We start from the raw sequence: 288,358 nt of genomic DNA on the forward strand, positions 1-288,358 counted from the left end.
CAAGGTGATAGACTGCCCGATGTGGAAGACCGTGACAACCTTCGGCAGGAAAGAGGGTCTAGTCCGCAACACAACCTTGTCCGGATGGACAGAAAGGAAAGGAGGTTTGGATGAAAGAGCCTGGAGCTCACTCACTCTCCTGGCAGAGGTGATGGCAACCAGGAAAGCAGTCTTCAGAGTAAGAAGGCGGAGAGGACAGTTGTGAAGTGGCTCAAAGGGAGCGCACATCAGAGAGGTAAGAACAAGGTTCAAGTCCCACTGAGGCATCACAAACGGAACAGAGGGAAACATGTGTGTGATGCCTTTCAGAAAACGAGTTACAATAGGGGACTTGAACAAAGATGGTTGATCAGGCAGCCTTAGAAAGGCTGAAAGGGCAGAAAGGTAGCCCTTGATAGTGCCCAGAGCAGAGCCCTGCTGGGCAAGAGAAAGAAGGAAGAGAAGAACCTCAGAAAGAGGGGCAGAGAGAGGATCCACAGCCTTTGCTGTGCACCATGCCACAAATCTGTTCCACCTGCAGGCGTATACCGACTTTGTGGAGGGACGCCTGGCTGCCAGAATGACATTACGGACTTCAGGAGGCAAGTCAAAGGGCCTCAACTATCGCCGCTCAATCTCCAAGCATGGAGGTGGAGACTGGACAGGTTCGGGTGGAGGACCGTCCCCTGCTGCTGCGACAGAAGGTCCTCCTGAAGAGGCAGACGAACCGGGGGGATCGACTGACATACTGAGTAGCTCGGGATACCAGTACCTTTGTGCCCAGTCCGGAGCCACAACGATGACTTGGGCCCGGTCACGTTTGATCTTCTTCAGCACTCTGGGCAGAAGTGGTATAGGCGGAAAGGCGTACAACAGACCGCAACTCCACTCGCGACGAAAAGCGTCTCCGAGCGAGTGCCGCCTTGGAAATTCCAATGCGCAGAACTGATGATATTGCACGTTCTCTTCGGTGGTGAATAGATCTAACCAAGGCTCTCCCCACTGCAGAAATAGACCTTCAGCCACATCCGAGTTCAGGCGCCATTTGTGATCCATCATGCACCGGCGGCTGAGTTCGCCCCCCCTGGCGTTCAGAGAACCTGCCAGGTGTTGAACCACCAGGGTCACGCCCTGATGTTCCAGCCACTGCCAGAGGCGCAGAGCCTACTGGCAGAGGGTCCACGACCGCACCCCACCCTGTTTGTTGCAGTACCACATGGCGGTGGAGTTGTCTGTGAACACTTGCACTACACTCCCCCGGACCGAGGGGAGGAATTCCTTCAGTGCTAGACGAATCGCACGCAGCTCCAAAAGGTTGATACGGAGCCGGGACTCCGCCGGAGACCAGAGGCCTCCGATCTCTGCCTCTCCCATGTGGCCTACCCAGCCCTGGAGGGACGCGTCCGTCACAACTATGTGCTCTGGTTGGGGAAGGGAGAGGGATCTGCCGCTGACCCAATCGCGGTCCGTGAGCCACCACTGCAGCTGTCTCGCAGTGCCCTCCGAGATCAGGAAATGGTCGGACAGGTTGTCCTGATGCTGGGCCCACTGAAACTTCAGGTCCCACTGTAGAGCCCGCATCCGCCATCAGGCGTGATGCACCAGAAGGATGCAGGAGGCCATCAGCTCCAGAAGCCGCAGCATCAACCTGACCGAGACTCGGGATAAAGACTGAAAGATCAGAATCAGAGCCTGAATATCCCGAACCCGCTTTTCGGGAGGATAAACCTGAAACTGCACCGAGTCGAGAACCGCTCCGATGAAGAGGAGCTTCTGGGAGGGGCACAGGTGTGACTTCGGCACATTGATGGAGAACCCCAGCTGGTGCAGGAGGTCTGCCGTCGTCTGGAGGTGGCTGACGACTGTCTGGGGAGAGCCCGCCTTCAACAACCAGTCGTCGAGGTAGGGGAAGACTGAAACCCCTAACCTGCGCAGATAAGCTGCGACCACCTCCATCACCTTCGTGAACACCCGTGGGGCACTGGTAAGGCCGAAGGGGAGCACGGTAAATTGAAAGTGCTCGTGGCCTACCGTGAACCGCAGGTAGCGCCGGTGGGCCGGCAGGACGGGGATGTGGAAATAAGTGTCCTGCAAGTCCAACACTACCATCCAGTCTCCTGGGTCCAGGATAGCTAAGACCTGAGACAGTGTCAGCATTTTGAACTTCTTCCAGAGGAAGCCGTTGACGTTCTGTAGATCCAAGATAGGGCGTAGGCCCCCTTTGCCCTTCTTGGGTACTAGAAAGTAGTGGGAGTAGAAACCACACCCTACTTCTGGCCCAGGAACGCGCTCGATGGCCCCCTTTGCCAAGAGGGCCGTAACTTCCTCCTGCAGAAGTCGCAAGTTGATCCCCCCCACACGCGGTGGTATTGCAGTGGCATGGCAGGAGGGGTCGCCCCGAAGGGGAGGGAGTAGCCCCTTCGAACGATTTGCAGCACCCACCTGTCCGATGTGACTGCACCAGTGGAGGAGGTGATGGCGAACCCTGCCCCCCACTGGCGTCACATGTGCCTGAAAGCACGGACTAGGAGGGTTTTGAGGCGGTTGCTGCAGGGGTAGCTGTGGACTGAACTCGCCGTTGTCCCCGACCGCCGCCACGGCCGTTTCCACGGCCACCACCACGTTGGAAATTAGTCTGCGGTGCGTGGCTGGCAGCACGTGTGGGGGCGCCCCTTCCTTGGCCACGAAAGGAGCGAAAGGCACCCGTTTGCTGGCACTGGGCTGAGAGGCCCAAGGACTTGGCCGTAGCCCTGGAGTCCTTAAAGTGCTCAAGCGCATGGTCTGCCTTGTCGCCAAATAGGCGACGGCCATTAAACGGCATGTCCATGAGTGTATTCTGGGCATCGGCCGAAAAGTTGGCGGACTCAACCAGGCGTGGCGACGAATCGCCACGGTCGTTGCTATCGCCCTGCCCAGTGAGTCAGTGGTATCCAGCCCACACCAGATGGAATAACGTGCCGCATCTCGACCCTCCGCAAGGGTTTGGGCGAATTTAGCCTTGACCTCCGCCGGGCATTCTGGCAGCATGTTCGCGACCGCGTCCCACAGAGAGTGGGTGTAGCAGCCCAAGAGCCACGCGGTGTTGGAAGACCGCAGTCCAAAACTCAGGGAGGAGAATACCTTTTTGCCGTATTGCTTGCACCTCTTGGATTCCCGATCAGGCGGAGCCGATGGGAATGCAGTCTGGGAGTTGGAGGCCTGGATGACCAGGCTCTCGGGGTGGGATGGGTGGACAGGAAACAAGGGTCGCCCGGGGCCGGGCAGTGGCGTCTAGCCATGTTCCTATCTACAGGCGGACCTGTAGCAGGCCTGAACCAAGTGCCCAAAAGAACGTCAATCAAGGCCTCATTAAACGGCAGCAGAGGTTCAGCCAAGCTTGACTGCGGTTTAAGGACCTCAGTGAGGTCACGACCGCGACGGGGAGCTCAAGGCAAAAGGTCCTGGCCGCCCGCATCAACACCACACTGTAGGTTGCCCCCTCCTCCGTAGCCACGGTGGGGGTGAGACAAAACCAGTGTCTGGCTAAGTGTCCAGACCACTGGCATCCCCAAGTTCACCTGTCCAGTCCTGTTGGGACTGACACTCACGTGTCAGAGGGTCCTCAGACCCCTCCCAATACTCCTCATCACCCATTTCCTGATAATGAGGGTTGTCAAAGGATGGGGCCGGTCCGTTCTAGTAGAACTCTCCAAGCGGCGTCGAGAGCGGCGCCGTTCCGATGCCAGAACCGGATCGAGAGAGGCATCCGGGACTGCGTCGCCTGAAGGCGGCGCCGGAGGTGACACACTAGGGACCGGCGCCGGTTAGGTCGTCAGGTCAACCGGTGACGACCCGGATCCGGAAGTGGATCCAGGCGGCGCCGGGCCCGAAGGCGTCGGCGGCGTCGGGGTCGAAGCAACTCGACCCGCTAGGGCCCCCAGATGGGTCTGCTAGGTCCGAAGTCGCCGCGGAGCCCGTCAGAGGAGAGAGGGACCTCATGGCCATGAGGAAGCACTCGATCTCCTCCGGCGTCGCTTGCTGCCCAGGGACCGGACGCCTGCGACTCTGACGGAGCCGCGTGGGCGGTGTCACCCGAACCCCCAGCCGTGTCACGCGAGCGTCGGGGGGAGTCAGAAGAGCGATGACGTCTCTTCGGCTTCTTGTGCTTACCTGACGACTTCGAGCTATGATGGCTCCGACCTCGCGACCGGTCCCTCGACCTCCGTCCGGACCGGGACCTCTCGAGGCGCGGGGCCGACTGCCAGAGCTAGAGCCGCTTGCGGGACCGGTCCCGCCTAGCTTTCGATGTCAGGGCTCGGCAGTCGGGGCAGGCCTTGTCGTCGTGGTCGACGCCGAGACAGTGAAGGCACCGGCGGTGAGGGTCGGTCACCGACATCAGTCGGTCGCAATCCTCACAGGGTTTAAATCCTGGCATCTCTACCGGCACCGTTCGGAGTCGAAGACTTTGAAAATGATCAAATCGGATCGTAAAAAAGTTTTGTCAAAAATCGACTAAGGTACCACTTTATCCGGATCTGCGCTGCTGGCGTGGAAAAAAGAAGAACTGACGTCAGCGCGCGGAGGCGGCATCTAAGTACTCCTACGTTGTAATCATGGCGCCCACGACGCAGACGACGGACGCGGAGCCGCGTACGACGCCTACCGACGTGCAAGGGTACTGCTACGCAAAAATTTCCGGATCCAGTCTGACGCCTGGGGATATTCTAAGGTAAGGAATCTACCTGTTTCTCTCAGATGCCCTTTTTACGCCATGGGCGCATACTGCGCCAGCAACTAAATGCTGGCGGTTAGTGCAGTGTTTAGTGGTTAGAATTCATTACTAGAATTAAACTTGAGCTCTTAAGGAAACCATCCCATGCATTTATCTACCAAATTAAGGACTTAATGTGATTAGTAGGGGAACACACGTTTATGCAAATGGTTAGTGGAATTAATAAATGAGCTAGAGGGGATGCTGCAGTATTACTTACAGAGGGGTTAGTTATGATCTTTGGAGAGAGGTATGGACAATATGGAGAAATCCAATTTTAGAGATTAAGGAAAACACATGATAGATGTTCAGAGAAAGGATGGATGGGATGTAGGAAAATGTAATTAAAGGTAAAAAAGTGGTGACACTTTTGAAGTCAAGGTCGGTTTTCATGCAGGGCTTTAAGAATATAGAAGGAGGTATTTTCACATTGCATACAATCTGAGAATGCATCAATGTAGACAGAAGAAAATTATTTGCATAAGATGGAGTGTTTTACTAAAAACCTTTGAAAGGCACTAGATTCACATGAACATTATATCCACTGCTCAAATACCACTGGACTAAAACTACAGCAAAAGCAGTTGATCAGCGCAGAGGTTGGAAGGGTAAACATAAAATAATGTGTATGTGTAAAGCGCATGTTCACTCAAAGGTATCTTGGCGCTGAATAACAGATGCTTTTTTTGTTATCCAAATCAATGGTACTCATTTTATCGACCTCAGAAGGATGAAAAACTGAGTGGACCAGCCGGGATTTGAACCTGTGACCATGAGGTCGAACAAAGGCCCCTACAATGAATCCATTAGTCCACTAAGCCACCATACCTAGACAGTAGTCAGTCAGTCAGTCAAAAATGTACTTTATTTGGTTTATCACAACCATAAATCATACATGTACAAAATTTCAGTTAAATAGCAGAAGATAAAAATTCATTTACTTAAAATATATTTTCTCGTTCCTTATTATAAAACATTATTTTCCAGACCCTGTCTTTAGTCTGTTTCAGCTAGACAGTAATGACTGGGTGCATATATTTGAAAATATCAAGATTTACACAGCATTTGAAAGGAACAGTAACCTTGTAACTGCCTCAACATGAGAAAACATAAAACAATGGAAGTAGATTATGCACGTGCTGAAGCAAGTACCTAAAGTTGCCTCACAGTATTAAACAGGATCCATTTGGATGCCCCAGGTTTAGTATGGAACAAGATGAGAGGGAAGAAGGGACTTCACAGACAATAGAAATGTACTGCCTGCATTCCTGTGGGGGGAAGGAGGAGATCCAGACACTAAAGTGGGAGGAGTGGAGACAGGACTACATTTAGAAATTTCTTGTGAACTTTATTCGCTAGGGGCTGCACATTAACTCTTGCAAAGCACTGTGCTTTGGCAGATAGTACAGGGGAGGGTGGGGCTCTAGTTTCTGTTGCTCAAGGTGAGGAAGTTTCTTTGCCAGGCGTGTTCTTTTTTTCTGTCCCTAATTGCTGTGTCAGGAAGGTTGAGGTGAACATATTTCACAATTCCCTGCTCCTCTGTTGATGGTCCACCTGCTTGGAGCCGGGCACAACAACTTATTTTTTAACAGCATAAAACAAACATGAAAAAACCCGCCTTCACCAAAACCTCACTTCACTTACATAAATGAAACAAAAAAAAGTAATTTTTACTACAATGAAAAATCATTCTACACCAGCATTCAACTTGTTGCTTTAAAAACAATTTCCCTGCTAGGAAAAGATGTTTTAGGTCTAGCCTGGCCAGCACATGTGCTGCTCAGCAAGGCATGCTGTATTTAGGCAAGGCATGCTGTATTTAGGTAAGGCCTTCAAGCTCCGCCCATATTTTTCAATGGCTTGTGCCATTGCCCACTGTAAACTGTAGCTGTCCATTAGTCAATAGGCTTAGTAGTCCCTTTTTAGCACCACCTTGTCCAATTTTGTAACCTCCCATGGCGAAACCCCGTTACGTGGATTGTTACTCGCTAGACTTCAATTACAGGCTCCGAACAGTATTCATTAGCATTGTCCTGCCTGATTGTGCAAGAAGGTCAAGTTCTCTCCCAACGCTTCTTTTTGTATTTTTATAGTACAGGAGCTGGCATTTGCAATGCAGTAGGTCTTGCATTCGCGAGAGTTTAAGGTATTGGCACTGTAAATGACAATGCCATTTATTTATACGTTTTAAAAACAACACATAAATAAAAGGCATTGTCATTTACAATGCCAATAGCTCAAACTCTCAAACGCGAGACCTATTGCATTGCAAATGCTTGTTTCATGCGGACATCGGCATGTAAAAATCATTATCACAACCAAGTAACTATCAAGATCCGGTGAGATTTAAAAGGAGGCTGACGGTGCATGATGTGACTGCAGAACCCCTCTGGTGAGGACAACGATATTGAACACCGAGCGCCCACAGACAGTTTGGTGAACACTGTGTGCTTTGTACAGTGCACTCTGTTCTTTGTGATCTGGGGAATTAATATTTTGTCCAAAACACATACAGTAAAGGGGACCCATGGGCAGTTTAATGACCAGCTCTGAATACAAGCCCAACTAACAGTATTCACAACAGAGTATCAGAGGGTCAAAAGTGAGACAGGCTAGTTGTAAAAGACAGAACAGGTGTAGCGCTCCCACTGGCCATATGACTAAGGGGCAAAGGCTATAAAATATGCCAGATCAAGATCAGTATCTTGTCTCTGGCTCCCATCAGTCACCATTCGGAACCGCCCTTCATCATTTGGGGCTCCGAGGACCAACACTGTACCAGATCTAGGTATATTGACAGAAAGAAGTGATCTTCCTGTTAGTCAGTAAGTGTTGGTGTTATGGTTGAGACCATATGTGTTGGTGAAGTAACTGATAGGGTTGGAGAAAAGTGTAATGTGCAGTGCAAGAAAAAACCAGGAAAAGAATGAGGGTGAATAAAATTGGTTTAAGGAGCAAAAATTAATTTAATGAGGTATAACTCCTAGCACCAATATTAAAAAATAGCTCAGACAGGGTGAATTTATAACCTGTCTAGTGGTGTGACGTGGTCGACATGTTTCAGCAAACCCGGCTACTAGCCTTGCTTTCTTCAGGACCTATTAAATACAGCTACTGCAAACAAAGAAACCCCTAGCGGCATCTGTGCCGTCTGGGGAGGTGGCCACCTCCCCAGACGGCACAGATGCCGCTAGGAAGTACCGACGGACAGAGCGGTGCTTCACCAGTCCTGAGCCGCAGCCAGGCGAGGTGAGGTGTATACTTCTTACTAATCAGCCCACCGCTGAGTGTATGAAGAGGTCTGGAACAGACACAACCTGGAGGTTCAGGTGACTTTTCCGTGTCGTTCCTACACTACATTTTACCTTTTACTTACTTATCACGTTGGGTTTCTTTGTTTGCAGTAGCTGTATTTAATAGGTCCTGAAGAAAGCAAGGCTAGTAGCCGGGTTTGCTGAAACATGTCGACCACGTCACACCACTAGACAGGTTATAAATTCACCCTGTCTGAGCTATTTTTTAATATTGGTGCTAGGAGTTATACCTCATTAAATTAATTTTTGCTCCTTAAACCAATTTTATTCACCCTCATTCTTTTCCTGGTTTTTTCTTGCACTGCACATTACACTTTTCTCCAACCCTATCAGTTACTTCACCAACACATATGGTCTCAACCATAACACCAACACTTACTGACTAACAGGAAGATCACTTCTTTCTGTCAATATACCTAGATCTGGTACAGTGTTGGTCCTCGGAGCCCCAAATGATGAAGGGCGGTTCCGAGTGGTGACTGATGGGAGCCAGAGACCAGATACTGATCTTGATCTGGCATATTTTATAGCCTTTGCCCCTTAGTCATATGGCCAGTGGGAGCGCTACACCTGTTCTGTCTTTTACAACTAGCCTGTCTCACTTTTGACCCTCTGATACTCTGTTGTGAATAGAATTAATATTTTGCACATTGTGTTTTCTATAAAGCGATAATGCACCGGAGGTGCTCTCTATAAACACATTATTGATTACCCGACCAGACGCAATCTCCAGAATATTGCGGCAAGTAATATTTGGCACTTTATGAACAGGGGACACGCTTAGGAACTTTCGCTCCTTTGTACAGCGCTCGGATATACGTTCGGGTCATGTTCACGCTTTATAAAACTTTTCAAATAAATAAAGAAACTTCATTTATTTATTTGAAAAGTTTCATAAAGCGCAGACATGTCTCGAACGGGTATCATAGCGCTGTACAAATGAGCGGAAGTGATATGAGGTAAGAGCATGAATACAACATCAAAGAGGAACGAAGCACTATGAAAAACAAAATTACAATGTTGGTCCGATGTAACAGCCCATCTTATGGGGCATGTAAAGTTCCCGAAGAGCAATAAATCTAATAGGGCATGTGAGGAGACAAAATAAGAACTTTTGAACAAAAGTATCCAAAAGTGTCGACAGGAAATGGAAGTAAGAAGTAAGTTAAGATGGCTCCGGGACTATTGCTGTAGATGGTCATTCAGGAGTCATTCATAATTGAGGATTTTGTGTGAGAGTGCACATGGTCAGATCTTTGACACTATAGATACTACAACGATGTGCTTTACGGTACTGGAAGTGATGCCAAACGTAGCAGTATTAATTATTTGCTTATCTTGAATTGGGGAAATATGTGAATAGTTTTTTTTCCTTGTTTCACAATATTTATTAATTTCATGATGAAGGATCCAAAGTCCGAAATGCATTGAAGATTGTCATTTTTAAGCACTTGTGGTTGGTTGAATATATGTGGGATGAAAGCACAAACATTGTTATGTTTCTTCATAACATTTAGAAGAAGCAATTACACGAAAACTGTAACCATTTCATGGTTGTTTGAACATTTGCTAACTTTTTTGGAAAGGGAATCACAAAAGTCTGATTACAATTGAAGAACCCTCATTTGCTACTAAAAGGAGTGCAAGGGGAGACACCATATCATTTAGGGTGCAGTGCAACACACAAGAACCACCCTGCCTCCATGCTAAGGACAGTGAAACCCACATGCGCAAACCAGCCTTCAACTCAGCAACAGTGATGGCTGCCACATACAAAAAGTGGTAGGACGGGGGAGGTGGTGAGCAGGAGGGGGTTGAGGGTGGGGGAAGTATAACGTATAGTTTCTTACATGTCGGTGTAGTTTTGCAGCTTGAAGGCTTTTTGGATTCACTATGCTGTGCATTATCCCGCCATCTAGTGGTTGGGTCCGGAATCGTAGTATTTCTTCTCTTTTTTTTTTTTCGTGGCCCAGGTGGGCGTCGACATCCCACCATTTGGTGTCCTTCGTGACGTTGACGCGCTTCCGGCAGAATCTCCCACCTTTGGTCACCATCTTCGGATTCTTTTTTCTTTTTCTTGTCTTGTGTTATCTTCTTTTGTTGATCCATTTTGCAATTTTATCCTCCTGTTTCATCTTCCTGGCGGAAGAGGGTGGGATCGCTAGTGAATCCAGAATGTCTTCAAGCTGCGAAACTTTACAGACAGGTAAGAAACTATAAGTTTTGCAGCGTGAATCTTTCTGTATTCACTATGCTGTGCATAGACTTAGTAGCGGTTTGTCCTTATTGTGGTGGTTGGGTGGAAGATGAGCACTGGTTACTGAAAATATGTTGTAAAACCTTCTGCCCCACTTGCACTTCCTTATTCATTTGAATATCCACACAGTAGTGTTTAGTGAATGTAGGCACTGAAGACAGTGTTGCAGCTTGGCAAATGTCTTAAATAGGTGTGTTCGCTAGAAACGCAATTTTTGCTCCTTTCTTCCTTGTAGAGTGAGCTGCTCCTTGCAACTCTTGTTCTGCCCACTTGTAGCAATGTTGAATTGCTTGTGCAATCCACAGTGCAATGGTGTTTTTGGTGACCAGCCATCCCAAAAACTGCTGGCAAAGGATAAAAAGAACTGTTTCTTTTCCTGCACTCCTTTTTGATATAGTGCAGGACAGCCCTTCTGGTGTCTAGTGTGTGTAGCGCCCTTTCTGTGCTTGTAGTAGGTTTTTGGAAAAAACTCGGTATTTGGATTGTTAGCTAATGTGGAATCGAGACACCACCTTCAGCATGAAGTGTGGGTCCGTTCTCATTACAATCCAGTCGCTGAGTATCTGTAGTTAGGGCTCTTGGAGTGTTAGCTCTTGCAATTCACTTACTCTTCGCAGCGGCGTGATGGCCACTAAGAAGGCTGTCTATAGTGTGAGCATGTGCAGTGTTGCCTTGTGAATAGGTTCAAATAGCGCCATCAATTGAGTTAGCACCACGTTGAGGTTCCATGTCGGTGCTGGCATCTTTTTTGGGGTTGTGATCCTTTTGCCTCCTTCCAGAAATCTTTTCACAATTTGGGAGGTGAAGAAACTCTTCCCTGTTTCTCCCCTCGTGTAAGCTACTATCGCCGCTAAGTGCACCCACCCTTGGGGATGTGTAGCTTAGTTTGCTTTGTAGCAGCTGTCTTAAGTATTTTAGTACTGTGGATTCCCCTGTGATCTTCTGTTGCAGTTTCTCCTTTTTTTTTTTTTTTAAATTTGTTTTTATTGCAGAATTAGAAACCACAAATTACAATTACTCAACCAGACCACTCATGGTGTCCCCCCGCATCAATCGTTAAAACATGTACCATACACAGCCATTCAGCCCGCATCCCGGAGGCCGGGCGGCGTAGTGCCCTAAATAGCAGAAGGCATCACGGTGAGTGTCCCTACGGGACAATGGTCGAAAAGAACGTTTTACGTATCTGCATTTTACCCCCCCACCCACAACAAATAACAACATCAGCCATCCCACATATGCAGGTCAGTGCTACAAGCCGCTTCCGAACCCCCCCGTGCTCTGTGGGGCCCACCATACCTGACCCACTCCCCTCTGTTACCTCCTGCTCACCACCTACGCCCCACAGGCCCTTCTCAGCCCAGAATCGCTACCGCGGCCACTCAACCCCCTGGCTCCCAACCCACCCCGAACTCCCACTAAACAACCCCCTAGTGTCCCCTCCCCGGCAACTGCTAATGGTGTGTGTCCTGTTCCGAAATGTAGTATGGGTCCCGCTACAGTGTCATTGAGAACTCTGAGCTAGTATGCCTCGCGGTGTCCACAGGTCCCATCCACTCAGTCCTCATCTTCTACTAATGAATCACGCAAGGCTTGCACCACCAATTCCCACGCAAGCGCTGCATCCAAGGCTTTCTCATTACCAAGCTTGACAGCCTGCTTCATTCGGAGCACACTCTCACATTCAGACCACCGCAGCAATTCATTCTTCCACCTCCTTACTGACGGCCCGCCCCTGGACTTCCAGTGCCATGAAATCTCTCTTTGTGCCAGTATCAAACCCAGGTCAATAAATTTGCTCGTCACCTTAGTGTGTTTGGTGTGCGGGAACCAGAGCAACAGACACGCCGCCATGTCGAAGTCCACCTCCCTGTCAGTCACTTCGTTTAGAAGGTCCCCCACCTCTGCCCAATAGGCCTCCAAATGCGGGCAACCCCAAAACAAGTGATCCATGTCCGCCTCCGGTGACGAACACCTCGGGCACCTTGCGTCCTGCACCTGGAAGTACCGCCGTATTTTTTCCGGAGTCAGATAGGCCCTATGTAGCACAAAGAAATGCACTTGCTGGAAACGTGCATTCCTCGTGCCTTTCCATGTGCGCCGTAAAATATGGCTCCATGCCGTCTCCTCCCATTTCGCTTTGAGCCCCTGGAGCGGTTCCAGTCCCTCGTGCAACATCCTGTTATGGAGGCAGGTCACCGCCTTAAAGGTGCCCGCTGCCATCACCACATACTGGCATGCCATAGTTGTGTCCGGTTCAATGAGCCCTCCCTTTCAATGCTTCTGTATAGCCGCTACCACCGCCGCATGCAAGAGAAAACCCCCGTCAGATAGCCCGAACTGGTCCTGAAGTACTCCGAAGGGCACCAAAGTCCCATCGACATACAGGTCTCCCACCACCTGAAGTCCCGCTTCCTCCCATTCCAGCAAAGGGGACCAATCGCCCCCGTGTGGTAGGGCTGTCAGCATGCCAATCGGAATTTCCGGCGCATAAGGCCGAGTCGCCCTCGCCCTCCTGAGACTCCTCTGCCAGCATAACCTGAGCGTCCGTTCCTCCATAGTGAGGCCCCGTAGCTCCAGCCTCTGCTGCATAACGATATAGGACAGCACATGGCGCTGTATCCCCAACTCTCGATCACACTCCGGTCCCCTAAACACCCGGGCCACATGCTGCGTGAGAACCTGGAGTTGCGCCGCCAAGTAATACAGTTCAAAATCGGGAACAGCCACCCCCCCTCAATCTTGGGGCGTAGCAACATGCTCAAAGCCACTCTACGGCGGCCATGTCCCCACAGGAAACCAATAACCATCGTCCTCAGGTCCCTAAAGATCCTCTGAGGAATCCAAATGGGTAGCGTCCGGAAGTAGTACAGGAGTCGGGGGAGCGCCACCATTTTCAAGAGAGCAATCCTACCCAGTACCATCAGCGGGAGGGTCGACCAAAAGGACATACTGCCCCTCAGCGCCCGTATGCACCTTCCAATATTGCCTTCTAATAGGTCCGCGGTCACGTGGTAGATACGGACTCCCAAATAGGTGAAGCAAGATGGCTCCCAAACTACCCCTAAGTCACGAGCAGGGCAGGGCGACTCCGCTGTTGCAGTTTCTCCTTGATGCACCATTGGGAGAACCTTTTCCATTTTGCTATGTCGCAATTCCTTGTGTTCTCGCCTCTTCGAGTACTGCCAAAGTACTTGCCGGTAGTTTGAGGTGTGCAAATTCTAGGTCTTCAGGAGCCATGCTGCTGGGCTGAGGCTCTCTGGCTCTGGGTGCAGTACCTTTCTGTCCTGCATTGTTAACAGGTCCCTTCTTTTTGGGAACCTGTGTGCTGGTTCTTGCTCCATTTCTACTATCTGCGAGAACCAGGACTGTCTAGCCCACTGAGGTTGTATCAGTATTAGCGTCATGTTGCTGATCCTGCATTTGTTGAGTACCCTGCGTATCAGTCGTATCGGGGTAAAAGCATATGAAAACGTCTTAAACCAACGTATCCATAGTGTATTCCCTTGTGACAGATGGTCTGAATGTGAAGTGTTGGCATTTTGCATTCTGGTGTGTGGCAAATAGGTTTATTTGCGGTGTTCCCCACTTTTGGGATATTTTTTCTATTTCCTGCTGGTTGATCTCCCATTCGAGGGATGCTGACGTGTGCCTGCTGAGTAGGTCTGCTTCCGCATTGTCCTTCCCTGGTAGATGTATTGCTAGTAGGTCTATCCTCAGTGGAATGGCCCATGTCCATATCTCCTGTGCTAGCTTCGATAGCGCTACTAAGTGTGTTCCTCCTTGCTTGTTGATGTAGAACATGGTCGTAGTGTTGTCTTTTTGGATCAACACCTTTTCCGTACTGCTCTTTCTGAAATGCTTTTAAGGCTAGGAACACTGTCTTTAGCTCTAGGTAGTGGATGTGTTTTTCCGCATCTTTCTGTGTCCTTGAGTTGGTTCATGTGCGCTCCCCATCTCAGGTGGGAGGCATCTGTTATGATGGTCACTGTTGGATTTGGTGGTGTGAATGCTTCCCCTGTGCTATGTTTTCTTTGTTTCACCATGCTATTTCTTGCTGCACTGCGTGTGTGACAACCACTAGATCTTCCCAACTCCCTGTTGCTTGTGACCATTGCTGTTGGAGCCATTCTTGTAATGGTCTCATGTGAAGTCGAATATTTGGGACTAGGTGTATGCATGACGCCATCATTCCGATGAGCTTGCTCACCATCCTCACTGTCAGAGCTCGCCCCTTGTAGTAGCGATGTGTCTTCTTCAGTAGTGCCTGTGTTCTCCTCGTGCGGGGGGAACACCTTGCCTTGAATGGTGTTGATCTCTGCCCCATGGAATATCCTTACCTAATCTGGTTCTGTTGATGATTTTCCCTATGTATTGAAAACCCTAGTTGTATTAGTGTTTGTGTAACCTGCTGAATGTGTTGTTTGCATCGGCTGTATGAGTTTGCCTTTACAAGCCATTCGTCGAGGAACAGGTATACGTGTATCCCTTGCCTTCGTAAGTGAGCTGCTACTGCAACTATGCATTTTGAGAACACCCTCGGTGCGGATTTTAGTCCAAATGCCAGGACTGAGAACTGGGTGTAGGGGGAACATGGTGGCAGGCTAATCGCCGGTCGTGGGACCTCCTGTGCGGGGAATGAGGGAATCCAGCAGCGCATAATCGGAACGGGCTGAGATACCGGCATCGCAAATAAAATGAAGCTTACCGGAGCCTTGAATGGGGCAGAAACGGAGCCCGCTGTGTACACAGCATCAAGTTGGGGTCGGGCAGCAGCTCTGCTGAGGAGATCCCGAGCAGTAACGGCTCTAGTAGACCTCCGGTTTGGCAGTGGCAGAGTCAGAACTGGTCTGACCTCCAGAGGCAAGTCTTCCAGTATGACCTCGCCGAGCCAAGAAGAGTCTGGTGTCGGCTGGAGCTCTGTTGGGGTATGCAAGGAGGTAACATCAACAGGAGCAGCAGGAAACCGCGAGGGAGACTGCAACATAACCTGGGTGGAGGGGATACAACCTCCCCCATCAGGTACTCTTTCTCCATATGTGTGTGGTTGATGAGGAGGTGGGGGCTGACTGTTTGGAAGGAGCACTGGAGGGAGGGTTGGCAAAGTCACCCAGTAGAGAGAAAGACGTTAGTTCTCCCTTGGTACTGCTCCCTGACAAAGAGGTAAAAACGCCTAGTGTGAGAAACAGATATCATCTGCATGCGTTTACTGAGAGGAAAAGTGTACCTGGTGGGGCCAAGGACCTTTCAACAGGAGAGCCGCAGGTTGTATCTCCTGTTAAAAAAGTAAAGAGGGGGGCTGCGAAAGTAAAGAGGTGTGGGCTAAAGGAAGGTCGATTACCCCCTAAGCCTCCCCAATCCCTTAGGTCCTATTTTAAAATAATGGAGCAGGTTACTACATCACCGCAGAGAGTAGGGACACGTCAGATAATAGGGAGGAAAGAGGAGGAGAATGTTACCCAGGTGGAACCCGTATTACTGGAAAATCGTTTTGCCCTGTTGGCAGAAAATACAAGAGATAATCAAGGAATAGTAGATAGCATAAGAGTGGAAGACAGTATAACAGGGAGCAAGGATATGGTAAGGCTTTGGGTAAGGATAAGAGCCATAGATCTGGCTCTAGCTCAGTACCAGATAGTGTTAGGGCGGAGGCAGGAACAGAGAACTGTTCCTCAGTAATGGCATTCCCCGGAGATCAGTTAGAGACTTTATTTTCAACCCTGAGAAAATATTTTGGGGAAATTTGAGATTTCTGAAGTCAACCAAAAAGACATCCAGGGAAAATGTGAGATTGTTGAGGGGAAATTAGATGCCATAGCCCAACGCACTTTAATACTGGAAGATGAAATTAAGACTGTCTACCGCCATGGCAGAGAATACCAGCGACATCATGAGCCTCAAAACTCAAAATAAGATGCTGCAGGAAGATCTAGAGAGGCTCGAAATACATACTAGGCGTAATAGTTTGAGGATTCTCAATATCCCTGAGATTTCAGAGTGTAACGATATAACAGGATTCGTCTGTAAACTTTTGAGAAAGACCCTACTACAGGATGGGGCAGATATTGATTTGGGCCGAGAAATCCAAAGAGTGCATAGAGATCCTTTTAGGTCAAATCCTATGAGAAAGGTGGCTAGAAAAATGTTGGTAAATTGCCTCACATATTCAGTTAAGGAGCTAGTTCTGGGACATGCCCTGAAGGAGCACTCTGTGAAATACAGAGAGCTCAGCTACCAAATAAGATCAGATCTTGGGAAGAGAACCTCACAGAGACAATGGGAGCTGGGCTAAAAAATTAATGACTTACGAAGTAAAGGCGCCCAGGTGCAGATGAAGTTTCTTGCGAAGTTGAGGATAATGTGGCGGAACAAAATGCATAATATCAGGGAGCCAGAGGAGATAGATGCCTTCCTGGCCCAGATGGATGGTTGTGCATAATAGAGTGCATATAAGAAACTTTTGGGATCAGGACGCATTGAACAGAACTCATGGACAATGTGTAAAGTATAATTTGGTTTCTTCGTTATTTCAATTTATTTTTCCATTTTCTTGGATTCTCTGTTCAAGCTAGGGAGGTCTCGAACCCCGCCCAGCAGACCCGCCAGCAAGAAAGCCCCATGGTTCGCCGACGAACTCAAGAGCTCCAAGAAGAACTGCTGAGCCCTCGAGAAAGTCTGGAGAAGGGAACCAACACCGGACAACTTGACCACCCTCAAGCATGCCACCCGGAAGCACCACCAACTGATCCGCGCCGCCAAGAAAACTGCATTCAAAGACCGGCTGGACAACAACGCACACAACTGCAAGGAACTCTTCAACATCGTGAAAGAGCTCTCCAACCCCAACGCCGGAAACAACGACATCACCCCATCGCAAGACCTCTGCAACTCCCTTGCCTCCTACTTCCACAACAAGATCGCGGACATACACAACAGCTTCAGCAGCCAACCGACGCACGCCACGACCACAGCAACGCTGCCCACCACCACCATCCGCGCCTGGACTCCGATCAGCACCGAAGACACCGTCCGCATGATGAACTCCGTCCACTCCGGATCTCCGACCGACCCCTGCCCTCACCACGTCTTCAACAAGGCTGACGCGGTCATCGCACCCCACCTGCGGGACATTATCAACACCTCCTTTGACACCGCCACCTTCCCTGAGAGCTGGAAGCACGCCGAACTCAGCGCTCTACTCAAGAAACCTACAGCAGACCCCACCGAACTCAAGAATTACCGCCCCATCTCGCTCCTCCCGTTTCCAGCCAAAGTCATCGAGAAGACCGTCAACAAACAGCTGGCCGCCTTCCTCGAGACGAACGGATCCCTCGACCCCTCACAGTCTGGCTTCCGAGCCAACCACAGCACCGAGACCGCCCTCATTGCTGCCACCGACGACATCCGAGCCCGATGGACAACGGAGAAACAGCGGCCCTCATCCTCCTAGACCTCTCCGCGGCATTCAACACTGTCTGCCACCGCACCCTAGTGCAGCGCCTCAGCAACGTCGGAATCCAGGAGAAGGCACTGGAATGGATCGTCTCCTTCCTCGACGGAAGAACACAGAGAGTCCGCCTACCACCGCACAAGTCAGAGGCCACCGAAGTCATCTGCGGCGTCCCTCAAGGATCCTCGCTGAGCCCTACCCTCTTCAACGTCTACATGAGCCCCCTCGCAGACATCGCACGCCAGCACAACCTCAACATCATCTCCTACGCCGACGACACCCAGCTGATCCTCTCCCTGACCAACGACCCCGCCACCGCCAGAGCCAACCTGCACGAAGGGATGAAAGATGTAGCCGAGTGGATGACGACCAGCCGCCTGAAACTGAACTCAGACAAGACGGAGGTCCTCATCCTGGGCTCCTCGCTCGCCGCCTGGGACGACTCCTGGTGGCCCCCGCCCTGGGCACCGCACCCAAACCGACGGACCACGCACGCAACCTGGGCTTCATCCTGGACTCCTCCCTCTCCATGACCAGACAAGTCAACGCCGTCTCCTCGTCGTGCTTCAACATCCTGCGCATGCTACGGAAGATCTTCTGGTGGATCCCCACGGAGACCAGGATGACCGTCACCCAGGCCCTCGTCACCAGCCGACTGGACTACGGCAACGCCCTCTACGCCGGAACCACCGCCAAGCTCCAGAAGAGACTCCAGCGGATCCAGAACGCCTCAGCCAGACTCATCCTCGACATCCCACGAAACAGCCACATCTCCGGACACCTGAGAGACCTGCATTGGTTCCCCGTCAACAAAAGAATCACCTTCCGTCTCCTCACCCACGCACACAAAGCCCTACACGATCTAGGCCCGAGCTACCTCAACAACCGAATCAACTTCTACGCTCCCAAACGCCACCTCCGATCAGCCAGCCACGCCCTCGCCGCCGTCCCACACATCCGAAGAGCGACAACAGGAGGAAGGTCCTTCTCCTACCTGGCCGCCAAGACCTGGAACTCCCTCCCGGCCGACCTGCGCTTGACCCAAGACCACCTCTCCTTCAGGAAGAAGCTCAAGACCTGGCTGTTCGAGCAGTGACGGCACCCCCCCCCCCCCCCACCAAGCGCCTTGAGACCCTACGGGTAAGTAGTGCGCTCTATAAATGTCTGTGATTGATTGATTGATCGAATGGTTAAAACTCTTTTTTCGCCTAAGCTAGGGAGGGAGTTCCCCGAGGAGGGGGGGCGCACACAGGGTGGTGGTGGGAGCATAGGGAGGAAAAAAAATATGTCCAAGTTATGTCAGCTCTGCCAAGTGAAAGTAAGGCCTTAGTCTTGAGCGGCTTCTTAACTCTACCTGGAGTCTCAGTGAATATTGAGAAGGATGTAAGGAGATCGGGAGCGGATAAGAGAGATAAGTAGATTAAATGAGTAATTCAAATCTAGTTTATTTGATGTCATGGAATGTCTATGGTTTGCGCTCCAGACGGAAATTAGCCCGGGTATCAGAGTTCCTTGGGAATAGTCAAGCAAATGTTTTCTTACTTCAGGAGACGCATCTTGAAGAGGGGAGTGTAGATCCTCCTTTAATAAATTGGGCTGGGCTCAAGAGATAGTGTGTTCTGATCAGAGAGGCAACTCAAGAGGGGTTGCTATAGTTTTTAGGAATAACCCAGACATCCAGCTGCTAAGGTATGAATCAGATTCCTCCGGGAGATGGCTAGTAGCATTCCTAATGGTGCAGGGGATATCATTAGTAGGTGCCAATTGTTATGGTCCAAACAACGATTCTCTGGACGCGTTAGTAAAATTGGAACAGTGCCTTCTACAAACTTCTACACCTGTAATAGCTGGAGGTGACTTCAATATAGTGAAAAATAAGATCCTGGATAGACCTTCTATAGTTAAATATGCCTGCCCCCCTAGAACTTTAGCAACTTTAAAAACCTTAATATACGAGTTTAATCTAGTGGACATTTGGCAAAGCAGGATGGGCGAGGCTAGAGACATCACCTTTTACAGCAAAAACTATGGCCATCATGCCCGTATCGACTATTTCTTGGTAGATCTAGACCTACTAGGAGAGATAGTGGAGGTTAAACCTCTGCCAGACATTCTTTCAGACCACTCAGCAGTTTTACTTTCCCTTAGGCACCACTCAAAAGTGGGTCTGAGAAGATGGATCTTAGATAGAACTATTTTGCTGGATGAGGATGGCCGTGTTGTAACTGAATCTAGGACCCTAGTGTAATTTTCCTGATTCATGCCCTTATATAGGTATAACTTACCCGATCCTTATATAGGCATAGAAATCATTACCATATTTGGACTGAGCCTATACAGCCCAAATACGGCATGGCTACTTCCACTAAGTTCCAAGAATCAACAACGATTTCCTAGAAAAACCCACCTTCAGAGTTTCATTGAACTTAGAATCGTGGAGTGGGTTTTGTAAATGAATCTTGGACCCTATTGTAATTTTCCCAATTCATGCCCTTGTATAGGTATAAATTACCCGATCCTTATAAAGGCATAGAAACCATTACCATATTTGGACTTAGCCTATACAGCCCAAATACGGCATGGCTACTTCCACTAAGTTCGTAGAATCAACGATTTCTTAGAAAAACCCGCCTTCAGCAGCTAGGGACTTTTCCTCGCCTGAATACTAATTTATCTAGGAAATCATGGAGTTTTCAAAGAACTGAGTCTTTGAGTGACGTTATTAAGTCCAATCATACGTCAAACTCGGCACCTTCAAAGTATAAATATGCCTACATTTGCCCAGACAAACACACGGTGGTTTGGAGCAGATTGACTAACTACTTGCCCGACGCCTGCAGCAGCAAGTGCCGGAGGAAGCCGACCCTCCAGCTGACGCACTGAGAGACGCTGTCTTTTCTCCAGCCGACAAATCCAGCTCCAGTGTTTCCAGGCTACCCTTGCGGGTTGCTGGGAAATCGAGTCCTGAGAGAGAGATACAAGGCCTCCTTCATTCTAAAACCAAGGTAGGGAGCTGATTAGACCCTTAGAGAATTCTTGGATAGATCCTTGGCAGAAAAATACTAAACTTAAGCTACTCCTCACTTCTTCATTCGTAATAGACATAGGTTAGGTACACAGGGGTAGGTGTATTTTAGAAGCACCAGTTGAGTACTTTTAGTCATTATTTTATCACTGTATGTATTTTATATGTCTGTCAGGACTCCAGGTGCTTTGCAGAGGCAGAACTGATGTAAGTCCCAATCGCCCGCTAACTGGTGTCGCAGCAATAAGCTCCTAAACCAATCAGGGGGAAAAGGGGAAGTGGATTGAGAGAAGAGTCCGCTGAGCACCCTGGTTAGAGTCTGGAATCTTCTTTACAATTTCTTCAGTTTTGGCGTGGGTGTCTAATGCACAAAAGGGGGGGGGGAAAGGATATTGAGAACAACAACTACATACCAATATACTCTAACTGCTATTCTCTAATTAGTACTTATCCTACCAGCTGTCTTCGGAGCCTTTGCCTCTCTTCTATTGTTATTGTAATGACTGGAAGTTCTTTTCTAAAAGAGAAAACACTACATTACTAACTACCTAATTATCAGTTCACTCTAATTTAGAAGTAACTCCCAAATAGTACCTTTGGACGTCCAAATGATGCCTTGAACTGTTTATCTCTAACTTCTGGTTGAGCGAGTCACAGGAACTATGTACAAATCCAGTCTTGGAAACAAAAGGTATTCTCCAGAAGCGCGCAAAAAGGAAGAAGGAAGGAACAGAGGGTAGGAGAAAATAGGAAAAGCGCAATACAGGGAAGGAATGCCTTTGACCAATTAGTTTATTCTTTTACACTGCAGCTTAGTCTTACTGTACACTTGTAACTGAAGCGTCTTGCAGCGATACGGTGAAGTCGATAGTCTCAATTCCAGCTCGGCTCTTATGCTGTCCCAGAATTGACTCTTGTACCTGAACTCGTAGTCCTCACAACTCGCGCTGCAGAACTCAACTGGAATATGTCAGGGCAGAAACAACCTCTAATTCCCTGCCACTCGGTACTGAAGATATCCGCTGACTGCCTGGAAACGAACACTCAAGGGCTCTGATACGGGAGAATTATTCCCAACACGAAACTCTAAGGATACTCTAAGGCCCGTTTCCTCCACTAAGGAAATCATACGGAGGAACGAACTCGAGCTGCGTTCTCTCAGAAAAGTCTGTTGAAGTGCGCAGCTTGCAGCGCTCGCGCCTCCCACCAACACTAGACTGCTTAGAAAGGCGACCCCCACCGCAACTATCCACATTGGCGGCCATCTTAGGGAGGTCGCGTTACTGCTAACAGTAATGATATACATTGACAGTCTTGGTTTTTATAATCACTTGTGCCTGCTTGCTCCCTTCAGGGCAGACAGTCAGAGCCACAATATGATTCCTGGCAATTTATGGCTTAGAAACCATATCATGCTTTTACAGTACTACTTTATAATACTTTTCGTATTATATACCTTGTACTTTATAACCAGAATTACAATTGTAGCAGTACATTTTTATGCTTGAGAAAGAAGACTGTTCAATAAATACCTTTTATTGAAAACGCCCGCCTCTCTATTTTCTCAGTACCTCTGGTGAAACGAAGCATGCACGATTGACTGGGGTAAAATAGTTATCTATTGTTTCCGTGACTCTAGAGATTGATTTCTTATGCTTGGGAAACAAAGTGGTCATGTTTATGCAGTTGTCAGAAACTAATCCCTTCTTGTTTATTCGAGAACGTTTCTAGTGACCTATGAGCTAGCTGGCATTCACAATTAAGTTTAATATATACGATAGAGACCTAGTCGACCTCAGTCCTACGTCTAAACTATAGTGTATGTTATTCCAATGCGCAGAGCCTATTGGGAATATAGGAACTACACTACATGGCGCCCAACGTTTGGTAAGGCAATATTTTACCGCTAGATACTAGAGTAACTCAGTCGTGCTTTTCACACAGACCCCTTTTTCCCCGTAAAAAACTCCAATAGACGTCTGGAGTCGGTAAAAGGTTAATATCCGCCCAAACTGAGTAGGACGAAAATCCTATGTATTAGTTTTTGGTTTGTTCAACGTTGAAGGATAGAGTGTTCCAAAATAATGTGCACCTAATCTTTGTTTCCTTGAAACTTTCTCTGCAAACTTTCAGTCAATAAAATTACAGAGAGTGACGACGAAAGGGAGAGAGCTAGAGCTGCAGCTCAAGCAGTCTTAGATGACACAAATCTCAAACAAAATGACCCGGATGCAATAATCATCCCGGCGAATATAAAGAAAACCATAACTATAAAACTTATAGAAAATGGAGTATCATCGAGAGGTGGTAATGTAATCTTTCATTATAGAGGCACATGAATATCGACAAACAGAGGTATTCTATTCATGGATTCTGTTTCCTACAGCAAATCTGGTAACACACAAGTTCCACTACTACAAAGTAGAGGAACCTCCAGCGGAATACGTTCCTTTTGAGGACGTTGAAATTCCATTAACTTACCAAGAGCATCAGCTCTGGTTTAAAGGCGCCCTAAAACATCAAAATCACATTACGAGGCTCGGTCCACTAGGTAGACCAGGAGCAACATGGCCGGTACTGGCAAGCTACACACCACATCCTGACATTAACGGAATGACAGGTCCAGAACTGTTAGCCCAGCTGAAACAGTTAATTAAAATACACAGACAATTGGTTAAATATGTAATGCGGACTTTAACAGTGCAACCAGCTGTAAGGATTCCACAGCACACCCCTCACCAGGGGAATACAAACAAATTCAAACCACAGACTATACAATCAGTCATTGGTAAATTGCCCGCAAAGAGCGAAGAAATTCCGTTCTGGTTAGCTCAGAAAATTACTTAAATAGAGGCAGTATTCCCTGATAGTACACCTCATGAGAAACACAGAATTCTGATAATCTGTTTACCAATGGGGATAGCACCACACGTGGAGAACTGTGACACTCGGGGTACAGTCTTTGCTTCAATCTACACAAAAACACATGGTGTCCTGTCTATGGCGGTAATACCAGATGTTCTGAGGCAGATTCAAAATTAATACGGTCCAGCACCGGCCTTAAATCTAGGTATGAAATTACTGAAAGATTTCAAACAGGTCTCAGCTATACTATTAGCTAACAGAGGGGAAGCAGCATAAGTGGCAATCCGCCAAAAGTTAAAAGAAACAGATATAACAGACCGACTATATGAGCTTGCTAGAATTATTGAAAAATCTTATGAAGAATTAGGAAGAGATAGTTTGGGTGGGAAACCAGTAAAACCCAAATGATCAGAAAATCCTGAAAAGGTTTTTATTAAAAATAATCTCACTACTCCTAAAAAGAAGTGGGAAAATACTAAACAGACACTTCCTAAAGAGAAACTCTCCCAGTCCAGAGGAAGATCTCCCCAACGGGAGCCCTCTGAAAAAAGGTATAACCTTAGAAATAGGGATACTTTAACACCTTGGGTGCTAAGGGGTTTTCCCCCTCCTGCGCTGGACTTGCAGATTCCCCATTGTTTGTGACAAGGTCAACTCGTCATAAGCGCAGGGCAGGTAAAACCCATGACGAGTTGACCTTGTCATGAGCATCCAAGGGGTTAAGAAAAGCTGATTGATATCAAGATACTGATACACGTTCCTCCTGTACCTTTCAGACTTCCTCGCAGAAGTCAGAGAGGAGAGGACGATCAGAACAGAAAGAGGAACGCATGAAGTCCAAAGAAGAACAGTACGTTCCAAAAAATAAGAAAACTCAATTCACCAAAAAGAAGGTAGCAAGCATAAAGATCACATATGCCGAGGATCCTGAGGACAACTCAAGAACGGGGAGTGGGCTCAGACAGTGCAGCAGAAGTCACCATAGTTTGCAAGATCCTGAAGGATCATCTGGAGACTGTGGACTTGAATGAATCCATTCAAGTTGAAACTGCAGACACCAGGGTTAGTGTACCCCACACGTTATATGAAATAACACTCCGGATGGAGGGGGACATAACTAGAAAAATAAGGGCACTCTTTTAGACATTCTTCTGGCTGAACAAGACTGGCCACCTGATTTTGTCAGGGAGTGCCCACATGGCAAAGAGATAATTATAACAGCCTTCTCAAATCAAATTCCAATTCATAAAAAATACACATATGCTAGGAAATGGGCAGTAGATCAAGCTCCAGCATTATACAAAAATCATGCAGGATGGGATGAGGACTCTCCTCACCATAAAATCCAGTTAAAAAATCAGCCCACTGCACAAAGGCAGTATCCAGTTAAGCAAGAAGCTAAAAAAACAGGTCTGGGAGATTTTAAATCAACTTTAATACCAAGGGGTGATTGAAACATGCCCCTCGTCAATGAACAATCCTTTGTTTTCTGTCTCCAAACCAGACAATTCATATCGTCTAGTATTGGATAACAGACATTTAAACTCCTGTTGCAAAACATTTGCAGTACAAAATGCGCACAGTACAGCATTGATGAATAACATTGTGCGAAAAAAATATAAAACCACATTAGATATTTCAAATGGGTTTTTCTGTAAAAATATTGCACCTGAAAGTAGGCATTTGACCGCTTTCTCAATTATGGGGACACAGCGACAATTTTGCGGTCTCCCCCAAGGATTCAAGAATAGTCCTGAGTTATTTTCAGCCAGAGTAACACAGTTACTTCAAATGTATGATGATGAGGCATTATCTTATGTCGATGACATCAATCATACAGATGATGATTTGGACGTGCAGTTGAAAAGAGTGAACACCATAATACTTGGGTTCGCGTCTGAAGGGTACAAATTCAATTTTAAGAAATCACGAATTGCCCACCTAAAAGTCCTGTTCTTAGGATACAAACTTTCAAGTGAAGGAAAAAGCCTGGCAGCAAACTTTCTAGAGAAATGTGCACTGCTCCAACCTCCAAAGACGCTGAAAAACGTAGTCAATTCTAGGTTTTCTGAATTTCTGAAGAACTTATGTTCTGAATTACGCAGAAAGGGTTAAACCGCTCTACGAATTAATCAAACCTGATTTTAAACCAACTAATTTGACTCAAAACCACACATAAATTTTGCGTTCAGTGCAAACAGACATGTTAGTAAAAACACAGCTAGAAACACGCGACAAAGTGAGCAACCTTGTGATCCGAATCATCCCAGGAAGATGCGGATTCACATACCTAACCTTTAATGAAGGTGAAAAGGTACCAATAGCATACAAATCACACTTGAACACACAAGCTGAAATAAAATTCACTTCAACAGAAAAAATTCTGACAGCGGTTCAAACTGCAGTAGCAAAAGAGAGCTCTCGCACAGGGAAAACGAATAATGAGTCACACCTGTACCTGCCTTAGAGGCAGTGACTAAAGCAAGCATTCCAAATGCAAAAGCTTTACATCCGAGATGGATACAATCGGTTAACTCTCTTGCTGCAACAGAAGTTGAATTCGTTTTTGACCCGTACTTGAAAACGCAAGAATTTTTACAATACGAACACGAATGTCCTCTGCCAACCAAGATTCTACCTCTAGAACATTACGGATGTATAATCTATACAGACCGATCAGCACAGCCCGCAATTGGGGGTAAACAAGCCTATAGTGCTGCATGCGCGATTGTTAAAGGTCGCTGGCGCGAATGTAAATTTAGACCTATGGTCACTAAAACTCAATCACTCGGAGACTGGACAGCTCAGCAAGCTGAACTACAGGCTTTCAAGATGGCGCTTGAAAATACTGATCGCGAATTCCCTCCACTCATAGTGTGCGATTCATATTACTGCATACAATCTTAAAATGAGTATCTGCAGAACTGGGTTCAAAACAGTTTCAAAGACGCAAATGGTGGCACAGTTAAGCATAAAACGCTTTGGGAACAAGACAGCGAAATAATGCAAGCTGTCACTGCTTCAGTCAAAGACAGTGGTAAGACACTCCCGAAAGGCTTTCCAGTAAAGTACTCATATATAACTGATGCGAATAATGTTCCTTTTGCTCAAATCTCTGGAGTGGGGGATAGGGCAATTCCAAACATGGAACATAGGTTAGGACTAATCTTAGCAGCACATGAAGGACTGGCCTCTGCACACGCAGGAGTTTCCGCCACAGAATCATTATTAAAACCGAGATATTGGTGGCCACACATGAGGAAACAAACTAGAAACTATGTTCTAGAATGTGAAATCTGCCAAAAAATTAAAGTTTCTACAGTAAAACGTCCTGCACAGACGCCCCTTCTGATTTCAGACAAACCTCTATCGTGTGTTTACCTGGACCACTATGGTCCCTTAACAAGGGACGGCAACTGTAAATATATCATGGTCGCAGTGGATTCCTACACAAGATTTTTTTGGATGTGGCCCCAGCGCTCGGCTGACGCCAGAACTGTTATAAAGGATTTGCGAGTCTTTATCGGCACATATGCAATCGGCACGCTACATTTTGACCAGGTTCCTGTGTTTAGCACTCGAGCTTACAAAGAGGCCATGGCTAGTTTGGGCATTGCATTGCCGTATTCTAGTCCCTTCCATCCTGGGGGTAATGCGGTGCATGATTCAGATGCCCCGCTCTTAATGCTGTTGCATATTAATGCTGTGACGATTTTAAACCTTTTTGCTGCATGATTAATATGTTGCATGTGAATTTTAAAACCTGCTAAAACGGTGACCTTTACTGTGTGTAAAAGCTGCGTTCCTTACCTCCCCTACGCCGCCCCTGCCAGTGCCCCGTTCTACCACGGGATCTCCCGCTTGTTGTGGAGGGTGCCGGCAAAGATCTGCTTTTCCGGCCCAGACTGGCTGCATAGGGTCACGCGGGCTTCGTCTCGAAGGTCCACCCCTATTTAACCCGGATGTCTTTCTCCAGGATCAGCGGACCCGCCCAGCGGGCGTGCGCCAAAGTTGCGCCTAAGTCCAGCCTATCTGCGCCCGTCCGCGCTGAGGATGCGCTGGGGGCTGAGGAGGAGACTGTAATTTCTGTTGATCCTCGAGTAAGCATGACTTATTCCAGTCAGTACTTAGCTGCATTTAAACCTTCCAAACTTTCCTGCCACCATAAGCTCCCCCCTGAGGCCTTTCTTGGGTCTTCTGGTGGTTGTTGCTACACGGGAAATACAGAGCCCACTATTCTTGACACTGTGGATACGTGGTTTCCCACTAAACCGTCAACTACGCCAAACACTACTCTGGAGTGGGGTTTTCTCATCAATACAAGATCTTTAGTAAAGAACAATATGGCATTTAATGATTTTGTCTCTGCCAGGAAGCCCTCATGGGTCTTCATCACAGAAACTTGGGCCTCTGTTTCCTCTGGTCCAGAACTTGTTAACGCTATCCCAGAGGGCTACGCGTTGGCCAGGATGGATAGAGAGGGCCGTAGGGGAGGAGGATTGGGTATCCTATACAAGGTTTCCTCCACCTGCTGCATTAAATCTCTTTCCTCCCCCTCAGATTCCTTTCAGGCCACTTATTTTTCGATAATCTCCTCTCCCGCAGCTTCCTTTTCTGGTCTCCTGATTTATAGACCTCCGGGCCCTAGAGCTGGTTTTAGTCATAACTTACTTACAATTTTAGAGCTCTATTTTGGTAGATCCCATTTGACGGTCATGGGGATTTTAACTTCCACTTAGAAGATGTAGGCTCAAGTGACACTCTCTCCCTGGTGGACTCCCTGGCCGCTTGCCGTCTTCTGCAACTGGTGGACAGCCCTACCCACCTAGCTGGTCACACACTGGATGGGGTTTTTTCCAACGACACCAGACTAATGACGGGTCCCCCCCATTCCCCTTGTGTGGTCTGACCACCTGGCCGTCCACTTGGAATTAAAATCCTCCTCTTTCTCCACTTTGTCGTGTTACCCGGGGAAAAGGGAACCTACGCGGAACTACAGGAGAATTTCCAATGATACTCTGGCCCCTCTTATGGCCAATACTAGGATACCCCCTTCGGGGGATGTCAGTGCCGCTGCGCTGGATCTTTCTAACGCTATTGCAAGAGCAGTGGATCGCTTGGCCCCCGTTTCATACGCTACTCTGCCAGAAAGAGACCCTCGGCCCCCTGGTTCTCGGAAACACTCAGGCTCTTAAGACAGGGCTGTAGGAAGCAGGAGATGCTCTGGCGAACGAGCTGGGATCCCAGGGAAAGGGAAAAGCACAAACTCCTGCTTAGAGACTATAAAGCGAAGGTAATTGAGGAAAAGCAGGCCCATTTTTCCAACTTAACGACTTCCCTTACTTCCCTTAGGGAATTGTTTAAGATTGTTGATTCCCTCTGTACCTTGCAAACACCAGACCCTGTAGTAGGTTCTCAAGAGTTGTGCGATAAGATCTCTGTTCTTTCACTCAAAAATAGTTGACATTTATGCCACTCTTGAATCACAAAGGGACCTGCTGGGCTCCCATCTTCCTCTGGCCCCGTCTCTTACAGAATGTCGGCCAAAGGATTCCCATAGTGGTTTGTCCAATTTTCCTCTTCTTACTTCCCAGCAGTTAGATCTGCTTCTGAACAGGGTTAAATCTGGATCCCCTTTGGACTCTTGCTCGAAGGTCGACCAGGGCCAGATTACTCTTCTGGTCCTGCTAGACCTGACAGCAGCTTTTGACAACCTGTCTCCCTCCACTTTAACAGCTCGTCTCAGGGAGATAGGGGTGAAGGGCCAGGCACTGAGCCTGCTGACCTCTTTTCTCAATCAGAGGGAGCAGAGGGTCAAGTTGGGCGTGTACCTGTCCCCCGCTAAACCTGTGCAGTGTGGGGTTCCACAGGGGTCAGCTTTAAGACTGACTCTCTTTAACATCTATTTGACCCCACTTGCCAAAATAGTAAGATCGTTCGGGATGAAGGTGGTGTCATATGCCGATGACACCCAAATTATGGTCTCTCTCCCACTTGGTGAGTACCTCCGCGTTCAGCTTCAGGAACTGCATGGTGGCAGTTTCACAGTGGATGATTTTTAACTCACTGAAGCTGAACGGAGAGAAAACAGAGGTCTTGATCTTCGCAGGAGATCAGGATATCGGGTCAAGCGACTGTTGGCCCCTATCCCTGGGAGCTTGCCCATTGCCCACAAAATCCGCTCGGAACCTGGGCGTGATTGACACCTCGCTTGCTATGGCTCAGCAGGTTAATAGAACGGTTTCCACTTGTTGGGGTGTTATCAGGATCCTGAGGAAAATTATACACTACCTTTCCTTGAAAGCCCGTAAACAGACCGTGGTTGCCTTAGTCATATCACGGTTAGACTACTGCAATGCGCTCTACTCGGGCATCAACAAAAGCCTGATACAACGCCTGCAGATTGTCCAAAACGCGGCAGCTAGGTTTGTCCTTGATGACCCCAGTCTCTTCTGCTACATCAGCTAGGAAGAGCTTGCATTGGCTCCCAGATTCAGGCCAGGATCTCCTTTAAGATCCTGTGCCTTGTCCATGGGGCCCTGTTTGGAGATGGTTCTGAAGGCATAGGATCTCTGTTGGTTGCATACACCCCCAGCAGAACCCTGCGCTCCTCCAGCAAGAATCTCCTGTCTGTTCCCCGGGTATGTAGAGTCAGGTGGGGAGGAATGGCCTTTTCTTATCTGGCCCCTAAGCTGTGGAACACCCTCCCCCCGGAACTGAAAGCACAACCCTCTATGGTGCTCTTCAGGAAAGCATTAAAGACGTTGCTCTTTGCAGAGGCGTATTTGTAATCTGGTATTCGGCGCCTAAAATATGCTTACATTTATGTTGGGCGCCTTGATGACCGTGGGGCTAAGTTGCGCAATATAAGACTGCTTTCATTCATTCGTTCATTCATAGTGGAAAGAAAAAACTATGACATAAAGCAATCCATAACAGCGAAGGTATTAGGTTCGGGTGATGGGTGGGTCAAACATCTTATAAGTGTCCAACATAGTCTTAACAATCTGCCAAGAAATTCTCTGGGTGGAATCACTCCATATGAATTACTGTTTGGTACTAGAATGATAATCAAAGACCTCGATTGTCTAACTTCAGTGGTGGAACAAAAACCCTTTGATGTCAACAATCGTTTGTCTGTTTTACAGGACTTAAATGAAACAAGAAGAAGTCTGAGTAACACGATACAGAAGCAAACGACCACTGAAGAAAAACCACCTGTCCCAGCAAGACCTGTCTGGATTCCAAAGATTGAGGATCTAATCAGGTAAAAGATTGCGGTAAAGAAGGAATTTGGGCCTTCTTACAGAAAAGCAGTACCTGTTTTGGCAATCTAAGGAAAAAAGATCAGTAGTACTACCGCCCCTTGCTGGTAAAAGGGAGAACAGAGTTGTGTCCATCGACCTGGTCAAACCACAACATGTGGCCAATAATAAGTAGTAGGCCCATTGGACTCCTAAGATGTAGCAGAAGACCAAATCTTGCTACTATCCAAGAGGTTCAGACAGAGACTTATCACCTTTGATAAACCTGCAGTAAGAAAAGAAGGACTATGCAACAAAGCCATGGAACTTGTGCCTCTGGATACCCAAATACCACTTTGTCAAGAAAACCCTGTGTACAATGATGTAGCATCGGACTATACAAATATGACAAAGGAAGAAGCAGCTCCAAAGATTAATAACAATCCTGATGCAATTGCAACAATTGACAGAACTGCCTCTGGCTATTTTATCAACTTTGATACCTTCTCTGAGGATCCCAGTGAACCCGAAGAAACGCCAGCAAACAAAACTTTCAAAGAAAAAATAACAGAACTCTTTCATCAACTTGAAAAAACATATCTGGTTTCAGCATGGATTGAATTTTGGATTGTGTTAGGTGTACTGTTCCTCCTGCTCTGGCTCATTCTGGTTTTAAGCTTGGGAAAAATGATAGATGGAAAATACAGTACAACGGACACAGCAAGTCAGAAAATCAACTTGGTCCTGAAACCTCACAAATCATCTCATCGTGAAAGAAGAGACCTCATCGGTGAACATCACAGCCATTCCCATACCTGGTGGTATAGCATGGGACGGAACTGATTATGACATCTATGGCCCGGTGGAACTGCTAAAGATTCCACACCAGTTAAAGGTTTCTTTGAGCGACTTTGTATCACCCAGCACATTTTCTGATGATTGGGACTTTGAGACTATTAATAATATGATGTCAGATTTAGAAAGGTCTGCAAAATTTACGGAACATGACTATTTAGAAGGGTCATCAGATTATGAACAAATGTATTGTTTTAATCATTATGGTCACCATAATTTACATAAATCTGCAAGCCCTAGGAATGTGTTTACATATAATCAATGGGAACATTGTCCTACGCCGCCAAAGGGCACCTCAAAAACATTTTATGAAAAGTTTCCATACTTCTCAGGTTTTAATGTGACAAATCCAGGAAACGTTTTATTGAAAACATGTAAATAAGATAGGAATGAAAATAATGTAGACCAATACTAAACAAATGTATTCTGCAAACGTTTATGCTCAGCTGTCTACACTAGGTTTTGACTTTTGGAAAGACAACATTGAGACAAAAACTGTCTGGGGCACGAAAGACTGGCAGGTGCAAGGTTTAGAAGCCCTGTTCAGAGCCTGCATTATACCAGAACAAATAATGTTTTTAAATTACACTGTTCAACAAACTTCTTGTCTTAGCCTGGCTAAGATAAAATATTTAAATAAACAGTCTATACCTAAACCCACATCTGAGAGTAATGATACTACAGAAAAGGAGGTAGACGTACCATATATTTTAAGACACAACAGAACTAATTCCGATTGGAAAAAATGGTTAATCTGGCCCACAGACACTAATAACTGTCAAGATAGATTCCTGAACAAAACACAAGGGTTCAAAGTAAATAAGCCAGATCCAAGATACTCCCAGAGACAACATCCAGGGGTAGTAACTACTTACAGTGTAGGAAGGCTATGCCTTGAATGGCTACAGAAATCTACACTTCCAGAAATCAAACAACACTTATCTTTACTTAAAGAAGGCAATGATTTGCGAGATTTCTTAATGGGGCCTCGCAATCCAAGTCAAAAACGTTTCATATACACCGGTATATACGCTGCGTACAACGAAGCTTGGAAAATAACGCATATGGAAACTGCAGACAGAATACGAGAAATTGATCGTATTAATTTAGAATAAAACTCTCTCTGTAGTGGACAACGGGTTACCGACTGTCCTCCAGAATATATTCTTTGGACAGCATTGTATCATCTGCAATTGACATAATAGAGCAGAACTTGCTAATGTTACAACATGGTCAGTCCCAATTACGTTCTATAATGCAGTTAGGCTGGTTGTTACAAAATCTACGTTCAGGCTATGTGCCTTGACGTCTGATAAACACAACGTCATTGTTTGCTGTATTTAACCTTACAGATAAACAAATCTCTTTGGCACAAAGAGGAGCAGACTATACGGTGCAGAGCATTGAAAAACTGGAAAGATTAAAATTGACAGTTTCTGAGAAGCCTGTCATTGAATGGATAATACATGGCACCATTACGATACCAGTGACGATTTTCCAATTTCAGTATTGTCTACAGCATATACCAGCTGGCCTGTATGAAAGGTTGGGTAACGAATACATTAAGTCGACCTGGACTTTACCATACACACACAAATGTTGGAGTGGGGGAAAAGAGGTATTCCTTATTGGTAAAAATTGTAAGAACTCACTAAGTGGTACACTTTTGTGCCAAGGTATTAATTTACACAGAGCCTGCAAAGGATCTGCAAATAACCTCTCTTGCCACCTGCACGGTACACCCTCCACAGTGATGGAACCAATTTTCAGGCAGCTATCCAATGGCAGCAACGTTATGCTCAATGACCACAGCTGTTGTGGCATGTTGCCAGGAAAAACTTCTCGTTTGTGTGTCATCCAGGGTCACTTGTTGTATGCAAGTATTGTATCCAAAGAGCAAGACAGACAGGGAGACAGAGTTATGGCCTTCACTGAATATCTCTTCCATACGAATTGATACTTTAAGCAGAATGAAAGTCATTCTTTTGCAAAAAACTGTGCCACTGACCTCGTCTAATAAAACGTATGATCTGCAAGTTGCAAGGACTTCTGCAGAGATACATGCATTATTATCAACAAACTGCCCAGTACATTACGCAAAAATGTTAAGTCAAATCTTAAATATGTCTGATACCAGTGGCATCGCACATGTATTTAAGACAATTTTTTCGGGACTGTTAACACCATTTGAAGAAGTCCTCTGCATTTTTCCAAATTTCGTGCACTCTGTGTCCGGCGGTCTGCCTCTCATTTTGGGACATGTAGAAGGAATTCTATTTTTATTCCTTCTGCTCCGATATGGCAAGTCCGGTCACCAGCGATACTCAGACTACCATGGAACAATGTCTCCTGGCCATGAGGTATCGTGAGAGAATTACACAGATTCTTGGCTTGGCTCGTTTAAGAGATCTGAACACAACTTGGTTTCTATCGTTCAGACCAATCTGGCAAGATTGCATCTTACCTGTTCTACGATGCCTGCTTTGCGGAGAAGAATGCGTGTTGGACATTTGTCTTACACTTCCATCAGTCCTGCCATCGGATGTTGACGCTTTGCTAGGTCCGGTAACGACTCATACATCATGTTTCCCCCAACAGCTGCCAATTCTGATGACGGCATTCATTGAGGTCTCACCGGCAAGTCTAACTGAGGGTGAGATACGTGACACTACAGGCACACAGGTACCACCTACTGCGGACATTGCTAATGCTTCAAACCCCGACGGCGATGATCCTCATCTATGTACATTTGACCTGCTAACTGAAGTGGCACCACTTTCGCCTACTATGGTAGACAGTTTCTTTGCCAGCCTAGACGTTTTGATGCTTTCTCCTGACACCGAGAATAACTTTTGATTCATGAACACAGCGTTCCCTGAACTCAGATTCGGCCTTAATTTTTTCAAAACAAACTAGCTAACAATTTGAACTTTTTCAAAATAGAACTTTTTGGCACAGAGTGATCTGCTTAAAGTAGAACTATACTCAGAGAACAAGATTTCTTTTGAAAAACTTCCTAGTGACAATATTTGGCCTAATCATCACAAAACGGTTTAAATATTATATTATGGGATAGTCTCTGTTTCTTTTCTATGACCTTAAGAGACATTTCATGAATATAATATTTGTATTATGCTAGAATGTATGCTCTCATAATATGCTTTATATCAGTTGAGACTTGTTTTTCCAGACTCTTTATACTAGTTTCATGTACACAAGCCTTTTCAAATGCAAATTGTATTTTGTGTTTTGAGTGGGATTGAAAACACTAGCTCTTGAAATGCTTCAGTACTTATACGTTTAGTTTCATTGAACTTAGAATCGTGGAGTGGGTTTTGTAAATTAATCTTGGACCCTATTGTAATTTTCCCAATTCATGCCCTTGTATAGGTATAAATTACCCGATCCTTATAAAGGCATAGAAACCATTACCATATTTGGACTGAGCCTATACAGCCCAAATACGGCATGGCTACTTCCACTAAGTTCGTAGAATCAACGATTTCTTAGAAAAACCCGCCTTCAGCAGCTAGGGACTTTTCCTCGCCTGAATACTAATTTATCTAGGAAATCATGGAGTTTTCAAAGAACTGAGTCTTTGAGTGACGTTATTAAGTCCAATCATACGTCAAACTCGGCACCTTCAAAGTATAAATATGCCTACATTTGCCCAGACAAGCACACTGTGGTCTGGAGCAGATCGACTAACTACTTGCCCGACGCCTGCAGCAGCAAGTGCCGAAGGAAGTTGACCCTCCAGCTGACGCACTGAGAGACGCTGTCTTTTCTCCAGCCGAGAAATCCAGCTCCAGTGTTTTCAGGCTACCCTTGCGAGTTGCTGGGAAATCGAGTCCTGAGAGAGAGATACAAGACCTCCTTCATTCTAAAACCAAGGTACGGACCGATTAGACCCTTAGAGAATTCTTGGATAGATCCTTGGCAGAAAAATACAAAACTTAAGCTACTCCTCACTTACTTCTTTCCTCGTACTATACTTAGGTTAGGTACACCCGGGTAGGCGTATTTTAGAAGCACCAGTTTAGTACTTTTAGTCATTATTTTATCACTGTATGTATTTTATATGTTTTAAGGCAATTTATGGCTTAGAAACCATATCATGCTTTTACAGTACTACTTTATAATACTTTTCGTATTATATACCTTGTACTTTATAACCAGTATTACGATTGTAGCAGTCAATTTCTTATGCTTGTAAAAGAAGACTGTTCAATAAATACCTTTTATTGAAAACGCCCGTCTGTCTATTTTCTCAGCACCTCTGGTGAAACGAAGCATGCACGATTGAGTAAAATATTTATCTATTGTTTCCTCGACTCTAGAGATTGATTTCTTATTCTTGGGAAACAAAGTTGTCTTGTTTATGCGGTTGTCAGAAACTACTCCCTTGTTGTTTATTCGAGAAAGTTTCTAGTGACCTCTGAGCTAGCCGGCACTCACAATTAATTTAATATATACGATAGAGACCTAGTCTACCTCAGTCCTACGTCTAAACTATAGTATATGTTATTCCAATGCGTAGAGCCTATTGGGAATATAGGAACTACACTACAGCAGTCGAAAGAAGATTAACAAGTTAGGGCGATCAGGTGCAAGGAGCAGGATCTCCATAAGGAATTAGAACAACTTCAGGCGGAATATCAGGGACAACTTGACAAAAGACTACTTGATAGGTGGAGAATATATCATATGGAGAACGGTGTGGCTCACTTCTGGCTAGAAAAGCAAACTCTGAACTATGTGCAGAGGCCCGTAGATATATTTGTGGATTATATAGGGATGATATTTCCCATGGGAAGGAGACTATAGAGGCCTGGCTGAAAAAGATTGAGCTCCCGAGAATAAATCGTGATAAAAAAGAGTTTTTAGAGGCAGAGATAACTGAAGAAGAAGTTAGGGCGCAGATTAGGAAGATGGCAGGGGGAAAGGCGGCCGGCCCTGATGGTTTCCCTATTGAGATGTATTCTAAACTAATTGATAGATGCATTGTCCCAGTGCTTAAAAATCTATTTAATGTTATTTTTCTTGATGGGGAAAAAGTTCCGCAATCATGGGGCGAAGCCACTATCACGTTAATATTGAAGCCAAATAAAGATCCCCTGGTAGTGGAGTCATATAGGCCAATATCTTTATTGAATTCGGACTACAAGGTCTTCTCTGGGATATTGGCTTGTCGGTTCTCCAAGGTTATCAAGGGCGTTGTACATCAGGACCAAAGAGGTTTTATCCCTGGAAGGCAGTTAAATGAGCTTACCTTTCTGATGTTGGGAGTGGACGATTTGGCCAACATACATAATTTGCCAGTAATTATAGTAGCGGTCGACGCTGCAAAAGCTTTCGACCAGGTCCACTGGCCCTATCTGTGGGAAGTATTAACATTTTTCGGGTTTCCGGGGAACATGATAAAGGAAGTCACAAATATATATTATATGCCTAGAGCGAAGGTATTGATCAACGGGTTCTTATTGGACTGGTTTAATATTACACGAGGGACCAGGCAGGGCTGCCCTTTATCCCCACTTTCATTTAACCTTTATATTGAGCTGTTTGCCTCCTCGATAAGAACTGACCCCCACATTCTTTCGTTTAAATCTGGAGGCTTGGAAGTCAAATTGGCGCTGTATGCCGATGATCTTCTACTTTATACCATCAATCCAGGGGATGCAATTTCTAATCTAATGGCTAAGGCTGAATCTTTTGGGAGGATTTCAGGCTATAAGGTGAATAGTGGGAAGACTGAAATCATGGAGTGGAACCAAGTTAGGCAAAGCTCGGGCACTAAGGCCCAAATGCGATATCTGGGCGTTATGATTACACAGAAGATGTCACTAAAACAAACTGGAAGAAACTTAGCGAGGAGGTTGGGAGGCTTTTGGTACGGAGGGCAAATTTACCTTTAAATATCTATGGCAGAGTTAAACTCATTAAAATGATTGTTCTCTCTAAGATAACCTTTCTTTTGAACTCTATCCCCCTAACTTTTGATAAGATGGAGCTAGCCAAGTTACAGGGGAAGATCGGCAGATTTATTTGGTCCTCTAAGGAATCAAGGATATCGTGGAAAAAGCTTAGGAGGCTGGAAAGGAGAGGGGCGGGGGTGGGGGGGGGGGGGTTAGCTCTCCCGGATTTAATGGCAAATTGTTATGCTTTCCATTTTAAGAATTTAAGTATGTTGATAAATAAGGTTGACCAGTCATCCATGGGAATACTTTTTGGGCAATGTTAAATGGTTTGAGGGGAGTTATTTCCTCTTAAAATACGGGGATCCAAAGTATTTTAAAAAGGTGAGGCTCAAGATTTTGCAGGGGGCCCTGAGAACATGGCTGTACTTCAGAATAAAACTAGGAGTTCCTTACTATTCTTCCTGGGCCCCAAATTGGGACTCTCCCGGGACACCAGAGTGCCTGAGGGATCAGCTTAGCTTGCCATTAAAATCTGCAGGATTACTACGCTGGGGAGATTTGAAAGAGGCCTCTTCTTTGGTTAGCTGGGAGTTTTTAAGCGTCTATACCAGAGCTCTTTTGACAAGATTCAAGTACTATCAAGTCTCTGCTTGGTGAGCAAGACAGATTTGGACTGAGGAGGAGGAAGACCCTTGGCTTAATCAGGCGATGAGAGTAGGCCCATTCAAAAAGGAAGTCTCTGTGGTACAAGACTCTGATAGAGGCCGATGACACTTTAGATTTTGACATCCCAAAACTTTGGGCCGAGTCGTCAGTGGGTGACAATATGAAAGAGGTTTGGTTTTACTCCTTTGCGATATTACGAACAGTTGTCAAACCTGCTGCTCTCAAGCGTAATCATCTTTTTACCACATACAGGGTTTATTGGTCCCCAGCCAAGTTGTTGAAAATCACCGGAACCCCGTATTTTTGTCCAAGATGTAAGCACCCCATAGCTGATGATATTCATATGTTTATGACGTGCCCAATAGTTTCTAGTTATTGGATTAAGATATGCAAGTTCATGGGTGAAGTAACTGGTCATGAAATGGAGGTAAGCCCAGTACTTATTTCCTTTGGTCTCCATCAACATGTTTAAACGCAATAAAACTTGGTCCTCTCCAGATTTATATTTTATGGGATTCTCTTGACAAGAAGAGAGATTTGTATGCTCTGGGAATCCGTAAACCCACCTTGTCTTTCTGACTGTATCAAAGTATAATCAGCACAAGCCAGTTGGATATGGCTTGTGATCTGAGAAGCCGGGAGAAGGTTTGGCCCCGCTGGTAGAATAGAGTATGTGCCCTAGAGGTCCGATGATTAGGCCAATATGCTGTCGGTCCTGGTCCTCCCTGGTTTTTGCTACGGGCACACCTGGAGAAGGGATGGAAGTGAAAACTGACTGTTTTTTTTCTTGGATGTAGGTGCTCGGCTGTCATGGTAGCGGAGAGAAAGAGCGTTTCTAGCAAGAGAGTGGCAGAATGAGACAAAAAAAAAAAAGGACTGAACTGGTAGTGCATTTCCTTGATCACAAATCTTAGTATGTGTTTGTGTCTTTTGTTCATGGGGATGTGTAGGTAAGCGTCTTTTAGGTCTATAGTTGCCATGTAATCCCCCTTCCTGTATCTGGGGTATTACTTCTTGCAGAGATGTCATCTTGAATCTTTGAGTCCTTATGAATTTGTTTAAGAACTGTAGGTCCAGGATAGGTCTTAACGTTTCGTCTACTTTTGGTACTAGGAAGTAGTTGGAGTAGACCCCCTTATTTCTTTCGTTGTACGGCACCGTCTCTATTGCCTCCTTTTTCAGGAGCTCATGTGCCTCTAGCAGCAAGAGTGATAGTTCTGCTGTAGAGTGTTGCTTGTAGTTTGGCCTCTTGTTTGGAGGTGGACTTTCTAGTTCTATGCAGTAGCCGTGTTGTATGATGTTGAGTATCCATTTGTCAGTTGTGACCTTCTTCCACTCCTGAAAGAAGTGTCTGATTTTGCCTCCCACAGGTGTTGTGTTCGAGGAACTGTTTGTCTTGTGGTACTAATAGTTTGTCTTTTCCCTTGTATTGTCGGCCCCCTAGAGGGGTTGTGTGCGTGGGCACCCTACTTACAGCAAAGTCACTTGGAGGTAGGTTGCTGTCCTTCTCTTGTCTGACCTCGTCCGTTCGAGCGCACTCGAAAGGATTGATCCCATGGCTGGTACTGCCAGCTTCGCTGTTACTGTCCCATTTGCTGCGTCTGATTGCCTCCTTGGCAACACTGTTGGAAGGCTTGATGTGATGTTCCCGGCTGGCTGTTTCCTCTGCCTGCTGGTCTCCTTGAGGGGGTGCCCCTTCTCATCCCCCTGAACTGCAGCGCTCCCATGGACCTTGCTTTTTCATTGTCCTTGTTTAGCTGGGTACGTTTTTCGTCAACCGGAGTTCCGAACAGCTGTTTTCGGTTGAAGGGTGTGTTCAGGATGGAAGCCCGAGATCCTCAGCCAGGCAAGCCTTCTCTCCGTAACCCCAATCATCATCTGTCTACTGGATCTCTCCACAGCATCAAGGGCCGGTTTTAGGCATGGTTGGTCATGTTCTTGCCTTCTTCCACGAGGTGGTATGCCCTCTGTTGGCACTGCTCCGGGAGAGGTTTGAGCAGTTGGCCGACTTCCTTCCAGTGCTGGTAGGCATGTCTGTTAATTAAGGCATTTGAGTTGGCGATGCACCATTGAATCGCCAAACTCCTCCCCATTTTCCTCCTTGTGAGGTCCATCCTCCTGCTCTCCTTGTGTGGAGTTAGTGGTTAAGTTGGCCCTCTTCCTAACTGTCAATGCTATTATGGAGTCAGCAGGTACCGATCCCTGAATAAATGTTGGGCCTTGTGAGGGTTGTTGATATTTCTTTTCTGTCCTCGGTGTCACTGACTTACATATAGCTGGCTCCCTGAAGGTGTCCCTGCCCTGGTCCAGCACACTTGGGAGCATGGGTAGGAATTGGCTCCTGGTCTGTGTAGGAAGCAGAATCTTCAGGAGAAAACAAGCTTTAGGCTCCTCCTCCTCTAGCTTCACTCCATAAGTGGCTGCAGAGTTTTTTATGACCATATTGTATATGACAATGTCGTCCGGCGGCGAAGGCCTCGACGGATATGACTCTACACCCTCTTATGGGTTTTCGGTATCTAGATACTGCCACTTCAGGTCTTGTGCCTCTGAGGATGTTGAGTCCTGGTTGGTCTGTTTATCCCCGTCGCCTTCTGCCTCGAAGTAATCTAGGCCCTCTTCCTCCTGTTCTTCGGATGGTTCAGGCATTTTTCGGCGTATCAGGGTCCTCGGCCCCTTTTTCGAGCTCTGCTCCGGCTGCGGGCTTCGAAGGGATGGTATACCGGCTCATACGGTTGTCGAAATCCTGCTTTCTCTGGAGGATGTTTGTCATTTCGGCCTCAAGCCTTCTCCTCTTCTTCTCCATCTTGGCCGCCTGTACGGCGTAGAGGGCTCCGGCGCTTCGCTTTGTGGTTGTCGGCCTCGAAGTCGCCTTTAACTCTTTTTCCCTCGGCGTCGAGCGGTCCTTTTCAAGACGGGGATTCGACGACCTAGGTTTCTCTAGAGTTTTCACCGGCTGGGAGTCCTTTTCGAAGGATCCGCTGGGCTGTTTGTCCTTGGGTGCAGCTGCGGGCGTCGAGTTTCGATGGTAGCGCCCCTTTCGAGGACTTTGCATCACTCCTACGAGCGTCGGTTGGGCATTTTTGGGTCGACGACTCTTACCTCCTTCGCCGACTTCCTCTCGGTCTTGACAACTGTGCAGTCTTCTAGTCCCTCCGCGATGTTGTCCTCTTTCCCACTGGAGAGACCCATGTCTCGGGGCGATGGGGGTGGTCCATGCCCCTGAATGGTGTAGTTTGCCCTTCGCTGCCTCTTCCGAACTCTGAGGGTCTTCTGTGTGAACGCCAAGCAGGCGCTGCAGTCTTCGCTTCGATGGTCGAGCGGCAGGCAGAGGTTTCAAATTGGGTGTTGGTCCTTCTGCGCGTATTTGTGGTGGCAACTGTCGCAGAATTTGAATGGAGTTTTGTCCATCTCCACGATCAGGGAGCCCCCTGTGTGCGCATTCTCCGTTGGACGTTGAAGTTCTTGGTGTTTGCCCTCCTCTTCGTCGTCCGGGTTGTCCGGCCTGCAGTCGGTGTGCTGAAATCTCCAATCTTCACAGTTTTTTGCTGATTTTTGTCGATTCCTTCTTCAAAAGTTTCTGGAACTCTTCAGTGATGATCCAGACCCAACGGCGGAAAAAAGAATCTAAAGATGGCGACCAAAGGTGGGAGCTTCTGCCGGAAGCACGTCAACGTCACGGAGGATACCAAATGGTTTGATGGCGATGCCCACCTAGGACACGAAAAAAAAAAAGAGGAAATACTACGATACAGGACCCAACCACTAGATGGCGGGATAATGCACAGCATAGTGAATCCAGAAAGATTTACTCTGCAAAATAATATTCATTTATTTTTAAGTTAAACGTACCTGCTACCGGCAGCCTCCCGCGTTGTGCCTCGGTACTGGGACTTTCTTGTCCCAGGCAGACACTGACTATGTCACAGATTCTCTGTCCAATCGATTGGCATGAACGGGCTGGAATGATGCTCCGCTCAGGGAGTCGGTGGGGTATCACTAACCTGGCTGTTGAATACAGCCTAAGACGGCCAGCCAAACACATATGCACACTTAGGGAGGACACATAGGACTCCTAACCCCACCCATGCCCCGGCCTGACCCTACCGGCACGAAATGGCTGAGCCAGTGGTTCAAAAATAAAATAATGAAATATTGTTTTATTTTTTTGCTGCTGGCTCGGAGCCAGAGGGGGAGACACTCCTCCGCCATTAAGGAGGAGCCGCCCTTGCTCATCAAAGAGCATCAGCACGTTCATCAAGCTGCCAGCCTATGTCAAAAACGGCTGCCAGTCCTGAGCCCCTCTCCGACACATTCTAATGCAAACTCCCTTCATTTGTGAGCTACCTGAATGTAACCTATCGTTTCTTAGCCTTTCAAGTACCTGTACAATACAAATTCACTACACACATGGTATGAAGGGCTATAAAGATGTTCCATTATATATTTTATGGTTTGCCCTGAAACATTGCCTCCATCGCTTTTGCAGTCTTCTAGCTGCGAATACAGCATACTCTTGATCAGATAAAATACAGTATTCAACTATGGATAGGAGTGTGCAAAATCTATCAGTTGGATTAAGCGTGATTTCAAAACAAAAGGCCAGCAAGCGGATGCTGAATTCTATTCAGATTTCTTAAGCCGAGATTGAACCAAGAATGGTATACATATCATAATTGTAATCAAGTATTCTTTGGAAAAACTGCTGTCAATTGGAAAACAGACGAGACTTGAATCTTATTATTTTATTTTGACTAGGAAGTTACTTACAGAAAAAATAGACTTCAACATCGTATAATCGGCACATTGATGGAGTATTCAACGTGTCATGTCAATTTTTCAACACCGCTTTAAATATATGAATTCCAACAATATACAATAAATTAGGGTAAAAAATATTTTGGACACAAGCCAAACTTCGAGTTACCATTATACATTTTTGGGGGAAAATGTAATGAAAATGTGATTAACTGGGAGGAAGGGCACATTTTACTGCCAGCCATGTGGCTGCTCTTCAATGGTCCGCTTAAACGGACTTTCTAGAAATGGGAAAGGCACTGGACACTGAAAATTTGTCCATTAACACAGTATTGCTATTCTTCAGTGGATAGTGATTTCTGGGAAGTACAACATCCATTTCTTGAAGAAATAAACTAAAAGCTGCATCCAAAGCATTAGCCAACTGTACAGTGAACAACCACAAGTAAACCACGTGAGTTTTTGGTCAAGTTCTGCTACACGTATGGTCAGACAATATTCAGAAATAAGGATATTATTCCAGTTCTTGTTCAAAATAACACCGCCACAATTCGCTTCCATCCAATTATTTCCTCTTCTTTTTCTTTTCATCTGCAGCCATCTTTTGTTTGACTTCTTCCTCTGGTAGGGCCCCAAGTTTTTTTTTCTTTGCCTTCTTGACTTTTTCTTTGAAGGCTTCAATGTCTATTTTCGTTTCAGCTGAAGCTAGACAATGGAAATACAAACACACATTTAACAGTTTATATAACCTGACCACAAGTCAGACCAAGCTATCTAAAGAGTTAGTGAAAGATCAAGTCTTTTCGCCACATCTCAAGGCAGTCTTGGCAGCCTCAGCATCTTTGCTTCTAGGTTTTCCAAGCAACAGCACAAATGCTTTTTATGCATCTAAACAGTTTTTGCTGACACAGCCCCTTGCATAGATGTAACACGCATAATATTTCAAGAAATAGAACATATACAGAGGTAGTAGACAATATTTAGATAGCAGATATAATGGAAACTATAGAGGTTTTGACCTTTCTGACGTGCAGGATAAAAAACAGTTTCACAATTTGATTTAGAATCAGCAAAAAGGAAGAAATGTAACACAGGAGATTGATCAGTTGTGTTCCAATGAGAAAAGATTAGCAGCATCAAGATCAGATGCTGTTGGTCGAAAATAAAATGGCATTTAAGTCTAGATTTGAACTCTGTCACAGGGAGATAGCAAAATAGGGGTGAGTTGAGAGAGTGTTCCAGATCATAGAGAGCAGAGCTTTAGTGCAGAACAATAATTGATTTTGGGGGTGTTCAAGCTAGAGTACAAATTTCCTTCTTGATGGTCTATTCCTTCCAGATATGATCAATTAAGTCAGAGGTATCTGGGGGGTTCACGGATACTGCCTTAAGGGGGAGGCAGGCGGTTTTATAGGTACTGCGTGTCTTTCTGGGTAGCCAGTTCTGGGTGCAAGGCTTGGTGAGATGGTCAAACTATAGCAATGGATTAAAGCTGGGCTGCTCAGAGAAGGAAAATGTTATTTACCCAGTAAGCATCTGTTTGTTACAAGTATTGCTGTAAATGCACATACCTTGCCATCTAGTGTTGGGCCCAGATGTGGACAAGTTGTTTTTCTTTGAAAAAGTCTTTTAAGTTACGAGATACTACAACGACTCCTCTCCCTGGTTATGCGCTTGGTCATTCACTCCATTCGTAGATTGTTTTCTCGCACGGCAGGGGAGGATGGCATGAGAAGCAAAGCGAGGTGTAGAGAGACATCCATGCAAAGAAAGAGAAAAGTAAGATAGAAGGAGGACTGCAACGGCCACAGGCATCCGAGGAGAAGGGTGGGCACATGTGAATCTACAGCACTACTTCCCACAAACAGATGCTTACTAAGTAAGCAACATTTTCCATTCAAGGTATATGTGGCTGAAGATACACATGCTGTGCATAGACTGTAAAGCAGTCCTCCCAGAAAGCGGCAGCTAGGCTGTTGAAGTGGATATTTCATTGTGTTACTTACCCAGCACTTGCACTTTCATTGACCAAGGTGAGCTGGTGTACTCCGCCTGTCAGAGTGGGTCACCGAGCACACTCCATCTTGGTCAGCGCTCTAGTTTGACCTTTGCTCATAACGCTCCTCCTTATTTAAGGAAGGGTTATGCAAGCGAGCAGTCAGAGAGATTACCTGCTGTGCGTTTAACACTTGCCACTTGAAAGACTTTCACATTTTAGCGAAGCGCGATTTAACATAGCTCACAGGACCATAGAAAATATTGTTTTTAGAATTCCTTATTAACCTGTTTTAGGCTGATTAAATAACTGTTTTTAGACTGATTGTAGCTGGATATTTCATTGTGATATTTACCCCGCACTTACACTTTCATTGACCAAGGTGAGCTGGTGTACTCCGCCTGTCAGAGCAGGTCACCAAGCACACTCCATCTTGGTCAGCACTCTAGTTTAACCTTTGCTCAGAACGCTCCTCCTTATTTAAGGAAGGGTTATGCAGGAGCCCTGCGGGCATGCCAGAGCCAAGCCTGTCTGCGCCCGTCCACGCACCACACTAGCAACGCTGCCAGTCATCTACCAGGAAACACCAGATTCCGGTACTCAAAGGAACAACTTTTGCAAATAGATGAGCTGGACGGCATGGATTCAAAAGAAATTACTTTGGGTAAGGGAAGCATTTCGATGCCTGAATACACATCAAATAGCTTAAAATGCGGTTTCGTTAACACCATATCCCTAGTTAAGCACTATCAAGAGGTCTTTATCCTGCTGGAATGTCATGATTTGGATGTACTGTTTCTAACTGAAACTTGGTTGCGTGCTGACTCAATGGTGGAATTAGGGCTAGCCTGCCCCTCAGGGTATAAAGCCTATCACAAACCTCGGTTAGAGGTGGGGGTTGGACTAATATTCAAAGAGAGGTGGAATTATGTTCCTCTACACATTGACGACGTAGAAGGTATTGAATTATTAGGGCTTTCCTTAAAAGAGGCTAGGGGACAAATACTCTCAGGTATAGTATGTTACAGGCCTCCAGGAGGGCCGAGCCCCCAGTATCAGGCCCTTATTGGCACCTTCTATAACATGGCATTGAACCACTCCAGGATGATTATATTGGGTGACTTCAACCTTTGGGATAATGGGAGTCTTGACCCGGCACTGAGAGAAATAGTGCAAGCATGTGAGAGTCTTAATCTGCAGCAACTAATGTTACAACCAACTCACTACGCCCTAGACCTAGTATTCGCCAATCGCCTGGAGGTGGAGGTGGTCGAGGTTCTGCCTCTATGTTGGATGATCACTCTTTGATTTAGTTTATGCTACCTCTACCAAGAGTGAGTAGTAGAGCGCCTCTGTCTGGGAACCTTCGTCAGGGAAGGGAATGGACTAGGTTGATAAAAAACAAACATATCCCACTACTTACGGAAAATAATACCTTTGATTCCAGTAGGTCGGTGGAAGAAAATTACCAGACCTTCTGTGAAAAGGTAAACCATACGTTGGACCAGATCATACCAGTGAAGAAGTTAAACAATAGAAACAAACCATCAGCCCCTTGGTACAGTGAGGAACTGAGATTACAGCGGAAAGAATGTAAACAGGCAGAAAGAAAATGGAGGAAGCTGTATGATGAAACAGATTAAAAAAGCCTTGACAACACAATTGGTCTTACATAAAGCAGCAATTACTAGGTCAAAAGCTGAATACTACGCTAAAATTATTCTGCAAGCACCTAACAGTGGCAGAACTGTTTTTAATATAGTGAACGTCCTATCTAAACCTGCTTGTTTGAGTAATAAGAACATAGCGACGCAAAAGCTCTGTGATGATCTTGCAGTCTATTTCGACGAAAAGATCAATAAGATTGATGGTCTTAAATTAAACCAAGGGACTAGCATTGATGATGAAAATGTTTTAGTCACACCAATTATGTAGGGAAGACAGGAAGAGGGAATAGATATAGATTGATTATTATTTATTATTATTAATTTAATTTTATCTAGCGCAACAGCTACCCGAAGGTTTCCCGGCGCTAAAAACGCTAAGAATATATAAGAAATTAGGAAGAAGAGGGGTATCTATTGGTTAAAAAACCATGTTTTTAGGTATTTTCAGAATTTCTGGTACTGAGGTTCAATGCGTAAAGAGAGAGGCATGGAACTACTTTGGAGTATTTTCAAACTCCCTCTGAGGAAATATTTAATAAGCTAGCCTTGAGTGCTTCCTCCGGTTCACCACTGGATCCTCTCCCACAGAGGATATGGAAAGAATTTAATTCAGACCTCGGTCTGCGGCTGCATCAAATCTGCTGCCATTCACTGGAAAAAGGAGAGGTACCTGAAGGTTGGAAGTAGTCAAAGGTGTCCCCATTTCTTAAGAAACCTACACTTGATCCTCTTTACCATCCAACTATAGGCCCATCTCTCAGTTACCCTATCCAGTAAAAATTCTGAAGCAAGCATTCAGCAAATCCATCTCTCTTCTTAGAGGAAAACCATCTTTTAGATGAGGCTCAATTTGGATTCCGTCCTGAACACGGAACAGAAATGGCCTTAGTAAAAGTTCTTGATGACCTGAGAATACGTGCTGACAATGGTAATCCGGTCGTACTGGCGCTACTGGACATGCAAGTCGCATTCAATATAGTGAACCATGGCATTTTGCTGAAAAGACTCATGAATATAGGAGTTAAGGGTCTGGCACTGAAATGGCTTCAGTCCTATCTGACGGGGAGGCAGAAAGCAGTGACCATTCCACCTTTTGCATCTACAAAGAGCACCATCCAAAATGGGGTGCCGCAGGGGTCAGCAATAAGCCCGATTCTATTTAATATATATCTGCGCCTTCTTATCCTTATCATTAAATCCTATAGTATTGAACTAGTGAATTATGCAGATGACACGCAACTCGTGTTCTCGCTGGCAGGGAATCGGGCAGTCTCTATGTAGTGCTTTGCATACACTCATGAAATTTATCCAAACTGGCTTGAAAATAATTATTTATAATTTAATGGAGACAAAACGGAAATGGTTTACTGCACCACAAATAAAATAGCTCGACCTCTACTCACTGACTTGCGGCTTACCCCTTCAGATAAATCACTAACTCCAGCCAAAACAGTGCGTAATCTGGGGGTTTTAATGGACAATAATCATCAGCTGGACTCACAAATCAAAAAAGTAGTTGGCACATGCTTCTCCTTGATTAGAGCCTTACGGAAGATCTTTCCACTACTGACAGTCACCGCCAGGACACAAGTGGCGAGGTGTGTAATCCTGAGCAGGCTGGACTACTGTACCTCCTTGTGTTTGGGAGCACCCAACTCATTGATACTGAAGTTACAAAGAATCCAGACAATAGCAGCAAAATTAGTCCTAAATAGGCAGCGCAGGTCCTCCACATTTTTAGCTCCAAGGGATCTCCACTGGCTGCCGATTCACCAGAGAATACAATTTAAATCCCTTTGTATTGTTTTTAGAGCAGCTCATGGCTTGGTACCTAAACTTCTACAGAGAAAATTCTCGTGGTATGCTCCCTCGAGAAATCTCCGCTCAGCAACAACATATCTGGAGAACACTACAAGATTTAAAATAAGGACAGGGGGCAGAGCATCAGCTCTGCAGCGTCGAGGCTGTGGAATGCACTCCCTCCCAATTTTAGACAAAGTCAGGACCTGCTTCAATTTAGGAAGAAGCTGAAAACTTGGCTGTTCCCGAGGGAGGAGTAAAACAAAGACATTGAGGTTATAATGATCTGTCTAGATACCCCTCCTGTCTCCCCCCCCTCTTTTTTCCTTGCCCGCTTCTGGTCTTGGGGCTAGCCGTTTTTGGCACATTGACATCATGGTAACGCTTAGCGCCAGGATACCCGTTGGGTGACAGTGCGGTATATAAATCCAACTTACATTACATTACAAGTTGCAGTAGATTGAAAAAGTGTATGGAGAACTGCCTAGCCAATACTGGCTTGTTGGCAGGCTAGCACATCCACACAATAATGTTTTATAAAAGTGTGTGGTGTGGACCAGGTAGCTGCTTTACAGATGTCAGCTATAGGGATGGTCCCCAGGAAGGCCAAAGATGCTACTTTTTCTGATTGGGTGGGATCTAAGAGAAATGGGCAAGGCCCTTTTAGCTTTAGCATAACATGTCTGCATGCATTTTACAATCCAACTTGCAATGCCCGATTTGGATAGGGCCTTCTCTTTGTGGGGTTTGGCTAAAACAACAAAGAGCTGTTGCGTCTTCCTAGTTCCTTAGTTCTGTGAACATAGTACCTGAGGACTCGTTTAACATCTAAAATATGGAAAACACATTACAACTGAGTCAGACTGAGGGGAAAAAAGGGTGTTCTATGGATTGATTGAGGTGGAACTGTGAGACCACCTTAGGGAGAAATCTGGGGTTGGTGCAGAGGACAACCCTATCTCGGAGTATCGGGAAGAAAGGTTCTTCTGAGGTTAGTGTCTGAGGCTCACTGACATGCCTGAGTGAAGTGATGGTGACTAGAAATGCTAATTTCCTAAAGAGAAACACGAGAGGGTAGGAGTGGAGGGGTTTGACCAAAGGGCATGTGAGTCTTATTAATGCAATGTTGAGGTTTCATGTCAGGGCTAGTGGGACCCGAGGAGGAATTACTCTTGAGACCCTCCATAAAAGCTTTAAAACACTGGAATTCTGAAAAGGGAAATGTGTTGCCTATTTTGAAGGTAGGAGGTTACAGCTGCTAGGTGTAGCCATATGGATGTGAAAGCTCAACCACAAGTCTGCAAGTAAAGTAGATAGCAGACCATACCTTGCACTTTGACTGCTAGAGGGTAAATCTGCTTTGAATTGCAATAGTAGACAAACCTCTTTTACTTGGCTGCATAACAGCCACAAGTAGAAGGTCTTCGGGCTTCTTTAAGAAGGATACTGCATTCGGTACCTAAATTCTAGGAGTTCATGAGCCAGATCGCAAGATTGAGAGACCTGGGTTCTGGGTGCCCGATTTCTCCATGGTTCTGTATGAGAAGGTCCAGCCTATTGGGGAGCCTCTCAAGCAGAACCCCAGAGTTTGAGGAGGGTGGTGAACCATGTTTTGTATGCCCAGGAGGGAGCCACCAGGATGAGAGAAAACTGTCAAGGCCTCCAACCCACAACCAGAAGTAGTGGGGGAGAAGGAAAAGCATAAGCAAATATCCCTGACAAATTATTCTATAGTGCATTACCCCTGGACTATGGAAACTTTGAGGCGAAGCTTGAGCATCTGGGGTTTTCTGCCATGGCAAAGATGTCTATATCTGAGAGTTCTCAACACCTGAAGTAATGGAGGAGGACTTGCGGGTGGAGTTCCCACTCGTGGACTTGTTGCTGCATCCTGCTGAGGAGGTCAGCAAAATCGTTGTCCACTCCTGGAAGGTACTGCACTAGCAGATTCACTTTGTGTCCGAGAGCCCGCTGTCAAATGCTCTGGGCTAAGTGAGAGAGCTGAGGAAATAGGATAGCCCATTGCTTTTGAAGATAATACATGGCTATCATGTGGTTTGTCTTGAGGAGGACTACTTGCCAACCAAATGGAGAAGGAAAGCTTTCAACGAAGGTGAACAGCTATTAGCGCCAGGTAATTGATGTTTAGACCCCGGTGGCTGGGTTCCCACGGACTTCGGAGAGTCTGATCCTGTATGTTCGTACCCCATCCCATAAGGGAGGTGTCCGTTGTAATGGTCATCTACATAACTGGTTGGTGAAAAACCGGTTGTTGGTGTTCCACTACTGCAGAGAGTGAGAAGTGCGGCGGCTGATCAACACTAGATCGTCCCAATGACCTTGGGGCCACTGGTGTGCCAAGCAAACCTGCAACAGAGGCATGTGTAACCTGGCATTGGGCACTATGGCTATATAGGAGGCCAACATGCCAAGGAGGCGCACGACTGTCCTGACCGTAATTGGGTGGGCTAGTTAAAAGAAGGATAAGTGCCTGGAAGTACTGTATTCTGGTAGTGTTAGGATAAGCCATGCAGGCTGTAATTGGAGGAGCTGGAGGGTGGATTTTGTAATGTGATGGGAAACCCCAGTTGGTGAAGGAGGTTTATTGTGATCGGAGTCTGTTTGCAGGAGTTTTGACAGGTGCACTCTTGCTGAGCCAGTCATCCAGATCGGAGAAGAAATGCGCAGATGAGCATCAACCACCGCAAGGCACTTAGTGAATACTCAGGGTGAAGTTGTGACCCCTGAAGGGGAGCACCTTGAACTGGTAATGATTTCCACTGACTACAACCTAAAATACTGGCAATGTGACAGGAAGGTCGGTATGTGGAAATAAGAATCCTTCAAGATGAGAGCGGCTTCGAATTGTCTTGTTGAAGCAGTGGGATGACATCCTGAAGAGTAACCATGTGGAAGTGCTGTGAAAGAATGTATTTGTATAGGATCCTGAGGTTCAGAATGGGTCGAGGGAGCTGTCTTATTTAGGGGATGAGGAAGTCAATAGAGTATACTTCTGTGCTTTACTGATGGTGGAGGGTGGGTTCTATGGCCCCTCTGAGAAGGAGCATTTGCCCCAAGCAGATTTTGATGTTCTGGCGAGAGTGTGTTTGCGAGGTGGAGAGCTCCAGGCAATAACCATGTTGAATAATATTTAACACCCACTGGTAGGCGTCCCCTCCACACCCCCAGCCCCAACAGGTTTTGTATTGGGGGGAAGGAAAGGCAAGTCAGCGCAAGGTGGTAGTGGCAGCTCCAGTCGGGGACCCACCTTTACCCTTGCCTTTTGAGTTGTTGCCAGTCGGACCCTCTAAAGTAACTCTGGGAGAGGACTGTTGCACCTGTGAACATAGTTCAGAGGAGGAGGCCTCAGCGGAACTGTTTTTTGAGCCTCCACAGTAGGGCATGCGGCGAAAGAAGCGTTTATCGCTTTTGAAAATTCACTATCTTTATTGTTCCGAAAATCTGGTCAAATTGCAGTCCAAACAGATGTTGGCCATCAAACAGCAGGTTGAGCAAGTTTTGCTGAACTTCTGACTTGGAGCCTGAGATACTGAGCTAGGCAAGCTTGCACAAAAGCACACTGAAATTTACTGCCCCACCCCCAAACAGCAGATTCTGCAGCGGATGGTGGTGTTGGAGATTTGCTTTCCCTCACAGACTTTCTCATAGCCCTTTTTTGTGCTCCTCTGGGAGATTTTGGAGGAGCTCCTCTATCTCGTCACAAAAGGCATGGTCCTACTTAGAGGGCATCTCAATGGAACTAGCAATCTGCCAATGGTTGGGCGATTGTGCAGCTACCCTTTTACTTGCAGCATCCCACCTTTTGCTCTATTTATTTGGTGGAGGGGGGTCACAAGTAGCCTGATAGTTAGCCCTCTCTTGGGCAGTGGTGACCACTAGAGAGTTGGTTACCAAAGAAAGGGTTTTTCGAAGTGAGGAGAAATACTGGGCGCTCAGCTAGCTATCTGCGCAAAAGGTGTTGTGGATAAGTGGTTAAGCGGAGGTGCAATGGAGGGCGAGGGGATGAGCACTATAACCCCTCGATGTGTGAGTTGTAAAACAACCTACAAAATGACAAACAGAACATGCCCTATGCACACTACAATATAAATCAAAACATGGGTTTGTATTTTATATAATCACAGCATATTCCTAATACAATAGCCAAGAAAAGAAAACACAGTTCCTTCGAAGTGAAGAACTCTTCGTTTAATGGTTCTTCGCACACCAGCCTACACGTGTTTCGTCTCAAACGGACCAAGTAAATGGACCAAGTACATGTTTCCTTACCCTGCTCTTGGTTTGTGGAGCTATTTTTTTTATAAGCACTCCATTAGGAGTATTTGTGTTTTCAGGCCACACAACACTAAAATGCATGCATGTGTACGAAAATGAATGGATCTCTTAAAAAGTTGCTATACGACGAACAGTACTAGTTTTATTTTTGTTTTGCATGAAACGATGGCATTAGAGCGCTAGCTTTGTCGTCAGTCTTGCCATAGCGCAAAATCAAGTCTATGGTTTTGGAGCACTTTAAGTGCTCATCCATTACATTACACAATCATACATTAATTTTTGTCGCCGATCCTGCTTTAATTAATGTTTTTCCCCAGGATGTATGACGTTAGCACGCATACATTTACCACCCATTTTTTACAACGCAGGACCCACTACAACGCATTACACTACAATGCAGATACTATTACAACGCATACCATTACAACGTAAGTATAGGTAAGTATATAATATTTTAAAATAATGTAACTAATAAATATTTTTATTAATTATATTAATTTTTATTTAAGAATTTATAAATATATATGTTAAAAATACCCCTGTACCCCATAACCCAAACCCAGCCCTGAACCCTAAAAATGCCCCTGTACCCCATAACCCAAACCCAGCCCTGAACCCTAAAAATACCCCAAACCCAGCCCTGAACCCTAAAAATAGCCCTGTACCCCATAACCCAAACCCAGACCTGAACCCTAAAAATACCCCTGTACCCCATAACCCAAACCCAGCCCTGTACCCTAAAAATACCCCTGTACCCCAAAACCCAAACCCAGCCCTGAACCCTAAAAATACCCCTGTACCCCATAACCCAAACCCAGCCCTGAACCCTAAAAATACGCCTGTACCCCATAACCCAAACCCAGCCCTGAACCCTAAAAATACCCCTGTACCCCATAATCCAAACCCAGCCCTGAACCCTAAAAATACCCCTATACCCCAAAACCCAAACCCAGCCCTGAACCCTAAAAATATCCCTGTCCCCCATAACCCAAATCCAGCCCTGAACCCTAAAAATACCCCTGTACCCCATAACCCAAACCCAGCCCTGAACCCTAAAAATACCCCTGTACCCCCAAACCCAGCCCTGAACCCTAAAAATACCCCTGTACCCCATAACCCAAACCCAGCCCTGAACCCTAAAAATAGCCCCGTACCCCAAAACCCAAACCCAGCCCTGAACCCTAAAAATACCCCTGTACCCCAAAACCCAAACCCAGCCCTGAACCCTAAAAATACCCCTGTACCCCATAACCCAAACCCAGCCCTGAACCCTAAAAATACCCCTGTACCTTCAAAACCCAAACCCAGCCCTGAACCCTAAAAATAGCCCCGTACCCCAAAACCCAAACCCAGCCCTGAACCCTAAAAATACCCCTGTACCCCAAAACCCAAACCCATCCCTGAACCCTAAAAATACCCCTGTACCCCATAACCCAAACCCAGCCCTGAACCCTAAAAATACCCCTGTACCTTCAAAACCCAAACCCAGCCCTGAACCCTAAAAATACCCCTGTACCCCAAAACACAAACCCAGCCCTGAACCCTAAAAATACCCCTGTACCCCCATAACCCAAACCCAGCCCTGAACCCTAAAAATACCCCTGTACCCCATAACCCAAACCCAGCCCTTATCCCTAAAAATACCCCTGTACCCCAAAACCCAAACCCAGCCATGATCCCTAAAAATACCCCTGTACCCCATAACCCAATACCCCTAATAAATGTTTTTAAAAAAAAGATAAACTTACTTATACTTACGTTGTAATGGTATGCGTTGTAATAGTATCTGCGTTGTAGTGTAATGCGTTGTAAATACATGCGTTGTAAATACACTTGCGTTGTAATAGTTTAGTTGTAACAGTATTTCGTGGTAAAAGATGCGTGGTAACGGTTGTATACCTTTGCCCCATCATTGCCTGCCCATCTCCCCATCCACGCCCACCTCCCTGCTAGACCTGTCCCCCAACTACCTCCCTTGTTGCTGCCATTTTTTTTTTTTTTTACAATCCAATGGTATTGGACCGCTTGTTCCGTCCTCCATCTTGCCATAGCGCTAATACCAGCTGATGCTTTTGGAGCGCTTTTAGTGCTCACCAGTTACATTACACAATGACAAATTATTTGTCGTAGGCAGGGGGAAGCGCATCTGATTTGCACAGAATCACAAACTGTTCAGCCGACCCAGAGATTCTGAGCGTTTTTAATAAACACAAGGTACATTTCACAATGACACATTCATTGTCATAGGGAGGAGGACGAGCAAGTGATTACCCAGATTCAAACTTTTCAGCCGATCCAGAGATTCAAACTTGGTTCCCCATCTCCCCTTTTGGTAGCTCGGACCATTACGCCACATCATTGCTACATTTCAGAGCTCCTCAACGGTTTCTCACTATCACATTTGTTCACCAAGACCCTGTCAACACTGAACAAGCATTGGCAAGGCCAACATCTCCGCAATGCCGAGCTATTGGCCTTGTCAATGTGAATGTATTTTAGTCATGCTGTCTAGCAGCACATCTGCTGTTCAGCTAGTTTTATGCATGGTGCTTCATTTGATTCATTCCCATCCTTGTGTGTGCTTATAAAATGCAGGAAGTCACAGTGTTTAAGATATCTGTACAGTCCCCACATAAATACTGAAGTGAAACACGCCATTTTGGAGTTTTGAGGTACTTTCTCAGATTTATGTCGCTTTTGACCATTTAGTGTTGCCCCTACTTCTGCCCCACGCTTGTGGAAGAAATGTCCACCACTGGTTGGCTGAAAATATAGATTTTGAATGTGGGTGAACTGGATAAACAAAAGTGCTCCAGAGCCAATTCCTTTTATCTGAATGTAAGGTAATATTCCCCTCAAGACTGGGACAAAGCGGAAGACTAATAAAATCCCCCATTTCTGTGTTGACGTTTGAAGAGGTAGTGCTGGAGATTCCAACAAAAGCTGGGGACATGGCTAAGATCAGTATAACCAGGCTCTGCATAGAAGACAACTGAGAACTGAGCATGCCTTGGCGTCAGGAGATATGCAGACAAATGAATATAACAGAACCAGGCATGTGTTTCACCAGAGTGCCGAGGACGTGCTGGGACTGTTGGTGATTCTGGACTTTTTGATGTTTTTGTCACCTTTTCCCAGAATGAGAGAGAGAGAGAGAGAGAGACCGACCCATTTCATCCTTAACATCCACCACAAAGTCTCTCCAAACAGTTGTCACTGAAGTTCCCTGCCATTCTTGAATTAAACAAAGTGCTTTATGACTGCCAAGGACATTGGTTTAGTGACTCTTCACTAATCAATATCAGGAAGTAAATGCTGAGTGCCAGAGATCACAGACAGGGCTGCATCTGTATTATGATCCTTTTTGCTTTTTTGTCACACTGACCACAATGGGCCATAACATTTGTCTCCCAAACCTTACATTTGGTCTTGAGTGGATGAAGGTAAAACCATACACTTTCTTCTCCAAAATCTCCAGTGGCAATTGGGTGGCTCCAAGTTTCATCTCTCTCATGACCGATTATGTCTAACTTCAATAAGCACAACACCATCAGATATATATATCCGGATTCCCAGTGGTCTGGGAAGTAACTGCCCTACCAATGACTGCCTCTCCCATATGAAAAAATGCAAGGCATACAAGCCGGTCTGCACACATGAGACAACACTGAAATCATGCTCCTTCTCTCTAGAGACCATCAGATGCTTCCATTCAATTGTCGCCATGTCATGGTCACTCCCATGAAATTCCAAAATTAGCTGAAGACTCATGCCTTTATCAAACATCCGACTTGAATTAGTCTAGGTATTTGTTCTGGAGTTCCTCAACACCTCCCCTCTGCTTTTAGTAGCCCCTTGAACCATCATTTTATTCTTCTTGCATTACAGAAAAAATAAATAGAATAACTGTTTTTCCTTTCATGCTGGGACTTTGGTGTCTTCCTTTTAGGTAAAAGCTGTTTGACCCAAATACAGATAGTGTAAACCATCTACCAACGAACACGCTTCTAGAGATATTATTGTTTAAGGTGCTTCATAGCCCTAACCATAAATCAGTGCTGCTCCTAAGGTGCCAGATGAAACCGTGCGTTCAATGGATGACCCCAGGCCCTACAAATGCTATCACAACTGACATTTTCTCACAAGCAACCAGCAATTTATGAGGTACTAGGTCCTAGAGTTTGGACTCAAACATATTTTGGGGATGTAATGTTTAATTACCTGAACTAGCAGCTCCTCAGCTTCAATACTTCAATGTGGAACCAGCTAGAATTGCAACTGGTCGGCCCTTTAGAGTTTGGAACCTCAGTTCTCGTTCAAGTTTTGGAGGCACAAATCTTTTCATAGGTCTCAAGTTCTCATCCAGAGTAGAGGCCCAACTCCAATGGTTCAAAATCTTGTCACCAATCATACCCCAAAAGATCCACCTTCTCAACTGCGTTCTTCAATATTTAATTACAACAACCTATTTCGCCATCCTCAATGGAAGTCATTCCAGATCCATATCAGGATCCAGAAAATTCTGTAAGTCAGGGTCCACTTAACGATTGTGATGGGTCCTCGTGTTGCCTCTCCCACGTGCAAAAAAGAATGGCTCACAACTAAATATGCATGAATGGAGACAAAACTGATATCCTACTCGTTTTTTGATTTTTTTTATATAAATTTTTATCAAGACTACAAGCCACCCAATTACAGGATATATATATTGCGGTAACTGTGTGAGTCCCACACATATTGATAAGACATAAATATTCCTGATATATTTATTAAGATTTTTTTGATCTCTCTTCACTCCCCAACCCATATACCCGACCCGCCCTCCTCCCCAGAGATCCTACTTTTAAACATTGGTGATCTTTTGGAGCTTCAAGTCAACAGTTTCTGTGCTATGAATACTCCATAACACCCTCAAGAACCAAGAATGGGTTCTTTCACCCCATTGCCTTTGAAGCATTCTATCTTTACTGCCGACACATCAATGTATCCCACTCATCATTACCCTGGCCTTTTCACTCAGGAAGAACAAGTTACTTACCTTTGGTAACAATGTATTTGAAAGAGACATTTATTTTATATAGATTCCTTACCTTAGAATTACCCAATGGTGTCAGACTGGATCCAGAGAACTTTTCTCTTAGCAGGACCCCTCCGCGTCTGAAGGTGGTGCGGGCGACTGCTTCCTTTGTCGTGGTCACCAGGACGACATCGCTGTCCCTACTTAGACGCCCCCCCTGCAACCTGACGTCAGTTCATAAACTACTTTCCACGCCAGAAGGGGAGAGCCATTAAAGACAGGGACCACTGGTGCTTCACAACTAGGGCCCTATCCCTAAAAGTCAGTTCGCTGAGAGGGGAGGATGGGTGGGGCGGTAAGCAATCTAACACTAATAAATGTCTCTTAGAGATGCATCGTTTCTGAAGGTAAGTAACTTGTTCATATGAAAGAGACTTTTAGTTAGTTTCTTACCTTAGAAAAGATACCCCAGCAATAACACCGGAGGAGGGTCTGCAAACCAAGTTCACACCAGAAAGTCCTGTAGGACAGTACGGGAAATGTAGCTGTCCCTCCGAACTGGACTATCTAGGCAGTAATGTCTGGCGAACATGTGCATAGGTGCTCACATGGCCGCCTGGCAGATTTCGATAAGTGGGACTCCACGTGACAAAGCAGTAGTTGCTGCCCCCCCTGGAGGTTCCTTTTTTGCTGAAGTGTAACAAATCTTTATACAAAGGACAACCCATCTTGAGATGGTACGCTTTTAGACAGCACAACCTTTCTTGACACCCATATAGCCAATGAAGAGTTGATCGTCCACCCGGAAATCTTTAGTGCGTTCAAGGTAGAAGGACAGCACACGTTTTGGGTCCAGACGATGGAGTCTCTCCTCCTCCTTGGAAGGGTGGAAGGTGCGGAGGTGGGAAAAAGGTGGGCAGTGTGATAATTTTTCCTATGTGAAAAGGAGTAACTACTTTAGGAAGGAACAAGGGTCTCGTCCTAAGCACCGCTTTGTCCAGATGCACAGAGAAGAAAGGGGGCTTAGAAGAAATATCCTGAATCTCACTCCCTCTGCGAGTAGAGGTGATGGCAACAAGAAAAGCATACTTCAGAGTAAGGAGCCTAAGTGGACAGTTGTGAAGAGGCTCAAAGGTAGCACAAAAGTCAAGATCAGATTCAAGTCCCACTGAGGCATTATGAAAGAGGTGAATAATGCTCTTAAAGAACCAATTAACAATAGGGGACTTGAACAAAGAGGGCTGATCCAGGAGCCGAAGAAAAGCAGAAATGAATGCTAGATAGCCTTTCAGAGTGCCCAGAGCAGAGCCCTCCTGAGCCAAAGAAAGAAGACACAAAGGAACCTCAGAAATAGGAGCAGAAAGGGGATCCAGAGACTTTGCTGTGCACCTTGCCACAAACTTGTGCTATCAACAGGTGTATACAATCTTAGTGGAGGGACGCCTAACTGCCAAGATGACATTACAGACTTGTGGTGGAAGTTCAAAAGAGGTCTACTGTCGCCGCTCAGTCCCCTGCTGCTGCGACAGCAGACTGATCAGAGGATCGATGGCCATGCTCAGGAGCTCGGGGTACCAAACTCTTCGTGCCCAGTCTGGAGCCACAACAATGACATGGACCTGGTTGCACTTGATCATCTTCAGCACTGGGAGCAGAAGTGGTACAGGCAGAAAGACGTACAGGAGGCCGCAGCTCCACTCGTGACAAAAGCGTCACTGCGCGAGTGCCGCCTTGGAAACTCCAAAGCGCAGACCTGCTGGCATTGCGCGTTCTCTTCGGTGGCGAACATATCTAGTCAAGGCTCTCCCCAATGCTTAAAGAGACCTTGCACCACCTCTGAGTGAAGATACCATTCGAGATCCACCAGGCACTGACGGCTGAATACGTCCGCTCTGGCGTTCAGAGAAACTGCCAGGTGTTGAACCAGCAGGGTCATGCCCTGATGTTCCAGCCATGTCCAAAGGCGAAGAGCCTCCTGACAAAGAGTCCAAGACCAAACCCCAACATGTTTGTTGCAGTACCACATGGCAGTGGTGTTGTCTGAACACCTGCACTGCCTTTCTGTGGAGGGAGGGATGGAATGCCTTCAGTGCCAAGCGAATCGCCCGGATCTCCAACAAGTTGATACGGAGCCCGGACTGCTCCAGAGACCAGACTCCTCTGAACTCAGCCTCCCCCAAGTGGCCGCCGCATCCCAGGTGTGATGCATTGTTCACCACTGTGACGTCTGTTTGGGGAAGGGAGAGCAATCGGCCTCTGACCCAATCTTGGTTCATTAACCACCACTGCAGTTGTTGCCCACTTCCCTCCGAGATCTGGCTGTAGTAGGAAAGATTCCCCTGATGCTGTGCCCACTGGATCTTCACATCCCACTACAGAGCCCGCATATGCCACCTGGCATGATCTACCAGCAGGATACAGGAGGCCATGAGGCCCAGCAGCCTCAGGGTCATTTTCAGCGAAATCCGGAAGAGAGGCTGAAACATTGGTATCATAGCCTGAATATCCCAGACTCGCTGTTCGGGAAATAGGCCCGAAACTGCACTGTGTCCAGAACAGCCTCGATGAAAAGGAGCGACTGAGAGGGAGTCATGTATGATTTCGGCATGTTGATAGTGAACCCCAGCAAATGCAAAAGTTCCGCCGTAGTCTGGAGGTTCGTGACAACAACCGGTGGTGACCTGCCTTCAACAGCCAGTCATCGAGATAAGGAAAGACTGGAACCCCTGATCTGTGCAGATGAGCTGCGATCACTCCCATCACTTTCGTGAACACTCAAGGGGCACTGGTAAGGCCAAAGGGGAGCACGTTGAACTGAAAAAGCTCATGGCCTACCGTGAACCGCAGGTAGCGTCTGTAGGCTGGCACGACGGAATATAGAAATAGGTGTCCTGCAAGTCAGAAGCCACCATCCAGGGTCGAGGGCAGACAGGACCTGAGCCAACATGAGCATTTTGAACTTCTCCTTCTGGAGGAAGCGTTTGAGGGCCCTGAGGTCTAGGACTTGACGCAGGCCTATATCCTTCTAGGGCACCAGAAGGTAGCGAGGCAGACTTGGCGCAAGAACGCTTTAAGGATTCTCGAGCTACGGCCAGATCCTTAGGTCACCTGGCGTCCTCCCGTCCTCCACAGTCTGCCTTTACCCCCTTCCGTGGCTACATAAGGGGCACCGCACCACGTCCGGCCCAGTCTAGCCACCGGTCCACGCAAGATGCCCAGCTTATGCGTGGTCGCGGGACGCAGCAACCTCGCAGGTCAGGGAGCCAGTGGTGGGCCAGTCCACCCTTTCCCTCACTGCAGCAACCTCCAAACCCTTCTAGTCTGACCTTTCAGGTCTATCAGCGGCCAATGGGTAGCAGGATTCGCCATCATCTCCCCCACTGGCAAACCATCACATCAGACAGGTGGGTTTTGCAGATAGTCCGAAGGGGCTACTTCCTCCCCTTTGAAACGACCCCTCCCTCCAGGCCACCGTATTTCAATCGCATGTCGGAGGATCATTTGAGGCGGATTGGGCCTGAAAGATCAGACCAGGAGGGTCAGACTAGGAGGGTTAGAAACAGGGGAGGCGCGGAGTCGTTCCTGAATCAGGCACCGGAGATGAGCCTTAGAGCTACGATTGCATAGGCCGACCGACGGTGAGAAGGCAAAGAGAGACAGTGCTTTTTCGCCTTCTTCTTGTGCTTCGACCTCTGACCCTGCTCGCAGGCAGGTCGCTCCCACGCTGCTGCACGGCTCTGCTTGCATTGTTTTTGTCTAATCTTGTATTTTTCCCTTGTGCCTAACTTGCTTTCTTGCCCAGACTTGTTTTTAATCCCCTCTGCCTATACTTGCTTTCTTGCCCAGATTTGTTTTTATTCCTCTGTGCCTGTACTTGCTTTCTTGCCCACAATGTTTTTTTTCCCCGTGTCTGTACTTGCTTTCTTGCCCAAACTTGTTTTTATTCCTCTGTGCCTGTACTTGCTTTCTTGCCCACACTTGTTTTTATTCCTCTGTGCCTGTACTTGCTTTCTTGCCCAGACTTGTTTTTATTCCTCTGTACCTGTACTTGTTTTCTTGCCTAAACTTGTTTTTCCTTCCTGTGCCCAGTTCTCCCGCGGCCCAACCCGTTTTTTACCGCTGTTTCGTCCCTGCGGCCCCACCCCCGTGCAATTCCATTCACCGCCCAGCTCCTGCCTCCCAGCTGCTCCTCCCTCCCACATCCCCTCATATGGAGGACGCGCAGCGGGCGCTGAAGGCGCGCCCAAGGCAAACCCGTCTGCGCCTAGTGCCAGGACCCCGCAAATGCCACAACGCCTGACACCGCTACAATGCCAGAACCCTCCACGCACTCAACACCGATCGATCACACACCTGCTTCCTGGCCGCCCTGAAGCGCACCCACAGAGCTTTCACCTGCCGTAACTGCAGCTTCACAAGCATCCACCCCACCCTGCTGCCGACCAGGAAAGAACCCAACCACTTCAGATGCATCCTTCTCAACACCCGCTCCGCCCGCAAACACGCTGTTGAACTCTGGGACCTACTCGACTCAGCCTCCCTAGACGTAGCCTTCCTGACTGAGACCTGGCTGAACCCCGCCTCGGCACCCAACATAGCCATAGCAGTCCCGGAAGGCTACAAGATCACACTCAGGGACCGCATCAACGGAGCAGGAGGAGGAATCGCCATCGTCCAAAGGAACACTCTCAAAGAGTCTCTACCAAAACCGACGACACCCTCAGCCCTGCCGAGCACCTGCACTTCCAGATCCACACCCACCCCAACACCACCCTCAGAGGAAACCTCATCTACAGACCCCCCCGGATCCCAACCACAGTTCAGCGACTCCTTCGCCGACTTAGTCAGCACACACGCCCTTGCCTCCACGGACTACGTCCTCCTCGGGGACCTGAACTTCCACTTCGAGAACAACGACGACGACACCAACTCCACCACCCTGATCGACAACCTTGCCAACCTCGGACAACTCGTCACAACACCCACCCACTCCGCCGGTCACACGCGTGACGCCATCTTCTCAGCAAGCCCCCACGTCTTCTTCAACCACACCACCGAACTCCACTGGACAGTGGATCAATGACTGCGCCAACACCCTCACCCAACAGTCACACCAATGAGAAAGCCAGCTGGTTCACTGAAGACCTCCGGGCCTTCAAGCAAACCTGCCGAAAGCTGGAGAAGATCTGGCTCTTTGAACGAACACCGGACAGCCACGAAGCCCACAAGAACGCCACCTGCAGACACCATCACCTCCGCCAAAAGGGCCTCCTTCAAAAACCGCCTAAACAACGCGCACAACAACAAAGTGCTCTTCAACATTGTGAAGGAACTCCCCAACTCCAACACCAACGACGTCCCACCCTCACAAGACCTGTGAGACTCGCTGGCCACCTTCTTCCACCGCAAGATCGCAGACATCCACGACAGCTTCAACGCCACGACAGCCCTGACAACCACTGAGACCTCCGCCCCCATGACCACCATCCGCCTGCTCTCCTGGACCAACATCAACAACGACAACACCATCAAGATAATTAACACCATCCACTCCGGATTTCCGTCAGACCCATGCCCACACCACATCTTCAACAAAGCCAGTACATCCATCACACCCCATCTCCGGAAAGTCATCAACACCTCCTTCGAGACAGCAACCTTCCCGGAGAGCTGGAAGCACGCCGAGATCAACACCTTACTCAAGAAACCCAAGGCACACCCCAAGGACCTCAAGAACTTCCGGCCCATCTCCCTGCTCCCGCTCCCGGCAAAGGTCATCTAGAAGACAGTCAACGAACATCTGACCCGCTACCTCAAGGAGAACAACATCCTGGACCCTTCCCAGTCCGGGTTCCGCAGCAACCACAGCACAGAGACTGCCCTCATCGCCGCCACCGATGACATCAAGTCCCTGCTGGACAACGGAGAAATGGTGGCCCTCATCCCCCTGGACCGTCAGCCTCCTTCGACTCGGTATGCCACCACACACTACGAACATGCCTCTACAATGCCGGGATCCAAGTGAAGGCCCTGGACTGGACCACCTTCCTCCTCTCCGGCAGAACACAGAGCTTCCGCCTACCCCCCTTCCGCTCCAAAGCCACCGAGATCATCTGCTGCATACCAAAGTGCTCATCCCTAAGCCCAACTCTGTTTAACATCTTCATGGCACCGGTTGCCCACGTCGCCACAACCTAAACATCTCCTACGCCCATGAAACCCAGCTGATGCTCTCCCTCACCGAGGACCCCCACACCGCCAAAACTAACCTTCACGAAGGAATGAAGGCTGTTGCTGGATGGATGAGGCACAGCCGACTGAAGCTGAACTCGGACAAAAAGAAGGTCCTCATCCTCGGATCAACCCCTTCAGCCTGGGACGACTCCTGGTGGCCGACCGCACTGGGAAACGCTCCAACACCCACCGAGCACGCACGCAACCTAGGGGTCATCCTCCACTCCACCCTCTCCATGACTAAACTGGTCAATGCCGCCTCCTCCTCCTGCTTCAACACTCTCGGCATGCGGCGCAGGATCTACAAGTGGATCCCCACTAAAACGGAAGAACGGTTAACCAGGCCCTCGCCGGCAGCAGGTTAGACTACGGAAACGCCCTCTACGCAGGAGCTTCGGCCAAACTTCTGAGATGGCTCCAACGCATCCAGAACGCCTCTGCACACCCGATCCTCGACATCCCACCCCGGGGCCACATCACATCCTACCTGAGAAACCTGCACTGGCTCCCGGTTAACAAGAGGATAACCTTCAAGCTCCTCACCCACGTACACTAGGCACTCCACAACACCGGACCAACATACCTCAACAGACGACTCAACTTCGACACTCCCACCCGCCAGCTCTGCCAACCTCGACCTCACCACAGTCCCCCACTTCCGAAAAGCGACCTCCGGCGGCAGAACGTTCTCCCACCTCGCCACCAAGACCTGGAACACCCTTCCCATCCACCTATGGCAGACCCAAGACCTGCTGACCTTCAGAAAACTCCTCAAGACCTGGCTTTTCGAGCACTAGCAGCATTCCCCACCCCAGCGCCTTGAGACCCTCACGGGTGAGGAGTGCGCTTTACAAATGATATGATTGATTGATTCGACTTACCCAAGAAGTGCGAAGTCTCCGACGAGGTGTGTTTGCTCTGCGAATGGTCTCAAGACCTACCCCTCGAGCAAGACCGAGACCGATGAGGAGCAGACTGCCGGGTTTCCAAAAGCTTTCGGAACCGCTCCCTCAAAGACCTCGTATTCATTGCCCGGCAGTGGTCGCGCTCCAGACACCAAAGGCATACGAGGTGCAGGTCCGTCACAGACATCAGTTTGTGACAGACCTCGCAGGGCTTGAAGCCAGTCCGACAATGGGACATCCCTCACGCACCAGGAGTCGATGACTCGAATAAAGAAGTCGACAAAAGTTGAAAAAAGCTCAGTCAAATATTACTAAAGGGGTAAGCTCTCCGAACCTGCACTAGGCTGGCGCGGAAGAAAGAACTGATGTCAGCGCGCAGGGGCAGCATATATGTAGGCACCGCAATCTCACCCCGGCGACCACGCCGCTGTTGACTAGTGCGGACTAGATGACGCGACCTTCAGACACGCAGGGGTACTGCTAAGAGAAAAATTCTCCAGATCCAGTCTGACACCTGAGGATAATTCTAAGATAAGGAATCTATAACCAATAGTCTCTTTCATATAGTCAGTTGTACAAAGACAGTAACATCATTATAAATTTGGAGTGCAACAATACAGCGGGAAACCAGTGGCAAAAACAGAGCCCGTCCCACATCATACCAGTTAACACTAACTGCCTCAGAACCCAAAGAGAGACACAATAGCAGACAAATGAAAAATGAAGTACATTCTCACCACTGCATGTAAAATGATCACCCAAATTAAATACTTAGTGTGAACCTCCCTATCCCCACCCTGCAGTAAGAAACCTACTTTGTCACCTGGCCAAGTATTTAACTTCTGCTTAAAATAACTGACCCAAGGTGGCCATAAGTTTCCAATAACCAAGCCACATTTAGGCCTCAGTCAATGCTTATAATAAGGGAGTCAGATGCGAGTGGTTTTAATGTGCCCCCCAACTCTCAATTCCTCAACCCATATCTGAAGGACTTGTAGTTTGTAAACTTTTTCCCAGGGGCCCAGGATTTGTGGTGTGACCGAGGGCCGCCCTGTGGCGGTAGGGGCTCCTGGGTGGTTCAGGGATTGGTTACGGAGGTCTTAAAAAAATGTTAAATAAACGAACCAGCATTTATTTGCAGGTTAATTAAAGTTAAGTGGTGCAGGGTGCCACAGTAGTTACTTCATTTAACCTGCAAATAAATGCCTGTTTATTGAAACTTTTTTTCTCAATATTAGTGCTCAGCAAGTAAACAACAGCCTGTGCTACTGTTCACCAGGGAGGCCACATGTAAAGGTCAAGAGGGCCGCAAGCACCCTCCGGGCCGTACTTTGAGTATCACTGCTGTAGATAATCAGACTAGACATGTGAAAATAAACAAGTGGGTTATAGTGAATGAAGATAATATAAAACATAAGGTAATTGTTAGAAGATCACCCTTTTGACCTGTTCACCCCCAATTTTTTGTGCTGGCTGGAATTGATGTTAGCGGACTACGACTGTGCCCTGATCCCTGCTAGTCAGGGTCAGTGCTATGTTAAACACTCACATGCACTGAGGTACAATTATAATTAGCATGAACTACCGTGTACGTCACTAGTAGATAATAGGGCAAGGGGACTACCTACACGTCCCAAGTATATAACAAGGCCTGGCAGTTTAGAGGTTAGCAGCCTTTCTTGCACTTGCATGTGTGCACTGCTGAGAGCATGGGGTAATTTTAAAAGGAGCCCAGAGTTGCAGCAGTGCTTCTAAAAAGCAAATTCACTGCAAACTCGACTTTGGTGGCAGGAGCACTATAAAAGTGATAATCACCATTATTCTTACCTATAAAAGGTACCACCAAGATCTGCCCTAGGTGTTCCAGGGATGGGCAGGTCAGGTTACTATATGCAGGGTCCCTATAAATTATGTTTTATTAACCCTGGAGTTGGAAAACTGCCCATTTTAATTTTACCCAGTGTATGAAATCCCTGCAAAGCCGACTTTGGTGCTGTGGGAACTGTGAAGTATTAATCTACAACATTTGTACATAGTAGGCAATGCCCAGGTCTCCCGTATGTGTCCCAGGGGTGGGGGTTCTGTAATTATGAGCAGGGTCCTTATGAAAGAGGTTTTATGAACCCTGGGGAAGGAAATCTGTTCATTTTATTTCCCTTCCCATTGTAGATAGTAGGCACATAGGCTAACATTGCAATATGTTATGCACGCATAATTACTGCTAGAAAAGGAACCAAAATATCATTCAAAGACTGAGCAAAATGGTATAGATAAATCCAGCAGATCAGTTATCATAACTTGTACAGAAAAGAAGTTATAACACTTTGTCTGTAAGCCAAAATCCAGCATTCCTGCAGTTGTCCTGAATTTCTCAGTGCTAACAGGTTTAACAAGGCTACCTTGATTAGGTGTTAAGTGACTATCCAGGGGAGAGGCTATCTGCTGGAGAGAGCTCTGCAGCTACACAGGAATGCCAGGGCAGGGAGACAGGGGTCGTAAAGCATGAAGCTTCAAAGGAGGAAAGGACAGGGAGGGAATGCCAGGCCTACCTACCCCCAGTCCTTTGTGCCCCAGCCAGATAGCCTGCTTAAGGAAGGAATTTGCAGATGTTAGGGGGAGGAGTGCTATGGAACTGAGCCAGACTGGAAGTTGGTTTAGTTAGCTCTTACTACTTAAAATGTCAGCCATCATGGATTTTGGAAGATTCGTGCTTTCTGGGAAGAAGATGCCACACTTTGGAGCAAGTTGCCATAGGCATGGGTGGCACCATGCATCCCGTTGGTCAGGGGTAACTCCCCTTGATGCCCAGAAGCTGAGATTAAATATGTGAGAGGGGCATAGCCTCTCAGGTCCGCTGCCTGAAACTACAAGAGTTCCTGCTGGAATCCTGATCTGCACTCAAAGGCCTGCCTGGTGAAGACTGCACCTGCTGCACTATCTGGTACTACAGCTCTGAGGACTTTGCCTTACTTCAAGGAGGAGTAAGGCGTGGACTCCCTGCAGTTACAGGTTAACAGAACTTAAATGACCCTTCTCCAGCCTAGTCCTCCTCCTGGTGGACATCCAGGGGACTTTTAAGGGGTTGACAAAGTGCACTGTGGGAAGTGCAGTCCAGGCCTGCAAAGGACTATCTACGAGATTCTAGACCATTGGATTTGTGTTTTGGACCTTTGGAACCTACAAGGAGACCTTCTGGAAGGACCGCCAGAATTTGGGAAAAGTTTTGAACTTTTAGAAAAAAGCTCCATAAAGGTGACTGACTTGACTGCGAGGGCCAAGCAGGCCATCTCCAACCGCGATCTGGCCCGGATTCCAGGTCATCCCGCTAAGAGCTCTAGAGGTCAGATTTCCAGGATTTAGCCGGGAGCTCCCTAAAAGTCACACCTGCGAGCCCTCACCGAATCTGGCCTGGTGATGAGCAGCAAGGGCCCTTGGAAGAAAAAGCTCCAGAAAAGTGTGAAGGTAACCATTTTACTGGGCCCTCCTGCTTAGTGTAACTGAACAGGGTTTCATCATGGTCAGCCTGAAACCTTTACTTTGTCCCAGTCAAGCGTAACCAGATGTCCCAGACTGGCCTCGTTACTGGTGGTAGGTGCATACTTACCACCGCCAATAAACCATCGCACATCAGTAATTGACTTGAATCTCCTCTCCAATCCATTCCACCAGGTGGGAAGTTTATAAAACAGAAAGCAGCTGGAGGATTGGAATCAGCTAAAGCCAGAACATAATTTGTAGTACTGAATAACTAAACTGGTAATCTGCTCTGGAACTGCTGTCCAGAAACTTGTGATTCATGATTCACACTAGCTATTTACCTACAAATGATTTAACTAACAAGCATGTGTATCTGAAAAGCATTAATTTGACTACCTGCTTACAGAATGGACATGTACGCCTCAAAGGGAAGCACATATATGGATTATCACTTGCAGACATTGGACCCTAATCCGAAATCAATGGCGGTCTGAGAAGCTTCCCTGCCACAGAGCCTGGAAAGTGTGGACTTCCTTTACCCGAACCAGACACAATTTCAGAGATCCTACGACATCCAGGAAAATATAATTTGCCAGGGAGATGGGTTGCCCAGTGAACATAGGATGATCCTCTCTTTGCTGATACAATATCAGACACTGAGACAAGGCAAGGTGATTTCAAAGATCCTGTGGGTTATAATGGCTACAGAGCAGAAAATACTTGTTTATAATACTAACACACAAGTTACTACTTGTGTAACGATATATCTGTAAGAGACATTAGTTAGTGATAGATTCCTTACCTTAGACTATCCCCAGGCGTCAGACTGGATCCGGAAACTTTTGCGTAGCAGTACCCTTGCGCGTCGGTAGGCGTCGTCTGCGGCTCCGCGTCCGTCGTGGGCGCCGTGATGACGTCGGAGTACTTAGACGCCGCCTCCGCGTGCTGACGTCAGTTCTTAGACACAGCTTTTCCGTGCCAGAAGCGCAGAGCCATGCCAAAAACCAACACTGGTGCCATGAAACTAGGGCCCTGAAAGGGGATGACCTTAACCCTAGATATCGGTTCGCAGAACGGGGAGGATGGGTGAGTCGGTAAGGAATCTATCACTAACTAATGTCTCTTACAGATATATCGTTACACAAGTAGTAACTTGTGCATCTGAAAGAGACACGTTAGTGATAGATTCTTTACCTTAGAATAGATACCCCAGCAATACCAACCCCGTGGTGGTGGGTCTGCGAACCAATAATCACACCAGAAAGTCCTGGAGGACGGAACGGCCAAAGAAGCCATCCCTCCGGACTTGACTGTCCAGGCAATAATGTTGTGCAAACGCATGCAGTGAGGCCCACGTAGCCACCTGGCAAATGTCCTGCAAGGGCACACCTCGGCCCAAGGCAGTTGTAGTCGCTGTGGCTCGAGTGGAATGAGCCCTCCGCCCCACAGCGGGTTCCTTCTTAGCCAAGGAGTAAAACGCCTGGATACCCCAGATGATCCACCGCGAGATGGTCCGCTTGTGCACCGCTTTCCCTTTCTTAGCACCCACGTAACCAACAAAGAGTTGGTCATCCACCCGGAAATGGCGTGTGTGATTCAAATAAAATGAGAGCGCACGTTTTGGGTCCAGACGGTGGAGCCTCTCTTCCACTGGCAAGGTGAAAGATTGCCCAATGTGGAAGGCCGTGACCACCTTGGGTAGGAAGGAGGGCCTTGTCCGTAACACAACCTTGTCCGGATGGACTGAAAGGAAAGGAGGTTTACAGGATAGAGCCTGGAGCTCACTCACTTTCCTGGCAGAGGTGATGGCTACCAGGAAGGCAGTCTTCAAAGTGAGAAGGCGAAGATGACAGTTGTGAAGTGGCTCAAAGGGAGCGCACATCAGAAACGTAAGAACCAGGTTCAGTCCCACTGAGGCATCACGAAGTTAACAGGAGGGAACGTATGTGTGATGCCCTTCAGGAATCGATTAACGATAGGGGTCTTGAACAAAGAAGGTTGATCAGGTAGCCTCAGAAAGGCTGAAAGAGCAGAAAGGTAGCCCTTGATAGTGCCCAGAGCAGAGCCCTGCTGGGCAAGAGAAAGAAGAAAGAGGAGAACCTCAGAAAGAGGGGCATTAAGGGGATCCACAGCCTTTGCTGTGCACCATGCCACAAATCTGTTACACCTGCAGGCGTATACCGACTTTGTGGAGGGACGCCTAACTGCCAGAATGATGCTGCAAACTTCAGGAGGCAAGTCAAATGGCTTCAACTGTCGCCGCTCAATCTCCAAGCATGAAGGTGGAGACTGGACAGGTTCGGGTGGAGGACCGTCCCCTGCTGCTGCGACAGAAGGTCCTCCTGAAGAGGCAGACGAACCGGGGACCGACTGACATACTGAGTAGCTCGGGATACCAGTACCTTTGTGCCCAGTCCGGAGCCACAAGGATGACTTGTGCCCGGTTGCGCCTGATCTTCTTCAGCACTCTGGGCAGAAGTGGTATAGGCGGAAAGGCGTACAACAGACCGCAGCTCCACTCACGACGAAAAGAGTCTCCGAGCGAGTGCCGCCTTGGAAATTCCAACGCGCAGAACTGATGACATTGCGTGTTCTCTTCGGTGGCGAATAGATCTAACCAAGGCTCTCCCCACTGCAGAAAGAGACCTTGCGCCACGTCCGAGTTCAGACGCCATTCGTGATCCATCATGCACCGGCGGCTGAGTTCGTCCGCCCTGGCGTTCAGAGAACCGGCCAGGTGTTGAACCACCAGAGTCACGCCCTGATGTTCCAGCCATTGCCAGAGGCGCAGAGCCTCCTGGCAGAGGGTCCACGACCCCACCCCCCCCTGTTTGTTGCAGTACCACATGGCGGTGGTGTTGTCCGTGAACACCTGCACCACACTCCCTCGGACAGACGGGAGGAATGCCTTCAGTGCTAGATGAATCGCCCGCAGCTCCAAAAGGTTGATATGGAGCCGGGACTCCGCCGGAGACCAGAGGCCTCTGATCTCCGCCTCTCCCATGTGGCCTCCCCAGCCCTGGAGGGACGCGTCCGTCACAACTACGTGCTCCGGTTGGGAAAGGGAGAGGGATCTGCCGCTGACCCAATCGCAGTACGTGAGCCACCACTGCAGCTGTCTCGCAGTGCCCTCCGAGATCAGGACATGGTCGGACAGGTTGCCCTGATGCTGGGCCCACTGAAACTTCAGGTCCCACTGCAGAGCCCGCATCCGCCACCGGGCGTGATGCATCAGAAGGATGCAGGAAGCAATCAGCCCCAGAAGCCGCAGCGTCAACCTGACCGAAACCCGGGATAAAGGCTGGAAGATTGGAATCAGAGGCTGTATATCCCGAACCCGCTGTTTGGGTGGGTAAACCCGAAACTGCGCCGAGTCGAGAACCGCTCAGATGAAAAGGAGCTTCTGAGATGTTCCGAGATTTTGGCACATTGATGGAGAACCCCAGCTGGTGCAGGAGGTCTGCCGTAGTCTGGAGGTGGTGGATGACTGTCTGGGGCGCGCCCGCCTTCAACAACCAGTCGTCGAGGTAGGGGAAGACTGAGACCCCTAACCGGCGCAGATGAGCTGCGACCACCACCATCACCTTCGTGAACACCCGTGGGGCGCTGGTAAGGCCGAAGGGGAGCACGGTAAACTGAAAGTGCTCGTGGCCTACCGTGAACCGTAGGTAACACCGGTGGGCCGGCAGGACGGGGATGTGGAAATACGAGTCCTGCAAGTCCAACGCTACCATCCAGTCTCCTGGGTCCAGGGCAGCTAAGACCTGAGCCAGAGTCAGCATCTTGAACTTCTCCTTACGGAGGAAGCCATTGACGTTCCGTAGGTCCAAGATAGGGAGTGGGCCCCCTTTGCCCTTCTTGGGTACCAGAAAGTAGTGGGAGTAGCAACCACATCCTACTTCCGGCCCAGGAACGCGCTCGATGGCCCCCTTGGCCAAGAGGGCCGAAACCTCCTCCTGCATAAGCCGCAAGTGATCCTCCGATATGCGGTGGTGTTGCGGTGACATGGCTTGAGGAGTCGTCTCGAAGGGGAGGGAGTAGCCCCTTCGGACGATTTGCAGCACCCACCTGTCCGACGTGATAGTGCGCCAGTGGGAGTGGTGTTGGCGAACCCTGCCACCCACTGGCGTCACATGGGCCTGAAAGCACGGACTAGAAGGGTTTAGAGGCGGATGCCGCGGGGGAAGGGGTGGACTGACCTCGCCTTTGTCCCCGACCGCCTCCACGGCGGTTCCCACGGCCGCCACCGCACTGGATGTTAGTCCCGTCGTTGTCATTGCTCTGCCCAGCGAGTCGGTGGTATCCAGCCCACACCGGATCGAATACTTGGCTGCATCTCGGCCCACCACAAGGGCTTGGCCGAGTTTGGCCCGTACCTCCAACGGACAATCTGGCAGCACTTCCGCCACCGTCTCCCACAGAGAGTGGGTGTAGCGGCCCAAGAGGCATGCGGTGTTAGAAGACCGCAGTCCCAAACTAAGGGAGGAGAATATTTTCTTGCCATAATTCTCATACCTCTTGGATTCCCTGTCCGGCGGAGCCGACGGGATTGCGGTCTGGGAATTGGAGGCCTGGATGACCAGACTCTCGGGGGTGGGGTGGGTGGACAGGAAACATGGGTCGCCCGGGGCCGGGCGGTGGCGTCTGGCCACGTTCCTATCTACGGGCGAACCCGTAGCGGGCTTGGACCAGGTGCCCAAAAGAACGTCGGTCAAGGCCTCATTAAACGGCAGCAGAGGCTCGCTCGACCTTGACTGCGGTTTAAGGACCTCTGAGAGGAGGTTAGTTCTCACTGCCGCGACGGGGAGCTCAAGGCCCAAGGCCTTGGCAGCCCTCGTCAACACCACGCTATAGGTTGCCCCCTCCTCCGTAGCCACGGTAGGAGGCGAGACAAAGCCAGTGTCTGGGGAAGTGTCCAGACCACTGGCATCCCCAAGGTCTCCTGCCCAGTCCTCTTGAGACTGACACTCCCTGGTCAGAGGGTCTTCAGACCCCTCCCAATCCTCCTCATCACCCATCTCCTGATACTCAGGGTCGTTAATCAATGGGGCCGGTTCATAGAAGTGGAAATCTCCAAACTGTGTCGGATGCGGCGCCGCTCAGACGCCGGAACCGGAGCAAAGGAGGAATCGGGGGCGGCGCCGCCAGAGGACGGCGCCGGAGGAGACACCTGACGGACCGACGCCGGGGGGGTCGTAAGGTCCACCGGTGACGATCCAGAGCCCGAGGAAGGTCCAGCGGCGCCCCGCGGCACCGGGACCGAAGGCGCCGGCGGCGCCGGGGCCGCTTGACCTTGCGGCGCCGGGCCCGAAGGCGCCGGCGGTGTCGGGACCGGGGAACCCTGCGGCGCCGGGCCCGAAGCACCCGACGGGGGCCGAAGCCCCTGTTGGGCTTGGCCCTTCTGGCAGGTTCACCCCTGAACTTTTTGCTTTTAATGGTGACCTGGTGATGGTGATTTTTGGGTTGTGCGCACTTTCACTGTGTCCCAGTGGAAAGTGCGTGCGCACTCTGAGTGCATGTGATGAGATAGGCTTGCCCTCCCATAGAAATGCATGGGGAATGTATGTGTCCCTGGTAGTTCCTGATGCGTGGGGTGTACAGGTTCGAATTTGCTATGTGCGAACTCGTGAGAGTGAATGCTTCGCAATGATGTATGTGGCATGAGTGTGTCTTGTGTACAAATGCCACTTCTAGGAGTTGGCATATTAGTGTAAAATATGCCTGGCGTATGATTGGCTGGAGCTGGCTGGTGAGCCTGGCTCCAGGAAGGCTGGATGGGTCTGCCCGGTGGTGAGTGGGAGATTAGCATGCTGATGGCTGGGGAGGAGTGTACCTGTGTCCTGAATGAGGCTGGGTTTTCCCCAGACAATGCTGGCTCCGCCCCCTGTGGTGTGACTGATGACCCTAGCCCTGCCAGTGAATGAAATGGGTGGTTGAGCCATCAAGAGTGCCCCAAAACCAGCTGCGACTGGTTTCTCCCCCCTGCACCCTTAGGCAAAGGAATGTGGTGTATAAAAATGGGGCTGTGTCCCCACAGATGTTGTTCTCTGCCAGGATCCTGCCTGAGGGGGCTGCTGCTGTTGCTGGGCCAGAGGACCGCCACTTGGATTGTCTCCCTGCCTGGAGACCCAGTGAGCTGGCTCTGGGCCCAGCCTGGCCCCCTGCCTGCTGCATTTCCTGAAGGGCTCTTGCTGTACTTTTGGAGCCTCCAGCGCCTGGAAGCGCTTTTATTTGACTTACAGCGCTTGGGAGCGCTGTATCTCTCTGCCGGTGCCCACCCAGCATTTGGCCGCTTAATTGCCGCCCTCAAGGGATTCCCCGGCGTGGGGATCCCCCTGTTTTGCCCATTTGAGGCGCGGGAGCTCACCCGCTTATTTGCCGACTCTAAAGTCCCCTGGCAGGTGCCCACCCTGCCAGGGACATTGCCGCCCTAATATCGAGTGCCCACCTCGATTTGTTGTGATTTTAGACTAGCCTGTGCCCACCTGGCATTGCCCCTCGAAGATCACCGCCGCAGCCCAGGGGCATTGAAATCGTTGCCGGGCCGCTGCCTTGTGCGACCCGGAAGTGCCGCCTCCACGTCCCCAGGGCTGCGCTGCTACTGGCTGCCCTCTGCAGCGCGACCCGGAAGTGCCCGCGGCCCGCCTGGTTGTAGGCGGGGCCTCGCGGACAGAAGGAGACGCGCCGGCGAGACCAGGAAGAGGTGCTGCCTCCAAGAGCTAGGGAGAGCCCCGGGGTGTGACCAAGAAGGACGCCCGAGGATCGGGAGCTCTCGAGAGAACCGCCGCCGCACAGCAACCCGGTGAGTGCCTGCAAAGGGGAGGGGGCAGTCGGGGCACATTGCCGGTGCCCGCTCCTCCCCTCCACTGCGAGTGTCTGAGGGGTTGTGAGCCCGTGAGGCTCAATGGGGCATCCTCATTGTTTAAAGCCCAGAGAGGGCTCCGGGGGAATTTGTTCATTCTGAGTCCCCAGAGGGGGGGACTCCGACGCAGAGGGCATTTGAGCAGAGCCCCGAGAGGCTCAAGGAGGGCATTTTGTATCCCGAGCCCAAGAAGCTCACGGCCCACATGGCGTTTCGAGCCTGAGAGGCTTGTGGGGGCATCAGTTGTTTTGAAGAGCCCAGAGAGGCTCTTGAGTCCCACATTGTTGTTTTAAAAGCCCAGAGAGGGTCAGGGGGACATTTTGTTTCTGCAGAGCCTGTGAGGCTCCCACATCGTGTTCGCCCCACCATTGTTCTTGAGCCTGCGAGGCTCCCACGTTGGCACAGCCTTGTCTCACACAGCTGCCCAGCACTTCGTGGGCAGCTGCCACGTTTAGGACCCCATGACATTTGGGACACAGGGCATCCTAGCCCCAACAAGGCCAGAGGGCCTAGGGACTGTCACAGGTGGTGACTTGTGTGAGAGTGGCACAATTGTTCTTTTTCTGCACCTCTGAATGTGTTTTTAAGCATCATGTGTCTTGTTCTACACCGCTGAATTTTTTTTGCATCATGTGTTATCTGCACCTCTGAATGTATGTTATGCATCATGTGTTATGTGCTTATACCCCTACAGGTATTGTGATACTTAGGTGGTTGTTTTCTTGCTAGTACAGGTGGTGCTAGTGAGGTCCTAGTTCCCTGCGTGACCTGTTCCTAAGGTGGTAAGGATTGCGTAGGTGGTACTTAACCTTTACCAGTGATTACTGGTTGTGTGCTTTATGTTCTATTTTGATGCTAAAGTGAATATTATTCTATGTGCAAGTGCTAATTCTACCTAGTGCTAAGTGCTAAAAGTGCTGATTCCTGACAGTGGTCCAGGTGGCCCTGTCTTGTACATATCCCCTGTAAATTCTGCCCGTGCCTGATGGCACATTGTTAAGTGTGTGTTTTATCTAATGTGTTCTGGTATAATACAAAGGCTATTTTTATATATAACCTTGTGTGGAGTTTCCTTTGTGGTGGGCCTTGGGTGTTGTTGCTGGGGTGCGTGCGCAAATACTTAACTCATATTGCCTCCAATTTTAGCCTTGCTGCTCGCGCCACGTTACCTAGAGGGTGAGCAGGGGTTATCTTGGCGTGTAACTCCCTTGCCCTGACTTAGGAATGGTGGTCTCTGACTGACTTTGGCGCAAGCCCTGGCCAGCCAGGGATCCCATTTCTAACAGCCCCCAACCCGCTAGGGGACCCAGACGGGTCCGCTGGGCCCGGAGGCGCCACAGAGCCCGTCGGAGGAGAAAGGGACCTCATGGCCATGAGGAAGCGCTCAATCTTCTCCGGCGTCGCGTCTCGCCAAGGGACCGGAGGGTGCGGGACGGGACGGGACGCCCACGACTCCGAAGGAGCCGCGTGGGCAGTGTCACAAGAACCCCCGGCTGCGTCGCGCGAGCGTCGGGGGGAGTCAGAAGAGCGGTGACGCCTCTTCGACTTCTTGTGCTTCTTACCTGACGACGACTTCGACCCGGAAGAGTGGTGCCGACTCCCGGAGCTTTGGTGGCTCCGTCCCCGCGACCTGTCCCTCGACCTCCCGTGGCGCGGGGCCGACTGCCGGAGTTAGAGTCGTCTGCAGGACCGCTCCTGCCTGGCTTTCGAAGAAAGGGCCCGGCAGTCGGAGCAGGCCTTGTCGTCGTGGTCGACGCCTAGACAAGTCAGGCACAGGTGATGAGGATCCGTGACCGACATGGTGCGGTCGCAATCTTCACAATGCTTGAAACCAGGCATCCCTACGGCACTGATCAGAGTCGCAAGACTTCGAGAAGGATCAAAAATGATCTAAAAAAAGTTAGTAAAAAATTGACTGGGTTACTGCTTTTTCCAGATCTGCACTGGCTGGCGCGGAAAAAAGAAGAACTGACGTCAGCACGCGGAGGCGGCGTCTAAGTACTCAGACGACGCCATCACGGCGCCCATGACGGACGCGGAGCCTTAGATGACGCCTACCGATGCGCATGGGTACTGCTACACAAAAGTTTCCGGATCCAGTCTGACGCCTGGGGATATTCTAAGGTAAGGAATCTATCACTAACGTGTCTCTTTCAGATATGATACTACAAAAGAAGTTTAGTTTTCCAGGCTAGCATTTTAAATGTTTTGATTGTCAATCAAAAAAAACAAATTATACAAAACCAAAAGAGGGCTATCCAAATTCTTCTGGGGTAGGTGAAGGGCATCAATAAGGGAATGCATACATCCACTAGCAATGCTATTTTGCCAGCACATACATTTTATGACCAAAGGTTTAAATGCTGAATTAGTCAAAATCGACCTGCTCCAAGTCGCCTAGCACATGTGCAAAACATTTTTGGAATCATAAGGAGTCCGATAACTAAATCGGACGGAACAATAGGCTACTTCCATTTTAGGTGGACAGCATACTCATACTCCGAAAACAAAACATCAGCAGTAGTCTGTTATGCACACTTCCGTTTGGTTTCGGTTGGTTTTTGAGAATACAAAGAATAAAAAAATACATTGAAATGTTGAAAGTCTTTCCAAAAAGAGCCAGAAAGAAACAAAAAATGACCATTCTAGGACAAGGATTACCACATCTGGAATATGCCCAAAAAATTAAATCGGTATAGCTTTTGTGCCGATGTAGGAGTATGAGAACGCAGGAGAGGGGGTATCAGATAGAGTAGGCAGGTTGAGAATAACAACTTCAAGGTAGGAACCTATTTGAAAGAGGCTGGACTGAAGGATCAGTTGAGAGGTGGCATGTCTTGGGAGAAAGAACCAATTTTAGAGAGAGAAAAAGTAGGATGACCTAGGAGACAAACTGTGATGGGTGGTAAATAAGAAGCATACCAACTAACAGGGCAAGAAGTGCCTGTGAGCTCTATTATTCATGGTTTGTATACCGGATCAGTAGTTGACTTCTAGGATCTTGCCATGGATTTTTTGGCGAGTACCACTGCTAAGTCTATAAACTTATTTTAAGGTTTCTTCTTTTTCGGAGGGAGAAGGAGGTTATCAGCCCTAATGCAGATGCTTCAGAAGTTCTGTCTTACTCAAGAAGCTTTAAAATGTGTGTGTTATAAACTTTCATGATCTACTAATCACTAGCCATGACCATGTCATACAACAGAAGCCTGCTTTTGTTCAGGAAACCTGGGACAGCTCGAGGTCACTGAAGAGTAGATCTTGGATAGTCTTTAGGGTAAGATAGACCTTATGCAGGTAATTAAGCTGTTGCATTTTGAACCTTGTGTTTCTAAAGATCTTGAGCATTAGAAAGTAGGGAGGGATGGATGAGTGTGAATAGTAGATGGAGATGAAATGAGAAAAACTAGGCAAAATGAACGTAAATGGAAAACGACGATGAAGGTGAGAAAAGGAAAGGTCTATCTGAAAGTGAAAGCATACTTGGGAAGACAGGTGAGAGGCTGAGAATAAGAGGGTGAAACAAGAATAAGAGGTAGAGGAGAGGGAAAACTAGGAAAGAGGAAAGCGAGAGGTGAAAAAATAAGACAGCAGAAATAGAATAAAAGAGGTAGTGGCTGAGATGAGTGTGTGAGATGTTAGGGTCAGATAGCTGCGAAGGAACCTTTTGGAGGAGGCATGAAACTCGCAGAGATACAGGTGAACGCATGAATGAGAGGTAGAAAGAAATAGGAAAGTAGGTTTGCATGCTAGAGGTGTAGGATGACTAGGAAATATGAAGATAAGAAAATAAGTTGATGCAGAGAAGCAGGTGAGAGAAGGACAGAAAGGCAATGATAGAGGTGAGGGGAAAAAGGTACATATGAGATAAGAAATAAGGGAAAACGGTACATATAGATGAGATGAAATAAAAGTCAAACCGTGTAGGAGAGGAGGACAGAAAGACAGAAGACGCAAGAAGCAGAGCAGGAGAGATGTAAATAGAACAGCAAGAATGAAGAGAGAATTGGTTTCTCATAAATGTATTGACTCAGCTCAAATAGAATGCTGAAACTGTGCAAAGGACACAACATTGCTGTGTGCCTCCTTCGAAGAGGATTGGTTATCTAATTCAACCCTAAAACTCTAACACATCCCTAAGTATTTGTAAATGTGTGTCAAACCCGCTGAGCCTTTGTGGCTGGCTTCTTCTTAATTGGGAGCCTAAACAGTTGGGGGCAACAGGTAAGGATAGCCACATGCAGAAGCAGCTGTAAAACCTTGATTTTACAATAACACCTATATTAATTTCGCGTTTTTTCAAGTTTCAGTTGATTACAGTGGTCCCTTGACAGGAAGAAGATCTTCCTATTTGCGGTCATAATAAGCCTCCTTAGACTAGGAACCCTGTTTATTTTTAGGTCTCGCCTGTCGATGCGCATGCGCATCGAGCAAGGCGAGAGTATTGCGAGTTATCCACTCTTTATCCACACTGCAAGGAATCGTGGCGATTCCTTGCAGTGCCCGTGACTTTTAGGGTCAATGCGCATGCGCATTAAGCTTATGCGCATGCGCATTGACCTTAAAAGTCACGGGCGCGTGCATGTCCGTCTTTGTTTACCCGCTCCGCCCCCTCCCCTTCCCGCCGTGTCGCATTTCTCCTCCCCTCTCCCCTCCGTCTTGTTTATTTTACCCGCTCCACCCCCTCTCCTTCCCGCCGTGTCGCATTTCTCCTCCCCCCTCCCCTCTGTGCCTCCCTCCCGTCCGCTGATAGTTTACTCGTGGTGTTAATGCAAAGTCTAGTTGTGGTCATTAATCATCAATGCCGCCGGTTGCGCCAAATCCCCTGGTTCTACGCTCTATGGGGGTCCCCCAGACACCCTGACAATGGGGTCGCACGACCCATAAGACTTCGCCCTCGAGGGCTCCCACCGGGTCTTCTCAGCAGCACCAGGTCTTTCTTCCACCCTGCGTCCGCGGCACCCAGCAATGTCGGCCGCCAACTTTAAGTTATCCTCACCAATAGGGCAACCCGGGGCAGTGAAGAGTCGCAGGCGCCGGTGCGTTCAGCAGGCGCTCCCACTACACCAGCCCTTAAGCGCCAGCGCCTTCTCTGCAGCGATGTCCGGTTGTGAGCTTGGCGCTTTGACTATTCACCAAACTCTAGTCCGCCGTATGGTTAGGCCACTCCGCACCAGGCCGGTCCTCCACACCGCACCTCCTGCACCTGGTACGGTCGGCCACCGAGTTTACTCTATTCGCCCCAGCACGCTGATCAGCAGACTTACTCGCTATCTTTGTCCCCAGGCATCAGCACTTTCTCGGCAGCGGTTTCAGGCAGCTGGCTCTTCACTCGGCAGGTTGGCAAACTTTAGTCCGCTGCTTCATCCGCCGATGTAGGCCGCCCCTCGTTGCACAGCACACCTGGCGTTCAGCTCGGCAGAGAAACACCGGAGTCAGTCCAATTTGCTTTGCTAACCTTCAACTGGTAATACACGCCATCTGGGTACAATTCAATGAACGGATTATGGGGAGAAGGTCTCACCCTCGGAGCTCCGTCAGACTGGACGTCGGCAGCAAGGCACGCCCCCCCCCCCCATGCTATTTTCAAGATATTTCTGGTGAGTGCCATTCCCCCGTTGTAAGTTGATTTAGTTCCAGACTAAATTAGCCAGGGTGTTTGCAGCTGCTGCTTGTAGATTGACAGAGCTTTACGAACGCCTCTGGCCTGGCAGTCACCTTACGATTCTCCATAAGCGTTCTTTCCGAGGTGGCAGGTCATATAAAGCCTTCCATAACTGTTTTTTATTGATGTTTAACTTCTAGTAGTGCAAGATAGGGAATCTTGGTGCCATTATTACTAGTAGTGCAAGCTAGGGAATCTCGGTGGCATTATTACAACTAAGGCAATCTAAAATAAGGTCCCAGGTTAAGCTTGCCTTCTCATTTTTCTAGATCTCCAACCATAAAAGGGGAGGTCAGGCTGTAATATTATCCTCAATATATGAAATTCCTAAATAAAGGTTGATGGGAACCATAAGGGCCTTTCTGAAAAAAACCTGTTCTCTTCAGCGTGGATAATGTTAATTCTCCCCCCTCCGGCAGCAGCAGAACTGAATAGGTGCAATAGCTACACACCATTGAGGCTCACTGTAACCCCCAGGTATGCCCGCCGTCCCCCATAGAGGGCTCCCCACCCCCTCCATCTACTGGGGTTGGATAATTTCTTTGAGGTGTTTGGGGAATACTGTTCCATGATAATGCTGTTCCATGATAATGCCACCACAAGCCTGACTAAGGTTTGTCTAACAGGGCATACATCTATCCGTGACCACTGTTTCTTTGTGCATACCCAACTTCTCTCTTTACGGTACAGAAGAAACGCCAAGGATCTGGTTTGGACTACAAGGGTGTGAAACATATTGACCCTATGACCTTTCACTATTCACTTCCTGAGAATCAAACCTAACTTTCTCCTTGGTGGAAGGTATAACGTTCCTTGCTTTTAATCATACCGGGTCTGGCCCACAAATCAATTACCTTTTTGAAGTACTGTCACAATATTTTGAACTTACCCCACACACCCGCACTCACCATTACGACGTTTTCCTTTAAAAATATCTTCGCTAAAGAGCCCTCTTGCGGGGCCGGTGGGGGACTGCAGCGCCAACCCCATGAGGAGCAAAAACAACCTATGATGAAGCCTGACACCTTAACAAGAGTGTGAGGGCAGCTCCTCAAATTTGAGGAATTTCCCACTATATTATATCCAACCTGAGCCTTATCTATCATAGATTAGTTATTTTTCTTCTCTTCTGTCACTCACCCTCACTCACCCTCAACCCCTCACTCACCCTCACTCTCACTCACCCTCAACCCCTCACCCTCACTCACCCTCAACCCCTCACCCTCACCCTCACTCACCCTCAACCCCTCACTCACCCTCTCACCCTCAACCCCTCAACATCAACCCCTCACCCTCACTCACCCTCACCCACCCTCACTCACCCTCACTCACCCTCACTCACCCTCACCCACCCTCACCCTCACTCACCCTCACCCTCACCCTCACTCACCCTCACCCTCACTCACCCTCACCCTCACTCACCCTCACTCTCACTCACCCTCAACCCCTCACCCTCAACCCCTCACTCACCCTCACTCACCCTCACCCACCCTCACCCTCACTCACCCTCAACCCCTCACCCTCACACAGTGCAATAGGTCTCGGAGCATTTGAGTTAGAGCTTTTAGAAATGTTTATGGCTTTTTTTTTTAATTCTTTAGCATTGGCTACAGGAAACAAAAATGCTAAAGATTTACAAAAAAACCCATAAACAATTCTAAAAGCACTAACTCGAATGCTGCGAGACCTATTGCATTTCCAATGCTTGTTTAGGTTTCACCTATCAGACAGCATAAGCTGTCTGGTCGTGAGAGACTTATGGTGAACTTGCAGTGCACTCAGAGCCCGTCCATTGCTTTTTACCATGTGTTGCCTTTCTTCTCATTTATGTGCTTGCTTCTGATTCCATGACTTGCCTCGGTTTGTCCCTCCCGTGGAGCACAACCTATTTGCAATCCTATTGACTGGCTGACTTGTAGCCTTCCACTGCTCAGAATGAGCTGCCTATTTTTTTATTTTTCATTTAGCAATCCATTTGAGTGTATGTGTTTTCTAGCTCTCTCCATAGTTTCCCTGCTCGGTAAAAGCACAGGCAAAGGGATATTTTTCCTGGGGGGCAAGAGCCACCTTGCACTCACTCAGCTTACCTCAAGGAGAAAGTGTACTTGCGTATGACACCCTCCTAGAGGCCCATGCTACCACAGAGGACTAAACGGCTGAATCATGTGGAAAGTAAATTAGTCTTTGGCAAGAATTTCCCTTTAGGTTTTAACACTTGTTTTTAAATTCTGTTCAGAGTTGGCATTTAATAAATTTTTTGGCATTTCTTTTTTAAACCACTTTTTTTAACAATTTTGAATGATCAACATAACAATAAAAGATTTGTTGCACACAAATTACCACATATCATCAGCACTGCTGGCCACCCTTATGAATTGCACATTAATCTGCAAGACCGACATTGGGTGAGGTGGTCAAGGGTGGTAGTCTGTATCAGACATATCACTCACACTAGAGTCCATGACATGAAGCCCAGCTGGCTGAACCAGCAACGAGACCCAGCCCAGAACCTTGCATTTAAAAAGTTAATTGTGATCAGACCCCTGCTATTAGCACATCCAGAAAAAATGTTCTTAAATGTTCTATCAGCTCAGTTCTAGGCAGGCATGCTTTTCAAAGTACTCTGAATGTACCTCCATCCAAGCCATCTTGTTGATAGTGAAAAGAACGCCCTACCGCTCAAGTTGGAAACTAAGCTTTTCTCCAGGATGTTAGCAACATTTGAAAAGCCAACCTAGCTTCAAAGAGAGGGTGTTGTTCTTAAGCAGCAAACTACTTGTGATAGAATTCAATTCAAATCACCTACCATTCGCGCATCAAGTACCCCCCATTAGAAAATGATTTACTACGCCTATTCCATATTGCAATGATCTCTCTAGGTAAATGGAATTTAGACAATTGCAGTTTGCGCTAAATAAAAATATGATATGAAAACACAGTATTACTTTGTTGATTTTTGATTGCAGCACATTTCATACGCGTGACAAAATGACATCAAGACGTAAACAATAAATCAATAAACCATTACCTTTTTTCGGTTTCATCGCCGGTTTCTCCTTTGGTGGTATAAACGCTTTGTTTCTCTGCTCTTGTTTCCTACTGACCGCTTCCGCTTGCTTTGCCTAGTTTATGCAAATAAACAAGGCAGAATTACATGGACAATACACACAAACATGTGTTTTCTGATGTCGGAACAATTGGCAAAATCATAAAAAACCTTACCTTTATCTCATCAAGCTTCTTTTTCCTCTTCTGGCTTTCTTTCAAGAAGTATTCACCGCTTGCCAATTCTTTATCCATCTAACAAAAAAAATCTTGATTAACAGAGTAATAGGTATGTTTTCACAAGCAAAACAAACGTAGTTCACAGCTGTCTCGTATTTGAATATGGCTAACTAAAGATTTAGAAACCAATGAAGATGGTAATTAAATTGGCATCGTCTGTAAAAGAAAAAAAACGGCTAGCAATAAGGCAGATTTGGGTGCTAATCATCCGGGTGTACCCCTGCTCCGTTCAATGCTAGCATACAGATTGCAGCATTTTAATCGATAAATTTAATTTTTTAAAACTGCAATCCTGCTGAATGGTTCCCTGCAATCGATGTTACATTGTTATGGACCACGACTAGATGCGTAGTTAAGACTCTAAAAAATGTACAACTGGTATATTGACGATTCATCAAATACAGTTGTAAAGTGTACGCAGAGTATGTAAAAACGAAAGAAAAGATTGTTACAGAAAATCAATCCGATACAAATACATTTTCCAACTGCCTTATTTAGGTTATAAAATGTATGTAAGAAAAAAGGATTTGTGCTGCAGAACTTATATACATACTTCAAATTCATTGTCTGCACTCCTGGAGACGAATTACATATAGTGCCCTGGGGGTGCAACGGGCGAATGCGCCCGCTTCGTTCCCCCCCCCCTAGGGGCACTTTAGTATTACAGAAGGGGCCCAGATGCTTGTGACGCCCCTTCTGTAATACCGCTAGCTCTGGCGCACATAAAGCACGAGCGCTATCTGCAGGGGGTGTTCCCTCATTTGCATGGGGGAGGGCCCCATGCAAATAAGGCTATCCCTTTGCCTCTGTGCAAGCACCATATTAAAGACGCGGGTGCAGAGGCAAAGAAGCCCTCAGGAGGCGCACAGAGCGCGCCACCTTTGGACTGTGAGTGCGCCCCCTGATGGCAGCCCTCTGTAGGGGGGGGAACCGTAGACCCCAACAGACATCCCCTTGCAGGCGGGTGCAGTCATTGGCTGCACCTGCCTGCAAGGGGATCTCTATTCCCCTTTAAAAAAAGTGCAGGCGGGTTGTCACCTGCACAGTGAAACACTGAGCAGCCGTTCGTATTTCATGTGAATATTGTGCACAGTATGCATCTTTCAAATACCCTACAAACGTACCACAAGTGCATCGGTCTCAAACAAACAAATAACAATGATAAATTCAAACCTTGGGCATTGTCCACTCCGCAAAACCTCAGCAGACAAACCTAAAGGACTTGCTATCAGGACATACCACATAACTCAGTAGCCCATCCATAAAAAAACATACAGATTCGAATAAGTTTAATATCTATGTAAACAAAAACAGACAGACTATATCAATATCATCTCCAGCGAAACAGAACAAGCTAAGAAGCGGCAATCTATATGACCTGCTCACAGATAATCAATTTTCAAACTTTTTCTACTCCTTATTCTTCCCCCAAATTGCATCCTACCTTATTATTCCAATACTCCAAAAAAAGGAAATTAATCCAATTTATTACTAGGGATCATGTTATCCCCTACCTTTCTATTTGAATGATATTCCACCTTACAACCCACCCTTGGACTGACTTAGTGACTGAGTGTACCCTACTTTGAAACATGCCTGCCGCATTACTCTCGACTGTACTACTAATTACAAATCATAAACTACCTTCTCATCCCACTCCCATAAACCATGGTTTCCACTTTGTGTAACCACTCCTTGTAATATCACAAAACCAAACCACCTCTACCTTATTTACTTATCCCATTAATAAATAAATATATTGGATGAACTCATTCTAATAATTACACTTGGCTCTTATTAACTTAATCCACCACTAGAAACTGGAGTAAATTCTTCAGAGCAAAATACTAACCCAATTACCAACAAATTTATGTTAATAATGAATAATAACTGGGTTAACCACTAACTGTGGGTCACAGATTGGCGTGCTACATCCATAAAGAGCTGCAATACCTTATCAGGGGTGGTAAGCGCTATGTAAATGGAATTACCTTATAATACAATAATGCTTAAGAACTTTCCTTCAAGAAAAAAAGTGCGATAATTATTATTCTTCTGAAATTTACTAATGAAATAGCATTCAAAGGGGTAACAATAACTCCTGTAGGTAACAGCTCTATGTTGTACATAGATGAAGTAAGCAGCAGGAAACGTCTTCTGGTAGTTAGGTTGTATTTATTAAGTTACTAAGAATAAGTTAATACACAGAGCAGTAATACCCCACAGCTGACCAGACCAACTGCCAGGGCTAGAATCCCAAGACTAAGGAAGCTAAGAAGCAAAGTATGAAAGTACAACACTCTACACAAATAAAAAATAGCATATCAAAGAGATTAATGAATAGGTGTCTGGATTCAATTACCCAGGTTTCTCCCTTAACATCCTTCCTAATCTACTAACAAGACCAAATATAAGAACCACAATCAACCAAAATACATTTGAAATCACAAGGAGACCAAACAAAATGACCTAGGATCCTCCGCCTGACGTTCAGAGATATTCTACAAAGCAATGGCTCCACAGCAAACAACTATGGGAGATTCAATGGGGTCAAGTGTCTATTGCCTCGGGATATCACTCAGAGGCAATAGACACTTGACGTCTCAAAATAGTGGGCACAAACAGCAGACACTCACAAAGGTAATTTCAAGACAATGCCAAGTCCAGTTAGTGATCAACTAGGTATGTTATGTTATGTTAGCTACATTTATTTTGCGCACAGCTGCTCCAGCAAAGGAGCGTCCTGGCGCATGGAAAAGGTGAACATAACACAACGCGAGGAAAAAGTGAAAGTCAACATAATAAGATTAAAACAGGTAGGAATCAATCAGGTAATTGTGAAGCGCGCTACTCACCTGTGAGGGTCTCAAGGCGCTGGGGGCGGGAGGTGCAGCTGCGAGTTAGCCGAAAAGCCAGGTTGAGGCTTTTCCTGAAGATGTGTAGAGTAGGGTGGCGTCTGATGTTGACCTGGAGCTTGTTCCAGGCCTTGGCTGCAACGTAGGAGAAGGGTCTTCCACCCGCTCTGGTTCTGTGGATGCGCGTTGTTTCTGCTAGGGCGAGGTCGGCAGAGCCGAGGTTTCTTTTGGGTACGTGGAAGGAGACTCTTTCGTTGAGGCAGTTGGGTCCAATGTTGTGGAGAGATTTGTAGGCGTGGGTGAGCAGCTTGAAGGTTACTCTCCTCTCGATGGGGAGCCAGTGGAGATCTCGTAGGTGAAAAGTCAAATATGATGCAGAAGTTCCGGGTGTGGTTTGTGGGGTGGGGAGGGGGTTGCCGAGGGCTGTAGGCCACCAAGTGTTTTCCCAGGCTGAGGAGGTGGGTCCGAGGATGAGGACTTTGGGCTTCTTCAAGTTGAGCTTCAGACAGCTGCTGCTCATCCAAGCTGCAACGTCTTTCATTCCTTCCTGGAAGCGGAGTCTGGTGTCTTCGGGTTCTTCGTGAGGGAGAGGATGAGATGGGTGTCGGCGTAGGATACTAGGCGGAGTACACGCTGTCTGATAATGGCGGCGAGGGGGCCATGTAAATGAAGAGGAGCGTGGGACTGAGCGATGATCCTTGGGGAACTCCGTAGTTGATCTCTGTGGGTTCGGAGAGGAAAGGCGGGAGTCTGATCCTTTGGGTTCTTCCGGTGAGGAAGTAGCGGATCCAATCGAGGGCGGTTCCCTGCAGTTCGTAGTGGAGTCTAGCTGCGAGAGTGGGAGACTGTCGAAGGCTGCGGAGAGGTCTAGAAGGATGAGGGTCGCGGTGTGGCCTTGGTCGAGGAGCGTGCGGATGCCATCTGTGGCGGGGAGGGACGCGCAGCTGAGAGGCAGGGGGAGGGGCAGAGGGGGCAGCAGCGGCGGGAAGGGAACGGGCAGGGAATCAGAGCAGCAAAACAGATAAGACACAATAGGAGAAGAGACACAATAAGAGAAAAGACACACCAGAATAGACAAAAATGGCACAGTAACTGATAAACGGGCACTAACACAAGACCGACAGCAGCGGACCAACAGAAGAGCAAGCTCTCCCCCTGGACCACCAGGGTTGAGGCGCAGGCAGGAGCCTGCGGTGAAGGAGGGCCTCGAACACCTACCTGCACAGGGCAGCGGCACAACAGTGGAGCTGCAGGGAGAGAGAGCAGGTCTCAGACCAGGAGGTCAGAGGTCTTGCCCTTGGAACAAGGCAAGAAACAGCTTTGCAAGTCAAAGGCATTAGCAATGCACACAGCACGATAAAAGGGTGAGCACCAGCAGCCAGGGAGCCTGTTCCAGTTTTTGATGGAAAAGATGGGAGAAAGTTGCCGTTTGAAGCTCAGCTTAAATAAATTTGCTGATTGTGTCTTGGTAATACATGTTTTCAGGCCTGAAAATGAAAAGCACTTAATACCTAACTGAACACTTGCATTCAACTTAAACGATGTCCAGGCTACACAGTTTCAACAACCTGGAATTATCAAGTGTGCTTTATTGCATACCATTGTAGGATGAAGACCTCACATAGCATGCTATTTGGCTGTAAACAAGAGCATAGTGCTTCGATCTACGTTGAGGTATTAGTGACACTAGGCACATTGACAGTTAACTGGATTTCCTTTGCACGCATTGGACTATATAGTTGATCAAGCTTGAGAAACTCAGACAGTGGCTACACGTACAACTTAAAAGGTGAAGGGTGGTCCTCCACATTTAAGTTGTGATATATTACATAAGAAGTTATTCACTGTTACAGCCGAGGCAACTTTACAAAAAGTATTCAGACTAGCATGTGACGATACCTAATATTACCTGCATGTATATTGTGCAGTATAAAGAACACAACACTACAATTTCTAAAAATCAAACACTTCGTTCAAACAATACAAAGTAGGAACACTCAAAAAGTCAACAACATATCGCATTGTGAAACTGCAGTAAATGAATGCAATTAGTTGCATGTTTGCAAACAAAATTTGACTGCTGTTCTAGTCTAAAAATTTAAATACTCCTATATTTGGCCATTAAAAATAAAAGTCAAAGATGATAGAAAAATACCTATTGTCATTTAATCCATTTAAAATCAAGAAGTTGAAAGCTTATACCAACTTTTGCTTTTATTTTCAGATATTCCAATAAATCCTACCAACACCTTTGCAACATGCAGCATATTCAACAGGGCATCTGCATCTTTATCTGTAACCTGTGTCAGGCTGACAATGAAGTTGCCTTGAGACCAGGGCTACTGGAATTACGCGATTATGTGGTAGCAACGTTTTTTGCATAATGATAGATTCGCCGCATTTGCCACATAATCTATTATCTTCTGCATAATCTGCTGATTCTAACAAAAATAATTGTTTCTAGCTCAAAAGTTACTAAAAATTCAATGACATCTGTTCCCGTTTGTAAAGGCTGATTGGCCACCATTCTGTTTATTGCTATATTTGGGTGTTAAACAGATACTAATGTGGTGCCACCAACACCCGGTGTTAACAAGTGTAAAAATGACAAAATAATGAATATTACTATCACAAAATATGACACATTATGCCACATAATTTGCAGTTTCTTGCTGCATAATTCACTCAACCCTGCCACACAATTTGACGCTCCTCTGCCGCATAAGTCCAGTGGCCCTGCTTAAGACTTCTGCCTCAAAGGAGGAAAAGCTGGCGTAACACAGAGAAACTTCAACATGAGGCAACATCATGAATGTATGGGAAGCATCCAGGTTGAAAGTCCTTTTAATAGTGTAGAAGTTTCCTTTGGTAAACAGTGTTTCATCTACAATTAAATATTTCTTAAGCCGAGGGAGCGTCATTTAAAAAAAAAAAAATCACACAAAAATCCAGTAAACCATAAAACAAGCATTGGCATAGCCAATAGGTTTCACTTTTGGGACCTTATAGGTATTTAGTTATACAGCACAATATCCTTGGTGCAACAACATAAACTGTTGAATGGCTAAACACTTATAAGGTCCCAAAGGTGAGACCTATCCGCTATGCCAATGCTAGTTTGGATTGGCGGGGCGTCCTGTACCCCTGACTCCAGTGTGCTCTTGTGGTTTTCCTTTGGTTGGGAACGTGTGATGTCCCAGTCTTGTGTTGGCCCTGGCTACAGTATACTGTGCCACATGCGATTCTCTTTGAGGGAGCGCCCCTGGCCCAGTGTTGGCCCTGGCAGTTAAGTGAGACGACTTTACACGTGTCCCCATAGCCCCACGTGCCTCTATTCTGAGCGGCGTCAGTAGCCACGTGCAGCGTGACGTGGGTTCACGTGGGTTCGCGTGGCCCCTGCCCATCTGTGTTATCGAGCTCCGATCCAGGTCCTCCCAGGCTGCCTCCTGGCCAGATATTCCGCAGCAAACCGCTATTCCAGTGTGCGCGGTGCGGTGCCGGTCGTCCAGCGGGCGTCCAAGAGCACCTCCAGCCCTGCTGCGCCGTCACCACTCACTGCTGCTGTCATTCACGCAGTGCCAAGACTCTGCTCAAAATTTCCCTTGGCTCCAGTTCAAACAGAAGTACAGCTGGGATGTGTTAGAATTTAGGCAGTCTGCCCTCGATTTGAGAACAGTTATAAATAGCTGTGCGACTTCCTTAACTAGCCTGCTTGGAGGTAAAATACAGGTTAATTACTGTGGGAATTGATTGTGTGTTTAGTCGGGGGGAGGGGGGATTCAGGAGGTAGAGGCAGAGTTGCTTTCTTGTTGTCAAGCCAAGTGCGCTTTTACCCTCCTGATCATTCATAATTGGGTTGCAAGAAGCAGAGTAAGGTTGGGGAGGCCTTAGCGTAGCTTTTAAATATTGTGAGTCAGACGGTAAAGTTTGTAGTTGGTTGGTAAAGGGGGGCTCGAGGCGTGAGTGTGGATTAAAAAGGTTATGGGTTAACATGGCCTGGTAAGGAGACCTTTTGGTGTGTTTTGGGCCCGCACACGGATTAAAAGGTTATGGATTAATATGGCTGGTAATGAGTCCCATGTGGGGGGTGTTGGGGCCGAGCCTGTTAGAGCGTCACAGCAGAGGACAATGTTTTAGAGAGAGAGGGGGGTGGCTCGCTTTAATTGCTGTATTCGAGGGCAGCGGTGATTTGCGTTGATGTACGATTACGGTTATAGGGTACTGTGCACACTGGTGAGTGGCTTGGCCGTGCTTTATTTGCTCTGGAGTGGGAGCACAGCAGAGTTTGGAATTGACCTCGTGCCCTGCGGTGTGTACCGGTAATGAGTCCCCTGTGGGAGGTGTAGGGGCCGTGCCTGTTAAAGCGTCACCGCACGGGACAATGCATAGGAGAGGGGGCTGCTCGCTTTACTTGCTGTATGCTAGGGTGGCGGCGCTTTGCGTTGATGTACGATTATGGGCATTTATTGTCTACTGAGCACACCGGTGAGTGGATTGGCCATCCTTGATTTTCTCTTGGAGTTGGAAGTGGGAGCACAGTGGGGTTTGGCTTGATGCCCTCAGGTGTGTGCGATTGCGGGCATCCCCGGTGATTCCGGCAAGCACAGGGGTGTTTTGGGTTGGAGACCTTCGGGTGGTTCGGGGATTGCAGCCCTGGCAGGGCGGGTGGGACCCTTCACCTTCGGATGCCATTTAGGGGGGGCCGGCCGATTTGGGGGTCAGGATGGAGTGCTGTAAAGGCGGTGTTTGCCGATGGCACAGGTTGGGGTAGAGGACGCGGTGCCGCTTTTGGAGCTGCCGATTGGAGGGGTGGGGGGTCGCGTCCCGACAAGTACTTGGCGTCGGGGGATTGTTGGCAAATCGAGAATCACGTGGTTTCCCCGTGGTCAGAGCAGGAGGGTGAGCACCCTGACAGTGTGTGGCGGGATTCTCGGAGGCCCGTCTACTGTGGGGCGGAAGGGACTCACAGTTGTGCATCTTGGTGTCGGACGTGAGGTGCGGGGGTTGTTCAGATTGCAGGGAAATGGCTTGGAAATGACAGGGTGTTTTTGCGGGCTCTGCTTTCAAGGCTCGACTTGTGTGCTCCTCCTGCAACTTGATTCACATCTTTAATTTGTGTACACCAACTCATTGTGCTAGTTTCGTTTTTTGCTACTACGTTAACAGGCTATTACTATACGATCTCACTGCATAAGTTCTTTACCTTGCATGTTACCGGCCCAAGGTGTGATACAAAAGATGCACTACCACGAAAGCATGCTTGTGGTGAAAGATGTACCAATAACTTTTCAACTTCGGACAGTGCAAGACGCGCAGCGTTTACCTTGCCACTCGTGCACGTTTGGCGTTATCCTTGAGGGAGGGAGCAGCAGCGCCATCCGTTTTGAAAGCGCGATCAAGATAATTAAAAACAGATGGCCCCGCTGCTCGCTCCCACAAGGGAAACGCCAAACGTGCACAAGTGGCAATACAAACAAATGCAAAACATGCACGCGATTAAGCAAAAGTCCTGAGCAATGGCAAAAGGTCCCCTCCTAAGCAGCGCTGCGTAGGCGAACCCTAAAGAAAAACAAGGATAGGATGAGGTGTTATGTTAGGAGCATGGCTAGGAAATCCATATATGTACATAACACAATATGTGCAAATAATTAGTTTAGTGCATTTTTTGGTAAAAAATTTCACACTGAACTAGTGCGTATGTTCCAAAACAATAACGATGTATCATGATAGTAGGCTTTTACCTGGCTTTCTGGCTGTGGTGGAGGGAAAGGTGTGTATTCTTTCTTTACATTCTTGTACTTGGGTTCTTTACGTTTGTTCATATTTTTGTGCTTGAATTTAGGCAGAAATCTTTCCCAGTTTTGTGTTCTCAATTCAGGGTCCTTTGCCAATTCACGTTTGATCATTAAGGTCTGGAAAAAAATTAAAAAATTAAAATGTCAAGACCCAGTGAAACCACGATCTACCCTCGCACTTTCTAGTAATAATGCGAAAGGGATAATTGCATCTTTCCCTCGAAAGTGATGTGGAAGATGAGTGCCGAACTGTATCCATTTTACCTTTAGTGACTAAATAATTGGATAAATTAAAGAAACGTTAGCAGGCATGAATATGTGGATTAGCACAACCACAAGATTACAAAAAACGGAAAAATTGCAAAACAGAAAAGACTTAAAACATTTTACCGATAGAATCAGCCCATATTATATATGCTTCAAGTTGTACATCTGTACAGTGGTTGCGTTCGGCAACAGATCTTAATGACTGACTGCAGACAGGTGAATTTAAGTAGCCTTTCATAATGAAACCCACCTACTGGCAACAACAGGCATTTTCTCAATACTTAAGCTACGTAACCTTTCATATGGTAAAGTAGTAAGCACAAGCTAGAAACTGTTCTTTCTATTTATTTGTCCGATTCTTGTGTAGATCACATGTAGTAAAATCAAATCTCCTACTGAGACCGACTCCAAAAGGGTTTCCCTTAAATATTGTCAGGGCTGAGGCTTTAAATCCAAACAATGATAGGTCAATAAATAAGGCTTTACCGCACGACAAAAAGTGCCAAACATTCTGTTGTAATCAAAGATGTAGTCTTGTAGGTTACAACAAAAGTAGGTTTATTAGGTTCAGATCAAGTTACAAGTAAATCAGGTAATCCCCCACCAGAAGCAGCATCCTGCTGCTCAGCCCTTCTCACTTCAACTGTCCACTCATCCAGGCACTAACACTCTCACTATTCCAACCATACAATGACCTCACTCACTGGCTGAGCAGCAGGGACTTGGAACTCGGGGAGGATGCCTAGTAACCAAGACAAGTCACAACATATTCACTTAAGAGCAGGCCCATATTGATAACGAGAATCCTTCATCAATACTTTTCACTCAGCAATCAGACTCCATACTCCTTAAACCAGATTGTAACTTCACCGGATCCTAACAACCAAACTCAGCTTTTAGTCTAGTAAACAAATCAATGTGAAGGTTTGCTCCCCAGATAGGAAAATACAAGTGTGCAAATAATTACCTAATGAAGGGAATCAATTAGCATACATTTCACAAGCTCCTAGAAGTCCAACCAATTATCAAGAGCTGACTATGTGCAAAGACAATACACCACATTTACAGGTAAGTTCAACCAGGCAAAAGACTGATATTATTTTTAGTAATATGACATTTCTTTTGGGATAAAAGCAGTTAAGAGAGAGAAGAACTTTCAAAGGATTGCTAGTCTAATTTTGACCCTACAGAATCAAGTTATATTCTGTTAGTCTTCTAGTTGACTTGTTCTAGATATCGTCAGGAAGCATCTTACGTCGAATAGAGGATCCAGCTTCTGCAATTGACACTAAACTAAAAGCTAGGTCTCTTGGGACATTTTGTAGCGAATTTAAGACCACAGCCAAGGAAAATTGGCATAGCCAATAGGTCTCGCCTTTGGGACCTTATAAGTGTTTAGCCATGTGACAGTTGATGTTGTGTTGGATAACTAAAAGCTTATAAGGCCCCCAAGGTGAGACCTATTGGCTATGCCAAGGGAAGCCAAACCCCTACTGTACACTCATCCCACATATGGCTATTCATTCTATGCTGAAACAGAACAAACCTCTGTAACCCAAGGAGAGTCTGGATCATATGGGGGCAACCGGAATAGTTCAAGTTAGACAGCATAGAGTATGTGCACCAAATTACACGACCGATTCCGGTCCAAGAGAGTTTGTGTGGAAAGTAGCCCAATAAATATTGAAATGAGAGAGAGAGAAAGACAGAAATTGGGAGTAAGAGAATTAGTGAGCGGGAGAGAAAGACAGAGGGAGCAATAGAGAACGAATGACAAAGAAACTGAAACAAAAATATAAAGATGGAATTTGGGAATTAGGAGAGAATTGGAGGGGAGGAGGGAGAGAAAGGAAAACGGTTGGGTAAAGAGAGAAAGATGGAGGGGAGGAACAGTGAGATGAAACAATGTATGAGACAGAGGTGGGAAAATATTGGAGATAATGCTGTGAGAGAGAAATAGACCAAGAGAATGCAAGAAAGTGAACCAAACCGATAGTTGAGAAGACAGATAGAAAAATAGGGAGTTGGATAGAGAGGAAGGTATAGTGAGGTGGGAGAGGTAGAAGGGGAGAGATCAAACGAGGGAAGTAAGAGAAACGTATGTGATAGGAATGTAGAGTTTGGAGAGAGGTGTCAGCTAGAGAGGAATAAGGAGATATGGAAGTAGTAGGAGAAGGAGAGATCAGTGGGGAGGGATATAGAAATAGGAAACCTGGCGGTGGGTGGAAGAAAAAGAGTGAAAGAAAGAGAAGGATAGGAGAAACAGGTAAAGAGTGGAGGAGGAGGGAGTAAAAGAGGGAGTGGGGACTTAGGGAGGAAGAAATATATGGAGAAGGACAGAGAGTGCAAGATAATGAATAATATAGAGACGGGAGCGAGCTAGTGGGGGCGAAAGAAAGAAGGATTTTTCTCAGGAGGAGTTAGGTTCGAAAGAAAGAGACCAAATGAAAGATAAGGAGAGTGTAAAATACAGAGGGAGGTGTGGGCTGAGTGAGAGAGGAACGCTTATAGAGATGTTATGTTAAATGTTATGTTAAAAGCACTTATAAAGCGCACGTTCACTAAGCAGTTTCATGGCGCTAGAGATGTGCAGACAGTTGCCCAATGGAACTAGAGAGAGGGAATTTTGAGCAAAGGAGTAAGTGAAAGGTCTAGAGAAAATAGTAAGAGGAATAAAAGAAGAGGAAGAGAAAAGGTTAAACAGGGAGAGATTAAAGGAGAATGGAAGACTAAGAGGTAAGGGCACAGAAACTAATTGGAGTGGCTGGATGGGGTAGAGAGAGAAGAAGGGGTAAAGAAAGTCAGTGAGATGGAGTGAAACAGAGAGACGGAGAAAGAGTAAGGGAAAATGTCAGCAGAAAAAAAGGGAAAGGCGTAAAAAAGGGTGAGAGAAGGTGGAGGAATGAGAAACGAAAGAGAGAGAATGGGGAGAAAGACATGTAGAGTGACGCAAAAGAGAAAGAAAAAAAACAGACGTGTAAAAGTGGAGAGGTTTCATTATAATATAACTAAGAATAAATATAAACTGATAGCAGCATGCGACTCCAAGTGCAGAAGTGTTCCTTGTACAGAGATGTAACATGAATAATTGTTTTACTCAATTGCTGAAGTGGAATTAGTGAGCACACGCACAGGGCTAGCAGACCGACAAGGCGCCAGTGAGTATGAACTAGAAACAAAGTGCTCAGTAAATAATTATGAGGGTAGGTGCGAGGAATTAGCAGAGAAAGGAGGGACGCGGGGAGGGGTGGGTTGAGAGAGCATAAGTGTGTATGAGGACAGTAAAAAATAATGATATGATATGAGAGGTGTATTTTAGGAAAAGGGTGCATACGGAAAACAGCCTGTCAGAATATGGGCTGGAACTCACCCTCCCTAATCATAGGTTTACTTATAGACAAAATTCCTTCCCTCTCCCATTCACTCCACACTTCAGGCCAAGTCGTCCCCTCGCTCTGTCCCTCTATGTAAAGTCCCTGAGGCAGAGTCGGAACTCACTCCTCTGACTGCAACATAACCGCAGAGCACTTATTTCTTTCTGAGAGGGAGACAGCCTGCTTTGCAGAAACTTCACTGCAAACTTTTCATCATAACCCGCCTTTAGCCGGAGTGGAAGGAAAAACAGAAACCTGTGCTTGTTTGTGGGGCGAGGAGCTACACCAAAAAGCGAGGCACTTTTAAAGATGGAGTGAAAGCGCTGCAGTGTCACGCGAGTGGTGCACGCTGCTGGTAACCGCATTCCTCGCTTTCACTTTTGCCGCCGCACGTGTGAATCGCTCTTGACTCCTGGCCTATGGCTTGCGGTTACCAGCAGTACGAGCGCGCCGTGTTGCTGGTAACCGCAAGCTCAGGCCGGAGGACCAGAGAGATTCCAAGAGGTCGTTTTCCAAGCAACGCCTGCGCGCTGCGCTAGGCTCGACCTAAAAATGTTAGTAAAGGAAGTTGAAAGTACCTGGAAGGAAATGTGGGTAGAAAGTCAAAATTTAACTTTGATTAAAAAAAGCATTAGGGATGATAGCAGACTAGGACTGTCGGATCTACAAAGATAAAGCCAGGGTGACAATAGTCTTAATTTACAGCGTGAGAGAGAAAAGTGCAGCATTATTTCAAGAAGAGAGGCCAGCCAGATGAGATTTAGATGTCTGGGCAGCTTATTTTGTTTCATCACCTAGTGGCAATTTAATTAGTTCTCGGACCACTCACTCGCCCTCACTCTTTCAAATGGTCATAGCTGTGAAGGTAACCCCTGTGTCTCTAAACAATTACACAATGGCTCACAATGTTGATAACTTATGCAAACTCTTTCCTTCAGAACGCTGAAAACAGACTGTTTTCAAATAAGCTATCCAACAAATATTTTAGCAAACAATACTACAAGAAAATGTAAGAGGTTAACTGTCCTTAACATTGTCACTCACCAGTGACCTTTCCTTCTATACCATGCTGGGAAAGCTCATTGCCAACCATCAGCTTTACAACAGCTTTACAAATCTGACCGCAGAGTTTGTAAGAGGACTTTTGCTGGTCATTTGGCAATTTCACAATTTTTGTCTCATAGCTTTCACAATACAATTCACCCACAGACAAAAATACAAAGGTACGCACCCCAGGGTGCATTACACAAATGCTAATGTATAATAACGAATAGTTTCTTACCTGTCGGTGTAGTTTTGCAGCTTGAAGATCTTTCTGGATTCACTATGCTGTGCATTATTCCGCGGTCTAGTGGTTGGGTCCGGAATCGTAGTCTTTTCTTTTTTTTTTTTTTCATAGCCCAGGTGGGCGTTGACGTCCCACCTTTTGGTGTCCGTCCTGTGACGTCGGCATGCTTCCTGCGGAAGCTCCCACCCTTTGGCGCCATCTTCGGATTCTTTTTTTCTTTCCCGTTTGTGTTCGGTTTCCGAATTGTATGGCAATGTTTTTATCTTTCCTCTTTTAGCGCTGTTTTCCTTGAAGTTCCATGAAGTCTTTTAATTATACATTTTTTTGTTTTGTTTACCACCTCTTTACTCCAGCCTCATCTTTCTGGCGGAGGTGGGTGGGTTCGCTAGTGAATCCAGAAAGATCTTCAAGCTGCAAAACTACACCGACAGGTAAGAAACTATTCGTTTTCCAGCGTGAATCTTTCTGGATTCACTATGCTGTGCATAGACTTCGTAGCGGTTTGTTGTTATTGTGGCGGCTAGGTGGAAGATGAGCTTGTGTTCTTGAATATGTGCTGAAGCACTTTCTGTCCCACTTGTGCTTCCTTGTTCATTTGTATGTCCACACAGTAGTGTTTTGTGAACGTGTGCACAGAAGCCCCTGTTGCCGCCAGGCATATGTCCTGAATGGGAGTGTTTGCCAAGAAGGCTATTGTAGCTCCCTTCTTTCTTGTTGAATGGTCCCTTGGCCCCTCTACTAGTTCTTGTCCAGCTTGTTTGTGGCAGAATTGTATAGTTTGCGTGATCCATCGTGCAATTGTTTCTTTAGTAACAGCTTTTCCCAGGAAACTTTCAGCAAAGATGACAAAAAACTGTTTTGTTTTTCTGTGATCTTTAGTTCTCTCCATGTAATGCATGACTGCACGTCTCGCATCCAGAGTGTGCAGTGCCCTTTCTGCTTTTGTTGTTGGTTTCTGAAAGAAACTTGGTATTTGAATCGTCTGGTTGATGTGGAACTTGGACACCACCTTTGGCATAAAGTGTGGGTCCGTTCTCATCACCACCCTGTCGTTGTGAGTTTGTATGTAGGGTTCCTGTAGTGTTAACGCCTGCAGCTCGCTTACCCTGCGTAGCGAGGTGATTGCCACTAGGAATGCAGTTTTTAACGTTAGCATCTGTAGTGAGGCTTTATGCATCGGTTCAAAAGGTGCTTTCATGAGTTCTGTCAGTACTATATCGAGGTTCCATGCCGGTGCTGTTAACCTTTTAGGTGGTGCTATTCTTTTTGCACCTTCCAAGAATCTTTTTACAATTATAGAAGTAAAGAAACTTTTGCCTGTTTCCCCTCTAGTATAGGCGACAATGGCTGCTAGGTGTACCCTTAGCGATGATGAGCTCAGGTTAGTCTCGAGCAGGTGTGTGAGGTACTTAAGGATTGTCATCTTGTTGTGCAGACCCTCCTTTTTGCACCATAATGTGAACCTCTTCCATTTGGCCACGTAGCACTTACGTGTGCTTGGTCTTCTTGCCTCTCGAAGTACCCTCAGGGTGCTCTCGGGTAGCCTTAGGTGTGCGAACTCTATGTCCTCAGGAGCCAGGCTGCTAGGCTGAGACTTTCTGGCTCTGGATGCAACACTTCTCCGTTTTGCATGGAGCGAAGGTCTTTCCTCCTCCCAAATTTGTGAGGTGCACTATGTGTCATTTCCATAATCTGAGAGTACCATGTTTGTCTGGCCCACTGGGGTGCGACCAGTATGAGGGTCATGTTGCTTGTCCTGCACTTGCTGAGTACCTTGTGTATCATGGGAATCGGTGGAAAAGCGTAGGCAAATGTCTTTGACCAGATTATCCATAGGGCATTCCCCAGGGACCCCTCCTCTGGTTGCCTCGATGCAAAGTGTTGGCATTTTGCATTCTGGTGTGTTGCAAACAGGTCTATTGACGGTGTTCCCCACCTGTCGAAACAGTCTCTTTGTTTCTTGTGCATTCAGCTCCCATTCGTGCGAGGCCGATGTCTGTCTGCTGAGCCAGTCCGCTTCCACGTTGTCTTTTCCTGGCAGATGTATTGCCAGTAGATCTATTTTCAATGGTATTGCCCATTTCCATATTTCTTGCGCTAGCTCTGACAGCGGTGCTGATTGTGTTCCTCCCTGTTTATGTAGAACATCGCTGTTGTGTTGTCCGTCTGGATCAGCACTGATTGTACAACTTCGTCTGGAAGGCTTTCATAGCTAGGAGAACGGTCTTTAGTTCTAGGTAATTGATGTGTTTTACCGCATCTGCTTGTGTCCACAAGCCCCTCACGCGTAGTTTTTCCATGTGTGCTCCCCATCCATTTTGGGATGCGTCTGTGGTGATGGTCACTGTTGGTGTTGGTGGTGTTAGAAGTTTCCTTTTTGTTATGTTTTCTTTGTTCCACCATGATATCTCCTCTTGCACTGCGTGCGTTACAACCACTAGGTCCTCCCACCACCCCGTCGCTTGTGACCATTGGTCCTGCAGCCACTCCTGGAGTGGTCTCATGTGTAGTCGGACATTTGGTATTATGTGGATGCATGAGGCCATCATGCCCATCATCTTGCTCACTGCCCTCACTGTCAGAGCTTGCCCCTTCTGGTAGAGGCGCGCCTCCTTCAACAGTGCAGTCGTTCTCTTCTCGCTGAGAAACACCTTCCCCTGAATGGTGTCGATTTGTGCCCCCCAGAAATATTTTGACCTGTTGTGGGTTTATAGAGGATTTCTTCCAGTGAATGGAGAAACCTAGGGCGATTAGTGTGTCTGTCACTCTCCGAGCGTGCTGTTTGGACGTATTGTATGACTTTGCCTTTATGAGCCAATCGTCTAGGTAAGGGTATACGTGTATCCCCTCCCTCCTTAAGTGGGCTGCGACTGCTGCCAGACACTTTGTGAACACCCTTGGTGCTGATTTTAGTCCGAAGGCCAATGCCGTGAATTGGTAGTGGTCTGAGTGGATTGCAAATCATAGCAGATGCTTGTGCCGTATGTTCATTGGGATGTGTAGGTAGGCATCCTTTAGCTCTATGGTGACCATGAAGTCCCCTATTTGAATCTGTGGGAGTACTTCTTGCAGGGATGTCATTTTGAATTTCTGTGTCTTTATGAATTTGTTGAGGAACCTTAGGTCCAGGATGGGTCTCATTGTTTCGTCTACTTTGGGTACTAGGAAGTACGTAGAGTACACCCCCTTGTTCCTTTCCATGGGAGGTACAGGCTCGATAGCCTCCTTTAGTAGCAGTTCCTCTGCTTCCTTCTGAAGAAGCTCTAGTTCCTTTTTTTGCTAGTGCTCTTTTCTTTGGTCTTCTGCTTGGTGGTGTTTTTTCTAACTCTATGCAGTACCCGTACTGTGTTGATGATCCATTTGTCCGTTGTAATGTTTCTCCACTCCTGGAGGAAGAGTTTTAATCTTTCTCCCACTGGTGTTACGTGCTCGTGGTGTTTCGGTGCGTGAGACTCCTGTTTTTTGCTTTTGTGCTCCACCCTTGGAGTTTTTTGTAGGGTGTGCACTGTCAATGAGGCAGAGTCACTTGGAGGTGGTTTGCTGTCCACCCCTCCTGGTGTTTCCACGTCTGCCCGCTCTCCCGCGAAAGGACTGGCCTCTATGTTGGTATTGCCATTGCTGTTTTTGATGGCCATGTTGTGTATGGGTGTCGCTTTGGTGGGAATGTTGGAAGGACTGATGCGACGTTCCCGGCTGGTTCCCACCTCTACCGTGTGGTCTCCTTCATGGGGTCCCTCTCTTCGATCCCCTGAATTGCAAGGCCCCCATGGATCTTGCGTTGCCATTATCCTTTTTGAGCTGTGAGAGCTTGTCGTCCACTATTGCACCGAACAGTGTCTCACCGTTGAACGGAGTGTTCAGGATGTTGTGTTGCACCTCCGGTTTAAAGCCTGATATTCTGAGCCAGGCTTGTCTTCTTTCTGTGATGCCCAGCATCATAAGCCTGCTGGGCGTGTCTGCACGTCCAGTGCGACAATTCTCGCTCCGGTGCCTACTCGATTCACGGGTTCACACTCTGCGACTCTGGGCAATAGCTTGCTTAATCTCCACAACGGCCCCTCGCGGCGGGATGCCTGGCTTTCACCTTGCGGATACCCTGCCGGGGTTATCTCACAGGGGAATACCAGGACGGGTTCCCTAAGCAAGCGCTTAGAGACCGGTTGGTGATTTGCGCTATATAAATTCCTGTACATTTACATTTTTAGGCAAGAGTTTGCCAAGTTCTTGCCTTCCTCTACCAGGTGCAAAGCCCTTTGTTGGTGCTCCTGAGTGTTTCACCAACTGCCCAGTTCCTCCATGATCTGGTAATGGTGTCTGTTGAGTAGTGCATTGGAATTAGCCATGCGCTAGTGCATAGCGGCATTCCTTTTGATCTTCCTTCCTGTTAGGTCCATCCTTCTGCTCTCTTTATCAGGGGGTGGACCCGAAGTAATTGGCACATTGGCCCTTCTTCTTGCTGTTGCCGTGATGATAGAGTCAGCAGCAACCGTCCCCTGTATGTAGGCTGGGTCCTTTGAGGAGTGCTTGTATTTTTTCTCCGTCCTTGGCGTGACGGGTTTACAAGTAGCAGGCTCCTTGAATGCCTCTCTTCCTTGCACTTTGATGCTTTCAAGCATTGGCAGGTACTGGCTCCTAGTGTGCATTGGAAGTAGTGTCTCTACTAAGAAATCCCCTTTCGGCACCCCCTCTTCGAGCTTGACCCTGAACGCTGTTGCAGCGTTCTTGATGCATTCATTATAGAGCCCAATGTCGTCTGGTGGCGAGGGCCTCGCTGGATATGTGTCCACTCCCTCTTCTGGACTTTCAGAGTCAATGTCCTGCCACTCGACCTCCTGTGTATCCGAGTATGTTGATTCTTGGTACACCGTATGCTCGTCCTCTCTCTCCTCCTCGTAATAGGCATTATCATCTTCCTGATATGCCAGATCTTCCAAGCTTTCCGACGCTTGTTCTACTTCGAAATCTTCCTCTTCATCTTCGACCACATGTACTTCTGGTGACTTTGGCCTCGAGGGAATTGTGTAAGATTTCATTTTTTCTTCGAAATCTTTCTTTTGCTGCAGGATGTTCTCCATCTCTGTTTCGAGCCTCCTCTTCTTTCTTTCCATCTCCGCCGCCTGTTTGGCGTCGAGTGGTTGTGCCGGTCTCTTTAGCGCGCTAGCTGGCGCCGAGATGGGCTTCGGCGTCGAGACTGGTTTCGGTGGCGTCGCTGTTTTCGGCGTCGAGGCTGGTCTTGCGTCGTCGACTTCGAAGAAGTTTTCGTAGTCGAGCGATCCTTTTCTTGGAGGCTTTTCGACGACTTTGGTTGGTCGCCGTCCTTCGGCGCCAGGGAGTCCTTCTGAGAGGATCCACTGGGCCTGGATGTCGCTGCGGACGCCGAAGTTCTCGGCGTCTGAGCTTTCGGGGTCTTGGCCACGTTTTTTCTAGAGTCTTGTGTTGACTGTCGAGAGTCTTTCGGGCCTTTTTGGGGCGTGGATTCTCCTACCTTATCAGTAGTCTTCTTTTTATCGGTCTCTGCGACAGTGTAGCCGATGTCTTCTTTGGCGACGTAATCCTCCTCGTCGGTCGAGAGTCCCAGGTCTCGAAGGGACGGAGGTTGGCTCTTGCCCTGCATGGTGTAGTTTGCGATCCTTTGCCTCTCTCTCAATCGAAGGGTCTTGGGGGTGAATGCGGAGCAGGCGTTGCAATCTCTGCTTTCATGGTCGACCGGCAGGCAGAGGTTACAGACTGGGTGTTGGTCCTTCTGCGCGTACTTATGATGGCAGTTGCGGCAGAATTTGAATGGGATGTTGTCCGTGTCTTGCGTTCAGGGGGTCCCCTGATTGCGCATTCTCCTCTGGACTTCGAAGAATCTCGAAATGTTTCCCTTCTTCCTCGTCCTTTCGATGGTGGAGTCTTCCTTCGTCCTTTCCAATATTTTTTCTCCCAAAACTCGAGTCTTGCTTCTTTTCTCCAAATCTCTGGAGCCCTCTCGGGAACGATCCAGACCCAACGGCGGAAAAATGAATCTGAAGATGGCGCCCAAGGGTGGTAGCTTCCGCCGGAAGCATGCAGACGTCACAGGACGGACACCAAAAGGTGGGGGACAACGACGCCCACCTGGGCTACGAAATAAAACAAAAAAACAAAGAAAAGACTACGATTCCGGACCCAACCAATAGACCGCAGAATAATGCACAGCATAGTGAATCCAGAAAGATTCACGCTGCAAAACTTGATCACTGGATTCCAGCGGAAGATGGGGGGGGGGGGGGAGGGGGGGGGGGAGAGCTAGGGTTCAACTTTAACATTATATACCAGAAGACATGACCACTGTGGGAACATTTTCAGTAGTCTAGTGCATTCGGGAGTTATTGAGCCTAAGCTCTAACAATCAAGAGTCTATATTTCTGTCCCAAAAAGAGACACTCAAAGATGCATTTTCTCAGTTGCAGTCAGTTATACCTACCCAACCAAAACCTCTGATCTCCATGCCTTTTCCAGTCACATACTCAACTGGCCATTCTGAAGTAAGGTGCCAAGATAAAACTAAGCAAGGCATGCCTGCTGAAAGGAGCCCATTCCATCTACTTGCTACTACAAGGCACCTCCAAAAAGATACTCCATGCATACCATGCCACAAGTCAACCAATCTGACACAAGAAACTCTAGATGAGCACCTGCTAATGCACAGTCCACCATCACCACCATCTGCAAATGGATCAGAGATGTAATATACCAAAGATGGCTAATAACCCATACAGTCACTCAACCCATCACAACAAAAAATTTTTTGCTGATACTCTAGTTCAAACTATGTTTGATCAAAGCTATTCAGCACGCAAAACCTCTCCAGAGATCTATAATCTTACAGAAAGTCATCATCACAAAAGCCATATTAATTTGAATCCCAGTTTTTAAAAAGATTTTCGCACAATTTGGCAGACATCCCCTACCTCCCTGCTACTAGGGCTTCAAGGACATCTTCAAAATCAGAAAGTTCTGAAGGGCCTGCAACCACATTCACATCAGTCCCCATATGAGGTAAAAAAGGACTTAACTTATGGTTACTTCGTACATCTGAAGGTACAAGGCACCAATAGCCCAGACTACTCCATTATCCCATCAATATTATGCCTCAAAACTGGCTACAATTTTCAGTTCCAGAAAGTTATACCTAGCAAGTCTTGGGACTTCCAAATGTGTTGGATGCACTAACCACTGTCCTAACCAGACAGCTTCGTAGTTTTGAACGAATATAGAAAATATACAAGAAGTAACATTCCTGCTGCTAAGAGCTCACTGGTTGCCCTATTCAAATTCTAATATGGTAAACCAAGAAAGTGCCAAAGGTGGGAGTCTACTAAAAAGCAACGTTACTCCTACTGCCGAAGGAGGCAAATGCTAATACTATACTTACCCAACTCCCCCTCTGCACACAGCCTTTGGCTGTGCGCATAGTTGGGTTGGGCATAGGGCCTGGCTGTGCTTAGCCTTCGGGAATAGGCGGCATCAGTTAGCCACTGCGAGAACTACCTGCACGCAGCCAACCCACCAGACACTCAAGACCCCACCCCATTTTAAATGGTTTTCAGATTCTGTGAGACTTTCACAGGAGCCAGTCCAGCCCCCTGCACTCCCAGAGGATTATCGGGTAAGCAGGGGAGCCACTCCGACTCCCAGAGGGAACATGGAGTTAATCAATTTTTAAAAAACATGCACCCCAGGGGAGTTTCTCTGAGACACCCCACCCCCCTACTTCTCAAGTTCCAGAAGGTCAGTATACCTGCACCCAGCCCCCTATTCACCTATATTTTTTTATTTTCAGGACACAGGGACATAGCCCCCATGTCTGAAAGTGGCAGCTGCAACATTGCTCTTCAAATTGTGGCCAGCCAATCAGAGCACAAGCTCTCACAGGAGCTAGATAATCGACTGGAACCATGCCAGAGTCCGCAAACCCAACCATCCAGATACACAAACATTTTTAACCTAAATATCTCAAAAACTACAGAACGGATTTATTCCAAATCACAAAAACACACCTTCTGGATCAAGATCTAGCTGTCTGCCAAATGTGGTGTAATTCTGTTCAGCCATTTGGATTGTAGTGCTGTACAAAAATCTCCATGTAAATTGCCAGGGAAAATTGTGTTCTTGGACCCCCCCCCCTTTTTAGGTCGACCCTAGCGTTGCAGTGCGCTTGCTGTAGTAGGGTATGTTGTGGAAGTGCTGTGGAAGCCTCGCCCACTCTCCGCCCATATTTGCAATTGGCTTGTGTCAATGTCCTTGTTAAACACTGGCTTCCGATTCATTATGAGGCTTGTTAGTCCTGCCTCTGTACCGCCCTGTCTCCATTTGTTGCCGCCCATAAGGACTGGACCTTTTACTTCGCTCCCAACACAGCATGCTTTATGTAGTGGGTGAGCACTATTAACTTTATTGACAATGGCGGCTGTCCTACTGCAGGCACGACGTGCTTTGGTGCCTTCTTTACTCTCCTCCCATTGTTCGTGACTTCTCCCCCCTCCCATTATCCGTGCCTTCAAATAACCCCCCTCACTGTCCCTTCCGTTGTCGTCCTGCCTACCGTGCCTTTGTCCATGCTGCTCTCCCGAACCCCTCCCCCACCCGGTTGTCCGTGATGTCTGCCATTTGCAAAGTCCTATTGCATTTCGAACGGTTTAACATTTCTCCTGTCTGATTTACTTGACAATTATTTCAAGGACAACTCCACCTCTCCTTGCAAATTTGGTGCTTGCTCAACTTTGTCACACGTGGAATTACGAGTCCGACAATAGCTGGGAGGGGGTCGTGTGTTGGAGGCTCCTCCCCATTTTGGGCAGGCAGAAAGCAGCTCTATTCGTCAGCCGTGTGACTCTGGCTTTTATCTGCATACATAGAGCTGCAAACATAGTGGAAGCGTGGTACATGGACGAGTCCTCGGAGGACCAGAGGCAGCCACATTGGTTGCAGCTCAACTGGTCTGTAAGCATGGCAGAATTGGAGTGGCTAGGTGTCTTCCACTGGAAGGTAAGGGCCCCAGTAGGCCGTGCTGAGGGCTGTTGGGAAGTGGAAGGTGCTGATGGTCACCAGAGTCATATACGGGACAGCAACAAACTGCAGCGTGAGAGGAAGCTGTGCCCGCTTTCGGGTTCCTATTTTGAAGCAAACCATATAGAAGTTCCTTCGTGGCAGTTGCATTAAAGCGGTAGACAGTGTAATAACTTCCTCCTGTAAGAGATTACTTTGCAACTGCTTGCGCTCGTTCCCATAACTTGACAATGAATTAAATTAAGGCAAAATACACAATTTTAGAGTCCTTTCTTTCTTGTTGGATCATTAACTAGCTGTTAATTTGGCAGACCGTGGGCAGTCTTGGGCGGGTCAGAGTTCTTCACGCAAAGGCTAATCATATGCTCTGCTGTGTTTTTTATTTTATGAAAAGTCATGCTGCATGTAAGGTGGGTCCTAGCACCCCGCAGTTTAGCGCACTATCAGTCAAAGCAATCTAGTTTAGAAAATAAGTAAGTTTTTCTACAGAGGGCGCCTTTATCGCCTGCTCGAGACCACCATCTCCCAGTAACCCCTAACGTTCATTTCCTCTCACAAACACATAGTAATGGCAGTGTTGTACTAGTTATGATATGTAGGAAGTGGTTTGTGTGTGCGTGAGTTTTTAGAGGTACTCATGTCTTGTGGCCAGTGCTTTAAGTGGGATGAAAAAACTGGGGTGTCTCTGAAAGTGGCTTTGCTTAAAACAAGTAAGCTAAAAATCTGTGCTTAGCATAGTGTGTCACCCGACTGGCATTTTGCTGCTTCCGTGATTGAATCCAGATATATGATACAATAAGTAAGATTACCTACAACAAGCCAGGACTATTGGCCTTGTCAATGGTTGTTAGTTGTATAAGATACATAAGCAACAACTATGGATTTTTTGCTTATAATTGAAAATACTTCTGTTCTGAAATGATGAGACTGTAAAAGAACTATAATAAGTTTCTTTGAAGTTACCTCAAAGGCAGTGAAGTGTGGCACATCTGCAGAGGTAGGACTTTTTTTTCACCGACGGTGAGGGCAAAAATGGAGAGCCCAATAGAGACCCGTTTCGGCACCTGCTTTTAAGAACTGTCAGCACCAGCAAGACCCGGCCCACTTAAAGCCCTGCTGGGGGCTCATTGTCTAGCAGTGAGATGGACCAGCCGCAGATGAAAGGCTTACAAAATTATATTTTTAGTTGAGACTGAAACTTGCAGGCCGCTACTGAACACAGGCTTAACCAGAGGGTCACCAGGACCCTGTGTGTAAGCAAGCATTTGCAATGTAATAGGTCTTGCATTACTGAAAGTTTGAGCTATTGGCGTTGCAAATAATAATGCAACGCCAGTAGCTCAAACTTTCAGTAATGAGAGGCCTATTTTTCTTAGCCCCGGCTTCATGGATTCCCCCAATTTTTCAAGGGAGAAACTGAAGTGGATTATCTTTTTAGAATGTTTTGTGAAGATTCATCAAATGGTGGCAAAGTTCATAACAAACCAAACAAGCACTGGCGTTGCCAATAGGTCTCGCAGTAGGAAGGTTGGAGCTATTGGTTTTGTAAATGACAAAGCCCTTTATGTTTTTAAAACGAAAACAAAAATAAAAGCCATTGTTATTTGCAATTGTAATAGCTCCAACTTTCCTACTGCGAGACCTATTGGCCAATAGGTCTCGCAGTAGGAAAGTTTGAGCTATTGGTCTTGTAAATGATTTTTTTTTTTATTTATGTGTTGGTTTTGAAAATAGCTAAATTAATCACTTTGTCATTTACAATGCCAATAGTTATAACTTTCGCAAATGTGACACCTATAGTATTTGTAATGCAACATGTTTGTATTTACGTGACTTAGATGCATTGATATTACAAATTACAATGGCTTTTAATTGTTTTAAATAATACTTAAATAAAAGTGATTTTAATTTATAATGGAAATAGCTTAAACTTTTGTAAATAAGTTTTGTGAAGATTATGTTCAGTGTATTTTATTGTGATGTAAATCCAAGAACAGAAGTGAAATATTAACATCTTTTTGTGACATTTGTAATAAAGCTTGAAACATTGAGAGAACATATTTAAACCAGTTGTTGAATGGTTTCGCGTAATTATGTGTCACTGAGTGGTATTTGGAGTGTGTGTTTTGTTATGCTATGCTATGTTTTGTTTTGCTATGCTATGTTTTGCTATCCTTGTGTGTGTGGTTATATTTGTGTGTGGGGGTTATGTATGTGTGGGGTTGTGTGTTTGTGTGTGTGGGGTTGTGTTTGTTAGTGGAGGGTTGTGTGTGAGGTGGCGGTGTGTGAGGGGGCGGTGTGTGAGGGGGCGGTGCGTGAGGGGGCGGTGCGTGAGGGGGCGGTGCGTGAGGGGGCGGTGCGTGAGGGGGCGGTGCGTGAGGGGGCGGCGCGTGAGGGGGCGGCGTGTGAGGGGGCGGCGCGTGAGGGGGCGGCGCGTGAGGGGGCGGTGCGTGAGGGGGCGGTGCATGAGGGGGCAGTGCGTGAGGGGGCAGTGCGTGAGGGGGCAGTGTGTGAGGGGGCAGTGTGTGAGGGGGAAATGTGTGAGTGGGCTGTGTGTCAGTGTAGTTGTGTGTGTTTGTGGGTGTGTGTGGGGGGTTGTGTGTGTGTGGGGGGGTTGTGTTTGTGTGGGGTTGTGAGTGACAAACCAAATGCATGTCAGGTTGGCGGGCATCGAGGGCCCTCCGTTGGTTTGGCTGGAGTCTTTCCTGTCTGGTCGCTCCCAGTCTGTCCATCTGGCAGAATTTGCTGCCCCTTCCCGTGAAATCACGTGCGGGGTCCCTCAGGGCTCTTCGCTGTCCCCTCTACTTTTCAACTTATATATTTTTCCCCTTATTTTTGCTTTACAGCACATGGAGGTCGCGGTGTACAATTACGCCGACGACCTCCAACTCATCTTTGATTTATCCCCGACCTCGCCAGGTCAAACCAGCTTCCAGTCCGTGATGCTATTCATCCGTGATTGGATGAATACTAACCATCTCAAATTAAATCCGGACAAAACGGAGCTGGTTCTGACGGGCGGGGTCGCAAATCCATGGTCACCTCTTTTTTGGCCCCCATCCTTAGGCACCCCTCCCATTCCTTCCCCTTCAGTTAAAACGCTGGGCATTACTCTTAATCACCAACTCACCTTACATTCACATATTAGTTCAGTTGTTTCCTCTTGTTTCTTTTCCCTACGGACTATTAGGAAAATTTCCCGTTTTTTTTCTGTGTCAGCACTTAAACTGATCGTCATGGCCATGGTACTGTCAAAAATTGATTATGGGAACATCGTCTTCAATGGTGCCCCCGCATATGCCCTTCACCGTCTACAGCTGGTCCAGAACCAGGCAGCCCGCCTGGTTTATGGCCTGGCTAAGTCACACCATTCCACCCCCCTTTTAAAAAACCTTCACTGGCTCCCTATCAAGCAACGGGCTCTGTTCAAATTAGGATGCCTTACATTTCAAGCCCGAGCGGGCACAGCTCCGGCATTTATCAACTCTGCCGTTACAAACTATTGCCCGCCGAGAGCCCTTCGTTCCTCTTCTTTGGGCCTGCTAGTAGTACCCTGTTTTAAAAAGAAAAGAGCCGGTGGTCAGAAATTCACAGTTCTGGCCCCCACTTTTTGGAACGCCCTTCCCCCTTCAATTAGACTCCTACCATCCTATATGGAATATCGTAGGGCCTTAAAAACCCTCTTGTTCCAGCAAGCATTTACTGGTTAGCCGCGTCCCCCGTTTGTTTGTTTTTACCACTGTAGCTCCCAGCGCCAAGAAACTGCTTTAGTATACGAGCGCTCTATAAATGTTTTTAAATTCCAAATTCCAAATTGATCTACATTTCTTTTCAGGCACCTGGCACCCTGGCGAGAAAGCTTGTTTATTGTTTATATAACTGCCCCTCCCTTCGGATCACAGCACACAAGACCACAAATGCCTCGGGCAGCAGAGGCATTTATAACATAGGTCTTTCAGCACAAAGGCCTAAAATTACAGGCAAATGCCGTCTGTCGAAATCTTCATCACGGGCAGCGGACTGGGTTAATTCAGGGACAGTCCACGAAAATTACGGATGGGTGGTCAGTGGGGGGGTCTAGGGGGGGGGGGGGGGCAGTAGTTATGGGGTTAATGCATGAGGAATTCTATTTCGTAACAGTAGCCAAAATGCAGGGTCAGAAATGGAGGGTAGGTTATCTGTGAGCAGTGCACAGGATAACAGCATTCTCCCATTTTCGCTGTAATGTAAATTGTGACGCTGCAAAGTGTCTGCCTCGTAAGACGTTTTGCTAAAGACATGTAAATGTCGGTGTTGGCTGATGCCGCAGCTCTGTTTGATTCTCGTGCTAATCACAGGCTGCGGATGGGGGCAGGGCGGCAAACCCCCGCGACGGGCACACCGTCCACCAGCCTGAACCGAGCCTTGGGGCTGCTCCGTTCAAACATGCCGTGGAGGTGAGGGGACTGCTGAGTTCGCCTCAGCCTAGAACCTCGGAGGGAGCAGCACGGACGCCGCTGGGTGGCTGGCGGGACTGAAGCTACAGCGCGTGCACTGCGGCTGTGAGGGTGCCGCGCGCTGCGGGCTCAGAGCTTCACTGTCTGCCGCCACAGACTCCCTCATCCTTCCGTCCGTTCGCTCCACATGGCCCTGGTCGTCTGCAAGCGGCTGCGGCAGCTTAAAGATGTCGTCATCACTTTCCTGCTGCCACTGCTCCTGCTCCCTCTGCCGTTACTCGCCCAGAACAAGGTGAGGCTTTTAATTAAAAATTGGCCCAAAGGGAATTTCTGAAAGCTACAATTTAGCACTCTATTTATTTATTTATTTATTTAGTATTTTGTAGAGCGCACAGCTACCTCCGACGGAGGTGTCCCGGCGCTGAAGACCTTATCTCAGAAGGGAAAAGGAGGAAAGGGGGGAATTTAGATCTGGGAGAAGAACCAGGTCTTTAATTTTTTTCGGAAAAGGGGTTCTGAAGTGGTGAATCTTAACTCTGTAGGTAGCTGGTTCCAGAGTTTAGAAGTGACAACGGCAAAAGCCCTTCCACCCGTACGTGTAAGACGAAACCGGGGGGGTTATCATTAAGCGTAGATGATTGGATCTGAGGTTACGCTGTGACTGAGAGAACCTCAGTCTGCGCCGGAGGTATGCAGGGCCACGGTGATTAAGGGCTCTGAAAGCCAAGGTCAGGGCTTTGAATTGGATTTTTATTGGGAGCCAGTGGAGTTTGATAAGGTGGGGTGAGATGGAGTGACGAAAAGGGATATTGTTGATTAACCTGGCCGCTGCATTCTGAACTCTCTGTAGCTGGTTGATAAGATAGGATGGAGCCCCTACATACAGGCTATTCGCGTAGTCTAGATGGGAGGTTATCAAGGCATGGACTACTGTTTTTCGGGAGTCAAGTGGTAGGTAGGGAATGATTTTTTTTAACATACGTAGCTTCCCAAAGCAGGCAGAGGTAACTTTGCTGATTTGGGTTTTACAGGAGAGAGAAGTGTCGAATTGAAATCCTAGGTTTCGGGCCACTGGGACCGGCACTGGGGGAGGGTTTAGTTCGGACGGCCACCAAATATTAGGGGGTAAAGGTGATTTTTGATTAAAAAATAAGACTTCAGTCTTATCAGTGTTGAGCTTTAAATTGTTCTCAGACATCCATGAGGCGATCTTTAACATGCAGTGGCGAAAGTTGTCAAATGATTTTTCAGCGTGGTCTTTGAAGAAGAACACCAGTTGGGTGTCGTCGGCGTAGAAAGTCACCTTGACTCCACACGATTCGACAATCTTTGCTAATGGTTTAAGGTACACCAGTGTTGTCCCTGCAGCCTGGAAACATGCATTACTTATCCCTATCCAAAAAAAAAGGTAGGTATGGACCTTCTTTGTCTGAGCAATTACCGTCCGATTTCACTTCTGCCCAAACCCGCCAAAGTACTAGAGAAGGCAGTTCAACTACAACTATCAGACTATCTGGAATCTAACTCCTTGTTTCATTACACACAGTCTGGTTTCAGACCGGACTTTAGTACCGAGTCTGCACTACATGAAGTCTCTGAGTCAATTAGAGAATGCACGGACAGGGGAGAGGAGGCCATGTTGGTCCTCCTCGACCTGTCCGCTGCATTCGACACCATCTCGCACGACATACTAATGACTCGCTTACAAGAGACAGGGATTGGCGGCCCCCCCCTCCTGTGGGTAAAATCATTTTTAAAAAACAGAACCCAACAAGTGATGCTGGGATCCTTTCTCTCTGCCAAAAAACCACTGACTTGGGGAGTCCCACAGGGCTCCGCCCTAAGCCCTCTCCTCTTCAATGTCTAACCTTAAAATAAGCATGCGCAACTGTCTTAATTCCATGTAGTAAATATATATATATTAATGTATCTCTTGCAGCTAGTTTCCTGTAATTTCCCCCATTTAATATGAAATATAAACAACCGGCATCCGTCTTGTATAAATTATCTCGTCCGCAGATGGTTCCTCTTTGTGCACACTGCTTCCCCTGCCTTTGCCCATTGGCTCATTGTGAGCTACGCTGGGTTACAGACACCAGTGCCGTGTGTTGTCCGTAAGGTGGAGTGGTCGGTCTGTGGGTTAAATAGCTGAACTCAGACCGCACACCGTTGAGGCTTTAAAGCGGCGTGTTGTGATATCCGCGGTCCAGAGGTCTCGGAGGGACATCACATGCGTGCATGTTTCACGCCGAGATCGGATCCATACAGCGTGCGCATGGGTACGCTCATCGGAAAGGACAAAACCTGACAACACGTGAAATTCTACCAATAGCCCCTTGCGTTGCCAGGGCAGCCAGGCTCGAAACCTCCCGACAAACGGAGAATATGCTGAGAGAATAATATGTCTTGCACAATGGGTTGCTATCTGTGTCGTGAAATGTTAGTATGAATCGCAAGTGTGGCAGGCGGAATGCCTGTGTGCGAAAGCGCAATGCGCTTGGAGAGAGGCCGGAGGGAAGCCGGATGGGGGCGGGAGAGCCTAGTAGGGGGGCGGGAATGCGAGGGAGGAGAAGTGTGGCAGGCGGAATGCCTGTGTGCGAAAGCTCGATGCGCTTGGAGAGAGGTCGGATGGGGGTGGGAGAAACTGAAAGTACGAGTAGGAGGGAGGTAGGGAGGCTGATGCGCGCGATGCGCTTGGAGAGAGGCCGGATGGGGGCGGGAGAAACTGAAAGTACGAGTAGGAGTGAGGGAGGGAGGGAGGGAGGCTGATACGCGCGATGCGCTTGGAGAGAGGCCGGATGGGGGCGGGAGAAACAAAGTACAAGTAGGAGGGAGGGAGGGAGGCTGATGCGCGTGCTTGTTTGGTCACATGATTCACGTGAACTTAAAGAAAACCGCAGCAAAAAGCCCTTGGTTTGAAGAGGATTTTGAGGACATGAATTCTCGCTCCGCTCAATACGGTTGCACGCATTGATAGGTCGCGAGACCTAAAAATGGTTTTCCCATGGTAACTAGGTCCTAGCTAGAACTACAAAGTACAGACCGCCACTGGGTAATTGTATATGTATACATAGAAACACAAATATATGTGTGTGTGTGTGTGTGTGTGTATATATATATGAAACGCGTTACTGTAACAGCAGTTATCCAGTATTGGTGTCTTTCATAGATTCACATGCCTGAATCATTCCCCGTCGCCGAGACGGGAGCCTCCAGTACATAAAAAAGTAATGTCTTATAGACATACATAGAGAAAATAGGCCTAAGGGCTTCCCCTTAGCAGCCTTTCTTCGTCCTTATGTAAAAAGGACCAAACTCTCACCGTTAGCCAATCGGCTCCGACCTCCCTCTAGAACCTTCCTGGGAGGAGCCTCAGTCCCTCAGATTTTCTACCGCACGTTGTGCTAGGGAGTCTCCAGCCTGAGCTCTCCTCAGGTTTCCTTCGAAATCATCTAACTACACACACATATATATATATTTGCTAAGAGTATCCACGTGCGAACGCGCACAGACAGGACCACGGACACAACTAATGCTGGTGCCGATATTAGGTGCTTTTAATAATTAATAACGAAGGTGCAGTATATATACACACTCGTGATCAAGCGGGTGCGAAACGCGTTGGGTGTTTTCTGCCATTAAAAACTCACCTTGAATGCAACTGGGCCTCAGCTTGTTGTCTTCTGGACTTTGGTGACAACTTCTTTATTGGATTGACGGGGGTAAGACGAACCCCGCTGTGGCCCGCCTTTTGAAAGTGGCGCGGGTTCATTTCGCCATTGTTTGTGGTATATATATATATATATATATATATATATATATATATATATATCACCTGCAATCTTTCCAACGAAAAGATGAGGCCACAAGGGGAGTGGGGAACAAGCTTGCCGTTTTATTCAGAAATTCCAGCAAATGGCGAATGCATTTCGGCGTTGGCCTTCTTCAGCGCCTTCCTTTTGAACGACCCATTCCCTAATGAGCTCCTCCTGTGTAGAAGTACCTGTAGGCACTGAGTTCCCTCCCCCTAATGCAATCAGCACAGCGATGGTAGTCCGTGTTAATTGTTGCGGACTCCAATCCCCAGCATGCACAGTCTTGGCAAAGTTAGGTGGCTGGTGTAGGGGAGTGGAAAAAAAGGTAGTTTTGTGCCCGTGGCAGGAGGGCGGGGAGGTCGAAGAACAACGAACATCACAGTGCTAGCTCCTGTGTCCCCTCTGACTGCAGCGCCCGTTCTCCCAGTTCAGTCATGAAACAGGGGCGGTCAAATGAGACGGATTGCCCTGTCGAGGTAAAATATCTGTCTGTTTCCTCCGGTCTGGGATGCTTGGCGGACTCCTGGGGTATATCGATCCATCGATTTTGAAAATGAGCTGCAAGCAGCGTGGTGTCAGTAAATACCCGAGTCTCTTGATGCCGCAGGGCCAACTCTTCTGCGCGTCAGGCTGCGCAGTACATATCACCTGCAATCTTTCCAACGAAAAGATGAGGCCACAAGGGGAGTGGGGAACAAGCTTGCCGTTTTATTCAGAAATTCCAGCAAATGGCGAATGCATTTCGGCTTTGGCCTTCTTCAGCGCCTTCCTCTTGAACGACCCATTCCCTAATGAGCTCCTCCTGTGTAGAAGTACCTGTAGGCACTGAGTTCCCTCCCCCTAATGCAATCAGCACAGCGATGGTAGTCGGTGTTAATATAAATATATATCAGCAACACAGGTCACCCTTGAATCACCAGTCGTTTTTCGGTTGCCCTTGCTCACATAAAAAATACTTCCCATCATGCCGGGGCCAAGGTGGGGCTGAGCCGGGGCCAAGGTGGGGCTGAGCCGGGGCCGAGGTGGGGCTGAGCCGGGGCCGAGGTGGGGCTGAGCCGGGGCCGAGGTGGGGCCGAGCCGGGGCCGAGCCGGGGCCGAGCCGGGGCCAAGGCGGGGCCGAGCCGGGGCCAAGGTAGGGCTGAGCCGATGCCAAGGTAGGGCAGAGCCGATGCCAAGGTGGGGCAGAGCCGATGCTAAGGTGGGGCAGAGCCGATGCTAAGGTGGGGCAGAGCCGATGCTAAGGTGGGGCAGAGTGATGCTAAGGTGGGGCAGAGTGATGCTAAGGTGGGGCAGAGTCATGCTAAGGTGGGGCAGAGTCATGCTAAGGTGGGGCAGAGTGATGCTAAGGTGGGGCAGAGTGATGCTAAGGTGGGGCAGAGTGATGCTAAGGTGGGGCAGAGTGATGCTAAGGTGGGGCAGAGTGATGCTGAGCCATGCTGAGGTGGTGGTGTTGCGCTGGTGGTCAGGTGGAGCTGAGCTGGTGCTGATTGATGCTGAGCGGAGGTAATGCTACGCTTATGCTGACGTGGAGCTGTGCTGATGGTGCATTGATGCGGAGGTGTTGCTGTGCTGATGCTGAGGTGGTGCTGTGCTGATGTTGAGGTGGTGCTGTGCTGATGTTGAGGTGGTGCTGCGCTGGTGCTGAGGGTGTGCTGTGCTGACGAGAAGTTGGCGCCGCATTGGTGGTGCACTGATGCAGAGGTGGTGCTGTGCAGATGTTCAGGTGATGCAGAGTTGGTGCTGCGCTGGTGGTGCACTGATTAGGAGGTGGTGCTGTGCTGATGGTGCTGTGCTAATGCTGAAATGGTGCCCTGGCGGTGCTCAGGTGGTGCTCGTGGTGCTCAGGTGGTGCTGTGTGATGCTGAGGTGGTGCTGCCCTGATGCTGAAGTGGTGCTGAGTTGCTGCTGAGGTGGGGTTTCGCTGGATCTCATTTGGTGCTGGGCTGCTGCGGTGCTGATGCGGAGTTGTTGGTGGTGTACTGATGAAAAGGTGGTGCTGTACTACTGAGGAGGTCGAATGTGCTGGTAGTGGTGCTGTGCGGATGCGGAGTTGGTGCTGCGCTGATGCTGTGCTGCACTGGCGCTCAAGTAGTTCTGAGTGACACTGAAGTGGTGCTGTGCTGGCGCTGAGGTGATACTGAATTGGTGCTGCGCTGGTGCGATACTGCACTGGAGCTGCGCTAATGCTCAAGTAGTGCTGCATTGGTGCTGAGTGGCTGCTAAGGTTGAGCTCCGCTGATGCTCTTGTGGGGCTGCACTGTTGCCGATTTGATGCTGCACTGGTGATAGTGCACTGATGCGGAGGTGGTCCTATGCCAATTCTGAGGTGGAGCTGTGTATTGATGATGAGGAGACACTGCTGCGCTGATTCTGCACTTATGTTAAGGTAGTGCTGCGCTGATAGAAAGGTGGTGCTGCACTGGTGCAGAGGTGGTGATGAGTTGGGGCGGAGGTGGTGATGCGTTAGGGCTGAGGTGCTCAGGTGCTGCTGTGTGAATCTCAGGTGGTGCTGCTGAGTGATGCTGACTGGTGCTGAGGTGTTACTGCACTCGCTACTTGCAGGATATATTGTTGAGTAACCTCACATTACATGCGTGTTCAGAGAGCACGAGGATGCATCCCTTGATATTGGATTTATTTCACCATCTATTGAAACCTACAATAAAGCATCAAAAGTGCGTTAAGGTTTGGACATTTGAGCTAATAAAAACTAAAATTTAATAAGATGAAAAACAACATAGCCTCAGGCTGAAAAAGTGCTTATGAAACCAAAGACAGTGGAAAACAAAATAAGGATATAATTTGCAGCCCTCTGCTTTTGGAAACCCAGACAAGCAAAGGCAAAAGAAAAAGTTGTGCGCCGAAACTCACATATATGGCCACTAGAGAAGTAATCCATGTAATAGGGCCAGTCTCCAGGGAATGGCCAAAACAGCAAAAGGAGGGACATGGAGGGACAAATACTTTATTCACCAACAAAAACAAAGGAATTTCAAAAGGCACATGAAGGAACTAATGAAAACGGATGGGCGTGGTGAAAACCCATACAGTAGATATAGCATGTCTCGAGAGACAGCAGGTGCGCTGCCTAAGTGAGACCTTAAGAGGGACACTTTCTTACAATTATTGTCAATGGTAATGTGCTAAACAGAAAATAGTGAAGTCAATTACCACAAAGGAGTAGTCCTTTCGTAAAGACGGTATACAGGCATGGCACACTATTCGTGGCAACTTGTTATACACAAAGGCTGATCTCTTTTTTGCCTTGAGGTGCCGAATATATAGCAACTCACTTGTGTTAGACATTTACCAATACAAAGGAAATAGAAAGGTTCGTTTTTTTACGAACTCCAACCTGGATCTAATTACAGCAGCTGGAATCTGATCATGCAGTCTTACTAGAAGACTACAGGAAATTACAACATCACAGTTAAAGCTGTTACTAAGTTTGATATTTAAGCAGTGGTCGAGATATTTTACAACAACAAATATTTTCTTCAGTATATTCAGTTTGCTGCCTCCCACATGTTTTCCCTCCGTTCTCTGCTCCTGGGTGCTTGGCTCCAATCAATCCTGACCCTTCTAGCTCCCCTGTAATTCCTTCACTGATCTACTTCACAAGTCTTACCCAACCCTTTACCAGTAGAACAGCCACAGTTCCAACTACAAAATTCTCTTATAATAGTGATAACGGTACAACCTCAAACACCAACCAGAAAATAGCACCTGTCATATTAAAATAAAAATAATGAATACATTAAAATAAATAAAAATATTGCCTGTGCCGCCTTGGGTGGCGCTTCCTCAGACTACACTGACCGTGACTCATTCAAGGCGGACCCCCACAGACAGCGGAACATTTTCATAAGGAATAGGCATTTTAACAAAGGCCAGGATAGACTACCAGATGGACATTGGAATCCCGTGCCATTCGAGTAGACAATTACTGAAATAGCCAAGAGGGAGAAACAGACCAGAAGGGACTAACTCTAAAATCAAGCTACCCTAACTGGGACTTCATAAACACTCCAAATGGCAACCCTGGCCTAGCCTTTAAATAAATCGAACAAAATCTATCTTTTACATTTTGCCAACAAACCTGGAACGGCGAACCAAGGGGAACTTTTTCGAACTTAAATACGTATAACAGGACAACCCACTAGTAGCAGATACTATAGAAGGCTCAAGTAATACTGATTTCTGGTTTCAAGAAGTTTTACTCAGAAGACTTATATAAGCCCATCTTTCAACTCAGGGGGGATTGTTAACACTCCCTGGTGAGCACAGAATAAATATGGTCTTGATAAAGGTGGTAACCCATAAGAGAACCCACCGAAACGCGTTGACGCTACTTACCGTACAATTCAAGTCTCCATAACCAGATTTGATATGCCGATGTCGTAGCAGTACAACACTGGTTGTTAAACCACGGAGCAGGAATGTACAAGTTGTAACCAACAATTTTTATGTTGTACCCATCTAGGTCTGTTCTCGATAGTGCGGGTCATTATTGAGTGAATTGTTTTATTGTGTTTTATTCTTAGGGATTTAGATTAGTTTGCCCTATTGTGTGTTTTAATTTATTCAAAATAAATGAATTTTTAACTTTCATATGTTTCTGTTGTATGTAACTTTGACACTAAGGTTTAGCATTCTAAACCTCCACTTAGCTTTGTCTCAAGGGAATCCTCTTCTTCCTTGGTTTAATAACCCCATTTCCCTTGGTTGACTCAAGGGGTACCTCTCCCTTTTTTACTCAGAGATCATGAAGTGGTCATAGTAAGTACCTTGTTGGGACGTGCTGTACTAGACTAAAGTAGAGTACTCTACTGGCCAGCTGCACATGGTAGATCTCTATAGTGGAGCAGATCCTCACTCTTTATCTCCCTGTTGCGGCTTCCAGCCTCCGGTTCGTTTTGCCCGGACCCTCGCTGACAGACTTCAGGAAGAGAATCAGGACCTGGCTTTCCAACTAAGCCCAGTAACTCAGTGTCTACATAACCTCACGGGCGATACGCCGCACTTTACATGTATTGATTGAGTTAATCCATGCCTGTTCAGTTGGTGATGAGTGGTCTACTGCCTGAGGCTAGTATAGTACTGTGTGACGAACACGACCCACAGCAGTGAGCAAGTGTAAGAGAGTGAGGCAGAAGTAGTGCGAGCCAGGAGAGTTAGGTCTTCAATTACCATTGCTGATGAATATGGCAGAATGAGTGTGGTGGCCAATAAGTGAATTGTAACAAGCTCCCAGTCGACCACATGAAAGATATTGTTATGGGTTCCTGGAAGTACAATGGCATTACTGAAATGCATAGTGTGTAACCTTTTGTCCCTTTCAACTGCATAGCACTTCGGTGCCCAAGCATGTGCACAGTTTGTCAACAGGAAAAAAACGAATAATGAAGTTAAACAATTGAAAGCTCATAAAAGCTGGGCCGTTGAAGGGTCTCCTGCAAATCAATCAGGGACCACCTCTAAAATGGTGTCTTTCCAGTTGTTTGTACATATAACCTGACTGTACATATAACCTGACTTTCAGCTATATAATGTATAAATCGACAGGTAAATAAAAAAGCTGCTGATAAAATAGTACAAGAAACAGGTTAACATTTCGACTTTAAAAATCAAGTGAAACCAGTAATTTATTGAATAAAGATTTAGGTTCAAGACACTTTTCATAATCCATGGTTGAACTTTCAAAGCAAATTTCAATGTCACATTGTAGATGCATCACAAGACGTTTGTATTGTCAAGGCCCAATAGTGCTAAAGATGCCTAAATGTGGCAAGAGATTTTGATGGCTGGACCGTAGATTTACAGCTCTTTGCCAAAGCGCCATCTAATAAAGCGACACCACAAGAAACTCTGCATCATTAGCATGGATAGACTGCGCAGGACTGCAATATGGAGCATTGCAAAGTTTTCATAGCTGATAACTTCTTACACATTTGAGAATGCCAAATGGCTACGGGTCTGTCTATCGAAGGCAATGAACAGTGTCCCAGCTTTACAAAATCCTCTCATTTTGGAAGAACACCTAGAGCAGGGGTGTGGAATTTAATAACATATCTACTTATCCATGGGGCAGTTTGTTTCATCAATCTACTTGTAACAACATCCACTTGCCCCTTTGGTCCTTGTAGTGCAGCAACAAATTATGTCAGCATCCTCATTATATAAGAGCTCTGATATAGCCTCTCCGATTAGGTCAGGGCTCATACATTAGTAGTATTTGAATACCTGAAATCCCCTTATGCTGCCACGTTTCCGCTAATCTACTTACTGGGGGCTGAAGGTAGTGGTAAGCAATAGTTCCAGGGTTAGAATGCCATTTTGAGTGTGTGCAAACTTACTAACGTGCATATTTTAGGGGTTTCAACAACTCTTCTATAATATTTTCCCATACTGAGAAATGTTGGAAATTTACTCCTGACAATAGCAGACGCAAACCTTCTTCCAGAGTTGGGAAAAAAAGTGGTTGAGGGAAAGTGAACTTGCGAACACTAAGATTTTCGCATGAGCAAATCTACACATGCATATTTGCTCATGCTAAAATTCAGATCACAGATATTTTCTAGGAGTACTATTTCATATCCTACTTCTGTAAATTCTTAATGCACAGACATACCATGGGTGAACTTTTGAGACTGCACAGACATATACTATGGGTGCACTTTCAAGACTTTCTCTAATAATTGGGCCCCTAATTTGCTCTGGCGTGGACGTGACCTTTTGTGTTTATTAAAATTCTGTCTCTCTCTCTCTCTCTCTCTGTATCAGCTGGCTTCACTGTGAGTGACAGCATTCTGCTCTTTTACAAGGAGCATATCGGCACACAAAGTCGTTTTGTTCAGTGACAGTAACTACAGTGACAGTGTATGCTTTTTGAGACCAAAAAACAATTTTTGCTTTTGCCAATGTTTGTTATAATGGTGAGGGGCCGGCAGCTCCCACACCAATAAGGTCTTACAAAAACCATGCCAAAAAAGTCACACATTGACAAACCTAAGAAGCTGACCACCAATTTTAGACATACTGGCTTTGCCAATGCTGGTTTATTTTTGTTTCTCAATCTTACTGAAACTGGTAACACTGATTTTCCACTTTTAATATTTTTGGTAAATACAAGCATGCATCAACACATTTTACTAAATGATGTCGCAAAGAAATGGTACCTGAAATTTTACAGTAGTTTAGCAAAAAGTTTTTTTTCCTGCTTTCTTTTTTTTATGAAAACTTTATTTTGAAAGCAAAGAATCATCAATTTTGCTTTTAAGCTTCTGAAAATATTTGCATCAAATCAGAGAGCATTCTGGGAGCATTATACATAGCCTCAAATTGCTAAACTTTGAAAACGTGTGCATACATTTTTATACTGGAACCACTGTCAGTAGTACAGTCTGAGCTTACAACATTTACTTACAGAGCTCACCCTAATAAAGGCTTACAATTGATAAACCATAAACACAAGTTTTAACAGCAATAACACATGGGAAAAAATATTCACTTAACTGCGGACAGTGCCCTTCCCTGATCCATAATGTGGTACTGCAAACTGGCAGCCAAAGGGTTTGTGCTGCGGGGGGTTGGGCCTACTTGTCCCAAGGACAAAATACACATGAAAACGTGTTGCCCTTGACCCCAAACAATATGTCATGGGCATCGGGCTATAGGAATTCTATGTCAGGACCAGAGTTCGCTTTATTCAACAAAATTTCACAGCAGCTCATCGTCAAACTTTTTTCAAAACTACATTTCCCAGAAACAGGAAAAAACATAACAGTCTCTTGCAGTCCTTCTATAGTGTCCATGAATCCTGGCCAATAACTGCTGCCGACACCCCTTGCACTTCGTCTTTCTTCGCTGCTCGAGATAAGTGCATTCCCTTTACTCCTATTGTGGGGTTTTAGTGGTTAGCCTACGGGTGGTTACTTGAGGGGATTTGTAGATATTTTGTTTTTTGTACCATTACAGATTCCCTATTGAGCTGCGGGAACGCGAGGGCGCTCCTGACGCGGCTCCGACACTTTTCCCGACCGCGATGCGGTCCTCCGCCCGCCAGAGGGCGCTGTGTGTGGCGTCGCGACTCGGTGCCCGGAGCGCGTATCCTGTCAGTTTCTTTACACACAACGCGCTCCGGTCATCGCAATAGTCCGCGCCTTGCCCGACCTGCTAATCGCTCAGTTCTGGCCTGGGTCGATACGTTTGCACAATTCTAAACGTGGTGCGCTGCACACGAGGGGCTTGCCCTACATCGCCCGGTGGCATGGGTCTGTACTGCGTGTGAAGGAGCTAGAGGCCTCTGCTCAGAAGGACACCAGAGCAGGCGGGAGCGATTCCCGGGTGAATTGTTGGGAGAGTACGGTGCGCAAGCGCTTCGGGAGGGCTCACCGCTTCATCCGACCCTTCGGTCTGCGTTTGGCTCCTCAGTAATGTTCACAGGTTCCCTTGAGTAAAAAATTTAGTCTGACGCGTTTCGGGGCCAACAAACGCCCCTTCCTCATGGACTGTGCGTAGTTCATCACCATGTTCTCTTCACGCTAGTCAAACGCGTTTTTGTTTGAACAGCTGGCGTCGTCCTCCCTAAGTGGGTGGAGTTTGGCGACACCGGGACTCATGGTTGACGTAGTCCTGTGAAGAGAAGGAAAATAATGACCTTAAGTAGGTTGGCGTGTCTGCACTTTCATTTCTTGTCATTAAAATCCTTAAGTAGGATGGGAGGGAAGCTGTGGGCATCACGTTATATTCAAATGGATGTTGCGCTGACAGGCAAGTGTGTTTGATCTTGCCTCAGTCTCTTAGGACAGGATACATGTTCCGCCATCAGAGTGGAGCTCCTTTGGCCCCGAAACGCGTCGGACATTCTTACAAAGAAACTGGAGGGTCAAGGTGCTGCGGTGAGCCCTCATCAAAGCGATATATATATATATATATATATATATATATATATATATATATATATATATATATATATATATATATATATATATATATATATATATATATATCCCTCCCTTGTGTAAGGTTCCCAACCTTTAGTGTATTGGTCCTCATGGAGAACACAGTAGAGCAGGACTATTATGAGGAGGAGGATTCGTTGGCCTACCTACAGTGGGATGATGAATTTTATACTAAGGTGGATAATTAATTTACAGGGCGGTCAACAAACTGATGACCCCCATGGAGCAACGCTTAGCGGATCGCATTGATCACCTCTGTGCGAAGGTCGCCCCGGGCACGTCAATCCCTGCAGGGGCGACTGCGTCACCTCAGTCCAGTAGTGAGGGTCCCCCTCCCCCCAAGAAGAAGTGTGAGGAGGGCGTTGACAAGGACGCGTTCGAACGCCTGAAGCAGGCGTTCTTGGAGCATACTGCCCCCATTGAGTTGCCCCAACCTGTTCCCCAGGTAGAAGAACCCCCTCCAGCTTCCCCGCAGACCCAAGGGGGGGGACACTCCGGATGCTTCAGACGACTAAGCTGGCTCCTCGAGAGTCGTGGAGGCCTTCGGGGTCTACTGACCCTCCGAGGACTGGGATAGCGGATATGCTTGATCCAGACGAAATTGTGCACCCTAGATCAGCAGAGTGGGTATACAACCGTTACAACGAAACTTTTACAACGACCTACCATTACAACGCAACTTTTACCACGCAAACTATTACAACGCATTGCTCTGGGGGGCGCTCTAGGATAGGGAATAGGTTAATTTACTATCCAATAACCTTCCCTACTATCCACGGGGACTGGAGTTGGAATAGTAAATTAAACTATTCACTATCCAGCGCCTAAAAGCATTATGCGTTGTAGTGGTATGCGTGGTAAAAACCGCGTTGTAAAGGTAGGCGTTGTAAAAGTATGCGTTGTAACGTCATACATCCAGCAGAGTGGGTCCCAGCAGAAAAAGCAGCACTATATGTGGCGTCCAGTCTAAGGAAACCCCCAGAAAACGAAGCCAGAAGCAGACTGAGGGCTGAATGCCTCCGCCCTACGCTGGCAAGCAAAGTGGCAGTCACCCCGGAGATTGAGGGTAAGATGGCGACCTTCATCGCCAAATTTATCAGGGACCCGAAGAAAGGGATAGATAGATCCTGGCGCGCATGCCAGGACAAGTTGTTGGATGCCGTCAGTCCCATGACAAAAATATTGGACATGGCAGAGGAGGCTCAGAGTTCGGGTGCCATGATTGACCCGGAGGTTTTGTCGGCATGTGCGCAGTGCGCGATTTGCTTTATGGGGAACGCAAACTGCGCCCTGTCCACAGAAAGACGTAGGTCTCTCTTGATCAAAGTCGATCCCAAGCTAGGGGATTTTGCCTGTTCAGAGGCAGGGGCCTCGGAGCAAGGCGGATTATTTGGCGAGCCGTTTATTAAAGAGCTCGGAAAGTTTGTCGCCACTTTCACATCCTTAGATAAGGCGCAGGCAAACATAAAGCGAGTGTTTAACCCTCGGGTTTTCCGTGGGGCCGGTTGGGGCAGGAGCCGCCCGCCTGGACGGGGACAGACTCAGCAACCCCAAGGAAGGGGGCAAGGCTCCAGACGAGGCCAATACCAGGCTGACCAGCGCTTTAACAACTTCTTTCCCACAAGAGGGCAGAAATTCCGTGGACGAGGAAGCTACAGAGGCCAAGATGGCAATGTCAACGGTGAGTGCTTGGCCCGCGGCGCAACTGCGAGTGGGGGGGCAGGCTGCCGCAGTTTTTACCCGCTTGGGAAGTGTTAACGGGGGACGCATGGGTGTTTCAAACTGTAAGGGGCTTCCAGATAGAGTTCTTTGGGACTCCCAAACAAAGAGTGCCTCCCCGCCCACTAGTGTTCTCAACACCAGCTGCGGTGCTGGTGAGCGAGGAGGTTGCGGAGTTGCTGCAGTAAGGGGCGATTTGCCGCATGGACATCCACCCTACGGGTTTTCTTAGTAACATATTTTTAGTGGACAAGGCAGATGGGGGCCAACGGCCAGTGATCAATCTGCAAGATTTTAACGAATGGCTGGTGTACAGACACTTCAAAATGGAAGGTATGCACCTGCTGCGGGATGTACTCCAGCCACTCGATTGGATGGTGAGATTGGATTTGAAGGATGCGTACCTAGTGGTACCAATTTTTCCTCCACATAGACTGTTCCTCCAGTTTCTTTGGCAGGGTCAAGCCTGCGAGTTTTGTTGTCTTCGTTCGGCCTCTCCTCGGCCCCTTGGTGCTTCACCAAGGTCCTCAAACCCGCTGTGGAATATCTACCGGCTCGGGTGTCAGGTTGATCGTCTATTTGGACAACATTCTTATCATGGCCCAGAGTACGGTGACTCTCAGGACTCATCTGCAGATGGCGGTGTCCCTGCTCCAGCAGTTGGGATTCGTTATCAACGAGAAGAAATCTCTTCTCGTCCAGACTCAACAAGCCTCCTTCTTAGGGTTTGTGATAGACTTCGTGTCGGCCACTCTCAGCCTCCCTTCTCGAAAGGTAGCAAAGATCCGCCACAATATTCGTCAGATCATGGCCAAGCAAGGAACTTCCTTGCGGCAGATAGCTCGGCTAGTAGGCCTTTTCTCGGCCTCCATTCAGGCGATTTTTCCAGGGCCTCTACACTACAGGGCCCTGCAGCGTTTAAAGGCGCACCACCTTCGGAAGGGCCTCACTTATTCTCAGGTGGTTCCGCTGACAGACGAAGTTCGCGACGAATTGGAGTGGTGGCTGTCCCACATGGAGGCTTGGAACGGGAGAGCCATATTCGGCTCGGCACCCGACTTGGTCATAGAGTCAGACGCCAGTCGATCCGGCTGGGGGGCACGGTGTGGGGAATTCTCCACAGGAGGAAGTTGGTCTCCGCAAGAACAGCAACTTCATATCAATTGCCTCAAATTGCTAGCGGGCTCTTTTACGGTCCACTGTTGGACCAAAGGCAGGGTTCAGGCATCAGTTCTTCTGAAGATGGACAATGTGTCCCAGTCAGGTACATCAATCACCTGGGGAGCACACGTTCCAAGGCTCTAGCAACCTTGGCGAATCAGTTTTGGGAGTTTTGCCTCTCCAATCAGGTATCGGTCATAGCGGAATACCTTTCCGGGACGCAGAACTCGGTGGCCGATTGGCACGCCCGTCATCTTCGAGATGCCAGTGTTTGGAAATTGGACCCCGAGGTCTTCCGCGGACTTCAGGACCGTTGGGGTCCTTTCTCCATAGACCTTTTTGCGTGTCGGCTGGATCACCAACTCCCCCGGTTCTTCAGTTGGAGGCCGGATCCCCTGGCGGTGGCGTGCAACGCATTCACCCAGGACTGGAGTCAGGAGAAGGGGTATGCGTTTCCACCGTTCTCCATGATCACCAGAGTGGCGGCCCAGGTGCGCAGACAGAGGTCCTCGGTGGTCCTGATAACACCATGTTGGAGGTCGCAAGTTTGGTTTCCAGTTTTACTGGAACTTTCTTGGGATTTTCCGATCCGACTCCACCCAACTCCCCGCCTCCTGTTGAGTCCAGAGGGGATTCCCCACAGGCTGGTGGAGGGGGGCTCGCTCCAGCTGATGGCACGGCGGATTACAGGCAACGTTGGCGCCTGCCGGGCCTTTCGGGCCACGCTGATCTCCTGCTGTCCAGAGCGTGGGCAGATAGCACGTCTAAGCTGTACCGATCAGCATGGACACGGTGGGTATGTTGGTGCATGCGACGGAAAGTGGATGCCGTGGTCGCCGATCTGACGCATGTTTTGAACTATTTAGCAGAGTTGGCTCAGAAAGGCCTAGCATACAGGTCGGTCAATACTGTCCGCTCGGCCATCTCGGCAGGACACGCTCCGCTTGACGGAGCACCCTTGTGGGAACATCCTTTTGTATGCAAGCTTCTTAGAGGCATTAGGTTGTCTCTTCCTCTGGAACCTCGCTATTCGGTCCTTTGGTACGTGAATCAAGTGCAGAACTTGCTGTTATCTTGGCAGCTGAATCGTTTTCTGTCACGGAAGGAATTGTCCGCCAAGTTGGCGATGTTGCTTTGCCTGGTGTCATGTAGAAGAGTCTCAGATGTTTGAGCTCTTGATATTACGGCAAGAGTTTTCTCCCCGGAAGGGGCGACTTTTATGGTGAGTAGGAGGACCAAATCTAATTCTCGCACAATTTCTTATCCTGCTTTTGCGGAAACACCTAAACTCTGTGTGGTGCAATGTGTGAAAGCTTACGAGGAAGCTCGACCCCCAGGCGAACGACAACTCCTGATAGCCCTCAAAAAGCCTTTCAGGACGGTGTCCTCGCCCACGATTGCCCGTTGGGTTATGCAAGAAGCGGGCATCAGTACAAGCACTTTTGGTGCACATTCTGCCAGAGGAGCAATGGCTTCGAAGGCGTTCAGCCTAGGGGCGCGCCTGGAAGATTTGATGAGAGCAGCGGATTGGTCCTCGGATTCAACCTTTAAAAGGTTTTACTTTAAACCGCTGCTGCATGTGGCACAGGTAGAGATTGACAAGCTTTGAAGGAGCATAATCCTCGCCTCCGGTCCGGACATAGAATAGAAATTTGCCTAGCCTACGAGAAGGTAAGTTTCAATTCTATTAAGGACGCGGAGGCGAGGATTATCCCTCCCAGCAAGCGCATGGGTTGCTGGCCTGCCCCGTATGGTGGTAAGTAATTGCCTCTTGATTTTTCTGTTTCTGATACTACCTTAAATGGTTCTATGCCTTAATGATGGAAGTAGTTCTGTTAAGATACCGACCTGTTTCAGTTGTGTTGATATTTGCTGGACTTCCTTCATGATTGAAGAATGGTGTTTGATTACTGTGGTTTCTGTCAGGAAACGACAATGCGAAGCAGGCTGGTTAATGATGGAAGGGATCCTCCAGCGAAGAAAGAGGAAGTGCAAGGGGTGTCAGCAGCAGTTATTGGCCAGGATTCCTGGACACTATAGAAGGACTGCAAGAGACTTATGTTTTTTCCTGTTTCTGGGAAATGTAGTTTTGAAAAAAGTTTGATGATGAGCTGCTGTGAAATTTTGTTGAATAAGGCGAAGAGAGAATGAGCATAATCCTCGCCTCCGCGTCCTTAATAGAATTGAAACTTACCTTCTCGTAGGCTAGGCAAATTTCTATTCCACATTCCTGCCTAGAACGTTCAGTGCAACGATTTACATTCACAGAAACAACCGTTCGGTAAAAGGTTAATTTTTTCAGAGAATCATGTAACAAAAAATAAGATTAAAAATTCTACTAGGATCTAATTGAATTATGCAGAAAGTCAAAAAGCAAACAAACTATAAAGTTATAGCTGTAACCCCAGTGTATTTTCTTCAAACCCCCAACAATTAGAACAAGTGAAAGAAACTGTTGGTATTTACTTGGTCTAGGGAGCAGCTGACATGGAATCAGGGAAGGGATAGTACACATTTAGTATGTCTTTAAAATACACACCCATTTCAATTGTAGGGGTGTATTTGTATTTTCAGTAAACAAATAGTATGTATTAAAGGTTTTGAATATAGAAAAAAAAGAGTAAGGAAATTAAGAAAGTTGGTGAATCTAACTACTCAAAATAAAACTTTGTGTTTTAGGATTTTTTGGCAGGCAGGCAGTTCGAGTCCATCCCTCCATTTCGAATATGCTACTTACCAGTATGCATCTGTTCTTGGCATGTAGGGCTGCTGACATTCATATCTGTGCATAGATCGCCGCCTAGTGTTGGGTCCGGATGATTGCACATTGTTGTCCTGGAAGAGTCTTCTAAGTATCACGAGATAGGTGACTCCTCCCCTGGACTACAGTGCGCATGGGCATCGACTCCATCCTCAGATTGTTTTTAGCCATTGTGGCCAAGATGGAGTGAAACTCAGTGAATGATGACCATGCTAGAAGTATATGTGTATTCTGCAGCTGCTACAGGCGCTGGGGAGGAGGGCGGGCGATATGAATGTCAGCAGCCCTACATGCCAAGAACAGATGCATACTGGTAAGTAGCATATTCGGTTCGAGGCATGTGGGCTGCTGAATTCATATCTGTGCATAGAATACATAGCAGTCCCTCCATTAGCGGCGGCGGCCCGTGCCAGCTGCAGCAGTCTGGAAAAGTGTTTTGAGAACAGCCTGCCCTACAGCTGCCTGCTGTTTGGAGTGCAGATCAACACAATAATGCTTTGTAAATGTGTGTGTGGTAGACCATGTGGCTGCTCTACATATGTCTTCCAAAGGAATGTTTCCAAGGAATGCCATAGAGGCCCCCAACTTTCTGGTGGAGTGGGCCCTTGGTGGAATGGTGAGAGTACGTTTGGCTTTCAGATAGCAGATCTGGATACATTTAACAATCCACCTAGCAATACCAGCCTTGGAAATAGGGTTACCTTTGTGGTGTGGTGCAAAGGCGACAAAAAGTTGTGTAGTCTTCCTAAAATCCTTGGTCCTATCGATGTAATACATCAGGGCCCTTTTGACGTCAAGGGTGTGGAGCATTCTCTCCGCCAATGACTCAGGATTTTGGAAGAAAACAGGCAATTCAATAGTCTGGTTGATATGGAATTGAGACACAACCTTGGGAAGAAATTTAGGGTTAGTGCGAAGCACCACCCTGTTAGAATGAATTTGAATAAATGGCTATTGGATAGTTAGGGCTTGTAGTTCACTAACTCGCCGTAGCGATGTAATTGCTATGAGGAAAGCCACTTTCCACGTCAAGAACTGAATCTCTTAGGAATGCAGTGGTTTAAAGGGAGGACCCATCAGCCGGGTGAGGACCACATTGAGTTTCCACACCGGAGCTGGTGGAGTCCGCGGAGGAATGACTCGTTTGAGTCCTTCCAGAAAAGCCTTAATGGCAGGCACCCTGAAGAGGGAGAGGTGCTGCCTATTCTGGAGATAAGCGGCCATCGCAGATAGATGTATGCGAATGGAAGCATAGGCCAGATTACATTTGTACAGATGGAAAAGGTAACAGATGATATTCTGAATAGAAGCATCTAGCGGGTTAATGTTGTGGTCTGCACAATAAATGACAAACCGCTTCCATTTTGCTGCATAGCATGCTCTGGTGGTGGGCTTCCTAGCCTCCCGAATGATGTCCATACAGTCAGAAGGCAAGTGTAGGTAGCCAAACTCTAGGACTTCAGGAGCCAGATCGCCAGGTTGAGCTGTTGCAGATCTGGATGCTGAATGTCGCCATGGCTCTGCGTCAGAAGGCTGGGTGTGAGACGTAGCCGCCAATGCGGTACCACGGACAGTTCCAGAAACGTGGTGTACCATGGTTGGCGAGCCCACGTTGGAGCAACCAGGATGAGAGTCATCGAGTGCTGCCTGAGCTTGGGTGCCACCAGCGGTATCAGAGGTGCTGGGGGAAAAGCGTATGCAAATTTACCTGACCAGTTCATCCATATCGCATTGCCCTGCGACTGTGGGTGTGGGAACCTGGCGGCGAAGCTTTGGCATTTTGCGTTCTCCCTTGTGGCGAACAGGTCAATCTCTGGATGACCCCACCTGCGGAAGTATGGTCGGAGTACTGATGGATGTATCTCCCACTCGTGCATTTGGTGGCTGTGCCTGCTGAGCAGGTCCGCCATCTGATTGTCCCTGCCCGGGAGGTGTTCTGCCATGAGGAAGATGTTCCTCTGAATGGCCCACTTCCACATGCTCTGAGCCAGATGAGACGGCTGCGGAGAGTGAGTTCCTCCCTGCTTCTGAATGTAGTACATGGCCGTCATGTTGTCCATCCGGATCAACACGACCTTGTTGCACAGATGTACTTTGAAGGCTTTGAGTGAAGTAGTGTGGCTCACTGGTTAGAGGCGGCAGACCCGAGAGCAGAGGACGGCCCGGGACCAGGGTTCGATTCCCGGCGCGGCAGGTTTCTGGACCAGGGTCAGCGGACTCGATAATTCTCTCGCCTCGGTGCCCACTCTGATCAGCGATCACACTCGGCAACTCTGGGCATTAGCTTGCCTCATCTTCACTAACGGCCCCACCAGACCGCCGGGGATGCCTGGTCTCACCCTGGAGATACCCATTAAGGGACCATCTCTCAGGGAAGCCAGGAAGGGTTTCACAGCGGTCGAAGCGCCTTGGGACCCTACGGGTAAGTAGTGCGCTATATAAATGCCAATACATTTACATTTACAAGGCTTTCAGTGCCATGAAGATCGCCATCAGTTCCAGAACATTGATGTGCATCTTCCTCTGCTGTTGCGTCCATAGTCCCTGCACTGTGTAATGGAGTACATGAGCTCCCCATCCCTGGAGAGAAGCGTCTGTCGTCAGGATGATCTGTGGCACAGGCTCTTGGAATGGTCAGCCTTTGCAAAGGTTTAGTGGATTCCACCAATGCAGAGAGTTGTATGCCCGACCGCTCACCAACACTAGGTCTTTCACCTGCCCGTGAGCCTGAGTCCACTGACGTGCTAAGCACTCCTGAAGCGGACGCATATGTAGCCTCGCGTGCGGGACTATGGCAATGCAGGAGGCCATCATGCCGATCAACTGCATGAACACTCTTGCTGGAAGCGAGTGTTGAGGTCTGAATTTTTGTATCAGCGATTGAATGCTGCTGACCCTCACTGAATTTGGCTGTGCTGTGGCCGCCAGAGTGTTTATGGTCGCACCCAGATACTGCTGTACGTGGGCGGGCTGGAGGTGGGATTTTGGGTAATTCAGTGAGAATCCCAGATCGTGCAGGAGGTGAATGGTGTGGGACATGTGGGCGGCACACTGCTGGGCTGACTTCCCTTGGATGAGCCAGTCGTCCAGATAAGGGTAGACGTGGATGTTCCGTCTCCGGAGATGCGCCGCCACTGTCGCCAGGCACTTTGTGAACACCCTGGGTGCCGTGGTGACACCGAAAGGCAAAACCTTGAACTGGTGGTGCTGGTTTTGGATGGTGAACCTGAGGTATTTCATGTGTGAAGGGTGCAGTGGAATGTGAAAGTGCGCATCCTTTAGGTCTAAAGTTGCGAGAAAATCCCCCTGCCTGAGCAACGGGAGCACTTGCTGCAGGGTCAGCATATGGAAGTGCTCCGACAGGATGTAGTAGTTGAGTGGCCTGAGGTATAGGATGGGCCTGAGGGACCCGTCCTTTTTTGGTATTAAGAAGTACAGGGAGTATACCCCTGTGCCTCTTTCTTGCAGTGGCACGAGCTCTATTGCTCCTTTTTGCAGCATGACAGTGACCTCCTGCTGCAATAAGTGCTCGTGCTCGTGCTCGTCCGACATAGGACGGTGCCTTGGGGGCATGTTGGGCGGAGTGGATGTTAACTCCAGACAATAACCGTATTGGATACGTTTTCTGACCCACCTGTCCGTGGTGATGGACTTCCAGACGGGCAGGAACTGCTGGAGTCTCCCCCCGACCGGTGTTGTGTGGTCGGGGGGCAGTGACAAAGCGTCACAGTTTGCTGGTGGCAGAGGATCTGGAGCTGTTGTTGCCACGTCCTCTGCCCTTGGCGCTGTTGCCACGATATCCACCTTGTTGGTGTAAGTAGTCTGAGTGTTGCTCTTGTAGTATTGCGTGGACTGGGAGAGCTGACCCCTGGAGACGCCTCTAGTGCTGGTGCGACGAAAGGACCCACCCCGAAACTGCTGGGACTGTAAGGCACCCATGGATTTTGCAGTGTCAGTGTCCTTCTTTATTTTTTCTAGGGTGGTGTCAACCTCTGGGCCAAACAGGTGATCTGGGTTAACCGTTTGGTTCAGGATGGTGGTTTGGATTTCTGGCTTAAATCCTTAGATTCTCAGCCAGGCATGTGTCCGAAGCATAACACTGGTATTTATAGCTCTGGCAGCGGTATCGGCTGCGTCCAGAGCGCACTTAATGGAAGCGTTAGAGATTAGCTTCCCTTCTTGAATCAGCATCTCAGCCCCTTCTTTGTAATGATCAGGCAGGTGTTGCAACAGGGTCTCTAGTGTATCGTAGTGTGCCCTGTCATAGCGCGGTAGAAGCGCCTGTGTGTTAGAAATGCGCCAGATGTTGGCTGCCTGTGCTGCCACCCTTTTCCCCGAAGCCTCAAAGACCTTGGATTCTTTGTCTGGGGGAGGAGCATCACCCGTAGTCTGAGAATTAGCCCTCTTCCAGGCATTCGAGACGACAAGGGAGTCCAGAGGCAACTGTCCTTTAATGTAGGTAGGATCAGTAGGCGCCGACTTGTATTTTTTGTCAATCCTAGGGTTTATCACCCTTGCCCTGGTAGGTTCTTTAAAGATTTCAGCAGCATGCTTTAAAACACCTTTCAGCATAGGCAGAGTTTTAACAGTTTTTTCTGATACTGAAAAAGTGTCAAAGAGGAAATACACATCCACAGGGTCAGCATGCAGCTGGACATTGTGATTGTTAGCAGCCCGTTCTATGAGGGCATTGAAAGCAGCAGAGTCTTCTGTAGGTGAAGTCTTTGCAGAAAAAAGTTGAGGGCCTTGTCCTGAATGAGGATCCCCAGGGTCACCACCAGCTGCCCAGGGTTCATTTGTATCCTCAGGGTCTGTATAGACTGGATAATTGTATTCATCCTCATCATCTCCCTCACCAGGGTCCACATCTGAGTAAGTGGGCGACACATCATGAGTCTGTGGGGAAAGGGGTTCCACCAGGACGGGAGAGCAAGCAGAGTCCTTCTTTTTCTTGAGAGGGATCTTTGGGGTTCTGGGGTGATTTTCCGCTTCAGGAGGGAAAGCCTGCCCGTTTCGGCGTCGATGAAGTGTTCCTGACGCTCATCCCCCGACGGTCGTCGAGGTCACGGGCCGTGAACCACCGATGACGCCTTCGGTGCCGAGGAGACCTTTTCGGGCACGCCGGCCACTGCCTTAGGAGCGAAAGCCTTCGGCGGCGTCTTAGGCGGCAACGTGAAGTGGATCGGCGTGGACGCCTTAACTGGTTTCTCCACAGGTTTCGCAGGCGGAGGGTCCTTCGGATCGACCGACACGGTGCCTTCACGGATGCGCTGCAGGGAGTCCTTCACCTTCTTGGTGAATGCGGCGGATGGGCGCGCTGGTTCAATGGAATCCTTCGAGGCCACTTTTGGAGTCGACTCTCGGGGCGCAGCGCCCTTGGCCTTGTCGTGCGGACGCGGGGTAGTGAGGACCTTCGGGTCATCGAGTCGCTTCTTCGGGTCACCAAGAGTTTTCTTCGGCTCGCCGACAGCCTTCTTCGGGTCGACAAGGCCCTTGCCGGCGTCGACCGACTTCAGCGCCGACGCGCCCGTATCGACCACCTTCACCTCAGCCTTCGGCGCGGCAGACTTCGTCTCGACGCCCTTGACTTGACTTTTTGGCTCGACAGCCACCCTCTGCTTCTTCGGCGCCGAAGCCTCCGAAGTTTTGGAGCCGACCAAAGCGATGCGTACTTTCGGTTTCGATGCTGGCATCTGCGCAGTATCTGGCGTTGAGACCGTAGGTTTCACTTTCGGTTTCGTTTTGCCAGGGAGTGGCTCGGTAACTATGTCCGTGGCCGGGCCCGAAGGCGGGCCGTGGAACCCATATCGAGATCTTGGGTAAGGCCCGAAGGCGATCCCTCGACCTGGGCCTTATAAATAGGCACGGCCCCAGAGTCAGTTTGAGGAAGCTCCTCATCCGAGCTATCCTCCATGGCCTCGAGGGCTCCGTCGTCGTCTCCTACCTCCTCGACGACTTCTTCGCCCTCGAACACCTCAGCATCTGCGTCGTAGTCTTCTTCGACGTCCGACGCAGGGTTTGATTCAGAAACGTCCTGGATAGATTCGCCCTCGACATCCCCTGCATCAAAGATGTCCACAGGCGCCGGAGCAGATTGCTGGGCCTCCATGCGCACAGCTCCTCGAAGCTTAAGCGTCTTCTTGGACCTGAAGCGTGAACAAGCCATACACTTGTCCTCATCGTGGTCCGGCGACAGACACTTGTTGCACACCGGGTGGACGTCGATGTGGGGGTACTTCGAGTTACAGACCGGACATCTCTTGAATGGACTTCACTCCATGATGGACGGTTGATAGGTCAGGAGCGTCGACTGGGCCTTCCGCACCGAGAGCACGCGGAAGTACAGAATCCGGCTCGGAGCCGAGCTAGAAGGAGTAAAGCCGAACGCAAGACAAAACCGACGTATAGACTAAAGAGCTTTTGGTCTCAAGAAAGTTTTTTATCGATTCCGACAAGAGGGAATTAAAGACATCCGAACCCAATGGCGTAAAAAAACAATCTGAGGATGGAGTCGATGCCCATGCGCACTGTAGTCCAGGGGAGGAGCCACCTATCTCGTGATACTTCGAAGACTCTTCCAGGACAACAATGTGCAATCATCAGGACCCAACACTAGGCAGCGATCTATGCACAGATATGAATTCAGCAGCCCACATGCCTCGAACATTAATTGTGGGGGACTGGATGTAGCACACAAGACACGTCTTGTAGAACTATTTATTGTGCAACTCAGCAACAACCCCATGGAGCAGCATACAGTACTGCTGCCAATTCCAACTGTTCACCTCAGAACCACCCCAAGGCTTCACAATGGAACCACCGTGACCTCATAAGAAGTCCAGCACGAGAACATGCAGACGCTGCTCATTCCTTGTCTTTTTAATAATTAAACACAATCTAAAAATATGAAAATAAAAGATAACAAGGAGCACAGGAAATATTTAAAGAATTAAAGTAGCTAAGGATGTAAGAAATATTGGACAGTTAACACACCCCACTACATAGTCCTCAAATTTCTTTAGCAAGTTCACAGTTCTTCCCGTTTTAGTCGAGAACTGTCCTTTACCAGGAATCTCCACAAGCACAGGCATTTCCAAAGAAGAGGTGGACTCCAAGGAGGATAGCAATTGTTCTGCTCCACCCATTCCTTCATTCACCCATTACTGGCGTCCACTGGAACATGCACTCAATTCTTTTATCATCATTTGTGTCCTCATTCAACTTCCACCTGTAAGAATTTGCAGTTCTCTTTGGCGGAGATTCCAAGTCACTCAGCATAGCAGACGTTGTCAATAACTGCACAACCTTCAGGGGCGGAGAACTTTTACAACTTTTTCGTTTTATCAGACTCACTATATTCCTCATGCCACAACCATTCCTGGTCACCAATATAACGTCTTAACTCTCGTTTTGTTCATTACAATTCTTAGGTGACCATTATTGCTCTCAAAAACCTTGCTCCTCGCAACACACACAGGGGGAATAACCCTCGAACACCTCAGCAGGAATCTATCTCCGCTCTCAGACAATTCATTATTGACTTCCCAAAATCATCACACTCTCCCATGTGCCCAACACACATCCACGTACTTTGATCAAAATCGGGTCACTGCTATATCCCTTCCATCAATTGGACCTTAATAATAGCCTCAACGCCTGTCATTTTTCTTGAAGGTTACAGAAAACCATCCCACTTAACTAAAGAAAGTTGTCGTGTTAAGTCAAGGGGGAATCTGCTAAGGAAATACAGAAATGGGTTTCTCTCTCTAGGGACATTTTGAACTCTATAATTGAAATCTAATAACTTCAGAGACATTCTGGCAATGTGAAAGGTAGCCTATTGTCTACCAATGGTCTTTCTGAGGAGCTTATGATCAGGGCAAAAAAGAAATTCAGAACCCTCCTATGACCAACATGTTGTCTTGCAAAAAATAAAAAATTACACCATACCGATCCTTATAAAGTAGGCACATTAATTGCTGGAACTCGGCAACACATAATGCCCATTTAAATGGCATCTGTATAAACTGGAAACACTCAAAGAGTATTAAGAACGAGTCAACCACTTGCTGTCAGGATAAAAACAGGATCTGGTGATGCAGAGGTTGAATGTGGAAAACCACTCAACTACTTTGGTCATGATCAGCATCTGGTCTTGGGCACAGGAATACTGTCAATTAGTATGGGATTATTCAAATCTCTCAAATCGATGCATACTCTATCATTTGCCCGTTGGGCCATGACCAAAGGAACGAGTCAGTCCGTAACTTTGACTCTCTCAATTGTGCCACCCATAACAAATTTCCGAGCTCCGTGATCACTTCTTCCCTGACACCAAGTGGAATGTTATGCACTTTATGCAACACAGGTGTGGAACTATCCTTTAATAATATTTTATGATGGAACCCTTCTTGTTTGAGAACCTTCCTGGAAAATATATTATGAAACTTCTCCCTAGTCGCTCACCAAAACAACCTGATGTTGATGAATGAATGAATGAATGAATGTTGGATTTATAGAGCGCGTGGTTACCCTGGAGCGACCCAGCGCTGTACCACTGGAGAACCCGTCCTGGCTTTCCCTGTGAGATGGCCTTTTTACTGGGCATCCCCAAGGTGCAGCCAGGCATTCCCGGCAGTGATGGGGCCGGAGTGGAGATTAAGCAAGCTATTGCCCAGAGTAGCAGCGTGGAACCCCATGGTTAGAGTGTCACAGAGGCGAGATTTATCGGACCCGCTGACATTGGTCCTGCACCCAGGCCGCGTCGGGAACTGAACCCTGGTCCCGGGCCGACCTCTGCCTCCGGGTCCGCCGCCTCTAACCGTTGAGCCACACTTCTCCACTGATAGGGAAGGCTTGGTCCATACTATCTCGTTCCACAGTAATATTTAAAGATCTTTGATCTATCCAACCAAGAATGGAAGGTTCCTTAACCAGATACAATGTTACCTCAGATTTTCTACTCTTAAACTCAAAGGTTATAGTTTAAAAACCTCAAGATGCATGTCCAGTGGTTTCAAATGCCTAACAATCGCTCCCTCAAATATAGCAAACCATACCACTCAATTCATAGTGGTTTTGAGAGAGTTTAAGTCAGCAACTCAAGTGCTCCATCTTGGACACCTCATCATGGTTGCCAACCAGCTCTTTCTCTTAAACACTGTAAAACTGGTATGCACTTAATTAGCACATTTAATTTACACACAGCAAGACACATTTAGTTGAACTATTTAATTTGCAACACAGAAACACCCACAGGGAGCTACATACAGTTATGTTGCCACTTCCAACTTTTTATCTTAGGACCACCTCAATTCTCCACAATGGAACCCCCATGACCTTATAACTACAGTGGAGTCTCCTCGTATAATTTCTATTACACTCTTCTTTACTTTCCCTTCGCCTTTAGTGCCCTAATTTAATCAATATTTTTTGTAACTTAGCTCCCCCACACATGTTTATTGTAATACTGTACTGTTTCTGCCTAGTGCACTTCAGACTTAAGCACTTTTCACATTTTTACTGCAAATATCCTGCTAAAGTAAAAGATTTTAGTTAAACCAGCATCAACCATGGATTGCACTAAATGCAAGATAACTTCTACAGGAAAAGGAGTTTACTTAAAATGCAATACAACGAAGAATATAGTGAGGGCACAGTCACTCACTATGATTTCTGGCATGGGGACAACTTTAACTGTTGTCTCATATAATCAAAAATATGTATACATAAAAATGACATACATATATACATACGCCCACGGTCTTTGGGCGAGCCCTCTTCATCACTTAGCAAGTTTAATTGTCAATCACATTGTGATTTTGCCCACACAGCATGGGTAGTGGGTCCGCCCACTAAAATCATTGGCTCTCTTATACTGAGTCACTGCATTTTTTGATGATCACAGGAGCACATCCGCAGCAAGATAAGAGTGCTTCAGTGCCAGGGGTGGTGGACCAATACTTCACTTTGCTAATGCTTTTTTCTTTCCATTTTTTATCTCTTATCATCCATGCAATGTCTTCAGATTAACAGTAATTCAAAGCCAATAGTACCCTTTGTTTGCATCAATAACTATCATTTTCCTGTGATGTGCATTCGAACTGGCTATCCACACAGTTCCAAATACACCTTCAAGCTAGGAAGCACCCATAACAAGCTACCTAAATTATATGCACTATGTTCTAATTTATAAATGTGACTGCAAATATACAGCCAGCATGTTTACACATGGTGATTTTAATTTTAATTTCATTGATTTATTGTTGTGGCATATGCTTGCAATAAAGAAAATACATCCATTGCAACAACCTGCTAAGGAGAGACTTACAGACTTACTGGTTTTGCCAGTGCTGGTTAATCAATCAATCAATCAGGGTTGGTGAAGCGCAACTACTCACCTGTGAGGATCTGAAGGCGCTGGGGTTACAAGGCTGCATTTATAAGTCAAGCACACGTTATACAAGAAGGGAACCTGTTTACTCCCATGCATCTGGCACACCTTGCCCAATGTGCCATACATGAAGACAAAAGCAAGATCATAAATAAGTAGACGTAACTTTACATTATGTATTCAAGATAGAAAATGTGCCGAGTTATAAAACTCTTACCTTAATGTTATAGATGGGATGAATATTTTTCATTGTGTCCAGGACCACTTTGCGAACCTGAAAGAAAACAGGATCATTTTTCCTATCTTTTCAAATTATTGTTTTAAATTTTCATTTACACTAGCCTTTACACCAAGCAATGAGCAAAATACTTATGTAAATAATTACTGTTAGACCTGACATCCTTGGTGAGGTATTTCCCCCAGATTTTTTTCCTTCACTACCCGTTTTTGCGGTATTAGGACGCTGTGTGTCTTTACTCCTAGTAATTGGCATATTAAATTTACTTATAAGCCCCTAGTAAAAGGTACTACATGTACTCAGGGTCTGTAAAGTAAATGCTATAAATGGGCTGGCATACCCGTTATGCCACCCACTAAAGCAGCGCTGTAAAACTTGTCTCCGGCTTCTCAATACCACCTATAATGCCGTTTTAAACTGTCATTTCGAACTGGCAAAATAAATATTTTGCCAGGCCTAAACCATCCCTTTTAATACTTATAAGTCACACCTACAGTAGGCCCTAACATCCCATGAGGAAGGGTAAATGGTGTCTAAAAAGTAGGATGTGTGTTTACGTTTTACATGTCTTGACAGTGAAAAACTCCTAAAGGAGTTTTTCAATGTAGCAAGCAATGCAGCAAGGCTATCTCTCACATAGACTAGCACCAGGTTACCTTATTACACTAAATAAGTGGTAACTTCAGTTTGGAACAATCCAGAAAGGCGTCTTGCACTCATCTGAATTGTACTTTAAAACAGTCTTTAATGGTAAAGTTGGATTTAAATTACTATTTACAAAATGCCACGTTTAGAAAGTCTGAATTTTTGAGTGTAAATCAAATGTTCCTTTTGCCAGTGTACAGGGTGAATGACTCCTGTGGTGTGTTCTGTATTCCTTCCAGACATGAGGACAAAAAGAGCTTCAGTCTGAAAGAGGGTGTTCTTCTCCTGAGCATGTTGTCTAGGGGGTTGTACTCTGCTGTTCCTGAGCTTCAAAGGGTAGCCTCAAGGCTGTGCCGACCCCCTTTCCTGACATCTAAGGGATGCCTGCCCAGTCACTGACAAATGTAGCTCACATCTAGGGGGGGGGGGGGGGGGGGGGGAGGGGGGAGGAGGGTAAACAAAGGGGGCACCCCCCACCCAGAGGCTGACACTGGTTATAAGAATCAGAAAACTCCTGGAACTGTAGAATATTCAGAAGGTGGTCTGCCGGCTGTCTACAGCAGGAAGACTGGACCTGCTTGCCTTGGACACTGGATCCCCAGCAGTGATTCCAAGGGTTACTTGGCTGACCTGTTTGAGGTACAGAGATACAACAAGCTTCCATATACCTCCCTGCAACTACCCAGCAGATCAGCACCGCCTGGACCTGCTTCTGCCCTACAACTAGCCTCTAATGGAGTGAGTCCTGACCCCAAGATGTGTGCCCCAAGTCCTAGACCTTGCTTGGCATCAGAATGTACTCCCTCCTGCTTCAAATGAGCATGATGGGAGAGCATTGCTACAAGGCCATTTTATTTCCTTGTATTTCCGCACTCTAGTGCATTTTAATAGGAGGTGCATGGCTCCTTGACACGGGGCGCCATCTTGAAAGGGTGAAGTAACCATTTTAATGATTTTATGTTTTACTGTTAACCCTAGTATTTAGACTTCTGCTTAATTTACTAGTAGTTGTCCCTCCCAGGGGACCCTGGGGAGAGCAACCAGGATTGCTGGACCATGGTTTTGACCATCTAAGTGCTCCTTACCTATTTTCCTTTGCGCTCTGCAATGTGGGCTTTCGAGGCCACGCCCACCAATCCTCAAGGGAATTTAATGAGTCTCATAGCACATCCACGCCGAAGGCACACCAGAGGCAAGCTTGTCTGGCCTATTTCAACCCCCACGCTGATCTATTCTAGAAAGGCGCTTTTGGGACAGAATAACAAAGTAAGTCCCATGTAGCACATCAATAAGGAATGGTAGCACACCCACTCCTTTCTCCAATTCCAATTTAGTTAAATGCGCTGTGATAAACGGTAGATCCCTCATCAATCACCATTTTGAATTTAGGGAATTTATGGAAATGCATCAGCTCGATATAGCCTGGGTTACCGAAACATGAGCCGACCAGTTGTCGAGTGCTGACCTAATAGCAGTCTCACGCAACTTCACACTTCATCATATAGACAACCTCTAAAGCTAGGAGGGTGTCTCTCCCTCCTACTCAGACAATATGCCTGCTTTGGTTAAAAAGGTAACCGCATTAGAATGTGAGGCCTTTCAGTTCATGATCCAACTTTCAAATAAGCAATCATTTGAGGCATATTCATTTATTGCTCCCCGGCCCTAGGGTCACCTTCATTCAACACATTGACGCCCTTCTAGAGGAAGGTTTGACCAATAATGACTTTACTATGTTGGGAGATTTTAACTTTCATCTTGAAAACCTCGAAGATAGTGACACGTGTAAGTTAAATGAAACGCTTGAAATCTAGGATTGCCTCAATTATTGAAACTTCCAACGTATATAGCTGGTCACACACTAAACGGAATCCTCACAAAATGTATATGAATAACCCTATCCCGTTAACCTAGTCAGACCATCATGCAGTCTTATTTGGCATAAAAGTTCATTAAAAATGTTATACTGGTCCAGCTCGCCTTCAAAAAACCAATACATATGTTTGGAATAAAAATGAAGGAGAAATTTTTAACAAAATCCTGTTGGACTCTATACCTTTCCCCTCCAGCAATTTAGAACACTCCTACTCTAATTATACTGAATGGATTCAATTAGCTGCAGAGGCTACCACATCTCTGAAATCTAACAAATGCTAGGAGAATTTCTTCTTCTGCCCCTTGGTTTACGGACAACCATAGGCTCCAAAAACAAATATGTAGAAAGCAGAAGAGGCTATGGAGGAAGAGATACAAACCAAAAAAAAAAAGGAGAACTATAACATCCATCCCAAAATGAAAAAACCCAACCTAAGTTACCTCTGACAAAAGATCTTCCTAAACTCTCAAACCTTTCTGCATTATTATTATTTCTCTCATCAAATCTGGGTCACCAAATGCCCCTTGTCCTCCATCAATTATAATTCAAGCTGCTGAAAAAGTAGCAATTAGTTTAACTGAAATGTTTAACTCCATGCTGGAAACAGAACATTTTATATCAATATGGAAAGAAGCCTCCATATTACCGCTGTTAAAAAACCTAACTTAAATCCAGATGATCCTAATAACTATCAACCAATCTCCTGTTTGCCTTTTCTAGCCAAAATAATAGGAATTTGGTTAGCTCCAGATTAACAGCTTTTTCTATCTGACCATATGATGCTCTATACTTCCCAGTTTGGCTTTAGAAGTGGTCACAGTACCGAAACTGCCTTAATAAAATCAACTGTGGAGATTAGATCCATAGTCAATGGAGGTGGGAACGCTGCTCTAATACTCCTCAGGTAAGCTGGTCAAGTGTATCAGGCTGTCAGGATTCAGGGATCAGCACTTAAAGTGCTAAAATCCTTTCTGTCCGGTAGAACTCAAGTAGTAGCACTTGATCAATTTGCTTCCAAACCTTTTTCACTCCTGTGTGGGGTACCTCAGGGGTCTGCACTCAGCCCCACGTTATTTAAGATCTACGTAAAACCTTGGTCTCTCTTATTAGAGCATTTGGGCTGGAACTTGTGTCGTACGCAGACGATACACAAATCGTGGTAGCTTTATCTGCTTCAAATCATCAGGCAGCATCTGCTTTCCATGACTGCAGTTGGAGACTGGATGACTATGAATTGCCTGCAATTCAATGCCAAATAAACTGAGGTTATCATGTTTGGAAACTCCCCCTATGGACATTAGCCTGTTGGCCAAAAGAACAAGGTTCACGACGTAAACCAGTATGCAAAGGTAAAAAGTTTGGAGTAATAGTTGATAATAAGCTGATCTTCGGACCACAGGTAAAAGCTGTTACGTTATCAACATTTTATGGTCTAAGATTGTTCAAAATAATTTTCCCTTTTAGCCCATATTAAGCTAAAAAAATCTGTAACTATGGTTATACTTTTCAAAGTGGACTACTGAAATGAGTTATATTTAAATATGCAGCAGCAACACTTGAATAGGCTCCAGGTCCTGCAAAATGCACCAGCAAGACTACTTTTGGAAATCCCCAACATCAGGCAGTCACACAGGCTATCAAAAATCTCACATTGACCTGTAAAGGGCAAGGGTACTCTAGGAGACGGACATGTAAAATCTGGAAAAAATCCAGAATGCCTTGGATCAATTATGATTAACCAGGGGATCACATTACTTAAGCTCTCATCACCTCGCACAGACATTTGGTAATAAAAACACACCTACTTTAATTTAGTATCCAATCCACTAACCCTACATAGGCCTATCATTTATGGGACAGATTTAAATACTATTCAGTTAAAGCTGTGACCACATTCAACTCATAAAAATGTGCTAATCTCTAACGACAATTCAGGTAAGACCGGAAAGCAAGGTATTTACAGAGGCTAAGTTGCGGAATAAAAGACACTCGGCCCACATTTTTCAATCTATACGCCCCTCTTTGTGCAAATTCCTTGAAAAACAGAATGCACCATATCACGGTCAGTCAATTTTATTAAACACATGTTAAATAAAAATGAACTTTATACAACACTCATGCAGTTTTGCTTGATGAAGAAGATGCTCTCGTCAGGAGAGCGGCATAAGGGTTAAGTATGAAAAAGTAGCTATAACAATGAGGACAACAGATAAAGCTAAGTTGTGTTAAACAGGACAAGGGATTTAGAATTGTGACAATTCAGAGGCAGATTTTGGTTGCTTTCTTGGGTTCTAAGACAAGAGGCTGGTTTCTCATCGAACTTCTGACCCACCTCTTCCCAAACAAATTCCAGTGCTCGTCTCCATACAAACAGGATAGAGGTTTTTGCCTTCAATAAAACTGTCTTTGGAATTCAATGTCTTGCTACAGGTTTAACATTGTAAAAAGAACAACTGACGGACAGAATGCTGCACATGTCAAACATTCACCCCAATACAGAGATCTGAGCTTAAATCCATAATGTTTTGCTCCCCATGCCCATTCCAGTTTAAACACAGCCATATGCAAATCAGTCTTGACCCTGCTCCCCATGGGAACAGTCTAGCCTAAAACTACAGGCCAGGGCCTCCCTGGACCGGAAACAAGCATTCTGGGACCGGTTTCAGGGTTTCACCTCTCATCAGCCAGGCTAGCTTGAGTCCTGTGGCACGGAAAGCATGGGCCCATATCTGGGAACACCTGTCCCACTCAGATGACAAATGCAAAAAGAACAATTGATGGACAGAATGCTGAACAAAGTCAAACATTCACCCCAGTACAGAGATCTGGACCAAAATCCATAATTCTTTTGCTGCTCACGCCATTCCAGTTCAAACCCAGACATATGCAAATCAGTCTTGACCCTGCTCCCCATGGGAACAGTTCAGCCTGAACTACCAGTCCCAGGATGCTTGTTTCCAATCCAGGGAGGATATGGCCAGGCAGTTCGGGCTGAACTGTTCCCATGAGGAGCAGGGTCAAGACTGATTTGCATATGGCTGGGTCCAAACTGGGGTGTCATAATGAGTGAAAGAACGATGGATTAAACCCAGATCTCTTGACTGAGGATGAGTGGTTGAAAGGAATCAGCACTTAATCATTTTGTGTTTGCTACAGATTTAACATTCCTAGCGAGATATGGTATCACATATCAGATAAACCCACTATGCAATCGTACTTTCTGCCTACTGCACGATTTTGTCAATGAAATGAATGATCCCAGTCATCTTGTTCCACCCAAAACACGTTGTCAGGAACACAATTAGCATGAATGTCCACGCCCCGAGTTGGGACAGCGATCTCATCTCTAGGTGAATGCCTTGGAGTTCAGGTACATGACCAAAGCCCAAAATTAGCAAATATGATGCCTCCACAAACATCAAAAAATGCAACTTAATTCATGTCTTGAGGGGTTGGGGTGGGGTACTGTTATAAAATATCTACTTGTCCAAGGGACGAAATAGTTTGAAAATCTACTTGTCCACTATAAAGAAAAACACAAAAAAGTGCCATGAGCGCCATTCAATGAGGTCAAAGATTTTGTCAATAATCATTAAATCACAACTGTGATAAATAACGCTTCTTTGATTTTGCCAAGGAGCTCTCACATTTTTTAAGGGTTTAGATTTGGTCAAGGTTCTGACTTTGCCACTTTTCTAATTATATTGGCTCAGAGAATAGCAGTGCTCGGTTTGTATCAAATTTTGAATATTCATCCGATGTGCGTATGCAGAAGATTGTTATGTGAATTGGATACATTTAGGATACTAGAGGCCTCTAAATATGCCAGCACTTTCATTCAGCCAGAATTCGGATTACACAGAGTTCAGTATATATCTATTTTCCAAATATAGCATTCATTCTTTCCTTTTTTTTTTTTAACAACAAATGTTATTGAGTTTATAACACCCATTAGGCAAACCCCAGTAAGCGGCATACAAACAAATGACGAAATGTAAATACAAAAGATACCGGACAGGAACTCACCAGAAGATGTGCGAAACATTCGATCCAATATCCCACCCCTTCTCCCTCCCCCCAAGCCTGCACAACACTTCCCAAATGGACCAATAAATACATACACAATCAAAAAAATAGGTCTACAGCCAATGAGCACATTAGATTGGGGAGTCATTGATGATTAGTCTTTCAATAGGGTCTGGATTCGCTGGCTGTGAAAGGATGGATAGGTCAATACATCGGTATTTAGCCCACTTGGTCCAAATCTTCCCATGTTTCTGCGGGCAACGCCATGCCTGAAACACCGCCACTTTAGCCGACATACATTGATCTAGGGCTGTTTTCCAAGCCGCCACCCCGGGGGGAGAGGAAGACTTCCAATGCTGTGCAATGTCGCTCTTGGCTAAGGTGAGGCCTAGGAATAGAAGGTGCATCTTATATTTGTTTCCCCCGATGTCTTCCGCGCCATGAGGAAGTATTAGTCGAGGTTCCGCCGGGAGGTCCCAGCATAACACCCGCCCCAGACAGGACAACACACCCGACCAAAAGTGTTGCAGTGCAGTGCCGCTCCAGACCGTGTGGAGGAAGGACCCATCGTCAGAATTACAACAGAGGCAAGTAGGGGACTGAATAGCCCCCATCTTCCAAAGGTGAAGGCGGGTGTAATATACTCTGTGAAGAAACTTGAACAGAATCAACCTGTACTTAGAGGAGACGGCAGTATACCTGGGGCTGGCAAGGGCCTTAGTTCAGTCATCGTCAGTGAGGGCCGGTAAATCCATCTCCCACGCTGCCCTAGTTTGGTGTAGGTTTGTCTTGGAGAGCGTTGTCAGAGTTTGATATAGTTGGCGGATGTGTCCTCACAGATCCCCCATTAACAGTCTGCTCTCTAGTGGGTGGAATTCGGGTAAGGACTTAAGGTGCTTTATCAGGGGGGGGGGGGACAGGGCATGGTGGAGCTGAAGATACTTATGGAACTGGGACTGTGTAGGTCAAACTCCTCCTGCAGCCTCCGAATGGATTTAAGCATGGGCCCACGCATCACATCTCCTAATGTAGAGATTCCTATAGTATCCCATCTTTGGAATCCGGTTAGAGTGGAGACGGGCCGGAGGTGCGTGCCCCGCCACAGGGGAGTCGTGCCTGTCAGCATACCCACTAGCCCATGGACCAGGATACACGTCTCCAGACCTTAATTACTGTACGGCAGGCTGGGGGAAGAGCCTCCAAGGACGAGTTACTGTATCAGAGATCCAATAGTGGGTATTCCGCTAGAAGAGCCGCTCCACCACATAGGCCGGATCAGCCTGAGGGTGTAGCACCATTCATTGATAACTAAGAACGGAGACGACCAATAATACGCCCGCTGCTTCAATGCCACCACAATAGGTGGATTGGATAGAGGTCAGTTTTCATTTTTTCTTACTTTAGTTTCTGTGAAAGTGTCTTGTGAAATGCTACAACATTTTACTTTTAGGCACTCAGTTGATTACACAAAATGCTGCTGTAAATTAACTTAAAGTATACTTGTGATATGGAGCTTTCGATGCAAAATGAGGATCAACAAGACCACTCACCATCTTACTCTGCTTGACCACCACTGTGCAATTTTAGAGCAAATCACTTCTCACTGGGACTCTTGGCACAATACTATTCACTAAACATTTACATTTTACAATTTCATGAACTCTGCAATGTTCAAATAGAATGGATCTTAAAGTAATTTTGGTTTATAAATTTGGCATAAGGTGCAAGAGTTGGTTTAGCAAAGCATGAAGATTTTTGTATAAACAAACTTACTCACAGTGACCAGAAAAAGTCGGTAGTATCAAAGCTGGTGATGCTTGAGAGTCCATACTCCTAAATTTACATGTTTAAGGGTATTCATCAACTGCTCTCCAACTCCTTCTTGGCCTGGAAAAAGTCATTCGTTTATCCTGACAAGGACAAGAGAAACGCTTTCTGGGGTGGGTAGGAACCTGAACCACCCTAATAAGGGGAGGTGTAGGGAAATTAGTTTCTAATTCTCCCACTGGAGACAAAAAGAAAAAAAAAGTATAAACAAGTGAATTTACCTTTTTTCTGCGCATTTTGGCAAGAACAAATATACATTTGTATATCTGCTCCTGCAAAAAGGGAATGCAGAAATGTTTGCTAGGAGAACACCTGGAAACATACAACTGCTGCAGGTTTCTAGGCCTACTGGTGCGGATTAATTATTTTTTTTTTTTAACTGGCAGGCATTAAACATGTTTTACTAAATGATGCCTTAAAGAAATTACATTTAAAGTTGTCCTTAAAAATTGCATCATAGGTAGTAAAATTGTCTGTAACCTTAACTGCTTTTTCAATTATTTTGTTTGGGAAATTTTGATTTGAATGCAATCACTAATCATGCTTCATTCTTCTGTTTGTATTTGAATACTGTCAGTAAGCACCTGGGTTTATTATATATAGCTACATATTTTACAAATGTGTAACGATTTTTTATATTGGAACAATTGATCAATAAAACAAGCAGTACCTACGACTCATTGAAGCTCTTAAGAGAGCTAGCCTTAATAGTAAAGGTTTTATGTTACTGAATCATACATAGACGTTTGAACATTTTATACAATGGGAACAGATTTGCCTTAGCAGCAGCAAACAATCCTTTTTACCACAACAATACTGAGGCCCTCTAAACTGGTAGCCAAAGGGATTGTGCTGCAGGGAATTGGGTCTACTTGTTCACAGGACAAAATAAGCACAAAGACTTGTTGTCCTTGACCCCAACCAATATGTCCTGGACATTGGGTGATTTGAATTCCCCACTCTTGTCTCTTTTGTTCCAACAAGGAAGAAACAATTTACAGCATACCCTCAACGCCACAAGCAGAAGACATTGGATGCTAATCAGGTATTTGGTTTATTGGTGTGAGTCTAGCATCCACTTAAAGGAGGGAGCGTCCGGATGAGAACAGAGTTTCTGAAGATGATTCTAAAGACGACGAAGAGGACTAGTTACGGGTATTCCTTATTAAATCACAATTACTTAAAAGCGGAAACTTACCTGCCATTCACCAACTATATAAATTGCTGAATCAGCAGCTCAATCTTCATTTTGCACGAATATAACAATTTAGTTCTAGTAACAAGTAGATTTTTCCAAAATGTGTATTTTTTGTATTGTTCTCAAGGAGTAACAAAGCAAAAACTGCTTATAGGCCCTCTTCTCCGTCATGACATTTGTTAGCAATAGGAGGAGACTCATGTCCTGGAACTTTTAAGACATTGCAGTACCCAAATAAAAGTCATAGGATTTCAAGCTTTTTTTTTTTACTGAAACGAGAAATTGACTTCCTTGTTTTATTCAGAGCCGCAAGCCTCCCAACTACACCTCCAGACAAAACCTACATTCCAATCTTTTTTTCTTATGTTAGTACTTGATTGTGGTTAGTGCAGTATTTTCCTCGCATGAAGATGTCACAGGATACTACTGTGGAATTCTCTGTGCTTTTCCAAATGAACATTTAGAAACTTTAAATGAAGCCCTTTCCAAGGATGTACTTCTTAAATTGTTTAGAAGAATCTAACTCTAGTTTCAGCGAGTTAAATACCCATGCAGGAAAAAGAATGGAAAAGGCATTGTTCAACTAGTGTCTTTAGAGGAGACGGAAAATGAGAATTGGTAATATGAGAGCTATATGCTCTTGGTCCAACCAAAATGTGTATTTTTGGGCTCAAAATGTAGTCACAAAAAACTGGCTTAGCATGATTTTGTAAAACTGCTGATTTGGGTTATTCAGAACCCCACTTACATTCCACTTTCACATACCAGGATAAAAATAAAAGCTGAAAAGATAGAATATCTCTCAAAGGAAACAAATGCATTTAAGAAAATGCAACCTTTAAATGTATTTTGCAAAATATTTCACACTATGACATCTACACAGAACAGTGGATCTAACAATACAGGAAAACAGGTATCCATCACTAGCAGTCAATTCCATCTCACCTCCTTCAGTCCACCGAAAGGTCCCAGAGAGGACACAGTGTTCCCCTGAACCATGATGTAGCAGTTAGTTAGCAGTTCGAGAGCCTGCAAAAGAGACACATATTTACTACCCTTATAAAAATATGGTATTCATAAATTAAAATATATAAAACAAAATGTAAGCTGTACCTTCAGAGTGGAACCTTTTGGACCAAGTAGCCTCTGTCTCCTTTTGATAAATCGTTCCCTGTTTCTCACCAAGCTGCCTATTTTGATAATGTCGGCTGCCATGTCATCTTGAAGGATCCGCACAGCCTGAAGCCAAGGAAAGATCAAGGTCAGTTAAGTTCACATTCTGAGAGTAATAGAAGATCTACATCAAAAGAGTTTTACAACATAGCAAATTACAAATCTCTTAAAATGCTCAGGTACTCAAAGAGATGTGTGGGAGAGTTACTATTTCATCCCACACTATACACTTAATGAAAAAGGAGCAGAAGTAGGTTTATGGCTTTGTAAATAATGTGTGATTCCACCTATGGCATTTCAGTAGGACTTCAATGCTGTTAAATACTTTGTCTTGATGCTTTAAAGAATTATTTTTCATTAAGTAAATTTCAGCATGTTTATACTTCTAAGCTTTATTTCTGTGCAATCGTTTAACTAAAATATTCCAGGAATGGAAACAAGACCATTTCTATGTGTTATATTATTTTTACATTTAACATGAGAGGCTTTTAAATAAAAGGTAATGCTGCAAGAGTCCTGCTACATTTACATATTGGAGAATTGTAGCTTTGATTTCACAGTTACAAGTATGCAACCTTGAAATGGATAGCTCTATTGGCCAAAATGAGCATTTGGTCTGCTGTTTTTAGTAAATGATCCATAACTTGTGGAAACTTCAGACCACATTTAGCCGTCTAAAGGGTCATCTAACCTTTATCTAGTAGTACTTGTATGAAAGCATATTCACATTGCTACAATGTAAAGTAGATGTCAAACAAAACAGCATAAAGCATTTAACAACCAGGTATAAATTACCTGCCTCAGATGCTAAATATATACATTTTTACGCAATCATTCAAATCAAAGAAGTTCCAGATATGAGTAACTGCACTGGCATCCTTTACGTGCTCTGGGACCACTTTGCTTCGATGTGCTGCATTTGACTCGGGAAACCCTTGCCTGTCATCTGATCGTCCCCCCCGGTGCCGCTTATTTCATCCACGAGCGGCCGCAGAGCGGGGGGACTACACGCCCCAGGAGTCCTTGCGGGGCAGTCCCGCCCACTGACGATCACCACCGCGCCCGGAGGCGCATAAATTACCGGCGCTCCCGGAGTGAAGCGGTAGACGCCTTGAACTTACTGGCATCCTTTACGTGCTCTGGGACCACTTTGCTTCGATGTGCTGCATTTGACTCGGGACACCCTTGCCTGTCATCTGATAGTCCCCCCCGCCGCCGCTTATTTCATCCACGAGCGGCCGCAGAGCGGGGGACTACACGCCCCAGGAGTCCTTGCGGGGCAGCCTCGCCCACTGACGATCACCACCTCGCCCGGAGGCGCATAAATTTCCGGCGCTCCCGGAGATAAGTGGGAGACGCTTTGAACTTACTGGTATCCTTTACGTGCTCTTGGACCTTTTTGCTTCGATGTGCTGCATTTGACTCGGGAAACCCTTGCCTGTCATCTGATAGTCCCCCCCGGCGCCGCTTATTTCATCCGCGAGCGGCCGCAGAGCGGGGGGACTACATGCCCCAGGAGTCCTTGCGGGGCAGTCCCGCCCACTGACGATCACCACCGTGCCCTAAGGCGCATAAATTACCGGCACTCCCTCGGCCTCGCGGATGCGCGCGGGCGGCGCCGGGCGAAACCCCGGGCCAAGGGTGGGCCCGTCAAAAACAGGACAAGGCTGGGCTGGGCCACCCCCCTTTGTTTCACCTCCCTAAGGACAAAAGAACTGTAAGCATTCTTTTGGTATTTTATTTGGACTGATTACGTAATAACAAGACTTGCTTAGTGGAAATTCCCTTCCTGTCCTATTACTCGTGGTCAACATTTGCATGTTATGCTTAACCTCGCAGAGGTTACTTGTTAATATTACAATTGTGGGTTAGGCTCAGTGTAGCTCGTGGTCACAAGACAGATAATGTCTACTACAACAAGCAAAGGATTAAAAGCTCAGGCGGGAGGGGGCCTTAGAGGGACCTTAGACGCTTACCTAACAAAAGCTGTCTCGACACTGGACCGCAGAATTTCAGTTGCTGAGAGTCGTTTGTCCTTTGAATTTCAGAAAAACAAAAGATCCTCATTGGGGTCAATAAGGTTATCAAAGTCCCCATCTACACACAGCACGCAAAATAACGATAATATTTCCACCTCAGACATTGCTATCCTCCTTTTACTCCAAGACCACCCGCCATCACAGATATTATCTAGCGGGGCCCTGGCTGAAGTGGTTAATCTGGACCCCTCCCTAGATTTTTCCCTGGAAGAATCCTCCTTGCTACAGCTCCCCAAACCCACTCCTAAGAGTATTAAGAGCAAAACACCACTCACAAAGTCATCCGTGGGAACTTCACAGAAAAGGAAGAGAGGGGGAACTGCCCAGCATGGGAGGAGACCCAAAGCACCTAGAATCTCCCCAGATTCAAACGTGGGGGGGAAATATACCAGTAAAAAAGAACCAACCAAGGAAAAAGCTAAACCCACAGGACAATATACACTCGCTTAAACCTTACTCTCCAGAGAAAGCTCAACAGGATTACAGCCTGGATAAGATGGAGCACCTAGTTAGGACCCTACTTCTTCCACTAATTGAGAGGGTAAAAAGAGTGGGTAGCGATCTAAGCAGCCTAGTGGAAACTACTGCCTCAAACACTAAAGCTTTAAAAGAACTATCAACACTTAGAACGGCTCACATGAATAGCGGTCACACCCCGAGCTATACTAACGGTATTTCTAATGGGGACACGTCCACACTTCCATGCCCCATTTTATTTAGTAAGGCATCTGAGAAAGCACCAACTGAAGGAGCGAGAGCCCCCAAAGTCCTCAAGAATGTAAGCGTAGGGGGCGTGAAAACACCAACTAGAGCAAAGAAAGTTATAATTGAGGAGTCAGGGGTCATGTCGATAAAGAGCAGAGGGCTAGACGACACTATTGTCAAATCACATCCAGCCCCCTAGGAGATTGAGAAAGTTGCAAACACTGAAAAGACATACCCCATAGAGAGAGATTTAAAAAGAACAAACCGCCATATAGATCTGCCTCCGGAGGCGGCCCCGTACGTTATCGTTCTCACAGGGGTGCCCGAACTAATGGAAGGGAAGAGGGAAGGCTATCCTGAATTAAAGAACAAAGCAGTCCATTGGCTTAGCAACAACAGGCCACTGCCTCCCAACTTAGACGGGGTGATAGCACAAGTGAGAAGACTGGCCTGGGTGAGGCAGAGACCCAAGGACTTACCAGGAGATGTCATAATCATCAATTTTAGAGATCCCAGAGTCACCACTTATATAACTGATTGGTATTTAGAGCGGGGAGGTAGCGGCATATCGAAAAGGGATCTAAGCTACTTTTACCCACAGCCTCTAGTGACATCCTGAGGAAGACGAGATACTCATAACAAATGTATAACTGCTCATGCCCCTTTCCCAAGGAATACACATACGAATCAATGGGAAATGATACATAATGGGCGTAGGTGCACAGAAAGAACAGACATCCTATGGGGCGGAAGCTCACAGCGCGCACCACTCACCCCACACAGCTTACACTGGTCTATCCCCTTAAGGAATAGATTTAACGTATTCTCGGGATTGGACGACCTAGATTGACAGGCGATGAAACTCCGGGGGAATACTCAATGAGTCAAGCAACCCCCCCCCCCCAACCATAGTGCCACCCCAGTTCATAAGGTACGACACTTACGGTAGCACAGAGGATATATACGCTCTAAACGAAACTGCCATAAGCAGTGAAGCAGTGGTGGAAGCAGTAGAAGAAGCAGGGGACATTTACCATCGGAGTACATTAAATAGGGAGATTAGTAACTTCTTAACTGTCCCCCAGACTCCAACGGACCATCACCCACCAAAGGAAAGTAGGACAAGAGTAAGTCCCTTAACAAAAACTACAGGGCCCAAGTTGAGCAATTCCTTTTATAGCCTGCCCTCCTGGAATGTAGCGGGTCTGTCAACTAAGGTCTCCCAGCAATCATGGCTGGATGTTGCTATGAAGCACAGTATAGTTTGCTTACAGGAAACCTGGACGACAGAGGAAATCCACATTATAGGCTTTCAAACTTTTCATTCACCAGTGCTTGCTAGCAAACAGGGTCGGAATAAAGGAGGTCTCTGTACTTATGTTGCAACGACAGTGGACATGAAAGTTAGTAAGTTTCTAAGCACAGTTTTCTATCAGATACTGGCTCTTAGAGGGAGTCACTTAACGTAATTTTAATAAATTTTTACAATAATGTACCTCTTGACATGATAGAGTCTACATTTCACAGCCTCTTGAATAGCCTAATTTCCTTAAGAGACCAGTTAGTAGGAGAGAAGGTGATAATTTGGGTCGGTGATTTTAATTGCACTGTCTGCCCTTGTTCTGCAGCTGGTTTGTGCGGCCTGGCTGATTATAGGGAAGACTGTCCCACCCACTTTGCCCACACAAAACTAGGTAATATTTTTAACAACATCATCTTCCACATTAACCTGTCCTTTGTGAACGAGTTATGCAGCCCGATTGTCCCTTTCCAACCGACCTTTAACGGACGGGGGTGTAACTCTATCATTGATTTTACTTTAATGTCCTCAGCCCACACGGGATGCGTGATCACTTGGGAAACAGGCAAGGCTCTTTTTGGCGACCATCACCCCATATCTTTTACAGTAAAACGAAGGGGGAGTTAACACTAATAAAGAAGGATCTCAAATACACACCAAAGATCAAATTAAGTGCTACTAATGGTTATGTCATTAAATGGGAGAAGGTTGAGCCCGCCGGGTTTAAAAAAAATCTAATTTCGACGTCTCTCGAAGATATTCTGACATGTCTGACAGACGACGAAGAGCCCGATAAAGTTATGGCCTCTTTCTCAAACATCCAACTAGTGGTGAAGAATCTTCTATTTAGAGAACATAGACGAGTCGCAAACAAAGCGCAAGGGTGGTTTGGCAGCAAATGCACTACAGCATTAACATCCTTAAAAAAGGCATTGCAGAACAAACCCAAAAATCTAATTCGTCAAGCCAGAAGAGCTTATAAATTGACTATTAAAACCAGGAAAGCCACCTTAAAGAGGGAGGCCTGGGCGTCCCTACGTGAGGCCTTGCAACAGCGAGACAACACGGCCTTCTGGAAAGTGATAAACGCCCCATACTTGCAAAGTAGAGTGGAGGACTTCATAGACGTAGCTATACCAGGGGACACATGGGTGACCCATTTTAAACAGCTTTATAACAGACCGACTGGTGGGTACAGTTCGATTACGCCTAATGATAGTATGCCAGGCTCTAGTGAACCTGATGATTTAAGTGCATTCCCCCTAGATATAACTTTTAGCTGCCAAGAGGTAATTAAAGCTATCACGGAAAGCTCATCTGGTAAGGCTCCCGGCCCCGATCAACGTCTATAAGGCAGAGATGGATCTTTGGGCCCCTTTACTTACAGATGTATTAAATAAGTCCAATCAACACGGATTCATCTCATCTTGGCCTGACGCCATCGTCGGGCCAATATTCAAGAACGGTAACAGAAATGACCCCACCTGTTATAGGCCAATCTCGCTCCTAGACGCATTGATGAAGGTGGCAGGCAGAATAATATTAAATAGGATTCAAAGCTGGGAGGAGGAAAATCAGGCCATTTCCAACTTACAGTATGGCTTTAGATCAGGGAAAGGGACGGTGGAACAGTGTTTGAATTTGGCCTTAATTATCGCCAACTACACACAGGCGAGGAGCGGAAAATTATATATCACTTTTGTAGATCTAAGCTTCACCTTCGACTGCGTGGACCATGAGCTTCTATGGAAAACACTGTTCGATTTGGGCATTAATGGTCAAATCCTCACGTTAATTAAAGAATTATACCAGGTTTGCTGGAGCCAGGGTGAGATTCGGACGTCAGGGGGAATGCTCGGATAAATTCCCCATCCTGAGGGGGGGTTAGACAGGGGTGCATATTAGCACCCCTGTTGTTCACCATTTATGTCAAATCCATTGGACAACACCCAAGTTATTCCCAACATCACTACCCCTCTATAAATGGGTCACCAGTGCCAATACTACTGTATGCCGACGACGCGGCAATAATGTCGCGGACTAGGATGCGACTACAGCGGGCTGTGGTCCAATTTACTAGTTTCATGAGGGACAGAGGCTTAAAAGTAAAACATACCTAAATCTTACACAATGTCCTGTGGTCGCGGATCAAGAAGGGCATCTTGCCCTATATTTTTAGAAGGCCAAAGAATCGAAACAGACAGGTTTTGTTACCTAGGTGTAACCTTCGATAGGAGGGGGAGCTGGCCCTCCAGCAGTAGCCGCCAGGAAATTAGTCTTCACACGGTCCATTGGCGCCTTGAGTAATTTCTCTGCTAAAATAGGGGGGAAAGCCGCGAAGGAATTGATACATATTTATAAGGCCAAATCTGTATCTACAGCCACATATGGGGCCGGGCTATGGGGGGTAAAAAACGCCCAGATGTTACAAGGTTGTGAGAAACAGTTTATCTGCCATCTACTTGGCGTTTCTAAATTCACATCAACTTATACGACTCACATAGAAGTAGGACTCCCTTACATTTGTGACCCCATTAGGATTTCTCCCTTATTGTTGTGGCACAAGGTCTGGGTGACTGAGGAGACCACTTTAAATAGAGAGGTAATAACTGATTGTCTAAATGGACGGGTTAGCTAACATTAGATGGCTATCTTATGTTAAAACCATCCTCACGAAGATAGGTCATCCAGAATTCTTTGACAAACCGTCCAGCATGGAGGTGGATATCAAGAGGTGCGCTGAAAAAGATGGCCCTCGACCATCTAGTAACTGACAGATGGAACCTCGAGAAAAAGAAACACACAGTTTTCAGATATAAGGAAATTACTCAACACGAAGGTCTTCAACATTATCTCACTTTGGACCTAAGTCCCTATGCCCGCACGCTGATGACTCGCCTGAGATTAGGAACCTTCTTCCGTTTGGTCACCTTTCCTACCTAAATGTAAATGTAAATTGATACTTGTATAGCGCACTACTCACCCACAAGGGTCTCAAGGTGCTTGTACGAATACCGCTGTGGAACCCATCCTGGCTTTACCTGTGAGGCGTCCACTCCTGGGCACCCCCAAGGTGGAGGCCAGGCATCCTTAGCGTTGTGGGGCCGTTGTGGAGATTAAGCAAGCTATTGCCCAGAGTTGCAGAGTGGGACTCCATGATTGGAATAGGCACAGAGGCGAGAATTATCAGGTCCGTGGAATTTTGAGCCCAAGACCTGCCGAGGCGGGGAATTGAACCCTTGTCCCGGGCTAGACCTCTGCATCAGGGTCTGCCTCTCTAATCATTGAGCCACACTTCTCCACTGTACCTGTAACGACTGGTCCTCGGAAATTCAATCGTGCCCGCGCGACAATACCTCAACGCAATCTAACATACATTGTGTGCTGTTCTGCACATTTTACAAGAGACCGCGTAGGGCCTTTCTGATACCTGTCCTCAAAGCATGGGGGATTCGTACTTGTAGATTAGCATACATGAAACTACAGCAGTTAGAAGATGATAATGTTATTTATGCAGTCTCAAGCTTTTTAAAACTTGTAATTAAATTCAGGAATACTATGCAAAGCCCTCGCATTTAACTTGTGTCGGTTAAAGTACCATGTATTAACAAATTAAGTTTTAAATTACCTCTTTTAAAGTATACATTTTTACATGTTAACCCATGACGTTCTTTTAACATTTGATTGATCAAGCTTATTCTGATTATTATGGATTAAACTTTGCTTAAATGAATTTATTGTATTATTGCGCTTTTATGATTTTACTCTGAAAATCGAATAAAGCTTGTTTTGAATTTGAATTTGAGTAACTGCATAGTTATCTTTCAGTCTGTGTCTTCTTTTCAGTAGAGCAAACATTGGAAATTTCTAATACCAAAATGTCAGATCACAACTGAGAAGAGCATTTGCATGTTATCTGGATAAATTCCTTGCAGGCAAGAATTTACTGGTGCAATACATTAATACCTTCTGACGTTTGAGATCAAGAGCACATTGTTTCTGAACATGAATTCTATTACTTTAATAAACAGGTCTGTGATTAAGAGGATTGATTCTTAAATGTTATTTGACCACTCTCTTACTTTCACACATTTCCTTATTGACATATTAAGTAAGTCAATGTTAGGATTTTGACAACACTTCCTCTTCTTTGAAAGATGCAATGGTTCATGAGTAACAGTCTAAAATTCATTAAAAAAAATTCTTAGCTGCATGTACAACATGGTCACATTCGCTATTTGTTCCACTGTTGAAATACCATTTCCTGCTCAATTTCAAATTTTGAACATTGCCATCTTTACTTGCAAATGATTTAACGGTAAGAGATCTAATGAATGTCCTTAAGTTTCAACACTTTTTTCAAAACATCTCATAGTAAGGATGCTATATTAGTCTATACTGGATACCCTCCCTAGGAAATGGGTAGTTATCAATTTCCAAAGACGCCCAATTCAATACAGATGGCAAGTTTTGCCAATTTAGTTGTTTTCATTGTCTCACTTAGGAAATTAGAGAGGTGTTCAAAATCGCAAAAGCTAAGTGGCATAAAGGGGAAGCGCAACTTCAATGAAGGAGACATTTATCTGTTGCAAGTTTACACATAGAATCTAGATTCTGGACATAATACACAGGTAAATAAGTTGCTTTTGTACCCACTTAAAGAGTCCAGCCATGCTGTCCTTTTTCCTGGCTTTATTTCAGATCACAGATATGGTGTGGGAATTCGAAATGTTTTGCATCAACACATTCACCTACTGATAAATCACGCCTGCCATCTTCCTTTGATTCGATCTAGGGAAGAGAGCCAGCTCTAGATTCTCCTGATCCACAAATAAAACTTTTCTGATCATTGAAGATAGTTTCACTTTGCATTCCATAGTGATTCCAAAATTACAGCCACCATAACTTTCAACACCATACCCCATTAAGTCAGTATATTAGGTAGTAAGAAGAGATTAATAATTTGGTTTGGATTGTTTATATATTGCTAAACCACATAGGTATTTAAGTGATTAAAGAATTCCATAAATTATTAGGATCCAGGATGGAATGACCTACAGTGAGACTATAATGGAATACGCTGTTGTCAAGGACGCTCTGATTAAAATGACCATATGAACACTAGAAATATTGGAAATATAAATGTGTGTCACTAGCAGACACTCTCAACCAGAGATTAAGAAAGGTGACAATGTATGCCAGTTAATGCACCTTATTTGGTCCTGTTTTATGAATATGGAAATGCTCAATGCCCATTCATCACAACCTATACCACGCAGAAACTGTTCTAGAGCCACTGCAAGAAGCAGGTACTACATTGATGCTGCAGCTAGGATAGGATAGGATTATGTTCATTTTAAAGTGAATAGACAATTTTATACATATGCGGCCGAAAGAAATAACAGATATTTGGTTAAAAACAAGTTCACAGTAACCTTAATGGCAATTTGTTCTAAATAATATATGTTGCCAACCCACCATGCGCACACAAAATTAGAACAATACTATTTCAACTATAATATTTAGCTAGTGTTCAAGGTCACCTGGAAGGTATCAAAACTAAAAACATTTGAACAAACAGTGTGAAATGAAACTCAAAACCAAGAGAATCCAGTGTTCTGCTAATCACCCTCCTGACCCTGTTCTTTTTCACCCCACTTTCGTGGCAATCCACTAGCTCCCTCCTAAAGCCCTAGAAACATATTCCCATACCATGCATTCTCCAAGTACACAACCTCTACTGGTGAAGTAGTGTGGCTCACTGGTTAGAGGCGGCAGACCCGAGAGCAGAGGACGGCCCGGGACCAGGGTTCGATTCCCGGCGCGGCAGGTTTCTGGACCAGGGTCAGCGGACTCGATAATTCTCTCGCCTCGGTGCCCACTCTGATCAGCGATCACACTCGGCAACTCTGGGCATTAGCTTGCCTCATCTTCACTAACGGCCCCACCAGACCGCCGGGGATGCCTGGTCTCACCCTGGAGATACCCATTAAGGGACCATCTCTCAGGGAAGCCAGGAAGGGTTTCGCAGCGGTCGAAGCGCCTTGGGACCCTACGGGTAAGTAGTGCGCTATATAAATGCCAATACATTTACATACATTTACATTTACGTCATAATATCACCAATTCAGATATCACTCCCAAATGCACCCACTGTGTGAAGAATGTGGGATCATGCAGTGTATATTTGACATCAGCACTGGATACTAGTGGAAATGGTTAGACAAAGCTCAAGAGGTGAAAAACGTGCCTCCTTACAGATATTTTCAAGGTGCTTAATGAGGAGTCAAAACATGGGAAAACATGAGGGAAAACAGCTACCAATTTGGAGGTAGCAAGTAAGAGGAAAAACTAAAGATTTCAGGGTGGGGAAGGGCTGAGCCAGTGCTAAGTTTGTGACAAAAAAGGTCACACAGGTGTGTAGAGAAAAGTGCCCCATTCAACAGATCTCATTTCTCATGGTGAAAGGAAACCGGGGTACAAAGTGAACTAATGCAAACACACACGTACACACAGACAAATCATACACGCACATATGTAAGCACAACTACATACTCAAACACTGTAGGCATACAGGCACCATTAGCAGAAGTACATACACCGAACAGACAAGTATACAGGCACCACGGGAGCCATCAACAGGTACTGTCTTCATATTTTTCATTTTGAAAGTAATAGTAAACAAACTGAAAACAAACAATTTGACTAATGGCTAGTCAGGCAACACTAGACAGGCTTCTGAAATATGCACTGCAATACAAAGACACTTTGCAAACTATCCCGCAGTTGGAGAACTTGATTAGGGCTAGCTAAAAGAGCAAGGTCAAGCTAACTGGTGTTTCTACTGGTAGTGATCAACACTTGGCACATTGTGTGGCCAACAAAAAATTAAACAAATGAATACCAACAAAAGAGCATGGCAAACTGGATAAATGAAACAGCATCACTTTTTCCAGTCATTTAATTTCCACATCACGAATTTAATGTTCTGGCACATCCTTACAAATTTTGCACAAGAATGCATGCTGCAGGATACAGAACAAACTTTCTGACAGTATGATAGGTGGCAACTTTAACATGAACTCAGTTCTCACTGTTAGTATCACAAAAAGACCCTTGCAGCAACTTTCTAAATTTCATTTAGTCATGGCCTGGGAGCAGAGGAATCGGATACATCAAACCTTGAAGTTAGGCGGCAATTTCATGATATAATTCCATGAGCAGAAAGGTCTACAAAATGGGATTAGATTTTTTTTTTCACATCATACTTGGTTTACCTTTCTCTAAGGATTCTGACCAATGCTACAATTCACTCAATGGAGATATTGCTCCATTGACATTATACAATTCTCAGGTTAAACTATGACAGACAACCCACCATGTTAATATTGCCCAATTCCCGTGATAAAAATGTCCTGCCTGAGCACAGTTTGACAGAGCTTTTGGCAAGGTTCACTGTACACAAGTAGCATATACATAAGTAGAAGATGACAAATATATAATATCCCATGCATCTCTAGTCATTGTCAAGTATCTAACACAAACAAACTTTCAAAGAATTTATTTAAGGTCTTTTGTAACAACTGAAATCAAAGGAACATGTGTGGTTTATTAGACTCAAAGGATGGTTTTAAAATGGCACTGTCAATTTCACGCCAAACATTTGAACTGTTCAAAGAACAATACAACAGTTAGTGTAACAGTTAATGTTCAGGGGTGCAAATCTTTACTCCAATCCACTAAATGTGATAGATGTTTGGCACAGAATAAGATGACATTGCAGACAAATCCCACTGTGTAACATTAAAAAAAAAAAAAACAGTGACGACTTTAATTGAACAGCTTGACTCACCTGCTCAAAAGGAACACTTCTGGCTAAGAGCTTAATCAAATCTCTAGCCCGAATGATCACATATGGGTCAAAGGTCTTCTTGGTAGTGCTGACTGTCATGCTGCCTTCGATGAGGTCTAGTGAAGCCTTTACATGCTAAAAAACATGGTCAAAAGAAAAGACCTGTGAGGAAAACTGTGGAGTAAAACAAAACAACTGCAAAGCTCAAGTTTAACACCACTGCTTTCCATGCTACCAATACATAATCCGCTCTGTACTCTTTTTGCGATAACACAGTTCCCATGAGTAAAGAAACTCATTACAATCCGAAAGACAAACTCACTACACAATAAAAAAGCATGAACGCATGAACCAATTTTCAGGTATGATTTTCAAACCAAATGAATTCAAACAATCAACATTAGTATAATGATACAAAAGTAGAATAAATAAGGCCATCAAGAGAACCACTTTGGAAAACAGATTTAGCAAATAACTTTTTTAGGTCGAGCCTTTACCATTCCGCAGGAATGGGAAATGGGGAGAATTCAAGTCGGCTATTTTCTCGTCAAACCAAAGGCCTTTCAGCCGCGGTTTTCTTGCAGTGCCCGTGAACCACGTGATAACATGCACGCGCATTCAGGGCCAGCCAGCCCAGCACATCAAAGGGCTTCTCCTCCCAGCCCAGCACATCAAAGGGCTTCTCCTCCCCTAATTATTCATGGCCGGCCGCAGGCCGGCCGTACTTTCAGTTTCCCCAGAACGGCTAATTAGGGGAGGAGAAGCCCTTTGATGTGCTTCACACCAATGCGCCTCAGTCATTCCTCTTCTTTGTATTTGCTTCCAGACTCCAATCTGCTCATGTGCACAAGACGCTTTACACATTACACTCATCTGCCTGAAGTGGGAGTTTTAAACAAGCAAAGCTGGTCCTTCTGTACTTGCAGTTTCACTTCTAATGTGTGTTGTTATTTATCATGATTTTTAGCTGAGGTGTATCACGCTTGTTCATGAGTTTGATCTCTTCATACTGTCAAATGTTTTCTAAGTTGTTTTTGATTGTCTTACCACTGGAGGTCTCCCTGTGCTACATTTAGCCTCTGACACATGCAACGCCACTCAACCACGCAACGCCACTCAACCACGCAACGCCACGCAACCACGCAATGCCACGCAACTACGCAACGCCACGCAACTACGCAACGCCACGCAACTACGCAACGCCACGCAACTACGCAACGCCACGCAACTACGCAACGCCACTCAACTACGCAACGCCACTCAACTACGCAACGCCGCTCAACTACGCAACGCCGCTCAACTACGCAACGCCGCTCAACTACGCAACACCGCGCAACTACGCAACGCCGCAATGCCACGCAACTACGCAACGCCACGCAACAACGCAACGCCACTCACACATGCAACGCCACGCAACTACGCAACGCCACTCAACTACGCAACGCCACTCAACTACGCAACGCCACTCAACTACGCAACGCCACTCAACTACGCAACGCCACTCAACTACGCAACGCCACTCAACTACGCAACGCCACTCAACTACGCAACGCTGCGCAACTACGCAACGCTGCGCAACTACGCTACGCCGCAACGCCACGCAACTACGCAACGCCACGCAACTACGCAACGCCACGCAACTACGCAACGCCACGCAACTACGCAACGCCACTCACACATGCAACGCCACGCAACTACGCAACGCCACGCAACTACGCAACGCCACGCAACTACGCAACGCCACGCAACTACGCAACGCCACGCAACTACGCAACGCCACGCAACCACGCAACGCCACGCAACAACGCAACGCCACGCAACAACGCAACGCCACTCAACTACGCAACGCCACTCAACTACGCAACGCCACTCAACTACGCAACGCCACTCAACTACGCAACGCCACTCAACTACGCAACGCCACTCAACTACGCAACGCCGCTCAACTACGCAACGCTGCGCAACTACGCTACGCCGCAACGCCACGCAACTACGCAACGCCACGCAACTACGCAACGCCACGCAACTACGCAACGCCACACAACTACGCAACGCCACTCACACATGCAACGCCACGCAACTACGCAACGCCACGCAACTACGCAACGCCACGCAACTACGCAACGCCACGCAACTACGCAACGCCACGCAACTACGCAACGCCACGCAACTACGCAACGCCACGCAACAACGCAACGCCACTCAACTACGCAACGCCACTCAACTACGCAACGCCACGCAACTACGCAACGCCACGCAACTACGCAACGCCACGCAACCACGCAACGCCACGCAACAACGCAACGCCACGCAACAACGCAACGCCACTCAACTACGCAACGCCACTCAACTACGCAACGCCACTCAACTACGCAACGCCACTCAACTACGCAACGCCACTCAACTACGCAACGCCGCTCAACTACGCAACGCTGCGCAACTACGCAACGCCACTCAACTACGCAACGCTGCGCAACTACGCTACGCCGCAACGCCACGCAACTACGCAACGCCACGCAACTACGCAACGCCACGCAACTACGCAACGCCACGCAACTACGCAACGCCACTCACACATGCAACGCCACGCAACTACGCAACGCCACGCAACGCCACGCAACTACGCAACGCCACGCAACTACGCAACGCCACGCAACTACGCAACGCCACGCAACTACGCAACGCCACGCAACAACGCAACGCCACTCAACTACGCAACGCCACTCAACTACGCAACACCACTCAACTACGCAACGCCACTCAACTACGCAACGCCACGCAACTACGCAACGCCACGCAACTACGCAACGCCACTCAACTACGCAACGCCACTCAACTACGCAACGCCGCTCAACTACGCAACGCCGCTCAACTACGCAACGCCGCTCAACTACGCAACACCGCGCAACTACGCAACGCCGCAATGCCACGCAACTACGCAACGCCACGCAACAACGCAACGCCACTCACACATGCAACGTCACGCAACTACGCAACGCCACGCAACTACGCAACGCCACTCACACATGCAACGTCACGCAACTACGCAACGCCACTCAACTACGCAACGCCACTCAACTACGCAACGCCACTCAACTACGCAACGCCACTCAACTACGCAACGCTGCGCAACTACGCTACGCCGCAACGCCACGCAACTACGCTACGCCACGCAACTACGCTACGCCACGCAACTACGCAACGCCACGCAACTACGCAACGCCACTCACACATGCAACGCCACGCAACTACGCAACGCCACGCAACTACGCAACGCCACGCAACTACGCAACACCACGCAACTACGCAACGCCACGCAACTACGCAACGCCACGCAACTACGCAACGCCACTCAACTACGCAACGCCACTCAACTACGCAACGCCACTCAACTACGCAACGCCACTCAACTACGCAACGCCACTCAACTACGCAACGCCACTCAACTACGCAACGCCGCTCAACTACGCAACGCTGCGCAACTACGCTACGCCGCAACGCCACGCAACTACGCAACGCCACGCAACTACGCAACGCCACGCAACTACGCAACGCCACGCAACTACGCAACGCCACTCACACATGCAACGCCACGCAACTACGCAACGCCACGCAACTACGCAACGCCACGCAACTACGCAACGCCACGCAACTACGCAACGCCACTCAACTACGCAACGCTGCGCAACTACGCTACGCCGCAACGCCACGCAACTACGCAACGCCACGCAACTACGCAACGCCACGCAACTACGCAACGCCACTCAACTACGCAACGCTGCGCAACTACGCTACGCCGCAACGCCACGCAACTACGCAACGCCACGCAACTACGCAACGCCACGCAACTACGCAACGCCACTCACACATGCAACGCCACGCAACTACGCAACGCCACGCAACTACGCAACGCCACGCAACTACGCAACGCCACGCAACTACGCAACGCCACGCAACTACGCAACGCCACGCAACTACGCAACGCCACGCAACTACGCAACGCCACGCAACTACGCAACGCCACTCAACTACGCAACGCCACTCAACTACGCAACGCCACTCAACTACGCAACGCCACTCAACTACGCAACGCCACTCAACTACGCAACGCCACGCAACTACGCAACGCCACGCAACTACGCAACGCCACTCACACATGCAACGCCACGCAACTACGCAACGCCACGCAACTACGCAACGCTGCGCAACTACGCTACGCCGCAACGCCACGCAACTACGCAACGCCACGCAACTACGCAACGCCACGCAACTACGCAACGCCACGCAACTACGCAACGCCACTCACACATGCAACGCCACGCAACTACGCAACGCCACGCAACTACGCAACGCCACGCAACTACGCAACGCCACGCAACTACGCAACGCCACGCAACTACGCAACGCCACGCAACTACGCAACGCCACGCAACTACGCAACACCACGCAACTACGCAACGCCACGCAACTACGCAACGCCACGCAACTACGCAACGCCACGCAAACACGCAACGCCACGCAACTACGCAACGCCACTCAACTACGCAACGCCACTCAACTACGCAACGCCACTCAACTACGCAACGCCACTCAACTACGCAACGCCACTCAACTACGCAACGCCACTCAACTACGCAACGCCACTCACACATGCAACGCCACTCACACACGCAACGCCACTCACACACGCAACGCCACTCACACACGCAACGCCACTCACACACGCAACGCCACTCACACACGCAACGCCACTCACACACGCAACGCCACTCACACACGCAACGCCACTCACACACGCAACGCCACTCACACACGCAACGCCACTCACACACGCAACGCCACTCACACACACAACGCCACTCACACACACAACGCCACTCACACACACAACGCCACTCACACACACAACGCCACTCACACACACAACGCCACTCACACACGAAAAACCACTCACGTTGCCAATAGGTCTCGCAGTACGACAGTTGGAGCCATTACAATTGCAAATAACAATGCCTTTCACTTTGGTTATCATTTTAAATACATAAAGGGCTTTGTCATTTACAAAACCAATAGCTCCAACTTTCCTACTGCGAGACCTATTGGCAACGCCAGTGCTTGTTTTAAATTAATCACAGTTCCTGCAGCAGAATTTTGAAGTTCTGCCGTGCTTTAAATGACTTTTACCGCTTTTTAGGTTTTGACTAGCGATGCGCACTTTGTGCGCATGCGCTAAAAACCTTATGAGTTAGAGTGGGGAACAGGGACCCGCCCCACTCTCCAATTGGCTAGCTCCATAAATGGAGGCTAGCCATTGCAAGACACGTTTGTCTGTCAATGCAGGACCAGATTCTGGGGCGTTCCCGAGAATTTTTGGCTTTTGGCGACGTCAGCCGAAAGCCTGTTCTCGGGAACGCCCCCGAATCTGGTCCTGCATTGACGGCACCCGGAAGAAGTCCAGGTCAGGTGAGTGCTTGGTTTTTTTTTTTGCCCGTTCCCACCCCCTCTCCCGCTCTCCGTGTCTCTGGCCCCGTTCCCGCCCCCTCCCGCTGCCTCTCACGCTCTCCATGTCTCCGGCGCCTGTGAGCTGGACTCTATGTTTGCTTTTGTAGTCGCCCTCGGCTAATGAGGTCTGCCTCCTGCTCCTTCTCCGTGTCTTATTGCCTCCGCCCCCTGTGTGATGTCTAATGGGTCCCTGCTTCTGTCTCACTTCACCGGCTTTGCCCCCAGCTGTCAGTGCCCTCCCCCCACCCCCCCACCCCCCCCAAACACACACAGATTTACTTGACACGCATTCAGAGCGGGTCGGGAGGGCGCATGAAACGCATTGATAGATTATTGCACGTGATTGGCAGTGCTTGATCGAGTTGGACCGGCCCCCTGTCCTGGTGAGCCCTGGCTCCAGGCCTGGTCTGTCAAACTCCCATCACTCTACCCGGCGGTGACGTCTTGTCGATTATTTAGTGTTGTGAAAATATTCCTTATTTGTGACCTGTGGTTATGGACCGACCGACCAGGAATCTTATTCATACTTTAGCCCCTCGCCGGACGGTTTTTCCTCAAAATATTCATCAGTCTTCACAGGACACAGACGTCTCACAGCGACAGAAAGCCGGCTAGAAGCCGTGTGCCTGGAAAGCAGTGGTGACGAAACCATAGAATCATCTCCTCTTTGGGAAGGTTCGCGCCAATTCTGCCAACTATTTCAAAAATAGACTTTCCCTCTTTTCACTGTGCACTAATGCACCATAGCCGCACCAAGTCAGAAGTGCACCAGTGTGTGAAAAGCAGGACACAAACTAACAGGCTTTTCCAAGTGCGTTGTACCCATGCTCTGGGGATTCTAGCACCTATTCAGGAAATACTGAAAGTCGAGGAGCTTGCAAACAGAGCCCGGCAACCGAGTGTGGTGGAATCTTTATGCAGCAAACCATGCTTTCGTCTCTATAGGTTGTTGACGTGTTTTACCACTCACCTGTGTAAAAGTGCGGGATGGCATGGGCATTCAACGTTTATCTCTGTTTCCAAGCTCCTGTGCTCCGCTTTTCCAAGTGCTGTGGCAAAGAAAAATCAGCAGGTGTAAGTCTGATATCTCCAATCTCAAACAGTTCGGAACTCAGAAGCTCTGGGGGTCAAAGTGATAACAGCTCTATGGAGGTGACCAGGCGCACACTGTGTGCTGGTGTGTGTTTGAAGGGACCCAGCCAGGTGTTTCACTTGGTGGGGTGCCCTGTCCAGGCATGCAGTGCAGCGCCCCCAGGGGTCCCGCATTTCCCTGCTAGAGCCCCTGCATTCTCCAGTGCACGCACGCCCCAAATCAAAGCCACGTCCTCTTCATTGACCGTGCAGCGGAAGGAGTCACGTGTTCAGACACGTGACATTACAATATAAGGCCCATTGAATGGCATGCGTGCCCTGTGGGCAGTCATCGAGGTACCAGGGCTGCTGGAAGCCTGGGGACGGTCGCATCGCGCGTAGAAGTGGCTTTGAATGCCGCACTTTAAAGATTTGTGTGACACTTAGGAGACACTTTTGAAATGTCCTTCAGAGCTCATTTTTTGCAGATTTTGGGCTCCTCTGTTTGTGGTTGGCCTCAATGCACAACATCAGTAAAGTACCTGCCGGCCGTCAGTCAGTGCGAGCCACTTCCCGCTTCTCGGTGCTTCATTTGTAAATGTATGAATACTGGAGCCCAGAACTCTGCTCGGAAGCGCGCGGCCGACGCGAGTCAATGTCAGCGCGCCGAGTACCAGGCTGTGCAGGCTTTAATGCACACAAGGAGTTCCCTTTAATTCTCTTCCAGACACTCTGCCCCTTTAGCTCACAATTGCAGGATCCTTTGTGACGTGGTTTCTCTTCCTCCTTTGTGTGATTCTCCTCGATGAGAATATATAAGCGTCGGTGCCCCCCACCGGCTGAAATTAAGCACTGCTGCTTCTATCTTGACCTATGCGTGTCTCTTGATCTGATGCTTGTTCCCACATCACTGTATCTTCATCCTGCGGAGCAGAGTGATTCACTTGGTCTGGGAGCTAAAACTCCCCCTCCCCCTTTCACCCGGCCTAGGAGGACACTTACTGACTTACATCCCTTTAGGAGCCGGGAGCCAGCCTGCGGCGTGCACCGGGTCGGTAGGAACCCTTTCTCGCCTTGAAAACAAGCATGGATTACTTAATGAATGAAGGATACGCTGCAGCCTACGCCGAACCGCCAGGCTGAGGTCTCCTCTTTTTAGGACTAGCTGCTGATAGTTTCAACGGTGTGCCTCATGTCCGCACACAACACACACAGAAGGAGGCTTTGGGGCAGCCCCCATTGGCTTCTCAGCCCTTCTATTTCTAAAGTGAGATGATTTTACATGTCTTATTTACCTCGTGGACAGAGCTCAGCCATTCAGCTAAGGGCATAATATTTCAATTACTGGGGGAGGAGTTTGGCTAGGGCGGTCGACCTCGAATCTGGAGAACCCGGTTCGAGTCTCGGCAATGCCGCTGAACAACCTGTGATTCTGGGCAAATCACTGAATATTCCCGTGCCTAAAAAAATAATGAACGTGTGTCTTCATGTAACGCAACTGGTGCTATGTAAAGCGCTCTGATACCTGATACCCGGTCAAGTTCGCGTTATATAAATCTCCGTAAAGAAGAAAAATACGCTTCTCCATTCTCAACCAGGCCTTTTCTAATTTGCAGGAGAAACGTGCCCTCAATACACAGCTATCCAGCATTAGTAGACACCTACTGGGAAATGCCTCTAGTTTCTCGCTTAGACTGTGTCCACTGCCTTACTTACTGAGAGCGTTTCTAGCACAGAGACACACCGGTGGTGTAACCAGGCGCTTTCCTGTATTTTTCAAGTTGAATTTCAATTGTCCTGTTATTTATTTATTCATTCATAAATATACATGTTATTTGTCACTCTCAATGGCTCGCTCTATAGGTTTGAAAGTTTTTGCATCGTCCGCAATTATTTCCACCTTTGCATTGTGAAACTCTAGTCGAGGAAAGGCTGTCGAAGCTGTTCTCCCATAGTCATACTTGATTTGATGACTCTTTGTTGTCTAATGTTTGTACACATGTACTGATGCACAGCTTCTGTTTCTGCATAGGGTGTCCCCAGTTTGATCCATTCTTACATGGAATACCTCTTGCACGCGATGAAATATTAATGACCATTATGGTTTTGTGACCGTCCATTTTTTGCATTTTGACATTTCGGTGAACTTTTTAATCCCCTGTTGGCGGGAAGAGTGAGTTGTTTAATAAAGAACTGGCTTTGCCAATATGCAGAGCCTATTTCTCACCAGCTTTTCTGTCCAATAATCATTAATCAGTCAATCGATTTGTAGAGCGCAGCTTGTCATCCGTGAGGGTATCCGGGCGCTGGCAGGGTCCGGGTGATCAGCCAAAGTTGATCACACGTTTTTGTCCTCCAGTTTTCCGAAGCTGCATATGTTTTGCCATCTCTTGAGAGAAGTGGGAATTATTTTGGGTTCTAGTTAAGCGCTCAGCTCTCATTGTCCAACTAAGCACTGCACTTTTAAAACTCCGCCCCACTGTCTCCTCTGATCTCAGTCACTGGAGTGAGTACTGATTTACTTGGCCTCAGACTTTGCATCTTTTCACCTGTATTTCTTCTCAGTTACAGGTTGAGCATAACCTGGTTTTGACAGGGCTTAATTTGTGAAACAATAAGTGCCAGGGCTCTCGTTAGGAGGCCACTGCAGCTTGCACCAGTCATTGCCCCTGACATGGTGCCAGTGATAGTAACAACACAACTACTAACCATCGCACTCCTACAAGTGTGACAATTTGGATTATTTTGGGCCCTCAAAGCTATAAGAATGGCTTGGGCGGCAGGTAATAGTCATTTTTAATGTACAATGAATTAATAATTACCTGTTATGTTCATCTATAAATTAGTCTGACAGCGCCACCTTGTGGCAGACTGTCACAAGCGCCGGTGTTGACAATTAAGTGCCAGTGCCAGTTTCCTTGAAACCACTGGCTCAAATTAAGCACTGGGTTTCAAAGATATTTTTTCAGACATCTGCTGCGTCACCTAAAAACAATTGACTTTTGGCTTCATCAAAGTCTTCCGAGATATGTCACCCTTGCAGGAAGTCCCTCCTCCGTGCCTGAGGCTTTGATGACAAATATTGGTACCTGTTTCCGATTTCAGAACTTGCTACATTTCCAATTTCCCCATAACAAGGACTAACTTTGTTATGTCAATTAAAGGTGTTAAATCCTGGAGTTCCTAAAAGGGTGTTGTTTTGCAAGGTCCCTCAGAGTCCAGTGTTCTTCTGTCTGCTGTAAGATTTCTCTACCCAGGTATTGGAGTTAAGCTGATCTTACAGATGCTGTAAAGTGCGCCCGTGGTTGTAGGCCAAGATGCGCTTCTCAGACTCATTACCTGTCCAGTCTCTTTGTTGCTGTGGTTCCCAGGGGCACCGGTTTCATTACTTCCAATCTACACCGCATGGATCTTCGATTTGTGGGGACACCTTCTAAGTAATCGTTCCTCTCCTCCTAGGGCTGTGAGGGGGGCATTGATGGAGCATCACATTAAATCAGTTCCGTTTTGTATCTAAGCTGTCCTCGTGCTCAGGGAGTTCTGTTTGCTGTAAAGATGGCTGTAGGTTTGGTTTGACACAGGTTCACCTTCTTCCTGCACTGAAGTCCATAAGATACCTGCTGTGGCTGTATGTCAGAACCACACACAGGCATTTTTAGGGTTTGCCTAGCCAATGCGTACGAAGTACGCATGTGCTAGGAAAAACTTAATGATGTCTGTGTGTGGGGACTGGACCGTCCCCACTCTCTCATTGGCTAGCTCCATAAATCTGTCCGTCAATCTTGGACCAGATTCGGGGGCGTTCCCGAGAGTTTTTGGCCTTTGGCGACGTCACGCTACGTCAGCCAAAAGCCCTCAGGAACGCCCCCGAATCTGTTCCGGCATTGACGCCACCCGGAAGAAGTCCAGGTGAGTGCTTGCTTTTATTTTTTGGCCGTTCCCACCCCCTCTCCCGCTCTCCGTGTCTCCGGCCCCGTTCCCGCCCCCCTCCTGCTGCCTCTCACGCTCTCCATGTCTCCGGCCCCGTTCCCGCCCCCCTCCCGCTCTCCGTGTCTCCGGCCCCGCTCCCGCCCCCCTTCCCCTGCCTCTCACGCTCTCCATGTCTCCGGCCCCGTTCCTGCCCCCCTCCTGCTCTCCGTGTCTCCGGCCCCGTTCCCGCCCCGTTCCCGCCCCCCTCCCGCTGCCTCTCACGCTCTCCATGTCTCCGGCCCCGTGTGATTCACTTGATACCAGCCATGGAAACTGGACAGACTGGAGGTCTCAGGGCCACTGCAGAGAAATGGGGCAATAGCTCCTCTCCAGACTCCCGCACCCTAACCTCTCCCCCATACGCTCTTCCATCTGTGCACAGCGCCAGGCTCCACTTTAATGGCAGCGCGGCGCACATCGTGTATAGAGGCCAGAGACGTGCTGTGCTCCTTGGGGTCTCTCCTGCCTCTCCCTCTGAGCACAGGACACTTCGCCACAAAAAATAAAATACACGTGCAGATCGCGTGACCGGGAGCAATCGTCCACCGCGACGTGAGCACTGCACACACCGATGCTGTTGATTTAAATATATCGGAGTCCACGTTGCCAGGAACGCGCATTGCTGTCGGGAATGCCCGAGACCCAGACATTGGCATCAACGCCCTGCAGGGCTATAAGCTGAGCAGTAACCTGCATTTTGTCCTCGAAGAGACAGAAAACAATGACGGGTACAAATATGCAGAGCTCGTTCCTGAGAAGGGTTTAGACCGAGAAAAACAAAGCCGTCAAGTTTGTATGTGTGTGTATCTTGCCGACAATTTTTTCATTGGCACTAAATGATTTTCTGCTCTGGAGAAATAGTGATCCAGGGTACTAAGGCAGACCACGAGGAACTGAAACACCTCATTGTTTCCGGACATTGTTGCATACCATGAAGTATTTTCCCCAATGCAGAGTACACAGCGGGCACAGCGGCCAGGACAGCCCTGGCGCAAGTCTTCACCCGCCCCGTGCGAGTTCCTGACCCAGCTAGTGCTGCGCTTTCGAGTACCCATGGGCGTACTTTTCTGATTCTAAATGCAGCCTTACTTTCACATATAGAAAAGGTACAATAACAATCCTATATTTAGCAGGTCAATGACAACGGGTGGAAGGACACCTGAGGTCAAAGAGGACTCCCGGCTTCTACAACACAATAATAAGAGAAAAAAAGTGCGGACGCAGACCTCAACCCCCCTCCCCTTCCATAGCAGCACCTTAAACTGGGGCAACCTGTCCCCAGCCTGGCTAAGAAAGAACAGCTCCACGAGGCAGTGTAAATGTCAGACAATGCGCTATATAAAAACTGTCTATCCACTCCTTTCTCCCCGTCCACCACCAGTGTTCAGACCCCGCCTCCTCCCACAGACATTGCAGCCTCTCCTGGGAGCAGGTCTTGCTCCTACTAATGGACGTTAATGGGTTTCTCCTCCAGGTCGCGCCTGCATTAGCCCAGCCTGAGCTCTCTGATGGCCGCAGAAATCAGCCAAGGAAAGAGTTTTCCTTTAGAGCCACGGTCCCTGGTTTGATCCGGGGTATTTGCTAACAGATAACACCTCCGTGGCATCTTTCTGGAAGGGGGGGGGAAGGGGTTGGTGTTGTTTACTCATTGCACAGGCCCTATGTATTGTACTCTCTAGGGGCTCGCAGTGTGTGGATGGGGGCTCGCAGTGTGAGGGGGTGCTCTGTGTGTGGGGGGGGGCTCGCAGTGTGTGTGGGGGGCTCTGTGTGGGTGTGTGTGGGGGGGCTCTGTGTGGGTGTGTGTGGGGGGGCTCTGTGTGGGTGTGTGTGTGGGGGGCCCTGTGTGGGTGTGTGTGTGGGGGGGCCCTGTGTGTGTGTGGGGAGGCTCTGTGTGGAGGGGCTCTGTGTGGGGGGGCTCTGTGTGGGTGTGTGGGTGGCATTTGCGAGAGATTAGGCTATTGCCATTGTAAATGACAATGCCATTTATTTATCTGTTTTCAAAACTAACACATAAATAAAAATGTTGTCATTTACAATGCCAATAGCTCTAACTTTTACAAAGGCAAAACCGTTGCATTGTAAATGCTTGTTTTAGATTGAAAGACTGACCCGGTGACGCAGAGTCAAACCTGAGAGATAACATTAGAAGCGGATTACAGTAGTAAATCCTTACTGGTTAATAAAAAATGATAAGGATGATCAATGAATTTTTTGTAATCAAAAATACTTTTGAATTTATCCTTGTGTTCGCATACAAGCAGGCCAACTACACACTATAAATGAACATGCTCTATAAAGATCCTTGATGGGCAGAGGAAGTAACAAACTACCATACAAGCAGTGGAAAGGTTAAGTATTCTTGGTAGTGATTCCATGGAAATTCTGAAACTTACTGAGCAAATCTCACCAGTAAAAAGCTTCAAGCCAATCACTAGTTGTGAACCAAACTATCGCCTCAATGTAAAGGCAAAAGACTTCGAGTCATTCAGGACAATAAACTCGATTGATGCACAGGTGAACACATTGCTTTCTGCTTGACTATAGCTCACAGATAATGCAGTTAAAAAAATCTGGTAAAATCTCTTGGGTGAATGATGCGGTGAGACCATATCACTCTGGCAAAGTTCTAGTCTAATTTCAGACTAAGGGCTTCATTTAGAGTTTGTCAGACAGGGTACATACAGTGAATTATACAAATGTGGTGGTGGGGGTGGGGGGGTATCAGGTCATTTACTTTTTGTTTTTCAAAAACAAGCTCCTGTACAGGCCACCCGTCAACTTTAAATAAGCCCCTGGGTGCCTTCATTTGACAGCAATACTTCTCTCCTGGAGGTTTGAGCAAAGTTTCCTGTTAACAACTAAGCAGATAAAATACAAGGTTATGACGGAAAGTTTATCAGAAACCCTAGGAAATAAATAAGACTTGCTGTGCAAGGAAGCTTTATATGGAGCATAGGAGATCACAGAACCATCCTTCGAAATTTTTCACAAGTACGCATGCTACAGCACACATTTCATGGCACTAGTAGGATAAGCTTAGTTCTCACAAAAGAACCTTGCAGCAACTTTCTAAACTCCATGTAGTCACTGCATGGGAGCTGAGGAATCTTATACATCAAACCTTGCAGATAACCAGCAATTCCATGTTGATTTAATTCCATCAAGGAAGGTTATGCGCTGAAATCTACGAGTGCGGAGATGGCATATGCAGCTGGAAGGAGCTTTGTGAAGCACTGAGGGGTTAAAACACACAGAAGGGAAGGTAATGGAAACACCATAATCGACTCCCCTAATGGAACTGGAGTAATCTGTGTTGTCCTTTAGGATCTGAACCAAGAAAGAAGCATCTTTTAAATCTACAGGCACTATCCATGCTTCAGCAACTTGAATATCTCTGGAAAGATGGATGACCACGCATCTTGAACACTTGATACAAGAACTGTGTTTAGAGAAATGAGATTTATCACCGGGCACAAGCCTTGGAAATTCTTACGCATAAGAAAAATTTAACTGACAATGCCCATAATGTACCTATAGGAATTATACTCCATTTTTTGACCAGTTCTGTCATCTTTAGAAGATAGGTTGCCGTGCTGAGGGGAAGATACTTTTTTTACATTTATAAATTAGTCTAGTTGTGGAACCCAGAGATAATGAACATTATAGATCTCTAAATCATTAATGGGAGCAGGATTACCTAGCTAAATGAGCAGGAAGAATGATGCCTTTGCCTCTTCCACCCACAGCAGTGTCTATTCTGTTGGACTAGGGCTGCAACTGCCACCACCTTAACAACGGCATCTGCAGAAGTGGCCACGGCTGGAGCCCTCTACCTCATCTATTACTGATGAAGCACCCTTCCATGCTTGTTTTTTATAAAAGATGGACAGTGTAACTGAATAGCCCTTGGGGATGCAAGGTGGAGAGAACCTTGAAAATCTACTTAAGGATGTGGCACACAAAGAAGCCACTGGATGAACCACGCTGATATGTTGGGGTCTTAAGTGATTTTACATTGCATAAGGAGATGGACAGATTTACAGTGCTTAGCAGTAATTGTGGCATTAGCATTAGCCAAGAAACATCACTTGCTCTGTGCCCAGCCCTCAGGTGTACAGCTTACAGGTTCATCTGGACCAAAAGCTGCAACCCTGGACATCTAGAAAGTGAGCCTGTCTGCGCTAAAAGGAGCAATCAATACCATTCCTAGGGTTTATTGGGTAAGGCAAGTTTTCCCTTTACTCCTTGGCCTCTGGCACTTAGCCTGGACAGTACATCTTGGACTCTTAGAAGGCAAGCTAAGCAATAATTTATAAAAAATATACCACATCTCTTTCACCTCCTCGCTGTTTCCCCGATAGGAGTAAGTTAAGTCTTCATCTGATGTTTAAGAAGGCAATGTTACGTTTCAGACTTCACCTATCTTGTTCGGGGGCGCGCTTCTTTAGCATTAGATGGCAAGTGGAATCTTATTTTCTGGGGGGTGCGGCAGAATGGGAGGCAGGTTTGAGTTTGGTACGACGGTTTCAGTACTTGTGCTTTCCCATTCTTAATGGTTTGTCGCCATCGCAGAACCCTTTCGTAAATAGTGGTCTAAGGTGCTAGTTTCTTAATGAGCCCAAACTACGGCATCCAAGAGACAGAAGAAGATGGCCACTTCTTACGAAATAAAAGAACCTTAGAAATTGAGTTCTGCCATGAGAACAACAACTGCTGCAGCTTAAGCTCAGATCAAACTACGATTTATCAAACGTGGTTCTAGGTAGGGGAGGTGAGTAAGGAACGAAGGCCAGGGTGCCCCCAGCATAGTTTATCATCATCAAATATAGTAATATAAAGGGTAAGTGGATGAGCTCATTGAGAAAAAAAAACTTCATGGGCAGGTCGGGCTCACTCAACCCTGAAGACCTGAAATATTAGTTAAAGTACAGTTTTGGAAAATGTGACCTTGGATGCTACCATGAGGTCTATGTACTTCTATGCTCAGTATCGGTCTTCCATATGATATCTGCCTCCTAGTCTTTAACAAAATCTTGATTCTTAGACAGAGGACCAGTTGAAGGCAGCAGCTGTTAGCAGCTGTTAAGCCTATGGAACCCTAGTAAATGGTACCCCTGGAGCCTACTGCAAGAAACCTAAAGAGGGTCCCTAAGGGCTGCAGCATGCATTGTGCCATCTTAAGGGACACACACTGGGTGTACCATGCCTGCAGACACCCCTACAGCCATATGACAGGGTACACTATACTAGAAGCGTGGACATATCTACATGTGTAGGTATGCCCCTGTGCTGTCTAAGTCGAGTCTTAGATATTACAAGTGAACAGGGAAGCCATTTTAAGTACATGTGCTGGACACTGGTAATAACGAATTCCCCAGCTACACTATGGCTTTACTGAAACTAGGGATGTTTGGAATCAATCATCTTGGATTAACAAACCCACACTGATTACAGTTATGGATTACATGCCCCCAGAGGGCACTTTAAAGGTGCCCCTGAAAACCTACCGTGTACTGGCTGACTGGCGTAGACCAGGCTGCCACCACAGAATGGTTTCTGATCCCCTGCAGGTGAGAGCCCATACTCTTCGGGGTCAGAAACAAATCCTGCCCGGCTGAAGGTGTTATTATCGCCTCCAAGCAGGATGGCTAAGTAATCAGCATATCAAGGCAGGCAGTTTCAAAGGCCTCTTACTCCTACTTTGATATGCAACCCAAGGCTTCCCCGGACAGGGGAAATGCCACCCCCTGCCTCTGGCCCATTTGGCACCAGGACAGGTGGAAAAATTAGCTAGTCTGGAAGCGTGTTCCCACCATCAGGCTAGCTCCACCCCTAAGGTGATCTACCTGATGTGTCCCCAAAACATAGAATTCCACCCTCTTGGCTGAATTAGGCTCACTGGGTCAATTTTATGCCCCCTTCCCACAAAAAGTGATCATATAGAGGGTGTAGACACCCTCATGGTAAGGAGCTCATTGGCCACTACCGATCACTACCCTTAGCGCCACTAAATTGAGTATTTAGGAGGCACTCCTGGTGTCAGGAACTCAGACTCAACGGATCCAGAAAAAGAGGACAAAGAAGAGCTGTAAGACAACGAGAACTGAAGATTACTGAGGACTTTTGGCATCAAACCCTGCTGGTTCCAATCTCAACAATTGTGACTGAGTGAGCAACTACCAAGAACCACGTTAGGTTGCCAACCCTTCACAAATTGCCAGCAATCTTCCCTTGGAGAAGCTACCCCCCTGCAGTCCGCAGGCACCGAAGAAGCAGAATCCGGTTTACTGTGTTGCAGTTCCCGACCAGCCTGATGCAGCAGCTCTCTAGGAAGAGGTACCTGGCCTCCTGAAGGTAAAAGGTGTCCCCCCACCGAGTGAGAGGACACCAGGATCAACCAGAGCCGCACAGTACTAATATCTGGGGTACGAGATCCCTTGCAGCAGCCAAGGCCTGTTACAGTCCAGTCAGGACTTTAACAGCCACCTAGACTGAGCAGCCGTCAAGAGACGTCAGCACAGCAGAGACTAACTTCCAGTGGCCCAGCTGTCCTGATTGTTGCACCAGCAACCGGCAAGACCAACAACTGCAAGGCCATAAGATGCACGAAGCCCAGCTGACCATTCCCCTCTGCACCCAAGCGCTCCAGCCTAGGTACCGATATACCGGCTGTGCCCGCTTACTCACAGGACCCTTGTGACCCAAGACCCCCCCCCACCCCCCGTTGGGAGCTCCCAGACTTGTCCAAAGGTTCCCCTCTGCAGCCTGTTTCTATGTGCTCCCTGCTTTCCACCGGCATATCGTGCAAAGCTACCATACCGACCAGCACCTCTACACCCAGATGCCCCAGGGCAGGTGACAAGTAACTGCTGGTAGTATTTTGGACCTTGGTCCCCTACAACCCTAAGTCCCGAAGGAGACCCCCAGAAATGGACTGTAAATAACGGTTTGTAACATATGCCTTTTCTCCCATAGGGAAGCATTTCTGCGTAAAGACGTATTCAAGTTAACTATTTACTTACCTGTGAAATCCAATATTTTAAAATGTACTTACTTGACAAGGAAGTCTTTGGTATCAAAATGACATAAAAACACAAGTTATTTTACTAAATTGGTTTCAGATTTATTCTGGAGTGTGTGTCATTTATTGCCTCTGTGGGGGAAAAAACGCTTATCATTAACCTCTGATAAGCTTAAACTGCTAGCCCACACTACTACAAAAGAGAGCATTTAGTGTTAACATTTTTGACTCTGTAAACCAATAAGGGTGGCCAGGACTGTTTCCACAATATACCTCATTTTGGTCCACTATATAAAATGCCAGCTTCCTACACACGGGAGAATGCAGAATTTATTATTGTTGGCACAATAAATCTAAATAAAATAATGGCCCTGCTGAGACTAATATTATCCTCCACGATGCACTAAAGACATTGTTACATGAGGTACAATCTGTTACACCATCCTTCACCTGACCCAAAAGCAATGCAAGAATATCTGGCTCCAAGTTCTTTTGCACCAAATGGGCCAGTTGGCCTTACATTTGGCTATACCACTGGGCAAGAAAGCTGCAGTATATGTGGTCGTTCAAAGATACAACTCGGCCAGAACTATGAGATATGGAATTGCTCTGTGCTAAATATATACGTAACTGATGCGAAGTTTTTTTAAACAGAATCAAAACGTAACCTTCTTTGGCCCCAAGGGAGAGAATCGATCTGATATTTGTGGCTATCAGACTAGATATTTTGATCACAAAGGGTCATTTCCTACTCATAAAAGAAATAACAAGTTACCCATACCTTGAAGGACAAAAATTACAATTTGTTGGCAATATGCCATGTGGTTTCTTTGCATTATGTCAGTGCTAAAGAAGCCTTGAACTTGAGTGATCTATAGCACAGTGGGAGATTAAGAATCCCATAGCAGCGTAAATTGCAAGTTCTGAAGGTGAACTAACTGCATAGTATGGGAATTCAGAATTTCATTAGTAAACAACTAAAGACAACTAAACTCCTGTGGATTCTTTCAATATGGCCCTTTTCGGAGTTTATGCCTTTGTAAGAAAATAGTGTTGAAGGCTCAAGAAGATCCATCGGACTCTGGCAAAATCCGCAGCCACAACAAAGAATTACATACATTATGGGAAATAAAAGAGGGGAAAAGAAAAAGGGAGAGAGAAAATAAGAGACAGAAAGATACACAGAGAAGCAAAGAGGGCATGTAAGTTTAAAAATCTGGATTTAAAGAATTTACTTTTTGTAATGGTTAGCATGGAAACGGGTTATAGTGAGATTCAGACCTCTGTTTTGATTCTTCTTATTCTCTTTTTAATAACGCTAATTCAAGTGTCTGTGTAGTAATTATGCATATCTTTCATTTAAAGCATGATCACTCTCCGCTATCAAAACCAGTTAATTTGGCCACTATTTTAGAAGTGGATCCAAAAAGTTGGTCTAAGGCGGGAGAAGAAATTATACTTCACTCTAATAAGCTGTACCCCTGGATTTGTAAAGAAGCGCACAGCCAGGACACTGTCAATAGTTAGATTTGGATCCAGCACTTCCATACACTGGGGCATCAATGAAAAATTTAGAACAGATGTGATTTTCATTTCTGAGCAATGTATAAGGCAGGACTAGAACATGTGTAAAAGGGGAAAAAAAAGCAAGGAACCCTGATTTAACAATTGTACTTCTGTTGGGAGAAGTAATTCATTTATACTCCAGGTCTACAACTGGGAGCCAAGATTATAATGCCTATCTAAGTCAACTTCCTATATGTGTCCTGTGTTTAGATCTGAAAGTTCAATCTTCACTTTTTGAACACAATAAACAATGATCACAATGGCCCATCATTGCAGACAGCGAACCTAAAAAACAAACCATATGGGGAGAAATATCATTAGCAAATGCACAGCTACGACCAATGTAACACGCTCACGCAATCTGAAAGATTTGAGAAACAGAAGTTAAACTCATACTGTATATCCAGGAAACCGTCATACATGTTCATCCAGGGCTTTCTGCACTAATGGCCAACATTCCTTCAAGTAGGCTTCTCTGTATTTTGGAAATAATGTTGCAAAGCTGCTTTCTTCTAGGAGTCCCTTTGGGTTGTCTTCCTTGGTAAAGGTTGGTTCTTTCCATCCATCTGGAACCGTTAAAAGTTCAGAATCTGGAACTGGGGAAAGAAAAGGTTGAATTTAGATTTGTTTCCATGTTTTTTTTCCGTTTTTTTAATTTCAAATCTTTTTTATTAAAGAGACAGGTTTTACAAAGAAACGAAAAGAAGAGAAAACAAAACAAAACAAAACATACATTTGATTACATTCATGTATCAACGCAACCAGAGTTTCACAACTCAAGTAAAAGAGAGCATCAGTCATGTGTAACAAATGATTCTCTAATGAGGAGGTAAATGAACAGCATACATAAACAAATGCAATTATAATCAGAAGGATGGTTGCAATAGGAGTGGTTTTGGAAAGGGGAAAATCGAGAAGAGAGGCGAGGAAGAAGGAAAGAGAGGGAAGGAAGAGAGAGAGGAGAAGATGAAGAAAGAAAGAAAGAAAGAAAGAAAGAAAGAAAGAAAGAAAGAAAGAAAGAAAGAAAGAAAGAAAGAACGACGAAATTGGCATGAAGTCAATAACAGCTATTAGGAAACAGTCATGTGATGTACTCCAAACCGTAACAAAGGAGATAAAGCGCCTACTTTGTGCTCTTATAGGTGTTCCTATAGGTGACAGGAATGTGTTCTAGATTAGTGAATATGACCACTGTGCTAATCTAAGGCGGATCATAACAAAGTCCCATAGAGTCAAGTGAACTCCAGAGCTTAGAGTGCGATTTTCGCCATGGTGATGAGTGTAGTGCATCATTGTCTGTGCCCCTTAAGGAGGCCAACCATTCATGCCATATCTTGAAGGAAACATCAGATGCACTTTTCCATTTGCTTAAGACGACTTTACACGCAAGTGTAAGCATGAGATCTATTAAGTGGCGGTCATGATCGTTCACTAATCTTGAGTCTAATGCCCCAAGTATGACATATTCAAATTCTCTGCTAGGTTTAATTTGAATTTTATCAGTGTAAAATACAGGGTTCAGAATATCAAAATCACCATTAATACAATATAATTTTTTGATAAAGCATGTAGATATCATAAATGAAATATTGCATGGTAAATATATGTTTGCTATTTAAGGGTACAATATATAGAGTAGGCACAAAACTGATGTTTTTCATTTAAAAAATTGCATTTATTTCTAGAAGCTCTCCAAAAATGAAGCTTTCAGGCTGAGAGCGTTGCAGCTTTTTGGTTAGCATCATATCCCTTTAGAAAAATTAATGACATACATGAATTATGAACTATTTATACATGTTTCTCTTTAACCCCTTCACTGCAGGGGCTATTACGCCGCAGTGCTAAGGGGGCGGGGCGGCCGCGCGGCGGCCGCATGCTGGTGACGGAACCGCTCCGTCATCAGCTGCGGTGGCGCTGTGCTGATGACGGAGCGGTTCAGTCATGGCCCGCCCCGCTCAATGGAATGCTCAGCGCAGGCGCGGAATTCGCGCCACGCAGGAGCGCCGGGCGGGCCATGACGGAACCGCTCCGTCATCAGCACGGCGCCACCGCAGCTGATGACGGAGCGGTTCCGTCATCAGCAGGCAAGGGGTTAAAAAATATTCACACGATAATTTAGTGCATAACAAATGCAACTCTGTTGTGATTTCAGTATTACAGTAAATCAGTCAATCATTAGCATTGGTCAAGTTTCATTACCAAAGTTCTAAGGTTGGCAGATAAATAAAACAGCAAGAAACAAAGTAGTCCCTGTTCTAATATTTCATGTTAATTTAGAAGGGTTTATATATCCAGACACTAGAGACTCCTAAAAAGAGATGCCGACACAGACAGCTCAACGTCTAGAACAGGAAGGAAAGGGGATCAAACAGTACAACTTTTGAGCAGTTTCCTGAGCTCAAAGAAGTTAGTTGTGGACTGTATATCCAAAAGGAAGGGCGTTCCAGTGGTGGGGACTATTAGATATGGAAATTAATGGCCACCTGACCTGGAAAGACAGACAGAGGGCTGTCAGCCAGAGCCAAAGAGAGGGATTTGAGGATTCCAACAGGTCTATGAAAATATATTCTTTTACGAATGTATCAAGGGACAGCAGCATAGATAGCCCTGTGGGACTGGCGTGGGAGTTTCTAGGGCCTCAATAATGGCACCAATAAATTGAGCAGCCCACTTGATATTATCTGCTGTCCGGTATGGTGTTAAGTGGAAAGCATTAGTCAAATTAGTATTATTTATGAGATTCCAGGAACTGGATTGACTACTAAGAAGTTTAGAAGGGACCTTAATGGCTCTGTGACTTAGAACTATCGAGAAATTAAGCAGTTAATCTGACCAAGTAAGTGCCTGGGAAATTCTACATTGACAGCATTAGATTTGAAAAGAAATCAGATCAAGACTATGTCTTGAGTAATAAGTGGAAGCTGATATTTTTTTTTAATGTAGCTCAAAGTCTCAGGGTCATCCCCATCAATAATGGTGTAAGTATCCTACATGTCTTCCTAATGGAGTTTGAAGGAACTTGGTGGTGGTTGTGGAAAGCTGGCTCTGTATATACTATACCAAAGTGAGGTATAGTGTGAACAGAGTCCAGGGGAACTCCAAAGGTAGGCAGAGGTAAAAGTTAGATAGAACCTTACTCTCTATTTGTGGTAGTGTGGTCGAGCAGTAAGGCAGCATCAGAGGACAGTGTTAAGCATTTGTTGTACACACTCAGTCAGCAAATGAAGTCACACTCAAAGACAGAACTTCAGACCAATTGTTTTTGCATAAAAATATTCTTTTAGTTATTTTATTTTCTAGAACCAAGCAAGCCTGGCACAGGTACGCAATAAATACTTTACAGTAGTAATGCAGTTTGTAAACAATTTGGATTGATATAGTAAATGTACTTTGATTTGACTTACAGTATTGTTTCCGAGAAATGCAATGATTTGTAAATACAGTATATAGACTTGAAGGGGATTTTCCGTAAAATACCAGGTAAGTTACTTTTTGGATGACTTTTCTTACTCACAGTAGTATGCCTGGATACTACTCTGGGACATTTCTTGCAAACAGGTAAGTAAAATCGTTTTTTGTTAAACAGTGTAATTTTAAAGAATTTGTTTATGTTTTCCAACTCCACACTTCTTATCTTTGGCCCCATAAAGATAAAAACCTTTTACGCCAAAAGGAAGTCAGACAAGCCCGTCCAAGTGGGCCGTCTCAAAAAGAGTAACGTCTCTTTCATTACAGCGGCTGCCTGGCGAGCGCTTGTTGCTTTAGCATCATACATTTGCCTGAAATAAAATGTCCATGATCGAACATTAACACAAATTTTTCCACTTTTCCTAAAACTTCATCAAGCACCCCAATATGACTCCCAAACTATATTCGTATCTTTAAAAAACAATCTTCATTTTGGGTCTGTGAAAAGATTCTTATTGAAAATAAAACAGATTAGTAAGTGGACCCCTCCGCTCTCTGTCGACCTGTCTTGGTAGCAGCCTCTGCTTGCAGCCCTTCCTCTCCTGCCCAGTGCGATTCTGGGTCCCACGTGCCGACCCTCCCGACATCTCCCGACCCTGCCGTTCTGTCCGAGTCGCAGAGCTGAATAAAGTTATCCTTGTCGAGTGTCTCTGTCAGCAGAGGAGTTTAGGCTCGCACCAGTGTTTACAGCCATAACTTCCCCTCCCACCTCCTCCCAGCGCAATGACGTTTGCGGCGGCCTCAGGCGCTGATCGGGAAGATGGCGACCGCCGACAGTAGCAGCCCCAGCACAAAACATCCACCGCCCTTCCCTGGGGATGAGGAGACAGCGACACGGAAGGGGAGGACATTTACACTGGCGGCAGCGTGAGTGTCACTAAATGTTATGTGGGAGCCCCCTAAGTTCTGGATTTCGGAAGCCTTCCTCACAGGCCTGTCAGAAAACCTAGTGCTACGCCTAGGGGAGTTGACCAGTAACTGTTTTGGTGCAGTTGTAATGCTGAGTGCTCTTTGTTTCGAGAGGTCGCTAGTACTGTTTTGAGTGTTGCTAGCATGGCCTCTGGAAATGAATGTGGATGATTTACGAAGTAGGAGTTAATGTATAGGATATTTGAACATGCGCTAAAAGGTACACTCTAATGTGGCTATAAAGTAGGGTCTGTGAGATGGTGTTGATATTGCGCATATAGGTGATTTTGTGCTTTTAAGGGAAAAAATACCTAGTGACGGACTGCTGTATGAGTGGTCAATTAAAGTTTAGGAAAGATTTTTTTTTATATCTTGTTCCTTACTCTTCAGCCAACCCATTTTCCTCTACACCAACTGAATCTGGAACAAACTATTTTTAGCGCTTTTATATTCCGCTGCCTGTCGCCTTTCTGTTACTTAAGAGTTATTATGGTGTTGCCAAAAAGAGGAAATTGAGGTTCAGTCGTCATTGTTCGATATCCTTCATTTGCTACCAGTCAGTTTTGTGTATAGTTCATTTGAAAATATTTCAAAATAAGTCCATTATTGGCATGACAAACTATCCAAGTTTTAGCAAAGTTACCCAGTGTATAAATGAGAAGGCGGTATAGTGGTACTTAAAATGTTTTTGTAAATGTAAATCCACCACAGCATATTACCCAGGTTTTAAGACTCAGAAAAATTCTCTGTATCACCAAATCTATTTTTGACGGCCAAATCCGTGAAAGGTGTTTCACCGGCTGGGCGCAGGCACTGGTGTGGATATTTAGAATATAGGATGGTGGAATCTAGGCAAGCGATCTAAACTCATTATTTATGGCATCTGTGATCCTGAATGCCAGTGGGGGTGTGGTCAAATGCATGGCTCAAACGAACAAAGCCAATAATAGAAAAGAAGCAGGTAGAATAATATATATGACACGAGGAATTGGAAGGACATTTGTAACCAAAACAAACCAATACTTTCTCTTTAGTATTACGTTGTGATGTATTGCTTCATGTTGGTGGAGAGAGACCCACTCAGATACGTCCAGGTTTGTCCTGATGGGCACGCTCCGGAAGAGCAGTCTAATGGTGCTGCAGCATGGTTCATGTCTAGTCTAGATTCTCCTAGATATTTGCTCTGCCAACTTATATAAACAAAACACAAAGAAATGTTGTCCATATAAGAATTGTTCTAGCTAAAGAACCTTCTAGGCCCTTTGCTGTACTTTTTCATGCATCACATGTTCATGCAGGTACTTTTTAGGTTTCGCCTGGCGAACAGCTGCGCAAGTAGCGTTTCGGGCAGGCGAAATCTTTTGAGAATAGTATGTGGGCTTTGTCCCGCCTCTGTCTTCCATTGGCTAGCTTCATAAATGGAGGCTAGCCATTGGAAGAGATAGGCGTCCGTCATTGTGCGAGGCGATTCATGGGCGTTCCGTCAAATTTTTCTCATCCCACCCCTTTGTGACGTCATTCCGGCGGTGGGCGGGTGTTTTTTTTTTTCTCTTTTTTCTCCCTGTGATGTTTTCGTCTTTTTCGAAGTGCCTTTAGCCGGAGTGGTCTCGCATACTCAACGCTGCATCATACTTCAGAATCCCAATATAAATTTCATTCATCCGCAGTCTCCGTCTCCGCTCCTGGCTTCGGGGGGGGGGGGGGGGGGGGGGGGGGGGGGAGGGGGAGTAAGAATACTCAGCTTGTGTACCCCCACGCCCCCCTCTAATCTGCAGCTTTGTAGCTGTAGATACCAGCCCTAGATCCAGTGTACGTGTTCGGGCAAATGTCTGTCCCCGCCCCGAGAAGACCTCTGTAAGGGGCGGGGGTTGCTTAATTTATGAAAACAGCGACTGCGCCTTCCCCTTGTATACCCCCTCCAACCCCACAAGAAATAAAACGAGACCGAAAAATGCATCTTTACTCAGCAGAATATACTCTGAAGCGGCTCGTTCACACCCGCTAGTGGCCACCTCTCTCGTCCACTGCGGAGAGAAGCCCTACTTTTGTGCGCTCCCCCACTCTCTGACACAGGTGTCGGGCGCAGCTCCTCAGCCCCTTGGCCGAGCACAGTGCCTTCAGGCCTGGGGCTGTGTTATGTGTTTTCTGCGTGGTGTGAATGTGCCCTCAAGCAAACATCTTTGGTTGAACACCCCCACCTCCCAATTATTTGGACAGAAAACACACCACCCCCACCCCACATGCAGCAGCCGCCTCCGTTCATTTCATGAGTGGGGGTGGTAGCTGGTGCCCGTTCAGTGGTGTGGTGGGGCGCAAGCTGCCTGGAGTGGGGGGCAGCTCGTATTTCCCAGCTATCCTCATTACTCAGTTCGTCCTGTGACCTCTTATCCCGAGGGCGGGGGGCGGTGGTGGTGCTGCTGCTGCTTCGGCCCCCCCCTCAGCCTTCCCATATACAGGCGGTGGTGCAAAGGGTCAAAGGCCCCAAGTCCGCCCGCCCCCGGAACTTTATAAATAACCCCCATTCTGTGCTGACATCAAATGTAATAGTTCAATGAATGCGTCCTTCGTCTCGGGAGGGGTTGGGGATGTCGGTGACTTCCCAAAGCTGTTCGAAGGTGAAGGTGTTTTGTCCTCTGTGGGCTGTCACGAGGCGGCCCGCTCTTGCCCACAAGCAGCATGCTCCCGGGGGGGGGGGGGGGGGGGGGGGGGGGGGGGGGGGCGGGCGGCACTGGTCCCGGTTCATCTAAGCCAGAGGTCTTCAAACTTTTGTAGGTTGAGCCCCCCAGCTGAATTTTTTTAGATGCTGGGCCCCCCCACCACCTGACAAAAATTTGTGGAATCTGGGACACTACATAATCGACTGCCAAGCGCATATCACGAGCCATATCCGTCAAATAATGTTCTACACAACAAGAATGTTTAGTAAACTACAGGTTTGTGAGAGGGTGTGGTGAAATAACAGAGGCTTATTATACAGTTCAAAACACAATTTTCCAAGATAAAATGTGTGCAAATTGTTTTTACTAGGATGCTTTGTTCCACACATGACATAGATTAATAATACCACCACCAACATAAATGTGACGGGTGTGCATGTTTTTTACCACAGACGGTCAATCTGTGGATGGATATTTGCTACTGCCATCCTCAGGTTGTGCTCCACATCTAGTCTTAAACGGTACTCAGTCCACTGCAGCCTCATGGTTTCCCCATACCTGTAACCTCCAATATTCCAAGCCTATGCACCACAGTGTCATTAACTGTCTAGCAAAGCCTCTTGCTAGGGTCAAACTGCTAGCGCCGGTTTTCTCCACTCTGCATTTTACTGGCACCTCTGCAGGCACAGTGTCTTGGGCCACGTCATGGTGAAGTTACAAGACTAAGGGAAGACACACCAGAAGCAGGTGTGTGAGAGGTCAAACGTGCAGCACTGAGGTATGTTGGTATGGTCCAAAGCAAGGTGGCATCCTTTTCATTTAATGCTCAAAAGGCTTGGCAGTTCTGAGCAGCTCAGAGCTGCAGTGCCTGCCAGCCCTCTGTTAGTAAGGACTGCAGTCACGCAGTCTGTCTCCGGCTAATAGTATATGGGTAAATCAAACGGTGAGGGGGGAAGAGTGTATGGGTGAGGGTGGTGAACGAATGGACCAGGCAGCCAACACAGCAATAATAACTGAACTAATGCCTGCCTTGAGGCTGGTCGCCTTGCAACTACCTTGTGCCCTGAGAAAGAACCCCTTCCCGTGCCCCTGCCTTGCTATGGACGCCAGCAGCACTGAATTGAGAGAACCCGGAAAGCAGCACTGGAGCCATTCTTGCACATTCAGGGTTTCCCACTCACTGGTAAGGTTGCTAAATACTGCCATACTGGCCATTTGTTCGTGACGATTTAAGGCTTAAGCATGACAAAATTATCAAAAAAGATTGTCTTCATAAAGTCTATACATTTTACAATGGACTTTGCCTTTATTTACTTTAATTAAGAGACAGTTATCTTTAACTTCGCAGCTTTCAGAACACTGCAAAGTATACATCGATGAGGGGAAAAATCTCGGCTTTTTGTATGAACCCGGCGCGAGCCAAGAAAACACAATACAGATCTTGCCACTTAACACCAAGTACGATAATGTGGCCCATCCGTAGCTGCTTCCTGTTGTGTATTTCATGTGAATTGTAACACTGTGAAACGTGACTTGCTAATCCTAAACACTTTGCATACTGAGATTACTAGTTTTCTCTTTTCCTAGCAGAATGAATGCACATACAATTTCCACAGTACAAAATGCACCTAGTTATGAATAGCAGATGTTTTTTGATCAATAGGAAGTGCTCTGCAGCAGTTTAAAGATCTTTTTCGAGTTTCTCACAGCTCAAAAGGTTATAATTCGTAATATTTATCCATTCCCATGGACTTCATTGCTTTGTTTTGCTCGCGAGGAATTGTCACTTATAGTGGTTGAAATGTCACTCATAACTGCAATGAAATAAAAACAAAATTTCACACATAGCAATCTGAAACCTTGGCAGCTATGTCTTGAGCAGCACATGAAGAAAGGAAAGCCTGTGAGGCGGCGCAGACATGAGGCTTGATTGATCACAAATTTTGAACCGTGCTTCAGCTGCGGTGGGAGGCAAGGAGTCTCCTCTGAAATCAAAGGCGAAGGAACAGAACTGTCTTCCTTTGCTTTCGGTTTAACAGAGGAGACTTTCTGCCTCCCACCGCAGCTCTAACAATTAACCCCCTCCTGGGACGGTGATTAACAGAGAAAAGCATGGGCTGGTCGGCCCGATGATTTCCCCTCCCTCCCCTCTACCGGAGTTCTCTAGTGAAAGACAAATGTAAGATTTTCAGGTGGAGTGCGCGCCCCCCCCCTGGATGGTATAACGCCCCCCTGGGGGGGCGCGCCCCACAGTTTGAAGAACTCTGATCTAAGCATTTAAAAGCGACGACCATCCCCGCAGCTTTATAAATAAGAGATTACGACCCTTTTCGAAGACCCCATCCCTGTCCGTTTTAAGTAACACTACAGTGCTTGGAAGCGACGCCGGGTTTTATTTTGCTGGGCGCTCACCCTTCTTGAGAAAAGTATCCCCTGCCCATTGCAGGAAGGGAACATTAAATATGCTGACTTTTTTTCTTGTTCGGATCACACGATGCTCCCAGTCATCCGGCGTGACATAACCGCCGGTTGTGACCGTGAGTTTGTATTTTAGCGATTAGCGGAGTCGCCCCCTCTGTAGTGTAGAACCGCGTGAAATGCCATGGTGCACCCTGTATTTCCCCAACTCCACCTTTCATCATTCTGAAAGAGCTCACTTATCTCCTTCGCATGGAAAGACAATGTATACATTTCCAGCCTTCCTGAAACTCTCTTGCTGCTGCCTGGAACTGGAGGGGGTGACGGGGGGTGGGGGGTCGTCTGAGAGGTCCCTCCCTGGCCTGCTTTCAATTAAAAGCTGGAATTCGGCCTCTTCCCTGCCTCGGCGGAGCCAGGAAAGAGCCGGCAGGGCAGCCGGCCTCTGCTTTCAATCATCTGTCTCGCCCCTGCTCTCCCTCCCTTTTGTGACCCCGGCGTGGCAAATATGCGTGAACTGATGGTGTGGTGGGGGTGCTGGGAAGAGAGACTTCAGATGGGGGAAGGGGGTCTCATGCTACCGATTAACACCGATATCCTGTTTCAACCTCTCATTTACTTTTCAAAGATAAAAAACACACACACATCGTGGCTGTCTGTGTGGGTCGATGAGGGTTTTTTGAGAATAGTATGGGGGCTTTGTCCCGCCTCTGTCTTCCATTGGATAGCTCCATAGGTGGAGGCTAGCCATTGGAAGAGAGAGGCGTCCGTCATTGTGCGAGGCGATTCGTGGGCGTTCCGTCAAATTTTTCTCATCCCGCCCCTTTGTGACGTCATTCTGGCGGTGGGCGGGTGTTTTTATTTTTTTTTCCCCCGTGATGTTTTTGTCTTTTTCGAAGTGCCTTTAGCCGGAGTGGTCTTGCATACTCAACGCTGCATCATACTTCAGCAGTGCAAGCTTACTGCAGATTAATGCAAATCGATTTAAACAATGTAAGAAATCTTTTCTAAGCACGTCAATCATTTAATACTGATGGCATTGTTGTGACTCAGGGGTTAGTTTGCCTGGTGCAGAGATCGGCGCGTCTCCAGCGGTCACAGTTTCCCATCACCGAGGTACGAGTGCCCTGCACGTCCCAGGTTCCAGTCCCTGCAAGCCTGTCCTGCAGGCTCACGCACATTCTGCTGTGGCGTGCGTGTAACGTGCGTGTAACAGCAGAAGCGCCCGGGCGGTGAATGCTCATCACAGTGATTTGTGTGAAAGTTGCGAGTCGTGGGTGCAGTTAGATTATATAAATCAGTGGTTTCATGTATTGTTTTACAGATTTGCTTAACATGCAGATGAACCGGTCTGAGTAAAATAACTCATCGGCCGAAGCGTCTGTGCCAGACGTGTGTGTGGCCGGAGTCCCAGTTTCCAACCCCAGTGAAATAGCTTGTGATGTACTTTGCTTCTATAAGAATAGCATACGGATATGCCCAGTTCTCCGCCATGTGGCAGAGGCTGGTTTCGTCTGTGTGCCTATTTCGGGCAGCCCTCAGCTGTTTCCTGTGACTCAGGCAGGGCCCTGGCGGTGAAAGGAGCTGAAAGTGTGTCTCCAAAGCCGTGAGTTTTGTCTAAACTGTCCAAAATGGCCGCCAAGCTCATTACTACGGCCACTGTCCGCAGAGCCAGTCTTGTAGTCACAAAGAAGGCCGTGGAGGGACGTGAGGTCATGACCCCGTCCTCCCTTCGGCCATCTGCTGCGCCGTGCAGCGACTGCACACACTGGCTGGATGGATGGGAGACAGACACAAGTCCTCTGGCGCTGACAGCACTTCGACACCCAAAGAATTGAACACGCTTTAAAGTCTAGTCAGGTACTTACAAATCTTCAAAAACACAAACCTGGGGTAGGATAGCACTCTGGCTAGCAAGCTCAATCCATCCTTCCGGCCCTATGCATTCTGGTAGGTGTGATGTAAAGTAGCCATTTACTCGCAGTGATTGCATTTGTGGTTCTTTACGATATCGCAAGATTTCGATTGCGGTATTTTGAATGCTCCGGTAACTTTACTGAGGACAGAATTATGCATCACGAGCAGAGAACCCATTGAAACATCAGAACACTGGCCATTTAATTACTTTTACTACATTTTGTGACTGGTTTCAAATCATTTATGAAATATATTCAGGGCATGCAGAATGAACTACAGGAGGAATAATGATGACTTCATCCTGTAGTTCTTTACGATATAGCGAGATTTCGATCGCGGTATTTTGAACGCTCCGGTAACTTTACTGAGGACAGAATTATGCATCACGAGCAGAGAACCCAATGAAACATCATACCGTGAGTTGTTACATTAACATATTCCATTAGTACAAAGCCATATGCAAGCCGGTTAAACTAGAACTAGTCAAGTCAAGTCAAAATTTATATAGCGCGCTACTCACCCAGAGGGTCTCAAGGCGCTTGGGGGAGGGGGTGTTCGTTACTTATCAAATAACCAGGTTTTGAGTTGTTTTCTGAAGGAGAGGTGGTTCTGTGTGAGGCGGAGGTGGGTGGGGAGAGAATTCCATGTTTTGGCCGCTAAGTAGGAGAAAGATCTCCCACCCATGGTGGATCTTTGGATGAGTGGAATCGCGGCGAGGGCTTGATTGGACGATCGTAGTTGGCTTGTGGGGGTGTAGAAGGTCAGGCGCGTGTTTAGGTATTTAGGTCCTAGGTCGTAGAGGGCTTTGTGTGCGTGGGTGAGGAGACGGAATGTTATTCTCTTGTTGACGGGGAGCCAATGGAGGTCTCTCAGGTGGCCGGATATGTGGTTGTGGCGGGGGATGTCTAGAATGAGTCTGGCGGAGGCGTGCTGAATGCGTTGTAGTTTTTTCTGCAATTTGGCTGTGGTTGCGGCGTAGAGGGAGTTTCCGTAGTCCAGTCGGCTACTGACAAGTGCCTGGTTGACCGTCTTTCTTGTTTTGGTGGGGATCCATCGGAAGATTTTTTTGAGCATATGTAGGATGTTAAAGCATGATGATGAGATGGGGTTGACTTGTCTGGACATCGAGAGGGAGGAGTCCAGAATGAAGCCCAGGTTGTGTGCGTGGTCCGTTGGTTTGGGTGCGCTGCCCAGGGCCGATGGCCACCATGAGTCGTCCCAAGCGGAGGGGGATGATCCTAGGATGAGGACTTTCATCTTGTCTGAATTCAGTTTTCGCGATGAATGTGAGGGGGCTCATGTAGATGTTGAAGAGGGTGGGGCTGAGTGATGAACCTTGTAGTACGCCGCAGATGACTTCGGTGGCCTCTGATCTGAAAGAGGGGAGGAGGACCCTCTGGGTTCTTCCTGCGAGGAACGAGATGATCCAGAATAATGCTTTTCCTTGTATCCCGACGTTCCTGAGGCATTGTATAAGGGTGCTATGACAGACCATGGAGAATGCTGCACAGAGGTCCAATAGGATGAGTGCAGCAGTTTCTCCATTGTCAAGTAGTGTTCGAATGTCGTCTGTGGCTGCGATGAGGGCGATCTCGGTGCTGTGTTTGGCTCGAAAGCCGGACTGTGAAGGGTCGAGGGAGCCGTTGGACTCGAGGAAGGTGGCGAGCTGATTGCTGACGGCTTTCTCAATGACTTTGGCAGGGAATGGGAGGAGCGAAATGGGGCGGTAGTTCTTAAGTTCGGTGAGGTCTGCTGTGGGTTTCTTCAGGAGGGCGCTGAGTTCGGCATGTTTCCAGCTTTCCGGGAAGGTAGCGGTGTTGAGGGAGCAGTTGATGATATCCCGGAGATGGGGTGCGATGATGGAGTTGGCTTTGTTGAAGATGTGGTGGGGGCATGGGTCGGTTGGCGATCCGGAGTGGATGGAGTTCATCAGGCGGATGGTGTCTTCAGTGCTGATTGGGTTCCAGGCGCAAAGGGTGGCGGTGGGGGGCTTCAGTTCGGAGGAAAGGGGGGTGGGTTGGTCGCCAAAGCTGTTATGTATGTCAGCGATTTTACTGTGGAAGAACGAGGCTAGAGAGTCGCAGAGGTCTTGAGAGGGAGTGAGGTCGTTGGTGCCGGCGCTGGGATTGGTAAATTCTTTGACTATGTTGAAAAGTTCCTTGCTGTTGTGGGCGTTGTTGTCGAGTCGATCTTTAAATGCTGATTTCTTGGTGGATCTGATCAGCTGATGGTGTTTGCGGGTGGCGTTCTTGAGGGCGGTCATGCTGTCAGTGGTTGGGTTTTTTCGCCAGGCCTTCGAGGGTGCGGCAGTTCTTTTTGGACTTCTTAAGGTAGTCATTGAACCAGGGGGCTTTCTTGCTTTCCTGCCTTGTTTTTTTTTTTTTTTTTTTTAAATTTTTGAAAACCTTTATTGCGCATGTTGCAGAAAAACAAATACGGGCCTACAACCATCCGGCCGGCCACAATACTTTTGAGCACAAGTGCCAGCAATACGGTTCCCCAACGGTATCAGGTGATACAACAACAATTAAAAACAGTTACGCTGGAAAAGACATGTCGCCAGGGAGAAGGATCAGTAAAGGTTAAATTTTAAAGTTTTTTTCGATTAAATAAAGTCTATGAAGGATAGGTGTAAAGGAGATCCGAGTCCATACATTAGTTCCACATGAGTAGGCAGCAGGAGAAATAACAGCAATTACGTGAAGCACTCCATCAGAGTGGCAATACGGTAAAAAACAAAGCGGACAACAGGAACCACGCTCGTGCCACTCCCAGCGCCACCCACTCCCAACCATCCTCTATCACAGACCCAGAAAGGAAAACAGTATGAGAAAGCGCAGAAAAGTAAGAGAAAAGGCCCATAGAAACTAAATAAGGAAAATAAATCTACCCCCCCACCCTGCACCAACGCGGAGGCTACGGCCTACCCCCCCCGACAATGTGCCTGTCGCCCCATAAAGAACCCGAAATGTAGTTCAAGTAAAGGAAAAGAAGAAAGGAAAAAGGAAGAAAAATAATAAAAATATTACCATGAAATATAGAGAGTGAGAATAGACCATTCTAATCTGCGACTCTCAAAAACTACAAATGAAGCGGGAGGAGGAGCCAATCAAAACATTCCCAGTACCCCAGTCAGATACACAATCCCCACATAATGTGCGATCACTGAGAACCAGACATTAATACAAAAGCAGTTAGGGAAAGACATTATAACTTGTGCGACTTAAACAAGTGTGTACCACTTCCAATCCCGGTCCAACCAGCCAAGCAACCGACAGCATACAATGGACAGTCCGTAAGAATCAGCCTAAGTCAAGAACCACCTTGCCTCCACCCATCCGCCCGGCTATTAAACCATAGAAAGTCTCCTAGCCCTGGCCCGTTCTGGGACACGGCCCCTCACCCCACCTGCATGGTAGTACAGTGCGGTCCAGGAAGACGATAGGAAATAGCCGCACTAAGGAGGGGGGCGGTGCGTAGACAAAGGAGGAATGGCGTCCGCTCCCAGGATACAGTTTTCCCTCGGTATCAATCCCCTCTGGCGTGCCCAGGCCATCAAAGTCACAAAGCAAAGCAATCCAAGTTCGTGACAAGAATGCAGTTGAAAGACCAGGAGGGCAATCCACCGGTAGCCGACTCTCCCACGCCGCAGAAAGTAGTACACAGTCGAGCTCGGAGCTAGGGGGAAACTCTGTAGCGACGACCGAGCTGTAAAATGGCAACAATCCGCTACCCTCCACAGATGTAGCAACTGTAACATCCACTGTATCCCTTCGAGGAAACGTCGTGGCAGTAGGCTGTAACAGCTCTCGTCTGGAGCTCTGCGGAAGATATGTCCCCTGCTCCTGGCCGAAGGCTTGGGCGCAAGCATCGAGCCGTTCCCCCAACTCGGTATATGTGGTATTTATCTCTGATGCCAACTCGCCCAGGGCTGCCAGCACATCTCCAAGGGTGAAGGCAGGCCAAAGTGTCCCCGTTCCCGCACGCCCATGGGGGGAGCCTGCCCCGGCCCCCTCAGGAGCAATGCGCTCGCTGTGTCGTGGGGAGACTAAGTAGAGTTCCGCACCATGGCGAGCCGCCGGCATCGCCATCTTGTCTTCTCCCCAACGAGATGTTGTGGGGTGGGGAACGGGGGAAGTCACGGGGCGCGATGTTGTTGCCGGATCAGTCCCCGGGCGTGCGACAGTCCGCCCGATCTGGGGTAGTGCCTGTGGGTCCGTAGCCAAGCAGTGAGGCAAGCAGTGCCCGGTGGGGGGTTGCAGTCAGCGGCCAGTGGGACGAGGAGAGCGGAGCAAAAACATGGCGGCCGGGGACAAAGGACTCGCCGGGTAAACACTTCTTCTCCCTGTCACCACACTGTCCGGAGCGTGTACAGCGTTCACCAGCGGCAGGCAGCGCCAAGGGCACGCTCCTGCGAGGAAGCGCCGTCTAATCGCGCCACCCCCGCAGCGGATCGGCTGTGCAGTGTACGTGGGGTCTGGGCGCGTTGTAATGCGAGCTGGTTCCCGGGCCGGAGCAAATCGTTCCGTAGCTGACGATTCCGGGCGAATGGAGAGGTCGGCGGATCACCGGTGACAACAGCTCCGTTTCCCGCACCTTCTAGGACGAAAGTAGGTTAGCGGAGCTAGCAGGATTATGGTGCGGGATTCCGGGGCCGGCGGAGCCGAAGGCTGCGCGTCCGATCAGGTCGCCATCTCGGCTCCTCCCCTACCTGCCTTGTTTTGATGGTTTTTCAAGGGTGCTAATTCGTCAGCGCTGTGGGTGATCCATTGTGCGAGGTGGATGGCTGCTTGTTTTGGGTCCAATGATTTGGTGGGAGGGTTTTGGTATAGCGATGTGGTGAGCTGGTCGGTGGTAATTTTGTTCCAGTTTCTACGGGGCATTTGTTGTGGGTGGTGGCGGGTCATAGTCTTTCGGTAGTTGAAGTGGACGCAGCTGTGGTCCGTCCAATGGAGTTCTGTGACGTGATTGAAGGAGACGAGCTGGGACGTTTTTGTGTGTGTGGCTCTGGGTGTGTGTGTGTGTGTGGCTCTGGGTGTGTGTGTGTGTGGGGCTCTGGGTGTGCGAGTGTGGCTCTGGGTGTGTGTGGGGGTCTCTGGGTGTGTGTGTGTGGGTCTCTGGGTGTGTGTGTGTGGGTCTCTGGGTGTGTGTGTGTGGGTCTCTGGGTGTGTGTGTGTGGGTCTCTGGGTGTGTGTGTGTGGGTCTCTGGGTGTGTGTGTGTGGGTCTCTGGGTGTGTGTGTGTGGGTCTCTGGGTGTGTGTGTGTGGGGCTCTGGGTGTGTGTGTGTGGGGCTCTGGGTGTGTGTGTGTGGGGCTCTGGGTGTGTGTGTGTGGGGCTCTGGGTGTGTGTGTGTGGGGCTCTGGGTGTGTGTGTGTGGGGCTCTGGGTGTGTGTGTGTGTGGGGCTCTGGGTGTGTGTGTGTGTGTGGGGCTCTGGGTGTGTGTGTGTGTGTGGGGCTCCGGGTGTGTGTGTGGGGCTCCGGGTGTGTGTGTGGGGCTCCGGGTGTGTGTGTGTGGGGCTCCGGGTGTGTGTGTGTGGGGCTCTGGGTGTGTGTGTGTGTGTGTGTGTGTGGCTGTGTGTGGCTCTGGGTGTGTGGGTGGCTCTGGGTGTGTGTGTGTGTGGCTCTGGGTGGGTGTGTGTGTGGCTCTGGGTGGGTGTGTGTCTGGCTCTGGGTGGGTGTGTGTCTGGCTCTGGGTGGGTATGTGTCTGTGTGTCTCTGGGTGTGTGTGTGTCTCTGGGTGTGTGTGTGTGTCTCTCTGGGTGTGTGTGTGCGTGTGGCTCTGGGTGTGTCTGGCTCTGGGTGTGTGTGTGTGGCTGGCTCTGGTTGTGTGTGTGTGGCTGGCTCTGGGTGTGTGTGTGGCTGGCTCTGGGTGTGTGTGTGGCTGGCTCTGGGTGTGTGTGTGTGGCTAGCTCTGGGTGTGTGTGTGGCTGGCTCTGGGTGTGCGTGTGGCTGGCTCTGGGTGTGTGTGTGTGGTAGTAATTGCGGTCTGCTGAGCTCGTCCGTAGGGTACAATAGGTCTCACATTTGCGAGAGATTAAGCTAATGGCAATGTAAATGACAATGCCATTTATTTATCGGTTTTCAAAATCAACACATAAATACAAATGTTGTCATTTACAACGCCAATAGCTCTAACTTTTCGAAAGGCAAAACCATTGCATTGTAAATGCTTGTCTCATGTTGCATACGGTCTGCTTTCTCATTTCCTGTAAGGGCTGGCTTCCAAGATTATCTCTAGTCAGAATAACTTGTGAACATGCACTTGCAAGCTCACGCTCTGTTGAACTTCACTGTTCAATACATAAATTCGTTATCCCTAGGTCTCAGCCATCAGCTGCTCTCATGATACATTTTATCTAAAGCATGTCTCCTCCTTGTACCAAGATACTTCATGAACATCTCAGCCTTGCTTCACTGCAAATTAGGCCATGACTTCTTAACAATGCAGTTAACTCGTTGGTATCCTGCTCGCTCTGAGTTACACCACTTATGTTCCGGGAAACTGACTAATACTGCATAGCAACTACTCCTAGGGATATCCCTACATCTAAATGCTGCTGCAAGTGTACCCAAACACCCAGTCAGTGTATGTTTGAGCACACCTGGGCCCACTGTGCCTTTCTATCACATGATGGTGCGCAGAAACTGAGTAAGTGCAACTTGAAGGGCACTACATGCCAGTGTTTTTCTGAGGCTATATAGGCAAAGCTTATGCTGCAGCATGTATCAGTCTGTTACAGGATTAGGACTGACACTAAACATTAACTGGTCCTCTATAGAACTAGTGATGAGTCCTCAGTTCTTGGGTACAACGCTCTACATGCAGCTAGGAAAGGCCTTTCCTTGAGCAGTCAGAGCAGTGGAGCTCCAAGCCATATTGAATACCTCTACCAAGCTGTCAGGCTATACAGATCTCTGCTGGGCCTGGTGTGATCTGCATACGTCTAATCCACAGTTGTCAATATAACAACTTCAGTGGTATATTTCCATCACTTTGTCTGCCTCCTTCACATACCAAACATTTGTAATGCAATAGGTCTGTCATTTGCAAAAAGTTAGCTATTTCCATTGTAAATGAGAATGCCTTTTATTTATGTGGTGGTTTTCAAAACAGATAAATAAAAGCATTGTCATTTACAATGCCAATAGCTTAAACTCTCGTAAATGCGAGACCTATTGCATTGCAAATGCTTGTTCTTCTTAGGTTGGGGGAATCTGCCTTCTTGGTTCAGGGCTGCCCCCTTAATACTGCATTTAGGGGGCGTTTTAGGGGTCTCGGGTCAGTAGCCAATGACCTTAGGGTGACCACACCCTTGGTGTGCTCACCCTATGTGGGGGAGTGAGCACAATCCCTAATCCTTATTGGGGAGTGCCTGCCACCTGCAAGATGTCTGGGACTGAAGATGTGGCTTCACCTTCTGGGCTGGCTAGTTTTTCATGCCTGTCTTCCTGCCGAAAAGGAGGGGAGACAGGAAGGGGGCCTGCTCTCGATAGAAAGAGAGGCTGGGGGTCGCATTACAAAGGCTGCCAGGCCTTTGAATCTCCACTGGTACAGGTCTTATTGGCCTGGGGGAGGTGTGAACACCTCCGCCAAGGAAAGGCTTTATTTCTGGGCTCAGGAAGGGAAGGATCCCACCCTAGGGGTCCAGAAACATGTCTCGTGGTGACAGGCTGGTGTGTACCAGTCAGGGAACCCACCAGAGGCTGGTCATTTTTCAGGGGGCATCTCTAGATACCTTCTGTGTGTATTTTTCATTAAATCTCACACTGGCATCAGTGTGGGTTTAATGTGCTGAGACGTTTGATACCAAACGTCCCAGTTTTCAATGTAGCCATTATGGTGCTGGGGAGTTTGTAATGAAAAGCTCCCAGCACCATATACTCTTAATGACAGCACTGCACTTACAATGTCTTAAAATGGACTTCGACACTGTGGGGGTACAGGGCTCATGCACCGGTACCCTCATCACTGGCATAGGGCACTCAGCTAGAGGGGTGACTGATCTATGCCAGGGCAGCAGGTTGTAGGCATGGCACACAAGGAGATGTGCCATGTCGACTCTTCGCTTTGTTCTGCACCAAAACACGCAGCCTGCTAAGGCAGTGTGTGTGTGTAAACATACAGGGCCTTAGAGGTCTTCACTGGTCAAAGTGCCTTGGGTACATGTGGGTACCATATACCAGGGTCTGACCTGTGGCCAGAGATGCCAATTGGGTTAGTTTTGGGGAAGGAACGCCCTATTAACCGGATTGGCAGGGACCCAGGGCACATCAAGTTAAAGTGCATCAGTAGTCTGGCAAGAAGTGGGGGGTTACTGCAACAGAAACCCACTTTCCTACAGTGGTATAGGAGGTAATTACATCTGCTAGGTTGGAACAACATTTAAATTTTAAGATTGGGGGAGGGAGAGCTGTTTTGTAGATCAAAGCTCCATCCAGGAGGGGCGAATAGTACAAACCCATACTAAACAGAAGAAATTAATTGCTGTTGGCGTAAATGGTATCTAGCATAGTACCCTGGTATTTATGATCATAAAAAATAGCCACCTCTCTACCCATTTCGAGAGGACAGTGAAGCTTGATAATTTTGTAGCCCTGTCGTATCAGAATGGCGATTTCGGAGTCTGTTAAGGCACGGAGCTAAGTTACTGTAACAAATCATAGAGCTGTATTGGAACTATGAACAGTGTCCCTCTCTTGTTTATCAAATAGAACACACTTCATCTTTCAAAAATGCGGCCAATTTGTACATACTCCTAACAAAATTCATCCTACTTGGATTATGATCAATTTTCAGTTCACCCAATAAACATGATTGTTTCGGCAAATCGTTTGTAAATGTTATGAAACTAGTCTAATGACGAGTTAGAGCCCAAATCGACAGTAGGACCAACTCCAGCCAACAGAATTTCAATATACAGATTGCCCTAACACAATAAATTTGGAGATGTCGGACTCTTTAACTAGAAACGTTCCATTAAATGAATAAACCAGAGGTGCTCCATAGACTATCTCAGTAATCACTGGAGCTCCATATTTGACAGTGGAACGAAATACAAGTGCATGTCACAGAGAAACGTGTGTTTTAAGTTGCAGGCGAGAACCTAATGTCATATGCACACAGATGATATCACCAGTAACTATTTATTCTATGCTTTTCTAGGGCACAAAGTTTTCCAGATTTCCTGCTATACACAGCTCGTGTGCTGTCTAGATCATAAAACAGTGTGAAGGAGGGCCAAAGTGGCTAGGAAGCATAAAAACACTAGTGTTATGATAAACGGGCGAGTAGGAGTATGCAGCCTAAAAAGGATACCCTAATAATGAAGTAGGAGTATGCAGCTTAAAAAGACTACCATAATACTAAAATCCCATCCTCCTTTCCCTTGGGTTGAATGAGGGCCCCATGATAAGACCATGGCTATTGGGAAAACATTGATACAATGGAGGCTAGTCAACCCTATTATCAGGATGCCCACTAACAAAGACATGAAAAGTCTTGCTTAGTTACATGACTACAAGCTAATTCATGCTCAATAACTTATTACCACTTCTTTAAAGAACTTTGCAAGAACTGGCAGCCTGGATGTCCGCCAACTGCCTGAAACTTAATGGCAGTAAAACCGAGGTGCTCGTGGTGGGGGGATGTCCGTCTGTGTGGACGTCAGCGTGGTGGCCATCCTGCCTCGGAGAGACACCGGTTCTCTGCCAGGAAGCCAGGAATCTTGGGATGTGGCTAGATGCCAACCTTGCCTTTGAATCCCAGATTGGTCGTGTGGTGGGGACATGCTTTGGAGTCCTAAGAACTCTGAGAAAGGTCTTGGATTTCCTGCCCACTTCCGCTCGTCGGACGTTGGTGCATGCCTTAGTCACCTCACGCCTAGATTACGGCAATTTGCTGTATCTGGGGGCCACGGGAAAGGCTCTCAATCGCCTACAGGTACTGCAAAATGCTGCCGCTCGCCTTATCTTGAGGCTCCCAAGAAGATCTTCATCTAGGGCAGCACTTCAGGCTCTGCACTGGCTCCCTGTGAGGAGTAGGGTGGAATTCAAAGCCCTTGCCACGTGTCACCGGATTCTGGGTGGCAAAGCCCCTGCCCCGCTTCAGAGTCTGGTGACCAGGTATGAACCCACAAGGACTCTGCGCTCCTCCTGTACAGGCCTCCTGAAAATTCCTAGAATTAGGAAAGCGCGTATGGGGGGGAAGGTCGTTCAGATTCCTGGCACCGAAGCATTGGAATGACCTTCCGTCTGAGATACGCCTGGAGTCATCAGAATCCGTGTTTAGAAGGAAACTTAAGACCTACCTATTCAGACGGTAGCCGGCTGCGCTTGCTGTTAACTGCTTACCCCACTTTTATAGCGCGGGGACACGCCTGTAGGCGTATACCAGGCGCTTTACAAATGCCCCTAATAATAATAATAATAAAAATGCCCTTAATATTCACCACTTTAATCGAGAGAGAAGCTGCAACTAAACTCAAATCACAAGTCTCTCAACTCTTAGTCTTCATTTAATCTTAGCACACACAAAAATATATACATCTTTCAATGATTGCATGCCTTTATCAAACCCACCATTGCCTACACATTAACCATCAAAACTATAAATGACCTTTTGTATTTTTTTCTATTGTTAGTATAACATTTCTTGTCAAAATGCTCTTTCTGCTCTCAGAAAAACGATAAAACACTCATCCTGGTAGAATCAATGTACATTAAATTGTGTTCCTGGGGACAATTATCTTGTTCAAGCAAACCTACATTATCTAGAGTGCAACATGCAAAGATATTGCTGCTGAAAAAGATTGTGCACAAAGGCATTTTCACGTGTTATTCCCTGTACCTCTCTCCTGTGTGCATATATTCCAAACAATCATGTCAACAGTGGCAAAGTCAATAGGTCTCGCTTTTTTAGCTTTGCCAATCCAGACCTATTTATTGGCTTTGTCAATGCTTTCTTCCAATGACATGGGTTTGCCTTCAATTTGCTTCTGAGGAGGGGCAGAAAGCCCACTACACACCATGGAATATTAAATGGTGTCTACACAAACAAAATGAGGGTGTGGCCTACCCTGCCATCGAGCTACACCCCCTCCCCAGAATGGGCAATAGTGTCTTTTTGACCCCTTGCGGCGGATAGGTTTGTCCCAGTCGGGGAGGTTGCACCAAAAGTGTCCCCTGGCGGGTAGAAAGCTCATCTGACACCAGGGATTTAACCTTTGGGGTAAAAGAAAGTGGACTAAGAGTTGTATCCTGGCATTCGTCACCACTCCGCTCCAGATAGGACAAACCTGCACTACTTTCTTTTGGCCCAAATACAGAATCCATGGTGTCAAGTGGACTTTTTACCCTCCCCAATTGGGAGAAACCTTCTACCAGCCCCTAAGGGGGCATAAAGGCACTATTCTCCCTTCTGTAGTGGGGTATGTATCGATGCAAGGGTAGGCAGCCCCTTCTTTTGTTTGTTTTGTTCTGTTTTGATAACCCTGGGTTTTAGTAGACCTTCCTCCATTTTTGATTTGAAAATGTTCCTGGCACCGAGTGCGCTTTCAACCCCCCTCCGTCCCCGGGAACGTTTTGGGGATAATAACCACATCTGCCACCCCCAAGGGTGACAGAAAGACTGTTGCTGCATTGTTTAGGGGTGTGGGCATGGCTTTGCACTGGGGCAACTTCCACCCGTGAATGGTTTTCCCCAAAATTTTCATGATTCCTAGTGGGCTTTCGGACCCCCTCCCACCTCCAGGACAGATTGGGGGTATTCCCCCATCCACTCCTGAAAAACTGATAACACCTTTTTTGGGGTGTGAGAATGGCCATGCCCATCATCCCTGTACATATTTAATTTTAAAAATGTCTACATAATGAAGTAAAAATATTACAAAATGTGCAGCATAATTTGGCTTTTCTTGTCGCATAATTTATTCGATCTTCATGCATAATTTGGCCCTCCTCTGCCTCATAATTTCAGTGGCCCTGGGTATAGTTAAAGTAACATCTTCAGGCTAGTTAACAGATTGCTGAACCAATGTATGTGAGTCGGAATAACTTGCACGAGGGTTACTTTGCGGTGAAACTCTTAGACAATATTGTAACTTGGATTAGAGTTGTGCATATGATGGCATCTGGAGCTGTACCCAATACATGTTGTTGGTGTATTGTGAGGTGTGCCTGAAACGTAATATCGGAGTTGAGGGGAGGTGACAAAAGCTTAGCTAACTATATGGCTAGGAGTAGTGACGTGCATGTGATGGAGTATGGGGCTGTATATAATCAGTAATGTTGTGGTGATGCAGATTGTCTGCCTAGAGATCTGCTGGCTGTAGGTTTTCTTCGGATAGAAAAGCATAAGGACAGTAGATGCACATCTTACTAGCAAACACATTGATTGCACAACAGCCATTGACTTAGGACTTACAAGAATAATAGGTACTGAGTAAGTAAATATCCTGGTGTTGGATGCCCTCTTTTCGATAACAGGCCATCTTTTGAAAAGAGACCGAACGTTATGACCAAACCTACCAGTTCTTCAAAAGTGAAGCCGCTCTGTACCAAAACGCAGGCAATTGAGGGTAAGTATGAAAAGTTACACACATGTAGTGTAAGGAACAGTAACTAAAGGGCAACTTCCAGGCTTCCACAGTAGTGTAATGAAGCCTTCCAAGAGCCTGCCTGTGAGAGCTGCTTTTAGGTACACATGATCCACAGCTTTGTAGAATGTTACTTTCCATCATAGAAGGTAAAACTTGTAAAGCCCTTCATATAAAGGATGGCGCTCCATCCTAAAACCATTTAAAGTACTCCAACACCCTCTGGGGCATAGTTCACACTCTAGAAAACCTCAAAAAACAATTCATAATACATATAACCAGCCAGCAGTTGCATGAGCATTTTTTGCCACTGAAATCTCTACCCCAGTTTATAAATGTGCTGATAAGTTTGGACCGAAATATATCGAAGGTCGAAGGCCCTTGGCATTCTCTGTTGCACGACATTAGATGCCCTCTTGGTTTAACAACTATCATATGGAGAACTTGCTGATAGTCATTAGAATAGTGAGGGACATTTTTGAGAAGTGTGACAGTACGGGAACTCTGCAATGCCTGAATAAAGGACATAAAACATCCTGGCACACAGAAGAAATGTTCCTACAGCTAGCTATGTATTTGTCTCAAATCAATTAATCATTTATATAAATCATGGCAAATCACCCACGAGGGTCTCAAGGTGTTGGAGTTGCTAGCTGCTGCGTGGTGATCTGTTCATTTGAACTGCCAGGTCTTAAGTCCATTCCGGAATTGTTGGAGCGATGAGGCGGTCCTGAGGTGCAGGGAAAGGTTGCTCCAAGCTTTGGCCACCAGGTGTGAGAAAGACTGTCCGCTGATGTTGGCTTAGCAGATCCAGGGAGTGCTTGCGAAGAAGAGGGAGGCAGATCATAGGTGTCTGGTTGGTGGTGGAAGGTCATGCATTTGTTGATGCATTCTGGATCTTTGTTGTGTATGGCTTTGCGTGCATTGGTCAATCTTGAACTGCCATCTCTTTTGGTTCAGGAGCCAGTGTAGTTCTTGCCTTTTATGATTCTTTTATAGGCGCCTTGATGCCTCCGGGCAAAGTTGCGCGTTATAAGTTTTTATTTCAGGTGGGGTGTGATGTGGGGCCACCTGGGAAGATCATGGGTGAGTCTTGCTGCTGAGTTTTGTATTGCCTATAGTCTCTTCAGGAGGCGTGTGGAGATTTCTTCATAGAGTGAATTCCCGTAGTCCAGACTGCTGGTGACGAGGGCCTGCGTGACGTTTCTTCTGTTGTTGACTGTTAGCCACCTGAAGATCTTGCAGAGCATGTGTAGGGTGTGGAAGCCGGCGGATGAGACTGTGTTTACCTGTTTCTTAAGAGATAGCTCGCTGTTCAAGAAAAATTCTGATGTTGCGGGTGTTGTCTGTCAGAGCACAGGATGGGCAGAGTTCAATGGGCTACTATTGTAAGAAGGATCCTGTAGGCAAGTAGGTTCTTCAATGGATCTTTATTAACATTCAAGTAGTGGCGATACAGCAACACGATAGTACTTCCTCCGTCCTCCCTTCCAGTAACTGACTCCTTCAGCATTCGCCCTCGCATACATTCCACGCATTCCACACGAGCACATACACACACGCGCATACATACACATACACGCACCACAACACGAGACACACACGCGCACAGCACCAACACGATACCACACACCCTCCTCCTCAAAGAGTCTAAGTATCCACAACAGAATCAACCTAATCTGTAATCAGAAAACCGGACAGGCAACTTCCTTACTCTATCACTACGTCGGAGACACTCATCATCAACGCCGGAATGAGAGGGAGAAGGTCTAACATCACCAACATCACCAACACCATCACCAGGCTCACAATCGGTACTACAACTACCTGTACTACAACTACTTGCATCACTAGATAACTCCAATTCTTTTGCTAGGCCAAAATCATCACCTAATAAATAACCGCTACAAGACCCACCATCATGATGTGCACCAACCACACCACTCCTCTCATTACAAAGACTCAATTGGCGAAAATTCCACCTTTTACCATCTTCTAATTCAACAGCACTACCAAAAACCTTTATTACTTTTAAAGGTTTAGACCATACACTTTCACCCTTCAACACTTTCCTAGGGTTTTTCACCCTAACCAACTGACCAATCCTAACTAGAGGCCAAGCATGTCTACTACCATGATACTGCTGGTTACGATCTTGATACCTCTTAACCTCGGATCTGACTTCTTTATCAATATTCCTAGTGTTGCATTGCATTTTGTCATTTCTTTTCCTCAACCACCAAGGCACCAACCCAGAGAAAGGTTTCCTACCCCTCAAGATCTCGAAAGGTGTTCTCCCTGTAGCTGAATGGGGGGTAACACGATAAGCAGTCAGCCTCTCTTGCAAAGCTTTCCTCCAGGGCAACCCTGCACTCAATGCCAACTCAATTGCCTCTTTAACCACTCTGTTGAAGCGTTCAACTTGGCCGTTGCCTTCTCGGTGATATAATGAAGATTTAATGTGTTTGATACCCATCACTTGTAAAAATTCTTCCATCTTCTGTGATACAAATTGGGGACCATTATCTGAAACTAATATTTCAGGAACACCCTCTCGTGAAAATACATCCTCTAAAAACTCAATAACCACATCAGATGACATCCCACTTACCATTCTTACCTCGGGCCATTTCGAATAATAATCCACTAGTACAATGGCATAACAGTCCATAGATGATAAAGCAGAAAATGGCCCCATAAAATCAATAGCTACTTTCTGCCACGGGTATTCAGGTAATTCTACCATGGTTAATGGTACATGTAATGGTTTAACCACTTTATCACTAGTACCACAAATCTTGCAATCCCTTACCAATCGGTCCACCATAGAATCTACCCCTGGCCACCAAAACCACTCTTTGACCCTTCTTTTCGAACTAGACATACCACCATGTCCTAAGTGGCTTTTCTCAGCAATATCTTTCCTTAAACCCACAGGGGGAACAATCCTGTCGCCTCTTAGGATAATATCATTGACAATACACAATTCATCTCTAATCTTAGAGAATGCAACACATTCACCACGTAAACTGGACTCTCTTGGCCAACCCTCAACTATAAAACGTTTAATCTCCTTCAGAACTACATCTTTCTCCATCTCATTCATCCACAATGTTTCAGAGATACCACTAATGGTATCCTGAGTCCCAACAAGAAATACATCCTTAGTAGTAAATGCTATTTCACAATCAGTATTAGTTACAACTTCCTTAGAATCCACATTGGGTAACCTGGATAATCCATCCGCAACTACATTATCTTTACCCGGAATGTACTCTATGCTAAAATTAAACATCTGCAGCTTTGAAGCTAAGCGAGCTAACCTTGGGGTTAAGTTTTTTCCTCCCTCAGGTCTTAAAATATTCACCAATGGTTTGTGATCCGTGCAAATTTTAAATTTCCTCCCCCATACATACATTCGAAATCTTTCAGCTGCCCATGAAGCAGCCAATAATTCTTTCTCAATCACGGAATAGTTCCGCTCCGCTTGGGTCAAGGTGCGTGAAGCATATGCTACTACCCATTTTTCAGACTTAACCCGCTGGGAAAATACAGCCCCAATTCCATAACCAGATGCATCCACAGATAACACACATTCAGCCGTTGGCAAAAAGGGTTTCAGACAAGGAGTAGTAACTATCTCCTTCTTCACTTCCTCAAAACATGTCTTTTGTTGCTCACCCCATGTAAAAACTGCACCTCTTTTTAATAACAATCTCAAGGGTTCAACTTTTGAAGCATAGTTTTCAATAAAACGTGAATAGAATTCTGTGAGTCCAAGGAATGACATCAATTGCTCCTTGCTAGTAGGCTCCGGAACAGCTAAGATAGCATCAACATGACTGATTTTAGGTCGAATCCCATCCTTAGATATCACATGTCCTAAGTATTCAACTTCAGATTTCCCAAATACACATTTCTCGTTTTTAATGGTCAACCCACTTCTTCTCAATGCATCTAAAACCTCAAATAAACTTTTGTCGTGACATTCTTTGTCTTTCCCATATATTAAAATGTCGTCTTGAAAGACCTTAGCATTTTCAATGCCTTGTAAAACCCTGCACATTTCCCTTTGGAATACAGCAGATGCACTGGCGAGACCAAATGGCATTCGTTTGTACCTGAACATTCCTTCTGTAGTAATGAAGGCAGTGCAATGTCTAGAATCGTCATCTAATACAATTTGATGGTACGCACTGGTTAAGTCAATCTTGGAAAACCAAGATGAACCACCAACAGACGATGTAAGCTCCTGCAAATTAGGAAGAGGAAATGTGTCCACCCAGATAGCTTCATTTAAACATCTTAGGTCCACACACAGTCGTAAATCGCCATTGGATTTAAGCGAAATTACGACTGGCGAAACCCAATCCGAGCTTTCAACAGGTTCAACAATGCCATCACTACATAGTTTCTTAAGTATCTCACCTAACTTCTCCCTATAGCTGATGGGAACATTCCTAAGTTTTTGTCGGATAGGACATGCACCTTCTCTTAATATTATTTTATGTTTGAACCCAACCATTTTGCCAATCCCATTTGAAAATACATCAGGAAATTTTTCTTGTAAGTTTGAATAAGTATTATTCTCAATGCATTCATCCTGAATAGAATAGACAGGACATTCCCGTCTGGGGTCGATTTTCATGCCCAAATCAAAAATGTGTGGCCACCCCAAAATAGTTGCACCTTTGTCGGCCACATAAATTTTACCCTGGCACGAATTACAGCCAAAGGTTATTTTAGCAATTATGAACCCTTCTAAAGGTATTTTATGCCCAGTGTAACTACCAGGTCGTACATCAGGACCTAATAATGGTCTAGTAGGCCAAAGGGATTTAAACAAATCCATACCCATAATGGTGTACCATGCACAAGAGTCTACCATGATCTTTACTTCTAAACCATCAATGGTGACAAGGCATGACGGTAATTTTTTTACCTTATTTGTCCCTTTAAGAGATTCGTCCTGTATACTACATACATCGCCTACAACGTAGAAAGCATCATCTTGATTATTAGCATGAACACAATTAATATCATCCTGTTCATCATTTTGTAAATAGTTAACTTTAGCTTTGAAATCCCGACAAACTCTAGTAAAATGTCCCTTTTTTTTACAATTAGTGCATATTTTGTCAAGAGCTGGACACCACTTATAATTTGCTAGATGCGTCGAAGACCCACATCTAAAACATGCACATTTTTTTGATTCACCAGTTTTTACATAAGTTTTTTCATTCCCCTTTTTATTAGAATAGGATGAATAACTAGTCATCTTACTATCAGTCTTATTATCAGTCTTGGGTTTATAATTATCAACCCTATTCACAGCATTAATAGATGTAGAATCACTATCATTCTTTTCATTTCTGACTTCACAAATGCATTGGTCAGAAATTTCTACACCTCTAGCAACTTCAATAGCATTCTTCAATGAAGTGCTGCCAGATGACCATAATTTCTCCTGGATTTTTTTAGATTTCGTCTTCATAAGGATCTGGTCCCGCAAAACCTGATCGTATGTGATGGTTTCGAATTCGCAGGTGACTGCTAAACCCCTTAGAGCGGAAACAAATTGATCAATTGACTCATCACTTTTTTGAGCCCTTGAATAAAACTTAAACCTTTCCATCACTACGTTAATTTTCCTTCCAAATCTTTCCTGCATCTGTTTGACAGCACATTGATAAACACCCATATAACCAGCATTTTCAATTTTCGGTAGATTTTTGAACTCCCTCAAACCTACAGCACCTAATCTATGTTTAAGTAGTGATACCTTCCTATCTTGAGAAGGTTCCTCTTCATTTAACACTTCAACATAAGCCTCAAACATATCAATCCAAAGATCCCATGCAATAGGGGGTTCACCAGATTCCGCCAGAAAAAATGGAGGTGGATGAATTGAAGACATTACAATCACAATATAGGGTAATACAATTTAGCACTTGCAAAAATGAAGAAAGAAAGAAAACAAATGCTTTGCAGATACTTGCGCAAACAGTTCACCAAAGTCCAGTTAATATGCAATTTTCCTTGAACAAAAAGTTCACCAAAGTTCAAATAGTGTGGAAAATGAAGACTTTGTACTTGTAGCAAAAAAAAATAACGTTAAAATAGTACATAAGAATGTTACCCACAACGTAGAATCAACCGGATGGCCAGCGTTAATTTTGCTTATAAACGCCGTGTATGTATTTATTTAAAATTGACATCTGAACGCGTTGCTTGGATGCGACGTCGAACGCGTTGTTCTGATGTTATTTTGATCGCGTTGCTCAGACGCTATGTTAATCTGTTGACGCGTTGAAATGATGATAAAAAAATACATCCAAAATGGCCACACGTTGTGCGTAATACGTGATGACACTATCACGTGACGAAGACAATCAGCTACGGAAGGACTAGAGGTTCATCCGCACGCGCAACTGTTCTTCACGAGTTCAGTTCAAAAGATGCACCATACGTTGCTGTAGATGGTTTAACGAAGGTAAACTTTTCACTTTCCACAACATACAGATTCTGCCAATCGCTACTCACTGTTGTTGAAAGACTCTCTTAGTAGTCATCTGTTAGCAAGTAAGTGATAGCAATCCAATATTCAATGATCCAACGAAATTTCAGATAGAATAAAAAAAATTTTTTTTTTTTAAGAAAATCGATGTTGCTGCTGCCAAATCCCGCTCGTCGCCATGTATTGTAAGAAGGATCCTGTAGGCAAGTAGGTTCTTCAATGGATCTTTATTAACATTCAAGTAGTGGCGATACAGCAACACGATAGTACTTCCTCCGTCCTCCCTTCCAGTAACTGACTCCTTCAGCATTCGCCCTCGCATACATTCCACGCATTCCACACGAGCACATACACACACGCGCATACATACACATACACGCACCACAACACGAGACACACACGCGCACAGCACCAACACGATACCACAGCTACCATGCCTTGCTCCAAGGTGAGGTGGTGTTCCCAAAGAAGAGTACCTCAATCTTGTCTGTGTTGAGCTTCAGACAGTTGTTCTTCATCCAGTCGGCAAATGTTCATCGTATATCTGTGGAAGTTGGCTCTGGAGGTGGAGGGGTCTTTTGAGAGTGAGAGGATGAGCTGGGTGTCATCTGTGCAGAAGATGATATTGAGTCTGTGAGATCTAACGGTGTTGGCCAGGGGGGGTCAAGTATACGTTATAAAGGGTGGGGCAGAGGAACAATCCTTGGGGGTGCTGCAGGAGATCTTGAATTGAATGGTGGGAGACTGATTCTCTGGGTTCTTGGAGTGAGGTATGAGGTGATCCATTTGAGGGAGGCTCCCTGGATTCCGCTCTGGTGGAGTCTGTTGATCAAGATGTGATGGAAAATTGTGTTGAAGGCAGCTAAAAGGTCCAGGAGGAGGAGGAGGCTAACATTCGCCGTGGTTCAGGAGGGCCCTGATATCATCTATGGCTGCAAACAGGGCTGTCTCCGTGCTGTGGTTGGCTCAGAATCTGGATTGACAGGCGTCCAGAAGGTTGGTGTGTTCCAGGTGTTTGGCGAGTTGCTGGTTGATTGTCTTAATCAGAGTGATGGGGGGACAGCAATAGTTATGTAAGATGACAGTAAGAGTGGAACAGAATTAGAGGTCAGGAGAGAGCCAGATGAGGGAAGTAAAATGGCAGGAGAATGAAAGGACTCCAGAGAATCAGAGGAAGCAGGAGAAAGTGTGCATCTGAAAGGTAGAAATAAAAAATGCATTCAGATAAAAAATAAGTTGACTAAGAGACACCACCGGCAATAAAGTGGAGAGCACCACAAGAGGTTGAGAAAGCTGTGATCAGAGGAAGAGAGAACGTATTCGCACTATTGTGCGTTTTTTTTAAATTAACAAGTATTCCTTGTCAGGTTCGTGCAGGTTACTGGCACTCAAAAAGAAGAGAGAGGAGGACGTGAGAAAACCGTGGAAGGATAGGGAAACAAGGGGAGCTCAACTCCAAGGCTAGTATTAAAAACAGGGGAAGGAAGGCAAGGGAAACAAGGGGAGCACAACTCCCAGGCTAGTATTAACAAACATTTGCAATGAATAGGTCTCGCATTAGCAAGAGTTTGAGCTATTGACATTGTAAATGGCAATTTTCTTTTATGTGATTTGCAAAACTGCAAGCCTCCAAGAGGCAGGCAAGGCAAGGCTGGAAGTAACTGCGTCTCTTTTACTGCCAGCCATGTTTCTCTTATATAAGGCACAAAAAGTGTGTTTATGAGCCGCTTGCAGGTTTTCGAAACATAAATAAAAGGCATTGCCATTTACAATGCCAATATCTTAAACTCTCGCATATGCAAGACCTACCCCAATACCCCTGCATCTGCATTCTCGTACTTCCCCGCGGCCGGTCGGTGTGGTGTCACCTACGCAGTTGTTCCCACTTGTGAGTGTGAAAGGAGACGTGGGGGAAAGTGTGACTTTCTAACATGCATGTCACCTTCTCTTCCACCTCGGTTTGGCACAGATAGTAGGAACAAGGTGAGAAGGGACAAATATGAGTCTGAGAGAAGCTGTGTTATTCTTAATTGTTCTAAAAGGCAATATTATGTACAGCTTTTAATATTGTTTATGGCATTTCTTTCAGAAATACTATACGGAGCAACACAGAAGGTAAATTAAGCACAAGTGTGATTCATTTGTTGTGCATCTTTGGTCTTAATATAATGCTGTCCCTATGCTCCCAAGCAGGAACACCCATTGAACACTGAGGATTCACATTTTGAATAGAATCTCATGACTCTGTGCAGTGTTCTTTCATATTAAAGATTGGTGTTTTCCATAGCACCGGGATAACCTTTACATGAATAATTATGTGCTTCAAAATATGAAAATGGCTGCCACAGAATCCTCTGCCTACTTTGCCTTTAGCTGGATAATGTACTATATATTTTGGATTTCATCGCCTCATAACTTTAGTCACCCATGGCACCTTAATTGCTGCATAATTCCAGCAGCCGTGACGACTTCTTAGAAAGGAAGGCACTACATAGTTACCTACTAAACATCAAACACATTTAATGACATGCATGCTACCATACATGCCTCTAGACAATAAAATATCATAACAGCTAAAATGTAGAAAAGCTTTGATATAAAGGGATGGGACCAGGTATGTAATATAGAGAATAAAATGCACTAAGGATTTGAGCATTTCCAGGTCCAGAGTAATTGTCAGTAAAACTGCAGGGGGCAGTGAGTAACAAGGTGCAAAAACACCATGCCCCTTCAAAATACAATCAACAAATACTTTTTAGCAAAAAAAAAAAGTAAAAAAAAAAAATTCAGCTTAGATAATTACTGCGCTGTTTGGTCAGAAATTTTTAAGAAAATAGGGGAAATATCTTCCCCTCCCAAGCCTCCTTCCTAGACGGGGTATTACTGAGAAACTAATGCCCTTTGAGTGCGAAAAAGAATGTTGAATCTATTGCAACAATTAGCAACATTATTAATTATGCATTAACAGTGACATATTTATATGTAGCAGGGACACTTCCTGCCTTTCATGACATATATCTCCCACACGCAGCAGTTTCGGTACTATAGCTGTCTGTCGGGCAGGTGGGGAGGGGGTGGCAGGAGCCACCTTGCACCCTGCTGCTTTGGATCATTTAGACTGGTGATGTCTTCTCGGTGGGCTGGCAGTGTGTTAGACTGCTTTTGCTTAGTAGAACACCCAGGTGCTAAACAGGCCAGCTGGTGAGGTGCTAATATTTATTGGATTGTTCTTGCTAAATGCCACCAGACAAAACATTCCACCTAGGAGACACTTAAAGTGCACAGGAATGTCCCAACAATGCCTGCCGGACCGAACTAGGATGTTAACAATCATATTCGCCAGAGAAAACAATTTGAAAGTGTACGACTACCTCTAAAACAAGCGATGGGCGCGAAGGACACCCATGCTGCGCAGGTGGAGAAGGGAGCGGTGAGAGGACAAACTGAATCAACTTCGAGACGGTTTTCTTTTATTCAGCACACATTGCATAGATAAACAGCTTCTAGGTGCTCCTAGATAGAGTGCTTTATACGAGGAGCTTTGAAATAAGTGTTCAGCTGTTTGCGCTTGCTTACCTCCCCATGCGTGGCCTCCCATACTGACTTAAACACCCAGGGGCAGTAAATGTAATCCCTTATAGAGCTGCACACCGGAGTTGTAGTAGTAATTGAAATACTGTAGTTAGCCCTGAGCGTGCCACGCTCCTGAGTCCCAACACCGGTAAACCCCTGCACCATGACAGCCCCTGCCGGCTTCATTGTATCCCTGGGATGTCGGCATATGAGCCATAGCCTGGGGTTAAGAGGAAAGGTTTCTGGAGGGAGGTGACAGAGAGGGTAAAATGGCTAAAGGCAGAGGCGCAACTAGAGTTCAATTTCGAGGAGTGGGGACTAATCTAAATTTCAGGGGGGCTAATTCTTACTGGCATAGCCAATAGGTCTCGCCTTTGGGACCTTATAAGTGTTTAGCCATGCAACAGTTGATGTTGTTGCACCAAGGATATTGTGCTAGATAACTAAACACTTATAAGGTCCCAAAGGCGAGATCTATTGGCTATGCCAGGGGTCTCCAAACCGGTCCTGGAGGGCCGGATCCATGCCAGATTTTTTGGATATCCCCACCTGGGCTATGCCAATGATTTCTTTCACAGAAACACTGGGGTTTATTACCATAGATTATCTTACCCAATTATCAGTGCTAAATTGATTCTTTCACCAAGTGGCTGCTTATCTATTCCTGGGAAGGTCAGGCCCCTTCTCTGTCAAGAAACCTCCACTGCAGCACTCTGTTAATTTCTTATGACGTCATAATTTAATCCGGAAGTAAAGATCGCTTCATTCAAACATATATGTATATATTAGAAAGGATTTACATGCATAGTTCTTGCTTTAATAAATCATGATTGCAGCCATATCTTCGGGTGGTCAAGCTTCTCTCAGTTGCAACAGCCTAGCGTTGGAACTCCCTTTCATCTTCTCTCTAGAAAGAACCACATTTTTAAGATTCTGTACTCTGAGCACCTGGTTGTTCCCATATCTTCCAACTGTGGCACATGGTGACAGCCACTTTGCTCCAGGCTCTAGTTATGCCTTCTGGTGTTGACTCTCAACCTATAAATACTTTCAATAACTAACTAGATGTACAGGGTTGTTACTAGCACCTACCTATTGGTTCAACACCTTAAGAGCGAACGCCCATCATGTTGTTAACACAATGCATTGCCAGTTCACAATTTTAACAAGCATTGGCAAAACCAATAGGCCGCGTCTTTATAATGTGAGTGCCAAGCTGTTGGCTTTGTAATGTTAGTATGTAAAGTATTGTTTAAAGAAAATCAAAAGAACAGAAAAAATGTGAAACGAATAATTTTATGATAGTTGAAAGCCGTTTACTTCTAGTAATGTTTGGAAATGGTATGACTTTTTTTGTTGTAAATGTTTATAATGGAAACTTAAACCAAATAAGTAAGCGGCGTAGTTAGTGTGTCATGGGCTATAGTGCAACTAAAGAAATGGGCATCTTGGCTCATATTTGAACTGTGAAATAAAGTTGTGTTTTTTTCTAGTGCACGGTGCCACTGCACCTGTTGCACAAAGGAGGCTAGGGCTCATTAAGCATCACTGCATTGGCTAAGGAGGAGAGAGGAAGTTTGAGAGGCTTGTTTGGGGTTGGACGGGCTAAGAAAAATGTACCTTGCTAGGTGGGCTTGTATTTAATATATTTAATATATTTAAAAAATAGCATACTTTTTTTTGGGGGGGGGGGGGGCTGAGTTTGAAGGGCAGGCACGGTGGAGTGTGATTAGTGTACTACAGGAGTCGACAAACGGTGAAAATAAAGTCCAGAAACCGAAGCGGCATGTGAATGGCGATAACTGCATGCAGTGGTGGCTAAAAACATGAATGAAGAATTGTGGGTGGGAGTTTAGAAAAGAACAATGACCAGGATCAGTGGTTGTTTACAAATAACACAGATGACAAAAAGCCCCACATGCCTGGGTCGATATAGAAGCATGTGGGAGACTTAACAGTGGAGCACCAAAGAGGGGGGGGGGGCACGCGACGGCACAATTAAAACATGTGATGATAAGACAAAGCATAGCTTGTACCTCAAACGGAAACAAGTATAAAGTGCACAGAGTGGTATCCAGTGTGGTGTTGGGCCCAAGTGCAAGGAAGGGAATGGGCTCATTGGTTCCAGTCTAGTGTTAAATATAGAAATGATTTAAGTTTAATGGATCCCTGAGGTCTGTGTGCCCCGGTGCCACAGCACCTGCTGCACGAACGGAAAGCATGTCCCTGAAAGAGCGGGTGCAAGGGAGGGGAAGAGGCCAGCCATAGACTAGCAGTGATCTGTAGTTGGTGTTTATTCAGAAGGACCTGTTGACATACGTTATAGGTGACAGCGCAAGTCACCACAAAATATATATATTTTTAAAATACGTAGTGGCATAGTCGGTGTGTCATGGGCTGCATGTAGTACAGGCAATGAAATGGGCTCTTGTGTCTGTTTGAATTATGAAATAAAGCAGTAATCTGGATTCACTTTATTTTTGGTGCACAGGGCCACTGCTTCTGCTGCACATAAGGAAGGTTCGGCCCAGGAAGAGCAGTTGAAAAGGCTAAGGATGGGGAAAGGGGAACCGAAAGTTATGTTTGGGGTGGGAAGGTTGAGAAGAACAGATCTTGGCCGGTGGTGTAATTAAAGGACACAGCTGTGAAGGAGCATACTTGGTAATTTAGAACGGGTTGGAAAGGCATGCAGGATGGAGTGTAGTTGCTATAGTTAGTACACGATTCAACAAACAGTGAAAATAAAACCCAGGAACAAAAGCGGCATGTGAATGTCGATTTAAAATGTAATTGCCGTTATGGATTAAAAAATCCTGAAGGGAGATTGTGAAGTTAACAAATGAAAAGGAAGACTGAGTCGGTGGGGGGAGAGAGTTACTGAAATTCTGTGATCAGGGTTTGTAGTTATTTAGAAGTAACAGGGGGGACCAAAAGCACAACAGGCGTGGATGAGATCAAAAGGAGCGAAGTTAACCACGCTGGGTAGTAAAACATAAGTGGTAAATTGTGTTTAGTGACCAGAGTAGGACATGTGAGGATGACAAAGTATGTGCTGGTAAAAGCGTGCTTGTTGTGCTGTAACAAAAAAAAGTTTAAACAAGAGAGGCTTGTACGTTATGATCCCTTTTGCGGACGCTTTGATGTTCTCAGTGGCCGCGCGGCTCACTGAGAATATGAAAGCGGCCGCAAAAGGGATCACGCAGGCTGAGATATGGTGCGCGCGCCCGGCGCACATGCACTGTACCCGATCTGCCTGCGGCCTTTGGGAGCACTTTTAAAAGCCCCTTACTAAATATCTTGCATAGCATCGCTTACGCAATAGCTAGGCGAGTCCTATTTATTTATTATAAAGTTTTGTATAGCGCGAACAAGACCCAAGGGCATCAGAGCGCTTCACATAGGCAAGTTACATGTTAACGGTGTATGTACAATAAAAGCAACATACTAGTATGAGGTATAACGTTATAAAGTTTGGGTGCATATAGAACTATATCCATTCCAAATGTGCAATATATGATAAGAGGTAGGTTAAGGCTAAAACTTATATCATGTTCTATTACGCTAACATATAAAGGTAAGGATTATCTGGATTTACCCAGTGTGATAAAATATAAAGTGAAGTGAATATATACGATTGTCTTTACTTGAGGTAGCTTTTTGTTTACAGTTTAGACTCGGTGGAGTCACCAGTCTCATATCGTCTCAGCAGAGTTCAGTAATCGGACTGCACTTGATTGTAGTCGAACAAGTCTATGTGGAGAATTTTTCCATCATGAAACTCTTCACTTCCCGTTTAAAAGTTGAGGTATTTTGGATCTTCCTAATTCGTGGAGGGAGTGAGTTCCAAATTCTGGGGGCAGCTCCCGAGAACGCTCTGTCATAGGTTTTCTTCTTTCGGAAGAAGGCTGGCCTTAATAGTAGCTCCTTAGCACTCCTAGCTGGTCTGTTACCTCCAGACAGCTCAATTTTCTTGGCTAGGTATCTCGGCGTGTTGTAATGGAGCGCTTTATGGGTGATACATGCTATCTTTAGTTGGATTCTGGCTTCAAAGGGTAGCCAGTTTAATGCTTTCAAGTGTGGGGATATGTGGTCGAATTTTCTTGATCCCGTGATGAGTCTTGCCGCTGCGTGCAGGCAAGCTTTTAGTGGTGCTGTCGACGTGTTTGGTAATCCGGCTAAGGTGGTGCAGCCATATTCAATCCGAGAGATGACTAGGGATTGGATAGCCAGTTTAAGATCGGCTTCTGAGATGAATGGTTTCAGTTTCCTTAGGTAATTCAAATGGAAGCGGGCACTTTTAGCCATTAAGTTGATATGTGTTTTCATGTCAAGATTTTCATCTAGAGTGATTCCTAGTGATTTAGCTGAGTTGACTAGGGTGGGGGTGCAGTTTAGCGCCGTCACTAGCTTGATCCATTCCTTTATTTCTGCTTGGCTCCTTGTTGGTGAGATTAATAGGAACTCTGTTTTATTAGCATTGAGTTTCAGATGATTGGCCTTTAACCATTGCAATGCCATATTTAAGGTCTCGTTCATTAGCTTAATGTCTTCAAGGGAGGCAATCTTCATATATATCTGCGTGTCGTCCGCATACATGTGATAGGATATCTTTGAATTTCGGAGAATTTCTGTGAGGGGTTCAACATAAAGGTTGAACAGGTCAGGTGATAGCGACGATCCTTGTGGAACTCCGATTGAGTTAGGGCATGTGAGAGATTGATTGGTTGACCAGGAATCGTTGCGTTCTGTTTTGTAAGAAAGACTCGAACCATTTCAGAACCTTTCCCTCCAGTCCCATCCTGTTCCGCAGCCTGGTCAGTAATGCTTCATGGTTTACTGTGTCAAACGCCGAGGACAGGTCTAGGAGAATTAGTAGGCAAGCTTGGTTTTGGTCAAGGGCCTGTAGCGCATCATCAGCGATATGGAGGATCGCAGTTTCCGTACTATGCCCTGATCGGAATCCTGATTGACATTCATCTAGTAGGGAGAACTTGTTGATGTGTTTGCTCAGTTGGCACTGCACACATTTCTCAATTACTTTGGCCAGTAAAGGAATGTTGGTAACTGGACGGAAGTTGTTCGGATCTGATGCATCCGCTGTAGGTTTTTTGATTATGGGAACAACTTGTCCTGTTTTTAGGCAGTCAGGGAGGATCCCTTGTGATAGTGATGCATTTATTATTTTAGTCCAAATTGGGACCACGATATAGTTGATTTCTTTTACGCACTTCGCGGGTAGAGGGTCATGATAGTGGTTGTTAGGCTTGATTTCCGAGAGCGTTTTGGCGACCTTCTCCTGGTCAAATAGTTCGAATGTATCCCAATATGCTTTGTTTTTTGATTCACTGCGCTCTATAGCCCTGTCGTGTTCGTTCGCAGTCAATGGTTGGGTTGGCAAGGTAGCCGCTGCGCTTGTGAGCTCCAATTCCAGTGCTTTGGCCTTCTCCGTGAAAAATGTCGAGAAATCCTCGCAGCTTAGAGTAGTTTTTGAGTTCTCATGGGCGGTTTTGGCTAACTTATTTGATTGTTGCTTTAGGATCTCGAAGAGTTTCCGTGGTCTGTTTTTGGCATTGTCCAGTTCGGATCTTATATATTCCCTTTTGGAGTTGATGACCTTTTTATTATATTGCTTTCTGATTTTTCGGAGTGCTGTCAGCTCCGGGGATGTAGGGTGTTGTCTCCATTTTCTTTCGGCCATTCTCAATTTGCGCCTCTCTTCATTGAGTGATCCATTGAACCATGGATTTTTTTCCTTTTCGGTGACTCTTTTCAATTTTAGTGGCATGGCGTCATTGACGATGTTCCCGATTGTGGTTATGTAGTGTTCTGTCATCTCATTTACATTCTGCAGATTGCTAGGTACCTTCAGGTCTCTCTCACACCTATCTACAAGTTGCTCCATATTAGCCTCTTTTGTAGCTCGACTCCATTTTCTCAGTGTGAAGGGTTGAACGGTCTTACTTTTTTTCACTACCGGTATCAAGAAAGATATGGCATGGTGATCAGACCAATCACACGGGTCTATGGAGAGAATTGATGTGCCTTTGGCTCCTGAGATAATCCAGTCAAGTGTTGCTCCTTTCGAGTGAGTAGGTTGTGTGCATGCTTGATTGAGGTTTAGCTCGACGAGGAAGTCTTTAAGCGCGTTGACAGTTTTGTCATTGGAATCCTCCCAATGTAGGTTGAAGTCGCCTAGGTATATATTATTGGAGTCGATGTTGGAGTTGGCCGTAATGATCTCCATTAACTGTTCCGTGAACTTTGTGTTCTCTCCCGGTGGGTGATAGAACGCATGCAAGTTGCATCTTTGATTGGTTGCAGGTCTTACATTGAGACCTAAGTATTCACAGGATTCGAGTGGGTCAGATTGTATTAGGTTGACCTCTATATCCGATCTATGAATGCAGGCTATCCCTCCTCCGGTTTTTTTTTTCGGCCTCTCTCGTCTCATAATGTTATATTGTGGAGGTACCAATAGATCTAGAGTTGGCGATGATGATTCTTTGAGCCATGTTTCTGTGAGGATCGCCAGATTAATTCCATTATTGATGATGAGGTCTGCTATATCGGACGCATGTTTGGTTGCCGATCTACAGTTGAGTAGGAGGCAGTTCAATGCAGTCCCAGAGCTGCTAAGGTTCGTCCTTTCTGTTTCGGTTATTATCTGGATTTGATGTAGGTTATCGAGGTCCGGTTTTCTATCGTTCTTTCTGGATATTCTACTGGAGTCGATTGGAACTATTTTGATTCTTTCCTCCCTCGTATGCATCGCGGGTTCATACGTTCTGAGTAAGGCCAGCGATTCCTCCTTCGACAAGGGCTTAGTTCTGTTTGGTCTGTTGTGTCTATTTGTTGCTGGCATGGCCATCTCGTTGCTCCTTCTTTGCGAGTAGTGTACAAGGTTTTGTAAATGCGTGACTTTGGAGTGTGTGCTTGCCGTTATTTCCAGTATTTTTTCAATCGCTAGTCGAGAACTAATTGTGTCTTGAGCCATGTAGCCAACTAGTTTCTGAAGATCTTTGATATCTTTCTGATATTGAGGGGACTTCTTAGAAATGGTTAGTCTGCCTGTCCTTGTTCTGCCTTTTTCTCTTCTCTGTTTTTGGTCTGGTCTTAATGTCAGAGTCTTTTCCATTATGTTCACTGTTCGATTGTTTGTTCCGCTTCTTTTTGATATGTTGTGTATGATATCTGCGTTTGGAGATGCTAGTCGGTTTTTTGTTGACGAGGCTCTCTCTGAGTCTTTTATGATATTGGAAGGAGGTAACGGGAGCTTGTTATCTTTGATCATATTTATTTCCCAATTCTCATTATGTGGCTCTTTCAAGCTAGGTGTGCGCCCAGCGTCGGAAGTCCCAGCACTAGAGATTAGCGTCGGCTCCTCCCTAAGGAGTAGGTCTTGTTCGTTGTTCTCGTGACTAGTCGACCTTCCTGTCTCTTCAGCCTCCTCATTCGATACTGTCAGGTCTGTTTCATTTCTATACCTTGTGTTAATAGCCAGACCCTGTGCCTGGTGGCTTCCATTTTGATAGGCGTCTCTGGGGGTAGAGCTGGTGTTTCCGGGGACGACTTCATGAGTGCTCAGATCTGGTTGGTGTCCTGGTTCCTCAAGCCGCTCTTTTACGGATGGGAACATCTTGTCGAATTTATCTAGTTCGCTGTTCGCTGCTTGAATCAGCACTATCCCTGTTTTATATATGGTAATATATAGTTCGGCTCCACCTCTAATTGAAGGCGAGGTCGTTATTTTAGTGCCATATGGGATGTTCTTTATAGCCTTTATGTTAAGCGTATTTGTGAGGGCATCACGCCATTTAGCCGTTTTATATGAGAAGAATATTAAGTTGTTCACTATAATTCCTTTGCCTATGTTAAAGTATGGGTCAAAGAACAGTGTGTCAGAGTGTTTCTTCAGGGTATCATGTTTAAACTTTTTCGCTGCGTTTTTGGATAAGTTGGATGGATATTTTAAGCTCAGGGCGTTCGTGCCAGAAGCCACAGGGAATCTTTCATCCATGTTGCGCCAAGTTGTAGGATATATGTTGAGTCTCCACTCTTTATATATATCTTAAATTCTTCCTCTATTGACGTTATAGGATAGTTAATGTAGACCTCTCTTTCCTGTAGTTTTCTTATGAGGTCTCAGCTTTCCCCTATCGGAATAGGCTTAGGGTGTTAGCTCTGTCCAACGTTTCGTTATTCCCTATATTATTTCCTTGTCTTCCTGCAATGGTTCGTCTTTCTGTTTCAGTTATTCACTAGATTTGATGCATGTTATTGAGGTCCTATTTTCTGTTTCTAATGACTCTCCACGTGCAGATGAGATCTCTATGGGCGATACTCCGTGGCATATGCGGTCACTATTTGCAAGTCAGGCATGACGTTTTCTCACTGTTTCCTCACTTGCAGCATTCACTATAGGGGCATTCCAACAGTCTTGTACTACTTCCACTGCCTGCTCCACCTAATGATGAGATGGGTTTCCTCCGTTTCTCCCAGTCTTGTCACGAGCATTCTGGTCTCTCGATGTCCTGTACAGCCGCCATGCTTTGGTCAGGCGCGCTATTATGAATGAGTATTTCCACTTCTGTGGAATACTGTATGCTATATGTATAGGCTATTTGAGCTTTAGGCATACACTTGATTCTTGCCTACTTCGCCATGAGTGTGGTCGTCTTTCTCCGCTTTTCCCAAACGTCTCGTGCTAAGATAGGTTAGACTATGTCCTAATCGGCCGCCATCTTAAGGTCAGGCGCGCCGCTTCAGCCCTTCTCACTGTTGTGTTGGAGTTTAACTTTGTTCTATTCTATTGTTCTCTCCACCTACGTCGCTCTGCAGGCGGTGGCTCCTTCTGATTCCCCGGCTCGTCGTCGTTCCTCCGCTCTCTCGATTCTCGTCGTCTCAGCTCCCCGTCGCCTCATCAGTCCACTTTCTCCTTTCCAAGCTCGGTCCTCGCTCCTGGTCCGGCTCTCTCCGTGATCCGGTGCACCGGTGCAAGTTCCTCGGTGGGCCTTCCGCCGTCTCCGCCTTCCCTTCTTTTGTCCCCTGAAGCTCTCCGCAGACGATCCCTGCGCCGACCCGAAGTCCGGTGGGCAGCAGTCAAAACTGGACTCCGGACCCTCCCCTGCCGTGGTAAGTCGCCGTATTTCCTTAAATTCACGTTATTCTTTGACCAGGTCCTAGAGGGGGTGGGTGAGGGGGCCGGTTGTTGTTTTCTGTGGGGTTTACTCGTGGATTTAAACTACAATTAGTTATCCCGAACCCTTAGCCCCTGGAGCTCTCGCAGTGGGCTCTTACAGAGCGGCCATCTTACTCAAAACAGGGGAAGGAAGGGAAGGGAAACAAGGGAGCACAGCTACCAGGCTAGTATTCCTATCACCCCACGAAACACTGCAAAGCACACTGGCTGATCCGCATGTAAAGCGCTCTGATACCTCCGGGTCTAGCCAGCGCTATATAAAACTTTTCACATAACGCTTGGACTCCACTCCCTCAATACCATCCAGTCTTCTAAAAATGATCGCAGAATACCTCTTTCCGCTGCTTTAAACAAGCCCATTCAATAATTCCTACTCTGATCTCTCCACTCACACATAGCTGAAGGAGTAATAATAAATTTCTGAGCATCTCGTAACCGAAGCCTCCTGTTTCCGTCAGTAGCGTGCACTCGCTGATAAATCGCTTCAACGCCTCATCCGGGGAAGTCTGCGCTATATAATTAGTTGCTGTTACAATAAAACACAACAATATTAGTATCCTAGTTTCAACTAGCCTGGGCTAAGACCATGCGCAATGCTTCAATGAGTGGCAGCGGGACTCCTCTGCGACTGGGTTATCCCCTGACTCTTCATCTAGCTCCACCCACTACTCACTTTCTTCTCCCCTGACCCCCCTACATACCATCAGGGTGCACCCTCAAGAAGCACAGGTAGCCCCTCTTCCCTCCCCCTCCCCTGTGCCCTCCTCACCTATGCCTCCCCCTCACAGTTTGCCCCCCCATTCATCACTTCAGCCTTACCTCTAACTAATACGCTCCTCGTCCAATCTGCGCCATCCCGGTTCCCCAATCTCTTCACCTCACCCATACTCCTACCTGCCACACCCCTTTTCAGTCCACCTCTCCTCCAACCCTCTCCCCCGGTTAACCTTCCCTATGCTACCCTTATTCCTCCTCCCCCCCTCTCCTCCCCTAGTTATTCGCCCAGATTTCTCCACAAACCCATTGCATATCTCTCCTTCCCCCACACTCCACCAGCTGTGCTGTGCTACCCCCTTTTCCCCCTTGGTAACCCTTTCCATTTCCCTCCCTCGGGCCCAGCAGAACCACTTCCTTTCTTCAGCTTCCCATTCTCCCAACCCCCCCTCACTCTGCCAGATGCCCGTTTCCTCACAGCCACCCCTTCTCGATGACAGGACCTCTTCAACCACCTCCCCTCTTTTCCTCCTTAGCCCCCTACAGTCCCATGACGCCACACAGGCCTCCCCTCTCCTTCTACCATATCGCCCTGATCCGCACCCATCTCCCCCTTAATTTGTCCTTAATTCCTTTCCTTCTTGCAACTCCAACAAAGACAACTTTCCCTTCGCCTCCGACTCACCAACTCCTGCTCTTAACCTCCACCTTTCCCCACTTTTAAACCCTATACCCCAACTCCCCTCCTGTACCCCCACCTCTCCCTGCCTTCCACCACCGTTTCCACCCCGACCTGTTTCCATCCAGCCTCCCAACCATCCGTGCACCGCCTTACTCTGTCTGGAAAATAAGCTAGACTCTCTGATCACCTCCATCTCCCAGCTTGTAACTGCCATTTCACTTTTAAGCGCAAAGATTTCCACCTTTCCATACACCTCTACTCCTTTGGAAAACCCTCACCATCCCACAAGATGCACCTCCCCCCTCTCCCCACTATAGCCAAGCTGAACCTGTCATCTACAAACTTCGTCAACTCACACAAGCCTTTGAATGCCTCCCTTCTGCAACCTGCACCTCCCAGTAACCCTACTATCTACACTATTCCGACCATCTCCTCTGTCAGAACCAAGCATCCACCTAAACCCTCCCGAGCAACCCCGTATAAACACAATATCCAGATCACCTTTCAGAGCCCAAGTGCCCCCGTCATCAAAACAGTCTTGACAGAGCTACGCTGTCTGCTCCACAACTGCAGATCTGCAGTAAAACACAAACTTGAAATCTCCGATACCATCACCTTTCACAATATAGACATGCTCTTTCTGACAGAGACCTGGTTCAACGATACCTCTCACTCTATCTTTGATCTCCTATTACCCACAGGCTATTCTTTACTTAGGAATGACAGAACGGACAGCGTTGGGGGAGGTGTTGCAGTCATCTTTAGGAACTCCCTTCAACTGAAGGCTTCTCCTTTCAGCTTCTTCCGCACTTTTGAATGCCTTTCTCTTGAGCTACAATTGCACCACCGCTCACCCATCAGATTCCATGTCATTTACCGTCCGCCGGGTAGCGGCCCTTCGTTTATGGAGGAACTCACTGACTTCATCAGCGACCAATACTCACAAAGTGACAATCAGACCTTTGTGGGTGACTTCAATCTCCACTGGGGCTCACCGCAAGACTCTTCTGCGAACTCGCTGGCCACCTTCCTCTCTAACGATCCTACCCAACACTGCACAGAGTCAACACACTCTAAGGGCTCAATCCTGGACCTTGTAATTTCTAAAGCAGACATGCTATCTATCACTACCCCTATTCATGTAGACTGGTCTGACCACCTCCTCATCCCATTCTCTCTTAACCTATCACACTCTATAACTCTTGGCCAACCTAAGAGGGCTACCTTCTAGTTCCGTGATGCTAAAAATATTGACGTTGTTTCCCTCTGTTAATCAGCTTTATTATCACTTCCAAGGCTAGACCCGAACCTAGATGTTGACGAACTCACCTCCCAATGCCTCACAGTCCTTGCAGTCGAAATCAATAACGTCGCTCCTCTCCAAAGTAAAAAGAGAAGGCCCACTCCCTCAGCACCCTGGTTCAACAAATCCCTCTATGAAGAAAGGAAGCAACTAAGATTCCTGGAGAAACAATGGAGGCAAGCGCCCTCCACTGATAATCTGGCCACGCTTCGTTCAGCAAGATCCAAGTACCACAAGAACATCTTCCTTGAGAAAGCGTCCCACTTCAGAACCCTCCTTGACTCTGCCAAAAATAGGCCCAAATAACTATTCGATCTCATCAAGGTTCCTAACCGCTCTCCCCCAACTTCCAAGCTGGAGGATTCCACAAAGAAAGCAGCGGATTTTGGTATATTCTTTGACGAAAAAGTGAAATCCCTTGTGGCTCAGGTCGCTCATCCTACCCCTCCAGAGGAGTGCAAATCCTTAGCTTTTTGACAGAACTTTGACCCCATCTCTGAAGATGCCCTCCTCAAGTGCATCCTTGAAACAAAGCCCTCCAACCATTCTCTTGACCCCATCCCCAGTGCCATTGCCATTGCCTTCTATTCCCATTCTCTTTCCTATTGGACCACTCTGGTCAACCTCTCCCTCTGTCAAAGCTCCCTTCCTGTCTCCTTCAAAACTGGACAGGTCACCCCTCTGCTTAAAAAACCCACTGCTGATGCGAATGACCTCAACAACTTCCGCCCCATCACTAACCTACCCTTTCTTGCGAAGATCACAGAAAGATGTGTAGCGAAACAACTCTCTCGTCATATCAAGGACAATGATCTTCTTGACAATTGTCAGTCCGGCTTCATCCAAAACTGCAGCACTGAAACAGCCCTATTGCAAGTGGTTGATGACGCGCTGAGGATACTCGACTTCGGGGGGGCGGGGGTTCTGTCTTCTAATCCTCCTCGACCTTTCTGCAGCCTTTGACACTGTGAATCACGACTCTCCTCAACACTCTGCACCAGAGAATGGGCATGGAGGGCGCTGTGCTTAAATGGTTTGCTTCCTTCCTCTCTGATAGATCCCAAATGATCAAAATAGCGAACAGTTTTTCATCTCCTTTGGCGGTAGGTCAAGGTGTTCCTCAAGGCTCTATACTTGCACCCACATTGTTCAATCTCTACCTAGAACCACTGGGAAATCTAAGTAAATCCGGGATCCACATATTATCTCTACGCAGATGACACTCAAATCTACCTCAAGGTTGCCTCCACTCATGATCTCGCCATCCTAAGCTCGACTCTAGACTCCATTCAAAACTGGATGTCAACTCATCATCTGATTCTGAATCCCTCAAAAACTGAATTCCTCCTCCTCTCTTCCTCACTTCCTCCTCCCCCGGTTCAATCATGGATGGATCAGATGAATCTGCTTAACAATAAACCCATCATTGTCGAAAGCGCAAAATCCCTTGGTGTCATACTCGACAACAAACTCAATCTAATCCCCCACACCAACTCCATTGCAAAATCTGCACGATACCAACTGCGCCTTCTTTGGGGAATTTGTTGCTTCTTCCCTGAACAAGGTGCAATCGCTGGTCCTCTCCAGACTGGACTACTGCAATTCTCTTCTTACTGGCCTCCCCAAATCCCACCTGTCCCCCCTTAAATCTGTCCTCCACTCAGCATCCTGTTTCATTTGTGGGGCAAAAAGAAGCGAACACATCACACCGTTGTTATCCACCCTTCGCTGGCTTCCAATCGAGGCTAGAGCGATCTACAAGACTGCCTGTATCACCCACAAAGCCTTGCACTCCTCCTCTCCTCTATACCTGTCGAATAAACTGAAACAGTCTGGAGGCTCTAGACCATCTCGTAATGCGGAAAATCTACTGCTTGAACCCCCCACTTTCAAGAAGGAAAGATCGATGGCCCAATCCTTTTCAGGCAGCGCAGTGAGAATCGAACTCCCTTCGGCCTCAGCTCCGGACCACCTCCTCCTCCCAGGCCTTCAAAATGGACCTCAAAGTTCTCCTCCTCCAAAGACACCTCCAAATCTAATTCACGCCCTCTCTATCATCTGAAGGAAGACCTCACATTATTGAAAATACTATTGTCCTCGACTATTGAAGTGCCTTCCCAGTGTGTTCTGGCAGTTTGAGTGTTTACCATTTATTGCAGTATTATCCTTGTACCTGTGTATGGTACCCTTTTGTAACTTGCACACGTCACTTTTCTCTTGTATCACACTGTATGCTACTTCTCACTTTTTGTTTGCTTTAGATACTTGCACAAAGGCCACCATTGCCTACGTAACTTTTGTTCTTGTGCTGGAGTGTCTGCCATTTATTGCAGTATTATACCTCTACTTGTACTTTGTACGCTTTTGTAACCTGCACACATATCCCTTTTTCCTCCTGTAATGTACCGATTGCTACCTCATGTATTTTGGTTGCTCACTATTGTCACTTTTGATTCATGTAACTTAACGTTTGCTTTTGTAATTTGTTCACTTGTAACTTTTCTCCTCATGTATCATTGCTGTTCCTATTGTGAAGCGCTCCGACACCTTCGGGTAAAGTCCGCGCTATATAAAATCGCATAAATAAATAAATAAAACACTGTGCGAGATGAGAATCACGCATTTGTTAACTAAAATACCTATAGTACTAGCTGTGACTCATAAGCATAACATATGACCCTATGGTATTTCGCGAAGACGATTTTGTTTACAGATATTTCATAAAAGTGTGCTGGCCACTAAGATTCCAATTCTGCACGTTTTTATGCGCTGCACCAAATAAGGCATTATGACACAATGCCTGCGGGAAAGTCAATCTAGGCGGGGACCCTTGCAGTATTATGTCGGTACCTGGTGCATTCTCCTGCTTCTTTCCTTGTTTTCTCTTCCTCTTGCCTTCGCCGTTCGCACTCTCGGGATCCACGGAGGCCGCCATGCTGCTTGCAAAAAGAAACTAGTGTAACCTCTGACCCCACGCACATGCGCACTGGTCTGTGGGATTTGTGTAGCCAGTTTCTTACAAGTATAGGAGGTGCTACATCCTGCAATAGGCGGACATGTTGAGGTCAGGCAATGAGCTCACGCGCAACCAGATCAAAATGAAGGTTACAATGTTTACGGGTTTAGACTTTCTCTTTGTGATTTCACAATTAAAACCTGGGGCAATGTCGGGCGTGGAGGGTTACATTTAAATCAAATCAAGCACCACGCGTGGAGGGTTACATTTAAATCAAATCAAGCACCACGAAGACATCTGCATAACAATCCTATCTGTTAAAAGAATTTTGACTTAACTACATTGCTCAAATATTATCACTGTCAATATTAGGGTCAGATCTAGTGTGTGCATCTTCCGTAGGGTAATGGTCTCGTTTGTTCATAATTCTGGCAACCCTTTAACTGGACTTGTTTAGTTGCATGTTGTTTATCTCTCTTGCTTAGAGTGTAGGTTTTGGGCTAAATGTACACTCTCATCCCTCTCCGCATAATATGTATTCTCATAACGCGTGTGTATCGTCCCTTTGATTTGGGATGATATAATGGACTGTTACATAGCGTCTTTGTGTTTCAAACAGTGGGTTATTATTATAAGGGAATTAGATAAAATAGTAATGAAATCTGGAAGTGGGTGCAGAGCGTGAATGCAACCCAGAGTAATAGAGCCCTTTGATGCATCGCTGCATTTAATTTTTTGCCACGGGTTGTGCACCATACCTTTTAATGTTGTTATCTCTCTTCTAAGGCCCTCATTTATCTCTGTGAAGCCCTTAGGGTAATGTGAAATCTCTTCAAAGTTCGTTTGTGTATCTTTGTTAACCTTAGTTTATTTATTTATTTATTTATTTGAAGAGTTTTACAGTCCTGCCAAGTATCACGCATCAGCCGTGACACTCACGCATTGCAGTGCGGTGTTCTGCAATGAAATGCATTGTCACGCCTTTTGCTACCCTCAACACGTGCCAACAGCGGCGCCTCTGCACAGGCTCTCAGCTGCTCCGACAGACGTGCTGCTGCCTGGGCTCAGTTCCTAAAGAGTTAAACCGATCTGCTCTCAGCTCTGCGGAGTGGCTGAGAGCGCTACAATGTATATCTGCACTCTGCCCGGCAGCTGCCTGCTGTGTTGCCTAGAAATAATGAATGCCGCAATTGGCTGCGGCGCCGGCGTGGCGCGCGGCTCAACACAGACTCATCACAAACACTCACGCTACTCCAATTATGGGGGGGGGGCTGCCCTCTCAGCAGTCGATCTGCTGTCAATCACTGTGGCACACCATGGGGGTCGGATTAATCCGCATGTGCGGTAGAGTGCCGTCACGTCCGGAGGAGGAGAAACTAGGCAGAAGCGGGACTCCTCTAGTGCAGCATGCGACTGGACTGTCTCATGGCCGCCGGCACTCTGAAGCAGGGCACTGTCCATCTTCCAGCAGACTTGATGGAAACCTGACCGCGCGGACCTACCTAACATTCATAAAATTCTCTGGTAGGAGGACCCTGGCTTTAGTGCTTCATTTGGTGAAGAGGCCATGAGCCTGGTTGAGCTGAAGTAATGGGGCACAATATGGTTTATTAAGTGGAGAAGGGGTGGGTGGGCGTCTGTCTGATGCTCGAAGAATACCCCCTGTCCGACTCACATCATTGGGTTACTTAGACGTGATCTCCTATTTACTGATTAGGGAAGAAAGAAAGTAGGACATTCTTATGTGGGGTCCTCGGTTTTGAACTCCATTTGGCTGTGCCTCAGACATATAATTAAGTTCTTTGTGCAGGCAGAGCGTTCTTAATTCCAGATTTAGCTGCAGTGTGGTTTTTTTAAAACAATTTTTATTGTTTTGATTGCATAATGAAAGAAAGTCGAGGCATAGCAATAGGATTACAGTCCCCCCATAATCGTCAACCCATTACAATATATTCATACGGTGGAACCTTACATCTCCCAAAGTTTGCATAGAGTCAGTCTTCTTGTGTCCATGGTATAATGTCTGTGAAATCAGACAGTTGGAAGACCATGGGCCACATGTAGGACACCAAATACCGGTCGGTGACGGCCGATTTCGGCCGTTACCGACCGGCATTTGGTGTTTGACATGTAGGGGGCCTAAATTTTACAGGATCGGTAAATTTACCGATTCGGTAAATTTACAGAATCAGTAAATTTACCGATTCTGTAAATCAAGATGTAGGTGGCACTTAAAACAGTGCCACAGGCCCTTAAGAATTCATTATTTACCACCAAATACTATTTGGTGGTAAAAAACGAATTCCTGTGTACATGCACATCTGTGCATGTACACCTGTGTGTCACATGGCACACAAGCCAGAATCAGGGGTGCAACAGGGTGTCAAAGTGACACCCTGTCCCCCTTGACAATTCGGTAATTTTACCGAATCGGTATTTACCGATTCGGTAATTGGCCCATAGGAATCAATGGCAATTACTGAATCGGTAAATACCGATTCGGTAATTACCGAATCATTCTGATTCGGTAAAAATTACTGCATAATTACCTACATCTTATTTACCGAATCTAAAATACTGAATCGGTAAAATTCAGTATTTTAGAGTCGGTAAATAAGATTTACCTACATCTGGCCCCATATCTCTTAAACCACCCCACCAATCCCGATCCCAACCACTAACCCTCCCCCCCGTGACCTCCCACAACAGAAATTTAGCTGCAGTGTTGTTGATAAAATGTATTTCATTTTAATTTCGATTCCGCGTGGAAGAACGTGAGCATGCCTCTGTCACTACTGAACGTGGAATCCATGTGGCTTACTTTAAAATGACACAGCATTTACGTAGAGCACTATAAAGAGAGGGGCGGATTCACCCAACATAGAGATGCTGAGCAGCATGAAAAACTGTCACTAAGATTAGAAGTGTGTGTGGAGAGCAGCAGTTAAGTGAAAGGAAAATGGAGGGTATCGAAGGTGTGAGACCCAACAGTAAACTCCCATACGGAAGTCACCCTTAGCCTCTCTGACTTCAGATGGGATCCAAGGAGCACTGGCATTGGTAGAAGGATGGGGCATTGGCCAGTAGGGCATTCTTTGAATAGATGGGAGGGGAACTCGGCAGTGTTAGACTCGGTAGTAGGGGAAACAGCATTGACCTGAAAACTCAAGATGCAGACTCCCTCACTGGGGTACAGATCCAAAGGGGTTCAGTGCAGCCACAAATGCACTACAGTGCACAGGGTCGAGTCATTTAAACAAACCTGCTCCCAGTCCAAATTACACAAATGGAGCAATGTTTGGTAAAGACAAGTTTACGCACTGACGTTGTCACACATGATCGGTGTGCACAGCTGTTCTATGCTCACCCGAATGCTCCTTTTGACATGACCAGTTTCCACATGGTATTGCAGACTCTTCCCCACAGGCCGCCCAGGCCTTCTCCCGGATCGGAGGTAATGTACCCACCTTCTTTTGCACATTTACTGGCCTTAGTGACCTTGTGTCACCTAATACCCATGCCCGCCGATGTGTCTGCCACATTCCAATGGCACCAGACAGGTTTCCTGCACCCAGGAAGTTTTAGGCAACAATACAAAATTTCAAGAGAACTATGGTGACCAACGGATCTGCTGGGGATTGATTGAGTTTTCTCTACTGGAAGTTTTGACTTACAAAGTAGTGCAGAGGGTTAATATGCCTGCTGCAAAGCACGTGCACCATGCACATCACAGAAATGCATATAATGTAAATAGTTTAGTGGGTTACTGCTTTTGTCAGAGAGATCCATTTATTAGTTGCAATTTATAAATGAAAATCTTAATATTGAACAGTGAACTATTAACCCTCATCAGAGAGCTGTGTGGAAACTCAAAGGTATAGGTTAGAGTTGATTTCTCTCATAGTTTTTCATTTTCCTAATACTGCAAAAATGGTTCATTTGAGTAGAAATCAATTCTTATTAGTTAAGACAATCCACCGACACAATGGTACATTTTAAATTCTGAGTTTGCACTTCTTACAATCAAGCACTCAAACTATATCCAGTATGAATGCCCTATGACTCCTTTCCTACACCTCTTAGGTAACATTTGCTATACACTGATTTATACACTTGGGATTCATTGTTTCTGTGTGATGTAAAGTGCTCTGCCACCCTATAATGGTAAGAGTAGCGCAATAAAACAAAACAAAAGCATGTAAGAGAGTGATACTGGAAACTTGAGGGTCACTATTAAAGGGTGGTAAATTGCACTTTTTTCAATTGCTTGATTTTGCTTGCAAGAAAGTGTCACACATAGTCGTTGAAATGTCAGAACATAATTACACAGAAATTATGAAACTGTCACACATAGCAATCTGAAACCTTGGCAGATAAGGTTTTATATAGCGCTGGCTCGACCCATAGGTATCAGAGCGCTTTACATGAGGATCGTTGCGTTACAAGTTACAAATTATATCAGTTCCCAGAGCATAGTAAAACATAGGCAAAACATTATGTTACAGTAATTTGTCCAAGGGAGGGGTAGGAAGGAGACACGGAGGGGAGACGGGGAGAACTGTGCCCAATGTCCAGCTGGGTAGGTGACGGCCGAGGGGGAAAACCAGGGCCGATCTCCTCTATTGCTGTATAGCTGCTCCACCGGGCATCAGTCATGTTGCTCAGTTCTCATTGGTCAGGGATAACAAGAAAAACAGGTTTTCATGGTTACATTCGTTACAGTTGCATAGTCATGCGCAAAGGAGCAAGTCTCCAATAGAGGAATAAAGGAATGGGGGAGGAGTATGGAAACAGGGAGCTGGGAAGCATAATTACATCAATTACAGACTTCAAGTAAAGACATAGGAGAAAATAGAAACATGAGATGCGGGGAGGGAAGGGAACACAACGGGTGGACGAGGAAAACAATGTCAGATGTCCGGCTGGGTAGGTGACGGCCGAGGGGGTGAACCAGAGCCAAACTCCTCAATAGCTACATAGGACAGCTCCACCGGGCATCAGCCAAGGTTTCAAAGTACAAAGCAGTTATGGTATCTGCCGAGGGGGCATCGTCAAAGATCCATCGAGAGGCACCGGTCCTGGTGTTACTGGAAAGTGCTGTCCCCTACGTTCTCCAGCTCGCCCCAGGATAATAGTGGTGAGTGAAGAGGTGGAAGGAACAGGTTTGGACTGCTTATTGTTTGGTTTAGGCTCTTTGTCTGCCATGGTTTTTGCAGGGGGAAGGCTGCTAAGGCAGCGCTGAGTAGATGCCAGTTTTGGAGAGAGTAAATGCTAGGAATATAAACCACATCGCCTAAAGTCTGATGGCACGTCTGAGGTAGGGCTGAGATTGGAAAAGTTCAAAGTTCCAGTGTAAAGTTATTGCGCAGCACCTAGTACAAAGCAGTAGAAAGTAGATATTTGTGCTAGATTGTTGTGGCTACCAGTTGGAACGGGTAGAGAACCGGCAGGATCCAGCAAGCCAAACAAGCATGGACGAGTAGGTCTGTATAGGACAGGAGCCCAGATCACGTCGCCTCATGTGTCTACATCAATATTGGGTCAGGCAGAGCCCTGCGAGGATTCAGTACAACAATGTCAGACATTTCAAACCATACAGAGTGACAGACTCCTTACCGTAGGTAGGAAATATATTGGCAGATGAGCTGCCCAATATACACAGAAAAGCAGGTATAGTTCATGCCAGCCCTTTCAAACTGTACAGATTTACTCTGAAACGGCTGACATTTTCAGTTCAGGCAAGCCAATAGACGAAGCAGTAGGAGCCTCCACAGAAAGCACACATTTTCAATATACCTTCCAAGTTAGGTTCAGCGTACCGCAGGTGGGAAGGAGAGCTTTCTGGGGAGCCTTATTTGACAAGCGCTTCACTCCCTGCTTAGGTCACTGATGCCAATGTTGCGATGGACTGGCAGCCATTTTGGAGAGAGGAGACCTGCCATGGTGCTTGAATGGGCTCTGAGATAGCATCTACGTATGTCATTAATGGCAAAAATCAATTCTAACATATTGTTGGTACAAGTTGGAGTTGACCTGCTTCATTATTGGCCATGTTTTTATTAACTGAGATGGCTTTTAAGGCTACTTTATCATTAATGTGAATACTCCCATATCTATAAGGGAGCAATAATAACTCCCAGGAGTTATCCTGGGACTTGGAGCCCTGGCCTGGTATCTCTGTCTTTCGTGCAGCGGAAGAGATGGTGTAGCTTTAAAGCACTTAAAGAGAGGACATCCTCCTCGTCTCCTTCTGGGTTCAAAAGAAGAATCCTAGCACTTGTGGAGAAGTGGGCTCACTGGTTCGAAGCAGCAGACCCTGATGCAGAGGTCTGACCCGGGACCAGGGTTCAATTCCCGACGCGGCAGGGTCTTGGGCTCAATGTCCACGGACTCAATAATTCTCGCCTCAGTGCCTACTCTAATCATGGGTCCCACTCTGCAACTCTGGGCAATAGCTAGCTTAATCTCCACAACGGCCCGAAAGCGCTGGGATGCCTGGCTTCACCTTGGGGGTGCCCAGTAGGGGGCATCTCACAGGGAAAGCCAGGAAGGGTTCCACAGCGGTATACAGCGCCAGGATGCCTGTCAGGTGATAGTGCGCTTTACAAGTATACACACACACACTTGGAGTTCCCGAGCTCGTCTTTCTGTCTCCCACTATTAGTCAAGGAGATTAGGTTAGGCTGCCAGGTTGGACTGTATAGGCTTTTGAGAATTTGCCTGTTCTGTTCCCTCTCTCTCCACACTCTCTTTTAGCAGGATATTGCTCTGATTACTTAGCGTATTTCCTCGTTCCGTTTAGTTCTACTCGTCCTCGACCCAGCCATAACAAATGAGGTAATATTTCACTGACATGAAACAAAACAGGAAACTCTTTTAGGCTCTACCCACCCTCCTGCCAGGGGTTGTAACATCATAGCCAGCAGAAAGCACTTCCTGACGTACCAAGCACAGCAAAGGCTTTAACCAGGGACGGTGGGTGGGAAGCATGAGCCGGTCGAGGACGAGTAGGATTAATACTAATGAGGATTACTGGTAAGTAACCAGAGCAATACCTCTATGTCCATCTTCCTCGACCCAGTCATAAGAAATGAGGTATACCAAAGTAACCAAACACTTGAAGGCCTTTGGAAACACCAGAAGAAACAAAACAGACAGCACACAGGGGTGAAGCGCATCATTGTGAAATGTTTAATAGCAGAACAGGTTCAAGGGGAGCAACAGGCTCCACTGCATGCAACACATCCAAACCAAACGTCACATGGTCATTCAGGGTGCAATTCACCTGGTAAGGCTTAACAAAGGTAGAATCAGAAGCCCAAGTCCCAAATCTAATCCAGCAACACCCCATGAAAAACAGCCCAGGAAGCTGAGACACCCCTCTTGAAACGGGCCTGCACTCCTGAAGGACAAGGCAAACCAGACCCTGATAAGCCAAATAAATAACAGACTTCATCCAATGACCAAGGGTAAAACCTTCCCATGACCAGCCAGCCCAAACATCACAAACAGACTGTCCGAGGATAGAAAAGCCACTGACTGGTCCACATATATGGTCAAAGTATGCTTATCATTAAGAGTGATATAAAACAACAGTGGTCCTCGATATATCTTCAAGCATCAATGAATATATCACTCATTATTCATATATTAAGGAGATTAATTAAGAAAACAGGAGATATAATTCTTTTTAAAGCCAGAATTCCATATCAATGTGTCGTACCCAAAATCTATTAATCCAAAAGACAACCAATCTTCTTGGTCAGTAAATGTATCTCAACATTCGTAAAAACAAATTGATAATGAAAAAGAAGAAACTGCAGGATGCAGTGAGAATGAAAGGGGTGCTCAAGTGAATTGAAAAGGAAAAGGGAAACTCAAAGGGCAAAGTCCAAATTTTATATACAAAAATTACAATTCTTCTAGTTGAACAAAACACAGAGGCCTACCCACACAAGAGGCTGTTTCTCCCGTGGCCGTCTGATTCAATTGCGGTCCCGTTAATCCATATTAGAACGGTCACATCATCTCAAAAGGTAATTACATAAACGGAGCCAGTTAGATTAATTTATTTTGCTTACGGATTATTAAAGGCACACGCATTTCTCATGAGGGCTCCATTCTTTTATCATAAAAGAAAGAACAAACGTCCGGGTTCGTGGGACAGGATGTTGTCTTTTGGTGTGGAACCAGTGGGTGTCACTTTTGTAAACGGGGGTGTTTTTTACCCTTAATGGAATGCACTGACAATATGTATGTAAAGTAGAAAAAACTGATTATTCTAAATCAAGGGGGTTAGGATGGAAGAGTGCTCACGCAAAAAATGTATTGTATGTATTTTACTCGTTTGGTAACTTTGTGTTTTATGATTTTAATTGTCTAGAATCAGTCCTGATGAAGGCATACTAGAAAAAAGCCGAAACGCCGCGTCGACCTTTTGATTCTTTGATTTTTTAACACTGTGATGATCATATTTATGGACAAATGTTTTTAATGTGTTTTTACATTGTGCAATGTGTAATAAAATTTAAATACTGTGACCAAACGTTGTTATTGATATGCTTTTAATCTAAGAGTTTCCCATATATGTGTGCACTTAATAAGTGAATGTACTAGTTAGATTACATATATTTGAATTAATAGCCCATGACATTGTCACTGACCTAGACCTGTTTTTCTAAACCCACGTACGTGCAACTTTACCTAAAAATTAATTTAAACAAAAATCTGTTTATACAGTAGAACTTTTCTCAATATTGATTGAACATGTTGAAATAAGTGTGTACATAGTTTGCCTTCCCCAGGGTAAAAAACACCCCCGTTTACAAAAGTGACACCCACTGGTTCCACACCAAAAGACAACATCCTGTCCCACGAACCCGGACGTTTGTTCTTTCTTTTATGACATTTTCCCCACCGTCCTCTACTATGTAGAGTGGGGTCCTCCTTATTGTTTTCACATCTCCATTCTTTTATGACAGGACGTTGGGGCTTATAACACAGTACCGCCTCCTTTTGACTCCGCTCCAGTTTTGGATAATAGCTTGGGTAAGTGAAGTTTCTGAACTTCAGCAATACTTTGCACTTACTCGCTGCTTTTGGCTGTCTTTTGAGACAATGTGTGTTTAGTCCCTACTTACTTTGCACTTACCCGCTGGTTTTTGGAGATAACGTGTACTCAGTCCATCTTCCCATTTCTTTTCATGTTTAGAGTAATATTGGAATTTGTTTCCCCTTTTAAATGGAATACTCATATTGACCAAATTAATAAATGAACACTGGGCACACCATTGACGGGTGAGTGCTCATTTAGTGACCTGTCTAGAGGGATGGACAGGGAATGTATCATTCTGCCATGTGGAGAAGGGCACTCAGCCAGTTTTTTCCTTTTGTGTCCTTTAGGTTGCCCTCACTCATTTATTGTTGGGACGCGACCTTCCTTTCATTATCCTTGGTAAAGTACTCAACCATTGACCTATTTTAATTAGATTCTTCTAATTACAGGGGCTAATTGAGTTATTTTAAATTATTTTAAATTACCTTGTAGGTCCCTTCTGTTGCTTGACACCCTCTTCCCTCCCCATCCAGTCCTAAAGAAGACCTGCAGCAGAGGCATTAAACTTCACCTTATTGCGTCAGGGTCAAAACGTCGACTGTTTTTTACCCCCATGTTTTGAGGCCTACACCTTATTTTCTATGTTCCCTCCCCCTTCCCTGTATAACCCATCAATGTATATAAAATGTGTGTGGGTAGGCCTCTGTGTTTTGTTCAACTAGAAGAATTGTAATTTTTGTATATAAAATTTGGACTTTGCCCTTTGAGTTTCTCTTTTCCTTTTCAATTCACTTGAGCACCCCTTTCATTCTCACTGCATCCTGCAGTTTCTTCTTTTTCATTATCAATTTGTTTTTGTGAATGTTGAAAATAAATTTGAGATACATTTACTGACCAAGAAGATTGGTTGTCTTTTGGATTAATAGATGTTGGGTACAACACATTGATATGGAATTCTGGCTTTGAAAAGAATTATATCTCCTGTTTTCTGTTGTGGATTAATCTTCTTAATATATGAATAATGAGTGATACATTCATTGATGCTTGTAGATATATTGAGGACCACTGTTGTTTTATACTAATTGATACCCAGGTCCTTTGACTTATTGGGTTAACCCCATTGAATTAATGGTATCATTAAGAGTGTGCAACAACTGCTCAGCAAGAGAAGAAGGAGAAGGATATAAAGATGGCAAGACCAATACCTGAGAAGTATGAAACCTAAAACGTACTTTAGGCAGAAAACCAGGATCTAAACCAAGGATCACAGCATTGTCCACAAACCTCAAAAAGGGAGAGGAACAACGGAATGCTGTGAGCTCACCCACCCTCTGAGTTGAGGTAATGGCCACCAGAAAGGCCACCTTAAAAGTCAAGGGTTTAAGATCAACAGACAACAAAGGCTCAAAAGGAGAGGACTGGAACGCCCGTAGGACCAGAGAAAGATCCCACGGAGGCACAGAAGGACAAACAACAGAAGAGAAGAGAGAAAAACTCTGGAACAAACAAGACACCAACAGCCAAATTGAAGAGGACAAGGAAACTGGATCACGAAAAGCTTCAATCGCAGCCCATTTTTATTTTTTTTGTTGCATATTTTATATAGCGCAAACTCGACCCAAAGGTATTGGAGCGCTTTACATGAGCACTGATTATTTACACATTCAGGCACGGGGAAATTAAGTGATTTGCTCAGAATTGCAGGATGTGGACGTGACACTGAGGCTCAAACCCTGGTTTCCAGCACCAAAGTCAGCAGTCTAGCTGACGGACCACATTCTCTCCCCATTGGCCCTACAGGGTAGACAGCGCATAACGCTTGTGGAACCTGTCCAAAACAAACTGCAGAATAGCAGAGACAGGACAAGAAATAGAAGACAGGCCAAGTCCAGAACACCAGAAGTCAAAAGAAGCCTAATGCTTAGAATAAGAAGACAACATATACCTCCTTCGGGAGGCTTGCATTATAGTGATAATGTGGTCAGGTAAACCCGGCCCCCAAAAGACAGCCGTTCAACCTCCAGACTGCTAAGGTGAAAGGGACCAGCAGAGGAGGGATGGAAGGCTGTAGGGTAGACGGGCAGCGCAGCAAGATTCAAGGAGGACCCAACATCAGACTCAGAAAAGACGAGAACCAAGACCTCCTGGGCCAGTGAGGTAACACAGCCACCACAGCAGAAATACATGGATGAGAGGAAATGGAGGGAAGGCATATAGGAACCAGGGGGGCCATGTGAGAGACTAGGCCTACACCCCTCACGCTCCCTGTTCCGGAATCCACAAAAAAAAGAGGGGAGGGAGAGCACTGGTCCTGGATTCAAACAAATCCATCACAGGAGTCCCAAACCTCTAGCAAATCAACCGGAACTCCCTGGGAGAGAGACACAAAGTCAGAGGGGACGGAAACCTGAGGCTCAGCACATCCGCCACCACATTGTCCAAGCCCCAGATGTGCTGAGCTGAAATTGCCTGGAAATGAAGTTCCGGATAACCTGCAATCGTACAGGCCACTAGATTCAAGAACTGACTGTGAGTACTGCCCTGATGATTGTCGTAATCCACAGTATCTGTGTTTTCGGACTGCACAAGAACATTGCAACCCGGAAGACGATCCTGGAAGAACCGGAGGGCCCTCTCCACAGCAGACAGTTCCTTCAAGTTGGAGGACCTATAGGACTCCGAGCCCTGCCAACAAGCTTGCACAGTTCACTGACCCAGAGTAGCATGCCAACCGGACGCACTGGCATCTGTTGTCTGCACCACAGGTGGGTCGGGATGCAACCACATACCCCGGTAGAGATGGGAAGAGTCCATCCACCACTCCAGATCAGTCATCACTTCCAGACACACTTGAATAGTCATGGAGAAATCCCAAACAGGGAAAGGAACAAAGCAGTGAGGATGCCACAGCAAGGGGCGAACATGCAACCTGGCCCATAGAACAGTGAACACTGATGCAGCCATGTGACCCTGCACCTCCAGCCACTGAAGCAGGGGCGCTTAAGTCTTTGACAACAGCTTCCCCAACAAAAACTGCATGATCCGGGAAGGATCCAGGAACACTTTGCCCAGAACAAAATCAAAGTCCGCTCCTGTAAAGGACCTCTGGGTGGCCGGAAGATGATGGTATTTCAGAAAGTTCAGGAGAAAGCTGTGGCTTTCTAGCATACGAATGGTCAAATCCAGATGCTGAGACATCACCAGGGCAGAAGGGTCTTGAAGAAGCCAGTCGTCCAGGTAGGAAAAGCACACACTCCCATGTACTCAATCTGGTAACTCCGTTCCAGGACCTCCAGAACCCACTGGTCTGCCGTTGCGAGCCGCCAAATTGCCAGGAAATGGTGTACCCTCCCACCAACCTCTGGCAGCACCCCAGCCGGAACGATTCAGGAGGCGGCATAGTCTGGAACACTGATTACCAGTCCTGCATCGGGAGGAGGCTTCTTCTGAAATCTCTGTTGTAAACCCTTCCCAGGGCTCTTCTGTGTCCTGAACACATTCCTCTGCAGCCGAAAAGGCTTACGAAAAGCTCTAGCATTAGAAAATAACGACTCCTTACAACGTAGTTGATGCCAGAAGGATAAGGAATGTTTCCATTCTTTGAACACCTTGAGCAACTTTTCCTCAAAAAGCCGGGGACCAGTAAAAGGCAAACGCAAAGAAATGGATCGTTGAACCACATCAGTGTTCTATCCCTTCTGCAACAAGTTCCCCCAGGCAGCAATAGACGCACCACAAGACTTGATTGAAGCACGCACATGGTCAAAGGCAATGTTAGAAAGGAACTCAACCTGACATTCATTGGACTCCAACAAGTCAGGGCAACTACCACTTTTCTGCATGGTGGTGAACAAGGTTTTAAAGTCGGACAACAGCGACTGAGCAACATGAGCACCATACACCCCAGACTTTATGGTGAGATGAGACACCGCAGCTGCCATGGAAGGACTCCCCATCAGACGGGCCACAATTGAGTCCACATGAACTGACTCAGACATGGTATCCTCCATGTCCTGCAAGGGGTATAGCTTTGAAATGAAGCAAGGCATCATAATGTGATCAGATCTTTCCATTCCTTCAAAAGTACATCCATCACAAAGGGATGAATGGGCAGAGCTTTCGTAGCCTGCTTCAGAAACTGTGTCCCTGGACGTGCTGGCAATCTCCTCATCAGGGAAACCCATGCTATCACTGACATGGGACAGAATGCCCGGCAACCTACCCTTAATATATTTTCCCTTCAGATCCACTGCAGCCAAGGAGGATCCATCGGAAGCTGGAGATATCGGAGTAAAGGTCATGACCCCCCACCGGAACGCACACCAGCAGTCCTCCTGGAGGATTTCATATCAGACAAAGTCTCCAAACTCAGTTTCTTCAAACAAGCATCATCATCCAATTTGTTCCGCTTCAAAGGAAGGGCGGAATCCACACTGTCCCCTGGTGAAAAAAAAGAAGAGACAGGAGAAACATGCCTGCGCTTCTGATGATGATTCCCCATAGTAAAACAAATGCAAATGACCAAGGAACATCAAGTAGCCCCCAAAGTAAGGACTTTTGTTTGTATCCAAACTATCATTATCACGTGAAGTGACAGACTTAGCGCAAATCAGCTGAAAGCTGACGTGAGGAATAAACTGCATGAAAAGGGCGTGGCGTAGCTCTATACACCGCAGCAGAAAAAGAAACAGGAAGCGGCAGCGGAAGGCCACATCCTGAAAGGTGGAGCCCCCGCTGCTACACAGACGCGGGACAAATCATCCCAGAACAGCCTCCTCCCACCGGGAAGGCAAACACACGGGAGTCCGTAGACTCAACCAGTACAGGAGCGGAGAAGGAGACTCCATGAGGATGGGTCAAAGACGCAGTCCCAGTGGAGACCAATGTGCAACAGATGTCGGTACTATCACCTCGCCCAACAACATCGTGGGAGGTGCCGACACAAACCGGAAATTCCACGCTCCTTACCACAACAAAAAGGAGGGGAGTAGGACAGAACGCCTCAGCCATGGTGAAGATCCACCATAGCCACTCATGCAACTAGTTAGATGGAAGAGGCAGAGGATAAGGCAACTGAGGCCCGACCAGTCCAGCAACCCAGGCACCAGGAGCCACTGACCGAGTCCAGGAAGCCTCGTGTCCTGACTATAGCTGCTCCCACGAAGGTCCAAAGGCACCCCCAAAGCCCATCAAAGGAGGTAACCAGAGGACATCATCCAGGTATGAGCCCAGCAATTACCTCACAACGTCCCCCATCAGGTTCACTGTCATTAAACAAAACAGGAAGTGCTTTCTGCTGGCTATACAATTATGGCCCCTGGCAGAAAGGTGGGTGGACCCAAAAGCTTTTACTGGTTTGTTTCCTGTCAGTGGAATATTACCTCATTTGTTATGACTTGGTCGAGGACGAGGGACGTAGAGGTAATGTGTGTTTTTGTTGTGTCAACAAACCCTCACTGGAGCAGCGAATGACTCATTGTTCTCACCTCACTGTATAAAGACATATTAGACAAGTCAATCATTAACCCATAACAAGCAAGACCTTTTCAAAGACTGTGGCTAAGGGCCTACTGCTGCTGTCACCTCAATGAAAAGAGTGCACTGCCTGTCCATCCTCTCATGTGGTCAGGTTTGGCAGTCCGCGATTGGCTGAAAAGCAGTTGGTGTGAAATACTCAATTACAATTTGAAGTTTGTTTGGTCATTTGCACTTAACATGGAAGGAGGCACTGTGAGCATTATGGGAGATTCGTTAACATGAAACTCCGGCAACTGACCGTCCCATCACAAGGTAATACGAAAACGTATTTTCTTTTAACCTTTCACCAAAATTTTCATTAATAACAACATAAAAACTTTCGTTACCCTGTCGGTTTCACAAAACAAATGGTTAAATTCTTCCACTATGAATAAAACCCTTCCGCTTACTCTTCATGCACTGCGAGTAAAAACCTTTCCGTTTACACTTCACATAAGCTCAGAAGAACCTGCTACTCTTCCACCAAAATTTCAAGAGCGAACACTTTGCTATCAATCACTCTCACTATTTCACAACTAAATTTCCAAAACCGACGAGTAACCTCACTGCAGTGTGATTTCCATTCATCCCCCGCTATACATTTCCCGGGAATTTCCAGACAGCATAAATCAATATACAAACGAGTTTGTTAATACATAAATCTATAACCAATAATCACCAAACTATTCAATAAAAACCATACCTCTGCTACTAGCAAACTGATCCAGCGGGACACCAACCTGCGGACAATTATCAGTAAAATACATACATTCGGGCGATAAACCACACTCACTTACAATGTCCGGTCGATGAAACCTCGCTGGAGATCAATTTTAGGGCTTTTCTATATGTCCGTTCTGCCTACAAATTTGAGCCTATTTAATTACTAAGCCCTTTCTTACACATGGATCTCTTTTAGGTGATTAGTATTGATAATTTATCAAAGAAGTATTTACCTGGTTTATTCATTAAATGACGACAGACTCAGTTCAGATTTAAAGTTTTATCTAATTTTTTCAAGTCAAACAAAATATAAATTACAATGTTAACTCCATCATTCTGAAGAGGTAAGATTCATTTACCTAAATTAGACTATACATTTTAGTACATCAGGAAAGAGAGGATAGAGAGAAAAAGCACATTCACAAAATACACAGGATGGTGAAAGATCAGACCTCTCTGGCGAAGAGTTTGGGCCCCTTGATAAAGTTTCAGGTGACAGCTTCAAGACAGGATTAGGACAGGTCAGGTAGCTTCTTCTGGATTTAACGCCAGCGTCAAACCCCTCTCTGGTACTAGTTTCCTCCTCGATTCTTCCGCAAAGCTCCTTACTAGTTCTATTGCCTCCTCGATTCTACCGCAAAACTGCGCTCTAGTTTAATTTGTTTAAAAATGTTAAGTCTGCTTTCAGGTATTATGATCAGCATTCGGACACCATTTCTATCTCTCAGCGTTCTGGCAGCGATCAGGCATCATCATCTAACTAACTACCCTAATGATACCTTTTGATGGTATGTTCCACCCCCAAATGTTTCAAACCTGTGAAAACTGCTAATTCTGATTGGACAAGCCAGGGGGATGATCATCACACCACGCTAAGTTTAATACCTTTTCTTAAAATTGTCTTATGTTCCCACCCATTAATTTGTGTCTCCCAAGCTTTATTTCCCACCCGTTTTCATAATGTCTTTATTAACATTGTATAACATTCATACATTTGTCCATTGAGTCTTGAGGATGTTCTTCCGTTTCGCAGGACATGGGAAAGGGGTCTCCTTGATCGGGTTCCAAGACTTGAGATCATGACTCCGGAGTTGTCTCTAATGCACCTGTGCATATGGACCACGTGTTTATCAGCCTTAGTTCATCTTGTGTGTTTTGCTGTTAACTCTCTTTTAGGCACAATTACGAACTAACAGTGAAGTCAAAAAGACAAGATGTTAGATTCAAATAAAATGATTCCACTGTATACCACTTATCTCTACTCAAATCCCATTTAATAAAAAAAATTCTTAATGTATTAGCACAAAACACAGTTTAATTTCGGGCAGAGCAGATGCTTAGCATGTGAGTTCTGAAGCGCCCATATTTGGAGTTACTGCGCAGAAGCAAAGCTTTCCCTCCAAGCGTTATGACGTCATGCAGTTGGCGCATGCGCAGTTAATGTCCCGCGTTTTAGCAGCCATTTTAGTTGCACTGGGGTTACTTGTTAGTAGAAACATAGGCAAGCTTTCCCTTCTTCTAATAAATGTAAGAATATTGTGTAAATTAGTACTACAAACAATTATTAGTAATTTATTATGGTTTTATATGAGAGGATTTATCCAGCAAGTTGCTTACTTGCAAATCCTTGCTCCATCAATCCCCTCTCTGATGGCATCAACAACTACCCATACCCAAATCAAATGCCAACTTTAGCATATCTCCATTCCCTTCTCTAATTTGTCTATTTCTATCTCGTCTTTTCCTTCCATGTTCTTCATTTTCTTATAAATTCACCTTTTAATTCTTCAAGACTAATTAATTCATATTTTCTTTTCTTTCCCTGTTTATTTATTTCGAACTAGCTTACCCGTCGCGCGTAGCTGCGATCTCAGAAGAAAGGAAATTTAAGGAAACTTGTTATGATAACATTCAATTTACATTGTGTCATTTTTATTGAAACTTATTCATTTTAATATGGAAAACATTTTAAAGTGTTGTTTTAAGTCTGTTTATTTATTTGAGTGCTTGTGGATACACAGTATTTTTTATTTTTCCGTCTGGTGCGTACACGAATAAATCAGAAGTTTTTCCGACGCGTGAGCTGGCCACAGTTGTCCATGTGAGAAGCACGGATTCTCCAAATATAGTCCACACACTTGCAGCGGTTGTCCTTTTGCTTTGTTGATTGTCATTGCAAAAGCAAGTCGCACCATAAACTGTTAACGTTCAGTATTGGAAAGATTATTAGGCCTTGGGGGGCCGATATTTAACAAACTTTTCTTTTCTTTTTTTTGGCCAGAAACCTTCACGGGAGTGTACTCAACAACTTAAATTTTTTTTTTTTTTTTTACAGAAACCTTCATGGGAGTGTACTCAACAACTTCCCAAAGTTTCATGGCGATCGGATGAATGGTGTAGTAATCCATAAAGGACAAACAGACATACTTTCGTTTTTATATATATAGATTTTCTTCTACTTTTAATGCATTTGCACCAGATCATTATTATCAAAATTATGTTATTCCAAGTATAGGTAGAATTACTTGGGCTACAACTCCTTTACCAAAATTAGCAAACATGCAGATAGATTCATGAAGCCAAATTGCAATAGCTGCGATTTAGCAATTGCGATCGCAATTTGAATAAAAGGAATTCATGATAGTGAAAATACCAAAATTGCGAATTCGCAAAATAAAAATTGCGAGTTCGCAAATAAATTTGCAGGATCCTGGAAGAAGCCCATTTGCGATTCTGAAATTGCGAGAAACCATGGATTCTGCGAATTCATTTGCGAACTCGCAAAATAATCGCAATTGCCATTCATGAAAAATCGCTGATTGCGAAAAAACCGAAAATCGCTATTTGCGACGTGCAATTTAAGGAGAACCCAAACCAGGTGGTAACCAGTAAGGGAAAAAAAAATTCAAAAAAACTTTAGCAAACTACCAACGGGTGCAGGCCTGATCAAAAACACTTAAGGACATGCAGCTGGAACCTGAGGACTCTCACAATGCCAGGACTCTACATGGTGGTCAGGCGGCGAAGGCTACAGCGAGCAGCAGGGAACAGACGTAGGATCCAGGAGCGGATATTCCGCCAGCGGGTCACCGTTCTGGGCCAAACCAGGGAGCAAATTTACGCTAAGTACCGCCTGAATGGGACAATGATCATCAAGCTGATCCGGGACCTAGACCCCTGATGCAGCGCCCAACAAGGAGGACCAACGCCCACCCATGTGCAGGTATTGTGCAGCCTGCATCTACTGGCCTCCGGAAGCTTCCAGGGGATAGTCGCTGCTGCAGGGGGGATATCCCAGCCCACCATGTCCCGCTGCCTAAGGAGTTTCCTGGATGCAATGCTGACCCGGCTACACCACTACATCTCATTCCCCACCACCCAACAGGACTTGAATGACACCAAGCTGAAATTCTACAACATTGCACAATTCCCACATGTAATTGGATGCATTGACTGTACCCACATCCACATCTGCCCACCAGCACAAACGGAATACATGTACCGCAACCGCAAGTCCTACCACTCCCTCAATATCCAGATGGTGTGCAACGCCAAGACAATCATCACGGACATAGTGGCACAATATCCGGGGAGCACACATGACTCCTTCATCTTCCGGCATAGCGGCATGCACACACGACTAGCCAGGGGAGACTTTGGCGAAGGACACCTACTAGGTAAGTACACATGCCCCCAAATAGTACACTGTGATCATGTATCTGCCCAGAACAGGCACTCACCCTGTGCTTCTTACCTTCAGGTGATAGCGCCTATGTTCTACGTGAGCACCTCCTCACCCCATACCTCAACCTTGCCACACCACAGCAACGGCGTTACAATGCTGCACACATACGCACAAGAAATTGCATTGAGAGGACATTTGGCCTATTGAAGAGCCGTTTCCGCATACTGCACAAGACTGGTGGGGCCATCAAATACACACCTGAGGTCTGCTGCCGCATCGTGGCCGTGTGTGCAATACTCCACAACATTGCTACCAAGCGCAGGATACCAGTGAAAATATCTGGCAATGAGTCGGAAGGGGACAACCGCCCACCTCCACATGTGCGTCATGCACGAGGAGAAAATCCTGCTGAAGGACACAGGCTCCGCAACCACATCACTATTAACTGTTTCTAGTGCACCCATTCGCACTCATGCATAACAAATGTAATAATGACATGAGTGTGATTCAAGTCAGACGATAAATCTTTATTGTTAATGCACAATAAATTGGCCTTTTGTTATTTTGGTGTCACATGAAGAGAGTATTACTTCATACCTCCCCATGCTGGGGTAGAGGGCTTGCAGGGGTGTCCTGCATGGCCTCCCTGAGAGTGTCTAAGTTCTCACTGTCAGTTGCGATGAGACGCATCAAGTCGTCTATCTGGGTCCTGAGGGACGGTGTTGGCCCATGTTGATGCTGTCGGCCTGCTGCTGCGGCGACGTACAGGCACAGGCGGCAAGGATGCTCTGCTGTTTGTCGACGCTACCTCGCTCACATCGTCAGGCCACCCTGGTTCTCCATGGGCAGTGGGCTGGCTGCCGAGCACTGCTGCTATTAGCAGATCTAGTGACCTGGCCACATCCTGGCAACACTGTACCATCTGGCCCTGCATGGCAAGTGACCTGCGTGCCAGCTGTGACGTTGCATTACCAACAATGTTGTTCGACCTGGTGTAGGCCGACAGGCGGGCCAGTAGTCGGTGGTGGCGGCGGCGGGTCATGTCCTGCTGGGCTACCAGCAGCTGGCTGTTCTCTCTACGGGGACAATTTGTTACTGTGTTATTGTTCTCTCTGACAGCAGCGGTCATCTGGGCGATATTTTGGCCAGTCGCCTGCAGCTGTGTGTGAATTGCTGCCAGGTGACGCGCCTGGGTACGGTGCACCGCCAGCATGCGGCGTTCAATGGCCAGGCCAGGATCAGGAAGTAGGAGTGCCCTGCCCATGCCTGCTGAGGCCTGACGCTGCTGGCGCTGGTGGTGGGGCCTGTACCACTGCTGTGGGTGTCTGTTGAAGTGTTGGCTGGACACCTGTGGCTGCAGGGGTGGCCCTGTCTGCACGGGGTGGTGGTGGTGAAAGCACTGCAGGTGGCTGTGATGGACCGGGTCGTTGGTTGGACTGGCACTCACCCTCAGTGTCCTCCTGGGTCTCGGCAATGTGCAGGGCCTCGCTATCTGTGCTGGGTTGCTCAACAGCACCTGTGATGTAAAAGGGTGCATGATTAATGTTATGAATCTTGCACAAGCAATGTTGATACATGCATGCAGGCTTGCTTACCCTGACTGGCTTTTGGATTTACTTTGATTTGACAGGTCTGGCTGTGTTCAGCTAACTGGGGATATATGATTTCCCTACAACTACCACAATGCAATGGGGCATTTCAGGTGTGCTTGGGCAGCATTGTTGGGGATGTCATATTGCTAGCTCAGGAGTCATGGGCATTGTTGGGGGACAGGGTCGCAGTCGCATAGCACTTACCTTCTGATTGTTGGCTGGGTCGGGACGAGTCCAGCTGGATTACCCCCACGCAGGCTTCTGGTGCGATGATGTCCTCTATGAGTTCCTCCAATGGAGTGTTTGGTGTGGCTACAGGTTCCCCTCCACCGGTGGCCAGTCGCTCCCCAAGCCTCTCGGCAATACTCTCCTTTGAACGACCTCTCAGATCGTACCAGCGCTTTTTGAGGTTATCAATTGACCGCTGGGTCACCCCAACCGAATTTACTTTAGCGTGGATGCGCTTGTCTGCCTCTGGCACCCTCCGGGAGTCTTTGCCGAAGAGGCGTGCATGGTCCTTGGTGACCCCCTCAATCAAATACTCGAGTTCAAGTTCTGAGAACTTGAGTTTTCTCTTCCTCTCCTGCCCACTGCTCCCTGCTGCATCCTGGGACATGTTGAGGATTTGTGTCCTGCTGGGGTGCTGCACAGTCAAAGGTTTGGAGCTCTTCAGAATCCTGCTTCCACTCTCTGGCTCTGTGTTCTGTTTGTGGGTGGGGAAAGCCTACTTCCTGGTTGTGATGTCATCAGTGGGCTCGAAATGCAACTTCCCGTTTTTGCGATCTCGCAGTTAGCGAGATCGCAAAATGCGATTTCGCTAATTGCGAGGTCGCAATTTCTACATAGAAAAATGCAGATTCTGCGAAAAATAAGCGATTGTGGCAATTGCGACCGATTGCGATTCGCTTTTTTCCATCGCATTTCTACATGAATGCCATTCTGCGAATTTCAAAATGCGAATCGCTATTTCTCGCAAATTGCTAATCGCAGAATGGCACCTTCATGAATCTGGGTGCAAGACCCTATTGAAGTTAAACTATTCGTTAGTCTTTTCCATACACTGTCAACTTCCAGTGGTTTTAATTCTTCTTTCAAAGTAGTAATATTCTTAATGTATTTCCCAGTTTCTATACTTTTATCAGGTATGTAAGTACAACAAGGTTGCGCTTTCAGCATTTTACAGACTCCACCCTCTTTTGCTAATAAAATATCAAGGGCAAGTCGATTCTGCAAAACTATAGTTCTGATCGCAACCATTTCGGTGTTGATCATTAAAAACCCTCCAGCAGTTTCAGTCGATAAGCGATCAACTACAGTGGACAATTGACAAATTCTTCGTGAATTCAGAATTACTCCCACTGAAAGTATCAATGCACTGAATATATCTCCTACAATTTCTGCAAAACTAGCTCTTTTACTACGTATTCATTATTGTTTTCATTGCTTCCAGTGATTCTTTTCACATGGTAAACTTTAGGGAATACTATTCCAAAATAGCAGCTCTCATACCATCTTTCAGGTAGCTTAAAATTAGCTTTGTTCCCATATATATAATAGATTCCATGAAATACTGGATCTGTTGCTCCTTTTAGTCCCCATCCCCCAGTAATCAAGAAATTGTGTTCACATTCACTGGAACCAATAAATACATTGTTATAGTCAGTTTTCAACCTGTGGAGACAAATCTTTCCTCTCTTTTCGAAATCTAGCGCCATTGAAGCCTCAGCCTTGCCAGGTGTATAACATTATCTTTTCTCTGCCCATGATGGGATTTTGGGTTTCTTTTCATTGACCTTCTTCTGGAAATCTTGTCTCCTTTCTTCTACTGAATTCAAAAATATTTTTTCTTCTTTTAGTGAACATGTTAAATTATGCTTGTGAACTTCTGCGATATCTATTGCATTTTGCGCTAAGAAAAACTCTCACATAAACTGTGCAGCAAAACTAGTGAGTACTGGATTCATATTCTTTCTAACAGGAACATCTGAAAATATCACATCTAGGTTTGAATAATAATACTGCAATTTTCCTGTTTTATAGAACAGACTTATTAAAACACTACATGATATGCCATAGGTTAATGGTAGATGGTGATATGTGACACCTTCTGCTACTGAAGCTGGTAATTTCATGCATACATAACAATCACTAACCTCCATAGTATCTACATATTCAAATAATAATTTTGTGAAAATATTTAAATCTGTGTTATTATCTGTTACCGTGTGAAGTGTTTCTAACTCATCTGATGCTTCTAGTTCTACTCTATTTCCCTTTTTGTTAGCTAGTCTTCCATCTGTAACAGTAGTATTTTTCTTTTCTATACTCATCAGATATGGTATCACTATTGTTAATCCTAACCATACCATAATCACTAATAGGATACTACATATACATATTCTACAACATTTCTGTGAACACTTTCGTTTTGGTCTTTCAGCAACTCTGTTTTTAGCCATTTTAAGAAGATCTCTCTTCTTTCTTTCTTTTCAAAAAATTCGAATTCTTTTAATTCGTCTTCAAGGAGGTCTCACCTCTCTTTCGTTAATTTGATCTGCAATTATTTCTTCATCACTTTCTTCATTTAAATTTAAATTTTCAAGGTCTTCGAGAATAATGTAAGTCCATTCAGGTCCTTTAAACTTATTATTAAATATTCTTAGTCTCTGACTCCTTCGCTTGCGTTTCTCGTTGTTCTGTCCTGCTTGACTAGTACCATCATTCACTTGATCCATCATCAATGGTCTAAACGTGATATCTCAATCTTTTGACATACCTGGGACAATTATCACTGTTTCTAACTCTTTTGGGTTGCACTGTATTTTCATATTCTTCATCACTTTTGAGTATTCTTTTTTTTGTATTTTGTTGTGGTACAGTTTGGTTTTCTTCGTCTTCTGAATCCCTCTCTAGTTGACCAAATTCAGGACTTTTTGAAGTACTACCCTTCACTTGAACATGTTCCGCATTATCTAACTGACCCTGTGCAGTGTCTTCTCTAGCCTGTTCTTCTCCCTGTTCTTGTTTCCCTATTCTTATTTGGTTTTGCTCATGTTTTTCTTCTTCAGATTTATGAAAATATTTGCTCAACTCAGTCTGTGTGTATTTTTCTGTCCCTATCTATTCCTGCTCAGAATCTTTAACAATCTCGTATTCTGTCCCCTGAACTTGATCTTCTGTATTTGTCTGCTCCTCGCTAGACTCTATCTTCTCTACTTTTGTTCTGCTCCTTGTTCTTATTTCTGCATCAGGTAAGTCGATTGCTGGTACCCAATCCTCCTGACTAGTGCTTGGTTGTTCTTGATCAGCTACTTCAGAGTTTGTTATTCTAGGCTCTTCAGCTGCACAACCTTCTGCACCTTCAACTTCAATTTCTTGTTGTGGAATTCCCTCATCAGGAGCAGGTACTCTCTTTGTCTGGCTGGCATGTATCCAGTTAGGCAATCCTGCACATTTCACTGCTGTCGTTGCAACCAGAATGACCTGTTTTGGGGTACCCCACCTGGTTGCTAGACACGTCTCTCAGGTGTGATTCTTCACTACCACCCGGTCACCTGGATTTAGATCATGTGCTTGATCCGGCTGCCTGGCCTCCGCATCTTCTCCAACCTGGTGAGAGACAGAACACACTAGGTCAGCCAATCTTTTAAAATAGTCCAATACCAGATTATCAGTTATGCCTAACAATCGGTGTCGAGGTATGAAAGCTAATCTCATTGTTCTTCCCATGAGTACTTCATTGGGACTCAACTGTCAGGATTGTTTCTGAGTTCCACCAGAACAAGAGGCAATGCAGCTGGCCAACACAGTGATGTGGATGCGCACACTTTTGCCAATCTTGGTTTTATTGTGCCATTCAATTGTTCCACTATACCAGAAGCCTCTGGGCAGTAAGCACAGTGTAACTGTTGTTCAGTCTTGAAGGCTTCACAGATCAATTGAATGAATTTATTATTAAAGTGAGATCCTCTATCTGATTCCACCGTTATTGGAAAACCGAAATGCGGAATAAGCTCCCTCAACAATAATTTGGCAACTGTTATGCTACCATTTCTCCTGGTTGGGTATGCTTCCACCCATCGTGAGAACAAACACACTATGACTAGTATGTTGAATGAAATCAACTTGCAACCTTACACATGGTTCCTCTGCCTTTCCAATTCTTCCCCAACTGACCACTGTTTTCCTACCTGGGTTATTTTGTTGACAAATTAAGCACCTCTAGCAAAGGCTCTTTGCAGCAGTTGTAAACATTGAATTGTACAAATCCTGTCTGAAAAGTCTAATCATAGCATCCCTACCTATATGGGTATCTCCATGGTACATTTTTACTAGCTGTGAGAGTAGACAATCTGGCATGACTAGTCTGCCATCTGGATAAATCCAGACACCATCTCCTTCTCTTCTTTGGCATCATATTTTGATCCATTCTTCCTTTTCACTTACTTCTACCTCATCATGTAAATTTCTTACTTCATCCGATGTTTCTAGAGCTGAAATAAGCATAAGTTGGCATCTGGTTCCTGTAGTTTCAATTTTCTTGTTCACTGCCATTTTTGTTTTAGCACAGTATTGAGCAACTTGGTCAGCATATCGATTACCAGCAGTCACATAGTCATTTCCTGACTGATGTGCAGCCCATTTGACCACAGCTTCTTCTTTTGGCAATTGTGTTGCTTCTAAAAGCTCTTTCACATATTGTGCATTTTTGATAGGGGTTCCTGATGAAGTCATGAAATCCCTTTGCACCAAAAGTTGGCCAAAGTCATGCACAACCCCGTAACCATACTGACTTCAGTGTAAATGGTTACTCTCCAATTCTTTCGAATTTTGCAGGCTTTAATTAAAGCAATTAATTTGGCTACTTGTGCAGACCTGACTCCAGGAAAATAGGATGCTTCGACTATTCCAGCCAATGTACAAATAGCATAAGCAGCACTCAACCCTCCTTCCTCATGCCCCAGGCACGAGCCGTCAACAAATAGTTCATTTTCACAATTAATCAGGGGTTCTTCCTGAATGTCTGGGAGAGATTTGGGACAATATTCTGTTACATCTAGGCAATCATGATCAACATCATCCCTCACTTCTTCTCCGTACACATCAGGTAATAACGTATCTGGATTTAAGACTGTATACCTGATTACTGTCACATTCTCTGCTTCTAGTATAATTCTCACATATTTTGTCATTTGACTTGGAGTGAGATACTGTGTTCGAGTTCTGGTCAGAAGAATTTCAACAGAGTGAGGGACGTATACCTTAACAGGATGTCCCATCACGATCAGTTCACTTGGTTCAAGACTTGTACAAGCAGCAGCTACCGCTTTTAAGCAGCCAGGTAATGCAGAGGCTACTGGGTCCAAAGTAGCAGAAACATATGCCACTGGACATCTCATTAAACCATGTCTTTGGATCAATATTGACAAAGCACAATTATCTAGTTCACAACAAAATAATGCAAAATCTTTTGTGTAATCTGGCATTCCCAAAGCAGGAGCTTCATATAGACAATCCCTTTATTTTACAAAGGCTCTCATGCTTTAACTATCCCATTTTATAGGATCTTTTGCAAGTTTTCTTGTCGTTTGTATCAGTGGTTTGGCCAGAAAGGAAAACCCTGCAATCCATTGCTTGCAGTATCCTACAACACCAAGAAAAATTCCAATTTCCTTCTGGGTCTGTGGTAACTGCATTTGTTTCATTATTTTCATTCTTTCAGGTGTCCCCTCCTTGCTCCCCTTTCTGGTAAAACTGTAGGTTTTCTAGTGACACCTTGCACCCTCCATCTGCCAAATGGTTTAACAATGCATTAGAATCTAGAACACAATCTTCTCGTGTTTTTGAGGCCAGTAATAAGTCATCTATATATTGGACCAAAACTGAACTTCTGGACATTACTAATGTTTTGTGGCACTTTTTCAGGATCTGATTAAAGATTGAAGGACTTTCGGTGTACCCTTGAGGAACACGATTCCACACATAAATACAATTTTCAAATTTAAATGAAAAGAGGTATTGGCTATCTGGGCGTAACACGATAGAGAAAAATGCATGACACAAATCGATTACTCTGAACCATCCTGCATTCCATGGTATTTGATACAGAATTACTGCTGGATTTGGCACTACTGGACAACAAGGCACGTCAAATATATAGGATATATTATTCCACTATTTTATTTATCTTTCTACGGTCCTGTACTATCCTATATTTCCCGTTAGGTTTCTTAATGCCAATTATGGGTGAATTACAAGGGCTGCTCATTATTTCTTTTAAAATGCCTTGTTGAATCATTCGTTCTATTTCTGCTATGACACCTGATTTAATCTCCGGACTCATTCAATATTATCTTGTATTTGGGATAAGTAGCACCTTCTTTTACAGTCACTTTCACTGGGTCCACATCTGCCATCAATCCTACTCCTTTTCCAGTGAAATCCCATACCATGGATTTACTGTCAATTTGACCTCATCTGGTAGGTCATCTTTTGTCATCATGGAGTACATCTCATCTACCTCTGTTCCTTGTTTTGCTAGCATCAATTTATAGATGCTATCGTCATCAGGGGTTTGGATTGTCACACCATCCGGTGTACAATATATGGTACAATTCATCTTGCGTAGTAAATCTCTGCCTAACAATTTTACTGAACAGGAATCGCAAACTACAAACTTGTGCATTTCTTTAAAATTTCCTATACACACTTCCATGGGTTCTGTAACTGGGGTTCTGTAACTGGGGTTCTGATATGTCTGTTAGAAACTCCAACTACTTGGATGGCTTCATCTGAGAGGGGCGTGTTTGGAATGTCTGATGTTCTCACAGTAGAACGGGTAGCACCTGTGTCCAATAAGAAGGTAATATCCTTTCCTTCTACTTTTCTGTCAATATATGGACCTGACTGATCTACCAGTAAGGATGCGGCAAGTACGCATTCCTCTTTCTCCTTCCTCAGGCACCGTCATAATTCATCCTCCGATTACCTACTATTCTATAAAAGAAATTGTGAAGTTACAGAATTTGGCTTACCACTTTCTCCTTGAAATCTGGCGTCCACACTGTACTTTCCTCTGTTCCCAAATTTGGCATAGGGGCAGGTGGTAACTGATTCTGTGGATTTCCAACCAGTTGCGGTTTACTCAATATCATCTCATTCTGCGTCTGTGGATTTAAAATTTCCTTTGGGCCATTATTAGTTTGAATAATTTTACACTCGTTTTTCCAATGCCCCAATTTTCCACACCCTTGACAAGGAAACTTTTTCTTTGCGAATTCTCTACTCATTTTCCCTCTTGGTTTCCCCCCATTATTTTGATTCTGTCCAATTTTACTTGTGCCCACATTACTTTTTCTTCTAACTGTTGTTGTATGACGTTTTAGGATCTGAGCTAAATTTCCTGATTAATGGTCCTTGCATAGGTTCAATTCACATTGCCATTATATAGACATAGAAATCATAACCATATTCAGACATAGCCCATGCATGTCCAAATACAGGCATGGCTACTTCCACTTGTTCCAAAAAGCCACAACAATTTCTTGGAAAACTCGGCTTAAGCAGTCAGGGACATCCTCTTGCTTGAATATTGATTTGTCCAAGAATGCATGGAGTTTTCAAAGAACTACCATTCCCTTGGGGTTCTTTGATGACATTGTTATGCCCGACTTTACGTCAAACTAGCCACCTTCAAGGTATAAATATGCCTACATTTGCCCTAGCAAACACACAGTGGTTTGGAGCAGCTCGACTATCTACTTGCTCGACGCTGCTCACTACAGCAAGTGCCGAAAGAAGCCGACCCTCCAGCTGACGCACTGATCGAGAAGCTATCCTTTCTCTCGCTGAGAATCCAGCTCCAGTGTTTCCAAGCTCCCCTTGGGGGTGTTCGGAAATCGAGTCCCGAGACAGAGATACCAGACCTCCTTCATTCTAAAACCAAGGTACGGAGCTGATTAGACCCTAAGAGAAATCTTGGATAGATTCTTGGCAAAGAAAAACTAAACCTATGCTACACCACACTTACTTCTTCCCTCGTACTAGGCTTAGGTTAGGTACATTGTGGTAGCCGTATTTTAGAGGGACCAGTGGAGTACTTTTAGCCTTTGTTATTTATGTATGTATTTATCTATGGTTTAGAAATCATACAATGCTTTTACAGTATTAGTTTATAATACTCTTCTCGCTATATGCATTATACTTTACAGCTTGTCTTACGATTGTAGCAGTTCACTTTACTTGCATGAGAAAGAAGACTGTTCAAGAAATCCTTTTATTGAAAACGCCTGTTTCTCTATTTCTCTGCACCTCTGATGAAACGAAGCATGCACGATTGACTGAGTAAAATATCTATCTATAGTTTCCACGACTCTGAAGATACGTTTATTCTTGGGGAAACAAAGTTGTCATGTTTATGCGGTTGTCAGAAACTAATCCCTTCTTGTGAATTCAAAAAAGTTTCTAGTGACCTCTGAGCTAGCTGGCACTCACAATTAAGTCTAATATATTCGATAGAGACCTAGTAGACATAAGTCCTACGTCAAATCTATAGGATATATTATTCCAATGCGCAGAGCCTATCGGGAATATAGGAACTACACTACACTGTTTTCGACTATTATCTATTTCATCTCCACAATATTTGGCATATGTTAAGACTTCATCTATGGGTTTAATTTGCCAGCACAACATATGAGTTTGGATCATCTGACAAATATCTGGTCTTAATTCAGATACAAATCGATACACAAAATGTCCCATACTTTTATCACCAATATTTTCAAATCCACTATACTGCTTGAACACCTGCAACAGACGCTCATAGTAAGCATGGACAGTCTCATTTATCTCTTGTGTGGTTCTATCTATTTTTATCCAATCAGTTTCTTTTGGAGGAATGTTCCCTTTCAAGAAAGTAATCACCTGGTTATATGTATTCATTACTTCTTCTGAAGGTGTACCTGTTTTCTCATCTCTTGGATACTCATCACTAGGCCAATCTACTGTGACTTTACACTCTGCCCATAAATCAGTAGGTACCACTATGTCAAACAGACCATCCAAATCCTTCAACAAAACCTTTGAAACTTTCACAAGCCTTTCAATTTGTCTCTACCATTCAACTGGCTTCTCTCTTAATTTTGGGAAATCATTTGAAAACGATAACATATCTTGCCTAGTCCATGGAACATGTACATATCCCCCTTCAGGTACTTCTCTCATAGGACACAATCTTTCTGTCTTTTTAGATTTTTAGTACATATTCTGATGCGGTTTTGTTTGCTTGTGCTTCCTCCTTCTTTTTAGTCCACCTTGCCTTCCACCTGTCTAATTCCCCCCACTTCTGTAAAATTGTCATCAATTCTTTAATTAGTAGTTTCCTTCCTGACATGTTCATATTTTTAAGTCTTTGTCAGTAAATTCTGCTCTGTAAGGTTTCTGCAGTACCTTGGATCTCCCTATTTCAATTCCCATCTACGAAGCGAGTCCTGTTAATTTCTCATGAAATATTTTTACATTTCTGGTTATGCATCTACATATGAATAATAATTCATCTTCACAGTGCGTATTTAATCTGTCTATTCCCACATTTCAAGCTATCATTTCTTCTAACTCTATTGTTAATCTATAAATGTCCACAATCTTTGGTTGTGATACTGTTTTATCTACTGCCTGTGCCCATCTTTCTAATTCTTCTGGTGACACTAGCGTAGCACTTCAAGTTCCTATGGAGGTTTGCATCCGTATTTCTTTTGAACCCCTAGGTGTAACTCTTCTTGGGGTCTCATTTATCTGTTCTCTTATTGGTAAGTCCATTAGTGATATTACAGACTCACATTCACTAGTTTGATCTTCAATTATTATGTTCTCTTTTCTTGGCTCCTTTACAGGAGTAGCCATAACTGGTGTGTTTGAACAGTTTCTTTTATCCCCATATAATGGAACAACATGGACCTATAGTCACTGGTATGGCTAATGCTTCCGGATGTACACTCAATTGGGTTATTTTCTGTATTAATTCTTCTTTATTCTTATTTATGGCTTCTCTTTATTTTTCTTGTAATATTCTCTGATTTAATGAATCATGCAAAACTTGAGGAACCAATGTGGTTTCTAAAGCTGGAGCGCTCGGTAAATGTCTATTGGGTCTTTCCTGATAGGGTTGAGGATTCTTTTTTTAAATGTCATAAACTCATCTTCAGATTCACCACAACCTGTCATATTTTTAGTTTTCCTTTTACATTTGCCTCCAGATTGCTCATCTGACATTAATACAGGATACAATCCTTCTGTAATCATTGCCTATCTCCATTGTTTCATCTGATCTTCACGCTTTGTATGCAACGTCATTGGCTGGAATCCTCTATGACTCCTAGTACTCCTAGTCGTGTCTCGATCAAATGCCTCTATTTCCCACTAGTGCTTCATACTGGGTTAATCTAGGTCTGGGCTCTAATTCATTCATTCTATTTCTTAAATTCTGAAGGATTCTACCATTGAATGGACCATGATCTGGAAAAGACAATATTCCATCACCTTTTGTATATTCGATCCAATTTTCTAACCACACACAGGTATGATATCCTTTTTCCATCCTCATAAATGAAGCAGGAGTTTGAGGCGATGGGATAAGAATTCCTTCCCTAGTTTTAATGAGTTTATCCTTTTTGAAATATTTTTTGATTTTCTGTATAAATTACATTTTTTTATTCTCTCTGTACATATTATAAGTTCTTCTCCTTATGAATTCTTGTCTAACAAAACCTAAGTATCTCCTATCCGGGCGATTCCCTATTAACCCCTTCCGTGCTGCGAACGTCTAACGGTCGTCGCGTGCACTACCTCGCTGGTGCTGCGCACGACCGTTGGACGTCCGAATCCCGTTAGCGCGATCGAACGTCCGTACTGGGGCGGAATGATCGACGCGCTAAACGGGTTAAGGTTGGATCGTGTTTCCACAAACAAAATTAATTTTATTTTAATTTAAAATGATTTGTGCCTTTGTTTACACTTTGTTTCACCAATCTCATTGCCACTTTTATTCCAATCAGGTTTATTTTTATAAAACTCTTTTATCCAATGCTAGCGCTGCTTTAGTGTTTCATCAGTATCCACTCCTCACTACTGACCCCTCCTTTACAATCCTCCATAATTCACACGCCTGCTGTCTCAACCAATCCCAGCGCGGCACCTGATGAGATCCGCACAACAACTGACCCCTCCTTTACGATTCCCTGTTGTCACCCACACCCGCTGACTCGGCCAATCCAGGCGCGGCACTTTGTGACGTCAGCGCGACTCCGGCAACTGACCCTCACTTCACAAGGTAATCCAGAAACGTATTTTCTTTGAACCTTTCACCACAATTTTCATTAATAACATAAAAACATTTGCTACCCTGTCGGTTTCACAAAACCAATGGTTAAATTATTTTACTACAAGTAAAACCCTTCCGCTTACTCTTCATGCACTGCGAGTAAAAACCTTTCCGTTTACTCTTCACATAAGCTCAGAAGAACCTGCTACTCTTCCAGTGTTACCCTTTCTAGGTGCTATAACACCAAAATTTCACCAGCGAACACTTTGCTAACAATCACTCTCACTATTCAACAACTACATTTCCAAAACCTACGAGTAACCTCACTGCAGTGTGATTTCCATTCATCACCCCCCATACATTTTCCGGGAATTTCCAGACAACATAAATCAATATACAAACGAGTTTGTTAATATATAAATCTATAACCAATAATCACCAAACTATTCAATAAAAACCATACCTCTGCTACTAGCAAACTGATCCAGCGGGACACCAACCTGCGGACAATTATCAGTAAAATACATACATTCGGGCGATAAACCACACTCACTTACAATGTCCGGTCGATGAAACCTCGCTGGAGATCAATTTTAGGGCTTTTCTATATGTCCGTTCTGCCTACAAATCTGAGCCTATTTAATTACTAAGCCCTTTCTTACACATGGATCTATTTTAGTTGATTAGTATTGATAATTTATCAAAGAAGTATCTGGTTTATTCATTAAATGATCACAGACTCAGTTTATATTTAAAGTTTTATCCAAATTTTTCAAGTGAAACAAAATATAAATTACAGTTTTAACTCCATCATTCTGAAGAGGTAAGATTTATTTACCTAAACTAGACTATAAATTCTAGTGACGAGTATCTCAGGAAAGAGAGGATAGAGAGAAAAGGCACATTGACAAAATACACAGATTATATTTACCTAGTTTGGTGCAAGATCAGACCCCTCTTGCCAAGAGTTTGGTCCCCTCGATAAAGTTTCAGGTGACAGGTTCAAGACAGGATTAGGACAGGTCAGGTAACCTCTTCTGGATTTAACACCAGCGCCAGAGAGACGCCAGCACCAAACCCCTATCTGGAATAGTGTCCTCCTCGATTCTTCCGCAAAGCTACTTCCTAGTTCTATTGCCTCCTCGATTCTTCTGCAAAACTCCTTCCTAGTTTTATTTGTTTAAAATTTCTAAGTCTGCTTTCAGGTATTTCGATCAGCATTCGGACAGCATCTCTATCTCTCAGCGTTCTGGAAGCAGATCAGGCTTCCTCATCTAACTACCCTAATTATACCTTTTGATGACATGTTCCACCTCCTCATGTTTCAAACTTGTGAAAACTGCTAATTCTGATTGGAGAAGCCAAGGGGATGATCATCACACCATGCTAAATTTAATACTTTTTTCTTAAGAGCATTGTCTTATGTTCCCCCCCATTAATTTGTTTCTCCCAAGCTTTATTTCCCACCCGTTTTCATAATGTTTTCATTAAAATTGTATAACATTGAGTCTTCAGGATGTTCCGCCATTTCTCAGGACATGGGAAAGGGGTGTCCTTGATCGGACTCCAAGACTTGAGATCATGACTCCAGAGTTGTCTCTAATGCGCATGTGCGTATGGACCACGTGATTAATACCTTAACTCTCTTTTAGGCCCAAATACTTAATTAGTAGAGAAGTGTGGCTCAATGGTTAGAGTGGCAGACCCTGATGCAGTAGTCTGGCCGGGACCAGGGTTCAATTCCTGCCTCGGCAGGTCTCGGGCTGAATTTCCTTGGACCTGATAATTCTCGCCTCGGTGCCTATTCGGATCATGAGCCCCACTCTGCACCTCTGGGCAATAGCTTGCTTAATCTCTACAACAGCTCCAACAACGCTGTGGATGCCTGACTTCACCTTGGGGGTGCCCAGGATTGGGCTCTTCACAGGGAAAGGCCAGGAAGGGTTCCTCGCGGTATTCATACAAGTGCCGAGATGCCTCCGGATAGTCGTGCTCTATATAAGTGCGTAATTAATTACGAACTAACAGAGAATTCAAAAAGACAAGATGTTAGATTCAAATAAAATGATTTCACTGTATACCACTTATCTTTACTCTAATCTCATTTAATAAAAATAATTCTTAATGCATTAGCACTTAGTACAAAACACAGTTTAGTTTCGGGCAGAGCAGATGCTTAGCATGTGAGTTCTGAAGCGTCCATATTTGGTGTTACTGCGCAGAAGCAAAGCTTTCCCTCCAAGCGTTATGACATCATGCAGTTGGCGCATGCGCATGCGCAGTTCATTTCCCGCGTTTTAGCAGCCATTTTAGTTGCACTCTGGTTACTTGTTAGTAGACACATAGGCAAGCTTCCCCTTCTTCTAATAAATGTAAGAATATCTTGTAAAATTAGTACTACAAACAATTATTTGTAATTTATTATGGTTTTATATGAGAGGATTTATCCATCAAATTGCTTACATGCAAATCCTTGCTCCATCAATGTCTTGCAAGGTCTGCCACCAGATCTGCAGGAAGCTCTGCCATTTTTTCTGGATCTGTTTGCATAAGGGAACAATTGCAAGGTTCATGGAGCAGGAAGCATGGGGCACAGATGCTCTTCTGGTGGATTGGCCCCAGAAACTTCTTTATGCTTTCCGTCCACTTCCGCTAATCACTTTGGCGAAAATTCAGCTGGAGAGAACAGAAGTGATTCTGGTATTCCCGTTCTGGCTGAGATGATCTTGGTTCCCTCTTCTACAGCGACTGGCGACTTGTCCTCCCTGGCAACTCCCATTAACTCTGTCTCCCTTTGAGACTCCCTCCTTGGTTTGGAGGTTGAGAGGGCGAACCTTTTAATATTTTTACTTTGCTGCTACGTGCCACTTACCCGAACAGCCCCCTGCCGGTAGACATCTCTGCTGACACCCATGTGGTGGTGTTTCCATTCTAGCTGGTAGGCTCGGTGCACGCCATGGGAGGGTGAGGCATACTAATTAAGCTAGCGGTTTCCCACGAGACCCGGTGGGACCGCCATTTTTTCAGGTTAGCAGGCTAGTCTCTGCACCTGGAGCCCTACTTAATGTGCTTACTGACGCGGATGCGCAGAGCTACTCCTGAGGCTTGAGCTGGAAGTTTTAACACTGCTGATTAGTTGTTCGCCCTGTTTTAAAAACGCTTGCTGCTATATCTGTTCACAGTGAATATTTTTACTCTGCTGCTACTGTGCAGACGTGCAGCGCTACTACTGAGGCTTGAGCCAGAGTTTTAACACTGCTGGTTAGTTGTGCACCCTGTTTTTTTTTAACGCTTGCTGCTATTTCTGTTCACAGTGAATATTCTTACTCTGCTGCTACTGTGCCACTTACCCGAACAGCTCCCTGCTGGATAGACCTCTCTGCTGACACCCGTGTGATGGTGTTTCGATTGTAGGTGGTAGGCTCGGTGCACGCCGTGGGAGGGTGAGCATACTAATTGAGCAAGCGGTTACCGCGAGACATGGCGGGACCGCCAATTTTACAGGTTAGCAGGCAAGTCTCTGCACCTGGAACCCTACTTAATATGCATACTGACACGGGCGTGCACCGACCGCGAACAGTGCCAGACACGCTGCCAGTTTCCCGCAGGTACGTGGAAGTATCTTAAGTTACTCCAGGGATCAACTGCTGGATCTGAATGGGGGTAAAGTCTTATCAAGCTGTAAGAGCATTCCTTTGCAACCGAAAAGCTCCTCCATTTCAGACATAAGTCCTAGCTGCCAATAACACTCCCCAGGAGACTCTATCAGAGAATTAACACCAGCTGTCCCAGCAAGATCTCACCGTGGAAAGGCAACGCCAAACCCAAAGACAGTGTGAAAAAATGTCTACTGATGAATGCCAGATCCTTAGTAAAACATAGCTTTGAATGCACCAGATTACTAGAAGAGCAGGATATAAAACTGGCATTTATTACGGAAACCTGGATGGATGAATGGATGGATGAGGCCTCAGGGCTAGACCTAGCCATGGCCACTCCACCCGGCTTCCTATGCTCTATCTTGAATAGATCTACGGGAAGAAGAGGAGGGGTAGCAATAATCTATCACAACACTTTTAAAACAATGTCTCAGCCTATAAACAGAATGGGCTGTGAAGCACTTGCATTCAACGTTTGTCTATGACCCTACCACTCCCTTAAGGGTATCCTCATATACAGACCACCAGGGTCCAGAACACCCTTCCTAGCTTCACTAGGGACTATACCATCTTGGGAGATTTCAATTTCTACCTGGAATACCTTATGGAGTCAGATACTACAACGCTCATTGATCTAATGAGCAATGCTGATCTGAACCAACTGGTAAGCATGCTCACCCACAAGGCAGGATATACCCTGGATGTTTTTTTTTCCAATTATCCACATCTAATCTTTACAGGTACATACCATTGGTATGGACGGATCACACAGGAATCCTTTTTGAACTCACCACCTCAGGCCAAAATCCCCTAACAAGGGGCAGCCAAAATCAGATAAAAACAAGGGCCTGGAATAAAGTGTCGGGACCCAAATTGCAAGAATTGCTTATTACCACCTTACAACCACAACCCACAACTGTGGAAGACACTGCCTGATCATACACCAACTGGGTTGACACAGCCTACAATAAACTGGCGCCGGAAAAATTAATATACTGAGGTTCCGTGGCAATTGTAAGTGATGTTTTTGACTCGCACGAATATGGTCGAGTCTGGTATCTATGAACCGCAAATGACGAGTTTAGTGGGTGTATGCAGTTTCGCTGTGCTAACCTAAACCGTTTGTCTGTTACGTGGGTTATTCTATCTGTACCCACGGGTTCCATCTTAGATATGGCATCCATTTTGTCTCTTGCCCTCAAGTAGTCAGCGAACGGACGCTGTCCGCTTCGCGACCCTGGGATTCCCAAGATATCTACGGAAGACACATGTCCTTTGAAAGTGTCTTTATGACGAGGGGGATGATACTGTAAGGCAAATGGCCCCGCTCGAGGCTCATCTTGCCGTGCCGGTTTATTGTCTCAGCCGTGCATCTCATTAGGCACGTCCCTTTGATGCCTGTAGCTCGTGTTTCCCCGACACCTCCTCTTATACACCCTTTCCAATTCCCCACTGTCTCCATCTTCCTCCGCACCTGTCCTTGTTCCTTCTTCGATCTGTTTTATTGCTGAATGGAATGTACTAATGGTGGGAAGATGGGTTTTTGCAGTTGGGAACCGCCAAATGTTTCCGCACTTATGTTCCGGACCTTGAATGTATCAAAGAGACCAAAGCGACCCCTCTGGGAGATAGTCATGGGAACCGAGCCATAAACCTTTGTGTACCATGTAAACCTATGGGTGAATTATGTATAAAAGGAGCGATCCACAGAACCAATTTGAAGCAGTCTCCACAAGTAGCACGCGTTGTACTTGCCGTGACTTCTGTGTTCCCTGCAGTAAATAAAGCTCGAATCTTTGACGCCGAAGGAAGTGTCCCGTGTCTCTGTCACTTGTACGCCGGAGCAGGTTACCCACGAAGGTTTCAGGTGTTGTCCCCCGGCACCGCTGGGTCTTAAATAACCCAGTCCTTCAGTTGGCGCCCAACGTAGGGCTGCATCAGTGGTACCGGTCCAAGCCCGACGATCGTGAGGAACTTCGTGTGAAATCTCCGAGGGAAGGTGCACTCCGCTTCATCGATCCTGTTGTCGAAATAAGTGGCCCGAAGACTTTTCCCGCGAAGATTCCCGCCTCCTGACGGCTGCGACGGACTGCTGCCCTGACTGTAGACCTGTTTTGGCGCCTGGCGTAGACCTTGGTATAGCGAGACGATTGACGGGCCTTCCTGGTGACGCCATCGATCTTTGAGTTAAGTATTTGTGGGTCGCTCCCAGAGTTCTTGGTTGTGGTTACTTAGTTGTTGCATGGTTCCATTGCATTTGTGGTTCTTGGTACTTTGTTGTGATATTTGACGACTGCAGACGCCAAAAACCGAGGGTTTTTGCTCTTTGCTGGGACTTGGTAAATCCCGTAACCCTTGAAGTTTGTGAAACACGGCTAGTGTGCAAGATGCCTGGTCGCTGTACTTTGTTTAGTTGTTTCAGACGTTGTGCTACGGATTCCCGACTGGAGGACTCGTGTCCGATACCTCCGGTTGGAACTCCCACTTATGAGCTCTACAGTAAGCACGGGCTAGGCCCGATTACTTTTAATGATTACTGGATTCGGTATACTAAGAAGGATGGTGTCCTTAGTTGGCCACCTCATGGTAGCTTTGAGACTCCAATCTTAGATAATCTAGAGGCTAAATTGTTTGCGAAAAAGTCAAGGCCGGCCATGTTTGATGCCTTTCGGTTATGGCGTAAAGAAGCCCGACAGAAAGAGATCAGACAGACTAAACGTAATCAGAGAGATGGTGTTGCTACCATTGTAAAGAAAGCAGAGCAGTTTCAGCGTGATAAGGAGGATAAGGAAAAGGAAGTGTTTGATAGGCTACAGCGTATGTCCATTGATAAATGCTATCCTGCTTTGCCTACGGAGTCGGATAAGAAGGAAGAACCAGTTGAGGATCCTCTAATGTCTTACCTTCTGAAATCGCCACCTCCGTATGTGCAGGGTACCGCTGCTCCAGTGGTCCCCCCTGTACCTGTTCCTCCACCTGTTCTTCAGCCTGTTCCTCAACCTGCACCCGTTCTTCCGACTGTTCCTGCTCCTTTGCCTACTGCTATTCCCACTGCTCCTCCACTTCCGCATACTCCTGCTCCCGCTACTGTTCCTGCTCTACTAACTCCTGTTGTCGCTTCTGTTTCTACTCCTTCTCTTGTTAGTCCCTTGTGCTATACTTCTTCAGCTACTCGTAGTCGTACTTCTCCTGTTGCGGCTAACTTCTTTCATTCTCTTGGACCTGTCCTTGGGTCCGCCGGTTCAGATGGTCCTCAGAGACGTAGTCAGCTTCCCGGTGGTAGGGAACGCGCTTCGCTATATAACATGGCGATGGGTTGGATGACGCATCCTCTTAAAAATCCTCCACGTATTGTACTTGATACGTTCTGTCAATTCAATGTACCGACACAAAGATTTGTTTTCGAAGAAATGTGTAAAGTTTTGCGCGATCAGATATCGGCCGATGCACCTGACGAGGTGTTGACCGCTTTGTCTGATCTACAGCTACAGTTCTCGAACGGACTGATAGTGGATACCAACGTTCGACGTGCTGATGAGCGGTTGTTATCTTTCCGTCCCACTCCTGTACCTCAAGCCCTGTTTGTTGAGGACGTTGAGAGGCAGTTCGATGCGTCTGGTCAGTTTCCCATGCGGGAAGTCCCACCAGTGTGGATGCCAGGCGATCCTAATGCTAACCCCATTGTTCCACCCTATTTCCAGAGAGTATGGATACATCTCCCATGGAAACGATCGGAAGTGTTACAGGTGAAGCAATCTTTGCCTGACCCTCGCAAAAATCCTGCAGGGTATTATAAAGAGTTATCGCAGCTTGTAGATGCTACGATAATGAATCTTGCCGATATTGATATGCTGTTTGGCAATGTAGTACCGCAACCGGTGTGGGCTAAGATTCGTCAGGAAAATCATGCAAACGAACTAGGTGGTGATTGGGCGGCCATTATAGCGGCGGATGGGTTGCAAACTGGTGGTGCTAAACCCGAACAGTTGATTGCTGCTCTCCCTCAGAGAATAATTACATTAATGAAAACTCTTATGCCAGCTATGAGGGTGAATTGGGACAAATTGTCAGCTTGTAAGCAGAAAAAGGACGAGAGTGTCTCCAACTTCTTTACGAGATTTGAGGAGGCATTCATCGATCATAGTGGGCAGGATATGGGCACTGAGGGTGGTCAACGGTTGTTCGTGGATAAATTTGTCTCTAACTTATTGCCTGATTTGGGCAGTAAGTTGAAAAACTCTGAAAGTGCGTGGGCCGTTTCTACCTCGGCTCAAATATTGGCTACAGCACAGTATTATGAGAACAGAGAGAAAGAGGAGAACGACCGCGCTGACAAAAAGACGAAAGAACTTAAAACTAAAGTGTTGTTACAGCAAGCGTATCCTCCGCGTTCGAATCAGAATGCTTCACAGCAAAATAGATCACAGTCGCAGTCGAATCGATCGCAATCTCAAAATGACTCCTCTTCTCAAAGATCCTTGTTAGGGTACAATCAGTGTGCCTATTGTAGACAGGAGGGTCATTTAAAATTCAATTGCCCTGTTTTGAACGATCGTAATAGTGGTAACTCATCTAGAGGAGGTCGTGGTGGTTCTCAGCAGACATCACGTGGTAGAGGTCGTGGTGCCCAAAATGACCGTTCGGATAACCAATCAAATTCTAATAACTGTTTCGATCAACGTGGATCATCGCAAGGACGATCTGCGCAGTACAATGTGGACGATTATTACGTCGATCAGGGAACTGACGACAGTAATTACTAGGACAGCCATAGACAAGGAGAGGGAGTGGTATCAGTTCCGGTTGATCAGAGAGGGCCTTACGTCGCAGTTGCTACATCGGGCGTCGTTGAGCCTTTTCTGTTGGACACTGGTGCAGCGAAAAGTTCCATTATGCATTCGAAACTCCCTGGCGCACCTTTGTCTGGCTTAACAAATGTTTCCGTTGGATTCTCTGGCGCCCCTGTTAGCAATCCAGTTTCACGCCCTTTGCCTCTTACAATTGGACCACGTGAGCTTGAAGCTCCGTTGATTTTGACTACTGGTTGTGGTGAAAATCTCTTGGGTCTGGATTTGCTAAAACGTTTGTACGCAACTCTGTATTGTTCTCCTGCGGGTGTAAAGCTTACGTTAGGAGAGAGGGTTGTCTCTCCTATGTACTTGTCTCTCGATAAGCTTCCACCGGAATTGAGTTCTCTTCCTGCATCTCTATGGGCGACAGGTCCCAATGATGTGGGCCTGCTTGACATCTCCCCTTATGTTGTTCAGTTGAAATCTAATGTGCGATTGCCACGTATTCCCCAGTATCGTATCTCTCTTGATGGTGAACGAGCATTGTTAGCGATCATCTATGATTTGATCGACAAAGACGTTATTGAAGAGACTCGGGGAAACGTGTGCAACAGCCCTGTGCTGCCTATTTTAAAACGTACTGATCCTTCGAAACCACCTGTTTATCGTTTTGTTATCGATTTACGGGAGGTAAATAAAATTGTGATTCCTCAGTTCCCCGTTGTGCCTGACATCACAGCACTACTGACTCTGATTCCAGCATCTGCATCTTGGTTTTCGGTGATTGATTTGAAGAATGCATTCTTCAGCATCCCGATCGCAGACGAAAGTAGAGACCTTTTCGGTTTCTCTCTTGGTGGACGCAGCTTCCGGTTTAAACGCGCTCCTCAAGGCTACTGTGAGAGTCCATCGATTTACAGTCAAGCCTTGAAGGGTCAACTGGATGCGTTTACGTTGCTGGCTGGTGCGGCCATAATCCAATATGTCGATGACTTATTGGTAGCTGCGGATACTCAGGACATTTGCAAAATTGCTACGGTATCGTTGCTGCAACATCTCTGTGACTTACATCACAAGGTGTCACCTTCTAAACTCCAATATTGTTGTCAAGAAGTAACCTATCTAGGTCACTTATTGTCAAAGGAGGGAAGGCGGTTGACCCCAGAGAGAATTGCAGCAATTGCACGAATGACTGTGCCAACAACACAAAGAGATGTGCGTGCCTTTCTAGGTATCACGTCGTACTGCAGACAGTGGATCCCGAATTTTTCATTGCTAGCGAAACCATTGGTGGCTCTTACGTGCAAGGATGTTTCAACTCCTTTACCATGGACGGAGGAATGTCAGAAGAGTTTTTCTGAATTACGTGATTCATTGTGTTCTGCTCCTGTGTTAGGTACCCCTGACTACAGTAAGCCGTTCACATTGTACGTTCACGAGAGGGAAGGTTGTGCTTTGAGTGTCTTAACGCAACCTTTTGGTGATAAGCAACGTCCATGTGCATATTTTTCCTCGACCTTGGACCCGGTAGCTAGAGCATTGCCGAGTTGCCTGAGAGCAACAGCGGCAGCTGCGGTGTCCATCCGACAATCAGCAGGATTGGTCATGGATAATATGCTTACGGTGATGGTTCCGCATGCAGTCGATACTCTTTTGAATCGTACGAAAACTCAGCACTTGACGAGTGCGAGGTTGTCTGGGTACGAGTTGACGCTGCTGGCAAGTCATATTCAGATAAAACGTTGCAATGTTCTGAACCCGGCAACTTTGTTACCCATTAGTACAGAGTCAGATGAAATAGCAGCCCATGACTGCTATTTGCGAACAGAAGAGGAAACAAAAGGTCGAGTGGACCTTAAAAACACTCCTTTAGAAGATCCAGATGGAACGTTGTATGTAGATGGCTCGTGTTTTAAATTGCCGAATGGTGATGTGACCACTGCGTATGCTGTTGTAACTTTGAGTACTGTTGTGGAAGCTGCGAGATTGAATCAGAATTCTGCCCAGGCTGCAGAGCTGATTGCCTTAACTAGAGCGTGTGTGTTAGCAAAAGATAAACGTGTGAATGTGTTTACCGACAGCCAATATGCGTTTGGCGTACCCCCCAGGTTTTGGACGATTGTGGAGAGAGAGAGGTTTTATGACGTCGCATGGTACGAAGATTCAGCATGGGCAACTTGTGAACGATCTTTTGGATGCACTTACGTTGCCTAAACAGGTAGCGATTGTTAAATGTAGTGCGCATCGTAAGGTGACGGATGATGTTGGACGTGGTAATGCGTTTGCGGATGAGATTGCTAAGGAGACTGCCCGGAACCTTAGTACTCGGATGTATGTGGCGAGTTTGGTTAGGTGGCCTGCGGAGACTAGTATGTGTGAGGACACTATCGAGAGTGTGAAGGCGATACAAAATGAGGCCACCGAGACTGAAAAGAAGAAGTGGAATGAAAGTACGGGAAAGTTGGATGCGAATGGTTGTTGGGTAGACTTGTCGGAATATAAGAGATGGATGTTGCCAGATGCGTATGTGCTGGCTATTGTGACAATGGCACATGGGTTAGCACATATTAGAGTGAAAGGTATTTGTAAGTTGCTGTCTCCTGTGTGGAAGAATGATGGTATCACGAAATGTGCTGAACGATTGGTTAAGAATTGTATGGTATGTATGTTGTACAATCCTGGTAAGGGAACCCCAACTCCTCCTGGTAGTTTTGCTCCCCCTTCGTGTCCCTTTGAGGTGATTCAATTAGACTTCATCCATATGGAGCGATGCAATAACCTGAAATACGTTTTAGTTGTGGTTTGCGCGTTCTCCCGATGGATTGAAGCCTATCCTCTCAAGGACAACACTGCTTTGTCAACGGCAAAAATCCTACTGAAGGAATACTTTCCTCTGTACGGAATGCCTCGGGTTGTGTGGTCTGATAACGGAAGTGAGTTTGTGGGGAGTGTGATGAAGAGTGTGTGCAAAGGCCTTGGAATTAATAAAAAATTCCACAGCGCCAATCATCCCCAGTCAGCTGGTTTGGTTGAAGGGTATAACGGCACCCTTAAACTAAAACTAGCGAAGATTCAGGCTACGACTGGTCTTTCGTGGCCTGACGCTTTACCCTTAGCCTTACTGTCAACAAGGGCAACCGTACACTCCCGAGTAGGGCTTAGTCCCTATGAAATAGTGTTCGGTCGCCCTGCAAATGTGTGGGGGGTCCCTAGACCAGGTGTGTTCCGTGATCTTGAATACCCAATGTTGATTGACTATCTTCATGATCTGACTGCTAAACTGAGGTTAATTCACCAACAGGTTTACGAAGCATTGCCGACGCAGACGGAGGGTCCAGGCCACCAGCTCCAGCCTGGAGACTGGGTGGTCACCAGAAACTTTTCTCGGAAGAAGAGCTTGGAGCCCAGGTTCACCGGACCCTACCAGGTCCTCCTTGCCACGAGAACTGCCGTTCGTTTAGAGGGCCGGAAAAATTGGGTGCATGCCACCCATACGAAGAAAGTTCCTATTCCGTTACCGGCAGACTCGTGGGTAAGGAAGGGCATTGCTTCAGCTGAGTCCGAAGAATTTCCGGCGTTTGTTCCTTTCAGCGACGCACAACCTGTCGGAGAATCCTCAGTGCAGCAGAAAGATACTGTTGAACATTTGTTATCAAAAAACTCGAGACCAGAACATTCGACTGATCAACAGAACTCTGTTTCTTCAACGGATCCTTTGTTCGATGAACAGACACGTCCTGGGAAAACTCGATACTTTTTGCGATCCAGTACTAAGGACAAATAAAAGTGTTGTTTTGCCCCTTGGCAATTGCATTATCCCGTTTTCCACGATCAGTCTGAACACCTGTATCATTGCAATTATTCTTGTACATATTGAAGGGTTTTTTTCTGTGTATTTTTGCTTCCACAGCTGAGAGACATTGCATATATATTGTAAATAAAGGCCGTAGGGCCGCGCGCGTACTTCTTTCTGGTTAGTAGGTCTTGACGCTAGGTTAAAGACCGTCGGTTCCTGGGAACCCCTAGGGATCGACTATTGCTACACAGAACGAAGTGCGTCAAGAAACGTTGCGGACGGTCATAGGGGATGGCGTTTTCAAAGCTGTTGGACGTGGAAAGAGCACAGGCACAAAGATTTGAGCTACAGCAACTTAGTCGTACGAAATGTTTTATGTTTCAGATATTTGTATTGCTTTTGATTGTTTCTGCATTACTGGCGGGTGGGGTGTACTATATGATGTCGTACTTCTTACCGTCTGCCATACCTACACCTACTCCTACTTCTGACTCTAAATTCACCTCTACTGCATCTCCTCATTCTTTCCATATCTTACCCGAACACGAGCAGGCTAGACGTGCAGAATTTCGCAATAATTCCTTTATTCAGCTCCTTCACCAGCACCAGTTAGTGGTTAACACTACTAATTGTTGGGTGTGTGGGTTGATGCCACATACCACAGATAAGGGAATTCCATATTTGGTTTTACCGTACAGTTCCCAGGGTTCTGCTCGAGCATTTCAAACAATGTTTCGAAGCGCACTAGGTTCCCACCCCAATCGAGAGCCACGATCCCCCTACTCTGGCCCTGGCTCGTATCAGAAGCCTTTGTCTATAGCGATAGAGGATTTAGATAGAGATATCTATGAACCCTCGCTTATTCCAGAAGAAGAGGTACAAGCCTATAGGGTCCTGAGTAGAGGCGAGTATAGTGTGTTCGCTAGTGAAAAACAGCTTAAAAGCTCGCCTCCGATATGGGTCGTACCCCACATTGGTAATTTTTGTCTAATAGGTCGTGGCCGAAGATCGAAAGCCCGACTTGGAGAGAGTGCTTGCACTGAAAATTACATTTTGCTGATGGTTTCGTCCCCTGTGTTTCTGGCTGCCAAGGGTACATACTTTATCTGTCACGATCGTGCGTATGCATGGTTGCCCTTCGACTTTGTGGGCTCATGTTTTATCGCAAATTTGTTGCCTCCGACGTTCACTGTAGATGCAGACTATCACAAGACTAGAGTTGTGAGAGGCGTAATTAGCGAAGAGGATACTGCCGGTCAAGAGGCAGGAGACTTTTTCAAGGGTTTCCTCCCATTTTGGGGGCCTATGGTTAATAGCAGAAACCTGAGGCAGTTGACTCGAGTGGTGGAATCGACAGCTAATATTACTGCCAGTGCCCTTGGTAACATCACCACAGAACTTCAGCGGATAGACTTATGACGTTACAAAACCGTATGGTTTTAGACGTGATCTTAGCAGATCGAGGTGGGGTATGCAAGGTGATCCATTCGAGCTGCTGTATTTTCATTCCAGATAACGCTCCGACCGTTTATCAAGCCATCTCAAAGTTGCATAAGATCTCTGAGTCCATACACGTGGACGTAGGGGATTGGACGCTACTTGGGTGGTTTTGGGGCCTGATGTCGACTTGGGGTTGGAAGATTCTGATGATTATCGGAGTTGTTGTGGCATTCCTGTTCACGTGTTGCCTTTGTGTGCAGTGTGGTCCTGCCTTATGTGGCCTCTGTGCTACAACGTGTATAAGACAGCCGCCTGTTACCAAAGAAGCTCGATTGGACAGAGCTATGTTACAGCAACATCTAGATGGTCTGATGAATATCGAGTATGATTCCGACTAGTGCTTGCCTACATGAGGGCAAAAGGAGCGTCTGAGGTTCCGTGGCAATTGTAAGTGATGTTTTTGACTCGCACGAATATGGTCGAGTCTGGTATCTATGAACCGCAAATGACGAGTTTAGTGGGTGTATGCAGTTTCGCTGTGCTAACCTAAACCGTTCGTCTGTTACGTGGGTTATTCTATCTGTACCCACGGGTTCCATCTTAGATATGGCATCCATTTTGTCTCTTGCCCTCAAGTAGTCAGCGAACGGACGCTGTCCGCTTCGCGACCCTGGGATTCCCAAGATATCTACGGAAGACACATGTCCTTTGAAAGTGTCTTTATGACGAGGGGGATGATACTGTAAGGCAAATGGCCCCGCTCGAGGCTCATCTTGCCGTGCCGGTTTATTGTCTCAGCCGTGCATCTCATTAGGCACGTCCCTTTGATGCCTGTAGCTCGTGTTTCCCCGACACCTCCTCTTATACACCCTTTCCAATTCCCCACTGTCTCCATCTTCCTCCGCACCTGTCCTTGTTCCTTCTTCGATCTGTTTTATTGCTGAATGGAATGTACTAATGGTGGGAAGATGGGTTTTTGCAGTTGGGAACCGCCAAATGTTTCCGCACTTATGTTCCGGACCTTGAATGTATCAAAGAGACCAAAACGACCCCTCTGGGAGATAGTCATGGGAACCGAGCCATAAACCTTTGTGTACCATGTAAACCTATGGGTGAATTATGTATAAAAGGAGCGATCCACAGAACCAATTTGAAGCAGTCTCCACAAGTAGCACGCGTTGTACTTGCCGTGACTTCTGTGTTCCCTGCAGTAAATAAAGCTCGAATCTTTGACGCCGAAGGAAGTGTCCCGTGTCTCTGTCACTTGTACGCCGGAGCAGGTTAGCCACGAAGGTTTCAGGTGTTGTCCCCTGGCACCGCTGGGTCTTAAATAACCCAGTCCTTCAATACCCTAAACGCACCACACGAAGCTCTCCATGGTTCTCGGAAGAGCTCAGAAGTCAGAAACTGACCTGCAAATGACTAGAACTCAATCGGAAAAAAAACTATAATATAGCAGATATGGATGTTTATAAACAAGGCCTTTCCGTTTATAAACAAGCAGTGTTCAATGCAAAAAAGCTCTTGTTGATAAACCATATCAACTTAGCAAAAAACTCCACCAAGTAATTGTACAAAACCATAGCCAGGCTAACGTCCCCCAGTCGAATCTAGTCTTGAAATGAGCGAGGAAATTGCTAATTTCTTTCAAAATAAGGTAGAAGCGATCTTTTCAGCCTTCAACCAACTCCTGCCTGAAGTTACGTAAAATAGGCTCTCCAGCCCAAAGCAAGTCTTAGAAGCCGGCCCGTCACTCGAAAAATTTGCCTCAATCAATATCGAGGACACTAAGGTGCTTATGGCCTCAATTAAATCCGGATCCCCCCATGACCCCTGTCCAGTGACAGTGGCTAAATTAGCTCTGGATCCAATTGCCACAACCCTGACTTCATTATTCAATGCTATGTTTGAAACAGGAGACTTCCCTAGCTGCTGGAAGCGGGCCTCCATACTCTCATTGCTGAAAAAAACTAACTTGGATCCAAAAGATCCAAATAATTACAAACCCATCTCTTGCCTCTCACTACCAGCTAAAATAGTGGAAAAGGAAATGAATGCTCAGTTGAGCTCATTCCTATATGAGAACAGGTTACTGGACCCTAAACAATATGGTTTTAGAGCAGGGCACAGTGCACAGTACTGAGTCCGCCCTGATTAAATCAACTGAAGAAATCAGGAAAGCCCTAGACCAAGGTGGCAAGGCGGCTCTCATCATGTTGGATCTGTCCGCGGCCTTCGACACGGTCCATCACGATCTTTTGACGGACCGCTTGTCCAATATTGGAGTCAATGGTAGAGCTTGGAGGCTGTTAAAAGCGTTTCTGAAGGACAGGAAACAAACTGTCTCCCTAGGAAATTTCGAATCCAAATCTTTCTCGTTGCTGTGCGGGGTTCCACAGGGGTCGTCCCTTAGCCCTACCCTTTTTTTATGTGTACATGGCATCCCTGGCTCCCTTGATAAGATCGTCTAGTTTTAGTCTCATGCAGACATCACGCAAATTGTCGTGTCTCTACTTCCAGGGCTTGAAGCAGACATCAGCAAGAACTTCCATAACTGTATGGGATCAGTTAGTTCTTGGTTGTCTCAAAATTGTCTGATACTGAACTCGGGCAAAACCGAGGTAATTTTGGACCCCAGACTGCTGGCCAGAACTGAATTTTGAGCACCAGATTAAGGCGACCACCTCAGCTACTTTTCACTCCCTCAAACTGCTAAGGAAGGTCAAACCATTCCTGCTAGAAGAAAGCCTACGAACAGTGGTCTCATCTATTATTTTATCCCGACTCGACTACTGCTATGGGCTCTATCTAAACCCTAGAGTGACACCTGAATAAACTACAGACCATGCAAAACGCAGCAGCAAGGCTGGTGACAGGCACCCCTAGATTCACATCGGTAGCCACAGAAATTAAAAGGCTACACTGGCTTCCCATTAGGAAAAGGGTGAAATTCAAATCATTGTGCACTGTTTTTAAAAAGCACTTCATTGCCAGGGTCCCGATTACTTGACCCACCAATACAGATGGTACAACCCCAAAAGAACCCTTCGTTCATCAGGAGCTAAATTTGTGAGCATACCGCCCACGAAGGAAGCTTCATGGGGAGGGAGATGTTTTATCACAGGGGCGGCCAAGGCTTGGAACGCCCTCCCGGGGAGTCTGAGGAACTCCACAGACCTTTTAGCCTTCAGGAAGCAACTTTAAGACTTGGCTTTTTAAGGAATAAACCCCATACAGCGACACTCTCCCTCCATGCCACAATGTTTCTCAGTAGAGTTGAGCTAGCGCCAGGACACCTCAGGGTAATCGTGCGCTCTATAAATAAATTAACATTAACAAGTAAGGGTTTAATGGATGCTTTGTTCGAGACCAGTTAGAGTTCCCTACAGCTTTCGACTCTTAAGGCCTCCTCTAGACACTGGGATAATTCTCACAGATGGTGTTCCCAGCATAATCTTATGGCTTCTTCATGTCCTTTTTTTGTAGTTTTGCAGTTTTTTGTGGAAGGCCACCAACTAAATCTTTCTCGCACTATTCCTAGACTCACTGGTTCCCAATCAAAGCATTTAGGGAGTTTTTTTAACCTAAAGATTAAATTGAGGCTTTGATTAACAGAGACTTTAAAAGGTTTTCTACTTTGAGACCTATGTTAGTCCTCTTGGTGTTTGACCCCTGTTCTCAGGTCTTTACAAACCCCTCCTTTCAAACCTTTAGAGGAAATCGGTTTGAAATTCCTCTTCTATAAATTCTGTTTTTTATGGTAGCTATTACTTCTGCTCAACGGATTGGTGAACCTCCTGCTTTATTCTGTTGTGCAATTTATAGATGTGGTTACCCCCTAAGGTCAACTCTTTGTCCGTCCACATTTCACAAGTGGTGATACTATTAGCCTTCGTCTTGCTCTTCACAGTCATCAAGATCCTTCCCACCCTCCTTCTGAGTCTTTGATTTTGCTTGGGTATTTCAGGAGTACTCCGGGTAGGCCCTTGTCTTATGTGGTACCCAGGAGGGTGGGAAGGGTTTGCTAGAATTTTTCTGTGTTTTTAGTGACCTAAGGGTGGAGTCAGCCTCATGATGCACTGGCCTGTGACAAGGACAAGTAGGACTAAGAGTAATGAAGATTGCCGGTATGTAATCGGGGCAATACCTGTACTGGCTCTGCAGGTTTGTGGGCTTTCTGTCATAGTGTCCCTTGATCCACACCTGCACATTGTGGATTCGGTATCCCTCGCTTCATTTGACAATAATCCGTTCACGTGACCAGTTTATGCTTCCATGTGCATTGTGTACAGCTGCAGTACCTAACACTCAGCTGCAGAGGGAAGTCACGGTCTAGACATTAACCACGTCTTCTAATAGATAGGAATACAACCAGGACTGGCATAAGGGAAGCAAATGCGCACGCATGGCAGCAAAATGACGAACACAAAGATAACAAACTATAAAGTAGCCGCAGATGATTGCTGAACCTACTATTTTTTAAGTTTCTATTACATGGACTGAAACTTTTACTAATTTACTCTTTGCGTAACACACGCTCACTTTTACTTTTTTTGTTCATGAGGTACCTTTCTTGAGTTACATGTGTAAACTATGCATAAAGTAAACTTCTTATGCTAACGTAGTGATTTACAGAAATGAAGCTCATTTTACACACAGCCTCTCAGAGGAGGGGAATTGTACTTGGCTCAGTTGAACGAGAAACTTTTCTTATTTTTTGTGCTTATTCATTTTTATCACATTTGGGATATAGTTGTTCTTTTAAGAAAAAACTTCAAAAACATCCACAATTGTTTCCCACATTTTCCCACGTACAATGTCTGAATAACCCTAAACTGAAACAGGAGTACTGTACAACCAGGTGAAGCAGGAGTAATTCTGCTTCTTCCTTCGTATCCATTTGGGCTGCCTTAAAATTCGACCCTGTCTTGGATGTAAAGTAACCACCACTGGCATTTCCTATATCTAGTTTATTTCTGGATTCCCATGTATACTCACACTATCCTCATAAGTCTAAGTTTTGCACGTGCAACTGCAGTTCCACTATTTTCTTTTGGAAGTCTGTATACCTGCCCAGCCCCGGTGTGGTAGGTACTATAGCTCCCACACCAGAGCAGGAGGCAGGAGAGTGGGCACGCCACTGGGCCAATTTTGGGCCTGGCCTCGAAAAAGATGTATTGAGATGTGGTTTCCAACAGATGTATTGTTCTCACATGCACCTGATATCTGATGCCTCCACATTCCTACACTCGGCACATCAGGAAAATAGGACATTCAGGCAGTCCAGTGCATTCACTCAGTACTGGATCTCTCGATGCAGCACCGGTTGTTATGTGCTACGATCAGGTACAACACAGAACAAAGGGCTCAAAGGACACATTTGAACGACATGCAGCAGCACAGAGGTCGGGAGATGATTGACTGATGTAAGCACTTTTCAAGCTTATATACACCTTTGGCTGGCTTAATAGCACCAGGAAAAAAAACATAACCATAAAAAGATCTCTGACCAAAAACTGAGAAAATAAGAGAGATCAGACCCATAATAAGTAGGAAAAGAAGAAGTTGAAATGGAATTTCTAAAAGAGAAGGAATCACTCATTGGCTGAAGATGAAGATGAAGGTGTTCCGGTGCTTTGGGCCAAGTACTCGGGCGCCTGGCTCTTCATCAGGCATACTTATAGCAAGGAGCCTGGTGTCGAAGGTGAGGATCTGAGCCAGCTGATATCACAGCTCATAATGGGAGATGCCATCTCAGAGCAAGAGTCCCTGGTGCAGCCTGTTTGGACCCAAGTGCAGAGCATTAAAAGTACTCTGACGAAGGGACAGCCAATGCAGACATCTGCAAGTAGAAGAAATGTGATCACATTCCTTTAGCTGGGAGATCACACACACGCACACACACACAAACAGTGAAGTTCTGAATTCAGTCAAGTTTTGCCTGTGCATAGTCTGGAAAGCACAAGTAAAAGGCATTACTGAGATGAAGTCATGATTGCATGCAGGAGGCTACGACCACTGTTCCTTGGCAGGAAAGGAAGAGTATTTGGGAGCACATGTAGTTTCAAAACCCAAGAAACAGAGATCTTCATAATCTTCTGGATGCCGTCTCAGGAGACCGTCACTGGTCGGAAGGTATTTGCGCCCCATGCCGGAATGACTGCTTCTGCCCACGACTAGTATCTAAGTCCGGTCAGAAGTTGAGTTTATGAAACTGAGTTCCATCCATTGTTGAATGGCCAAGAGACACTGGCTGAGCCCCCAAGAGTGCGGACAGAATGCTAATCTGAATGATCAGATGGGTGTCGCGAGCATAGGTCAACGTGCTGCACCCAAATGATAGACTCGAGAGGGCGGGTGAATGAATAACAGAATAGGGGACAGGAAGGATCTCTCTGGGATTCCGTAGATGACTGGAAAACTGCAAGATCGAAAGAGAAGGAGAGATAGAAATTGAAAACACTCTTCTTTAATAACGATTCAAACCTTTGACACGCCGTTCCTTTAATAACTATTGTGGTCAGCCTCTCAGCCTAGAGGGCATGGATCAAGGTGTTAGAGGAGATAGGAACAGTGAAGGCAGAAGAGACCAGCTTTGGACGCAATCTCCACCATCACCTCTACGAACGGGAGCCAGACCTGTCCAAATAAGGACCATCCTATGAAATAACTTGAATTTCCTTGACTTGAATAGTTGCTGAATTTTATGATCCGTCACATGAAGCTAAAATTGGTTACTGACGGATGCAACACAAACCTGCTAACCTGGAAACATCACATACCACAAGTATATAATGATTCTTTTCACGCAGAAAGGTGAGGGAGTGCTGACAAACGATTCTAAAAGAATGATGCTCATATTTTCTGTGAAGAGTTACTATGGTACACAGGTTTTTGAAAATAAAGAAATTGGCACGCAATAGTAAAAACCAAAATGCATTCACTAATGTATTGTGCTTTCTTTAGTGCACAATTACAGCATAACAACAATTTTTCCCATGTAAATTGTTATTGCCTGGTTATCTATAATTATTCCTTCTTATGGGTAAGCCACTTTTTGTGAGTTTTTTGTTCAATATTTTGTTTAGCTATCTTGCACAAGATCCAGGTGTGTTGCCTTGTTTCTTTCAGGGCCCCTTTATGCATCACAATTAATTCTAACTATCCATTCTACCACCTCTCAGTCTTGCATGTTTTATGGTAGGTCACACACTGTTGTGCCCTTCTCAAAAGTTCTCTTGAGGTACCTTCATTCTGTACACTTCAAGTGAAGCTGACGTTCTACTGCATAGCCCTGGCACGCAGCTCTCTGAATATGAGAACATGCACTATAACAAATGTGACGAATGGGACTCCTTTTTACCTCAAACTCTTCCCCAGTGGGTGAAAACTGTCAAAGATGTTGTGCTTTTTTATTTTTGTGCATCATTAACAAAGTGCAGAATATTTATTTTCTCTTGATTATACATGCATTAATTTATATAGCGCTATTATCTTTGAAACACAATTCCTAAGACATGTAGAAGTGTGTTGTCTTAGCTGTTGTTAACTAGGCTTCAATTTGGGTCCAGGTGCCATCTTTTCCAAAAGGAATGCTTTCTCCTGCACATTTCACTGTTTATTATTTCTGCAGAACCCAATCAAGCAAAGTCATGTTTGTTTATTTCCATTGATGTTTTTCGTGCTGTTTTGATGAAAGTTTCCTAGCTTGATCACAGTACTGTATCTTTTTTCAATGACCCACCATGAGCTCACTGGGCTCTATTCATTCATAATAGTTTGCTGTTGTTCATGTAACTAGTTTGTTCTGCCATCGCCAGATAATATTAACATAGAGTGGGCAGAATCAATTTTCATGTAGTGGGATAGTGCTTAGGTGCTAAGGCAATATGACCTTTCATACACTGTGCTCTGATTTGCTAATGATGTAATACTTTTGCTCATATCAAGAAGAATCTGCCTCTTCTATTCTGTTCTATGAGAAGCTTTCCTATGTGAACCCTTGACTTTGGGGGTGAGCCAGGACTTCAATGAACACTCTCTGTTGCGACTTGGGATGCTGCCAATTTCTCTATTGCTTTTGCTGCTGACTTGGGACTTGGATTAATTCTGATTTGGCCTGCTCTATAATTATTAAGAGCCTTCATGGCAAAGTTACTATGCTGACTCTGCATTTTATTCCTTTTGCATTTTGTAAGACATGTCTTAAATGTTATTCCTAATCTAGAACTCGGTTATTGTGAGTGCCGCATATTCATTTAACTGCATTTTTTTGATGCATTGGTAGGTGCCCTACTTGGGGGCACACTGCCTCATGAAATTGAGGTTTAACACTGTCTCCGTTTCATCGACCTGTGGATGTTCTGTTGAGTTAAAGGTTTGGAGTGCAACATTTTCAGGGTTCCCTGCACCCACAGAACAACTGCTACAAATGCTGGTCTGCACATCAGCAAATGAGCATGCTTACTTCCCAGGTTTTTGTTAGTGATTGACTTAAGTAGTTGAAGTAAGTATGTATCCCTGGGGTTGCCGGGGTGTATGAGTTCAGGAGTTAAAGTGTATGTAATTTGTTTTATGCATCAAGCTTTTCCATTAAGGAACTTGGTGTTTAGGGAATTATTTATGGGTTTGTGGATCATAAATTGGCGGAGGTCTTGCTCTGCTAAACCCATGATTTCTCTGCTCCATTTCACGGTGGAGGACCCACTGGATTGCTGAGGTGGCGCTTCTTTGGTACTGTCGTTGGAAAAGTTTGCTCACAATGGCTCACATGTGGAGTTTGGCATTCATCATTGATTTTTCCTGCCCATGGAGAAAAAGAGAGAATGCTTTAATGCACTGGAAGAAATCTCGTTGCTTGACAAAGATTTTTTTCTTTTGCTTTTCAGAATACAAAAAACCCTACGAGGGGGGTGTTTTTGAAGGATACAACACAACTGAACAGTCTCCATCAACATGTTGGCCTGCTTGGCATTAATCTGCGACAAATGAATATCTGCTGCAGTCATGGTTGCATCTTGATCACAGAGATCTCTGCCAGAGAGCAGAGCTGGTACACCACAGGGGTGGGGGCAGTGGAGAGGACCTTCACTAACATGGCGAGCTGATGGGCTGCCTTCCTGGGCCTGAGTGACCTCCGTAGTGTCTGAAGCTTGCTTCAAGATGGATCCCTCTCAGAGGATATCTACGCTCTAAACACAAGCAAGGGGTTATATCTTGTGTGACGTTACAAATATCCACACCAAAGGGTTCATGCAGGTAGTGCCTAATGATTTATTGATGTGTGAAAGACCTAGTCTAAAATGGAGCTCCTCATTAAAATGTACCTCATTTTCCCATACTGGGTGGGAGATAATGGTCCCTGCCACAATGCCCATACTATTTGGGTGTGTGTTATTTTATGTTTTATTGAATAAACTTGTACAGTAGTGCACATCTACCAAAGAAAGAGTGTTTGAGCGCAAGACTACAGAGTTCAGCAGATTGGAAGTAACTACAAGAGGAAAATAAGGAGGTTTTTAGTTTTTTTCTAAATTGCTGAAAGTTTGTCTCAAGTCGTATATGCGGAGGGAACTTGTTCCATTGCTTAGGGGTGAGGAACGAGAAGGTCTGCTCTCCTCAGCGACTTCGATGGATACACGGGACTGTAAGAAATCTTGGGCCAGATGTATGAAATTCTTAATTTGCATTTCCTAAAGAGCAATTGCATAGGTATTGCTCTTTAGGAAATGCTAAATGGTATGTACAAAATGTGCGATTTCCTAATAGCGATTTCTACTAAGTAGAAATAGCTATTAGGAAATTGCAAATAGAAAATGCTATTGCATTCCCACCTATGGGCCAAATAGGAAATGGCATGCATTTCCTAAATTGCGATTTCCTAATAGGAAATCACAATTTAGGAAATCCAAACCCAAGGTTGCCTCTGGCCTTAGGGCCCCCTTGGAGGCACCCCGAAATTCGCAGTGCCCATGTAAGTGCACATATGCCCTGTTTTAAACACAATTTAAAAACTTTAAACATGGTTACGATCAACTTTGAGTCACTGGTAATAGCATTTCCTAATTGCCTAATTCGCATTTAGGAAATGCTTTGTACATGTGCTTTAGGAATCGCAATTAGGTAATCCCTACTTGCATTTCCTAAATCAGGGTCGCAATTTGTGATTTCTACCGGGTTGAAATCGAAATTTGCAAACAGTTTCTGGCCTTTGTACATATGAAAAGGCCGTTTTGCATTTCTTAACAGGTAGAAGTTCCGATTCGGCCCGTTAAGGAATGCAAAAAGCTTTCGTACATCTGGCCCCTTGCCTTTGCTGAATGTGTATATTTACAACAAGGGGTGGTGAGGGACAGAGTCTCTGAATTAAGCAGAAAGCTCTCACCCAGTCAAGAGATCAGGGCTAGATCCAACACCGTTTTTTAGCTCACTGCACCATCCCAGTTTCAGAACCTGGCTGTATGCAAATTAGTCTGTTCCTGTCCCAGTGCATGATGGGAACAGGGCAAACCAAACTACAAAAGCCAATTCTTACACTGGGAAGGAAACAAGCTCCCGGGGACCGGTTTCTGGCATTACAGCCGTCTTCGGCCCGGTTTGCTTGAATCCTGATGGTGCAATGAGCAAGGGTCTCACATCTGAGAATACCCTTCCACGCTTAGGGTGGACAAAAATATTTACAACAAGGGGTGGTGAGGGACAGAGTCTCTGAATTAAGCAGAAAGCTCTCACCCAGTCAAGAGATCAGGGCTAGATCCAACACCGTTTTTTAGCTCACTGCACCATCCCAGTTTCAGAACCTGGCTGTATGCAAATTAGTCTGTTCCTGTCCCAGTGCATGATGGGAACAGGGCAAACCAAACTACAAAAGCCAATTCTTACACTGGGAAGGAAACAAGCTCCCGGGGACCGGTTTCTGGCATTACAGCCGTCTTCGGCCCGGTTTGCTTGAATCCTGATGGTGCAATGAGCAAGGGTCTCACATCTGAGAATACCCTTCCACGCTTAGGGTGGACAAAAATATTTACAACAAGGGGTGGTGAGGGACAGAGTCTCTGAATTAAGCAGAAAGCTCTCACCCAGTCAAGAGATCAGGGCTAGATCCAACACCGTTTTTTAGCTCACTGCACCATCCCAGTTTCAGAACCTGGCTGTATGCAAATTAGTCTGTTCCTGTCCCAGTGCATGATGGGAACAGGGCAAACCAAACTACAAAAGCCAATTCTTACACTGGGAAGGAAACAAGCTCCCGGGGACCGGTTTCTGGCATTACAGCCGTCTTCGGCCCGGTTTGCTTGAATCCTGATGGTGCAATGAGCAAGGGTCTCACATCTGAGAATACCCTTCCACGCTTAGGGTGGACAAAAATATTTACAACAAGGGGTGGTGAGGGACAGAGTCTCTGAATTAAGCAGAAAGCTCTCACCCAGTCAAGAGATCAGGGCTAGATCCAACACCGTTTTTTAGCTCACTGCACCATCCCAGTTTCAGAACCTGGCTGTATGCAAATTATTCTGTTCCTGTCCCAGTGCATGATGGGAACAGGGCAAACCAAACTACAAAAGCCAATTCTTACACTGGGAAGGAAACAAGCTCCCGGGGACCGGTTTCTGGCATTACAGCCGTCTTCGGCCCGGTTTGCTTGAATCCTGATGGTGCAATGAGCAAGGGTCTCACATCTGAGAATACCCTTCCACGCTTAGGGTGGACAAAAATATTTACAACA

The 288,358-nt window shown here is 46.2% G+C and overlaps 1 protein-coding gene across 1 annotated transcript; it reads right to left on the minus strand.

Moving 5' to 3' along the window:
- Positions 1-43,056: 43,056 nt before the first annotated feature.
- On the minus strand, positions 43,057-231,110 carry KRR1 (KRR1 small subunit processome component). The gene is made up of 10 exons (XM_086918997.1): positions 230,951-231,110; positions 182,574-182,749; positions 163,025-163,159; positions 151,069-151,194; positions 150,901-150,984; positions 140,363-140,419; positions 92,882-93,052; positions 84,223-84,300; positions 84,029-84,122; positions 43,057-43,789 (listed from the first exon to the last, which is right to left on the minus strand). Exons 1-10 carry the CDS (start codon positions 231,033-231,035, stop codon positions 43,650-43,652), a joined length of 1,146 nt encoding a protein of 381 aa, XP_086775123.1. The 5' UTR covers positions 231,036-231,110; the 3' UTR covers positions 43,057-43,649.
- Between the last annotated feature and the right edge of the window lie 57,248 nt (positions 231,111-288,358).

This window comes from Lissotriton vulgaris, chromosome 1_1 (genome assembly GCF_964263255.1).
Source record: "Lissotriton vulgaris chromosome 1_1, aLisVul1.2, whole genome shotgun sequence".
NCBI classification, from domain to species: Eukaryota; Metazoa; Chordata; class Amphibia; order Caudata; family Salamandridae; genus Lissotriton; species Lissotriton vulgaris.

What these genes read in the sequence shown, in the direction of transcription:
- KRR1 (XM_086918997.1), bottom strand. Translation starts at nt 231,035, where the DNA reads ATGGCGGCCTCCGTGGATCCCGAGAGTGCGAACGGCGAAGGCAAGAGG. An exon ending in CTTTCGGTGGACTGAAGGAG is followed by an intron (nt 140,420 to 150,900) that starts GTGAGATGGAAT and finishes GTTTTCTTTCAG; the next exon opens with GTTCGCAAAGTGGTCCTGGA. An exon ending in GGCGATGAAACCGAAAAAAG is followed by an intron (nt 43,790 to 84,028) that starts GTAATGGTTTAT and finishes TCCATTGTCTAG; the next exon opens with CTTCAGCTGAAACGAAAATA.